Genomic DNA, 280,783 nt, shown 5'->3' with positions numbered 1-280,783 from the left:
TTCACGCGCGCTCGCTCTTACTTGAGGAGGAAGAAGAGGCAGCGGCAGACCAGCTCCACCTCCAGGCCCTGCTGGATGTAGTCGTTGAACAGCCTGAGCAGCGGGGGGGCGTACTGGAACGGTAACACCAGCAGGGACACCTCCAGCTCACTGAAAGAGACGACCCCCCCCCCCACACCCGGCGGCGTTCAGTACGCGCTGAGCCTTCTGGGTAACGTCAAAGAGTCAAAACACCGCCCGTCTTACCTGGACCGGACCTTCTTTATGACGTCCAGCACGTAGCGCGACGGCTGCGGCGAAGAAGGAAAGACGGAGTAAGAAACCGCTGCACCGATCAATCGATTAATCGAGTCAACTTACCGAAACGTTCCCCAGCGCAGCGAGGATGGGGTTCGGCTTCGGCAGAGGGAGCTGCAAAAGCAACAGGCGGTGGATATTTGTTAACGGCAGCGGGATACTTAACCCCCCCCCCCCTCGAGAGGGAATGAAACAAACAGCCTTTACCTCGTTCACCGCCGCCATACAGGCGTATTTATACTCCTCCATCTTCCTGTTTTCCTCTTTGTAAAGCTCCAGAGCCTCCATGATCCTCTCCGCCTGCAAAGTCCCAGAGGACACATTTAGGTATTCAAGGTCCGCGTGGACGGTTGCACGTCAGCGGCGCCCCCGCCACGTTCAAAAGAAGGAGAACGAGATTCGGGCCGCGACTCACAGCTTTGACCGTCTCAATCGTCTTCTTGCTGGCTGGCGCCGCTTCTCCTTGAGTCTCTCCGGGAACCTGAAGGTAGAAACAAGAGAATGGGCCGGCGGCTCGGATGAAATTTTGTCCTCGGCTAATTGGGCCGAGTTATCCCACTCAAATTGTGATAAAAAATGCAGCGCACTAGTTAGAGGAGCTTGACGTAAATGTGCAGAAAACTAAAAGCTGTTAGTTTCGTATTTCGACTTGCTCACCACAGGAACATCTCCGCTGGCCAGGCTCTCCTCGAACTCTGCTTCTCGCTTCTAGCGATATGAAAACAGGTGAATTCAGGTGAGTGTGAATGACAGTCCATCAGTGACACCCCTCCCCCCTCTGCCTCCCCCCCGGCCCCCTCCTCCCTCACCATCTCCCGCTCCTCCTCCAGGATGATGGGCTCCCTCGTCCTCTCCCACAGGCGCAGGGATTTGTCGTGAGAGGACGACACCAAGTGGTCTCCGCTCGGACTGATGGTGAAGCACCAGACCTCCCGGTGGTGGCCCTGTGAAGCAGACGGGAGGAGTCACATGATGATTAGGGAGGTGGGGGGGGGGTCCCCAGAGTCCCCCCTCCACACTAAACAATACATCACGGGATGATATTATCATGATGAGAGCGATGTCACAATGCAACAATGTCACAATGCAACAATGTCACAATGCAACATTGTCACAATGCAACATTGTCACAATGCAACATTGTCACAATGCAACATTGTCACAATGCCAGATCAACACACATTATTATGATAGAGAACATTATCGCGATACGACGATATTAGGATACTTTCGATACATAAAATATCATGACAATGATTCATTCTCGCGACGCGACATTATTGCGGATCCCGGACAGCTCGTGGAGGCGGAGCTTCACCTCCAACGTCTGGATGTGCTCAAACTTGTCGGCGTCCCACTGTTTGATCTTCTTGTCCTTCCCCGCTGTGAAGAAGAGGTGAGTCTTTGGGACGAACTGGAGGAACATGACGCTGCGAAGTAGACACAGAATGAAGGTCGGCGTGAACACGTATGTGTAGAATACATGTACAAAATATATATATATATATATAAATATATATATATATATAAATAAAACAAAAGGAGGCAATCAAGCCCCCCAGAAGAAAAAAAGACACACAGCTGAGTGATCACAGCGGCTGGAAATGAAGCTGCAAGATAATCAAGTAAGAAGAGAAGAAGAGGCAGCTGCTGTGACATCACCGGGCGCTCACACTGATCCCCGACCACCACAGAAGAAGTCGTCACTGGAAAACAATCTCATTTCTTTCTTAGTAAACTCGTGACAGGTTTTCTTACCTGTCGTCGTGAGCGAACATGGAGCGGTGACAGTCGCCGAAGTCCAGACCCCAGATCTTCACGTTCCTGTCGGCGGAGCCGGTGGCGATCAGCGCGCTGTCCTGGTGAGGGGGGGGGAAACGCGCGGGGTCAAAGGTCACGAGGTGACGCGCATACTCATTCGACACGAGGAAGGATTTCTCTCCCTGTTGTCTACTCACATGCGAGATGTCCAGACAGAGAACCGGCAGCTTGTGTCCATACAGAGACAAGAAGAACTGACGCAGAAAAGTCAAGTTAGCACGCGCGCCGCGATTATCATCATTACTGCATCACGATTACCATCATTACTGCATCGGGGGAATGCTGCGGCGGGGGGGGGGGGGGGGGGGGGGACCAGTACCTTCAGCGTGTCGGTGTAGAAGACCTTCACGGTGGAGTCCAGCAGCGAGACGGCCAGCAGTCTGTGGTCAGGAGAGAACTTCACACACAGGACGTCCTCCTCCAACTGCAGGGTGCGCGTGTGCTTCACCGTCAGCCTCCTGAGGGAAAATATGGCATCATTCTTATAATAAGGATATATTTATAGTTAATGTCACACAGACTATAAGAATAAGAGAGAAAACCTTCCTTCCGCAGATGAAATCCTGTATTTTCTATATTGTGTGATTTAAGAAGAGCTGTAAAACCTTTCATTTTTAGAATAGATATCACGACGAGAAGTCTGATGAGGCTTCTGATCATTTGAAAGAAGCCAAAAACTCACTTCTGAGCGCTCGCCTGGTCCTTCATCAGCTCAAACTCCCAGAACTTCACCGTCTTGTCGGCACTTCCGGTCACGATCCCTCTCTGCGGGGACAACGCACGCGCGCCAATGAGAAACCGCGGCTGCGTTCCTGACCTCACGGGAGGCCGTTGGGAAATGAGGCGTCGCCGTGGTTACCTGGTCCGGGGCGAGGCACAGGGACCACAGAGATCCGTCGTGGGCGTCCACCGTCTCCAGGAGGCTCCCCGAGGCCAACTCAAAGATCTGCAGCTTCCCGCTCTGACGGCAGAACACGCATCATCAGACCGACACGAGAGGAGCTTTTGGAGTCAGTGCGTCGGCCATGTTGCCGCCGCGAGTTATTTAGATAAACAATAACTGACCCTCGAACTTCTTAAACCACACACGGTCTTCATTTTCACTTCAAAATAAAAGTCCTGAAAGCAGGACAATCACTAGCAAGTAGAGGGAACTTAAACCTTTGTGCAGAAGAACAGTTATAATTCTACAAATCAAGTTGAATTTCTTGATATTCTTGATCGTCTAGATCCAAAATATGTTATAGTGCCCACAAATGTTGCTCTTTATCAAGGTTAAAGGTCACATGTCTCAGATGGGTTAATCATGGATTCCTTCATTTTCACTTCCCTGGTGGGCCGCGAGAGGTCATTTACAATAAATAAATTAAATGTTTTTAATTTTCAATTTTGAAAAGAATATAAAATTATTCATGATGCGGCACATTAGTTATGTGAAACATTAGTTGATGAAGCACAAACAATTTAAACGGACAGATTAATAAAACAATAAGGCTCCAAACGGCTGCTCTTGTCCGCCTGTCGTTGTTCAACAAACGCGGCGCCCTCTTGTGGTATTAAAGTCAATATACCGCATTTTCCGCACTCCAAGGCGCATTTAAAAGGCTTTAATTTCCCCCAAAAACAACAGTGCCTTATAATCCGGAGCGCCTTATATATATGGATCAATTGGTTAATCGGTGGATCCGTACTGGTTGTTCACTCTGCCAAACACGCCAAAGCTCGTCTACGACGGCGAGATGCTGAGCGAGATACGGAGCTGCTTTCAGGGCGCGTCGGAGAAACGAAGCTGTCGTTCTCGCCGAGCACTTCATGAGATTAAAGAGCGAGAGACGGCGCCCTTTTCTCTAAAGTAGCTGAACCATCTTAACGGGGAACATAAGTTATTCTAAAAGCAGCCGGAAATTTAAGGCGTGGATGGCGAGGGGGGCGGCGGGAGCGGCCGCACCTCGCCGCATCGATCAGACCCTGAAAGCACCGTCTCCTCTAGTTAAATAGTATTCTGTCACACGTGATGTGTTCAAAGACCGTCTGAAAAATGGAAATCTGATGAGTTTTACAGCTCGCGGCTCTCGTATTGTTCCAGACGGTCGACAGCAGCACATGATGATTGGTATTTATTCTTACCTTGGTTCCCAGGATGACCTGCCGGTCTCCGGGCACGAACAGCGAGCAGAGGGCGTAATCACAGGCCATGGTGCGGATCACCTGCAGCGTCGACCTGTCGGAACACGCAAGGCGGGACGCGGCGTCAAACACCGCTCCCCAGTCGCCGGTCACCACTCGGCTGTCGGGACTCCTCACCTGTTCCACACCTTGACCGTGTCCCCCGAGGCGGAGAGCACGGCCAGGTTGTCCGAGCTGAAGGCGAGCGTGCGGACGTCGGTGCGGTGGCCCCCCAGCGTGAGGCGGGCCGTCTTGTTGGGGGCGGGGGCCCGGTCCGACATCTTCAGGGCGTAGGTCTCGATGGTGTTGTTCTGCAGCAGCAGCGCCACCTTCAGCTCGCCGCTCGCGCACAACAGGACGTCCGCCCACCTGCGCAGGAGACGGGAGGGAGCCCGTTAGCCGCCGCCCACGGCGCGGGCGTGGAGCCCGCGCCGTGGCGAAGCGGGGCCGCTCGCTCACCTGATCTTGGCGGAGGCTTTGACGTTGGTCAGCCGGAGGATCTCGTCCGCCAGCGTCCGCTTCGCCTCCTCGCGTGCGTCTCCTTGAGTCCTGCAGCCGCACAGCAATAAGGCTTGAAAAAGGTGGGAGGAGCTACAGCACGTCAACAAAGAACCGCAGAGAACCAACGGGCTTTACTTTGCCGCCTTCTTCTTGGCTTTCTTCTGCTTCTTCGTCATCCTCTGCTGCACCTCCTCCTCCTCCAGCACGGTGAAGAGCTCCAGCACCGAGTCGTTGCCCTGCAGGGAGACGAGCACTCAGCGTGCAACTGAACAACACGCCTACAGCTGGTGAAAGCGCGGCCGGCCGTGGCGCAGCTGGTCGTGGTCACTCACGTGGCAGCCGATGACTCGGCCTTTGGCGTCGGCTGCCAGCGAGACGACTCGGTCTCGGCTCTCCCGCAGGAGCGAGCCGGCCTTCTGACAGCGGAGGATCCGCTGGGAGCCGCAGAGGACGAAGGTTAACGCAGGAAGCGGTGACGGACGTCGATTCAGAGACGTTTACTTTACTGGTTTTTACATTATTATAACAGTATTTGTTTAAGCACATATTATTAACATGATAAAAAAAGTACGGCTGGTATATTTTAAACATTTGTGTTTTCTCACAAGAACACATTACATCTCTTGTACCTCCTCAAGACCTTCATCCCCTCCTTCCTGGGTGTCGTCATCGTCATCATCATCATCATCACCCAGCAGAGTTTTACCCTTCTTCACCTCTGGCTCCCCCTCAGCTTTCTCCTGAAGAGAGAGACAAACTCTTTCTGTGTGCACACATATACATGCTTGTATGGTTAATGAATCGGATATCAGGTGAACCGGGATCGAGAGCCACGCGTCCTCCGTGTGCCTCCTCACCTCCTGCAGGTAGCGGAGGTCCCAGGCTCGGAGCTCGCTGTCTGCTGAGCCCGTTAGCAGCCGGCTCTCCTGGTTCAGCAGCACCATGCCCCACACCTAGCGCACGCACACACACACGAAGCGGTGCTGTCACATGGGTCCAGGCAGGACCAGGGCAAAGTGGACTAAATATTAACATTTAACGGCGGTTTTATTAACGAAATTGTGCACCAGACTCGAGAGATAAAAACAGGTTGTTAAACTTGACAGAACACAGGAGCTGAATCGGCCGCGGAGTTCGTTGTGTTGAATGACAACAATTGAAAACGCCAACGTCACACAGGAACACAAACTAGCGGTTGTGAAGCAGCAACAACCGACCGCAGAATCAGCGTTTTCCTCAATGGAGTCTGGTGGCTTTGAAGAGACTACGGTCGACACCTCCGCCCCCCCCCCCCGGTCATAAAGGTCTGTGTGGCATCACAGATGAAGAGGCGTCTCCTGTGTGCTTTCAGGACCCCTCACCTCGCTGCGGTGGCCCACCATGGTCTTGAAGCAGTGCTGCGTGTCCAGGTCCCACCACTTCACGAAGCTGTCCTTGGAGCTGAGCGGGACACACACGGTGTTTTACTATCTGTCAACAGTTGGTTCTCTCCAACGAGCTTCATTTCATTCTACCCTAGAAAGGGGGAAATAACGGACTGAAGTGTGACGCGGTTTAACGGCCGCCGCGCGGTGCGGAGGTGCGTTACCTGGAGACCAGCAGGTTCCTGTCTCTGAGGAACAACGCCTGGGTGACCACGTCCTTGTGGCCTCGCAGGCGGTAGAGCCCCGACTCGTTGACGATGTCCCACACGATCACGTCCGTGTCCTGAGGAGGCGAGAAAGCGCTAATCACCACGCTGCCATGACGAAGCTAACCCCCGCTAGCCCCACTAGCCCCGCGCGCTTCACACAGCGGCGGGAGGCGCGCGGACTTTACCCTGGAGCCGGTGACCAGCCGAGCCCCGAGCACGTCGTAGCTCATGGCGCTGACGGCGGACTTGTGGCCGTTGAAGGACACGTTGCTCTCGCCGTTCTGCAGGCTGAAGACGCGCACGGCGCCGTCCTCGTAACCCACGGCGATGTGGACGCCGTCGGGCGAGGGGCAGAGGAAGGTCACCTCGTGCTTCTGGCCCCGAAGGATCAAGACCTGCGAGAGAAGCAAAAAAAGTAGTGAATTTTTTTTTTTTTAAATGAAACACGCGAGAAAGAAATGAAACGAATTAATCTCACCTTCTCTCCTTTACGGACGTCCCAGATGAACACGTGTTCGCAGGCGGCCACGGCGACGTGGCGGCCCCTCTCCCCCCCCCGGAGGGTCACGTAGGCGATGTTGGCCTTCTGGCTGCCGATCACGCCAAACACGGCGCTGGCGGCGTAGCGCAGGTACTGTTTGGTCAACCCCATGGCGGGCGGCGGTGAGTCCTGTTCCCCCCCCCCAAAGAAAGGCTGGTATGACGGACAGGTCGGGTGTAAACGTGCACAGCTGTAATTTATCTATGACGTCGTCTCAAAACCCCGTCTATGACATCATGTCTGATGTGCTTGGAAATGAGGACAAATTTGTCCTGAAATAATAAAACAAGCAAACAGTTACATTTACTCAAGTACCGGAAATAATACAATTTGGATGTACTTGTGCTCCACTTTTTATGCTACTTCATTATTCTAACTCACCTTTTGTATTTGTCAGCTTTACTTACTCTACAATAAGAAATACATATAAAATACAAAACAATTCAATAAATAAATGGTGATTCATTCATATACATTAAGCTACGCAACATAATCAAATGAAACTTTCCCTTATATTTAACTCAGGAATACAACATACAACCAACCGCCATGTCAACTTCCTTGTATGTTTAACATGTTTTGGCAATAAATGTCCCTGAGATCTCAAATGAACCACGCTGCTTAATAAGTACTTTTACTGTGGAGAATACTGTTGCACTTGTACTGCCTCAGTACGATTACGGATGCAGTACTTTACTAGTTTAGCTTCAATACAGTTTCTGAATACTTTTTACACCTCTGAATGAATATTGATCAATAAGTAACATTACAGTAACGTTTAGTCAACGCAGTTCCACGTGAGATTACAGGGTTTCGATGCCGTTTTCGTCTCTTTTTCTGTCCCTTTATAATTGTTTCACTTGTAAAACCGTTTTTCTGCAAATAATACTTCATACTTCTAACGTTCTTCTTAGCGACAATCCACCTAAACGGTTTACTTTTACTATTTCTAGCTTCGTCAAGCATGCTAGTTTATTTGGTTTAAGGATTGTTTGTTTTGCCACACTTTCACGCAGGCATGGGCGGGGTTACGCGATTCCATCCTTTCTAACAAGGCAACACGCGTCAGACGCCGTCCGCTCAGCCCACGCTGTACAGCGAATCGAGTACACCCAACCGCGACACACCGCTGGTTCCCGGACCCACGTGGTGGAATTCTCGAGTAAACGTAGCTCCACAAGTCTGATACAACTTAGACGCGTGTCTGTATATCTTTAAATTGGACTCAACGTTTTCTTTCTTTAACGTGACGTATTACAATATTGTTTAATTTTCTCCTCTTACCTCAGAATTGCGGCCGCTAGCTTCACTTGCGTTGTGTTGCGTCCGCTCCGCCGCTGCTTCAGACCCAACCAGTCGATCGAACGAACATCGATACTAACAGTGAGCGCTGTGGAGGACGTAGTCGCATCCTTGAGTGAAGTAAAAGTACTGCTATCACACTGTAAAAATACTCTGTTACGAGGTGAATTCTAAACATAAAATACAATCTTAAAAGAAGAAGTATATAATCATGAACACGTACTTAAAGTATTCCAATGTTCTCTGTAACTGGTTAATTATTATCCTATATAATTAAGAATACATTGATGTGAATCCAGTGCTGCCGGTGGAGGTCAAAATAATTTGAGTTAATTTTCTTTAGTGATGGTTTGATCTTTTTTAATATTTGTATTGTCCAAACAAAAGTTATTACTAATAATATAATAATAATAAAATCCTAATAAAAACATATGTAGTGTTAATACCATTGGCTTTTTGAAATACATTTACAATAACAATAAAATATACTACAATAAAATACTGTTTCATCGTTTCAGCTTTACTGACTGGAATAAAAGCGTTTTTGTTTTTTCTTTGCTCGATCGTCTTCTTTTGCTTTTGCCTGAGCTTGCCAACAAAAACAGTCACACACGACAAGACATTTGTCAAAGTAGATTTTATTGCAGGTAAAAAAAATCTGTTTTATTTTCGTTTAGCTCCATAATGTCACGTTTAGCTCATAGACAAATGCAGCGACTCACGAGACCCTCAACGACCACAGCGGAAGCGTTTTTAGCTTATTAGTCAGCTGATCAGAAACTGCAAAGGTGCGTCAAGCGTAAAAGACACAGCGAAATGTTTCTTGTTGGGGCCCTACAAAATAAAGGTTTATTGTCAATTTGCTTTGGTTTATTGGTCTATCAGAATGTAAATAACGAGGAAATATTATAAATAACCACAATAAAAACAAAATGGTTATTTGACACTATCAGCATCTTTACATCCATTAAACAGTGCACTTTTATGTTTAGTTGAACACATTTTGCGTCCATTCATGAAACATATATGTTTCTTAGTATTTCTTCTAATATGGAGGTCTTTTACCTTAGTTTTTGTTCATTTTCCGCCGTGTACATTCATCTATGTTACAGTGCATACTATACTGCCTCTGTTGTATGCAGTATTCTTGCTGTGCATATTTCCACTTCAAGCATTTCATTGCACAATCAAGAGATAAAAGCCCACGAACCTTTATTCTGAAAGTCACAGCCGGATGCTGCTGCCGTTCCTCCAGTTAGCTTCACTCTGCAGCAAGCGGCACCTAGCTTACTGGCTAACTGAGTAAAACCGACTTTTACACTGAATTTCTGACCGCTTTGGCCACAGCTCTGCGTTAGTATGCGATCCCAGGAGGAGGGAAATATCTCCTGAGTCCACACGCTGTCGTGTCCGGACTTATTGATCATTTTAAGTTTCTATTTTTCGCCTCAACTGCCTGGAGGAAATTCAACTGGCGAGGTGGGTCACAGTTAACTGCTGATTTAGCTGAAAAAAGGGGTCAAACTACTGTTTTAATCGGAATATAAAGCAAATATTGTGTCGTGGATAATGTGTTTAGGAAGACGGGGGAGTTCTGTTGTGTCAGCAGCTTCTTATTTAGCTCGTTATTGCTGTTTTTTGGTTTATTCAATATAATGCAGATGTTAAAGCACAGTGGTGAACACATTAAATGAATGTGCGGTTGTCTTATAAGCAGTAAATGTAGGAAACGAAATAAAGCGTCACGTTTTAGGGAAACATCCTGGTTTCTTAATTTAAAGATGGATTATAGTTAAACTTACAATTATATTCACAAATATATACATATTGTTCCCTTTAGAACAACATTAAACCTATTTTTTTTATTTAAGTTGATGCATAGTGAAGGAAAGAACCAAATAATGTAATTACGAGGCGTAAATGTTTCACATTTATCCTTGATTCATAATTTTTGAATTGTTTGAAATATCAGAATTGTTGCTGTTTATTGATTAATTTTTAACTTAGAATGATAAAACCAAGAGGAAAGTGTCAAATCATCAAATTATTTCAGTTATTATTCAGTCTATTTAATCAATGTTTTTCTTTTAATTATTCAGATGGCTGGTAAGACCTTTTAAATTAAATCTAGAAGGAGAATTGGATTTATTTCTCTGACATTTTATTGATAAAAGTGATTAATAATGAAAATAAGATGAATGCCGTTGAAGCAGTGGAACTAATTTGTTCATTGATTAGCGTCACGGCGTCCTGAGAGGAACCTCCGTCACGGCGTCCTGAGAGGAACCTCCGTCACGGCGTCCTGAGAGGAACCTCCGTCACGGCGTCCTGAGGGGAACCTCCGTCACCACACGAGTGACCGACCTTCTGGTTTCCGCAGCCGGCGGCGGGATGGACCCTCTGGGCGCTCGCTCCCAGTTCGTGGACATCCAGACGCTCCCCACCTGGCAGCAGCAGCTGGGAGACGAGGAGGAGACGCCGCTGGACCGGAGGGACAGCCTGCTCGGCCAGGAGGTCTTCCCCTCGCCCTTCCCCTTCAGAGCCGACATCAACCGCAAGATCATCCTCTTGTGAGTCACACGCCGCTTCCTTCACTCTGTTGCTGCCGGCGACGGATCTGTTTTTGCTGGGATGGAAGCAGGCGGCAGTGAGAAGGGTCTCCTCTCTGGAGACCCAGGACGTCCCGCTGGGGGGGGAACGGGAGGCCAGAGAGAACCAGCACCTGTGTAGAATGAGAGCCTCTTTCATGCAGAGTAAAGAGTTTGATCTTCCACTGAGGAGCAGCGTGTCCGTGGCGACGTCACCTCATTCGGCAGCTCGTCAAATCTTTATTGTTTCCATATTTCAGGCGTGAAGCCAAATGTCATCAGAACTACTCTGACGCTGAGGTGGGGCTCTCGTGAATACGTGCTTGGCCGTTACGCTGTAAAGTGATCCAGGCTAGATGCTGACGTCTCCGAGTCGTCCTTCTGACCACCACGCGCTTCAGCTTTCCTCGTGTGCCCTTTGACCTGGAAGTGGAGTCCGGGTCCGCTTCCTTACAAAGAGTGAATGCTACTCTGTTGATTATTGAAAGGAGCAGAGAGCAACTCTTTTTGTGGGTTTCGTCTCTTCACGTGTTCTACCCCCCCCCCCCCTCCCCACACACACACACACACACAAATCCCCTTTGTGCAGGAACCTGTGACCGTGGCGTTCCTCTGTGAGCGCCTTGTTCTGCACATTCCTGCAGCTTGTGGCGGCGAGCATCTCTGATGCTTTAAACTCTTTCTCTGTCCTGATCCGATACCTTAGACTTAAGTTATTTAAGTTTATTGTGTGCAAACCAGCTGATGCAAATCAGCTTCATTCGCTTTTCCTCATATTATGTTTATGCGTTTGCTCTCTTGACAGTTGAATGGAAGGATTCTTGAAAGATAAATGGCTTATTACACAACTAGCATGATTTAACATGCTACAAGGGTGTAACTGATTTTTATTTTATTTATTTAAACCACTTGCCAAGGATGGAGGGACGCTCGGTTGGGATATAAACGCCCCGTGTGTTTACCTTTTTGTTTTATTGTGCATGTGAGCTTTTTACAACCAAAGTGAAATATAAATGATGAATGTGTGCAGTCACACAGTCGCGGTTCGGATATTTCAATGAGGCGGCTTTGCTGACATTTGGCGATTTAGTGCAATAAAAACACTGAACTAGTTAATGAAGCATTACATAGAGACACAGATTTATTCATATTAAATGATGAAATCCACAATTCCTTTATCCAAAAGTGTATTAAATATGGTGGAAATTCATATTGTAGCTTGATTCCATTTGCATTTGTTTTCTCTGTGAAGACTTTCAGATCTTCTCTTCAAGAGAGTAAAAAAACATTGACTAGAACACAACGATGAACATAACACTATTGCATAAGAATCATTCACTGGCCTTAAAATGTGCGTGGAAACATTAGATATCCGGATCAATCTTCTTTTTTTTTTTTTTTGGTCTGCACATTACAGCCGAGGTGACATCGCGCTGCTGAACTGCACCGCCATCGTGAACACCAGCAACGAGTCGCTGAGCGACAAGAACCCCGTCTCCGACAGCGTGCACCAGCAGGCCGGACCCGAGCTCCGGGACGAGCTGCTCAAACTCAAAGGTACGGGGGAGGAGCCGGAGGCGGAGTTAGACCCGAAGGAGGCGGGGTTAGAAAAAGTATCAAATTTTAGAAAGATGTATTTAATTCTACCAGCTCCTTTTTCAAACCGATCTTCTTATTGACTTTATTTAGAATTAAATTAAATTAAATAACACTTTTTTTCTTCAGTCTTCTTCTGGCGCGTAACACGTCAGGCGTGAATCTCATCCCGTAATCTCGTGTGTGTTTTCGTGCAGGGTGCCGGACCGGCGAGGCCAAGCTGACCAAAGGCTTCAACCTGGCGGCGCGATTCATCGTCCACACGGTGGGGCCAAAGTTCAAATCCAAGTACCGCACGGCGGCGGAGAGCTCGCTGTACAGCTGCTACAGGAACACCATGCAGCTGGCCGCGTAAGAACCCACCGGAACCCACCGGAACCCACCGGCTCTGTTCCACAGAGGAGTTCTTCCAGACTGATGAAATTAAGATGTTTACTTCTACTACTTTGGTGAATTTAGGTCTGTAGATTTCTCCTGAATTCACCAAAGGTTGCAATTCGATTTACATATTTAATAGACACCTAAGAATCAACCGGGGACGTTTTTCTGTCTTTGGAGGTTTGTGTGTGCGTGTTGTTGTGTGCGTGATGGCTTGTTTTTTTCCGCTCTCTTCCCTCAGAGAGCAGTCGATGGCGTCCGTCGGCTTCTGTGTGGTGAGCACGACCAAAAGAGGATACCCGCTGGAGGACGCCACACACATCGCCTTCAGTGAGACACACACCTGTTACACTCGCTTCTTTAAACACACGCACACACTCCGCAGCTGTTACCTTCCTCAAAGCCACGAGACTACATTTATAAATGGGTCGGTTTGTGATTGTCTGACTTTTGGAAACCAGCAGACATTTGGAACTCGTGACGAACGTTTCATGATAGATGCTCTTTTAATTGTGGTAATATGTCAGGTAGCGGGTGTGTGTCTGCGCGTTAACAGGAACGGTGCGCAGGTTCCTGGAGAACCACGGGAACCGCCTGGAGGCCGTTGTGTTCGCCGTGTCGGACGCGGAGGAGGTGTGTGCCACTTCCCAAACACCGCAACCGCGCTTGAATTCGTTTCAGTGACGTATTTGAATCCATTGTTCCACCTTCTTTTGTATGTTCGGGTCATCGGCGTGAATCTGTTTTGTGTGTCCTCGCAGCCGGTGTACAGGAAGCTCCTCCCTCTGTACTTCCCTCGCTCCGAGGAGGAGGAGAAGGCCTTCCTTCCTCTCCTCCCAGGCGACATCGGCAACTCCGAGGGGGAGCCCGTCGTCCCGGAGAGACAGATCCGCATCGCAGAGAAACCCGGCACCCTGGAAGGTACTCGTGCCTTTATTTGATATATTTTAGTTTCTGTCTATATATTTATAAATCCTGTCATTAGGAACGGCTCGTAATGTGCTTCACTTCATGGCAGCTATCTTTTTATTAAAGGTAGGATGTTTTATTTAAATTTTTTTGCCGCGGGGTTGACATTTAATTAATTAACTAAGCAATTGAATTTTCCTTGTGTCAATAAAAAAAAGGGTCCAAGAGCAGCTGATGTGCCTGTAAGAGTCACACATGCGTAATTTATTATTTATTTCCGCTGCATTATTTCCTCACTCCCACACACAGAAACCTTTTCAGGAACCAGGAAACATTTATTGCCAAAATACGTCAAACATACAAGGAATTTGTCTTTGCGGTTGGTGCGCGACAGACAGTGTAACAATAGACAACAAGACAGCAGTAATAAAATAAAGTAAAATGCTAATGCAGTGGCTTAGTAGAATAAGGCTATGGGTTAGTATAAAACAAGGGAATAAAGTTAAAGTTAAAAATGTAAAGTATTTAAAAAGTTTAAAAAATATTAAACATAAAGTGCACAATCGAACAAGTGACAAAGTGACGAGTGACATTTGTTCTTTCGCAGTTTAAGTGACATTCTTACACAGAGAATTCCAAATGTTTTGACAGACCGAATCACCGGTCGCCATTTGTCGCCCAGTCAGGTAATCGAGAGGAATTTGAACTTGTAATCTGTAACGTCGCCACTAGATGGCGCCACATCCCATGCAAGGACCCTTTGAAATGAAAGGAAGCCGTGAGAAGCAAAAAAAGCCTCAACTTCATCATATGATGCTTTTTACAGAATAGAAGTCTGTCTGTAAATGACTCCACTTCTCTCTGGATTTATTCCCTCAGTAAACCTTGTAAACATGAGTTTATGGTCTCAGTCTCTAGTTTCACGTCGTCTTCAGCACAGCATGATGTTCATTTAGTAGATTATGGTCCATGTTGAGTCAAACCGGCCACAGAGCAGGGGACGCTTTAGGGCGGGGCTACACGCTGACTGACAGGTATCCGGACGCACCCCCTCAGTCCGAACGGGAAACATCAGTCCACAAACCAATGGATGACTTCAAGTCCACTTCTCGTGTGCAGTCTGTGGGAGGAGCATAAACCCTCTCACGCCTCCATGTGCACTACTGGGCTCAGTTCCATGGAGATAAAACGGGCAAAGAAGAAGGAAAAGGACGCTTTTGTCTTAAACGTTATTGTCAGGCGAAAGAGGCTTGTGAACGTGACAGCAGCCCTCGTGTTAGCGGGTTCCAGCCCCTCGGCCTCCATTGACCTGCCGGTCCAGCATAATATTTACTGGCTGCCTGTGAGTGCAACCCAGTAACAAACACGCTGGTGTAAACACGCCGACGGACACGCGTGTGGAGGAGATGTGGGGACACGTGTACGGACATGCAGGTGTTTTTCTGGGATGAGAAACAAGAATACTTCTAAAATCAGAGTGTCATGCTCGCAGATCATTTAGCATCAATGAAATAAATAAACACGAGATGAGGCCGATTAGGGAGCATTTCCATCGAACCATAGCTGTTGTGTCTGATCCTCCAACAAGCCCATTAAAGCCATCGATGTCTATCAAACGTTTGTTTGTTTGTGTGTGTAGAGGATTCTGAAGAGGAGAGTCTCAAGTCGGACCTCGGTCAGGTGGGCAACCACGCTTTTGCCCGCATGGAGGGAGACGTGGACAAACAGCGGAAACTGATCCTGCAAGGCCAGATGTCAGAGGCGGCCATCTTGAAACAACACCAGAGGAAGTAAGAGGGGTGGGGATCGATGAAATGTTATTCATTCATTGACATGAACATGAATAGTCACTACTGACCAGCAGGGGGCGACTCCTCTGGTCCCATAGACGTCTATGAGGAAATGACTCTACTTCTCTGTAGTGACCAGCAGGGGGCGACTCCTCTGCTCCCATAGACGTCTATGAGGAAATGACTCTACTTCTCTGTAGTGACCAGCAGGGGGCGACTCCTCTGCTCCCATAGACGTCTATGAGGAAATGACTCTACTTCTCTGTAGTGACCAGCAGGGGGCGACTCCTCTGCTCCCATAGACGTCTATGAGGAAATGACTCTACTTCTCTCTTGATTTATTCCCTCAGTAAACATTGTAAACATGAGTTTATGGTCTCAGTCTCTAGTTTCAAGTCTTCTTTAATACAGCATGATGTTCATTCATTAAATTATGGTCCATGTAGAGTCAAACAGACCATAAACAGGGGGGCTTTAGGGCGGGACTACACAGTGATTGACAGGTCTCTACCAGAGTCTCTACATCACGCCTCGGTCCACGTAGGGTCACTTCTCTGCACCTCTTCTCTGGCCCCATGAACAATAAGCTGAAGCTCGGTGTTCCTCTCCTGCAGCTACGGCCGCTGGCTGTGTCGGGCGAGGGCCGAGGATCTGTCCGACGTCGCCGCGCTGAAGGCCTTGTATCAAACCGGTACGTGTGACGCCGCGGGAGATAAATAGTCAGTGAGCACAACTGTGGTGCAGCCATAGACTTTCAGCGTCTCAGATGTTCGGCGGTGTGATGACCGTCACCAGCAGGGGGCGATGTTGCTCCACAGTTTAGCTCCAGTCATTCTGTTATAGGGTTCAAAGGTCAGCTTGCTCAAATGGGCAAACACACGGTTTTGTAATGCGTGGATCAATTCAGCGAAAAGAAAACCTCTAAATTGACATTTTATTGTTTTTGTGACTAATTTAGTCCCTCCTCCTAGTTTCACATTTCAACTCTTTAATTCTTTGGCCCTCTTCAAAATGTCGGTCATGTGACTAAACTTGAGTTTGTTCTCACTGTTCTCACTGTCATCAAGCTTCACTCCTCTCTGGATGCTGGAGGTTCTACAGAGGGGTTTGTTTCTAAATCATTAAGAGATTAATCATAGTAAATGTAATCATAAATACATTTGTGTCGGTCAGTGTTTTCCGATTCATGGAGTGAAACAAGTCTTATTTATATATTTAAATATATAACATAACATGCAAGTATTACATATTTTAAAAGATGAGGCATTTCTAACATTTAAGAATGTTTCATTTGAATATCAACAATATTCAACTCAAATTAGAGAGAATAAATGGCCTTAAACTACCGTGACCAATGTTTAACAATCAAAAGCAGAGAATCTGATTCTGAAAGTATTTGTTTCTTCTCGACGCGTCTCATGAAGAAGACGACGAGAAGCTTCAGTTCTGTTTCTGTTCAGACCATTTCTTCTTATTAAAAAGAGGCTCATCGCCTAAAAGATGGTGTTTGAAGATCTATCAAAGCTTGTCTTTCATTTCCGATGTAAGAAATTAATTAGCAATGAATTATTGTTTGAATCAGACCTAGAGTTCAGACCGGGAACAGAATGTTGGACAAAAATCAAGCATGGAAACATCTGAAGTGCGTCTGTGCGATAAAAGAACCGAGTGTAACAAACATGATGACGGATGTTTGTTTTTAATGGAAATGATCGGATTCACCAGAGAGACAAATAAATAAAGGAATAAAACGGCAACGTGAGAATAAAAAGTCAGCGATGGGGAGGAGCCGTTGTCACGGCGACGACAGGTCGTCACTTTCCTTTGTGTCGACGGGTTCTTTAAAGCGGCGCAGTGAACTAAACGCTGACACATCAAAGGCTGCTTTTTGGAATTCACCAACGTGGTGACTGAGATATTTACTGAACTGAAGGCAAAAAAAAACAAATGTGCATCACATAGTTTTGTTCAACGAAAAGTCAAAAAACTAAATGCATCCAATAGAAGAATCGCATTAAACATGAGGAGCATAAACCAAAGAATTTAACTGATCATAAAGACAATAATTTTCGGCACTTAATCAACAACTGGTTGGAGGTTTGAAGGAACTTTAACTAACTGATTTACTTGAAATGGAGGTTTTATGTCCCAAATATGTGGGTTTCTTCTTTCTGTAGAATAAATTAATTAGAGTAGAGTAATAAATATTCTGTAAAATTTCTAAATAAGTTTTCAGACCCCACAGTGAAATCTTATTGTCTCATTTTGTGTGTCCCCCAGGTGTGGACACGTGTGGCAGGACAGTGATGGTTCTGGTGGGACGAAACATCCCGGTGACCGTCATCGACATTGAAAAGGTAAAATGACACGATGCGTATTTCAAAATAAAACGCTTTTGTTGAGGTTACATTAAATTTTTGTGCACGTGTTCGTTCCTGCTCGCAGGCGCTGCTGTACTTCATCCACGTCATGGACCACATCACGGTGAAGGAGTACGTGATGGTTTACTTCCACACGCTGACCGGAGAGCACAACCACCTGGACTCCGACTTCCTCAAGAACCTCTACGACATCGTGGACGCCAAGTCAGTCCGACACGTTTACCTCCACGCCGTAATAAGCCTCGGGAGGGGGGGGGGGGGATATTCCGTTTTTTGTTACCAGACCATAAAGCAGGGCGCTTTGAGGCGGGGCTACACGCTGAGTGACAGGTCTCTAATAGACCATAAAGCAGGAAGCTTTGAGGCGGGGCTACACGCTGAGTGACAGGTCTCTAATAGACCATAAAGCCGGGTGCTTTGGGGCGGGGCTACACGCTGAGTGACAGGTCTCTAATAGACCATAAAGCAGGGAGCTTTGGGGCGGGGCTACACGCTGAGTGACAGGTCTCTAATAGACCATAAAGCCGGGTGCTTTGGGGCGGGGCTACACGCTGAGTGACAGGTCTCTAATAGACCATAAAGCAGGGAGCTTTGGGGCGGGGCTACACGCTGAGTGACAGGTCTCTAATAGACCATAAAGCAGGGAGCTTTGGGGCGGGGCTACACGCTGAGTGACAGGTCTCTAATAGACCATAAAACTGGGTGCTTTGGGGCGGGGCTACACGCTGAGTGACAGGTCTCTTATAGACCATAAAGCAGGGTGCTTTGGGGCGGGGCTACACGCTGATTGACAGGTCTCTAATAGACCATAAAGCAGGGAGCTTTGAGGCGGGGCTACATGCTGATTGACAGGTCTCTTATAGACCATAAAGCAGGGCGCTTTGAGACGGGGCTACACGCTGAGTGACAGGTCTCTTATAGACCATAAAGCAGGGAGCTTTGGGGCGGGGCTACACGCTGAGTGACAGGTCTCTAATAGACCATAAAGTAGAGCGCTTTGGGGCGGGGCTACGTGCTGATTGACAGGTCTCAGGTCTCTATCATGGAGGATGCAGTGAAGTGTGAGTTCTCTGTTTTTTTACAGTATTTGTGTACAAAATGTCTCACGGCGCTGCGTATTTCTAAGCTATGAAGAACCTCGTCTCCCTCCTCCTGCGCTGGTCCTTCTCGTACTGGTAGAACCTCAGTTACACTCTAGATATTTCCTATTTAAGTGTCACCGCAGCAGGACGTCACCAGAAAAAAGGCTGATATTCCAAACTTCAACACCAAATGCATTTCATAGCTTTACATGGACTTGTCATTTTGGATGACAGCACCACATGTTTTTGATATCTTGATTGGGATGGAACAGAAGTGGACGCGGTCCTCAGAGTTCATTAGAACGCCGCGTTCCTGCCTCTGGGAAAGAAAAACCAGCTGTGAAGCGCTTTTGTTTGATGATCCCTTTCAATGACGATTTCTTTTTTTAAAATTCGGTCAAAGAATGGCAGTGAGGAAGAGGACACCGGGGGACACAACTTTAGTTCTCATCAGGGAAAATGTAGTGAAAAGTACAGATAACCATATTTATATGGCCCGGCGTGTAAAGAGGAACGTAAGAGGTGAATCATACAACGTGATAAAGGACTAGAAACGGGGAAGCTCTAAAAGAAAAATCTAAACAACAACAGACTTTCGAGGCCTGTGTCGATATTACGTCATGGGCACAAATATTCATAATATAATTCGTGGCGCGTGTCCAAGTGTCCCTGAGCAGGACACCATGGGTTAAAAAACCTGATTCCCTCCCCTGGTTTTCGGTTTCAGGCGGCGGTCAGAGGAGGAACCACGAGTCTGTGATGAACTTGTGCATTTTACATCGAAACTAGAAAATCATTTAGTATTTTTGTACCTGCGTTAAAGAGAAACGTTTGTCCTTCCTGGTAATCGCAACTGAACAAGTTTCCCGAGTCAGAGGGGAACTCCGAGCACCTTTCAACCCCCTCATTCGCTCGGTTTGGCCACACCCCCTTAACCCTCCGACGAGGCAACGCTGTTCTTTTCATCGATGAGTCGTGTGGAGGAATTGGAGAGCGTCACGGCAACCAAGACGCCCTCATTCAACTTCCCCTTTTCGTGGCAAGAGGGGGGAACCCCGTCCAGCCCGCACTGCTGCCCGCAGACGAGCGACACATCCCTGCTTCTTCTGAATGATCGAGTTCTAGATGATGAAGTAATGTGTAGGCAGGCTGTGCTGAGGGGCCGGCGCCTCCTCCTCCAATGCGCTCTGTACCATCAGCGCGTCGGTGAAACCCGTTATTCCGTTAGCATCCGTGTTCCAGGAGCTCTCATTGAAGGGAAGAAGAACAACATCAGCATCGGTCAAACCCTCTGCTTCCGATTCCGTCTCGGCCGGTGAAGCCTCTCGTCCCATCTCCGGACCCCCCCCCCCCTTCCGCTGAGGTGATCGTGACCTCTGATGGGGTCATTGGAGCATCAACTGAGCACATCTGCCCACTACAGAAGAAGATTACAGAAACATCTGTAGAGGCCAAAGGCCTTAAAGGAAATAAAGATGTGGCTGTAATTGTGGGCGATCTTGCTGTGTGTTTTACACCACTAATGACCCCCCCCCCCTTCAATAGGACCAAACAATATGTAGTGCAGATCAGACAAAGTGCCCATGTTCATGTCCCACAATGCAACAGTCCTGTGTTGTAATAGCAGAGCTCTGACGCATGCACACATCTGCTTCTGGCTACAGCTGTTTATCGTCTTTTAGGGATCTTCTGACAAGTAGAAATAGGGAGATAACGGATCCCACCCTGGTGCAGCATCGTGTCTGTGGGCTGCAGGATGAAGATCTTGCAGCAAGGAGAGCCTAGATGACCTGATGCTGCATTTCACTGACGTGCCAAGTGTTCTCTCTGTTTGTGTGTTTCAGGTTTAAGAAGAATCTAAAGGCCTTCTACTTCGTACATCCATCATTTCGCTCTAAGGTAAGGGCTCGTCTCTTTTCATTGATCCTCAATAAATCAATATCCACCTCGCGCTGCTCCGCCCACGTTTCTCTCTTCAGCTTATGTTGTCAATGTGGGAACATTCGTATGAAAACCGCCTGAAGTCATATTTTCGGATGTATTTTAAGACTTCGTCGTGTATCACAGCGGAGACGCCTTCCCGTAGATTCACTTTTGATATCTTCCTCCATTAAAGCATTTGCAAAAGTTTTATCACTTAGACACAAAACTAATTATGACTTACTTCACATATTGCTCCTTGACGGTAAACTCATTGTGCAACAAAACCTGCATTGATCAGGGACTAAAGTTCCTATGATTAGATTGATAGGTGGAGCTTTCTGGTTTGTGTCCGGTTCTTTGCCGGAACCCCCTCCTCGTTAAAGGTTCCTCTGGTTCCTCCGCTCTACAGCCGTGTGTTGGTCGGTTCATCCAGATCACATCTGCAATCCGCCCTCTCGCCTCCAGGTGTCCACGTGGTTCTTCACCACCTTCAGTGTGTCCGGGTTGAAGGACAAGGTGCGCTACCTGGACAACCTGCAGCAGCTCTTCACCTACATCAAACCCGAGCAGATCGACATTCCTCCGTTTGTGCTGGAGTACGACGCCCGGGTAAGCGCCCTCAATGACCGCCTCTGGAAGAGAGACCTGTCAATCACAGCAGCCCCGCCCTCAATCGTAATCTGCTTTGTGGTGGGTTTGACTCGTGGACCATCATTTACCAAGTGAAGTGAATATGATGCTGAACAGAAGAAGACCATAAACTCATGTTTACAATGTTTACTGAGGGAATAAATCAAGAGAGAAGTAGAGTCATTTCCTCATAGACGTCTATGGGAGCAGAGGAGTCGCCCCCTGCTGGTCACTACAGAGAAGTAGAGTCATTTCCTCATAGACGTCTATGGGAGCAGAGGAGTCGCCCCCTGCTGGTCACTACAGAGAAGTAGAGTCATTTCCTCATAGACGTCTATGGGAGCAGAGGAGTCGCCCCCTGCTGGTCACTACAGAGAAGTAGAGTCATTTCCTCATAGACGTCTATGGGAGCAGAGGAGTCGCCCCCTGCTGGTCACTACAGAGAAGTAGAGTCATTTCCTCATAGACGTCTATGGGAGCAGAGGAGTCGCCCCCTGCTGGTCACTACAGAGAAGTAGAGTCATTTCCTCATAGACGTCTATGGGAGCAGAGGAGTCGCCCCCTGCTGGTCACTACAGAGAAGTAGAGTCATTTCCTCATAGACGTCTATGGGAGCAGAGGAGTCGCCCCCTGCTGGTCACTACAGAGAAGTAGAGTCATTTCCTCATAGACGTCTATGGGAGCAGAGGAGTCGCCCCCTGCTGGTCACTACAGAGAAGTAGAGTCATTTCCTCATAGACGTCTATGGGAGCAGAGGAGTCGCCCCCTGCTGGTCACTACAGAGAAGTAGAGTTTATTTCCTCATAGACGTCTATGGGAGCAGAGGAGTCGCCCCCTGCTGGTCACTACAGAGAAGTAGAGTCATTTCCTCATAGACGTCTATGGGAGCAGAGGAGTCGCCCCCTGCTGGTCACTACAGAGAAGTAGAGTCATTTCCTCATAGACGTCTATGGGAGCAGAGGAGTCGCCCCCTGCTGGTCACTACAGAGAAGTAGAGTAATTTCCTCATAGACGTCTATGGGAGCAGAGGAGTCGCCCCCTGCTGGTCACTACAGAGAAGTAGAGTCATTTCCTCATAGACGTCTATGGGAGCAGAGGAGTCGCCCCCTGCTGGTCACTACAGAGAAGTAGAGTCATTTCCTCATAGACGTCTATGGGAGCAGAGGAGTCGCCCCCTGCTGGTCACTACAGAGAAGTAGAGTCATTTCCTCATAGACGTCTATGGGAGCAGAGGAGTCGCCCCCTGCTGGTCAGTGGCTTTAACTTCACTCTGAACCGGAGGTTGTCTCCTGGTTGATCCTCCTCCTCCTCCCTGGTGGGCCTTTGTTTTACCTCAGAAATATGGATATTAACGTATCAATGACTCATGTGTGTATATATTACATTAGGCCTAAAACATAGAGATCTATATATTTCAACTTGAAATGTCTTTCAAGTTGAAAGCAACATTCTAATTTTCTCTCTCCAGTTATCATCTTTCAATGGAAACCTCCCAAATTTAAAATCTGAAGCGTGTTTACGCCTTTTAATCCTAAACTCTATTCATCAAACGCCTGTGTGTGTGTGTGTGTGTGTGTGTGTGTGTGTGTGTGTGTGTGTGTGTGTGTTATACAACGCTAATAAGCAGCGTGAGAGAAGAACAGGTGAGCTCGAGTTACGTGTGAACTCGTTGGGTTGAAAAGATATAAAACAACTGAAAGGCTCCCGTTCTAAAAGGGACAAAAACACAAAAAACAGCCCTGTTCTGTCCAACGAATATTTAGTTTCTTTTATAAGCTTTAGTCTGGTTGTCACGGTGACTGGTAATAACTGTAATTACTTTCTTTCCACCACTGTTGTCCCTCAGAGTAGGTGAGGTGTGTCATTTTATTGAATTAGTCATTAAAGAGTAATTATGTCAGCGCTGTGACACTCTGTCCTGTCGGCATTCCAAGTACCGGTTCTCCTTCCAATCTTACTGTAGTCAGTCTGTTATTCTAAACCAGTCTTTAGTCGGCTGGTTTTATCTACATGAATGCATCATATTCAATGAAATCATGAACTTCTGGATGTTTAAAGATGTACCCCCCCCCCCCCCCCCCCCCCCCGCAGGTGAACGGACCGTTCCGCCGCCCTCAGTCCTCCGGCCTGTGACAGGACGCTGGGACCTTTTCTACGGACACGTCGTCCCCGTCTGGATGTGAAGTCTTGACCTCCTCTTAAAGGCTCTGACCTTTCATGGAGGGGGGGGGGCTCTCCTTCATACGTCACGCTCAGGCTGAGCGGTCGCTCTCTGGCCACCGGCTATTTGTGGACCTGCTAATGGTTTCTGGATTTAGAAATGCTTCTCATTCAGAGGTTCCCTCAATATGAAGATCGTCCTAAACAAGCAGGGCGACGTGGTTCCGACCGGATGTCCGCTGGGTCTCTTTCTGTGACGCCCCGGTTAGCTCCGCATCGTGTTAACATACATTCATACATTATAAGTTGCGTTCAACCCATTTAGCAAGAAATACTTGTCCATTTTTCACGACTTATTTGCTTCCTCTTCTGGAGTTTGCTGCTAAAATCGATCCCACTCTCGTGCAAGATGTGCAGCATCCAGAAGACTGGAAGCCGGTGGGGGGGGGGGGGGGGGGGGGGGGGGGGGGGGGCACATAGACGGCTGCTTGTGAAGAACACGTCTCACACAATGTTTCCGTATTCACTTAAATGAGGTTGGAGAAGTTCTTGTTTTGCGTCACTCTACAAACACTTTGCGTATCAATCACCAGGAAGAGTTTACGTCACCCGAGCCACTGGGGAGATGAACAATGAAGCTGTCTAATGCAAGAAAGCAACACCAGTCGACCACAATCAATATTCTCCCTCCTGACTTACTGTCTTCTGTCTATTCAGGTCACATGGTGTGAAATGCTGCCTCTGGTATTCACTCTTTATTTAAAAGGTACAGTTCACCAGTTAATTCAAAGAAATAAGCATTTAGCAGAGAGGTCTAATATAAAGGTGCCAGATGTTGAGTGTCTGCGTTTTGCTGCTCTTACGTGGAGCGGACAGCCAGACATCGCCACGGCAACCATCTGCATTGATAATCGCCACCATAGATTTTTGGGTGTACTGTCCCTTTAAGGGTGGGCGAACCAGAAGGGGGTAACTAAGGTGAGGTAACATGTGTCCCTGACACGCGTGTTCTCACCTGTCGGGGATTCTTTAAACCATTCCGGACTTTCCTCTCGATGGCTGTAGTTCTTTAATAAACGAACCTGTGAAACGTTGAGATGATTCCTGGTGGAGTAAAAGGTTCTCGACTTGTTCTTTACAAAGAAAATTCACATCTGAAGCCTCAATTTGACAATTGTTATAAATGCAGCTGCTGATTATTGGAAGAAAAGAATCAATCTGTGATTATGTCGGAATGTAAGAAAGTAGAACCAAACTTTGGAAATGTGTGTTTTCTTTTTTTCATTTAATGATTTACATTTACGGTTACTGTTTTTTTATATACATAATAAATTGTGTGTATATGTATGTATGTATGTATATATATGTATATATATATTAATACACACATATTAAAATGATTTTCGTCTGAAAGTTTTTCATTTCCTGTTTGTCCTTTTCAAAACCGTTTACTCATTAAAACTCAGCTTAAATTTCCAAATTATTATATAACTTTTGAGAAGTGGATCATTTGTTTTTTTCTATTCTTCAAACCAACAGTGATGTTTGTTACATTTGAGCTACAGTTGAAGTTTATTCACAAACATGTGTTCTGGTTTCAAGGTCAAAGGTCACCTCCGGTTCAGCTGAACAGCTGGAACCAAACATCTGGAAACCCAGCAAATTCTCTGCAGCAATAAAACCAGATACGTTTATATATATATATATATATATATATATATATATAAATATATATATATATATATATACACATAGACACACAACTGCTGTTCATCCAGATGAAGGTCAAACCTTGACCTGACTTCACTTGACTTTATGATATTTCGGGCAAACAATGATTTGACTTTCATAATGACGTCCGTGATTGTTTTTTATGACCATTCACACCACGCGAGGTAAATAAATGGATGAGAGGATTTGTCAAATGTGCCAAATGATCGTGTGCTGAAAACAAGGAAAAGGAAACAAAAAAATCCAAAACACCGATGTTACATCAGAGAAGATCAAAGACCAACGGAATGTACTATGACTTATTGTGAATTATGATACTTGATATAAATGTACTATGATAATAAATGAACAGGAGGCATCTGAAAGGCTGGTATTGTGGTTAGTGGATGATCTTAAATGTGCTGAATGGACGTCGTAAACAAGGAAAAGAAAACAAAAAAAATCGGGACCCGGAAATGTGATGAGAGAAGATGTTCCCACCAGAGGAACGCTGCTGAGCAGGTTCTCCTGCAGCAGCTGATCCTCCTCGGGTCAGAAGAAAGAGCGACAGCAGCAGCTTCATTGAAATTGACATGTGAATGTCCTACATGCTGTGACGTCTTATGGACGAACTCCTTCTGCCCTTTGCAGGGTTCTTTATTTCAGGACCGGCGATGACGGTAAAACCCTCTGAGGCAAATTCAGGCTCTTCAAAATGAAATTAATTGAATATCTTCAGTGACATTTTAAATATGTGGCATTTACATTTCCGCTTCTCTCTGGTTTTACGACTCTTAAAAAGATCTTCATATCTTTGGCATCATTACGTAAATTAACTACTGATGTGTATCCTACCTGGAGGACAGACATCTAACCCGGAGTCTTTCCTCCTTCAGGACCCGGTGAAGAAGGAGGATGAACACCTGCTGATTAAAAACCCTCCCACCTACCTGCTCGCCTCCTTAATCTCCCTTTTGGTTCTACCTGGATCAAAGACAGTGGAGGAGACAATCCGTCTTTCATGGACCTCAAAGGACACGAGTTATCAGGCGCCTTCTTAAGCCAGCGTTGAAAAACGATGAGAGACCTTTCCATCCATGTCAGCGCGTCCTCTCACACACCTGCAGGGAACCCGTCACTCACCTCGCCGATGACCGCGGCGTTTCTCCTCTGTCGATCCAGAGCGGCGCCGCCTGCCTGCAGGGAGGAAAGTGCTGTGAATCACACGAACGCACCCGCCGGCCTCTCGTACAGCAGAAGGTTCCCACGTTCAATCCAACTCCGCTTAACGGCCTCAAATGAGATGCAGACTTCCAGCCGAGGACAGAAAAACACACTTTTACGCACACGGTCAGATTCCATGTGTGGATGCAAAGAGGGTTTTTTCATGGCTGGAATGAGCTCACGTCTATTAGACTCCACGTGTCCTTTGAAGCTCAGAATTCGACGGGATCGAGGAAGCCCTCGAGCCACGGAACAAGTCACATTTCCAGATGATCAACACGATCAAAAACTGTCCGTGTCTGTAATCAGCAGCGGGGCAGAAAAAACAGATGGGGAACGTTGGAGTGCACGTTGGAGTGCACGTGGAGGTCGTCTGACCCGTTGGAATGTGTGTTCGGTAGAGGTCAAGGTCACAGTCTGGATCACAGTCCCAGGTGATGCTTTAGGGCGTCACTAAGGTCTATTAGAGACCTGTCAATCGGCATGTAGCTCCGCCCTAAAGCATCACTAAGGTCTATTAGAGACCTGTCAATCGGCATTTGTAGCTCCGCCCTAAAGCATCACTAAGGTCTATTAGAGACCTGTCAATCGGCATTTGTAGCTCCGCCCTAAAGCATCAATAAGGTCTATTAGAGACCTGTCAATCGGCATGTAGCTCCGCCCTAAAGCATCACTAAGGTCTATTAGAGACCTGTCAATCGGCATTTGTAGCTCCGCCCTAAAGCATCACTAAGGTCTATTAGAGACCTGTCAATCGGCATTTGTAGCTCCGCCCTAAAGCATCAATAAGGTCTATTAGAGACCTGTCAATCGGCATGTAGCTCTGCCCTAAAGCATCACTAAGGTCTAGTAGAGACCTGTCAATCGGCATGTAGCTCCGCCCTAAAGCATCACTAAGGTCTATTAGAGACCTGTCAATCGGCATTTGTAGCTCCGCCCTAAAGCATCACTAAGGTCTATTAGAGACCTGTCAATCGGCATTTGTAGCTCCGCCCTAAAGCATCACTAAGGTCTATTAGAGACCTGTCAATCGGCATTTGTAGCTCCGCCCTAAAGCATCACTAAGGTCTATTAGAGACCTGTCAATCGGCATGTAGCTCCGCCCTAAAGCATCACTAAGGTCTAGTAGAGACCTGTCAATCGGCATTTGTAGCTCCGCCCTAAAGCATCAATAAGGTCTATTAGAGACCTGTCAATCGGCATGTAGCTCCGCCCTAAAGCATCACTAAGGTCTATTAGAGACCTGTCAATCGGCATTTGTAGCTCCGCCCTAAAGCATCACTAAGGTCTATTAGAGACCTGTCAATCGGCATGTAGCTCCGCCCTAAAGCATCACTTAGGTCTATTAGAGACCTGTCAATCGGCATGTAGCGCTGCCCTAAAGCGTCACTAAGGTCTATTAGAGACCTGTCAATCGGCATGTAGCTCCGCCCTAAAGCATCACTAAGGTCTATTAGAGACCTGTCAATCGGCATGTAGCTCCGCCCTAAAGCATCACTAAGGTCTATTTGAGACCTGTCAATCAGCATGTAGCTCCGCCCCCCCTCAAAGCATCACCTGTTTATGGTCTAGTAGAGACCTGTCAATCAGCCTGTAGCTCCACCCTAAAGCATCGGTCTGTTTGACTCTGAATGGACCATCATTTACTAAATGAACATCATGCTGAGACCATAAACTCATGTTTACGATGTTTACTGAGGGAATAAATCGAGAGAGAAGTGGAGTGAATGTATTTCAGTCTTGATCAAACTGGTCTAAAACCACCTCAGTACAACAAACATCACACACAGATTCCATATGGAAACCCACCCGAGCAGATGTTGCTTCAGCTGGAGGCAATATCTCATCACCAAACAGTTCACGAGCCAGCTAGCATCTGTGTGTGTGTGTGTGTGTGTGTGTGTGTGCGCGTTGGTGAACTGTGCGGTCTGTATCATATCAACAGCCCAGATGTGGCAGGGTTTCAAAGAGAGCATGTGTTCGCTCTCCCCCCCAACAGTGTGTAATTCTGTACTGGTTGAGTACTTTCACTTTAGTAGAAGAATAAAGAAGAAGATCCTCAAGCAACTACAAGAACTACGGGTCATTTAGCTGATGCTTTATCCAAAGCGACTACATTTTTAACCCATATGATTACATTTACATTACATTTTTGCCCGAGGAGCAATTAGGGGTTTGGTGTCTTGCTCAGGGACACTTCAACATGGGGCAGCCGGGGCTCAAACCACCAACCTTGCGGTTCCCAGCACACCCTCTCTACCCCTGCACCACACCAACCCCACATAAGTGATTTCTAAGAATATTCCCCCAGTGGCTCTGCTGGTGAATAATTGAGTTCTCAGGATGCTCGAGCCTTTCGTATCCTGAGTGCAGTGAAAGTACCTCAGATCAGCTGTGTACTCATACTAGTACTACAAAGTACGCCTGTGGCCTGTTGATACCAGAATACACGTCGACTTCGTCCCTCTGAATACGTGTTTCCCTCTTTTGACTGACTGTCACACGGACAATCGGTGTGAAAAGATCATGCAAAACGCTCCCCCCCCCCAGCAGAGCACAACTGAAGATTAAATGTGTAACATTTATTGCTTGGTTGTATTTCAATAAGTGCGCTTTGCATGCGCGGAAGATCACACAGTTCACAACCGCTCGCACACTCGCGCCGACCGGCTGCAATGAAATGTGTCAAATGTCAAAATGTGTCACTCAATCAAATGCGAGCGTAGCTTTCATGTCATCAACGTTCAAGGACACATCTCAGCAGAATGAAACCCCGGTTGTGATGTTAAATAACCCGTCGAGCTTGTTCCTCCTCATATTGAGCCGAACAACAAGTGTCTTTAAGTTAAAAGAAGAACATTCTTTTCTTTAATTACATTCTATACGTCCGCCTCATTACTTTTTAATGACACGTAAGATTTAATCGGTAGGTATGAAAAAGAAATGTCTGGTTTGGGCCATTAGGTTGTTGCCATCTTCGCGTGGTTACCACAGTTGGAAGGAGGGGGCGGGGCATAAGAACATGTCAATCACAACAAGCCCCGCCTTAAAGCATAGCCTTTTTCCATATTGAATATACAGTAGTCTTATAAGAACTTTACTGCATAGAAACCTGTACAATGTGAAGTTGTATTTGTCAAACTGTGCGGATCGTTAGGAAGTTTAAACGACGACTTCGTCCGACCTCATCTGACCTCATCTGACCTCATCTGACCTCTGCGCGGTGTCACCATGTGAGTGACGCGGCACAACCGGTTCCTCACCCGCCTGGAAGCCGATCAGAGGACCTCCACCCGAGAGGAATGTGATGGGAACAGCATGTCAGAGACGCTCCATCCAACATGTGCTCACCGACACGCACACACACACGCGTGTGTCACGTGATACATGAAATAAATGTGTTGGTAAGATGTACGAGGGCGTCCTCGACAAGCCGACCCACTGAGGGCCCGCAGATGTGTGTCCCACATGGATCCAAAGAGGCTGGTGTGTGTCTGTGTGTGTGTGTGTGTGTGTGTGGGGGTGTGTGTGTGGGTGGGGAGACAACTGGACCCTGGACATGCAGAGGCGTAAATGTTTGAACTCACTCGTTCTGATTGTTTTGAGTCTCCTTCGGTCCCATTTTGTCTCCACGCTGGAAACGATGTGTCTCATGTGGTGCGTTTGTGTCCCTTTGTGTATATTTTGTGAGGTTTTTTGTGTTTCTTCGTAGTTATCATGTGTAATTTTGCATCTCTTGGTAGTGTTTAATGGGCACACCTGGTTGGCCCGTGCAGGAGTCCATGTGTGTGTGTGTGTGTGTGTGTGTGTGTGTGTGGTGTGTGTGTGTGTGTGTGTGTGTGTGTGTGTGTGTGTGCTGGGAAACGACTCACTGGTGCGTAGAAAGGCACCTGAAAACATGCAGAATTTGTTTCTCTGTCTTTCTCTGTTTCAGCCACATGTCGGCCCTCTGCTCTCCGCCCATCACCTGTTTCTCGGGGGGGGGGGCTCTGCAGGGTGAAGGGGGGGGGGGGGGGGGGGTGTCTCCTCTGGGGGCTCTGCAGGGTGAAGGGGGGGATGTTTGAGCAGCTTTGTTGATCTGAGTAGCGTGGACAGTTTACCCGAGCTGCCAATCTTCCCACGCTGTGTTTTGTAAGCGTTCCTCGGCTTCCTTCACAGGTGGAGCAGTGATGGAGGCTCCAAGGTGGAGCTACATTCCCATCAGGGGGGGGGGGGGGTCTCGGTGTTTTCGTACATTGTAACACGGACCGGAGGGTTTTTAAGTCGAGTTAAATGGCTCCATTTGAGTTGCGTGTCTTCGGTTGGAGGTGGATCCACTTCGGGGGGGGGAATCTTTTCTTTGGAGACTTTGGAGCCGGAGCTTCGGCCCGTAGGACGCTCCCCTCTGTGCGGACCTGCGGTGGCGTTGCCGCGCTTCGTCCTCCGCCAGGAGAAGCGGCCCGGGGCTCCGCGCCGACGCGCCTCCTCCGCCGGTTATCTTCAGCACGAGCAAACAAAACACGCGGGACACGTAATCAGCAGCAGACGAGAGAGAGGACAGACGCCCCCGGGGGGGGCCGCCGCACGTTGCCCCCGGGGGCGTCTGATGAGGCCTCTCTGGAGCCGCCCGAGACCCCCCAGCCCCCGTGACCCCCCCCAAACCACCGCAAACTTTCCACATGTTAATTGCCCAACAAATGAGTTCCCTTCGGGCTGCAGGAGGAGCGTCTTGTGTCTCTTTGTATTATTGTCGTTTTTTGTGTGTTTCTTTGTAGCTCATTTGTGACTCTTATTTCCCTGTAGTTTATTTTTTTTCCCCCTCAGTCTCTTTAGCCGGCTTGTGTCTTTTTGTCGTAGTTGTGTCTCTTTGTCGTCTTGGTTTCTTTGTACCGTCGTGCCGCTTTGCAGCGATTCGGTTTTTGTTGCATTTATGGCTCCGTTACAATGTCTTCATGTCTCTTTGTATTCTCATTGTACTTGTGTCTTTTCTTTGTCCTCTTAAGTGTCTTTGTGGTTGTTTTAACCCTCGTCGCAGTTGTGTAATGACGAAACGTGCTAATCGAGTACTCTGACAGACAAATAAATCGCCCCCTCGGTAAATGTTGCTGCTTCGTACATAAACAAATATTTCACAAGTTTGGAGTTTTGCAGAGAACAACTCAACTAGTTACGTTTGATCAACACAACCACACGACTACGTTTGATCAACACAACCACGTTGCGTGTTAAACCAACGTTGGCGGCTATTTGCACACGTGGAAACTACACATTACCGCGCATTTTCTTTCTTTCAAAAATACCCTCCCTACCCCCCCTGCCCCCCACGTTAACTGGCCTTTGTTTCTCTTCTCTCTACATTTCTGTATCAGTATTTTTCCAGAAATGGAGCATTGTTTGACCCGGACAGTGCTGGAGTGTGAGTGTGAGTGTGTGAGTGTGTGTGTGTGCGCGTTGGGGGTTGTGCGGTTGTGAAACCAGTCATCTTTTTCTCCGCGTTGACACCTTGATGCTCAGGAAACGAGTCATTTGCAGACCTGGAACAGGTGACGACTCAACGAGAGGAACAGAGACACTGAAAAGTTTGACGTGAACGCAGATCAAAGGGTACGACAGATTCACGAAACACGAAAGCAGCGGCTAACGACACACACGAGGAACAAGGAAGTGGCCTGAAGTGAAAAAGGACTGAATGCCAGAAGAATCAAGCTGCCAACGGCCTAAAGGGGAAGTCTGGTGTTTTTACGTTGTGAAGTTGTGAAGTTTGCAGAACGCCTCCTGACTGCAAACATTACAAACCGTGGTGGTAAAACCGCCCGCCTCCACTGAGCAGCAGTGGCGTCGATAAGAGGAGCTCGCAAAGAGCCACCAGGTCTCGCCGGATGCCCCTCGACCTCCATCACCTCCCTCCGTGAGAAGATGAATCTCACGCAAGTAAATACGGGGAAAACACACACACACACGTCCAACCACATACTCAGAAACACCACGGCCCGGACTTCCTCTTCCTGCTCAGCGTGGAGGCGCCAGCGGCAGCAACCACAGGGCGTTCAAGGGGCCACCGAGACAGAAGACACGAGGAGCGCCGCAGCGACCACCAGAAAGACCCTCCTGTGAGGATCAAGCGTTTATTCCGATGGATTACTCAAGGTGTCAATCAGGGTCCGGGGGGGCCCTCAGAGACACACCGGCCCGTAGGAGACAGATTAAGCTCAGAGGACCATGACAAGTCCACAATATCAAAGGGACCACAGACAGAAATGACCAAGTCAAAAAGGGGCAAAACGATCCCAGAGACAAAGTGACACGTGGGATCCAGAAGAAGCTAAAAGACAAGAGGCCTTAAATGACCCACAGACACAATGTGCCCCCCCGCACACAGTCCTTGAAGGTGCCACGCCGACCCCTCGCCCCCCCCACAGGCCGTATTCCTCAGCGGGTTGCTGCTCTGTGGACTCGGCTCCGTTTATGAAGCGTTTATTTGTCCTGCTGCTCCGGTTCCCATGGCGACGCGGCGCCGCACTAAACCCTGGTAGTCGCCGCTGCATCGGCGACCTCCAGCTCATGAGGTCACGGAGAGGACTTTAATACGTTAAAAGAAAACATTAGTGGACTTTATTTGTTCACTGCTGTGACTTCAGGAGCAACAATGACATGAAACAAGTTAAACTAGCGACGGGTTTTAGGTAAATAACTTTAGATCAAGTGTTTTGAGCATTTAGGACGCGGTGAACGCAGGAACTACGAGTTGAAATATTTGGAAGTAATAAGCAGCATTTAGTGATATAGAAGTGATTATTATTTTGCCCGTAAACGTGTCAAACATTTAATCCCTTTTCAGGTAAAACCGCTCCACACGCTTTGATCACAAACAGCAGACACATGGAGTTGCATTTAATTCTTTATTCATGGTTTGTCCTGATGTACATTTCCATCCAAAAAAGGAAAAAAAACTCAAGTGAGGTAAAAGTCCTGAAAAAGGAAATCGTATCATGCTGCAACCATCAAACTCGTAGTCACAATCAAAGCCGACAGAAAAGCATCAACCAGTTCAAAAATATACATTATATGTAATGTGACACATTTCATTCTTTACCCCAACTTTCTCACACACACACACACACACACACACACACACACACACACGAAGAGGAAGGTGTAGGATTTGATGAAGCATCACCGATTATCTAATCCAACGGTGTCTCTGCCCCCCAGTAAAGAATCATCTACAGGCGTCTGTGTAGAAAAGAAAAACACGCTGCACGATGAACAAAGCCGGGCGATCAGAAGGCGAGAAGAGGCGGCGGGATCGACAGTTTACAGCAGAGTAAAAAGAAAAGTGGGGGGAAAAAAAAAGGTGCAAAATCCACTTTGTCCTTTATTCTTTCACCAAAGAGTTTCTGCGCGATGATTCAGCTCATTCAGCCCCGCAAACACCCCCCAGCGCAGAGGACTCGCATCCCACCGCCGCCATCCACACCAACGCAGCGTCGGTCTTGGTTACGCCGTCTGATGTCGCGCAGTGGAAAGAATAAGGGGGGGGGCTAGACTTCTACGTGCTCCGATTCATCATCACTCACAGCAAAAAACTAACTGGGGAATGATTAGAGATCCTGTGCAGCTGTTCCCTAAAAAAAAAAACTAAACCAATGTTCTACATGATCACATGATCGCCAACCAGTGAGCGATGAGGACGGTTTGAGCACGAGACGCCGTCTACGGCAATAAGACGAGGGGGAAGAGACAACATGAAGGGGGGCAGAACGAAGCCCTCAAAGATAAATGACACACACACACACACACACACACACACACACAATGTCCCTGAGAACCACATTAGCGTATTTACATCCGGTCCCAGCTGGGTGGGTTTTTGGAGTAAAACAAGGCCTCTTAAAGTGCTTCCGTTAGTACGGGGGTCTCTGCTGGATGACCCCCCCCCCCACGTCAGTGCACCACTAGGTTTCGCTTTGGATGGGGACCAAAGTGTCGGCATAAACGAATCGTGCCGGAGCTACAAATGCTGAGCAGTACATTCAATTACTGCAAAGGGGGGGGGGGGGGCTGGGTCAGACTGAGGTCAACATGGCCGCCAGTGGCTCAAAGACAAGGTGAGTCAGACAAAGACAGGAAGGACGAGTTTCAACAACAGACAACGAGACTGAAAACAAAACCAAGTGGGTGTTTTTTTAATAACGGCGGCGTGAACGTCCTTCCTTCAGTCGCCGTTAAAAAAAAAACAAACGCTCTAAAGAAAAAGGCCCTCGAGCTGCTGGTGCCGTCGGGCCGGAGCCACAGCGCCTCGCTTAAAAAAACGAAACAACTCAAACCAAAGTTCAGCACGGCGCCCCCCCGTATGGCGTTGTGACCCGCGGGGAGGCCACGCTGACCGGCCACTTAACACCGTGTCTAGGCGGAAAGGGGGAGGAGGGGGGGCAGCCAGATAAGAGACGCTGGTGCTGCAGGGGGGAGAAGAGACTCTCGCCACTCGCATAAACACAGGCGGAACTTCTGGTCTCCGTCCTGACGGACAACCTGCCGTCTGCTGGAATGTTCCGCTCGCAGCGCCGGGCCGGCAGCTGATAGCCGGCCGGCTAGAAACCGATACTGATGGGTTTGGGGGGGGGGGGGGGGGGCAGAAATCAAACTGGTGGCGCTCTCAACATGCCCACAAAAGGGGTTTAAACGCTTGTGCAGGATAGAAGAGGACAGGAAGTGACCCCCCCCAAAAAAAACAGGTGATAATTATAGACCGGCTGTAGTTTGAGTGCCAATGGTTCTGAGAGACGGGACGAGCCCGACGGCGGCGGGGGGGACGACACACGTGCTGCTGCTCCTTTTAAGGCCACAGTCCCTCCCGGCCTGCTCGCTCGCCCCCCCCCCCCCCCCCCCTTCTCTCTCTCTGGGCGAGTCCAGCCTAGCGTGCGTCCCAACAGATCCGCGCTCGCAGTACAGTCGCACAACAGCCAGAGACTTAAAAAAAAAAACCACCCACAAATAAACGCCTCAGACGGTCTGCAGCCCCTCCCCCACCCAGAGGGCCGAACCGTCTCGTCCGCTGGAGGACCGGGAGGAGACCGGTGAGGGCGGTTTGTCCGACACCGCGACGGGGAAAATAAAAATACGCACATTTTCTTGCTTTGTTTACAAGTCACAGGCACCGACGGCATGTGTGCACGTCACCCCCGACCCCCCCTTCATACTGTGACACGAGTCATTAGTGCGCCACCTTCTCCGTCACCAGTGAACAACCTTTTTTTCTTTTTTTTTTTCTTCAAATATTACCTCTTCCCCAATAATACTATTTTTCAATATTTTACAGTTTTTTTCTGCCTTTTCACATTTTCTTTTATCACAGGAAGGGGAAACCAAATTTAAGGCCATCACACGATATTCCCTTATTTTTTGCAAAACATAGTACACGCTTTCATCATCTGGGTGGGGGGGGGGGGGGGTGTTTAACACCTGGAGGTTAAGGCACAAAACTCCGTAACAGAGGGAAACAAACGCGATGAGAAATAAGAAATAATGTTAACACTTAAAAATATCTTTCTCTTCGATGACCCAGACGACCCCGTAGATGAGGAATGAGAAAGATTCCAGAAACAAAAACACTTGAATATATAATTACGCCTCGAGGGGCACCAAGCATCTTTCGCCTTAGCACTTTTCATTCATGGGAGGGGGAAATATTTTTTGCAATTTTTATTTTTTTTTAATTCCTCTCTGGCCGAAAGCGGCAGCGCCTCAGTTACACGGCAGCCACGTGGGAATGTTCTGGTTGGCCACGTAGTAGTTGCTGAAGTTGTGGTCCCGGACGTAGGGCGCCGGCTGGTAGTAGCAGGTGACGCAGGAGGCGTCGGGAATGGCGTTCTGCTCCGCCAGCACGCGGAAGGCCATCACGGAGATGAGCTGCAGGGTCTGCCGCCGCTCGTGGCCCATGAGGCACACCGTGCTCTCGTTGACCACCCGCCGCAGGATCATGAGGTAGTCGTACTTGCTCTTCTCCTCGCCCACGAAGTGGCTCTGGAGGTAGGCCTCCACCTTGCGCTGCTGCTCGCCGATGTCGGGGAAGTCGATGAAGAAGCGGGAGCACATGTAGCGCTCCAGGGCCTTGAGCTCCTCCTCGCTGGCGGGCCGGAAGTCCCGCACCAGCAGGTTGCAGTACTTGAGCAGGCCGCCGCCGCGGATCTCCTCGGGCCGCTTGGTGGCGATGAGCTTGCCGCTCAGGTGGCCCAGCGCCGCGGCGAAGTCGCCATACACGCTCTCGCCGCTCACCGTCGGGTGGAACGCCGGCGACATGGGCGCCTGTGCCAGCTCGTAGTAGGAGAGCATGGAGTCCAGCACGATCTGAAAGGAGTCCACGCTGAACTCAAACTGCCGGCGTATCGAGTCCACGAACTTCAGCTCCACGTTGCGGCCGTTGTTGTTGGAGAGGGAGATGAGGCTCCAGCGGTCCTGCTCCGTGTTGACCTTCACCAGCTTCTGGACGTAGGCCTCTTTGAGGGTCATGGGCGTTATCTTCTCCTTGTTCACGCCCTCGGGCAGGAAGTCCAGCAGGGTGCCCAGCACCACGTCCTTGATGAGCCTGAACTCGGCCTCGTGCGGCAAGTCCACCCTGAAGATGACGTCCAGGTCCTTGTAGCTCCAGCCCACGTCCTGCACCAGCACGTGGCTGGCCGTGGAGCCGTTGAGCCGGACGTCCTTCACCGCGATGCCGCTGCGCTCCAGGCGGGAGCGCACCCGGGCCACGATGTCCTTCAGCCGCACCTCCAAAGTGGGGAAGTTACCCCGCCCGTGGACGGGCACCACCTCCGTCAGCACCTCGTTGAGCCGGCTCACCTGCTCCCAGCTGAGGACGCTGACCGAACTGCTCTTAGAGTCCTCCTGGTTCTCCATCTTCTCACGAGTTCAGGTCAACTGAGGAGAGAACGCACATGGCGGGAATTAAAAACAAATAAATATGTATTTATTTAAAAATAAACTAGCAGCTTTATCAATGAAAACACATTAACAGAAATGACAAACATTTAAAGACGGAGCAGCAGCGGAACCGCGAGACGAGCCGCCCGCGCGCGCAGTTACACGCGGGCGGGCGCGCGCGTGCGTGCAGGCGAGAGCTCGTGAGACTTCTAGAACAAGTTGGCGGCGCGAGCCTGGCTTTTTATTCCAGAACCGCGGAGGCGCACACCGAGCTAGCAAGCTAACGCTAGCGTTCCGTTACGCAGCGAAGCCCCGGTAACGCAGCGAAGCCCCGGTAACGCAGCGAAGCCCCGGTAACGCAGCGAAGCCCCGGTAACGTACCGTCGTGTGCGGCCCGCTGACTTCGCTAAATTTACCCGTGAAGAACGCGACTGGGGGCACGGAGCGACCCGGTAACTTAAGACGCACATTGGACATGACGGGCTTTCGCTACGTCGCCGTTGAGCAGGAACCGGACTTGAGTCCATATGGGGGGGGAGAACCCATCCCATATGGGTTCCGCAAAGCGCCGCGAGCTGCAAGCGATCAACACACGAGCAGCCGTGCGGGTGACGTCACGGCGTTCCCAACAGTTACGTTTTAGTAAAAAAAAAAAAAAAAAAAAAAAAAAAAGGTTACAACTCTACAATTCAGCGGGCGTTTCCTCGCGTAACTTTCCAAAAGTGCGACATGAAGAACACACGAGCGAGCCATGACAGCCAGTACATACATGTTCGCTCTTCCGTGAAAGCGTCCCGTGGCGGCGTTTGGGAGTCAGACAGCGCAGAAGTTAACTTCTTGCAGACGCGTCCTCATAATCCACCGGGCAGGAGACAGAAGCGCCGCGCGGAGGAGTCACGTTTGAACCGCACGCGCAGACGCGCCTGCTTTATACAGCCGCAGCACGACCGCCCGGAGTGGATCCACCGCCGCGGCGCGATACAGTCCCCCCCCCTTGATCGATACGACGTCACTCCTACGACGTAAAACTACAACAGAAACAATAGTAAGTGTTGTATGTTCAAATGAAAACACAAATTTGGAATATACACACCCGTAATCAGGAGTCTAAACCTTCATCGTCGGCAGATCATACAGGTGTGAAATCCTCGAGTTTAGTTTCGTACCAATGCGCCTCGGCGACGCATGTGATTGGTCGACGGGGTTATTTTTGCGTCGCCATGGTAACCGGAGCCCGTCTCCAAGCGGCGGCGTCCTTTTGAACAGCAGCAGTTTATCACCTGTAGAGATTAACAAAGGCAAGCCCATCGAAATGTAATATTCCATACACACGTCATCAAATATAAATACGATCCCACTTATTGGGAAAATATCATAATTTCAAAAGTTTCATCTTTTCTTTTAAATACGTGTTGTTGTATTTATTTGAATTTATAAAGTTGTTGATGTTGAGTAGCAACATGTCAGCAATCCTTGTTTTTTTCCAACGGTTTGTTTTCACAAAAATAGGGCAAATAACTCACGAGAAGAAGCCAAATCAGTAACATAATGATAGGAAACAAACAATTCAAATGTAAAGTGAGTCAAAAGTCAAAAACCTACAAACACCACAATCGGTCATAGGTTTATTGGGTTGACAGATGTTTCTAATAATCCGTCCAAACACACTCACAAGAAAAACCTCTTTAAAATAATCTGCTTCCAGGCTGAATTAACTTTATCATTCACGGAGGCCACATTGTTCTGGTTAAACAAATGTTCTGTTCTGGAAGCAATGAAAGTGAATCAAAGGGTCTGAGAAGATATCCCAAAACACGACATCTAAACCTGGTGATCATGGAACAGTGAACATTCATACATACATACATAATGTATGTTCTCTGAATGGAGGAGCCTTGTTCCATCGCAGAGGAAGTGAGACGCCGATGATTACGACCGGAAGATGTTCTCTGAGTGAAAGCCAACAGAAATAATTCTCTGGAAGTCATGTTTCTGGGACGCATGCATTCATTCCTCTATACATTTCTTCTTCAACAACACCCCCCCAACCCTCCCAACACTTGACTGATTCCAGTAAACAACAGAAGTGAGGTGATTCCTTGCAAAATAAAACACAATTAGAACACAGAATGATCCCGCCGACAGTCAAGGCTCGATGCATAAACAAAAGAAGGTCTGTGGATGATTAAAACAGAGTAGAGAGGGTGAAAAGATTGTTGTAAAGACATAACCTCTGAATCAGGGTTTCACTACCTTTGTCATATTGTGTTTCCTAAAATCGTTATAAACCTGCTTTATGGTCAGTTTGACTACACGGACCATAATTAACTAAATGAACATCCTGCTGTGTTGAAGAAGACTTGAAACTAGAGACTGAGACCATAAACTCATGTTTACAATGTTTACTGAGGGAATAAATCCAGAGAGAAGTAGAGTCATTTCCTCATAGACGTCTATGGGAGCAGAGGAGTCGCCCCCTGCTGGTCACTACAGAGAAGTAGAGTCATTTCCTCATAGACGTCTATGGGAGCAGAGGAGTCGCCCCCTGCTGGTCACTACAGAGAAGTAGAGTCATTTCCTCATAGACGTCTATGGGAGCAGAGGAGTCGCCCCCTGCTGGTCACTACAGAGAAGTAGAGTCATTTCCTCATAGACTTCTATGGGAGCAGAGGAGTCGCCCCCTGCTGGTCACTACAGAGAATGCAGCTTTAACACATCAGCAGAACCAGATGTTACTGCCTGATTACAACATGTCAAGTGACGTGAATGAAGAAAAAACATCTGTCAGCTGTAAACACACACAACACATATTTGTATTTGCAGTATTTGCCATATTCCAGTTATTGTCTTCTGGATAATAATAGAAATTTTCCCGGAGTGAGAGTCAGGAGGCTTTCTTCACTCTGCTGGTGGAAAGAAACGGAAGAAGAAGGTGAGATGAAACTGATGGTTAGTGTGGGTTTAGTCCCGTCAGCTGCAAGGATGTGGTTTTGTTTGTGGGGGGGGTTCCAACTTTGCATCATACTAAAACTGAGAGGGGACACACTTGTATTGGTTTTAACAACAAGTAGTAAATAAAACTGCTGGAGGTATCTATAAAAAATGAACGATCCCAAGATCTACAAACAACAGTAAAACAACCAAAGTATATTAACTGTACTGTACAGTTTAATATATAATTAAGCAAGACAAGAAAGGTTAATATCATACTGTCTTGGTTCTTTACGCTGCTTGTTTGTGCCATCTGCTCATCTGAGAAGTGACTGTGTGCGTCACTCATGGGTGAGCAGCGCCCTTTAACACACAGACACACACGATAGGTTTGCATGTACCTGGATGCTTGTATTTTACCCGCACACACACACACAATTAAAGGTTCCACTACGTCTGCTGACGAGAACCTGCTAATCTTTTGAGGACGGTTGAAGCGCTTCCTCTGACCCCGTGTGGAAGGTCACGTTTGGCTCCCGGTGAAATCTGACCTGCCGTTAAATAGTGATGAATTCCTCAGAGGACAATAACATGTTGAGTGAATGGATGAAGGTCAGCCGTTCTTCCTCCTCGCCGACTATGAAGGCTGTGATCTCTGGAGACGTCTCATCCCGTCTGTCGGGTGGGTTTCAGTCCTAAAGAGTCTTTTTATTTCTCTTCTGACACCAAAGTAATGCAGAGAGGGGAAAGCCAACCGCTCGGGACGAAGGTCTGAGAGGAGGTGACATCACAGAGACGTGTGTGCAGATCTGTTTTCGCTTCACCCACCTCGGAAATATCAGCTTTACAGTAAGAACCACAGCAGCTTGTAAAACAGTCACAACATGTAACCGACTGGTTCCTCCTCCCATTTATTCCCGCAGTAAACATTGTAAACACGAGTTTATGGTCTCAGTCTCTGCTTTCAAGTCTTCTTCAATACAGCAGGATGTTCATCTAGTACATTATGGGCCGTGTAGTCAAACAGACCACGAAGCAGGGGATGCTGCAGGGGCGGGGCGGCGTGCTGATTGACAGGCCTTTGTCGCTCATCAGTGGCGGTCGATGGGACGATGGAGGCGCGTGGAGTCGAGACGGTGCGCCGCCAACCGCGAGGAAAAAAAAAAAGCCATGAGTAATAAATGAAATGCAAGCCGCTTTGGATAAAAGCTAAATGACCTGTAATGCAGATGAGGTCACTTCCTGTTTACTGGTACAATGTTACAGCTTCCGTCCACAGGTGACAGAAGTAGGAAGCGACAGGAGAAACGGACCCACCTGGATATTCATCGCTGTTCAGTGTTGTTTATTACGGCTTTTAAAACAGACGCCCTGCTTCTGTTCTTGCCTTTCAGAATAAAAGCCCATCAAGGTGCTTCCAGAGCTACGTAGCACAGCAGCTGAGAAGAGGGACGTTGGTTTAGTTCCTTATGTTAAGTTTGTAGAATCCCTCATCCATCACAGGGTGACGTGTGACCCTGCAGGCCGGGTCGTCACCCTGACATGTGTCCCCGTATTGACCTTTGTTGAAGCTGCGGGCGGCTCACGGATCAGCGTTACAATGAATTCATTACAAATAAAGAAGTTAAATGTTTGCTCTGCGCTTCATCACACACACACACACACACACACTTTTGGTATTGACTGTTTGAGCAGAGTGTTCTCTGGGATCAAGAGTTTCCATCTCAGGATGCAGCTGCTCGCTTTCCCATAAGACTATCTGGGACAAACACACAGAGCCGCACACTTATTTTCCCCGAGGTACCGAACTAACGTTCTACTTATTCCGACTATTTCATGTATTTATTCTAATGATGTATTTGATCGGTTCCCCGGAGGACGTTGCTGCGATCAACTGAGGCGGAGAAGCGTCCTCACACGTCCTCGTAGGAGGACGTCAATCGAAATTCTGCTGCAGTGTGTTTGACTTCATGTTGTATTGAAGAAGACGTGACACGAGACTGAGACCATGAACTCAGGAAACAAGTCAGGAAACATGTCAAAGTGAAAACACGGGACATGCTCTTCGTTTATGATCACTTTTAATAACATCTTTATTGAATTTGTGTCTCCGTTTTAAACATATTTACAGATACTTTTAATTAGAATTTTTTTTTTTGTTCAGTAAAAATACAAATACAGAACACTCAATTTCCAAAATCAAGGTCGCTCCGAGCAACTCGTTGGCCCGGGTTAACCCCCCCCCCCCCCCCCCCACATAAGATATATGATGTCAGCGTGATGTCAGAGGGCGGACAGATGCCGCATCGATGGATTGTTGAGGAAAGAGGAGCATGGAGGGAATAATGTCTTCATCTACAAGCGGAAGAGAGATTTGAGAAGCTTCTGAACTAAAGAAAAAGGGAATTAATTCAATATTAACTCCGCTCAAAGCTGGTCAGAAGTTTGGCTTTAGACCTTCAAAATATAAAGTCTTCCCAGACACATTTAAATGATAAGGTGGGTAAATAAGTCTCCAAACCCATTCATTTTTAATAATAACCACCAAATTATACTTAAAAAGAAAGCCCTGCACAGTGGTCACACAAAGGAGGAGTTAATAGTACATTTGTTGGGGAGTATTTTCTGCAGTGGAGTAATACACAAATAATAACTAAACTCCACTAATGACGGATGCTTCTTTAAATCCTTTTTTTTTAAACATTAATGGGGTTGGTTTTAATCTTAATCTTTAATGAACAACAACAAGCTGATGTGTGTGAGCACACGCACACAGACACACACGCACAGCTTCATTGAGCCCATCATGAAGTGCGTTTGTTTTATTGAAAACCTTTTTTCGTTGGTTGCTTCTGCCAACACGAGCCGGGGCTGATGGGAGATGTAGTTTCTTGCGGCTGAAAACTTGACCTCTAATCGGACTCGTGACCTCTGCTGCCTCTCGGAGACTGAAACCCTCAAGACATTTTCTTTGTACATTAAACTCGTGAATGTTCCGTCTATACGACGATAAAAACTACGCTTCCAGATTTGTCTCCACGTCGTTTTGGCATCGGGCGCTTTCAGAGATTTCGGCCCCTCTTCCAGAGTCGTGTGACGACACCAACGGACTCTAAAGATTTTTAAAAAAGGTCCCTGGTATCAGGATCCAGAGGATACAATGTCAGCATCACGCAGTTGGTCGTGATGAGCGCGAGTTGTCCCTCGAACAGATGAGAAAATGACCCCGAACGGACTCTGCAGCGCGGCGGGAGGCGTCGAAGGCCTCGGAGAGGAACATTACAGAGTATAACAGCAGGATGACGAGCTCATGCATCTCAGTGAGGAGGCGGGGCAACAGGTCACATCGCTGTGCGCCCCCCCCCCCCCAGAAACCCGCCAGTCAAAGTGCACGAATCAACCCTCGACACGACGAAGGCAAAGAGCCCAGAGGAACTTCATCCCAAAACAAGGAGCAGCAGGAGGCTTCGGGTTGGTGACGTAGCCGGCGGAGGAGGAGGGGAGGAGGAGGGGAGGGGGGGAGGTGGGGAGATGAGCGGGGGGGGGGGGCTGCATTTGTATTTACTGTTCTACTTACAAGGGTCCACTTTTTGGAAAAAACGAAGATGAGGAGAGGAGGAAGAGGGGAATGTCGCCACAACCTGCCCTCTCAACTGAAGGTCAAAGTTCATCTGAAGGTCAGACAGGAAGTGGAATGGGGGGGGGCTGGGTTCAGGGAGAAGCGGACCCTGCGCCCCCAGTAGCGATTTGTCCGAATGAGAAACACGACGTGAGGTCCTCCCGTCCGTCTGCGTGGAGACGCTTCACAGAATCCCCACAATGCACTCTGAGCGCCGCGGACAGAAGGACGGGTTTGGTCAAATGTCACAAAAAAATCAACAGAAATAACAAGAATAAAAAAGAAAATCAGGAAAAGGAGGCGGCTCCGGTTTGGGGAGTTGAGAGCAGCAGAAACCGATGAAACAAAGAAGAAAGACCCTCGTTTGAGTCAGTGGAGCTCAATGTCAGTTCATCCAGTGTTGGTGTGGTTGGCGGCGGGGGGTCAGGTGCCCCCCCCCCTCCCGTCTACCGCTGAGCCGGCTCGCTGCCGGGCAGCGTGATGTTTCCCAGGTGGAGGACAGGAAGTGGGTGAGCCTCCGTGTTGAAGACCCAGCTCTCAAACGGCATCAGGTCGTCACTGGAGAACAACAGGTACAGATACCTGGGGAGGGGAGGGGAGGGGGGGGGGCAGAGGGGGAGGGAGGGGGGTGAGTGCTTCAGCAAAAAAAACAAGGAACCCAGAAACCTGAATGTGGAGCTAAACGGGTTTGATGCTGATCTTTCTTACGTAGTTTGCTTAAATAAATTCTTGTTGACCTACATGGTCTGATCCTCAGACCGGGGGGGTTTCCTCCTGCTGTGACATCGTTACACTAGTGACACGACTTTCCCCACCATGAACGCTCCGCTAGGCCACAGCGCTCTGGTTATTCAAATACATGGAGACCCTCGTTGTTTAGTATGACGACGACATCATTGTTTATCGTAATGCTGTGTTCAGACATCCACATGTCTTGATGATCTGTAATTTAACATCCACATGTATTGATGATCTGTAATATAACATCCACATGTATTGATGACCTGTAATATAACATCCACATGTCTTGATGACCTGTAATATAACATCCACATGTATTGATGATCTGTAATATAACATCCACATGTCTTGGTGATCTGTAATTTAACATCTATATGTATTGATTATCTGTAATATAAGCACGCTGGTCTCTCCGACTCACGAAGGAGGAGAATTAAATATGTGTTCTAACATAATAATAAAGTGTGGCTGCTAAACAGATGGATGCATATCGTCCTTTGTGGTTCAGTCATCGTGTTTTCATTCATATGAAGTAAATATCTTCTACACATCTAACTAATCTTCCCTTTGAGCCGCTCAGTTTAACCGTTACGTTTGATTGACAGCCACAATAACAATGACGTCTGCACTGCCAACAGGACAAAACCCTCCCAAGAGGCGCCAGCAGGGGGCGCCAGAGACAGCCTCCTCATCCAGGAGGAGGAAGAGGAGGATGATGATTAAATTATATTACAGTGTTCCCTTCGTCACCTAGTAACAGGAGCAGGCCTTTCTTCTTCTATGGTGTCTGCAAACAGGGGCCGTTGTTATTGGTCAACTTAATCTGTTTATTTACCAGTGAATAGAAAGTGTAAAGTGACCTTTTCCCTTTTAGCTTTCTTTGTTAACTTTATTCGTATTATCCGCCTGCAGCTGCTTCATTCGTCTTTGCTTAAAAGATTTTTATGCTCTTTTATAGTTGTTTATTTGAATGAACTGAAAATATTACAATTGTGGCAATCGAGTCTTTTTCAATCAGCTGATGACAGAAGTGATTAATTAACCCAACCAATCATTAACCCTAATCAAACTTCTTGAGTATTTGTTTGTCCTACTTGAGCGTCTCGGCCAAGAAGAAGCTCTGCTGCACGTCGTCGTACGTCGGGTTGGAGGAGTACACGTCCTTCACGCCGGAGAAACCGCCGCTCACCCGGCAGTACTTGTCGATGGCCTGGAGGAGACGAGGAGAGAAGGGAGGGAGGAAGCCAGGAGGAAGCCAGGAGGAAGCCAGGAGGAAGCCAGAGGAGAAAATAGAAAATGAGTGGTCTCGCTCCGTTCGATCACAAAGCCCTTTTTAAAAATGCTATTTGATTTTCTCTGCAGGAGCACGAACGCACAAACCAACAAGCAGACCGTGAGAAGATTGGCGGGAGTAGAGAAATAAAAAAGGAGACGTTTGAAGAGGACCAGATAAACGCAATAAACTACATTTTGCTGTTGACACTTTGCGTTCATTTCCCTCCAACGACACAATTGAGATGTTGGTGTTGAACAGGTGTCGGGTACCTGCGCCGCCTCCCAGCCCCACTGGCGGTATTTGGGGTCGTGGGTGAACCTCCACATGTACCAGTAGGTCTCGATGACCTCCGGCCGCAGGATGTAGTACTTCTCGTTCTGCCGCACGGCCACCGCCTCCAGGCCGCTGTCGAACTTAAAGGCCTCCGGGCCGAGCTTCAGCACTGGGGGGGGGGATTACAATTAGGTGTGATGAGCTTAACGAACCACTCCACCTCGTTCAGACGGATAGAGTGATTTTTGGACACCGATCTCTTTCTTTATGGACTTTTTCTTTTAAATAAAGCAGTGCAAGGGTTGTCTTCTTTAATCTGGTGGAGAACACGGTAACTTCTGTGGGGGAAACGAGCATCAAGCGGTCCATTGAGAAAAGAAAATCACCTGAAGAACATTCATTACTCAAGTAGAAGTACAGATACTAGGGTTTAAAAAGACTCATGTAGAAGTTGAAGTATCGACTCAAGCTTTTTACTTAAGTATAAAAGTACTGGTTTCAAAACTACTTAAAGTATAAAAGTAAAAGTAATGTAAGAAATTCCATTAAGGACAAACTCTTAATGCGTAACTTCGCTCACACAACACGTCAGTCCGCTACAATGTGATCAGAAGGCGCTTGCAGATCACGTGACCTGCCGTTGGGATGGTGGAAACAACAACAACAACAACAACAAATGTATCTGACTTAAACAGATAAAACCACAACCCATTTTCCAGTGACACGAGTCACACACACGTCGTTCGCATTGATGAGGTAGACTGCAGCGTCTCCCCCGGGTTCACTACGTATAATGATGGGAAACACTGAACTGGCAGCGGTCGGTTATCAAACATTGACCAAATAACCAGAATGTTCAGGCTTTACGAGCAAATACAGAATCCCTTTGTGTTCATTTGCAAAGCCGCATTAAGACACACGTCACTTTATTTAATACGCTGCTTGCAAGTCGCTGTGTGCCAGTCTCAATAAAACATTTAGGACAAACCATGAAGATGCTCATCTAACATTACATATAATCTGCGTGAGGAAGAGGAGGAGGAAGAGGAGGAGGGTCCATGTCGCTAAATACCAACTTTCCCCATCGGGTGTCTGGATGCTAAATGTTTATACTTCTCATCCAAACACAATCACATCCACTGTGTCCGGATGGCGCCGTTTATCTGGATGGGTTTTTTGTGTTTTTGAACGACGACAAGCCGGAAGTAACGAGGCTGTTTTTAAAATGTGAGGAGTAGAAAAGTACAGATATTTGCGTGAAAATGTAAGGAGTAAAAAGTCGTCTGAACAAAATAAATACTCCAGTAAAGTATAGATACCCAAAATTTCTACTCAAGTACAGTAACGAAGTATTTGTACTTCGAAGTATTTGTACTTCGTTACTTGACACCTCGGTCCCCTCCTCACCCGTCCGGTCGTAGGACTCGTGGCAGGTGTGTGCGATCTCGGCCCCCAGCTGCAGGTAGTGTCCGGCCTTGTCGTCAGGCGAGCCGTCGGCGCCAAGCGCGAACATGCCGCCGGCGAAGCAGGCCAGGTGGCCCATCTTCCTCTCCAGGTGGCCGTTCTTCCACTCGCCGATGAACGTCAGGCCGCCGTTGGATTTGCGTATCAGGTGGCGCTCGATGGCCTGGAGAGAGGGGCGAGGGGGGGGGGGGACACATTAAGTGTACGAATATGTACGAGTGTATTTATATGCAGCTCGAGGACGTGTGAAACGTGTGTTAGTGAAGAGATGAAGTCCACACAGATTTTATTACAGCAGGAATGTGGGTGGAGGTTGTGAACAGAATATATATAAGTGTGAGTGTGTGTGTGTGTGTGTGTGTGTGTGTGTGTGTGTGTGTGTGTTGACATTGAGTGTGTGTGCATGAGGGTCAAACCGAAGGAAACAGAACAAAGACAGATTTTAAACCCGTCCACACCAATCATCTACTCGACAGGCCACTAACCAGCGCCTCCTGCTGCGTCCGTAAGTAAAGTGACCCGCCCACCTGACCGCCCACCTGACCGCCCACCTGACCCGCCCACCTGACCCGCCCACCTGACCTTCTGCTGAAGGACGTTTGGTACAATCCAGTGACGGTTTATCTCCGTTCTAAAGAAGACGACATCGCTTTCGCCAGATGAGACAATCGCTGAAGCATTTAGGTTGAGTCGGCCGGCTAGTTAGCTACTTAGCTAGCTGAGCAAAGTGATCGTCACCATGACAACCAACAACACCACCCTTTGTAGAGTACGTATCATTAATTTTAATTGTGTGTTTTTAATGTAAAGCTACAATTAATATTTCATCTGCCACAGCTGTGTTTTTTGTCTTGACTTACTGATCAATTCATTCATTATTTATTACGTTATTTGCATTTACACTCATTCTGAATGTGTGTAAATTATATTCATGTAGACGCGTGTCTGCATATGGCGGAGGGAGTGAGCGCAGCCCTCGAACACGCGGTACCTCGATGGCGTCGTCGTAGGTCCTGCGCGCCTCCGTGTCCGTCTTGTCCGACATGAGCCACGCCTTCAGCAGGTACTCGTAGAAACTGTCCCCGAGTCCCCCGACCGACGTGTGGTCTGAAAAGAGCAGGCGGGGTAAAGAAAAGGGTTAGAGTGGAGGGAGGAACACACGCACACACACACACACACACACACACACAATCTGCTTCAGAACATTAAAAACCAACTGAACTAAATGTGATCCACCGATTGGACCCTGGCGCCTCCAACCAAATAATACAAAATTAAAAACAATGAACAGCTCATTTTAATTTGACCGTCTTCACTTTGGAGATATCTAACTTTTCGATTTAGTCTTAATTGTGATATTTTCCCTTGATATCGAGCGAGGACGTTGTGATTGCAGGTTTCAGTCTCTGTGTCGAGCCGCCTTTAATAGGTTTAACTACGGCGTGAACTGATCTGTTAACTGATGATAATCCACCGATGAAGAGGAGATCGACCGGCTTGTCGCGTGTGTGTGTATGTGTGTGTGTGTGTGAGAGGTGTGTGTGATAATAAGGCCATCAGTCACAGCAGGATCTCATTAAGAAAAAGGAGCTCAGCCTGATTCCTCATTAGTGCGCCTTAACTACTGACTACACACCTTACGCCACACACACACACACAAATCCAAAGAACAAAAGCGGCTATTAATATAAAAACAATTCCGCGGTATAAAAACAGGTTGAACTGTTCTGTTCTGACACATGTTGTCATGGCAGCGGCTGGGATCTTACTTCTTCATACATGTTAGAATTATTGATTAAAAACCACATGTTTCCAAAACAAGTGGTTTGTCCTTCTGTAGTTTGACGCCTCTTGTGGCAGAAATAAGAATTACAACAACAAACCAAAGGGACCTTGTTGTTTTCAGAGGAGCTCAAACACAAAGCGAGTCGACATCGTAGCTTGACATTATTATTTATCTCAAGCGAACAAAAAGGGTCCCAACTGCTCAAAGACCATTGTGATTACCTCACAGCTCAATGAATGAACAGGAAAATAAGTGAAGGAAAAGTTTCATCATTGCCTCGTTTCGCAAAGATTCATCAACATCCATTTTTTGGTTGTTACCCTGAGCCTCTTTTGGCCATTAATTACATTCCTCACAGCTGCCTCCCTCCTCCTCACCGGGGGGTCAGGCTCCCTCTTTCATTCCTCTACCACCTTCTTAAGAATAGACTGGTCTCTCCTTTTCCTTTGCATACGTCTGTGTGTGTGTGTGCATGTCACTGATAGTGTGTGTGTGCGTGCATGTCTCTGATAGCGTGTATGTGCATGTCTCTGATAGCGTGTATGTGCGCGTGTGTGTGTGTGTGTGCATGTCTCGGATAGCGTGTGTGTGCGTGTGTGTGCATGTCTCGGATAGCGTGTGTGTGTGTGTGTGTGCATGTCTCGGATAGCGTGTGTGTGTGTGTATGTGCATGTCTCGGATAGCGTGTGTGTGTGTATGTGCATGTCTCGGATAGCGTGTATGTGCATGTCTCTGATAGCGTGTATGTGCATGTCTCTGATAGCGTGTATGTGCATGTCTCTGATAGTGTGTATGTGCATGTCTCTGATAGTGTATGTGCATGTCTCTGATAGTGTGTGTGCGTGTGTGTGTGCGTGTGTGCATGTCTCGGATAGCGTGTGTGCGTGTGTGCATGTCTCGGATAGCGTGTATGTGCATGTCTCGGATAGCGTGTATGTGCATGTCTCTGATAGTGTGTATGTGCATGTCTCTGATAGTGTGTATGTGCATGTCTCTGATAGCGTGTATGTGCATGTCTCTGATAGCGTGTATGTGCATGTCTCTGATAGCGTGTATGTGCATGTCTCTGATAGCGTGTATGTGCATGTCTCTGATAGTGTGTATGTGCATGTCTCTGATAGTGTGTATGTGCATGTCTCTGATAGTGTGTATGTGCATGTCTCTGATAGCGTGTATGTGCATGTCTCGGATAGCGTGTGTGTGCATGTCTCGGATAGCGTGTATGTGCATGTCTCTGATAGCGTGTATGTGCATGTCTCTGATAGCGTGTATGTGCATGTCTCTGATAGCGTGTATGTGCATGTCTCTGATAGCGTGTATGTGCATGTCTCTGATAGCGTGTATGTGCATGTCTCTGATAGCGTGTATGTGCATGTCTCTGATAGTGTGCGTGCGTGTGTGTGTGTGCATGTCTCTGATAGTGTGTGTGCGTGTGTGCATGTCTCGGATAGCGTGTATGTGCATGTCTCTGATAGCGTGTATGTGCATGTCTCTGATAGTGTGCGTGCGTGTGTGTGTGTGCATGTCTCTGATAGTGTGTGTGCGTGTGTGCATGTCTCGGATAGCGTGTATGTGCATGTCTCTGATAGCGTGTGTGTGCATGTCTCGGATAGCGTGTATGTGCATGTCTCTGATAGCGTGTATGTGCATGTCTCTGATAGTGTGCGTGCGTGTGTGTGTGTGCATGTCTCTGATAGTGTGTGTGCGTGTGTGCATGTCTCGGATAGCGTGTATGTGCATGTCTCTGATAGCGTGTATGTGCATGTCTCTGATAGTGTGTGTGCGTGTGTGCATGTCTCGGATAGCGTGTGTGCGTGTGTGCATGTCTCGGATAGCGTGTATGTGCATGTCTCGGATAGCGTGTATGTGCATGTCTCTGATAGTGTGTATGTGCATGTCTCTGATAGCGTGTATGTGCATGTCTCTGATAGCGTGTATGTGCATGTCTCTGATAGCGTGTATGTGCATGTCTCTGATAGCGTGTATGTGCATGTCTCTGATAGCGTGTATGTGCATGTCTCTGATAGTGTGTATGTGCATGTCTCTGATAGCGTGTATGTGCATGTCTCTGATAGCGTGTATGTGCATGTCTCTGATAGCGTGTATGTGCATGTCTCTGATAGCGTGTATGTGCATGTCTCTGATAGTGTGTATGTGCATGTCTCTGATAGTGTGTATGTGCATGTCTCTGATAGTGTGTATGTGCATGTCTCTGATAGTGTGTATGTGCATGTCTCTGATAGTGTGTATGTGCATGTCTCGGATAGCGTGTATGTGCATGTCTCGGATAGCGTGTATGTGCATGTCTCGGATAGCGTGTATGTGCATGTCTCTGATAGCGTGTATGTGCATGTCTCTGATAGCGTGTATGTGCATGTCTCTGATAGTGTGTATGTGCATGTCTCTGATAGTGTGTATGTGCATGTCTCTGATAGTGTGTATGTGCATGTCTCTGATAGTGTGTATGTGCATGTCTCTGATAGCGTGTATGTGCAGGTCTCGGATAGCGTGTATGTGCATGTCTCTCTGATGGAGCTTGTGTATAAATACTTTACAACGCACAGAGCTGACAGCAGATCTAAAAGCTCCCTCCCATTTGCTGCTTCCCAGCTCGCTCTCCATCTGTGGATGCCCTCATCCATCCTTCCATCCATCCATCCATCCGCCCTCTACCCTTACCGTTTGCTGCTTTGGGCCTGTCTGCCTGTCACCCCCCCTCATCCTCCCTTAATGAGCCCCTCCATCCATACCCCAGTGGCCTCCATTTGTTTCTTGACAAGTAGAACAAATGGAGCAACAAATAAGAAGCAGGTGTCTTCTTGCTCGACCCCAGTGTGTGTGTGTATATGTTCATGTGTTTGTGCGTGTGTTTGTGCGTGTCTTGTTTATTTCTCATTTACCCGGTGAGTGTTGTGGGGTTGAATAAATTGAATATGGCACTGATTCCCCTGGACGAATGGAAACAACACAAAGTGTATTCGTTTTTTTAAAGCAGCTTTCATCTTTTCATTTCCTGTCGGAGCGACGGGTGAAAAAGTGACAGCGCTGAGATTAAAAGGAATATTTGAATATCCGCGTGGTTGTAATATTCCGTTGAAATGTAGAAATAATAAGCCATGAATCCCCACATGTCTGCCACCCGGCGTCTTACCGAAACACTGAGCAATAAACAGAAAGGAACGCGTGATTCTCCCGTGGGGGGGGGGGGGGTGACGTCATTTTAAGAGCTCGGCGGCGCTCTGGAGTCACGTGTTCACGGATGACGAGCCGTGAGACGCGGAGCGGCGTCCGAGTAGGACGATTATCAGCATAAAGGTTAGAGAAAGAGAAAAGGACTCACAGAAGGGATGAAATGCAAATCAATCAACTACATTTTAAAAACTTGACACCAAAATGTAGACGACGTCCAAGTCGGGAATAAAAAGGTTGATTTTTACCAAACCGGAGCCGCGTTCCGGTTGGAGTAAATATATTATATTGTTCAGTAAAAGACAAAACCTGAATTTGGAAGGTTGTTTAATACGTGTACAAATATTTTGTGAGTTGTGTTTGTTTCTCTGAGATTCTTTGTACTTGAAATATGCAAATGTGCAGCCGGTCTCGTTGGGTGAAGGAGGACAACGGAGGGAAAGCAGTTCACCAAACATTTAAACCCAGATGACATCGATGTAGCGTCTTGTTTAAGCTGCAGGTTTGTCTCCCTCAGCTTTGATTATGTCCTCGTGTAAATGACTCCAAGCACAACGGACAGTTTCCAGGGCCGGAATAGTTTAACCGCTCTCAGTCAATCCCCCCTGCAGGCACACAGCCAATAGCCGATCAATAACCCGGGAATACTGTAAATCTTCTTCTACCCGCTTCCATTTGTCCTGTTTAGAGCCGCCTCCCCCCCCCCCTCCTCCTCCTCCTCCTCCTCCTGGAGGTCACGAGAACATTCCGGCTCACAAAGTCAGAAAGCATCTACTCACGTTGGCCCCAGCGGCCCGTCCGGGGGTTCAGGTAGTTCGGGTACAGCCCGTTGGGTCGGTTCATCTTGGCCAGCAGCTTCCGGATGTGCATCACCTGGCACCAACAGCAGGGTTTTAATGACACATCCGTCCTCTTTTCATTTTGTCTCTCTCAATGCACCAGATAACTGAAGGAGATGCTCCTTCATGCAAGATCTGAGCTACATTTCATCAGTAGTATAACATCGGTACATGAGCCGTGCGTATCGAACTACATCACCAAGCAAACGCTTGGTGCAGTTATCGGCCATTTTTGGGGAATTGCCAAGATGCCCGAAACGATCGGCAATGGCCGATCAAACCCCGCCAGCTGTGAGCAGCGTGGAGACGGTACCTTCTGGTAGTAGGCCGGGTTCCCCGTCAGGTAGGTGAGGTGCACAAACTCCATGTGGAGAGTCCCGAACTCCGCCAGGATGCTGCTGCCCGCCGACGCCCAGCCCCAGTTACGCCCCACGCCGCTGCAGGAGCACGAGGGAAGGTTAGGACGTTACGCAGAGGAGAACTATGGTTTTTAACAGAACAGATAGACGTTTTCATTCATGCCTTGTAATATTTACAATGCAAGTTTTTCACCATTACGTGTTACTATTTTTCTCAAATAAGAGCTTCCAAATGGAGAATTGAAAAGCGTAAAACCAAAAGAATAAAATCTTGAAGTAATCTGCGGTTTGATGACTGTATTATTGATACTGTATAATACTGTAGAAATCTATGTACTAGAACACTATATATACTGTAGAAAAATGTGTTAATAATTTGATCGTGGATTGAAACGTCAAAGCAGCCGAAACAATACACGTAAAACTGCAAAAAAATAAAAAATAAATGCGGGGGTCACCCCACTCACTCACTCACTCACTCACTCACTCACTCACTCACTCACTGGGCCGGGTGGGAATCAACAACAGAGTTGTGTAACCATGGCGATGAGAGTATAAGAGCCGTTTGCACAAACCCACACGGTCCTGAGAGGACGTCTAATCGGGTGAAAACACCCGTGTGGGTGGATGGAATTTTAAAACCAAAAAGACTTTTCCAGATGGAGTTGATGCAGAATAAATCAGAAGTAAACAAAACAGATAAAGAATATATTCGATGAGGTGGATAAACCTGGAGAATAAAATGTGTTTTATGATCCGTATCAACAGAAAAGGGGGCGAAAGCCACTGTGTATGTTGCCCACTGACCTTTTGAGGTTGACCATGGCCCAGGGGATTCCTGTGGGGGTGTTGAAGGCAGGAAGTAGCTTCTCAGCTAGCTGCACCGCCTTCAGCTTGAACATCTGAGGAGGACGAGAAGAGGAAGAGTTTGGTCAACATCGGGTGCACCGCGACCCCCCCCCCCCCCCCCCCCCCCGCCATGCTTAGTATTCTTCTCGCAACAACCGCTAACCACCAGAAACAAATGGAGCCGTATTGGAGCACAAACAAACCACACAGCGCTATTGTTTTATTCATCTGAAGAGGACCAACGGCGCCCTCGGTTGGCTGCTAGTGGTAGAGCTAGCTAGCATAGCAAGCGTCAGGAGCACGGCTGAAGCTGTCTAACGCTGACAGATAGAAGCGTACGTGTGTGTTTCAGGCTTCTAGTGTTAGCGTCAGCTAGCACAGTTAGCACCAAGAGCATGCAGGCGAATGCTTCGTTGGTCCTGGTTGGTCCAAAATACCTCAAGGAGGAGAGTCACACGTCTTTTGCTTTTTATTATTTGCTGGAATTTATTGAAAATGTGTTCTTCACGGCGAGAGTAATTGTCACAGGAAGACATGACGCTTGTTACAAGAGGTGTCGCATTCATGCCCAAACAAAACAACCCAGTTATTCACAGCATGAATTTCAAACCTTGATGACAAAACACTCACAGCGAGACACAAACCGGGAGAGCTGCACTCACACGTCTTCCTAATCACACTGAAAAGGTGGAGACTGTTCGTCTTTTTTGCATGAATCCAATATTCTACCATCAAATATGGAGCGAGCAGCTTGAGGGACAATGAACTCTGTTAAAAAGAATTCACTTGTATTGCACAAAGAAAATAGCCGACCGCCAGCGGGTTGCCGAGGACGATGGAGAATGTGAGAACTAATGAGGAAGGAGAAATAGGACCGAGGACCAGGAGACAAAAAAGACTAGAGATGGGTGTCCGGGTAGCGGAGGACGTACGTGGGTGTGACTTATTAAAAGCCCCCAAAACACCAACGCACTCCTTAAAGGTCCGTTTAAGCCTCTGCGGATGGCCGCGAGCTCCCAGCATGCACTTCTATCTGATCCAAATCCAGACTTGCTGAAGGCACCTCACGTCTCCTGTTCAGGGACAACCTCATTGTCTTCCTACAAACATGACAAGCACTTATGAGCCTCGACACGTACTTTGTGTAACACATGAACCCTCGTCCTCCGCTTCATTCAGGTGTTTTTTCCGTCACGCGCGTGTGATGCGTTCGAGGACAGTAAGAGCGTTTTTCTACCGCTTCTGGCTGTGGATTTGGCGCCGTCGCTTTGGCGATTGTTTGAAGAGCGAGCTGCTTTTCAATGCGGGTCAGAGGGTTGGTGGAAACAGGGTTTCCCCTTCAGCCTCCAAACTGTGGCTAAAGTTGAATAAATGTGCCGGCACCACGTTGGTGCTCCGGACGCCGCTTTCCCAGAGTGGTACCGAAAATAGAACAAAGCGGATTCTTCCTTGTTGTTCACGCTGGAGTAGAATCGAAATGCGAATCATCCGCTGAGGAGACGTGAAGGTCTGCGGGAGGCCCAGTAGAACGACTGGGTCACATGCCTCCGTGGACTCTCTCCTCATCAGACCACGGGACATTTCCCCACATCTTCCTCCGTTTCTAAAGGCTCTCACTCTCCTTCCGTCCTCTACACCTCTCAGACTTAATCTCATTGGCCCTTCTGAACCTCGGCGACCCGCGCGGCTTCAGCGGCGTGGTGGAGTCAAACTTTAAGTAAGACGGACTCACGGTTCTGCTCATAAAGGACAGAGTCTCTAGTGAGCTTCACTTAATCCATGAAGTCTCTCTCGTTTCCATGGAAACGGCCTGTAAATTGTCATTTGCTCATTTTTTTAATACTAATCAGAAATGGAAAAAAACGACCTGCGCTCATTTATTCAGCTTAACAAGTGCAAAATGAAGCTGAGTCGAGCCGAGTTCTTCAATGATAATGATAATAATCTTCATGGTGGTCTGGTTGGTTTGAACACATCATACTGGGCCTGTTCAGAGGGTTATGAATCCATTAAACGCAGGGTGAAGAGCATCTTGTTCATCTATTAAAAGATAATCCGAGATGTTCCTGCTCATATTGAATGAATCCATTCAGGGGGGGTGAGAATGAGGATGAGAACAAGAGGAGTTTAGGACAGATGACGGACGTCATCCCTTCTCAGGTAATAAAAACACACAGGTGAACACTTACTTCCTGTCCAGAAAGGTAGTAGGCAGCCAGCAGGCCTCCTATGAAACGAATGTTGACCTCGAACACAGACACCTCGGCATTCTGGGAAAAAAACAAGGGAGCAGGGAGTGAGAAGGTGGTGAAACTCCTCGTGATCTTTTAGGTTGTTAAAGGTTTCTTCTCAGAGCTCAGAGTGTGTGTGTGTGTGTGTGTGTGTGTGGGGGGGTAGATTACATCTGTAACGTGACGCTGTCTGTGGGAAGAGATGGTTTATGAGGCAGGAGGCTTCACTCTGACACGCTGCATTCAATTGTCATAAAAAATGTCCCGTCACCTCCGACGTTCCAAGTCCACCTCGAAGCTCCTCCCCCAACGCCTCAGCCAACAGGCGGCGTCGGACCTCAGGCCGACGCATCCACCGCCTCAGGGTCGAGCCGCAGCGTCGGTGGGAGGGGGGGGGGGGGGGGGGGGGGTGGGCACCAGAGACTGCAGCAATGACTCACCGCTGGGCTCAAGCCAACATGGCAGCCCTTTAATCATGCATTAGCGGGGTGGGCGAGGTGGAGGCCGGCGGGTGGAGGTGCAGCGGTGTGAAGCACAGCATGCGAGAGCCACAAAGCGAAGATGGGACACAAACGGGAAGGCGATACGAGACGCTCGAAGCGTGCGGGTCTCTCAGCGCGCGACGAGACGCGGAAAAAGACCACGAGTTTAGGCTTGTTCCTCGTCTGCTTCTGGCGCTGCGAGAGGATCCTTCTCCCGAGGCCCGCGGGCGCAAAAAGGCCGTTAATGAAACCACGGAAAACGCTCCCCCCCCCCCCCCGCTCGTTAAGTCTCATCCTCTCCTCCCCTCTAATCTCCCCCCTCCTGCGTGAACGAAGCGCTTCTCCTCTTACCACTCGACTCAAACGCCTCACGTCCTCGTCATTGTTATTGCATTTGGAATAATGTAGATAATTCTCCACCTTTCTCCACCGGGCACGTTTGTTTGTTTGTTTGATTACGGCTCCTGCAGGTATTCGGGGTCACACGCATCGCACCGATACTGCGCTCGCTTACAGCTAGGGTGACCAGACGCCCCCTTTTTTTTTCAGGTCTCAAAAAGAGGACATGTCCGGGGAGAAGAGGACGTCTGTCACCCTGGCATAACGCAAACCCAGGTGAAACGTTTGACTGCAGTATTTCATGCGTCTGATAATCCGGTGCGCTCTATGTTTTAAAACAGGTCATTCATTGACGATGCGCCTTTTGATCCGGTGCGCCGTATAGTGCGGAAAAGACGGTACTATGGGACCCAATGGGGGACCAGGTAATGGGGCATCCAGTTGATAAACAAGAGGTCACAAGGTCAACATGTGAGGTCGCCCCCTGCCGGACCACAAGGCAAACTTCCTCAATCTCTCTCCTGGTCCGTCCGTCCAAACCCTGCCGTTAATCGTCCTGGTCTTATCACTGATGTCGTCTCCTCCTCCACCTTCCATCACTTCTCTCATCCATTCCAAGCCTCCCTCCCCCTTCTCTCTCCCGCTTCCCTCTCCTTCTTTCTGATCATGAGGTTAATTAGCACTCCAAGAGTCAGATCCCCCCCCCCCAGCCGCCCTGCTAGCCGCCCTGTGATTGCCTCACGGGGGGGAACCAAAAAGAAAGTGGAATAGAGGAGGCTCAGACAGAATAATGATTGTTCTTAGGGGGAGGAAAAGAAACCAGTGAAGCAGGTGATGAAAGAAAGAATTGGGATTGTCAAATGTAATGAACGCGGGAAGACAAAGCGGTCACACTGCAAAGAGGTGATGACAGAAGACTGAGGGGAGGAGGGACAGTAAACACAACACAAGCTAATCGGACGGTGACGTGGGATGAAGACGGGTCGTAACCAGGGCAACGACACCAGAGAGGAGAGGTGATTGACAGAAGGACGGGGCGCTGGTAATTGGACAGGAGGACAGAATAAATGGGGTCTGAAGGCAGTCAACCCGTGAGGAGGGACACGCATGTGGAAGGACCTGCATGCCTTCCTTCTGAGCGGGTTTCCTCACGGCAGGAGCAGTGAACGGCCCCCAGAGGAAGTGTGGGCACTCACCACTCCGAAGTCCAGGTTCTGCTCGATCCAGTCCTGGCCGTCTTTGAACTCGTCGTGCAGACCCATGATGTAGAGGGTGTCTAAGGCATCCACGATGGTCGCGCCCAGCTGAGAGTTTCCTGCACAACACGCACAGGGAAAGACACGCGAGATTCAACTCATTTCGTTTGGCACAGAACCGAACATTTCTGGAGTGGACGTCTGATCACGGAAGACTGCAGCCTGAATGAAGGCCGCCTGATGTGTACTGAGGGAATAAATCCAGACATATAAATATATATATATATAAATATATATATAAATATATATATAAATATATGTCGCTCTACACACGCTGACCCAAAACAGAACAGAGACAAAGGCTCATCAAAGTCACAATGAGAGGAACCCTCGTCTGCTGCTCAAGAGCCGCTCGTCCTAATTGGGAGGTTCTGTACGACTGTGAAGTAAAGTCAGGTGGGGAGGCTCCACAATGCGGGACCTCCATCAGCCTGCATCTGGGACCCGGGGGACGGGAGGGGGGGGTATTTAGGCGTCAACTGATCCAGATATAGAAGATCACGACGGATCTCAGTGGCTTCTCCAACATTCGTTGCCCCTTTAACATGTTTTTCACTCATCGCAGTATTAATATTAATACAGCAGAGGTCGTCCACCCGGGCTGATATGCCTCTTAAAGCCCCCGAGGCTCCGAGTCACATTCCTTCAGGGATCTGAAGGATCGTGACGGGAATGAAGCTCGTAACCACCAACTTGTCAGAGCAAGACGGCCGCCAGCCGCATCTCCCCCCTCCCTCACCCCATCCCTCCCCCTCCCGTCTGTCGCCTGCACCGCCTGCGGGTTCTTCGTTGGCAGTCGCTGCTTCTTGAACCGAGCAGGAGACCAATATATTAACATGAAACAAACACGTTAGGGATGTAACTAACCATCATTTGTATTCTTCTTATTCTTCTTAGAATAGATTTGTTTCAGGGGTAAAATTTGCATTGTTCTCACAATATGGCCAAAAATAAAAGTCTGTCGTACTTCTGAACCGATCTACGCTGGTGGTTTAATCTTCACCAAGTATTTCCATCATTACCGATTCAGTCTGTAATTTACAAGACAAAAGAAGCTTAATCGGCAGTTTACTTTCTTTGACCCAAAGAAGTTCCGTTCACTCCCCGTTTAAGGCCGGCGTCTGCGTCGACGCACTCGTTTCAATTCATGCTTCTAAAAGTCTTGCGGGTGTTGCAGAGCGATTCACCGCCAGAACAACAGGCGGAGTGACGTGTTTTGTTGAAGGCGACCTAGAGAGTCACGTTTATTTATTTATCATAGGCTTTATTGCCCCGTGCGTCGCCACAGCTGCTTTTCATCGCGGACACATTTGTCCCGTATTTTCCTCCACAACTTTGTTCACCTCTCGACCGGCAAACCGGCGTTTGCGGCGATCTCCCTCCGTGAATCCAACCCGCTTCTACAACCCGCCAATGACGGCTCGTATAAGCGCTCATATTTATGCATTTCCTCCGACAAAAGTTCTTAAATCTGCTTCGTTCTCTCGTAAACATCCTTTGTTTTAATAATGGCGGTATCGGGCTATGAAAGCGGAAATCTCCGTAAAGGACGTAGTTAGCGGACCAATCGCAGTGCTTGCGCGCTAGAAAAATGTCTCGACACACGCAAGGAGGTGTGAAAAGGCACGCAAGGGACACGCAAGGGGGTCCTCTGCAGCCCTTTCATGCAGCGCCGACTGCATCAAATGAAGCTGGCGCTCTCAAGAGGTGTGTTGAGGGTTGCCAGGCGCTGCTTATCTGAGACAAATTGGCCGGGGTGAGGTTTATTTTGGGGGGGGGGGGGGGAATTATCGCCGCAAGCTTCACACACACACACACACGCACACACACCTCCGTTCACGGGCTCTGATTGGATTCACGCCCCACACACCTTCCTCCGACCTCACCTCTTCCATCATCACCTCCTCCTCTGGAACCTCGTGGATTCACACTTCTCCGGCAGCCTCTGACATTTTGCTCTGGATTTCCTCCCCCAACCCGTTTATCGGGAGGTCTTTCCTTCTGAGCGGCTTCTCACTCGCTGCACGGGGGTCACCGCGCCGCTTCTCCCCAAAATACCAAAGTCAAAGGCTGTCGAGTGTTGTTGCAACACGTCCAACACAAACGCATTCGGCATATGTGATGAGTAGATTGAGTGTGTGTGCGGAGCGCTCAGCCTCAGGAAAACCACACGCAGGTGGGAAACCTGCTGGTTCGGGGATACCCGGGTATCAGAGCTACGGAGAGCTGCATTGTGGGTAATGCTTAAACGAGCAGGGGGGGGTTACACCGTGTTGTAGAAGCAGCCCATTTCATGTCCCATCCCTGTGGTGATGAAATCATTGCACATTGCCTTAAAAAGGGAAATGATAGAAGTGAGATTTGTGTCCTCGTCTGTCCCGCAGCAGGCACAGCTCGTGCCCAGGTGGCTTCTGGGGGAAAAGACATCAGGTGTAATTCCCAGGGAGAAAAAGAAGAACCCCCCCCGTTTAAAACCATTTCTCTGGGTACCCATCTGAGAAAAGAGAACAAACTCCTTTAGAAAGGAATAAAGGAGCTTCAGGAGGAGGACGACTCTCTGGTCCCAGACGCACCTGAAACCTCCTGAATCCTCCATCACTGCAGTCATGGAGACACCAGCAGGACAAAGGACACCGCCAGCCTCCCGTGTGGTCCCATTGTTTTCTGCTGGGGGGACGTGGGGGCCGTGACGACGAGGTGAGGACTTGGCCTCTTAAAGGGATAGAGGGGGTGTTTGGACCTAAAGTAGAAGGCGTCGGGAGGAGTTCAAGTTGAAGTGAGCGAAATAATTGGATCATTTTCAACCTGTGCGCCTTTCTGCTGTGAGCTGAAGCTGTAATCTAAGGTCTCCTCCAACTCTCACACCAACGAAAAGCTTTCCGAGGACAAGGATGCCAGCTGAAAACACTAAATAGTGTCTAAACACCATCGAGAGTCAAATGGAATACGTCGGCCCCGCTGGTCAATCACTACACACAAATGTAGATTTGTAACTTCTTTCACCTCCTATTTTCTTTTCCAGCTCCCTTTAAAAATAGAAGTTACGAGCTTCAGTCCTCACGGGAACAAAGGCGATAAAAAAAAAAAAAAACGGAACTCGTGTCCATTAATGGAGCTGTAACGTACTTTGGATGAAAGCATCCAGCAGCAAGCTGTCTGCATTAAAAGGAAGCACTCGGGGGATTTCTGTCTGCAGATTATTTAATATCTCGCCCTGCAATCAGTCCACCGGGCGACGCGCACACTCAGCACTTTCAGTCATGTGACTCCACTGCTGGCTGGACAGCGGGCGGACCGACGCGGCGGCGTTTACCCGCCGGCTGCCTGTCTGCCACGGCAGAGGATGAAGCCTCTGAGGCCCTTTAGTCACGTCCCACATTGGGTCTCATTGGTCCTCACACGCCCTGAGGCGGGACCTCGACGAGAGCCGAGCTACACGGATGTGAGCGGGCGCAGACTTCTGACTCCCCGGTTGTCACGGGTTTCCGCGAGGGTTTGGATTAAAATCATCCGACGCGCTGAGGGGGGAACCGACAAAGAATAGAACCATGTTTCATCAATAGCAGAAACGGTAACGGTGGCGCGCTTTGATCAAGGTGGTGAGTTCTGCTCGCTAGAGGATATTCTTTATCATCAGTAGTCCGAGAGGCAGAGGTTACAAAATAAACCCAAAAACAAAAGACAAGACGAAAAAGTTTCTCCCATTGATTAAGCAAAAAAAACGTCTGGTTTGACGTCAAAGTGATTTAAGGCCACGAGCTTCTCAGCCTTTGTGCACGTGTGTGTAGTAGTGTGTAATAGTTCATCTCCACGTCACTGCCGTCTCACCTCACCAGGACACACACACACACACACACACACACACACACACACACACAGCAGAGTTGCAGCTAGATGAAGAGACAACATCTCAAAAACATGTTAAAAAACAGTTATTGGAACTAGTAGATCTTATTGGTAATTACACATCATAAGCTGCTTAGAACGAGTCTTTGCAAGTAATAGATCTCATCATAACGTCTCTAATCTCTATTTGATCAATAAATACAAATCATTTTAAATTCTCACCTGAACAAAAGTACAATTTACTTATCGCAAAAATACACGTGAGCTTGGTTGACGTTAGCGGAGGTATTTATCCAAGCGGCACCGTGCTAACGGCGAGTAGCTCTTCATCAGGGGAAGAACACGCCATCGACTGGTTCAGTCTGAAATACGACACACGGCTCAGGGGCCTGACAGCCCCCCCCCTCCTACTTGGGCAGATTTTAGACCCCAGGAACACACAAACACAGCCTCCATCAGCCGGTTAGCAACAGCTCATCAAATAACAGTTGCCTCCGGTCGATTTGCCAGACGGAACATTTAAATTTGACACAGAGGCTCATAAGCGTCCTCCCTCTCTCTCACACACACACACACACACACACAGAAACCCAGGAAAGCAAATGCATCTGGCAACCGACAAAGCGACATCTTCACGAGCATAAAGTCACACAAAGCAACGGCCAACGTTTATCGCCGCACCGATTATGCACAAACAACCAATGCATCCATGACGTGCGCATATCGATCATCAAAGGACGCCTGCGGCATAGAGACATTCTCTCCGGCGCTCCCTCAGAGATGTTTTAATTCCCATCATCTCCACAAAGCCGTAGGCGTGAGGACAGTTGTCTTTGGCCACCGTAGGAGCTGCGAGGACACAAAGGAGGCAGAAGACGACCCGAGACACCAGCAGGCGTGAAGAAGCAACGCAGGATCAAACGGATTCAGTGCGCGACGGGTCTGCTGCCCCCTGTCTGTGTGTGTGTGTGTGTGTGTGTGTGTGTGTGAGGGACGAGGTGTGTGTGTGATTTACAGTGGCTTACCAAAGATATTAGTGGAATGTCCTTTCTTGGCGAGGGGCTTCAGCTCGTTGTGTCCCCAGCCGTACTGTCGGTAGCTGTCCCACGCATGCTTCATCATCTGAGAAACAAAGAGGCCTTGTTAGGAGATCGAGACACAGCCGAGGGATCGGGGGGGGGGGGACAGGGGGGTAGCAGGGTGATGATGTCTACATTTACACCGTTATTGCACTAAAACGTTGATCATTTGGTTTCTTAATCAGTAAGATTAATTCCTGCAAAATTGACCAGATGCAGCAGAGAGGAACTCAAGTTATTACAATCATTACAAATATATAATATATATATATATAATAACAAGCTTTGTACATTTAAAACAATTCCACGCTGGCATTTTGACTGTTGAGGGTGAAAAGACATGAAACATATCTGGTAAGATCGCGTCACGCGCGTGCACGAAACAAAGCGACGTCCGCTAGCTGGCCAGCTAGCTACGCTAACGGCGTGACGGTAATCCACTTTGCGAGACGACAGCACCAACGTCATCAGAGTACTTAATTCAGCGCACAGGGTGAAAACAATGATTGATCCCGTGGAGTAAATGTGGCACGTGGCCGTTCAATAATACAAATCAATAAGCTCCGCTGGGAGAAGAAGAAAGACGCCTTCTGTTTGAAAACTATTCATTTTGATTCAGGCCTTTGCTCTCTTTCAATATTAAACTAATTGGCACCTGAGGGCCACCTGAGTGATTTAAATCAGCAATTCATCACTAAACTGCTGCATGTCCTGCACACACTGAACGCGACAATGAGCGCACGCACATTATCGCGTATCTGTAGCCGGATGGAACTGAAATCTCTTCTTCGTGCGGGAGAGGTGGAGGAGGAGGATATAAAAGAAGAGCAGGAGATTGTGAAATGGGCCCTGACATGGAGGCTGATGCGGAGAAGAGGCGCTCGGGGGGGCAAACGGAGAAGATGACACAGCCGAGCAGCGGAGCGGCTGCCAGCTTCTCACTCAAGCACTGCTGCTCTCCTTCAAATGAAAAAGCCGTTTTCCTGCTCCTCTTCCTCACGTGGCGTCGACTGCCTCGGACGAGCACATTCCCTGTCTGCTTCCACTGATACCCGTTGGCTCACTCCTCCCCGTGGGCCGTCGCCGTGGCAGCGCTCCTCTAGACTCCACCTGCGGCTACGGCGGCGCTTTGTTTTCCGATGTCGACCTTGACGATGGCGAGCTGAGCTCGTACCAGCGCTCCCCGTCGCACAGCCGGTCTGGTTCATGGCGTTTTATTCACAGTTACCGCAGAGAACCGTCGCTCCGTGTTAATGTTGTCGCCCCCTGTGGACCAACGCGGTCTCTTCTCACCAGCATCCCTTCAGACGCCCCGCGTGCAGCAGCGTCTGATGAACAAACGGTGCAGCACCAGGCAGCAGGGTGCAAGCGCACGCACACACACACACACACACACACACACACACACACACACACACACCTCCTGCCAGCGGGGAACTATCTGGCCGCCTCTCGATGGCGCCGTGTGAGCGCCGCCTCCCCTCCTTGGAGCGGGCAGAGCCGAGCTGGTAGACGAGGGCCAGCGGCTTCGCTGTGTCCCGGGCCCCCACGTGGCTTTCCAAGTCGTACGCCACGACACACACACACACACATAAATCACCCGCACACACACCGTGACATGGACACTTAAGTGCTGGCTGACTCCCCTTGATCCACGTTGATTGGATACTTCATCAAAATCTGATTGGCCCGTATGCCAAGGACGAGCGCCACGGTGCAGGGTGCTCGGCGATGTTGACAAACTGCTTATTTAAAAAGGACCTTGGAATACTAATTGGGCATTAAACTAGAAAATTCCGTGATTGATTCTGACAGCCACATCTTGCAGACACAGCGACAGGAGGTTTCTTCTTCGGGCCGAGCAGACAGTTAATCAGAAGAGGAACATGAATCCAGAGCACTTCTGTGGAAATCATCTCCCAGGAGGCTTTGCAACCACCAACGACTAAACATGTCAACAAGAAAAAAAATCTGCCTTCAAACTAAACCAAAAACAGTCAGCCACAGCCCCAGTGCATGATGGGTAGCAGTGGTCCGTAAGCCTCATGTGGCTGCCAGCTCTGCTCCAGAGAGTCCAGCCGGTGGGGCCTGATGAGCCACTTTAGAAAATACATTTACTAAGAATTATTAAGCTGTTTATTGATAGAAAGCTGTGGAAGTGAGTGATTCAACTTCTTACCGGTGTCTTGAGGAAAAACCACAAAAAAAAGTGCAAATAGTGAATTTCAACTTGTACCTATAACAACGTACAGTGTAATTCAGAAGCTGATTCAAAATTGGTTTGGTTGTGTATTTCTTGCTAAACGCTGCTACCGTGACAAAGAAAACTCTCGTTGGGGAGAAAGTCTCCTGCGTTTAAATACTGCTCATTTACTCATTTAAATACTGCTGTCATGCATCTTTAAAACAAAGCAGCGTCCAGCCAGAGGCGTGACCTTCGAACCGAGAGAGAGAAGAAGCACAATCTCCCAAAGTACCAACAGGCGTGATTCACACACAAAATGAAAAATGTAAAATCAGCACAGTGCTGCACCTCCAGTCAGTGTGAGGGATTTAAAGCACCCTCGTCCCTCTCATCTCCCTCCAAATAGCCCCCTTCCCCCCCCGTCCCTCTCTGGCTTGACGGAGGGCCTTTCAGAGGATGCTTGAGGGCGGCGAGACTGTGACATCTGAATCGCTTCCCGCAGTAAATACAGTCACGGCAATCAGGCAGAAGGGGGAGGACAATAAATGTGCCGTGAAATCGAGGCAGCAAAAGACTGTAGAATTCTTTTTCTTTCCTTACACATCTGTAAGGGGCTCGGGGAGCCGTTTACACGCATCGATCGGGAGGTGACGACCACGGCCAGAGGACTCTCACCACCATGTCCAGGTTTGGATCGGTTGTTATGGCAACAAAAGCTTTAGCGCACCAATTATAAACATACATTTTTCATTCATTTTATCCAAAACGACTTCCAAAAAATGCATTCAACATGACATTTGTTTTCATGACATATTTTAATATAACTTTTTGACTTTCTTCAAAATATTTCTCAACTTAATATTTTTTTCCATTACCTTTTTCGACCTAATATTTGTTTACCGTTTTTCAAAACGAGAACATTTTTTTTACTTTTTTATATCTATTTTTCAAACATATCTTTACTTTTTTATATATATATTTTTCTAACATATTTTTACTTTTTTCTACATGAGTTTTTGATCTTATATAAATTTTGACATTTTTTTTCGATGACATTCTGCAACCTATATTTAACATTTTAACATATTTTTTGACATACTTTTAGTTAACTTATACTTTAAACATTTTTTCTTGCACCTAATACTTTCTGAACCTTAACCTATTCAACAGATTTACTTTTTTTTTTTCAATTACATTTCCGATGACATCGTCCGACCTAATGTTTTCGTACTTCTTTTTCCTAAAACATTTTTCAACATAACATATTTTGCCTTTTTTCACCCCTAGTTTATTCTGAGTTTTCCCCAAAATATTTTTTGACGTTATTTATTTTTACCTTTTTGACCCCCAAACATTTTCTAAATGTAATTCTCGATTTAATATTTAGATTTTTTTCAAAAAAAATTTAACCTAACAGACTTTGACATTCGTCAACCTAAGATTTATCAACATCTTTTGCTTTTTTTCCCCACAAAACATTTGAGAAACAACATTGACTTTTTTAAATGTATTCGGCCACATTATGACTTATTCAAAAGCTGAAAGCATGATTTCTCCTAAAACAGATTAAAAAAAAAATTTAAAACCAAAATAAAAACCTCTTGTATAGAATTTGTGTACAGATATCGTGTGGGCGACAGGTTGCTTCGAGCAAATTCATTATGTTGAGTTATGAATGTGATGATGTTTGGAACTCGGAACTGTCAGAATTAGATGTCAGATTCTTGAATTATGGACAAAAATGTGTTTAATGAGGTCACGGTGACTTTTGATCACAATGTGTTCGTCCCTAAAAAGTTTGAGCGGATATTTGGAGAACCGTCATTACTGCGCTATCACCTACGATGGCAGCGATGCAGAGTCACTGGCTGGATCACGTCCACGTCCGTTAAAAGGTTCATTCGTGCATATCGAGGACAACATCCAGCAGCTCAGCTGACATGAAGCATCAGAGGGAACCGCTTCTCAAATGTCACGCGCCACAAAAGCCAGCGACAGGTGATACGACCGAACATACTCGCCACCTTTTCACGTCCCAAAGGACATAAAACGTGAACAACACAAAGGAGGGGGTGGGTGTTTTTCAAGATGGCCGACTCCTGCCAGATTCGTGGCGTCCGCCGAGACGTGATTATTGCTTTGCACGAATCAATGCGGCAATCCTTCTGAAAACTGAAGATTTGTATGAGTCGACGGAGCTGCTGGTGGGTGGAAGATGCATCCAGAGGGGGAGAAAGGGTTAAAGAGACACAGAGCAGGGGCGTGATGAAAGCTGAGCTGTGCCCTACCCGGAGGAGGGTGCGCCCCCCCCCGTCCCTCCCACACTCTTCTCCCTCCCCCTTCAATGGCGGCCACAGATCCGTCTCTCGCTGACAGCTCAGCAGTCCACTAACTACTTGTAACTTGTTTCTCCAACATTATCGATGAATATCGACTGACGGACCTTATTGGAGGGCAACCGTGCATTTGTGCAGTAACAGCCGGCTTGTTTGAGTAGCTCTGAGCCAGCAGTACTTCACCATGCGACAGGTGAATAGTATTGGAGCGGTTAATAGTCAAATTCATTCCATTCCTTCTCGTTTATTGCCCTTAAGCTCTCCCCGGCTCCAGGCGGCGGTTTAATGGGCGCTTATGGTCGGGTTGCGTAATTAGCAGGAAAGGACAAAGTGGGAAGTAGCGGAGGGGAAGTAAAAGGAAGCTTTTTGTGTTCCCCCGACTCTATGAAATATGTATTGAGAGGAGCGTAGCGACGAGGCCGGTTTCTATTTCTGGAGGAACAAAGGGGGGCGACCGGTCCGCTCCCTTGGCGGCGGTCATGAGGAGACGCGACGTCATTGCGACGGGCCGTGTCACAGATCATGCTCTCCACATGAGGGCGAGGACCAAGGTGATTGCAGCAGTCAGGCCCGAGGGAAGCGCTGATGTGCACAGTCAAACACGGGCGGCATCGAAGAGCAGCTTTTTAGTTCCAGTTAAGCTTCAAGGTTTGTTATGAAACCAGCGGAAAGAAAAACACAATGAGACAACTGTTCGACAAAGTCAAAATCACCACACATGCAGAGACATCTCCACAAGGGACGACCAGAAGACAGATGCTGAGTCAAGGCACCACAATTGTTGGCCTGCTTGTGCAGTTGTGATTGGTCGGAAGTGGTAATCAGGAGAAGAGGAGCATTTACAGCTGCTCTCTCCTTGCTCGACATTCTGTGAATGCAATTATGAGGAGAAATGAAAAGAAAGGGGCATTTACAGAGAGAGAGGAGAGAACGATACGGGTCTGCACGAAGCCCCATCTGCATTCTGCACAGGCTCCATCCGTCTGGCTTCACCGGCGCATGTACGGTGTACTAAACTGTGTACTAAATATCAGCTTTCCTCATTAAATCCATAAAGGAATAGTTATGACAGGTTGTTTTCTAAAAGACATTCATGCGATCCTAGATTCAGAAAGCGGGGAAACATCTGGATGAAGTTAGAAGCTCAATAACGAAACATCTGTGCGTGTGAGCGCTCACGCCAGGTCATGCAGAACAGTCCTGGTCCGACGTGTCCAGTCCAACGTCTCACGCCTGCACGGACACACTGCTTGTGTGACATATTTCAAACAGCGTTGTTGTTGTTCTCATGTAGTTTTGTCGTTGTTATTTGAATTGTTCCGTCAGAGGGACGACAGAACTGTGGGGATAATTGGAGGCACTGTGGGGAGAGGAACCGAGGTGCCGTCCATTCTGCTTATCGTACCAGATATCGTGTGATCGACCCCCCCAGGGAGCACACAACGATGCATGATGGGTAAACGCTCTCACCTCTCGGATCTTGTCGCGCCTCTCCTTGGCGTCGGGCTCCGGGGGCTCCCCGTCGCTGACGCCCACCACTTTGGGCAACGGGACGGGGGGCAGCGGCTTGGGCCCCGCGTCCTTCTTCTTCAGGTCCTCCATCACTTTGTTCTTCTCCGTCTGGATCTCGGCCTGCAGCTCCTCGCGGGACTTCCTCAGCTTCTCCTTGGCCTCCTGCAGCGCGCGCTCGTGGTCGGCCCGGATCTTGTCCCGCAGGCTCTCCTCCTCCTCCCTGTGGGGGCAAGGCGGAAGGTGAGGTACACGATGGGAGTGAGCTGGAGATGAGAAACAAGCGCGTCTCCTCCTCCCTACGCCGAAGGTGTGAGGGGGAAAAGGAATTGTTAGGATTCTCCTCAACGGTAAAAGGAAAAAAAAGGATGTAAACGCAGCATAAATTATAGAAAAGAAGTGTCAACTATGAGAAATGTGGGCTTTTATAAGTAACACATAGTAGGTCAGCCCAGTCGGACGTGAAGGTTAAGAGGTTCACGCGTGTACCTTCACGTGGTCGTCGTCATCATGTCGTAACCTTCTAGAATCACATTCCTTTAAAACGTGTTTTAAAACGGGGGATCCGGAGCCTCAGGATGCAGAGAACAATAAACCTGAGAAACCTCGCCAATAGCTGCGATAACACGAGAGCTCGTCTATCGGCGACCTCCTGTGTGATGAGCTGAAATGTGGGCGGAACCGCGACCCGCTGAGGTACGTGTGGACGCAGCTGCAGGCCTGCGCGGCTCGACCTCAGAACACAACACCACGGGGGGGGCGTGTGTGCAACAATGTTCCACCTCTGTGCTCTTCTACATGGAGGCACATGGTGTTCTGGGTCATCTGATACTTTTGTGCATGTTTATAATCTTGTGGTGCCAAAGACGATCGTCCCCTTTATGCACGTTTACCTTTCCTTCCTTTAAAGTCCTGTTGATGATTTTACACCAGTGTCCAGTGAGAATGAGCGTGTGTGTGTGTTGACTTAGTGACGGCTTTGAGCGTGTGGCTCGAAACTAAAACATTAGAATAAACCGAGGCTCTGTGGCTGCTTATTTGAATTATTGGTAATGTGAACCCACCGACGGTGAGCAAGAAGTGGACGTAATCATGTGACCTCACTCACTGGTTTGTGGAACGACGTAAGAAGTAGGGGTGGGAATCTCTCGGCACCTCACGATTCGATTCGGATTATCGATTCTAAACCGATAAAACGATTATCGATGCATCTCGATTTTCTAAATTTTCTCAAATCTGAGTTTGCTACTCAGAGGTTGCTAATCACTTCCTACTTTATTTGATAATTAAAGAAAATCAACAGATGAATTATGATGTCTAATTTTTTATAAGAGAAACAAATATGATTTTCTATCAACAATGCAAGAACCAACGCAGCTTGTATTTCAACACAATATGAAGTAGCCGATGTAAAAACTATCTTAAACAGATTCACATTTCTTTTAAATGAAGAAAAAGCTGCTCTTAGTCTCAGACCGGTCGGTATTTGTAAAATACCGGGAAAAAGTCCAAATCTGTGAATATCTTGCCAACTTTCAATACGGATCGACTTTTTGGAAAATGGAAATAATGAGGTGAGATGTGCGCAGGCTCCTCCTTAGTTCAATAAAGTTATTAGATATTCAGATTCAGACTGACGGACCGGTCTGCGAGCTGGACGCATTGCTCTTAATGTGCCGGTAATGATGGTAAATGATGGTTGTAGCTGGTTGTCGTCTACGGTCCACTACGGTTACCGAAGGGGGCGTTTGTTTGTTTGACAACGTTTTATCTCATAATTTAGACTTTCTATCCCCTTTCTTCAGTGCGGAAATGGGCTTCTATAGTTGTGTGAACGCATCACTCCAGCCAATCCAAAGACGGGGTTTGTAACCAATCAGGTGTAGCGACCATGGTGACTGGCTCCGCCCCCTCACTGTCAGAAAGAAAAACAGCGAGCGCGTAGAAAACTCCTTCGAGCGCGAGCAGAGACTCACCTGCATTCATCTGCATGTCCGGCTGCAGACCATCCGGCAGCAGGTGAGGACTTAATGAGCGTATATCCAGCAGCTCCAAGGACACACCGTTATTTATTTATCTACACGCACCGACTTAATGGCGGCTCAACAAGTTGCCGAGCAGCCGCACCGCAATAAAACCTAATGGCGTATGTGACAGAAGCCTGCAGGGCAACATGGGGCGAGCTGCGCACGCAGGAATACAAGAGAACACAGAGGAAGAAGAGCAGACCGGTGAAGACAAGAGAGGACAGCGGATTACGAAGGACAAAGAAGAGAAGAGCATCAACCATCATTCTGACAGCCCATCCTGCTCAGGGACCCACGGGGCCGAGGCTTTTCCCAGCATGCACCAGGTCCAGAGACGGGGGGAAAGCCAGGACACTCGCTCACACGTCAAAAGAGGCGACCCGAGGGGAAAGGAGACGGATTAATGAGCCTTTACACAATGCTTGCATCCATTTAATAGTTCCATCAACATGGGACCAAAATAAACAGCTTCCCAGTTACACAACTTCGCCCTGGAAACCGCTCGTGAATACTCAGATGGAAACTCGCTGTGTCGGACTCGAGAAAACATATTTTGCATCACCAACGTGCCAATTACAGTGGAGCCGGTGGATGCGTGCTTTTGTGTCGTCTTTGTGGGGATTTCATGTTTATTGTGTGTGTGTGTGTCTGTGCGCGCAGAGTGCATGGCCTCCTCTACGCCTCCTTGAGAGAGCCCTCAGCAACACGCATTTCAATGGGATATTCAGAGGGCGCCAATGTAAGACGACTGTGTGTGTGTGTGTTCATGAGATGCGAGGGAGCGTAAGCAAAGAAAGTGAGCAGGTTAAGCCTGAGACGTGTGCTGACGGCTCCACGTACGCAAACATCATCCATGGTAATTCTGTCCCCCCCCCCCCCAGTCTCCCTTCCGCCGAGCCATCCTCACTCAGTCTGGCGTCGCAGACGGTTCCCTTTGAGTCTCGTATAAGGCCGATCTTCCAAATTAAGAGCATCAACAGACTGACGCAACTACCTCCCGCCCCCAGTGACCACGCCCACACCGCCAACCGGCTCCTTCGGCTCTCACGTCCTTGCCACCCCCCCCCAAAAAATGACCCTGCCTTGTATTTTTTGCATTTTGTACGTTAGCCTCACTGCCTGCCAGTTCTTTCTTCTTCAGTGGTGTCGCTCAGCATAAGCAGCCCCCCTCATGGCAACTGGAGGGAAGCAGCCGTCTGTCTGCCTGCTGGGCAGATTTTTCTTCTTTCTTTTTTTTTTTTGAAGCCGTGGAAACAAGGCTCCAGGGTGAGCACGTAACCATGGCAACGAGAGACACACACACACACACACACACACACACACACAGTACATCAGATTTGGGAAGTGATGTAAATTTGGACTGTCGTTATTGGGAATGTTTGGATCGATTGGATCACCGGCCTCCTGTGAGGAAAGCTCAGCTGACTGATATCGTTGGTTCTCCGGGTTCATTCAGGAGGAGAATTGCGATCCGTCTCCGGGCTTCGTTGTCGTCGACACAGAGGTCCCATCACGGAGGGACCGCAGAAAAAGAACAGCAAGTTAAACAGCTGATCGGACCGCAACAGGAAGTGTGTGGAAAGGGTCACAGGAAACGGTCTCTTCGTTCCTACGCATCCAAGGATTGAGCTCCTTCCATCCAGCAAGAGGAATCAGCATCGCTAGGATTTCATTGATAGTTCTACTCTTGATTGATACACCCTATAGGTGCGGTTCCTTGAAACTAACATGGACACATCACGGAGCGCTGTATTGCCGAATGTGTAAACACCCAACGGTGCCTGATCACATGGCGCGTCCATCAATTCATCCCCCCTGCTCGCTTGGTAGCGCTACAGTCACGCCTGCCGTTACTAAGCAACCACAACGGCTGTGATGATGATAATGACTTACTCAGCCTCATTTGCTTGACCTTTCAAACGGCGATGCGGTTGCGTCCTTCGGCGGTAAAGGTGAACTATTATATTATAAATTAGGTAAAAGTGGTTAACGTCTCCTCCATCGATTGACCGTTGACCCTAAAAAAGAAAGAAAACGCCGTAGTCCACCCTGGGGACTCCCCCTCTGCGGTGGGGGGGTTGTTTTAAGGCAGCTGAGCTTTGGCTCGAGGGGTTTTCCCTTCAACGTGAGCCCTCAGACGGCGCCCATGTCCTGCTTCTTTTCCTGCCCCCTCCCTGTGACCCACTTGGCTGGCATGGGAGCCCCGTGGAAGCTCCGCGGAGCGTCGCTGTGGGTGTGTGCCAGCATCCCGTCTCTCCCCCCGCCTCCCGCTCGCTTGCTCCCCCTCCGCGACGGGCACGCGCCCCATTATCTTCGGCGCATTCTCGCCCGTCTCCGTGCTGTTAAAGCAGCCCTCCTGCTTTCTCTTTATCATCTTGTTGTTGCGGCAGAAATCTTTCCTCCCACTTCGCTTGTGTATCAATTATCTGAAGGCAGTCGAGGGCAGCTCGACAAATGCAGCCATCAAAGCCCACAACGCCTCGTTATAGCAGCGCAAAACCACGTTGAAGCTTCTCCGCGTACCTCTCTCCCATGTACAGGCGCACATGTCCCCCCCCCCGGCCTACATGACCCTCTCCTCCAGCATGGGACCACTGAGCAGCCCGGCCAGATGAGGTTCCTCCCCGAGAGGCTCACGATTTCACCGTGACAGAAAACCACCTTCGAGCGCTAGTTTGGGATTCGGTTTCCCCGACTCCATCCTGGAAGCTCTGGCTTCTGCCCAAAGCCACAAAATGAGCACGACCTCTTGATGACGCACAGCTCAGAGATCAGAGCACGAAATAATGAATACGATGAGCTTTTTCTGTCATTTATGATGCATTGCGGCCTATTCACATCTCCTTTCTCTTTATTTATTATTGCAGCTGTTCTACGAGACCCCACACTGGTCCGTTGTCCGTTACGACACCAGATAAGGAACAGCGCTCATCCCTTTGCTTCCTTATCGGGACGGTTATGGTTTATTTTTACAAATAATGTTAATGTTCATCTTGTGTATAAAGGATATCATACTTTCTCCTCTAATCATTGATCATCGTGGTCACTGATGTTCTGCTCGTTGGTCTCACGGTGTGATAAACCTTTTCTGAGGGTTTGATCACATTGGAGACGAGCCATATTGGGGGAGGGGGGGGGGGCAGAAATGCCGCAGTGATAAGCCTGTGATGATTCCGATCACTAATCTGGATATTGCTCCACATATATTCCTCACACACCGAGCAGCCAGTGGTACCTCATTAGCAAAGTCATTTCACCGGGAGCAGCGATTCGTCACATCTCGCTCCGTCCACGTTACGCTTTGCCAAATCTGCAATTACCGTTTTCCAAACTCTGGACCTGCGAGGCCCAAAAAGATCAAATGGTATCGCAAGCAGACTCCCCCGCGTCTCGTGAAACCGCCGAACGGGACATCGGCGTGATGCTAAAACTCAGTTGCTGGAGAAACCAGTGAAGTGGTTGTCATGCCGACGGCCGTTGTTGTCACGGGACGGTCAACTTCTCAAACAGCATCTTATCAAGATGGCGGAGGATTGTCCTCTCCAGGTGGTGCGAGTAGACGCTCTTTGGCATATTTAGTTTGTCACCCGAGTCATTTTACGTGTCTGGACACATTTCGATGGGCTTTGACCCTGAAAACCTGTTTGTTCCTGAATGCATCTCTGTTATGGAGCAACTCCATATCCAGCAGTTACTGATGCATCAACGCTCGGCATTATGGGTGTTCAAGGGTGACTTCCATTTGATTGGAGGGGGACTGCACAGAGGTCACTACATGCATTATTGTACTCTTTGTTTTACACACCCAGCATCTATTTTTCAGCATCCTGCAGGTGAAAACGGGCCGACACCTGATCTCCTCCACACGGAGTGGTAGAAATACGACACGACCGTGTGACTAACCGCAGATAATGAATGGTGACTTGCAGTTATCTGAGGAGATGTCCTTATGGGGATATAATGATAAAAACCTGCCTCATTATCTCTCTAAATGTAATACAGCAAAACAATGTACAGTCTCTGCTTGTGTATATTCAAAAAACTACTCTAATTGATCTACATCTTCTTATGTGCTTATCAGTCCTAAAAATGCATTTAAATAAATATCACAATACAATATTTTGACGTGGATTGTTTTGTCAATCCTGATATCTGCTTTGTGAAGAACTTGAATTGTTACAGGATGCAGACTTTGCATGTGGAGAAAGGATTCCATGGTCTGATTATTGTTGTGTAGTGAAATGGGATTATGCTGACCCTGCTTAACGTGCATTTCAGAGGACAAAGATCGGTTCATTGCGCGTCAGAATTAAGCCGTAATAACAGTATTAGAGCAGCAGGTTTAGATCCAAAACAATGAGAAATACCACCATCTGGTATGAAAATGTGTTTTTGTTTTCTGCTTTCATTAATTGAGATCAAGGATTAGTTATTTAGACCAAATGGTGGTTGGTTGTTTGTTTGTCAAAGCGACTGCTGACAAGGCCACGTGCCTCACGCAGTGCCCGAATTCAAATGTATTCACCTGCTTTGAATGTTGGATCTTTTGTTTCCTCCACCTCCTCGGGCCTCGGACCGCGGTAAGGGCCGTATCGTATAGTTAGAAACTCCTCACGTGGACTGTAACATTGGCACAACACTCTCACCGTGATGACATCATCCATCAGCACCATTGTCATTGCTGAAACGTTTCTCTGATCTCCTGTGTGACACCGTGTGGGATACAGAATATTGCCTCAGCCCTCCAGCAGCGACAGCGCCAGAAACAGAAAAGAATACACCCCCACGTCGTATCCCCCCCCCCCCCCCCTCAGCCAGACATCATCACACTCTAGCAGGCCGGTAACGTGGAGTACGACCTGCAGCCATCAGGCTAACCCGTTTAAAAAGCCCACACCGCCATCTTTTCACTCCGTTTGTCCCCAATGGGTGATGAGCCCCTCCCTCGGTTTGGCGTAGCCAGTAAGCCCAGCTGAGCTCTAGAGAAACCCTTAGACCTTTGACACCCCCCCTTCTCGACCAGCACACTGCGGTTACTAAATCCACCTTTGCATCAGATCACTGCCAGTAACAATCAGCATACACACAACTTCTCACGTGGCAATCTGACAAACCCAATGTACAGGCCGTCCTGTGGAGAGGGTGGGCTACTCGTACTCCCACCCTGCTCTACCTCCTCGGGAACAACGGTGCTGCAGGTGTTACCCAAAGGACTTGAACGTCTAAACAAATCAAAATGACGACGACGCGGCTTCACTCTGGGCCGGTGGAAGGTGTTTAACGGCACCTTGAGCTTTGCCTTCTGCTTCATGCAGGAACGTTCCGTGTTGAATCTACAAATCGGTATTTGGGCACCGATTCCAGAATCTTGGTATTCTGTCCAGCTCCAACGAGCTTGGCGGCGTGTGTGCACGTACTAACTTGTGCTCCTTTATCAGCAAAGCTATATCCACACAGGACACCGACCGAGATTTACTTTGCACAGAAATGATATCCAGGATCACACTAAATGCGATGCTGTCCCGGGCTTTAAATACGATCTGTGGGGCTTCGATGCTGATTTATGGCTGCCATCAGAGCACCCAAGCACAGCCGCGGCCCCGCGGCGCTAACCATAACTGAACTCAACAGAACTCTAACGACGTTCTGCATCCATTCTCCGGTGTTTTCCTCCAGCGTTCACTCACAAAAACAACCCGCAGCAGGAGGACGCCGCCGCCGCCATCCGCCGTACGCCGTGCACGCACTGGAGGCGGAGCAGTGCCGAACGCTACAGAGGCAGGTGCTAACGCGCCGCTAAGAGGAACGCAGTGAAACGGGAGATGCGCATTAATAGAACGCCTCCGAGCGCCATCAGCCCCCGGGTCCACTTGTCTCGCTCCCAATGAGGCTCGCTGACAGCGAGAAACAAACGTCAGACCGCTCAGAGCCAGCTTCCTCAAACTGCCCGTCTAACAGCACGAGGCCGGCCCTCCAGTGCTTGGGGGTCCTTGGGGGGGGTCATACGACGTGAGGGGTGAAGAGCGAGTGACACCTCTCTACAAAAGGGGGGATTGAAAGCTTCAGGGAAGATGGAAAGGTCGTATTATTTCAGACAGCATTTCATGGAGACAGAAAGGAGCTGTCCCTCTCGCACGAGTTGGCGCTGGCGGGACGACGGGATATTTACTGCACTCATTCAGAAAACCGGCTGCCGCCCCTCCATCCGTGGAGAAGATGATCCACACAGAAACCTCCCAATAAAAGGGCAGACGTCCTTGAGCGGGTCAAAGAAGACACGCATGCGATGATACGTCTTCCTCAAGATCACACAGCAGCACCACAGAGTGACTGAAAAGAGCCACCAGACAAATTCAGATTCATCGTGGTGGCAGATGGCGAGCCCGTAAACCTGGTGTCACTTTGGAAGGAACCCAGCATGAAAGCTCATGCTGTGATTTCAGAACCCGAATAGAATAACAACTCAGACGTCCCTGTTTGATCTAAACGGACGAGCGACTTGTTGTCAGAGAGAAACAATGCTTATGGGTTATACATTTATGACACGGGCTGCAACGGGAGAGTGGGTGATATGGTTGGAGGTGATAGATGTAGATGCACAATGTGCCAAATGGGATCTTGCTTGGTGGAGGAGCATTTATTCCAAAGGTGCAGATGAAATAACATCGGACTCGTTTTATTGGATTAGCAAACTCAGCATTGGACGTCTCAAAAAACCTCCCCAAAGACGGCGAAAGAAGCTCGGACGGCACTAAAAGCTTCTGGGAGAATATACTTCTTCTGCGAGATATTTACTTTGTAAAACAGAACGTTGTTTTACTAGAAATGAGGTAAGAAGTGGATGATTTGAGAAGTAGACATACATTCCTTGTGTACGGGAGTGACTGAAAAGCAGAATGATGCTATCGGAGCAGTCTGCTCTGATATGCACATGCATTCAACAATAATCAAAGGCATTGTAACTGAATGCCCACATCTGAAGAATGAACTCCATTTAGGAACAGCTGAGGCAGCAATACCCCCAAAAAAGCACAATTAAGACATTTCCATTAGCTGCTGTAGTAAAAAATGAAATAAGAAAAGACATGAATGCTTATGTGAGGCTAAATGCCCACAGAGCATCTGGATTTAATTTGCATAAAACTAATTTCATGAGATTTCTAATTCTTCTTCCTCAAGTGCATGAATCTCATTGGCTGCTTCTTTGATCTCAATTTAACAAGCCACAAGTCAGAAACTCTTAAAACAGACACGTCCGGCGATACACAAAAACTAAATTAACATAATACCCGGGAATTTGCATCATTATTTTATTTTACAGAGCCATATTCTTTTATTTCTAATAAATGGAATGTCACGTCAAAGGTTGGCTGTGGCTGAAAGCTGCAATTAAAATGGCATGAAGCAGATCATAAATGAATTAGATCCTGCTTACAGCAGGAATTACATTTGGCCACTTTGTCACCGCCTCGCCTTCGACCACCACGTTTAGTTTAGAGAGGCTGACTTGAGGCCACGCCGGCCGCCGCCCAGTCGCCGGACCAACACGATTAGGTGATTTAAAGCCGGCGGGACGGCGAGTTCCGAGTGGGGGGGGGGGCCAGGAGGGCGATGCTCGCCGGTAGCCACGGCGAAGCACTTCTCCCAGCACTCAGTAAGACTAATGACCTCCCGGTGGAGCGCAGGAGACGCTCCTCTAAAATCACACTTTCCACCGACTGTTTGGCCTTTCGCTTCCGTCCTAAGTACGTTTGTCATCGCAGAAATCATAGATGGAGGAGGAGTATGAATCATGACTGTCTGCCAATCAAATGGCTCATATAACGACAACAAGACTACTATTTCTTCATTCTACAGATGGAAGAACGTGCACAAACCCTAAACACACATGGCGGATAGTCAAATGCTGAATCATCAGAAAAACATTAACTTTCAACGATTAAACTTGACGGTTATAAACCAACCAAACATCTCTTGATTAATCCCACAACGTGTGTCTTTAAAAAAAAAAAAAAAGAAATAGCCCCCAGTGCAGATGCCTCACAATAAGTAGCTCAGAATGGATTTAAACGTAAAGTGCATACCGCCCGTATGCACTTTAAAACAACTCAAGAAGGCAAGAGGCATCAGAATCTAAATATAGAGCTGATTGAGGAGAAGGAAAGGAGCCTCGGAGGCTGAACAACCCAACCGGCTGCAGCCACAATGTACCAGCGTCTCCGCGGCCTGTTGGAGCAGCAACTTAAGCTTTCCAAACAGTTTAGCTCACCGGGCTCAACGCTTCCGGCCGAGCCGAGGTGATAAAACCTCTTTGGTACAGGTACGAGAGGAGCGTCTAAATGCGAACAAGTAAGAACCATCAACAAACGGAGCAATGCAAATGTTTCTTCTCCTGGTCCTTCAAAAGTAAACATGCGACGGGGCCGGTGAGGTCACATACCAGATGACACCAAAAGGAACAAAAAGGACGCTTGCTCCTCACCTGTGTCTGTGCTCGTCATGGCCCCCCTGTCCATGTATGACCACCTGTCCAGAGGTGTGCTTCCCCTCCTTGGGCGAGTCAATATGCGGGATGAGGACGTCCTCCAAGCCCAGGTCGAAGCGCTTGTGCTTGGAATTGTCCGGGAGGAAGAAGAAGGCCCCGAAGCACAAGGTGATGAAGGCACTGAGGATGAGGAGCAGGATGAACTTCTCGGAGAGCCTCAACGTGGCCCTGTGGTGCGGGAAGGACGAGGCGCCGGGCGACAGCGTGGGTATCCTACGGCCCGACAGCGGCAGGAGAGCCGGCGTCGTCATGTTTTGACCGGTGGCTTGAACTTTGACCGGTGGGGTGGGGGGGGGGGGGGGGGTCACAAAAGTGCTACAGGTGTCGTTGTAGCGGCATGCACGAGCTGTTCGGCTTTATTATCTCATCCCAGCGTCGAGAAGTTCAGAAACCGGAAGGGGCCGAGGTCCCTCAGTGGAGGAGTGGAAAACGGTCATGACGGTTCTGGGAAGAAGAAAGGGAATTACAGGCAAAGAGTTACAATTAAGTCACAGAAAGACCCCATGAAGCACACATGCCTCCGCTTGTGTTTGTCCCTTCATTCTATACCATTTTCCCAGTTAGTCTTTGCACGTCTTCCTCTCGCCGAACACTTCGACAGGCGACATTATGATCAAATGCATGCTGACAAACCCAGAGCAGGTCACATATCAAAGGGCCCGCGGGAGTATTAGTCACATGCTTTGGTGATTTTAATCACATGCCATGTCAAGAGTAAATACCTCAGACTCTCCCTCTCACACACACACACACACACACACCTATAAAACAGGTAATCCTTTAGCCTGATACAGAAAATGACAACCATATTCTGCAGAGGCTTAAGGCATCAAGGGGCTCTGTGCACATCTCTGAAAGCATCGCCGCCGAACAACTGCGCACTCCGACGTACCTGCAGCCACAATGGAGCCACGGCGGAGCGCCCCCCCCCCCCCTTTTATAACATCGCAGTGCCGCACCGCGCCGCTTTGGAACCACGCACGGATCGTGATGCGTTAAAAGAAAGAAGAAACCCACAGAGATGAAGCGCGAACCGCACAGAATCCTCATCGCGTCCGCCGGCTGTCGACTAGAATGACAATTCGCGGCTGCGTGCAGAGCAGCGCGACGTGCACGCCAAATAAAGCGCACGCACGCAACGTTGTCTTGTGCAGGATTTGCATTTAAACTCTGATCCGTATGGCAAAGATACATGCACCTTTATTTACCCCCCCCCGGACTGCATATGCAGAAAGGGTGCTAATGTGGATGGATGGAAAGGAAGCGAATAGACCCTTTAAAAACTCGTATTAACGCCCGGGCGGTCCAGCCAGTTAATGACAACATGAACGATATTTATTTTCCATCTGGTAGTTTTCCATCTTGTTTGTGTGGAGGCTCGACGTCCCGGCGTCTCCACGCAGAATACCAAGTTCATCCTCACAGTGGCAGCCTGTGTGAGGTGATTAGCCCGTTCCAAAGGCTACGCGGCTAACGAGCGGCTAACTTCCACAGCTAACGTCGGCTAGGCTAGCAGTAAAAATAAAAAAAACAGCGGAAAATAAAATAAACCGACAAAGAGGAGAGAGGAAGAAATGCAAATTTACAAAAATAACTAAGCACTCCGACGTACGTGTTTTGGCTCGCTGACACTTTAGCTGACCGGCGGGTGGTTAAACGGAGTTGAATTGTAACGTTATGTATAAATAATGTGCTAGCTATCTAGCTAGGCTGGCGACGCTAGCTATGCTAGGTAGCTAGCTGTTGCTACCAACTGACAAGGGGCGGTCTCTGGCGCGGAGCGCCGCCGTGCTGCATCACCACCTTTTTCTCATCTGCTCGGCCGAAAAAAAACCCAAACCCGGTCAGGGCTCCCGATCCTCCCCGCTGGAAGATGTCGCGGGCGCGGGCGTCCTCATGTCCACGGGGTGTCCGAGCGCCGTCGGTCAACGCGCTGCAATCCGGTGGTGGTGAAGCCGTTTCGCCGCCTCGCTCAGAGCCACATCGCGCTACAGCTCCGGCGGACGTTGAAGCGGAGGAGGAGGAGGAGGAGGAGGGGTGGTGGTGGAGGAGGAGGAGGAGGAAGAGAAGGAGGAGGAGGGGTGGAGGCTGTTGATGACTGGCCGCTCCGAGGGACTGCAGCGACGGACTGGCCGACCGCTGCTGCGAGATCCAGCATCTACTACCCGGCCTTGCGCGAGTTAGGGACCGTCTGACAATTTAGTTTGGGGGGGAAAACAACGCTGTTTATTATTATTATTTATCTATAATAAAGCAACGTTATAAAGGGCACAGACCCACCTGCCGTGGGATGAGATGACCTTCTCCCTTAATTAGTGATATAATACATTACAGTGGAAGGCAGCTGTAAGATACATCATTTCACTTAATTAGCTCAAATTAGTGTCCGTTCCCTGATATCCATTACATTACAGGTCATTTAGCAGACGCTTTTATCCAAAGCGACTTACATTACATTTTAAACCCATGGCTTTTTCACATTTTTGCCCGGGGAGCAATTAGGGGTTAGGTGTCTTGCTCAGGGACACTTCGACATGGAACATGGGGCAGCCTGGAATCGAACCAACAACCTGGTGCTTCACAGCACACCTTCTCTAACCCCTGCGCCACGACGACCCACGATATCCACATCCTTTAATACAGTAAGAAATAGCCCACTGCACATTAGTAATACGCAGTTTTGAACCTCTTACTCAGGTAGAAGTATGTAAAATGAAAACCATTTCTGACTACTCACTTGTGGGTAATCAGTAAAATGTATATATGTGTTGTAATTGTAATAACCATTCATTGAATAAATCAAGCATAGCAATTATTTGCATTGGGTATTTGTCTGCTGTTTATTTTCCATTACTCAATATAATGTACTTTTTGGTTTCAAACAATTCTATAAATATATTTTCTTTCAACCAACAGAGCCATACCTCGATTATGAAGCCGAATAGAAGAATAAAGTGCCGTGAGAAGAAAATACTCAGGTAATGTACTCAAGCAGGCTGAAGTACTCCGCTTGTCTGAGCGACAATCCTGTGATGAGGCACAACCTGTTCTGTGCAACAATAAAACAGCCCCGCATTAATGAAAGAGGCCTTTGTTGCCCTCACATGGCTAACAAGCACAACATCTCGCACACTTTAAGAGATTTTTATGGAACAACTGAGCACAAAATGATTTCTGGTACTTTCCTCAATCCTCTGAGCTCTAAAGATGACCTCCTTAAGTCACACAGAGAGTAATGAAGAGACTTTGGAAAGTCAACTCTTCCAAGTCCAAAATGTGAGGAAAAGATTGTGCTGCATGTTGTCTATGTTGTGCACTTGGTTGGCTGCCTCCAATCACTATTCAGCCACATAGTAATCACACACGACGGGGGGGTTGAGTCCATGTGGTGCCACGTTTCCACCCGTCCCGCTCGGCGGTTGAATGAGGTCTTCTGTGTCTGTTGAGGATCTTTGTCGATGGTGAGCGATATGCCCGATGACGTCATTGTGTCATGATGCGTTTGCAGGACTCACCAGTCTGTGTTGCAACTGGGCTTAGAACGAGTTACCAGACTACAATGAAAAGATACTATCACATCGCATTCTGAGAAATGATCCAGGGTTTTCAAAGCTTTAACCCTGCTAAAGGACTAAAGGGGGAAACATCTCAACCTCTGCTACTTCGTCCACGATGATTATTTAATTTTTTTACTTTTCGATTTACCTTTAATTAGAATAGTGTCCTCAACCCTGGACCAATTTTGACAAAAAGTTGTCGCCTTTAGTCACTTTAGACACAAGACACATGGGGGAAAATATCCCAGGTGGAAAAAACCCAAGTTACCCTTTTAGCTTTATGACAAAGACACACAATGAGGAAAGCAGATGCACACACGGCAGCCTTACAGAGCAGCTGACCTTCGGATGCATAGATATAATCCTCAAGCTACAAAAGAACAACAACCGGACAAATATCTGGATTCAAAAGAGCATTGAGCTGACGTCTTCGTGGTGTTGTGGCAGCTACAGGTGCAGCACTGTCCTCCATCAACTGCAGTGGCTCAATCATACATCAGCGTCTGGATGTGTGCACGGGGCTCTTTCCATGCTTTCGCCGCTGACAGCGAGCGCTCCGTCTTCTCTCGGTAGAGACGCCGCTGGGTCCCGAGACAGGTGTCACTTTGCTTTGAGCAGCGTTTCTTCATCCCTCGTGTTCTCTCCTCTGCGCCCCCCCCCCTCCATCCCCCCGATAAAAAAGCTTGCTCTGCTTTCCGCCGCAAGTGAGGGGTGTCATTTGTCAGCAACCTCGGCGGTGACACTTCCTGCCGCTGCCCGGATATCTGGCCTGACTTGAGGTGAGGGCCACAAACATGGCTGAACCACGGACCCCTCACAGACGTGGACAAAAGGTTGGAGAAGAGCACCGTCAGCCCGAACCCCAAAGTGAGCTCTTCTCTCCGACAGGGAATCCATCTCTGCACAAAGTTCAACCATAAAACGTCCCAGTTTTTCGTTGTTCATTTTTGCTGAGTGTGCGAGAGTCCATCAGCTGGCCCTTGAGCTGCCACCGGCCGCCAGCACGAGTGATTTACAGGACGCCCCCTCCCCCACCCCCCACCCGGTGAGTGAATTAGCAGCGGTGCGACGCGGGATCGCAATCAATGCGAGGAATCGTCTCCACGAGCCCCCCGCCCTCCCCCGCCGCCGCTCGGGGGTCACGCCTGCGTGGACGCAACAAAGAGCTGAGCAGACACAAAAAGACTGACAGCTTCCAGGGTGATCGTGTTCTTCCTGGGGGAGGATTGTTGTGGGGTCACGAGGCGCCGTATTGGGGAACGTCCACCAGAAGCTGCCTGTCCAAACGGTGCTCCGTGACAGGGGGACCCGGGGGGGGACCCGGGGGCCACCACGGTCAAAAGGCCTGCGACCCTTGTGGACGGGCGCCATCTGTGTGTGTCATTTTCTAACAAAACACCTTAAATGCTGAAAGGCGCTGACGTGGAGTGGCTCTGCGATCACACGCCTCGCCGAAATAAAAAAGGAGATGAATGTGAAAAGCGGCAAAGTGCTTCATTAACCGAGGGGCAAAACAGGCTCTTTTCACAGCAGTTTGCCCGTCTGTGTCTGGCGTTCCCACGCCGCCTGCTCGTGTTGCATCATCGGGTTCTTCCGGTTGCTGCTTCTCTGCCCCGAGCCGCTGTGATCGACGACGTCCTCCGGCTCGGGCCAGAGTCGTGTTGGAAAACGATACGCGTCCGGGCGGAGGGCGATGTCACCTTTCCCAACGTGTTACAGAAGAGGAGCCAGCGTGCGATGCGCTCATCACTATCCGTCAGAGCTGCATGGCCTCACCGGCTGCTAATGGCGCCAGGACAAGTGACACTCCGCCTCTTTCACCACGGGGACTTTCTGCTCACTTTTGCAGAGGCGGATTTAAGTGAATCCTGAGTTTACTTTGCGTCCCCTTAAATGTTCATCATCTCACAGAGTGCGGTCGTTGATGCGGGTGTGAATGAAGAGTCCAGGTTCTCCTGCAGCAAACAGATGTTGTGTCCACACGTGGCTCCTGTGGTTCACACGTCTCATCCTGCTGCTGATCTCGGATTCCATGTTGAATGACTAACAGGCTCGTGTCTTCTGTCTTCACTACCTCAGCAGATCACATGTGAGGGTCCATGAGGAGTTAAAAAGTCTCTGTTCTGAAGTCTGGTCCGAAATATTTTAATTTCAACACATTTCTGTATATAGACGCCATGTAACTGCGCGACAAGATTCCCGAAAGAAATGCTGTTTTTTCATATATACACATATACATACATATATATATACATATATATACGTATATATATGTATATACGTGTATACATATATACATATATATATATATATATATATGTACATATAATAGAACTTCCAGGAGAAAGATATTAAAGATTAACGCTGAGTAAAAAGGTACTTTCTAATTCTTATTAAACTTTAACATAGCAAATCAAGATTTTTAGGGACAAACATATGAAGAACTTCATGAATCACATCAGGCATCTTTCATGCAAAACATTTTTTTTAGCTCCACAAATCAAAAATATATGAATATTTCACATGTATAAAAATACTTGGTGAGATTCACTAAAGAAATCAGACTGACGTCCTTGTTGTTTCCTTGTATGAACTTTGTTAGCTTTACTCTGAGGCTCTTTTGCCTTTGAAGCCTCTGGGCTTCGGCTCGGTCTCGTATCTCTCACACGTGATCTTCTAACCGGCTTTGAGTCTCCTCCGCTCTGACATCCGAAAGCTGCTGGAAGCTTCTCGTGGAGGTCGAGCGCTTCAGCTTCAGCCGCGCCACGAAAACAGCGTTTCTACTTCATTTAGTCTCACTTCTTTATGTTTGACGGCTTTTAAAGTCTACTTAAAATAGGGTGAAAACTGCCAAACACTAAAGACATCAGCTTCTTCTAAACGGAGGTGGCCATTTGTTTTATCCGATAACATTCAGTTGTGTGACTGAGAACATAAGAATATAAATTCTTTACCACATAAACATAACGAGATTTGTCGTAGCTTGTGTTCTATCGATACACAATCCTCCGTACATTTACGACTCCACACTGAGCATAAAAGAACCAACGTCCAGATCAAACCTCATCAACAGTGAAGACAAATAACAATAAGTGTTCTTTGTGCAGCCCGTCCTCCACAGAGCATCTCCTCTCACTTCATGCAGACGTAATCTTTTCTTTTTAAACAGTCAACGTTCTTCATCCTGAGCGCCTGCGAAATTCAAAGACAGCGGCGGCTCTTCGTCGGCTTTTACCATCTCCAGTGAGCTGGTTACGCTCCAGTTAGAGGCCAGTAAGTATGTTACTGTGCCGCCTGTGGCCTCTGTGTCTGTACTCCGGTTACACAGAGAACAGCGACGACCTGCACGGCGCACAAACACACTCTGCAGGCTCGTTCCCACCACGCGGACACCGTTTGTTAAAGATCCCAGGATGTCCTCGTCCAGAATCAAATAGATCCCAGGATGTCTCCCTACAGAATCACATAGATCCCAGGATGTCCTCGTCCAGAATCAAATAGATCCCAGGATGTCTCCCTACAGAATCACATAGATCCCAGGATGTCCTCGTCCAGAATCAAATAGATCCCAGGATGTCCTCCTACAGAATCACATAGATCCCAGGATGTCCTCCTACAGAATCAAATAGATCCCAGGATGTCCTCCTACAGAATCAAATAGATCCCAGGATGTCCTCCTACAGAATCACATAGATCCCAGGATGTCCTCCTACAGAATCAAATAGATCCCAGGATGTCCTCCTACAGAATCACATAGATCCCAGGATGTCCTCCTACAGAATCAAATAGATCCCAGGATGTCCTCCTACAGAATCAAATAGATCCCAGGATGTCCTCGTCCAGAATCAAATAGATCCCAGGATGTCCTCCTACAGAATCAAATAGATCCCAGGATGTCCTCCTACAGAATCACATAGATCCCAGGATGTCCTCCTACAGAATCAAATATATCCCAGTATGTCCTCGTCCAGAATCAAATAGATCCCAGGATGTCCTCCTACAGAATCACATAGATCCCAGGATGTCCTCCTACAGAATCAAATAGATCCCAGTATGTCCTCGTCCAGAATCAAATAGATCCCAGGATGTCCTCCTACAGAATCACATAGATCCCAGGATGTCCTCCTACAGAATCACATAGATCCCAGGATGTCCTCACACAGAACTATCAATCAGTTTCTCCACAGGTGTCCCACAAGGTGTCCCCCTCGGCACACTGCTATTTTCTTCTTCTATATATCAGTAATCTTTCATCAGCTCGTCCAGTCGTCAACATCCAAATACATTCAGACAATTTACTCACATGGCAGCAATACCCCGCAAGCTGCAAACTAATTTAGAATATAACTCCATGGATTGTGTAACAGCGTGAACACGGTTGACAACCAAATGGGTTCAAAACAGCAGGATTGTTGTTTTTACCCCAAAACCAGCACGGTTAGTGCTGAGTGGACGTTTTTGTACCTGCTCTGTGTTGTATGTCCTCATAGTATTTGGTAAAGTAGTGTGTCTCCCCTGAATTACACCAGATATTCTTTCTTCTTGTATTACTGTTTGAGTGCTTAAAAAGATGAATGATTTATAACTTTTTCATTCTAATGTTATATTCAAGTTTTCTTTGTAACACCATCCCAAGGTGTACAGATTTAAAAGCCTCTTAGTGGGATATTTTATTAATGTGCACTGTTCCTACCAAATAAGCCAATATAATACAAAATAAATAAATAATACCACTCTTAAGTAAAACTATGGAAGTATAATCAGGAAGAGTAGTCAAAGAATAATGTAATTATATGCACAGTATCTATGTGAATTAAACACATGGGGAACAATGTCTTTACAGACATATAAATACAAATAAGAAGCTTTGCACTCATGTAAACATCCTCTGCATCGCTGCGCTGATCAGCAGCAACACAACGACAACAGGAGGCTTTTGTTACAAAACTTACTCTGCAAACCGGATCGTGTGACATTCATGAATCATTGACACTACGCTCATTTTAACAAATCAAGATGAATTATTAACTCACCACAGAGGGAATCTCCAGCAGGGGACTCTGTAGCCGTGTGTCCATATTCTCTGAGACACTTTTCCCAGAGCGCATTGCAGGTGACCTTCAAGTCTGTGTGTGTGTGTGTGCGAGTTCTTGAGGATGATGGACGTTGTTGCGGTTCAGAGATAAAGCGTCTCCCTCAGAAAGGTGCAGCTCTACCTGCATGTCCGTCATCCCTGAAGAGGGCGAGCTTCTTCTGCACTCACATTTCAACGCTTCTTTTTGAAGCATCTGCGACATGGTTAGATGAACATTCACCACCAACAGGTCGAAGGCAGAGGAGCGAAGACGTGTCACAGCTCGCTTCTTCAGCTTGAATCGACACTTTTATTTCTTCCACAAAAATCAACCTCAGCGTAAGAACATCAGATGATGCTGCAATGTGTTTTTAATGATATTTATAATGATCAAGTAGATTACATTTTGTAAACCTCAAAACAATATTTAAAAAAACCCCTCAGTTTTGCGTGAAAATATGTTGCGTCTCTTCCTGCGTCTCAGTGCCATTAAAAGCTCACAACACATCTGATGCTTTCACACAACCGCTTCATCATCTTCAGCCTGTGTGTGTGTCTGTGTGATGAAGCTGATGAAATATTGTAACTTCCTCCGCAATCGTTTTTTTTTTTTGTAGATCCCAAAGCATCAAACTTTGAAATAAAGAGATCCAACCTTGAGATGTTTCTCTCTTTTTCTCCAACGATGATGCAGAAACCACCTCTCTGCTCCGAGCAGCTTATCGAGTTATTATGAATGAAGATGATTCGCAGGAACAAGGACGGAAAGTTGGTCACGGTCACCGTTGGGGTCAAAGGGGGGGACTGAAGGAAGAGGCGAGCAGCTCTCTGCTGCCGCCCGGTGGTGCAGAGAGAGAGACGCTAGTTGGTATGAAAACAGTCCTTTTGGGGGGGAGATGCGTTCCTTTAATAAAGAAAAGCAGCAGGTGAAGTGTGTAAAAAAGTGTTTATTGACGAACGTCTGAGATGAATGTAAGTGAACTGCAGCGTCACGTCCATCTTTAATATTCTTTATTAAACTTTCCATCAGCAGCATATAACAAACATTATGTGGCTCTGCTCATGTTATATATAATCATATCAGCTATTAGTTGTGGTTTCATGTTAAATATGGCACGTTTGGTGGGATGTATCATATGGTTAATATTAAAAAGCGCCTTGCAGGAGGCGAGATAGAAACAGAAGCCATGAAGACATTAATAAAGTAATAATAATGAAAGATTGTTATAATGTCAAAGCATCTGTTCTCTTGTATAACAGTCTTCAGTGTGGATTTTTAAGAAGAATTATCTTTATATTACAGAATTACAATTGTAAAGCACTAGATCACAAAATATACTTTCCTCGGTATAAAAATGCAAAAGTAATAAAGTTCCACAACTTGCAAATTCTTCGTTACTTTCTACACTGAAGACATTAAGAACTGAGTTCAGCCCCTTTCTGAAAATGACAGCAGCTTCCAGGTGCAAAGAACGTAAGAAACATGAACACCGCTGAGAGGTGCAGAAGGCTGCAGGAGGTGCAGAAGGCTGGAGGAGCTGCAGAAGGCTGGAGGGGGTGCAGAAGGATGTAGGAGCTGCAGAAGGCTGGAGGGGGTGCAGAAGGATGCAGGAGCTGCAGAAGGATGCAGGAGGAACGAATGATCAATATCAATAAGGCCGTCACAAAGAAGTATCATCAAACTGGTGCTGGCAGAAATAACATCCAGTCAACCTGTTCCTGAGGGCCCCAGGAGAAGGTCTCGCCTCCTCGTCTCCTCAGAGCTCGACGGTCCGCAGGTGTCCTCGGGGAGAGACGGCGGCCACCACGCTGGGGGGCAAACACTCGGACCGCTCCGCCGTGCTGCCGCAGCACGACCAGTGAGGCCTCCCGGGGTGTCCCCTGTGCCCGTGACCGCAGCCTTTGAACCCCCCTGCAGAGGGACAATGACGGGACAGACAAGACGGGAGGACAGGTGTGAACAGGAGGACACGGCTTACGGGCAAATAGTTGCAGCTTCAATTATTCAAAACAGCATCAGCCTCTGAGAGGGAGTCATGAGTTCCTCCTCCACGTCTCTGTGGACACGGTGGGTTGGACGGAGAAGGAAATGATGTCTTTTATTGTAATTATGGGACAGAAGAAGCTTCTCAGGGAGAAAATAGAGCCACTTTTGTGAAAATGGCTCCGTGATGAGCCTCCCTCTCGTCCATCAGATCCGTCCTCTCCCCGTGTCCTCTTTGTCCCCGTGGGGACACTGGAGTACCTGGCATGGACCCCGCGCAGCCACAGCGAGCCTCTTTGGATCCTCCGCTGGAGCAGAAGGAGCAGCAGTGGAACGTCCCGCCGTGACGCCTCAACTTCCTCTTCACCTGCAGAGCGAAGGGGGAACCCTGCAGGACGGGACGGGACGGGGACAGTCAGCTGGTTCGCCCGTCTCTTTTACTTGTCAAATATCCCAGCAGGAAAAAGTGACATTCTAATAAATGTAAAGCAGGTAAGTAAATAAAACTGTGATGCAGAGTGAATCTGCCATTAGAAATAAAACGTATAAATAATGTTATTTTACGTTCATGTTATGATTTATTGTATTTATTATTTCTAATTTGTTTATTTACTTCCTCTGCATGCTGGGAGCTGAGCGTCGTACCTTGACGTGTTGACCTTTCACACAGACCCCCACGGCGTACGGCCCCGGCTCCCCGGCTGCGTACGAGACTCCGTAGGATCCGTCTGCGCCATCGGACACCGTCACCTCCAACGCGCTGAAAGGACGGAGAAGTCCTCAGAGACAGACGCCAGGGACCTGGATCACCTTCCAAAAGACCCCCCCCCCCCCATAGATATAGAGCTGCTGCCTGGCTCAAGGGTCTGTGTGAACTCACCAGTCCTCCTTCTCCTTGTGGACGACGCTGACCAGGACGTGCTCCCCACCGCGCTGCACCTGCTGCCCCGCCGAGTCCCTGCACACCAGGGTGAAGTGGCCCCGCTCGCCCTCCACGCCCCTCAGCAGCCCTGACACGGGGAGGGGGGGGGGGGGGAGGAGCCACAGCAGATGCTCGTTGGTGGAGCCGCCTCCACATTCCTTCAGGCCTCTCAGGAATTCTCTCACTTGGAGCAGAAGCCCTCAGGAATGTAAATGACAGTCTGCTCCAGAGACCCCTCCCCCTCCTCAACGACCCCTCCCACTCCCCGACGACCCCTCCCCCATCCCGACGAACCCTCCCCCCTCCCCGACGACCCCTCCCCTGCAGGGTGGTCTCTGGACCTGTTCTAAATAGAGAATACGTGTGTGGAGGCGGGTCTACCTTCTCCTTCCACGGAGCACCTGGCGAGGTCCACCGCCATGGAGTGGATCGCCCCGACCAGCGGGAAGCCCCCCACCTCCCCCGCCGGCTCGCCGGCCACGAAGATGACGACGGCACCGCCGTCGTCGGGGGCGATGGTAGCCGGGTGGGGGTCGTAGCCCGTCTCCGCCAGGCCGGTGAGCCTCCTCAGGGTCACTCCCTTGGCGCTGAGGACCTCCACGTCCGAGCCGCGGCTCAGCAGCCGCTCGGCGAAGTCCACGGCGCCGCCCACGTCCAGCAGCGCCTGCTGCAGCTGCGCCTGCTGCAGGTGGAGCTGGCTGCTGTCGGACGGAGTAGTAAGAGAACTTAAACAACAATGATTGAATAACAACATCAGGAAATAAAAAATAAAAAAATGAGGCGTTAATAGATAAAAACAAACAGATCAACGGTTTTATTCGTGACGATAATCCACACGGCGCCTTTTCCAACTCAGACGTGATTCGGGTTTCGGGAGCTTTTCTTTAGATGAGACAACTAGACAACTGTAGCTCCCCATACGGGTGTAGAAGGCGGGTGGTGCCGTACCGGCGTTGGACGTGGAGCTCCTCCAGGCGGTGCTGCAGAGACAGGCAGTGGTCCTCCACCACGCTGGCGTAGGCCCGCGCAAACGCCCTCACCTCATTGGCTGCCGCGTCCACGCCGGCCTGCAGAGCCTCCTGGGAGATCTCCACCTGTAGGAAAGGAAAGGTTCTATTTGGAACACGAGAACATCCTCGTTGTCATGACAGCAGGGTTTGGTTGCTGCGTTGTCCTTCTAATAACGTTGCGTCACCCAGGAGACGTGATGGGTCTTTTTGCGTGGACCCGACGTAGGCGGAGCAAACAAAAAAACGCTGCACCTTCTGCAGCGACTCCTTCAGCCGCTCCATGCGCGGTCGCAGGCGCGCCGCCACCACCTCCCGGATGCGGCCCCCGTGGAGCTCGACGGCGTCGAGGGCGCGCCGGCAGCCGTGGTCGCGGTGCAGCGCGGCGGCGCACTCCAGGCAGACGGGCAGGTCGCAGGGCGGACAGAAGAGGCGGGGCTCCTGGTCGGGGTGCAGCGAGCAGAGGACCGGGCGGCGCAGGCCGCCGCGGGACTTCAGCTCCTCCAGGCGCGGGACGGGGTGGGACGCCGTGCGCTTCTGACGCCTGCCGAGAGAACGCGGTTAAACAAAAAAAAGAGGGTCCGGTCCAACACGGCGTCTGGTGAAAAGGACCCGAGGAGATCAGGTTACGGCGAGAAAAGAGGATACGACGTGAAGATACGGAACTCACCTCTGAGCGAGAACACGAAGAAGAGCAGAACCAAGTTAGTCTGTTAGTGAAGAAACCGGCCACACGGGACACGTTAGACACACCGGTCATCATTAGTCACCATCATCTTACTGGTTATTACCAGATACACTGCGCCGGACAGTAGAAACAGAATAAAGTAGAGTGGAATGGCTGTACCTGTGCGCCTGACAGTAGAAATAGAATAAAGTAGACTGGAATGTGCCGTGCCTGTGCGCCTGACAGTAGAAATAGAATAAAGCAGAGTGGAATGGCTGTACCTGTGCGCCTGACAGTAGAAATAGAATAAAGTAGAGTGGAATGCGCCTGACAGTAGAAATAGAATAAAGTAGACTGGAATGTGCCGTGCCTGCGCGCCTGACAGTAGAAATAGAATAAAGTAGAGTGGAATGGCTGTACCTGTGCGCCTGACAGTAGAAATAGAATAAAGTAGACTGGAATGTGCCGTGCCTGTGCGCCTGACAGTAGAAATAGAATAAAGCAGAGTGGAATGGCTGTACCTGTGCGCCTGACAGTAGAAATAGAATAAAGTAGAGTGGAATGCGCCTGACAGTAGAAATAGAATAAAGTAGACTGGAATGTGCCGTGCCTGTGCGCCTGACAGTAGAAATAGAATAAAGTAGAGTGGAATGGCTGTACCTGTGCGCCTGACAGTAGAAATAGAATAAAGTAGAGTGGAATGGCTGTACCTGTGCGCCTGACAGTAGAAATAGAATAAAGTAGACTGGAATGTGCCGTGCCTGTGCGCCTGACAGTAGGAATAGAATAAAGCAGAGTGGAATGGCTGTACCTGTGTGCCTGACAGTAGAAATAGAATAAAGTAGAGTGGAATGCGCCTGACAGTAGAAATAGAATAAAGTAGACTGGAATGTGCCGTGCCTGTGCGCCTGACAGTAGAAATAGAATAAAGTAGAGTGGAATGCGCCTGACAGTAGAAATAGAATAAAGTAGAGTGGAATGCGCTGTACCTGTGCGCCTAAAAGCAGAAATACAATACAGTAGAGTGGAATGGGCAGTACCTGTGCGTGTGACAGTAGAAATAGAATAAAGTAGAGTGGAATGGGCTGTACCTGTGCGGCTGACAGTAGAAATAGAATAAAGTAGAGTGGAATGTGCCGTGCCTGTGCGCCTGACAGTAGAAATAGAATAAAGTAGAGTGGAATGGGCTGTACCTGTGCGGCTGACAGTAGAAATAGAATAAAGTAGAGTGGAATGTGCCGTGCCTGTGCGCCTGACAGTAGAAATAGAATAAAGCAGAGTGGAATGCCTGTACCTGTGCGCCTGACAGTAGAAATAGAATAAAGTAGAGTGGAATGCGCCGTACCTGTGCGCCTGACAGTAGAAATAGAATAAAGTAGAGTGGAATGCGCCTGACAGTAGAAATAGAATAAAGTAGAGTGGAATGTGCCGTGCCTGTGCGCCTGACAGTAGAAATAGAATAAAGCAGAGTGGAATGTGCTGTACCTGTGCGCCTGACAGTAGAAATAGAATAAAGCAGAGTGGAATGGCTGTACCTGTGCGCCTGGCAGTAGAAATAGAATAAAGCAGAGTGGAATGCCTGTACCTGTGCGCCTGGCAGCAGAACGCGCACAGGTTGACGCAGCAGACGTCGCAGCGGCTCTCGGCGCCTCCCTCGCCGCACAGGTCGCATCCCAGCGGGCCGTCCGTCGCCAGGGTCTCCAGGAAGACCTCGTGCAGCGCCAGGTGGTCGGTGCTCAGCCCCCCCGGTCCCGACGCGGGGAGGTCCACCTCGGAGTCGCAGTCGGGGCAGAGCACCGTGACGGTGCCGGCAGGCCGGTCCGCCTCCGCCGCCTCGCTGCGGCCGTCCTCCGGACGCTTGCGCGAGGACACCGCGAAGGGCTCGAGCCGGCCGACGCAGTCCGCGCAGAAGGTGTGCAGGCAGGGGAGGATCTTAGGGTCCCGGAAGAGGCGCGTGCACACGTTGCACACCGCCCTCGGGTTCGGCGGGGATCCGGTTTGCTGCTCCGCGTCCCCTCTCTGCTCGGGCTGAGACATGTTCCCTTTGTGGAGACTTCTGGGTCCGAGGAGGAACCGAACCAGCAGCTTTCCGCACCGACACAGTTTAACCCCGCCCAGCGCCTCGAAGCCCCCCGGGGGGAGTGCGCTGCGTTCAGGGCTCCCTGGGACATCCGAGACCCCACTCACAGCCACACCATGAGGAGGCCTCTCAATCCAAAGACCTCCGGACTCTTCTCTGGTCCGAGTGTCCCCATCTACTGGCAGGACGTGTCTTCAACATGATGGACAGGTTTAAATGTAAACATTCAACGCTCCTATTAGTATTATTAAGCTATTCTCATATTACTTTTACCTATAATAAAAAAAAACATATCTGCAACGTATTGTTAATCAATCAAATTATATATTTATTTGATTTGATTTAATTTACTGTCCGTTGTTATGAATATGTTGCCTTTTAGTTTTTAGTTTCCCCCTTTGACTTCACACACTTTGAAACAAATCCATCGACTTCAGAACAACTGATTTATTAATTTGTATTATTATATAAACAGTAGTGTAAATCATAGCGTCACTGTACACGCTTTAATTTAACACATTGTTTTAATTATTACTTCTCTGCAGTTTTTCCACATAGAATTCATGCAATTCATCCTTTTTTACAGTCGCAATAAAATGAATTCAACAAAACAAATCTAGAAACGTTGAAACACATATCTGAGAAGGTAAAAAAGAAATGTTTGGTTCAGTTAAAAACGTCTGTTCCACAACGATGCCCTCCGTAATAAGTGTGAGTGTGTGTGTGCTCAGGTGAGGTGATGAATGCAGAGGACGCTGGTCGTAATGCTCAGGTGTGTTGCTGCCTGCAGGGAGGATGCGGCGCTGAAGGTGAAGTATGTCCTCTCTGTGACCCGATCTGGACCTGCAGAACGAGAGATGTATCTAACGTCATATTATTCAAGCTTTATTCAATTATTGGTTTGGATTTGACCTTCATGACGTATTTGCAAAAACCTACATTTGCCACATGTCAGTGAAATCAAAGGAACGTTTAAACCGTTTCTGTCCCCTTTCAGAGACACTAAAGTCTGAGGAGAACAAAAAGCCTCCACGTCGCCTACCTGCTACGGTGGCCTCAGAGACGGAGATCACCAGCTCGTTTTCAATCCTGCAGCTGTAGGTGTCGCTGACGTTGACGGGCCGCAGCTCGCTGACAACGCGGAACATCCCCACGTTTTCCTCCACGGTGGTGTCCCCGCTCAGGACGCCCCCGTCCTCGTCCCGCCACGTCACGTTGGGTTTGGGGAACCACCTGGGCGCCTCAGCAACCAGGACGCCGCCGGAGATTTTAAATGTGGGGGCCGAAAAGGCTGAGAGAACAAAAGCAGAGATATTCCCTTTTTTCATGAAGCTAAATGTGGGATTCCCCGTCGGAGCTAACACGGGGGAACTGGAAAGACGAGCTGTCCTACCTGCAGTCTTCAGGTTGACCGTGAGGGTCCCCCCGCCCCCGGAGGAGCTGATGCTGCAGGTGTACTCCCCCCCGTCGCTCCGCCTCACGCCCCTCAGCAGCAGCGAGGCGTTGCCCGCTGCCAGGGCGCTGGGGAAGAGCTGGGCCCTCCCGGTGAACCGCGGGTCCTGGTCGGCCAGAGAAGGGGCTCCGTCCCGGTACCGGTAGACGGTTAGCCCCGCCTTCTCCCAGGTCACTGACACGTCTCTGAATTTGGCCTCGGGGCTCTTTGTGTCCACGTAGCAGCTGAGGAGCGCGTCGTCGCCGAGGTTGGCGACGGGCGCCATGTTGTTGCTCGTCACCTCGGACAACTGTCCTGTGGGAGCAGGACTCGGTCATCCAGCTTTCATGTGCGCGGCACGTTAATCTTGTCTCCCTCTTGGCGCAATTATGAGATTATTTAAATGGGAGATTTGGTCTATTGGTGCCATCTAGTGGTGAGATGGCAGATTGCAATCGACTAAACGATTTCTAAGCAAAACTATGGGGGAAGGATACGGTATCTTAAGGCTTCATTAGCAGCTACTCTTATTGATATTCTGTTCTTCATGATTGAATATTTGCTTTTAAAACATGAACAAAATGATTATGAAATGATATGTTTTAGAGCAGCCGTAATACTCTACAACTCTAAAGTTACTGTGTGAAGACATTAATATCTGACTGGAAACTGAACTACATTCAAATGCACATGGAACAGCACACATGAGGCTGCACACACACACACACACACACACACACACGCACACACACACACACACACACACACACACACACACACACACTTTGTGTGTTTAAGACACAGAAAGTATCTTATCTCATCAGGTCTCACGGGGAACCCGTGTGGTCTCACCTGAGAGGGACAAGGCCAAGATGAGGATGATGACTGCCCCGAATAAGACGATGAGGGTAATCATGCTGCAGAGACACACACACGCACACACACACACACACACACACACACACAGGGAAGTGTGAGGGACAGACGGGCGGCTGAGATCAACCTGCAGATCTTTCCAACACTTTGCTGTAGTAAAGTATGTATGTAAAGTGTTACGAGCAAATCTGACAGCTCTGCTCTGACAAGCAGCTCTGCAGAGAAAACTCCTATGACGGAAGATATCGTTAATATTACGTTATTATGAGATTGTCGTGTAAAGTTTAGTGGGACCACATAATAAATATGTTTGGACATTATTATTATTATAACATCTGAAATGAAGGCTGAATGTGGTTTAATAATTAACTATACGTTGTGTTTTTTAATGTGAAAAGGAACCATGTCGATATCTGTCAAAAAGGGAAGTAAGAAGTATTATATTGCCCTCTGGAATGTCACGTAGAAGTTTAATGTAAGTTAATATTCATAGCATAGCATAGCATAGCATAGTAGAATGCTTCTGAAAGCACCACCGGTCGAAGCACCACCAGCAGAGGACACACTCAAACCTGCAGAAGATGACCTGCCCGATGGTCGCCATGTCCGCCCTCATGAACAACAGCCGCTCGATCCTGTGGCTGAAGTCAAAGGTCAAGTGCCGCCATTCCTCCCGAACTCCTCCGCAGTGTCGCAGTCCGCTTCCACAGAGCGACTGCGTGCTGCTCCCCCCCAGCAGCTTCAGCCCCACGCCATGGGTAAATATTACCTTTAAGGCGTGTGCTTGTTGGTCGTAGACGTGTCATTAGCTTATTAGAAAGGTGCATGCTACTGATACACAAGATCCTTTGGCTCCAAATCAGCTGTTTGTTTCACAAAATCGCAAATAAAGAAAATACACTGTAGAAATGTACCGTTGGTGTTAAACGGGTCGGGTTGTTGTATTAACTTGAGAAGATGGTCGTGATGCACACAGTGGTGAAAGAATGACAAGTGGGTTTAACGTTACTCAAGGTGGAGTTCCTTTCAATGTGTCGCCGTGGAAACAAGCTAGCAATACCATGATAGTAATGGCTACATCAACAGTAATAACAGTAATGATCATAATAAACGTTTAGGAAATCTGAGCATTTTTCTCATCGACGGCAAAGAGAACTGAAACACGCTGCATCAGCAGGAAAAAACGTGTGAAAAGCCAATTTCCCATAAACCCGCTGCCTTGACATCTGGCTGGATGGGAAATGAATGACTCACTGACATTCATCAGTCTGAGAGTTGAGGTTGATTCACCAGGTTGAACGACCACTCAACAGTCAAACTAAACATAGTAGATGATAGAAGTTGCTGCTGCAAATAGGACGGCCTCGGCGCCAACGCATCCTGTCTTCTACATGTTAGGGCCGCTTTAATCAAAGGTGTCTAAGCGTCCCCCAACTGGAAGGCCACCGTAGACGTGACCTCATCGAGTTGTGTTCCCTGGTAGGCGCTCCAGAGGGCCCGTCTTCATATTTCATCTAAGGGCACTTTTGCAGCATCTTCTCCCCTGTATTTCACAAAAGGAGCGGCAGCGTGATCACGTCTGGTCTTGATTTCCTTAAACCTCAAAATTACAAAATGAAGAACAACGATTTCTTACCGATAATGTTCCGACCGGGAAAATCCTCCTGAGTTATTTGAGAAGTGAAAGGAGACGGCGGAGTCATTATGAAAGTGCTGCAGGGTGGCACCTCGTGGTTGACCTTGGTGTTATATAGGCCCATCGGCAGCTTCTTCAGTCGGTGGACGAGAGAGCGTCACCTGCAGACGGTCTGAGAGGTCGAAGGTTCCTCACCTGGAGCAGCCAGCATGGCCACCCACCCGTGTCACGTACCCCAACGGCTCTTGGAACTGATAACTAGTGCTGTGAGTACGCTCCTGCTGATAGTTCTCCTCTATGTCATGAAGTACATATTCGACATGGATTTCGTTTGCTCGTGCCAACTACACACGGGTATCCATCACAATGGTGTGCTGTACATGCTGATCCCTCCACTCATCCTCACCTGGGTTTCCACCACCATTGAGACTTTTCGCTCTCGGAGCAATAATTCCAGTTGGCAAAAACCTTGTCAAACCCGCTTCCATCGGCACTGGTTGAAGCTGCTGATGAGCTTCTCCATCCTGGCCGCTGTGTGGATGATCACCGTTTTGATCGATGGAGATTGGTTCTTCTGCCTGAAGACTAATCAAAACTCCTCTCAGGTGGGAATGCCCTGCAAGAAAGAGCTGAGCAAGGACGACATCCTCATCAGAGCCGCTTATAAGTCAAGATCACTGGTAAGTATCGACTGAAACCACAAACATCCTGCGCTTTGTGTACCTCTGACTTTAATCAAGCCTGCAAACGGTGTTTTTTTCTTAAATGTAAATTTAAGTGCGACCTTCCTGGATGTCTTTGAACCTGTCGAGTATTTGTGTTTTAGTTTGGAAAACCACACGGCTGATCGTACATGTTTGGACTGCAGATGGGAGGAAGCACTGCCCCTCTGTCGGGGTTACCGGGTTACAGATGTTTCTGCAGGTTATGCTGTTTTTCCTCTAGCGCCACCATGAGGTTGTCTTTTCTATTTCAATGTGCAGTTCAAAGGACCAGGAAGAGAACAAACATTTCAGTTTTAAAGACATTTAATATCAGATGCTTTAATGAATCACAACCGCTTGAGCGACGGTAAATAAACACGTTCATCACTTGATCCAGAGGTCTGGTCCTGATCCAGCTCGTTTGGCCCGGCAGGGGGCGAGCGAGTAGCCGAGGCACGCCCACTCGTTGGTCAGCTCCGTGAAGGCCGGCGTGAACTTGAGTCCGCTCCCTAGAACCGGAACAAGAGAGACACAGAGGGGGTCGGGACCAGATGTCAGGATCAGGCTCAGGGTGCAGTTCAGGGTCAAGATCAGGGTCTGGATCAGGATATGGATAAAGATCAGGATCTGGGTCTGGATCAGGATCAGGGTGTGGGTCTGGATCAGGGGGCTTGAAGTAGAGACCCCCGTACACTCACCTGTCAGCAGGCTGTAGAGGATGCAGTAGTTGAGGCCTCCATCCAGACGGCTGGAGAAACCGAGAGAAACGGACTGACTCTGGTGAAACAAATACACACATTGTTATTTTTATTAATAGCGTTCAAACATATGCGACTGTTTCCATGACTGAATTATAACTGCTGCAATGAGTAATTCACTCTACTCCACTCTAGAGACCTACGGCTTTGAAAGAGACGGACAGATTCACGTTTTTTAAGATGATGCTTTATAAGCTGATACTATATAAGATGATACTTTAATAGGCTGATACTCTATAAGCTGATACTCTATAAGATGATACTTTAATAGGCTGATACTCTATAAGCTGATACTCTATAAGCTGATACTCTATAAGATGATACTCTATAACATGATACTCTATAAGCTGATACTTTATAAGCCGATACTTTAATAGGCTGATACTCTATAAGCTGATACTTTATAACATAATACTCTATAAGCTGATACTCTATAAGATGAAGTACTCACAGACACACGGCAGCCGCTGGGCACCGTGGTGGGACTCAGCGTGAAGGTCACGTTCTCCGCCTGGAGGCCGTCAGGTGACGAGTGGTTGGCTCTGATGTTCAGGGGGCTGGCGGACACCAGCTGGAGGAAACACGCAGCGTGAATGTGACCACCGGGCATCAGTACCACACACTCACCGAGCGTCAAGGACGGCGTCTCACCATGTACCCACACTCAGCACAGCTCCCCGGGAGGCTGAAGGATTCGATCGTTCCCACCAGCCTGGAGCTGATTTGTGCACAAGGCAACGCAAAGAGCCTGCAGGAGGAAGGAGGTCGGACACATTCATTAAAACCAAAAAAAGGACGAAGAACAAAGAGCTGCTAGTTGTCAGTCATATTAAGAAATGAATATCAGGTAGCTGTATTTCTGGTGCATATACTTTCTAAATAAAGAGCAGCAATGGAGGAGATTTGATGGAGTCTGTGTAAATGTAAAAAGGAGAAGAGCCTTTAGTCTCTAAAAACCTTCACAGAGGTCCAGCGTCCACTGCAGGAAACAACAGCTGAGGTCGAGCTTTCAGTGTGACGCTCAGAAGTAAAAACACTCGCCGTTGCGTCCAAAGAAAAAGCCCTTCTGAACCAGATGAGGAACCTACCAGAGGGACCCGCAAAATCCTCGGTAGGGCACTGGGACGGGGACGGCCGACAAAGAGCCCATCAGTCCGACCACCAGAGCGGAGGCCATCAGCAGAGTCCTCATGGTTCCTTCCTCCTGGAGAGCAGCGTTGATGGGAGCTGATGAACTGGAGTCTGCAGATGACCCCCCCCGCTTTATAGGGGACGGTCACGAGGACCAGAGAGGATGCTTGAAATCGCTTTGGTCGAGGTCGTGTCTTGTGCCGATCACAGTGGCCGCTGACCTTTAGGGAGGGAGCTGCTCCCGGTGAGACTGTATCTGTGTTCCTATTAGTAAAACTCTCTGAATGTTATGAGAAAGTACATGCAAGGAATCATGGGATGCGGACGCGGACTGCTGCGCAATCCTGGAAGCGTGAAGTGTGTTTTTTAATGCTGCTCCTCCTTGTGGTTTTTGTGGTTTGAGGAGATGATGAATCTACCCTGAAGCCACTCGTTGGGTTCCATCCCAGAAAAGCAGCCAGTTGCCTCCGTTTCTACGTTTGTTTGTATTTTCTGAAGTCAAACAGTGACGGTTATTTGATGAGAGAGAAATATCTACAGAAAGTGACGAGGATGATCTGCCCCTAGAATTACAAACCCTTTGCTAAGGTCTAATATCTAACATCTGTAGATATGAGACATGAGGCCCCTTTGAAACAAACAGGGGTTTTCTCCCCTTGTCTAACGTCTCTAATCTGCAATGTCATGCTGCCGTCTGCTCACAAAGACAAACCAGTCAGCAGGAAATCAGCAAAGAGCAAAGCAAAAGGAAGAATAAGGACATTTCATGCTTTGTTGGAGGAGAGCGCGGTCATGCGCTTGGTCTTTATCTTTCTTGTAATTTACAATTGGAAACTTGTTACATTTTAAGCAGAAGACTTGAGGCGATTTCTTCGAGACTTGAACATGTCTCGTTGCCTCGTTGCATCTTAAAGGTCCTTTTTTGTGAAAAACAGGTATCATGTACCTTTCACAGTCCTGCAACTTTCACCTGGTCAAAGGTTGTCATGCTGTCAATATGCAAATCACTTTTATTTCATGTAATTTTACACTAATGATAGAATTGTTAGAAATATATTACATTTCTGCATATGAATCACAATAAATCCTACAAACTGGATTTAATAGAAAGTCCTGAAGCCTTCTTGAATGACAAGAAGTGCACCTGCTGTCTCATGCTATGTGTGAAGTGGACTGTATCATAGTAGTTATTGAGGGACATGAGCAGATGTTCATACTAGCTGGCTGCGTTGGTGAATGTGACATATTTAATGAAAACAGCTCAAGTCGCCTTTGTTGCTCTAAGAAATGTATTTCAGGATGAAGCTTTTTATTTAAATATACTTAAAAAATAAACCCATATACTAAGAACCTGATATCTGATTTACATGGCCATTATAACACCATTAAAGCCCTTTTGCCAAACCACAATCACACTTTACAGATGATATATTTCAATTATTAAGCCAGTTTCTCACAGATCCATTGCATAACTGTGTTACACGGCAGATCATTCCAGCTGTTTTGTGGGTTCGGGTCAGGTTTTATGTGAGCGCAGTCCTCCTCCACGGTTGAAACTTTTCCCCCGTTATCAGGCTGAGCGACATCGCCTTTACGGTACCAGTACCTAAGAGGAGGATAAGACATTTCACAGGAGTGTTCTCTTAAACACTAAAGTGGACAAAATAACATTCAATGAAGCTTAAAGTCTTTCCAGTAAAATAAAAATGAGGAATAACATTTTCTAACCAAGTGAGTTTAGTTATCTGTGTAGTGCACAACAAATATTAGAAGAATTATTAATAATGATAATAGGTGCAGCAATAGTTGTATATGTGTCGATCTTTAAATATTGTTGTGTGTCTTACGCTGCAGTGGAGTTCAGTAGAGTTCCATCAATCCATTTCCAGGTGCCCTCGGTGTCTTTGTCACTCAAACCAATCCAACTATGACGTTGGGTGATGTTTAAAAGGAATTTCTGTTCAGGATGAAAGGATATTTATTTTTCATTTTTAAACCTATTAAGGAAATTTACTGTGATTTATTTTAACAATCTGAATGTATTTGTAATACTAGCTCAATGTTATTTTAATGTCATTATAGTTGAAAATGACTTATCTTCTGGTCTACATCAGAATTGACAAATATAAAGAATATAGGGATGAATACTAATGTAATGAAATTATAAATGCATAACAGAATATAGAGATTAAAAACAATAAAGTGTAGCATATATATAAAAAAAAAGGAGCAGGTGTAGTAAGAGGTGGAAGATGTACTCATATCTTTACTCAAATAAAGGTAAAAGTGCTCCATTCAGAATCACATTCAAACATAATTGTGTAGAATTACCCATTAAAGCTTGTATATTTTATATATAATCAATGAAATTATATTTCATGAGCGTTTATTTGTTCATATAAAGCTGTATTTGAACATCATGCTGTATTGAAGACGACTTGATGTTCATTGAGGGCATAAATCAAGAGAAAAGTAGAGTCATTTCCTCATAGACTTCTATGGGACCAGAGGAGTCGCCCCCTGCTGGTCACTACAGAGAAGTAAAGTCATTTCCTCATAGACGTCTATGGGAGCAGAGGAGTCGCCCCCTGCTGGTCACTACAGAGAAGTAGAGTCATTTCCTCATAGACTATTATGGGACCAGAGGAGTCGCCCCCTGCTGGTCACTACAGAGAAGTAGAGTCATTTCCTCATAGACGTCTATGGGAGCAGAGGAGTCGCCCCCTGCTGGTCACTACAGAGAAGTAGAGTCATTTCCTCATAGACGTCTATGGGAGCAGAGGAGTCGCCCCCTGCTGGTCACTACAGAGAAGTAGAGTCATTTCCTCACAGACGTCTATGGGAGCAGAGGAGTCGCCCCCTGCTGGTCACTACAGAGAAGTAGAGTCATTTCCTCATAGACGTCTATGGGAGCAGAGGAGTCGCCCCCTGCTGGTCACTACAGAGAAGTAGAGTCATTTCCTCATAGACGTCAATGGGAGCAGAGGAGTCGCCCCCTGCTGGTCACTACAGAGAAGTAGAGACATTTCCTCATAGACGTCTATGGGAGCAGAGGAGTCGCCCCCTGCTGGTCACTACAGAGAAGTAGAGTCATTTCCTCATAGACGTCTATGGGAGCAGAGGAGTCGCCCCCTGCTGGTCACTACAGAGAATGCAGCTTTAAGACAAATTGGCTTTGATCTGTTGGCAATGAGCTTCTACCATCTGGGTGAAAAACTGAGCATCTAACCTTTGATATTTTCAATAAAATTATAAAAAAGTATCTGTACTTTTTAAATGAGATATGTGCAGAAAGAAAGAAATCAGAAAAGAAATCAGCATTCACAAGTGCAAATAGCCGTCCAATTAGTATACTCCCCAGCTGGAGAAAATCGTCAAACAAATGCAGGATTATGTTATTCGGAATAAACTCATCACTTGCATGCATGCATACAGACAGAATCACTCACCTCGACAGCAAAGGCTATTGCCCAGCTAACTAATGACAGGCCGATACAATAATTAAATGATCTGGACAGTCTTGCTTGACTTTAGTCCTGCATTTGATGTGATAGACCATGATATTATGATTACTATACTTAAAAGTCACATATTTAGCGTCATGGCCCTCTCTTGGATGGTCAGTTATCTTTCTGAGGGATCGCAATATGTCTTTTATAATGGCAGTTTGTCTGACTGTAGATACGTTAGGAGTGCTAAAATGGTAATGTATGCTGACGACACAACGCTGTATAGCAGTGCTTCAACAAACTAAAACTTGCGAACATTTTGAATCAAGACTTGGAGAGTGTCTGATGAAAACTATCCCCGAACATTTCTAAAACTAAAAGTATAGTTTTTGGCTCAAAGAATATGCTGAGGGAAGCCACACAGCTTCATCTGTCTATGTCAGGTTTACCAATACAACAGGTTCAGAGCACCAAACTACCGGGTGTCGTGTTGGACGAACAGTTGTGGTGCCCTTAGCACATTGACGGCATTGTCACCAAAAGGGGAAAGCGCCTAGCGATGACCAGAAAGTGCTTTGCTTAATTAACACTCTTCTGTCTGTCAGGTGTTGCTGTCACGGTGTGGTGCACTTCCTGTCTTATTCTGTAGTTTTCTGCCACTCGTGTCCCCGGGAAACTTCACTTCCTGTCTGGTCCTGTCATACCCTGTGATTGTCGGATTGTTTCCACCTGTGTCCAATCACCTGCACCTGTGTGCCAAGGACTAAAGATGTGTGCCAAGGACTAAAGATGTGTGCCAAGGACTAAAGATGAGTGCCAAGGACTAAAGATGTGAGCCAAGGACTAAAGATGTGTGCCAAGGACTAAAGATGTGTGCCAAGGACTAAAGATGTGTGCCAAGGACTAAAGATGTGTGCCAAGGACTAAAGATGAGTGCCAAGGACTAAAGATGTGAGCCAAGGACTAAAGATGTGTGCCAAGGACTAAAGATGTGTGCCAAGGACTAAAGATGTGAGCCAAGGACTAAAGATGTGTGCCAAGGACTAAAGATGTGTGCCAAGGACTAAAGATGTGTGCCAAGGACTAAAGATGTGAGCCAAGGACTAAAGATGTGTGCCAAGGACTAAAGATGTGTGCCAAGGACTAAAGATGTGAGCCAAGGACTAAATATGTGAGCCAAGGACTAAAGATGTGTGCCAAGGACTAAAGATGTGAGCCAAGGACTAAAGATGTGAGCCAAGGACTAAAGATGTGTGCCAAGGACTGAAGATGTGTGCCAAGGACTAAAGATGTGTGCCAAGGACTAAAGATGTGAGCCAAGGACTATATATGTGAGCCAAGGACTAAATATGTGAGCCAAGGACTAAAGATGTGTGCCAAGGACTAAATATGTGAGCCAAGGACTAAAGATGTGTGCCAAGGACTAAATATGTGAGCCAAGGACTAAAGATGTGAGCCAAGGACTAAAGATGTGTGCCAAGGACTAAAGATGTGTGCCAAGGACTAAATATGTGAGCCAAGGACTAAAGATGTGAGCCAAGGACTAAAGATGTGTGCCAAGGACTAAAGATGTGAGCCAAGGACTAAATATGTGTGCCAAGGACTAAATATGTGAGCCAAGGACTGAAGATGTGTGCCAAGGACTAAATATGTGTGCCAAGGACTAAATATGTGAGCCAAGGACTAAAGATGTGAGCCAAGGATTAAATATGTGTGCCAAGGACTAAATATGTGAGCCAAGGACTAAAGATGTGTGCCAAGGACTAAAGATGTGTGCCAAGGACTAAATATGTGAGCCAAGGACTAAACATGTGAGCCAAGGACTAAAGATGTGAGCCAAGGGCTAAAGATGTGAGCCAAGGACTAAAGATGTGTGCCAAGGACTAAAGATGTGTGCCAAGGACTAAAGATGTGAGCCAAGGACTATATATGTGAGCCAAGGACTAAATATGTTAGCCAAGGACTAAAGATGTGTGCCAAGGACTAAAGATGTGTGCCAAGGACTAAATATGTGAGCCAAGGACTATATATGTGTGCCAAGGACTAAAGATGTGAGCCAAGGACTAAAGATGTGTGCCACGGACTAAAGATGTGAGCCAAGGACTAAAGATGTGTGCCAAGGACTAAAGATGTGAGCCAAGGACTAAAGATGTGTGCCAAGGACTAAAGATGTGAGCCAAGGACTAAAGATGTGTGCCAAGGACTAAAGATGTGAGCCAAGGACTAAAGATGTGTGCCAAGGACTAAAGATGTGTGCCAAGGACTATATATGTGAGCCAAGGACTAAATATGTGAGCCAAGGACTAAATATGTGTGCCAAGGACTAAATATGTGAGCCAAGGACTAAAGATGTGTGCCAAGGACTAAAGATGTGTGCCAAGGACTAAAGATGTGAGCCAAGGTCTAAAGATGTGAGCCAAGGACTAAAGATGTGAGCCAAGGACTAAAGATGTGAGCCAAGGACTAAAGATGTGTGCCAAGGACTAAAGATGTGAGCCAAGGACTAAAGATGTGTGCCAAGGACTAAAGATGTGAGCCAAGGACTATATATGTGAGCCAGGGACTAAATATGTGAGCCAAGGACTAAAGATGTGTGCCAAGGACTAAATATGTGAGCCAAGGACTAAAGATGTGAGCCAAGGACTAAAGATGTGAGCCAAGGATTAAATATGTGAGCCAAGGACTAAAGATGTGTGCCAAGGACTAAAGATTTGTGCCAAGGACTAAAGATGTGAGCCAAGGACTAAAGATGTGAGCCAAGGACTAAAGATGTGTGCCAAGGACTAAAGATGTGAGCCAAGGACTATATATGTGAGCCAAGGACTAAAGATGTGTGCCAAGGACTAAAGATGTGTGCCAAGGACTAAAGATGTGAGCCAAGGACTAAAGATGTGTGCCAAGGACTATATATGTGAGCCAAGGACTAAATATGTGAGCCAAGGACTAAATATGTGAGCCAAGGACTAAAGATGTGTGCCAAGGACTATATATGTGAGCCAAGGACTAAATATGTGAGCCAAGGACTAAATATGTGAGCCAAGGACTAAAGATGTGTGCCAAGGACTAAAGATGTGTGCCAAGGACTAAAGATGTGAGCCAAGGACTAAAGATGTGAGCCAAGGACTAAAGATGTGTGCCAAGGACTAAAGATGTGAGCCAAGGACTAAAGATGTGTGCCAAGGACTAAAGATGTGAGCCAAGGACTACATATGTGAGCCAAGGACTAAAGATGTGTGCCAAGGACTAAATATGTGAGCCAAGGTCTAAAGATGTGTGCCAAGGACTAAATATGTGAGCCAAGGACTAAAGATGTGTGCCAAGGACTAAAGATGTGAGCCAAGGACTAAAGATGTGAGCCAAGGACTAAAGATGTGTGCCAAGGACTAAAGATGTGAGCCAAGGACTAAAGATGTGAGCCAAGGACTAAAGATGTGTGCCAAGGACTAAATATGTGAGCCAAGGACTAAAGATGTGAGCCAAGGACTAAATATGTGAGCCAAGGACTAAAGATGTGTGCCAAGGACTAAAGATGTGAGCCAAGGACTAAATATGTGAGCCAAGGACTAAAGATGTGTGCCAAGGACTAAAGATGTGAGCCAAGGACTAAATATGTGAGCCAAGGACTAAAGATGTGTGCCAAGGACTAAATATGTGTGCCAAGGACTAAATATGTGAGCCAAGGACTAAAGATGTGTGCCAAGGACTAAAGATGTGTGCCAAGGACTAAAGATGTGAGCCAAGGTCTAAAGATGTGAGCCAAGGACTAAAGATGTGAGCCAAGGACTAAAGATGTGAGCCAAGGACTAAAGATGTGTGCCAAGGACTAAAGATGTGAGCCAAGGACTATATATGTGTGCCAAGGACTAAAGATGTGAGCCAAGGACTAAAGATGTGTGCCAAGGACTAAAGATGTGAGCCAAGGACTAAAGATGTGTGCCAAGGACTAAAGATGTGTGCCAAGGACTAAAGATGTGAGCCAAGGTCTAAAGATGTGAGCCAAGGACTAAAGATGTGAGCCAAGGACTAAAGATGTGAGCCAAGGACTAAAGATGTGTGCCAAGGACTAAAGATGTGAGCCAAGGACTATATATGTGTGCCAAGGAGTAAAGATGTGAGCCAAGGACTAAAGATGTGTGCCAAGGACTAAAGATGTGAGCCAAGGACTAAAGATGTGTGCCAAGGACTAAAGATGTGTGCCAAGGACTAAAGATGTGAGCCAAGGTCTAAAGATGTGAGCCAAGGACTAAAGATGTGAGCCAAGGACTAAAGATGTGAGCCAAGGACTAAAGATGTGTGCCAAGGACTAAAGATGTGAGCCAAGGACTAAAGATGTGTGCCAAGGACTAAAGATGTGAGCCAAGGACTATATATGTGAGCCAAGGACTAAATATGTGAGCCAAGGACTAAAGATGTGTGCCAAGGACTAAAGATGTGAGCCAAGGACTAAAGATGTGAGCCAAGGACTAAAGATGTGAGCCAAGGATTAAATATGTGAGCCAAGGACTAAAGATGTGTGCCAAGGACTAAAGATGTGTGCCAAGGACTAAAGATGTGAGCCAAGGACTAAAGATGTGAGCCAAGGACTAAAGATGTGTGCCAAGGACTAAAGATGTGAGCCAAGGACTATATATGTGAGCCAAGGACTAAAGATGTGTGCCAAGGACTAAAGATGTGAGCCAAGGACTAAATATGTGAGCCAAGGACTAAAGATGTGTGCCAAGGACTAAATATGTGAGCCAAGGTCTAAAGATGTGTGCCAAGGACTAAATATGTGAGCCAAGGACTAAAGATGTGTGCCAAGGACTAAAGATGTGAGCCAAGGACTAAAGATGTGTGCCAAGGACTAAAGATGTGAGCCAAGGACTAAAGATGTGAGCCAAGGACTAAAGATGTGTGCCAAGGACTAAAGATGTGTGCCAAGGACTAAATATGTGAGCCAAGGACTAAAGATGTGTGCCAAGGACTAAAGATGTGAGCCAAGGACTAAAGATGTGTGCCAAGGACTAAAGATGTGAGCCAAGGACTAAAGATGTGAGCCAAGGACTAAAGATGTGTGCCAAGGACTAAAGATGTGTGCCAAGGACTAAATATGTGAGCCAAGGACTAAAGATGTGAGCCAAGGACTAAATATGTGAGCCAAGGACTAAAGATTTGTGCCAAGGACTAAATATGTGAGCCAAGGACTAAAGATGTGAGCCAAGGACTAAATATGTGAGCCAAGGACTAAAGATGTGTGCCAAGGACTAAAGATGTGAGCCAAGGACTAAATATGTGAGCCAAGGACTAAAGATGTGTGCCAAGGACTAAAGATGTGTGCCAAGGATTAAATATGTGAGCCAAGGACTAAAGATGTGTGCCAAGGACTAAAGATGTGTGCCAAGGACTAAAGATGTGAGCCAAGGACTAAAGATGTGTGCCAAGGACTAAAGATGTGAGCCAAGGACTAAAGATGTGAGCCAAGGACTAAAGATGTGAGCCAAGGACTATATATGTGAGCCAAGGACTAAAGATGTGTGCCAAGGACTAAAGATGTGTGCCAAGGACTAAAGATGTGAGCCAAGGACTAAATATGTGTGCCAAGGACTAAAGATGTGAGCCAAGGACTATATATGTGAGCCAAGGACTAAATATGTGAGCCAAGGACTAAAGATGTGAGCCAAGGACTAAAGATGTGTGCCAAGGACTAAAGATGTGAGCCAAGGACTAAAGATGTGAGCCACGGACTAAAGATGTGTGCCAAGGACTCAAGATGTGTGCCAAGGACTATATATGTGAGCCAAGGACTAAATATGTGAGCCAAGGACTAAATATGTGTGCCAAGGACTAAAGATGTGAGCCAAGGACTAAAGATGTGTGCCAAGGACTAAAGATGTGTGCCAAGGACTATAGATGTGAGCCAAGGACTAAAGATGTGAGCCAAGGACTAAAGATGTGTGCCAAGGACTAAAGATGTGAGCCAAGGACTAAAGATGTGAGCCAAGGACTAAAGATGTGAGCCAAGGACTAAAGATGTGTGCCAAGGACTAAAGATGTGAGCCAAGGACTAAAGATGTGTGCCAAGGACTAAAGATGTGAGCCCAGGACTAAATATGTGAGCCAAGGACTAAATATGTGAGCCAAGGACTAAAGATGTGTGCCAAGGACTAAAGATGTGAGCCAAGGACTAAATATGTGTGCCAAGGACTAAAGAGGTGAGCCAAGGACTAAAGATGTGTGCCAAGGACTAAAGATGTGTGCCAAGGACTAAAGATGTGAGCCAAGGACTAAAGATGTGTGCCAAGGACTAAATATGTGTGCCAAGGACTAAATATGTGAGCCAAGGACTAAATATGTGTGCCAAGGACTAAAGATGTGAGCTAAGGACTAAAGATGTGAGCCCAGGACTAAATATGTGAGCCAAGGACTAAAGATGTGTGCCAAGGACTAAAGATGTGAGCCAAGGACTAAAGATGTGAGCCAAGGACTAAAGATGTGTGCCAAGGACTAAAGATGTGAGCCAAGGACTAAAGATGTGTGCCAAGGACTAAATATGTGAGCCAAGGACTAAAGATGTGAGCCAAGGACTAAATATGTGTGCCAAGGACTAAAGATGTGTGCCAAGGACTAAATATGTGAGCCAAGGACTAAATATGTGAGCCAAGGACTAAAGATGTGAGCCAAGGACTAAAGATGTGTGCTAAGGACTAAATATGTGAGCCAAGGACTAAAGATGTGTGCCAAGGACTAAATATGTGAGCCAAGGACTAAAGATGTGAGCCAAGGACTAAAGATGTGTGCCAAGGAGTAAAGATGTGAGCCAAGGACTAAATATGTGTGCCAAGGACTAAATATGTGAGCCAAGGACTAAAGATGTGTGCCAAGGACTAAAGATGTGTGCCAAGGACTAAATATGTGAGCCAAGGACTAAAGATGTGTGCCAAGGACTAAATATGTGAGCCAAGGACTAAATATGTGAGCCAAGGACTAAAGATGTGAGGCAAGGACTAAAGATATGAGCCAAGGACTAAAGATGTGTGCCAAGGACTAAAGATGTGTGCCAAGGACTAAATATGTGAGCGAAGGACTAAAGATGTGTGCCAAGGACTAAATATGTGAGCCAAGGACTAAATATGTGAGCCAAGGACTAAAGATGTGAGGCAAGGACTAAAGATATGAGCCAAGGACAGTACGGCAAATAGTGCCTTTATATACAGGTTATAAAAACCGTGCCTCTTGCCATACAGACATCTGTGGGATGCAGTGTTAATTTTGGCAGCTATTTTTGATTTAGTCTTAGTCGTTAGACAAAAAATGCATATTAGTTTTAGTCACATTTAGTCATTTTAATCCTTCTTAGTTTTAGTCGACGAAAACTAGACTAAAATGTAATTAGTTTTAGTCTAGTTTTAGTCACATTTAATAGTCATATTAAGCTCCTTTTCTTCCCTTCTCAGGCCCAGGGACCCCTGTGTTGTGTCTACAACTGCATAATAGTCTAGCTTGCAGTACTTGGTTGTCCATCAGATGTCCCTCCTAGGACAGGTCTATAGATGTCCCTCCTAGGACAGGTCTATAGCAGCGGTCGGCAAACTTTTTGACTCGCGGGCCACAACGGGTTGTAAAATGTGACGGAGGAGCCGGACCAAGAACAAGTGTTTGTGTGCGCTCATATAAATGACATGTGAAAAATCATTACATGAAAGGATTTGGATTTTAACAAATAGCAAAGCATTTATTTGCAAGGCAATTTAACAAATTGGCAAAGGTGTAACAACTTCATGAGGACCAGGGACCTAAACGCAACACTTTGTTGTCTTTGTCTGTTTACTTGCAATGCTTTTGACACTTCATGGTCCTTTATTGTTTCCACTGTCCCAACTAAAGACCCCTTAACGTCCTTCAATCGGTGCAATACATTATTTTCTTGGCTTCAGAACCTGCAATGAGTTTATTACGTTAGACGCGTTTGTGACGGAGCGTCTCATCCAGCCGAGGAAACGCTGCGTGCCGTCGCCAGAGAACAGAGCAGAAAGGTCCGACGGTCTTTAAACGTGTCTTCGTGTTTCTGTGAAGCAGCGCGGCTTCAGCCTGCTAACAGGCAGCTAACAGGCAGCTAACAGTCAGCTAACCCGAGACAGCTGAGCTAAACTAACGAAGCCGAAGCGTAAAATAGTCGTCGCGGTCCGCAGTCGGTGCACAAGAACCACCGCTGCAGCGCTGCGCGCGTCCTGGGTTGGTGGATGACGTCATCATGACGCGTTAATAACCACCTACCTGTTCTTCAAGTGAGTTTATGATCACCAGAGCTGCTCCTTGGTCTCCACAGTCCTTTTTGCCAATTTCCCAGGAACCATCCCGTGTAGAGAGAAGATAACAGGAGGGACCGAACATCCTCCACCCCTCAGGACACGTTTTCTCTGTCAAAAGAAGGAACATTTAAGGTCACACGAGAGTCCTAAAATGAGGACATTGTGGGTGTTTTTGACTTTCCATTTCTAATTTTAGAAATCCTGTTCTGCATCTCTGTGTCCAACGTGCATCACTTCTTACTACCAAGACACAATTACACATTGTTACTCTGGTTGTTTTAAATAACTTAATAAAATTCCTACGCATTAAATCATACGCATTATTATTTGATATGTACATATATTATATTATACTGAATTGCCTGTGAGGATGACAAAAATAAGAAGAGTCAGTTGCTGGTTTTTTTCATGTTCATGTGAATGAATATTAAATATTTAACTGTAGTAATGTGTTTTCGATGCCTTGTTTTGTATTAGAACAACCTGGTATGTTTCTGAAATGTATTCGATTGCGCTAGAACATTTTCCACCAGCCGCCTTTGCTCAGTTCCCTAATTTGAAGGTCTGTAAGACTCTTCACACTTGACTACAACAATTATTTATTGTATGAAAGGACTTCAGGAAGCAGTTGAAGTGAAGAGATAAAAGCCATAATTAAATCATAAAATTTGGACACTTTGACACAGCTCTAAAATAGACTCACTCGAACTTGGAGGAAAGGGTCAAATGTACAGTTGTGTGGTATGTTTAATAAAGCTTGGACAACAGACTGTAGACCAGATATAATATCTCTATAAAAGAAATAAACTCTGCATAAGCAGCACTCACTCTGTTTGCACAAGAGCTGAAGTCCGTCCTTCTCTTGGGTCAGTGCAGTGAAGTTGTCCTTCAGCTGGTCTCTCTCTGCAGACACTGAGGACAGCTTGTCTCCACTGACCTGGAGACGCTCCGTCAGGTTGGCTTTGATGGAGGAGAGTTCAGCAGCTGATGCATGCACTGAGTCATGAAGACATGAAGACATGATTCAATACATCACTGTTGTGTTCTATATTACAGAAACATCCCATCATCTTATCACAGGAAATAATAAAGATACTGAGCAAATGTTGTCATGACAACCAGCAACCTGAACTCTCTCAAATCTCAGGTTGGATGAAGACCAGACTCACTGAGGACACCGAGACAGACGAGTCCAGCCAGCAGGAGGATACTGAGCAGCCCCAGAGAGACGGCAACAGCCACATGAGGTCTGCTCCTTGGGCTGCTGGGACCTGGACACATGAAGACCAGTCAGCACGCTGGTCAGGAGAAGATGCACAGACTGATCATTCTTACCTGGGGCAGGTGTTGAAGGTCTTATGGAAACCTGAGACTTGTCGTATTCAACGTTGGCGTAGACTTCGTCCATCGCTGTGAAGACAACCAGCTGTCAAATGATGAACGCGACGTTGCTTTCAGCTCATGAATAGTGACTTTTGAGGAAGGATCAGTTTTCAGAGGTGCGAAAAGCCAAATATGTACATAAAATACAGCAGCTGCAATGAAGTCTGCTCACTGTCTCACAGTTCAGACCAGTGAACACAGGGATCAATGCAATAAACACACTTTATGTAACTACACATCAGTTCACACTCTCACCTGTCTGATTAGTCCTTGGGATGGAGTTGACAGGTTTATCACATTCTACATTTGCATATAAATCCTCCATCACTGTTGAGATTGGAGGCTATTTCCTAGAGGATCAGAGCTGCAGCATCAACTGACACCAACAAGAGGAAACTGTTTTTAAGCAATAAGGTACGAGAAGCTGTACTTTATCGTCAGGGACAACGCCCCCGAAGTGTTACATTACATCACGTTTCATTTAGCTGGCGCTTTTATCCAAAGCGACTTACAGTAAGCGCATTCAACCATAAGGGTACAAACTCAGAAGAACAAGAAAGAGAAAGTGCAATTTCCTCAAAAAGCCAATTTACAACTTGTTATAGATAAGTGCCGTTATAAGTAAAATTTAAGTGCTTCAATTTGTTAGTCTTTTAGTGGAGGTAGAGTCTGAAGAGGTGTGTCTTTAGTATGAAGGCTCTCTGTGGTCCTTACAGTATGTCATCACAGAGCTATCGGAGCAAGGCCACATTATTGCAACATTATTGAAGATAAAGTACTGCCTCAGGTCAATTATGTCTTTTATAATACGGTTACCAGCGAAATTATGAATAGTAAGTAAATAGCTGCCTTTCAGCACAAAAAAGTTGTAGCCCCCAAAGGTTGCGTATCGCATTTCAGAAGTCTAGAGGAAATTAGTCCCCGTAGGTGCACGTAAACAGCATTGGGTCTCCTTGCAAGATCTCGCACCATCTCATTCATTCACATCCTCATGACGTCCACCTTAATTATTCGGTTGCGAAAGCTTGCATTGCCCCAAACTGATCACTTGTGGGATTTCTGGTCTCTTTTCGGCGATCGCCACCGAGCTAAAAGCTGAAATGTCAACTAACGGTTGCGCAAAATCTAACCTGCTACTTTGAGTGCGCAGTGATACTGATACTGTACATTATCACTCAATCATGTACCCACCGTGACTGTCAACCAATCAGAACGATGGATTGAAGATAGAAGAGAAAGTCACAAGTTGCTTTGCTGGCTCTGAAGTTCATTTTTGTTTCGTTTCAGTCTCGTGTTGTTTGTGTGACAAACGGTTAGTATATAAATGGCACCTTTTTGGGGGAAGGTGTGAAAATGTGCGTGTATGTGCATGATAGTTCCCCCATTTTCTAACAGTAGTATATAAGTGGCCCCTTTCCGGCGGAAGGTGTGAAAATGTGCCTGACAGTTGGGCATTTCCTGTTATTTTATTTTTTTAAATATACTGTCTGCTGTCATTTTAACCCCTCCATTCCTCCTCTGAACACCTATCATGAAGGGACGCCATGGTGTCTTCCACCTGTTGGTAAGAAAGGATGGAATACAAAGCCCAAAGGGAAACATGAACATCGCTTATGTGACAAAACCTTCAGAATGCAAATAATTTCAATTTAGTAAAAGAGGCCTTTACTTTTCACTGTCTTACTGAGACGAATGGGGGACAGGAGACAGCCGTGAGGTGAGTTCAATAGTTTATTGACACGATAATTGAAGCTGGTGGGATCCTGACACTTACGTCCTACGATCAGTGCAATGCATCATCTTCTTGGCTGCATCATAAACCAGCCGTTCTCGACTGAACCTCCATGTTTCGTTGCACAGTCTTTTGTTTTTTCTTTGTCTCTTCTTCATTTCAGGTTTCACCGCCAGTTTTTCCTCTTTTGTGTCGTCCCTCCAGCTTTCCTACACCTGCATGTGACACCACATCCTCGCCTCGCACGGAGCAGGTCTCAAGTGGCGCTGAACAGGGGCGTGTCCAGACATTTTTGATAGGGGTGGCACCAATGGGGCACTGACGTATGCAGGGGGGGCATGAAGTGTGAGCAGGAGCGCCTGCGCAGACATATACACTCGCGTATGCACACACACACCCACACCCAGGTGTCGGCATAGCATTAATTTACCATTTTGGTTCACCTGTAGGTTTGTCGATCAAACTTCTTCTTGGCGCCTTTTTTTTTGCAGGCTACATAGAGAAGGAACTGCAACTCTAAACAAGAGTGCAGTTGACATTCAGGGCCGTGGCCCGCCTCTGACTGGGCATATAGCCAATCATATTTTAAGATATTGGGGTGGCACTTGGGGGGGGCAATCAGATTTCAGGGGTGGCCCGTGCCACCCTAGGCCACTCCCTGAACACGCACACAGTGGCGCTGAACGCTCTGGAGCGGATTCAGCTGGCTAGCTAAACAGAGACAGCTAAGCTAAGGAAGTGCGCACTCACGCCGTCACGGCCCGTAGTCGGCTCACAAGAACCACCGCTGCCACCAACGTGGCCGAGCGTTATGGAGCTTAAGCGGTAGTTCTAGAAGGAAGACGTGTCATTTCAGTGCGAAACCGACCCTCCTCCACCTCCAGGCGCCTCCAGCAGCTATCAGGCATTGTTCACTCGTCCACTCGTTTTCATCAACTCCCTTCTTCACCACCACCACCAGTGTCTGGACTCCAGAGGGGGATTCTGGCGAGCAGAACTCAGCATCACGGCCCCTTGATCCTCCCGGTTTAGATTTTGATTTAGGATGTTTAATAAATGTTTCTCAATTCGGACCGAGTCTCTCCTGATTAAACTGGGTTTGTGGATGATGCACAATATTAACCATAAATGTATATAATGGCTGGATGCCACGTCCGCATTGGCCAACGGAGTGGAACGTCCGCACATGGCGGCCATCTTGCTTTCTTCATGGAACAGTTGAGGTGGAGGGGAAGATGTTAGGGTTGGTTTGAGCTGGACACTAGAGCAGACACAGGACGGCAGAGTCGGGGTATAAGTTTCTTTAATAATGAAGATGGTTTACGGGAGAGGGGAAGGTCCGGTGGAGGTGATCAGAGCGGTGGTGGCTGAGTCCTGCAGGCAGAGGAGGGAGAGGATAGAGTACCAAGAGGTACCAAAAACCAGAAAATACAAAACAACTCTTCAGTTAGAAGAAGGCGTAGAGCGGCCGAGATTCACTGGTCGAGGAGTGATCTGGCAAAGAGACCACAACAGTGATGTATTATATCATGTCTTCATGTCTTCATGACTCAGCTGCAGAACTCTCCTCCATCAAAGCCAACCTGACGGAGCGTCTCCAGGTCAGTGGAGACAAGCTGTCCTCAGTGTCTGCAGAGAGAAACCAGCTGAAGGACAACTTCACTGCACTGAAGGACGGACTTCAGCTCTTGTGCAAACAGAGTGAGTGCTGGTCTGTGTGGGTTCTGCTGAGTCATGTTTCTTTAATATATATATATATAACACATCTGCTCTGTGAACCATATGTACAGTTTGTTGGCCCTGTCCAAACTTTAATTTAAACACACCACACAACACACGTATGTACATTTCACTCTGTCTTTCCAGCTCCTGTCATCCCCACCAGATCCCCTCTCTCACCCGTCACCAGGTCCTCATGCCCTTCAACCTGCAGCCCGTCCCCTCATCAGTCCCTCACTATTTACGTCCCCTCACTTACACGTCTGCCAGTCTGATGCGTTATTGTCTGGTTCTCCGGCATGTCCATAGCCTGCCGCCTTTTTCGATAACCGACTATTTGACACTGTGATGGTTTCATCTACCTTAATATTGCACGACTACTTTCCACTAAAGGTTCAGTGCTGAAACGATTTGAATCTAATTTAAAATGTCCTTTGTTGGGGGGAGGATTTTTGATCTGCACATTGTGGGTTTCTCAGAAAAATTGTGTGTGACCTTGTTGGGAAACGTTTAACCTAAGCTCTGTTATTACAGCTGGAACCGATGTACGCTTTTCCTTCTGTTGGCAAATGATTGCCGGGGTCACATTAAGGGAGGGACACGGTGTTTCCAACTGAAACTCCCTTAACCTGCGATCTCCCGATTGGACAACGCAAACCTCTCCGAAGTGTGTTAAAGCTTCTCTTACACCAAGAAGCTTGGTCAGATCTTCCTGCTCCTTTTGGGGGAAGGAACAATCTGCCTCTTTTCAGCTGAATTGCTGTCATTTGACTCCTGTCTGTACTTACGGCTTGTGTTGTATTCTTTATGATTTTTCTGTATTCTAGTTAGTAATAAATACTTAATCACAAGCGAGTTCAAGATACTTTGGATTTCTCAAACCACAAATTTCCACCACAGCCTTCTCTCAGCCTTAAATAATATGTAATGCTTCAGAGGTGAAGCATATCTTCCTAAATCAAATGGAATAAGAAGTTGCATTTTATACGTCTTTTGAGTTTTGAGACTTTTGTTGGCAAGCCCAGTTGAACGGGAGCTTCTTATCAGCATTTTATAAGCTGAGGACGTACACAGGAAGTCTCCCTGTGGACCAGACGTCTCCTTTCAGAGACGCTCGGTTCAGCCTATGCGGTCGTTGGAGGACACGGCGCAGGTCGACTGCAAAGGCTGAGTCCTCATGAGGACGCAGCCCACCAAAGGAGACACAGCCACAGGTTGTGAGTCTGTTGGTGACCCACAATCAACACTTGGTTCAGAGCGCACTGCTGAGTGTAAAAAGACACCTGCATGCAAGTGATCAAATCCAACACTTGATGGCGACCTTCTCTCACACCCAACAGGAACGGACTGAGAGCGTCCCTAGAAAGGACAAGTCCTGAAGACATTTACATGACAAGAAGTGCACCTGCTGTCTCATGCTATGTGTGAAGTGGACTGTATCATAGTAGTTATTGAGGGACATGAGCAGATGTTCATACTAGCTGGCTGCGTTGGTGAATGTGACATATTTAATGAAAACAGCTCAAGTCGCCTTTGTTGCTCTAAGAAATGTATTTCAGGATGAAGCTTTTTATTCAGATATCTATTTAGTACAATATGCAGCTTTGTTTCTTGTCACCAGCACACACACACACACACACACACACACACACACACACACACACACACACACACACACACACACACACACACACACACACACACACATTAAAGATGTTCATTTCCCATTAAAAAGACTTAAAAGTCAAACTATAAAAATCAATCCATACTAAGAACTTGATACCTGACTTACATGGTCTCCTTCTGTCTCTAAATGCAACTTACATCAACACCATTAAAGCCCTTTTGCCAAAACACAATCACACTTTACAGATGATATGTTTCAATTATTAAGCCAGTTTCTCACAGATCCATCGCAAAGGAGTGTTACACGACACGTCATTCATGTTATTTTGTGGGTTCTGGTCAGGTTGTATCTCAGCGCAGTCCTCCTCCCCCCACTGGGGATTTCCTCCCCCGTTATTAGGCTCAACTACATTGCCTTTACGGTACCAGTACCTAAGAGGAGGATAAGACATTTCACAGGAGTGTTCTCTTCAGTAAAGCGGCCAAAATAACATTCAATGAAGTAATAAGTAATAATATTGTCTAAGTGAGTTTATTTATGTGTGTAGTGCACAACAAATATTGGAAGAATTAGACTAAAGATAATAATAATAATAATAATAATAATAATAATAACAATAGATGCAGCAATAGTTGTATATGTGTCGATCTTTAAATATTGTTGTGTGTCTTACGGTGCAGTCAGTGGAGTTCCATCAATCCATTTCCAGGTTCCCTCGATGTCTTTGTCACTCAAACCAATCCAACTATGACGTGTGATGATGTTTGAAAGGAATTTCTGTTGAAGATAAAAATATATGAATTCTGTAATTATTATTTTAAATGTATTAAGGAGGTTTAAGGATTTATTTTAAACATTGTGAAAATTAATTATATTACCAGCTCAATGTTGTTCTAATGTAGGTATTGTAGCTGATGAAAAGAAAATGACTTATCTGAATATTTACAGAATATACAGAATATAGCCGGAGGGCATGAATACATAAAATAAAATATATCACAGAATGAAAATAATATGAACATCAAAAACAATTAAGTACTCAGATGTACTCATATTGTAGTGGCCAGTTGAGAAAAAGCTTCATTTGACTCTAAATGGACCATAATTTACTAATGAACATCATGCTGGATAGAAGAAGACTTGAAACTAGAGACTGAGACCATAAACTCATGTTTACAATGTTTACTGAGGGAATAAATCAAGAGAGAAGTAGAGTCATTTCCTCATAGACGTCTATGGGAGCAGAGGAGTCGCCCCCTGCTGGTCACTACAGAGAAGTAGAGTCATTTCCTCATAGACGTCTATGGGAGCAGAGGAGTCGCCCCCTGCTGGTCACTACAGAGAAGTAGAGTCATTTCCTCATAGACGTCTATGGGAGCAGAGGAGTCGCCCCCTGCTGGTCACTACAGAGAAGTAGAGTCATTTCCTCATAGACGTCTATGGGAGCAGAGGAGTCGCCCCCTGCTGGTCACTACAGAGAAGTAGAGTCATTTCCTCATAGACGTCTATGGGAGCAGAGGAGTCGCCCCCTGCTGGTCACTACACAGAAGTAGAGTCATTTCCTCATAGACGTCTATGGGAGCAGAGGAGTCGCCCCCTGCTGGTCACTACACAGAATGCAGCTTTAAGACAAATAGGCTTTAATTGTTAATACCGAAGTTTGTCACACGGGGAAAACTGAATATAACAATAAATAACTTCACACTACCTGTTCTTCAAGTGAGTCTATGATCACCAGATCTGCTCTTTGGTCTGTACAGTCCTTTCTGCCATTTTCCCAGGAACCATCCCGTGTAGAGAGAAGATAACAGGAACCTCTGAACATCGTCCACCCCTCAGGACACGTTTTCACTGTAAAAGAAGAAACATTTAACTTCACACAAGAGTCTTTAAACTGAGGAAGTTCTGTGTTTTTGTTGACTCTATTTTGAGCTGTGCAGCGTCACTGTGACACACATCACTTCATTTTAATGTCCTGTTCTGCATCTTAGCGACAAAAATTCAGTATGAAGACACTATTATCCTCTAACACGGATAGATTATTTCCTTTTATATATCATCCTCTATTTTTACACTCACTAATTGAACTTCTGTTTCATCTCCAATCATCATCTTTACTTCCATAATTTTAAAGCAAACGTATTGAATAAGCATTGTTGAAGGGAGACTAAGAACAACTGCTTTTCTATAGTCGTTTTAAATACAATAAATAACTGAATAAAGTTCCTCGGTTCCCTAATTTAAAAGTCTGTGGAGACTATTTATACTTGACCACCAGAACAATTATTATTTATAATATAAATATAATAATATTATATTATTAATTAATTATTATTATTATTAATTAATATTATTATATTATAATAATATAATATATTATTATTCAATCAATTGACTCATTAATTACAGAAGTATTTCTTTAGGAAACAGTTTAAACACACAGACCAGCACTCACTCTGCTTCAACAAGAGCTGAAGTCCGTCCTTCTCTTGGGTCAGTGCAGTGACTTTGTCCTTCAGCTGGTCTCTCTCTGCAGACACTGAGGACAGCTTGACTCCACTGACATGCACTGAGTCATGAAGACATGAAGACATGATACAATACATCACTGTTGTGTTCTATATTACAGAAACATCCCATCATCTTTTCACAGGAAATAATAAAGATACTGAGCAAATGTTGTCATGACAACCAACAACCTGAACTCTAAATTCTCCACTATTGTGGTCTATATTACAAAAAAATGTCTATTTTCACAAGTGTGGTGATATTTGTTGGTACTTTACTTCATGTACATCATGTATGACCCTGACACACACGGAGGAAAAGTTTTAAGCTGATATGTGGCAACACACACGCAGCAGAACGGCATTTCACACATTTCAACAAAAAGGCAAATTAGTGCTTCACATGAAACCTAAACACATAAAATATTGCAATTAATATCTAACCAAAATATATTATTTTATTTTTATGTGATATTTTATCCATATTGTAGCGGTTCTGAACTATTTTATCTCTCATATCCCCACATTTACTTGCGTAAATGCGTCATAAGCGTTGTTCAAAGGAGACTAAGATTTAAGATTTTGATCGCACACAACTGCTTATCTGTGGTTTGAAGAGATAAAAGCCGTATTTAAATCATCACATTTGGACCAAAACTCAGACTTTCTGCTCTAAATAGATGCAACCGCCGCTAAGAAAGAGTGAAATGTACATAAACGTGTTGTGTGGTGTGTTTAAATGAAGTTTGGACAGGGCCAACAGACTGTACATATAGACTACAGAGCAGATGTATTATATGTACTATATATATATTACACGACTCAGCAGAACACACACAGACCAGCACTCACTCTGTGCAGTGAAGTTGTCCTTCAGCTGGTCTCTCTCTGCAGACACTGAGGACAGCTTGTCTCCACTGACATGCACTGAGTCATGAAGACATGAATATGTGATTCAATACATCACTGTTGTGTTCTATATTACAGAAACATCCCATCATCTTTTCACAGGAAATAATAAAGATACTGAGCAAATGTTGTCATGACAACCAGCAACCTGAACTCTCTCAAATCTCAGGTTGGATGAAGATCAGACTCACTGAGGACACCGAGACAGACGAGTCCAGCCAGCAGGAGGACACTGAGCAGCCCCAGAGAGACAGCAACAGCCACATGAGGTCTGCTCCTTGGGCTGCTGGGACCTGGACACATGAAGACCAGTCAGCACGCTGGTCAGGAGAAGATGCACAGACTGATCATTCTTACCTGGGGCAGGTGTTGAAGGTCTTATGGAAACCTGAGACTTGTCGTATTCAACGTTGGCGTAGACTTCGTCCATCGCTGTGAAGACAACCAGCTGTCAAATGATGAACGTGACGTTGCTTTCAGCTTATGAATAGTGACTTTTGAGGAAGTTTCAGTTTTCAGAGGTGCGAAAAGCCAAATATGTACATAAAATACAGCAGGTGCAATGAAGTTGGTTCTCTGTCTCACAGTTCAGACCATTGAACACAGGGATCAATGCAATAAACACACTTTATATAACTACACATCAGTTCACACTCTCACCTGTCTGCTTGGTCCTTGGGTTTGAGTTGACAGGTTCATCATATTCAACATATAAATCCTCCATCACTGTTGATAAGATACCCTCTATTTCCTACAGGGTCACAGCTGCAGCATCAACTTACACCAACAAGAGAAAGTCACACCTCTCACACGCACAATTTTCTTTCCTTTTTTAAATGTTCTACTATAAGAATGTCTGTTGAACCTCAAACCTTAAAGGCAGCACTTCTCTTACACCCAACAGGAACAGCGTGACATTAATTCCTTAAATGGTCAAGTGCTAAAGTACATCTTTGTTTTTTTCATTAGTCCTGTGCAGTGTTAATTTTAGCAGCTATTTTTGATTTAGTCTTAGTCTTTAGACAAAAAATGCATATTAGTTTTAGTCACATTTAGTCATTTTAATCCTTCTTAGTTTTAGTCGACGAAAACTAGACTAAAATGTAATTAGTTTTAGTCACATTTAATAGTCATATTAAGCTCATTTTCTTCCCTTCTCAGGCCCAGGGACCCCTGTGTTGTGTCTACAGCTGCATAATAGTCTAGCTTGCAGTACTTGGTTGTCCATCAGATGTCCCTCCTAGGACAGGTCTATAGATGTCCCTCCTAGGACAGGTCTATAGATGTCCCTCCTAGGACAGGTCTATAGCAGCGGTCGGCAAACTTTTTGACTCGCGGGCCACAACGGGTTGTAAAATGTGACGGAGGAGCCGGACCAAGAACAAGTGTTTGTGTGCGCTGATATAAATGACATGTGAAAAATCATTACATGAAAGGATTTGGATTTTAACAAATAGCAAAGAATTTATTTGCAAGGCAATTTAACAAATTGGCAAAGGTGTAACAACTTCATGAGGACCAGGGACCTAAACGCAACACTTTGTTGTCTTTGTCTGTTTACTTGCAGTGCTTTTGACGTGGTCACCTGAAACTTCATGGTCCTTTTATTGTTTCCACTGTCCCAACAAAAGAGACCTTAACGTCCTACAATCGGTGCAATACATAATTTTCTTGGCTGTATCATTAACCAGCCATTCTAAACTGGACCCCCACTTTTCATTCAACAGTCTTTTCTTTCTCTTTGTCTCTTTGTTTATTCTTTGGTTTCATGACCAGTTCTTCTCTCTTGTGTCCTGCGGATTTTCCTCCACCTGCTCTGCGCCGCCACGTCCTTTACCTGCACTGCGCACTTCTACCAAAAGGGTCCACCTGTCACTTGTGTGGCGCCTCTATGTTGCTTAGTAACGAACGTACGGTGGCCGAGACGGTTTAACAGTCTTCTCACGATGTGGCGCGTGAACTACAGTTGCAATGCGTGAGGCTTCAGAACCTGCAATGAGTTTATTACGTTAGACGCGTTTGTGACGGAGCGTCTCATCCAGCGAGGAAACGCTGCCTGCCGTCGCCAGAGAACAGAGCAGAAAGTTCCGACAGTCTTTAAACGTGTCTTCATGTTTCTGTGAAGCAGCGCGGCTTCAGCCCGCTAACAGGCAGCTAACAGGCAGCTAACAGTCAGCTAACCCGAGACAGCTGAGCTAAACTAACGAAGCCGAAGCGTAAAATAGTCGTCGCGGTCCGCAGTCGGTGCACAAGAACCACCGCTGCAGCGCTGCGCGCGTTCTGGGTTGGTGGATGACGTCATCATGACGCGTTAATAACCGCCCTACTTTGCCGGTCTGTTGTCTGTCAGCTGCGTGCGAATTTAGGGGGAAGAAAGTATCGTGACTTCGTCAACCACCAACATGATCGTCTCGTCTCCGTGTGACGTTTGTGTACCCTGGGTTCAGCAGGTGTGTGTGTGTGCGCGATACAGGTGTGACGGGGTGCCTCCTCTTTTCCGCTTCCCTTCTTGGTCTTAATGCGTACAGGAAAACACACACTTGACAAACTCGGGCTGTTGATCCGGTTTTAGTGTCAGTGAAGCTTGAAAACCTTTCAGCCAATCACATACGACAACACCACAAGGGACACGCCCCCCCCTGGAGATTGGAGGAGCTGAGCTGGAGGAGGAGACAGAAGCCTCCTGTGAACCAATATTGATGGTCACAACATTTTTTTACACTATTCATACTTTATTTCACTTTGTAACTTTATTTCTTATTACTTCTATTAATTGTTAAATTCTTTATAATTTTTAACCACATATAAGGGCAATCGAACTTTCTGTTTATTCAATTTCACCGATACTTTCAACATTCCCTCGGGAAGCAGCAACTCTCCTGTGTGTTTTCAACACTACATGCGTCTGGCGTAAACGTATCAGGGCAAATTTGGCTTTGTACAGCTCCATTGAAATCAAAGACACAGCTGCTCCCGTGTCAAGCTTCATATCAATGACATGGCCTTCAATCTTTGGCCTTATAATCAATGAAGAAGATGCTGCATTGCCTTTTCTTACTGCCATCACCGCCTCAGCGTCGCCTGCTGCTGAAACCATATGCATCTTAATTCAGAGTCTGAATCTGAAGCAGAATCCCCATCACTATCTATGAGTTGGTCTCATCCTTATTCATTTTTCTGTTCTAGCAGTTCCCTGCTGTTGTTTCATTTTTGCCCCAAATCTTTGCTTCGTGTTTTTCTGATCACTCCTTTTACATAAACGAGCAATGTGGCCTGTTTTCTAGGAATTGTGGCATTGCTGTTCTCTAAAGTAGCAATCCTGTCCGCTGTGATTTGAAAGCATTTGTCGCCCCCTTGTGGCGATGAGAACGACACAGCGTGAACTTTCAGCGAACTTTTCAAATGCTGAGATTCTCTTGCTACAGCTTCCACCGACATTGTGGTGTCTACAACACGCGGGAATGTGAGCACTTCCTCCGTCAACAGTTTCCTTTGAATATTTACATTGATTAGTCCACACAAGTCTGTCCCTCAAATGAGCGCCAACATCACAATGTTCTGAGAGCTTTTTCAGAACAGCCACATGCTCGCAGCAACTGCTGTTTTAGTATCGTGTATTCAATGTTATTTAGGATTTAAGAACAGAAATGGATCAAAGTCGGAACCTTTGGGTTCGTGCACTCAGTGGACTTTCCGGGTTGGGTCTTTGTCAACACGAAACGCCCATTATGTAGTGTGATGGCCAGGATATAGCCCCGTCCCGTCCACACAACACTGAGCTTTCCGGGGAATAGCCGGCCCCCTGTGTTGAAAATGGGCAGCGGCGGTACTGATCCATTTATGTTGCAAAAAAGCTTTGTTATAAAGCGGTGAAGTCCACAGTCTGGTAGCGAGGTTGTTATTATGTGTTGTATGTAAGGGTTCGCCTGATGCTAGCGTGGATGGATGGGATCATTAGCCTGATGCTAGCGTGGATGGATGGGATCATTAGCCTGATGCTAGCGTGGATGGATGGGGACGTTAGCCTGATGCTAGCGTGGATCAGTGCTGAGCCTATGCAGGTCACGTGAAAAATTGAATGTGCAGCCAATCACATACGACAAGACCACAAGGGACACGCCCCCCTGGAGATTTGGAGGAGCTGAGCTGGAGGAGGAGGAGACAGAAGCCTCCTGTGAACCAATATTGATGGTCACAACATTTTTTTACACTATTCATACTTTATTTCACTTTGTAACTTTATTTCTTATAACTTCCATTAGTTGTTAAATTCTTTATAATTTTTAAACTGCTGACTCTTTATAACTTGTCGTCTCAGAAGGTTCGAGGGTAACAGAAGTGATCCTTGATCAGAGGTTCAGAACTCCACACGTCTCAGCCTGAAATAATATTTCATGCTCCAGAGGTGAAGCATATCTTCCTATTTAGATGGAATGAGAAGTTTAGCTTCTCTATCAGCATTTTATAAGCTGAGGACGTACACAGGAAGTCTCCCTGTGGACCAGACGTCTCCTTTCAGAGACGCTCGGTTCAGCCTATGCGGTCGTTGGAGGACACGGCGCAGGTCGACTGCAAAGGCTGAGTCCTCATGAGGACGCAGCCCACCAAAGGAGACACAGCCACAGGTTGTGAGTCTGTTGGTGACCCACAATCAACACTTGGTTCAGAGCGCACTGCTGAGTGTAAAAAGACACCTGCATGCAAGTGTTCAAATCCAACACTTGATGGCGACCTTCTCTCACACCCAACAGGAACGGACTGAGAGCGTCCCTAGAAAGGACAAGTCCTGAAGACATTTACATGACAAGAAGTGCACCTGCTGTCTCATGCTATGTGTTAAGTGGACTGTATCATAGTAGTTATTGAGGGACATGAGCAGATGTTCATACTAGCTGGCTGCGTTGGTGAATGCGACTGTTAATGAAAACAGCTCAAGCCGCCTTTGTTGCTCTAATAAATGTATTTCAGGATGAAGCTTTTTATTCAAATATCTATTTAGTACAATATGCAGCTTTGATTCTTGTCACCAGCACACACACACACACACACACACACACACACACACACACACACACACACACACACACACACACACACACACACACACACACACACACACACACACACACGAGCACAATAAAGATGTTCATTTCCCATTAAAAAGACTTCAAAGTAAAACTATAAAAATCAATTCAAGAACTTGATACCTGACTTACATGGTCTCCTTCTGTCTCTAAATGCAACTTACATCAACACCATTAAAGCCCTTTTGCCAAAACACAATCACACTTTACAGATGATATGTTTCAATTATTAAGCCAGTTTCTCACAGATCCATCGCAAAGGAGTGTTACACGGCAAATCATTCCAGCTGTTTTGTGGGTTCTGGTCAGGTTGTATTTGAGCGCAGTTCTCCACCGACCGGGGACTAGTACCAGTACGGTACCAGTACCTAAGAGGAGGATAAGACATTTCACAGGAGTGTTCTCTTCAGTAAAGTGGCCAAAATAACATTCAATGAAGCTTAAAGTCTTTCCAGTAAAATAAAAATGAAGAATAATATTTTATAACCAAGTGAGTTTATTTATGTGTGTAGTGCACAACAAATATTGGAAGAAATAGACTAAGGATAATAATAATAATAACAATAGATGCAGCAATGGTTGTATATGTGTCAATCTTTAAATATTGTTGTGTGTCTTACGCTGCAGTCAGTGGAGTTCCATCAATCCATTTCCAGGTGCCCTCGATGTCTTTGTCACTCAAACCAATCCAACTACGACTTGTGGTGAAGTTTGAAAGGAATTCCTGTTGAAGATAAAAATATATGAATTATGTAATTATTATTTTAAATGTATTAGGAAGGTTTAAGGATTTATTTTAAACATTGTGAAAATTAATTATATTACCAGCTCAATGTTGTTCTAATGTAGGTATTATAGCTGATGAAAAGAAAATGACTTATCTGAATATTTGGTCTACATCAGTATTGACAAATATACAGAATATAGCCGGGGGGCATAAATACATAAAATAAAATATATCACAGAATGAAAATAATATGAACATCAAAAACAATTAAGTACTCAGATGTACTCATATTGTAGTGGCCAGTTGAGAAAAAGCTTGTTTACAATGTTTACTGAGTGAATAAATCAAGAGAGAAGTAGAGTCATTTCCTCATAGACGTCTATGGGAGCAGAGGAGTCGCCCCCTGCTGGTCACTACAGAGAAGTAGAGTCATTTCCTCATAGACGTCTATGGGAGCAGAGGAGTCGCCCCCTGCTGGTCACTACACAGAATGCAGCTTCTAGACAAATCGGCTTTAATTTTCAAAGCCAGAGTTTGTCACAAGGGAAAAGTGAATAAAACAAATACATAACTTCACACTACCTGTTCTTCAAGTGAGTCTATGATCACCAGATCTGCTCCTTTGTCTCTACAGTCCTTTCTGCCATTTTCCCAGGAACCATCCCGTGTAGAGAGAAGATAACAGGAGCATCTGAACATCGTCCACCCCTCAGGACACGTTTTCTCTGTAAAAGAAAAAACATTCATCTTCACAGATGAGTCTTTAAACTGAGGAAGTTGTGTGTTTTTGTTGACTCTATTTCGAGTTGTAGAGCGTCACTGTGACACACATCCCTTTACTTTAATTAACATTCATTAGTTACAAATACATTATTTCTTTTTAAATTGTACCCCTTGTCACAGTCCGGGCCACACGGCCATGACAACAGACAACAGGACGACACAAACAAGTAGTCGGAGAGGAGTTTCTAACACTGCTACAATGGCGCGTGGAGTCGATGGTTTCAGTGGTGGAGGTGAGTGCATGCGGACGCTCGTCACACCGTCTATTTTGACTTCTGAACTATTTGATCTCTTCTATTAGCATTTTTACTTTAAACTTTACATTACTTTTGAAAACTTGCAAACAACTGTTTCTCTGCTTTTTAAAACAATAAACACATTAATAACCTTCCTCACTGCCTCATTTGTCTGCAGAGACTCCTCAGACCGACTATCAAAGCCATTATTTATTGAATCAGATGAGATAGATCCATCCATCCATCCATTGTCAATCCGCTTATCCTGCACACAGGGTCGCAGGGGGGCTGGAGTCCATCCCAGCCAACTTCGGGCGATACAAATGAGATAGATGCCATATTTAAATACATTTTGACAAAAAGCGCTAAAATAGATAAGAAAGAGTGAAATGCACCTAAATATGTTCTGTGGTGTGTTTAAATGAAGTTTAGACAGGGCCAACAGACTGAACATATAGATTACAGAGCAGATTTATTTTATATATATATTAAAGAATCATGACTCAGCAGAACACACACAGACCAGCACTCACTCTGTTTGCACAAGAGCTGAAGTCTGTCCTTCTCTTGGGTCAGTGCAGTGACTTTGTCCTTCAGCTGGTCTCTCTCTGCAGACACTGAGGACAGCTTGTCTCCACTGATCCGGAGACGCTCCGCCAGGTTGGCTTTGACGGAGAAGAGTTCAGCATCTGATGCATGCATTAAGTCATGAAGACATGAAGACATGATTCAATACATCACTGTTGTGTTCTATATTACAGAATCATCCCATCATCTTTTCACAGGAAATAATAAAGATACTGAACAAATGTTGTCATGACAACCAGCAACCTGAACTCTCTCAAATCTCAGGTTGGACGAAGACCAGACTCACCGTGGACACCGAGACCGCCGATTACAGCCAGCAGACCACACAGCGCCAGAAAGACAGCCACATGAGGTCTGTTCTTTAGGATGCTGGGACATAGACACATGAAGACCCTACTGCACACTGGTCAGGAGAAGACAACCAGCTGTCAAATGATGAACGTGACGTTGCTTTCAGCTTATGAATAGTGTGACTTTTGAGGAAGTTTCACTTTTCAGAGGTGCGAAAAGCCAAATATGTACATAAAATACAGCAGCTGCAATGAAGTCTGTTCTCTGCTCTCACAGTTCAGACCAGTGAACACAGGGATCAATGCAATAAACACACTTTATGTAACTACACATCAGTTCACACTCTCACCTGTCTGATTGGTCCTTGGGTTTGAGTTGACAGGTTCATCATATTCAACATATAAATCCTCCATTACTGTGTATAAGATACCCTCTATTTCCTACAGGGTCACAGCTGCAGCATCACTTTACACCAACAAGAGAAAGTCACACCTCTCACACACAAGCGCTGAAGTTCATCTTTGTTTTGTGTCATTAGTCTCGTGTTGTTACAAACAGGCTACAACTTCATTTCATTGTTGCACACTGACAGCAAACATCCTTGAACCCTTGAGCCTTGAAATGATCCAATGCAGAAAGTCGGTACACTGAACATCATTCCAAGTTCTTCCTGAGTTCCTCATTTCAGCGCAGTCCTCTTCCCCCACCGTGGATCTCCTCCCCGCTACCCGGTTGAACATGAGGTTCACTCTCCCAGCAGGAGAGGATCAAGCTGCTGAACGTTTACAGGTTTCTTTCACTTTACCAAAGCAGCCAACGGCATTAAAGCAGCTTCAGGTCTTAAACTTCTAACCCACTGAGTTTAATGTTTTGTGTAGTGTAGCATCACTCGCAAGAGAATGTTTTGCTTCAGTCTAATTTGAGAAATGAGAGAATGTGTCTCTATGAACATGTGATGTGTGTCTTCTTCTCCACTTCCAGCTTCCCTCCATCTCTCTGTCACTCAAACCAAACCAACTACGACACGTGACAATGATAAAAGGGAGAGAACGCTGTTGTTCAGGTTTCATTTAGATAGATTCTATCGATGCAGTTTACAGGGATTCATCTAAACAATCTGATCAGAATTCACTTCAAAATAACACAAAGTCAACACATGTAATATTAACACTGTTACAGCCAATAAACGTTCCATAAGGAATGTTACATCACAGGTCATGTAGTTGACGCTTTTATCCAAAGCGACTTACAATAAGTGCATTTCAACCATACGGACACAAACTCAGAAGAACAATGTAGCCCCCCTTCTCCCTCCTCGCCAGGGTCCTTGTACACCCCTGTTGTATGGGCGAGGTGTTGAAGAGGGTCTACTTCTATATGCTGCTGTACTGTCAGAGGATATAAACATAGCCCAGATACAAAAACCGTGAACATCTATGATCACACGCACAATTCACTACACACTCCGCGTAAACACCTCTTCAACACCCGGGATTTGATGGTCTGTAAGATGGTACACGCGCTGCCGCGATCCTCCACCCAGAAAAGAGGGGTTTGTACTCACAGTTCTCCGCGATGTCCATCGGTACCAGATCTGTATGCTCTAAAATCGACTTTGAAATGAAAATATCGATACTTTTGATACCTCAGTAATTTGTGGTAATGTATATTATTAACAGGAATTTGGTGGAAAGTAACTAAACTATTCAGGTCTTGTCTAAATGACGCGCCGCTGGTAGGGACTACTTTCCCTTCCGCCTGGGTAAGTGCCTAATACCTAAACACAGTGGCACGCTGACCCTGCTGCTCGCTCTCTCAGACAGAGAGAATGTCGGAACCGAAGAGAAGTCATGTGTGCAGCTATTTCAGTTCCACAAACAGCCAGGATGCTCTGTGTGACATCTGTGGAAAAACCCTGAAGAGTTGTTTCAACACAACCGACCTAGTGAAACACTCACGAACAAACCACAACACTGAATATGAGACATTTTACTGGCAATTCTTGAGTCACCCAGAATGATAAAACAGCAAGTGTTTGTATCCCCTTTTTCTAGGCTATTTGGAGAGACATACATGCATACATATGCACACATACTGAGTTGAAACAAAATAAGATTAAGATTTCAGTACAGTGTAGCCCCCTTGTTAATTTTGTGCTGTGATTTTAAATCGTTTAAAGATGATTCCCCAAAAGCAGCAACACTCACAAGATGCCTGGCAGAGATGATTGCGGAGGATCTCCAGCCTCTGTCCATAGTGGAAGACCAAGGTTTCCAAGGATTTGTGAGAGCTCTTGACCCAAAATATAAACTCCCAGGAAGAAAGAAACTGACAGAGACCCATCTTGTAGAACTGTTTGATGAACGCAAAGCCAAAGTAAGGCATCTTTGCAAAATGATTCTAGCGTTGTACTTACCACTGATATGTGGACCTCAGTGTCCACAGAGGCATATTTGACCGTAACATGTCATCTCATTGAAAACTGGGAAATGAGGGATTTTGTTTTGGAAACCCAAACTTTCAATGGGCAGAATACAGCTGACAGTATCAGTTTAGCGCTTAAACGCATCGCAGAAAAAGAGTTTTTTTTGGGACTTTTTTCTCCTGTCAGGTAGTGAAGGAGCAAAGGATGTACGACAGCCCAGTGAGGAAAATATGATGTTAAATATGTACACACTACAATAAAATACAATAAAACAGCAGAGCAGAACATATTAAATTAAATGAAGGCTAAAGTGAAATAGAAGTATGTAAAGTGGGGGTGGAATAGGTATAACATTAAATTAGAAGATTAAATTAAGAGTAGTGAAGTGGTAATTTCATTAAAGAAGGATTTAGCCAGAGGTGATTATAACAGTAGACTATGTTGAAGAAGTGGATGAAGTCAGTGTGGAGGAATCATCACGTGTAGAGAGAAGATAACAAGAACAACCTCCAACCTTCAAGAGACGTTTTCTCTGTAGAAACAAGAAACTTAAAGTCACACAAGAGTCCTTGAATTGAGGAAGTTGTGGGTTTTGTGTTTTGTTGACTCCCTGTTTTTAGCAGTGAACTCACAACATGACACACATCACTTTATTTTTATGTTCGGTTCTGCATCTCTGTGTCCAACATTCGTTACTTCTCTCTACCAAGAAAAATAAAAAACATGTTAGAAAAAACAAAAGAATATTACAATTATTATCCAATGAAAATATATAAATATAAATACATACATACATACACACAGAGACAGACACAAAGAAAAGAAAAACTCGTCCTTTTCTTCCCTGAAATGTAAAAGTTGTGCGTTGCTGCTCTGAAACACACACAAGTTGACTCTCGTTCAGGATCCTTTTCAGGAAGATGTTCTTCACCTCATCATGTTTTAAAAGAACTTCAGCAGCTTCTAAGAACAGACAGAAGTGATGAAGATAAAGTGAGGAAGTGATGAATCAGCATTTCTATCTATATGTTTCCAGATGTGAGAACCGACTCTTCTCTTCATCGATTCTTCTTTCCTGTTGCTGAAGTGAGTGCAGACATTTACAGAATGAACGCAGAAATATGAAACAATGAAATAAAACAGTGATCATTGTGTTCATTTACTGAAGAACTTAACTACACATTCAACCACATTTTGATTATTCACATTCTGTGCACCTTCATAATTCTACTCTAGTTTGAGTGTTTTATATCGGGCCAAAGTTGTTCAAAAAGAACACAACATATGTTCCGTAGCCATTCACGACCAGACAGAGGTGGTGCTTTCCCTTTCACCACATATAAGGGCAATCGAACTTTCTGTTTATTCAATTTCACCGATACTTTCAACATTCCCTCGGGAAGCAGCAACTCTCCTGTGTGTTTTCAACACTACATGCGTCTGGCGTAAACGTATCGGGGCAAATTTGGCTTCGTACAGCTCCATTGAAATCAAAGACACAGCTGCTCCCGTGTCAAGCTCCATATCAATGACATGGCCTTCAATCTTTGGCCTTATAATCAATGAAGAAGATGCTGCATTGCCTTTTCTTACTGCCATCACCGCCTCAGCGTCGCCTACTGCTGAAACCATATGCATCTTAATTCAGAGTCTGAATCTGAAGCAGAATCCCCATCACTATCTATGAGTTGGTCTCATCCTTATTCATTTTTCCTGTTCTAGCAGTTCCCTGCTGTTGTTTCATTTTTGCCTCAAATCTCTGCTTTGTGTATTTCTGATCACTCCTTTTACATAAATGAGCAATGTGGCCTGTTTTCTAGGAATTGTGGCATTGCTGTTCTCTAAAGTAGCAATCCTGTCCGAACTTTCAGCGAACTTTTCAAATGCTGAGATTCTCTTGCTACAGCTTCCATCGACATTGTGGTGTCTACAACACGCGGGAATGTGAGCACTTCCTCCGTCAACAGTTTCCTTTGAATATTTACATTGATTAGTCCACACAAGTCTGTCCCTCAAATGAGCGCCAACATCACAATGTTCTGAGAGCTTTTTCAGAACAGCCACATGCTCGCACCAACTGCTGTTTTAGTATCGTGTATTCAATGGTATTTAAGGATTTAAGAACAGAAATGGATCAAAGTTACCGTAAATTCAGAACTACAAGCCGCTACTTTTTTCCCATGCTTTGAACTGTCAGGGATTTAAGCAAGAAGAGCACACCTAGTGGTAGAAATGATGATTTAAGTAGAAATGTTTAGTGTTAGTTTGTGTGATGTTAGATATTAGTTACTACATTAGCATGTTAGATGAAATAATTTCATTATGAATTCACTTTACACATTAACATTCTGTCACGATGGGATGTTAAAACCTGGAGACGGATGCTAAACGCCGTCCTTTATGGATTTCTCCCAATTTTATCCCCAAAGAGGGTTTTTGGGGAGTTTTTTCTCCTGTCAGGTAGTGAATGAGCAAAGGATGTACGACAGCCGTGTGAGGAAAATATTATTATTTTGGACCAAATAGAACTTAAAGAGTGAAACACAATGGTTGAAATGTGATGTCGTCGGTGGAGAGGGTGCGCCGGGAAGCACAAGGTTGGTGGTTTGAGCCCCGGCTGCTCCATGTCCCATGTCCAAGTGTTCCTGTGCAAGACACCCAACCCCTAATTGCTCCCTGGGCAAAAATGTAAAAAGCCATGGGATGAAATGCAATTTAAGTCGCTTTGGATAAAAGCGTCAACTAAATGACCTGTAATGAAATGTGATGTTATTGTGCATGTTATGTTTAGCTTTAAGCCAAAGCTGTGATCATTGAATGTACTGTAGTATTGTAGCGATCCGGTTCAGGGTCACGTTGATCTCACTGACGATGAGCTCGCTCTGGTTACCAGTGACGCCCAGAACCTTGCAATAAAAGGTCCGCCAATAAACATGCAAACTGGGATAAAATCACCGCTGCCCCGGTCCAAAGCCAGCCTCCATGCGGTGCTCGCATGTCGGAACCTTTGAGTTTGTGCGACCAGTGGACTTTCCGGGTTGGGTCGTTGTCAACACGAAACGCCCATTATGTAGTGTGATGGCCAGGATATAGCCCCGTCCCGTCCACACAACACTGAGCTCTCCGGGGCATAGCCGGCCCCCTGTGTTGAAAATGGGCAGCGGCGGTACTGATCCATTTATGATGCAAAAAAGCTTTGTTATAAAGCGGTGAAGTCCACAGTCTGGTAGCGAGGTTGTTATTATGTGGTGTATGTAAGGGTTCGCCTGATGCTAGCGTGGATGGATGGGATCATTAGCCTGATGCTAGCGTGGATGGATGGGATCATTAGCCTGATGCTAGCGTGGATGGATGGGATCATTAGCCTGATGCTAGCGTGGATGGATGGGGACGTTAGCCTGATGCTAGCGTGGATCAGTGTTGAGCCTATGCAGGTCACGTGAAAAATTGAATGTGCAGCCAATCACATACGACAAGACCACAAGGGACACGCCCCCCTGGAGATTTGGAGGAGCTGAGCTGGAGGAGGAGGAGACAGAAGCCTCCTGTGAACCAATATTGATGGTTGCGGAAAAAAAAAATTACACTATTCATACTCTATTTCACTTTGTTACTGTATTTATTATTACTTCCATTAGTTGTTAAATTCTTTATAATTTTTAAACTGCTGACTCTTTATAACTTGTCGTCTCAGAAGGTTCGAGGGTAACAGAAGTGATCCTTGATCAGAGGTTCAGAACTCCACACGTCTCAGCCTGAAATAATATTTCATGCTCCAGAGGTGAAGCATATCTTCCTATTTAGATGGAATGAGAAGTTTAGCTTCTCTATCAGCATTTTATAAGCTGAGGACGTACACAGGAAGCCTCCCTGTGGACCAGACGTCTCCTTTCAGAGACGCTCGGTTCAGCCTATGCGGTCGTTGGAGGACACGGCGCAGGTCGACTGCAAAGGCTGAGTCCTCATGAGGACGCAGCCCACCAAAGGAGACACAGCCACAGGTTGTGAGTCTGTTGGTGACCCACAATCAACACTTGGTTCAGAGCGCACTGCTGAGTGTAAAAAGACACCTGCATGCAAGTGTTCAAATCCAACACTTGATGGCGACCTTCTCTCACACCCAACAGGAACGGACTGAGAGCGTCCCTAGAAAGGACAAGTCCTGAAGACATTTACATGACAAGAAGTGCACCTGCTGTCTCATGCTATGTGTTAAGTGGACTGTATCATAGTAGTTATTGAGGGACATGAGCAGATGTTCATACTAGCTGGCTGCGTTGGTGAATGTGACTGTTAATGAAAACAGCTCAAGCCGCCTTTGTTGCTCTAAGAAATGTATTTCAGGATGAAGCTTTTTATTCAAATATCTATTTAGTACAATATGCAGCTTTGATTCTTGTCACCAGCACACACACACACACACACACACACACACACACACACACACACACACACACACACACACACACGTGCACAATAAAGATGTTCATTTCCCATTAAAAAGACTTCAAAGTAAAACTATAAAAATCAATTCAAGAACTTGATACCTGACTTACATGGTCTCCTTCTGTCTCTAAATGCAACTTACATCAACACCATTAAAGCCCTTTTGCCAAAACACAATCACACTTTACAGATGATATGTTTCAATTATTAAGCCATTTTCTCACAGATCCATCGCAAAGCAGTGTTACACGACAAATCATTCCAGCTGTTTTGTGGGTTCTGGTCAGGTTGTATTTGAGCGCAGTTCTCCACCGACCGGGGACTAGTACCAGTACGGTACCAGTACCTAAGAGGAGGATAAGACATTTCACAGGAGTGTTCTCTTCAGTAAAGTGGCCAAAATAACATTCAATGAAGCTTAAAGTCTTTCCTGTAAAATAAAAATGAAGAATAATATTTTATAACCAAGTGAGTTTATTTATGTGTGTAGTGCACAACAAATATTGGAAGAAATAGACTAAGGATAATAATAATAATAACAATAGATGCAGCAATGGTTGAATATGTGTCAATCTTTAAATATTGTTGTGTGTCTTACGCTGCAGTCAGTGGAGTTCCATCAATCCATTTCCAGGTGCCCTCGATGTCTTTGTCACTCAAACCAATCCAACTACGACTTGTGGTGAAGTTTGAAAGGAATTCCTGTTGAAGATAAAAATATATGAATTATGTAATTATTATTTTAAATGTATTAAGGAGGTTTAAGGATTTATTTTAAACATTGTGAAAATTAATTATATTACCAGCTCAATGTTGTTCTAATGTAGGTATTATTGCTGATGAAAAGAAAATGACTTATCTGAATATTTGGTCTACATCAGTATTGACAAATATACAGAATATAGCCGGGGGGCATAAATACATAAAATAAAATATATCACAGAATGAAAATAATATGAACATCAAAAACAATTAAGTACTCAGATGTACTCATATTGTAGTGGCCAGTTGAGAAAAAGCTTGTTTACAATTTTTACTGAGTGAATAAATCAAGAGAGAAGTAGAGTCATTTCCTCATAGACGTCTATGGGAGCAGAGGAGTCGCCCCCTGCTGGTCACTACAGAGAAGTAGAGTCATTTCCTCATAGACGTCTATGGGAGCAGAGGAGTCGCCCCCTGCTGGTCACTACAGAGAAGTAGAGTCATTTCCTCATAGACGTCTATGGGAGCAGAGGAGTCGCCCCCTGCTGGTCACTACAGAGAAGTAGAGTCATTTCCTCATAGACGTCTATGGGAGCAGAGGAGTCGCCCCCTGCTGGTCACTACAGAGAAGTAGAGTCATTTCCTCATAGACGTCTATGGGAGCAGAGGAGTCGCCCCCTGCTGGTCACTACAGAGAAGTAGAGTCATTTCCTCATAGACGTCTATGGGAGCAGAGGAGTCGCCCCCTGCTGGTCACTACAGAGAAGTAGAGTCATTTCCTCATAGACGTCTATGGGAGCAGAGGAGTCGCCCCCTGCTGGTCACTACAGAGAAGTAGAGTCATTTCCTCATAGACGTCTATGGGAGCAGAGGAGTCGCCCCCTGCTGGTCACTACAGAGAAGTGGAGTCATTTCCTCATAGACGTCTATGGGAGCAGAGGAGTCGCCCCCTGCTGGTCACTACAGAGAAGTAGAGTCATTTCCTCATAGACGTCTATGGGAGCAGAGGAGTCGCCCCCTGCTGGTCACTACACAGAATGCAGCTTCTAGACAAATCGGCTTTAATTTTCAAAGCCAGAGTTTGTCACAAGGGAAAAGTGAATAAAACAAATACATAACTTCACACTACCTGTTCTTCAAGTGAGTCTATGATCACCAGATCTGCTCCTTTGTCTCTACAGTCCTTTCTGCCATTTTCCCAGGAACCATCCCGTGTAGAGAGAAGATAACAGGAGCATCTGAACATCGTCCACCCCTCAGGACACGTTTTCTCTGTAAAAGAAAAAACATTCATCTTCACAGATGAGTCTTTAAACTGAGGAAGTTGTGTGTTTTTGTTGACTCTATTTCGAGTTGTAGAGCGTCACTGTGACACACATCCCTTTACTTTAATTAACATTCATTAGTTACAAATACATTATTTCTTTTTAAATTGTACCCCTTGTCACAGTCCGGGCCACACGGCCATGACAACAGACAACAGGACGACACAAACAAGTAGTCGGAGAGGAGTTTCTAACACTGCTACAATGGCGCGTGGAGTCGATGGTTTCAGTGGTGGAGGTGAGTGCATGCGGACGCTCGTCACACCGTCTATTTTGACTTCTGAACTATTTGATCTCTTCTATTAGCATTTTTACTTTAAACTTTACATTACTTTTGAAAACTTGCAAACAACTGTTTCTCTGCTTTTTAAAACAATAAACACATTAATAACCTTCCTCACTGCCTCATTTGTCTGCAGAGACTCCTCAGACCGACTATCAAAGCCATTATTTATTGAATCAGATGAGATAGATCCATCCATCCATCCATTGTCAATCCGCTTATCCTGCACACAGGGTCGCAGGGGGGCTGGAGTCCATCCCAGCCAACTTCGGGCGATACAAATGAGATAGATGCCATATTTAAATACATTTTGACAAAAAGCGCTAAAATAGATAAGAAAGAGTGAAATGCACCTAAATATGTTCTGTGGTGTGTTTAAATGAAGTTTAGACAGGGCCAACAGACTGAACATATAGATTACAGAGCAGATTTATTTTATATATATATTAAAGAATCATGACTCAGCAGAACACACACAGACCAGCACTCACTCTGTTTGCACAAGAGCTGAAGTCTGTCCTTCTCTTGGGTCAGTGCAGTGACTTTGTCCTTCAGCTGGTCTCTCTCTGCAGACACTGAGGACAGCTTGTCTCCACTGATCCGGAGACGCTCCGCCAGGTTGGCTTTGACGGAGAAGAGTTCAGCATCTGATGCATGCATTAAGTCATGAAGACATGAAAACATGATTCAATACATCACTGTTGTGTTCTATATTACAGAATCATCCCATCATCTTTTCACAGGAAATAATAAAGATACTGAACAAATGTTGTCATGACAACCAGCAACCTGAACTCTCTCAAATCTCAGGTTGGACGAAGACCAGACTCACCGTGGACACCGAGACCGCCGATTACAGCCAGCAGACCACACAGCGCCAGAAAGACAGCCACATGAGGTCTGTTCTTTAGGATGCTGGGACATAGACACATGAAGACCCTACTGCACACTGGTCAGGAGAAGACAACCAGCTGTCAAATGATGAACGTGACGTTGCTTTCAGCTTATGAATAGTGTGACTTTTGAGGAAGTTTCACTTTTCAGAGGTGCGAAAAGCCAAATATGTACATAAAATACAGCAGCTGCAATGAAGTCTGTTCTCTGCTCTCACAGTTCAGACCAGTGAACACAGGGATCAATGCAATAAACACACTTTATGTAACTACACATCAGTTCACACTCTCACCTGTCTGATTGGTCCTTGGGTTTGAGTTGACAGGTTCATCATATTCAACATATAAATCCTCCATTACTGTGTATAAGATACCCTCTATTTCCTACAGGGTCACAGCTGCAGCATCACTTTACACCAACAAGAGAAAGTCACACCTCTCACACACAAGCGCTGAAGTTCATCTTTGTTTTGTGTCATTAGTCTCGTGTTGTTACAAACAGGCTACAACTTCATTTCATTGTTGCACACTGACAGCAAACATCCTTGAACCCTTGAGCCTTGAAATGATCCAATGCAGAAAGTCGGTACACTGAACATCATTCCAAGTTCTTCCTGAGTTCCTCATTTCAGCGCAGTCCTCTTCCCCCACCGTGGATCTCCTCCCCGCTACCCGGTTGAACATGAGGTTCACTCTCCCAGCAGGAGAGGATCAAGCTGCTGAACGTTTACAGGTTTCTTTCACTTTACCAAAGCAGCCAACGGCATTAAAGCAGCTTCAGGTCTTAAACTTCTAACCCACTGAGTTTAATGTTTTGTGTAGTGTAGCATCACTCGCAAGAGAATGTTTTGCTTCAGTCTAATTTGAGAAATGAGAGAATGTGTCTCTATGAACATGTGATGTGTGTCTTCTTCTCCACTTCCAGCTTCCCTCCATCTCTCTGTCACTCAAACCAAACCAACTACGACACGTGACAATGATAAAAGGGAGAGAACGCTGTTGTTCAGGTTTCATTTAGATAGATTCTATCGATGCAGTTTACAGGGATTCATCTAAACAATCTGATCAGAATTCACTTCAAAATAACACAAAGTCAACACATGTAATATTAACACTGTTACAGCCAATAAACGTTCCATAAGGAATGTTACATCACAGGTCATGTAGTTGACGCTTTTATCCAAAGCGACTTACAATAAGTGCATTTCAACCATACGGACACAAACTCAGAAGAACAATGTAGCCCCCCTTCTCCCTCCTCGCCAGGGTCCTTGTACACCCCTGTTGTATGGGCGAGGTGTTGAAGAGGGTCTACTTCTATATGCTGCTGTACTGTCAGAGGATATAAACATAGCCCAGATACAAAAACCGTGAACATCTATGATCACACGCACAATTCACTACACACTCCGCGTAAACACCTCTTCAACACCCGGGATTTGATGGTCTGTAAGATGGTACACGCGCTCCGGCGATCCTCCACCCAGAAAAGAGGGGTTTGTACTCACAGTTCTCCGCGATGTCCATTGGTACCAGATCTGTATGCTCTGAAATCGACTTTGAAATGAAAATATCGATACTTTTGATACCTCAGTAATTTGTGGTAATGTATATTATTAACAGGAATTTGGTGGAAAGTAACTAAACTATTCAGGTCTTGTCTAAATGACGCGCCGCTGGTAGGGACTACTTTCCCTTCCGCCTGGGTAAGTGCCTAATACCTAAACACAGTGGCACGCTGACCCTGCTGCTCGCTCTCTCAGACAGAGAGAATGTCGGAACGGAAGAGAAGTCATGTGTGCAGATATTTCAGTTCCACAAACAGCCAGGATGCTCTGTGTGACATCTGTGGAAAAACCCTGAAGAGTTGTTTCAACACAACCGACCTAGTGAAACACTCACGAACAAACCACAACACTGAATATGAGACATTTTACTGGCAATTCTTGAGTCACCCAGAATGATAAAACAGCAAGTGTTTGTATCCCCTTTTTCTAGGCTATTTGGAGAGACATACATGCATACATATGCACACATACTGAGTTGAAACAAAATAAGATTAAGATTTCAGTACAGTGTAGCCCGCTTGTTAATTTTGTGCTGTGATTTTAAATCGTTTAAAGATGATTCCCCAAAAGCAGCAACACTCACAGGATGCCTGGCAGAGATGATTGCGGAGGATCTCCAGCCTCTGTCCATGGAAGACCAAGGTTTCCAAGTATTTGTGAGAGCTCTTGACCCAAAATATAAACTCCCAGGAAGAAAGAAACTGACAGAGACCCATCTTGTAGAACTGTTTGATGAACGCAAAGCCAAAGTAAGGCATCTTTGCAAAATGATTCTAGCGTTGTACTTACCACTGATATGTGGACCTCAGTGTCCACAGAGGCATATTTGACCGTAACATGTCATCTCATTGAAAACTGGGAAATGAGGGATTTTGTTTTGGAAACCCAAACTTTCAATGGGCAGAATACAGATGACAGTATCAGTTTAGCGCTTAAACGCATCGCAGAAAAAGAGTTTTTCTTGGGACTTTTTTCTCCTGTCAGGTAGTGAAGGAGCAAAGGATGTACGACAGCCCAGTGAGGAAAATATGATGTTAAATATGTACACACTACAATAAAATACAATAAAACAGCAGAGCAGAACATATTAAATTAAATGAAGGCTAAAGTGAAATAGAAGTATGTAAAGTGGGGGTGGAATAGGTATAACATTAAATTAGAAGATTAAATTAAGAGTAGTGAAGTGGTAATTTCATTAAAGAAGGATTTAGCCAGAGGTGATTATAACAGTAGACTATGTTGAAGAAGTGGATGAAGTCAGTGTGGAGGAATCATTACGTGTAGAGAGAAGATAACAAGAACAACCTCCAACCTTCAAGAGACGTTTTTTCTGTAGAAACAAGTAACTTAAAGTCACACAAGAGTCCGTGTTTTGTTGACTCCCTGTTTTTAGCAGTGAACTCACAACATGACACACATCACTTTATTTTTATGTTCGGTTCTGCATCTCTGTGTCCAACATTCGTTACTTCTCTCTACCAAGAAAAATAAAAAACATGTTAGAAAAAACAAAATATTACAATTATTATCCAATGAAAATATATAAATATAAATACATACATACATACACACAGAGACAGACACAAAGAAAAGAAAAACTCGTCCTTTTCTTCCCTGAAATGTAAAAGTTGTGCGTTGCTGCTCTGAAACACACACAAGTTGACTCTCGTTCAGGATCCTTTTCAGGAAGATGTTCTTCACCTCATCATGTTTTAAAAGAACTTCAGCAGCTTCTAAGAACAGACAGAAGTGATGAAGATAAAGTGAGGAAGTGATGAATCAGCATTTCTATCTATATGTTTCCAGATGTGAGAACCGACTCTTCTCTTCATCGATTCTTCTTTCCTGTTGCTGAAGTGAGTGCAGACATTTACAGAATGAACTCAAACAGAAATATGAAACAATGAAATAAAACAGTGATCATTGTGTTCATTTACTGAAGAACTTAACTACACATTCAACCACATTTTGATTTTATTAACATTCTTCATAATTCTACTCTAGTTTGAGTGTTTTATATCGGGCCAAAGTTGTTCAAAAAGAACACAACCTATGTTCCGTAGCCATTCACGACCAGACAGAGGTGGTGCTTTCCCTTTCACACATATAAGGGCAATCAAACTTTCTGTTTATTCAATTTCACCGATACTTTCAACATTCCCTCGGGAAGCAGCAACTCTCCTGTGTGTTTTCAACACTACATGCGTCTGGCGTAAACGTATCGGGGCAAATTTGGCTTTGTACAGCTCCATTGAAATCAAAGACACAGCTGCTCCCGTGTCAAGCTCCATATCAATGACATGGCCTTCAATCTTTGGCCTTATAATCAATGAAGAAGATGCTGCATTGCCTTTTCTTACTGCCATCACCGCCTCAGCGTCGCCTACTGCTGAAACCATATGCATCTTAATTCAGAGTCTGAATCTGAAGCAGAATCCCCATCACTATCTATGAGTTGGTCTCATCCTTATTCATTTTTCCTGTTCTAGCAGTTCCCTGCTTTGGTTTCATTTTTGCCTCAAATCTTTGCTTTGTGTATTTCTGATCACTCCTTTTACATAAATGAGCAATGTGGCCTGTTTTCTAGGAATTGTGGCATTGCTGTTCTCTAAAGTAGCAATCCTGTCCGCTGTGATTTGAAAGCATTTGTTGCCCCCTTGTGGCGATGAGAACGACACAGCGTGAACTTTTCAAATGCTGAGATTCTCTTGCTACAGCTTCCATCGACATTGTGGTGTCTACAACACGCGGGAATGTGAGCACTTCCTCCGTCAACAGTTTCCTTTGAATATTTACATTGATTAGTCCACACACAAGTCTGTCCCTCAAATGAGCGCCAACATCACAATGTTCTGAGAGCTTTTTCAGAACAGCCACATGCTCGCACCAACTGCTGTTTTAGTATTGTGTATTCAATGTTATTTAGGATTTAAGAACAGAAATGGATCAAAGTCGGAACCTTTGGGTTCGTGCTACCAGTGGACTTTCCGGGTTGGGTCGTTGTCAACACGAAACGCCCATTATGTAGTGTGATGGCCAGGATATAGTCAAGTCAAGTCAAGTCATTTTATTTTGTATAGCCCATAATCGCAAATTACAAATTTGCCTCAGAGGGCTTTTCAGTCTGTCCACATACGACATCCTCTGCCGCGAAACCCACCATCGGCACAGGAAAAACTCCCCAAAAAATGAAAAAAACCTTCCAAGAGGGAAAAAAGGGAAGAAACCTTAGGGAGAACGTCAGAGGAGGGATCCCACTCCCAGGATGGACAGACTACAATGGATGCCATGTGTACAGAATGAACAATGTATAATACATGCAATTCCTATGACAGAAATGATTCAAGTAATTGTGAGTAGTAAGCCAGGCGCACAGCAGGACCACTGCAGGGGCAACCACCATCAGATAGAACCACCATCAGATAGAACCACCATCCACAGAAGCCTGTGGGGAGGGAGAGCACAGAGACTTTAGGAGAGGGTAATGTCGGTTTATGAGTAAAGTAATATGATTAATATCTAAAATAATGATGATGATGATGATGATGATGGCAGCAGCAGGCGTCAGCATGGCCACAGCAGGTGTCAGGACCAGGGTCCCGAAGGAGACCTGATAGGGAAGAAAGCACAAAAAAAAACTCCCGGAAAGAAGCTGAATTAGTCATGTGCATTAATAAAACTTGAAATATGGTAGAACGAGAGCGTGAGAGAGGAGCTTGGTGTGTCCTAAGAATTCCCCCGGCATTCTAAGCCCATAGCAGCTTAACTAAGGGCTGGTCCGGACTAACCTGAGCCAGCCCTAACTATAGGCAGAATCAAAGAGGAACTTTTTAAGTTTTACTTGGTTGCACAAAAGAGGAGCTTGATAACTGAAGGCTCTGGCCCCCAACCTACTTTTTAAAACCATAGGAACAACAAGTAACCCAGCATCTATGGAGCGCAGTTGCCTTGTAGGGCAATACGGTGTTACAAGCTCTTGAAGATACAACGGTGCCTCACCAGCAAGTGCCTTGTAGGTGAGGAGAAGTACCTTAAAATCTATTCTTGATTTAACAGGGAGGCAGTGCAGAGAAGTTAATACAGGAGTGATATGATCCCTTTTCTTAGTTCTTGTTAATACACGTGCTGCAGCATTCTGAATCAACTGGAGAGGCTTAAGAGATTTACAAGAGCAGCCTGATAACAAAGAATTACAGTAGTCCAGTCTGGAAGTGACAAACGCATGAACTAATTTTTCTGCATCACTTTGAGACAGGAAGTTCCTGATTTTTGATATGTTACGTAGATGAAAATAGGCAGTCCTTGAAGTCTTCTTTATATGCGAGTTAAAGGTCATATCCTGGTCGAAGAGAACTCCCAGATTCCTGACGGTGCTGCTGGGTACCAGAGCAATTCCATCCATAAAAACTGTATCACGTGACAGCTGGCTTCGAAGGCGCTCCGGGCCTATCAGGATAACTTCCGTTTTTTCTGAGTTTAGCATCAGGAAGTTTCCGGTCATCCAAGTTTTGATGTCTCCAAGACATTCTTGAAGTCTAACTAACTGGTCCGTCTCTTCTGGCTTGATCGACAGATACAGTTGAGTATCGTCTGCATAACAATGGAAGTTTATGCGGTGTTTCCTGATAAGATCGCCCAAAGGAAGCATATAGAGGGTAAATAAAATCGGTCCAAGTACAGAACCTTGTGGGACTCCGTGACCAACATTGGTGGTGTTTGAGGATTCACCGTTTACAAGCACAAACTGGGATCGGTCCGATAGGTAGGATTTAAACCAGCTGAGTGCAGTCTCTGCAACAGGATACAATGGTCTATGGTATCAAATGCGTCACTGAGGTCCAGCAAGACAAGAAAAGAGATGAGTCCTTGGTCCGATGCAAGTAGAAGATCATTCGTAATTTTCACCAGTGCGGTTTCTGTACTGTGATGCACTCGAAATCCTGACTGGAAATCCTCGAACAAAGCATTGTTTTGTAGAAAGTCACATAATTGATTTGCGACGGATTTCTCAAGGATCTTAGAGAGGAAGGGAAGATTAGAGATAGGTCTGTAGTTAGCCAACACCTCTGGAGCATGAGTAGGTTTCTTAAGAAGAGGTTTAATTACAGCTACCTTGAAGGACTGTGGTACATGTCCTGTCAACAAAGACAGATTCATAATATCTAATAAGGATGTGCTAACTAAAGAAAAAACTTCCTTAAGCAGTTTGGTCGGAATCGGATCCAAGAGACAAGTAGAAGATTTAGACTTTGAAAATAAAGAAGTCAGTTGATCAAGGTTGATGGAAGAGAGGGCATCCAAACAGGCATCAGGGCCCACTGCTGCATCCAAGGTTCCTACATCGGAGGACAGGTCGGCACTGGTTGAAGGCAGGAGACCATCAATTTTCTCTTTGATAGTCAGAATCTTATCATTGAAGAAGTTCATGAAGTCGTTACTAGTGAGGTCCAAAGGAATACACCGCTCGACAGAGCTGTGACTCTCTGTCAGTCGGGCTACAGTGCTGAAGAGAAACCTGGAGTTGTTTTTATTTTTCTCTATTAATGATGAGTAATAAGATGCTCTTGCGTTACGGAGAGCCTTCTTATACGTTTTAAGGCTGTCTTGCCAAACTAGCCTAGATCCTTCTGATTTGGTGGAACGCCATAATCGTTCAAGCTTCCGCACAGTTTGCTTTAGGTTCCGTGTTTGAGGGTTATACCACGGAGCAGACTTCCTTCTTGTTGCTATTCTTTCCAGAGGAGCAATAGCATCCAGCGCCACTCTCAAAGAGCCTGTAGCAGTATCGACAAAATGATCGATCTGGGACGGACTGAGGTTCTCACAGGAGTCTTCTTGTATCTTGAGGCAGGGCACTGAACTTAGAGCAGAAGGAATGGCTTCTTTAAATAAGGCTACAGCGGTATCCGATAAGCGTCGACTGTAGAAACCTTTGGTAGGAGGAGGTGGTTCTGATAGTAGAAATTCAAAGGTTATCAGACAATGGTCCGAGAGGAGAGGGTTCTGTGGAAAACTTGTTAAATGTTCAATCTCAATCCCATACACAAGAACCAAGTCGAGTGTGGTTAAAACAGTGAGTTGGTTTATTTACACACTGACAGAAACCAATTGAATCTAATAATAAAAGGAATGCAGTACTAAGGCTGTCGTTGTCGACATCCACATGAATGTTAAAGTCACCCACAATAATTACCTTGTCCGTTTTAAGGACCAAACTCGTTAAGAACTGTGAAAATTCAGAAAGAAATTCAGAATAAGGACCTGGGGCCCTGTACACTATTACAAAGAGAACCGGCTGGATTATTTTCCAGGTCGGTTGCGAAAGACTGACCGTTGTCCATTGGTACCAGATCTGTATGCTCTAAAATCGACTTTTAAATGAAAATATCGATACCTTTGATACTTCAGTAATTTGTGGTAATGTATATTATTAACAGGAATTGGGTGGAAAGTAACTAAACTATTCAGGTCTTGTCTAAATGACACGCCACTGGTAGGGACTACTTTCCCTTCCGCCTGGGTAAGTGCCTAATACCTAAACACAGTGGCACGCTGACGCTGCTGCTCGCTCTCTCAGACAGAGAGAATGTCGGAACGGAAGAGAAGTCATGTGTGCAGATATTTCAGTTCCACAAACAGCCAGGATGCTCTGTGTGACATCTGTGGAAAAACCCTGAAGAGTTGTTTCAACACAACCGACCTAGTGAAACACTCACGAACAAACCACAACACTGAATATGAGACATTTTACTGGCAATTCTTGAGTCACCCAGAATTATAAAACAGCAAGTGTTTATTTCCCCTTTTTCTAGGCTATTTGGAGCGACATGCATGCATACATATGCACACATACATAGTTGAAACAAAATAAGATTAAGATTTCAGTACAGTGTAGCCCGCTTGTTAATTTTGTGCTGTGATTTTAAATCGTTTAAAGATGATTCCCCAAGAGCAGCAACACTCACAAGATGCCTGGCAGAGATGATTGCGGAGGATCTCCAGCCTCTGTCCATAGTGGAAGACCAAGGTTTCCAAGGATTTGTGAGAGCTCTTGACCCAAAATATAAACTCCCAGGAAGAAAGAAACTGACAGAGACCCATCTTGTAGAACTGTTTGATGAACGCAAAGCCAAAGTAAGGCATCTTTGCAAAATGATTCTAGCGTTGTACTTACCACTGATATGTGGACCTCAGTGTCCACAGAGGCATATTTGACCGTAACATGTCATCTCATTGAAAACTGGGAAATGAGGGATTTTGTTTTGGAAACCCAAACTTTCAATGGGCAGAATACAGATGACAGTATCAGTTTAGCGCTTAAATGCATCGCAGAAAAAGAGTTTTTTTTGGGACTTTTTTCTCCTGTCAGGCAGTGAAGGAGCAAAGGATGTACGACAGCCCAGTGAGGAAAATATGATGCTGGACCAAATAGAACGGAGTTAAACACAGTGGTTAAGATGTGATGAAATGTGATGTTATGTTGTGTTTACATGATGAAGCTTTAAGCCAAAGCTGTGATCATTGAATGTGTTGTAGTAAGTGAACAGGGATCGATCAGGTCAGAGGGATTCCAGATTCCACCATGAGATGGAGCCAGGAGGGAGTCATCTGATGTTCTGGAGCAGAACGGAATTCACGAGGGCGGAGCTGGGCTTGAATGTACACCAATCACATACGACAACACCACAAGGGACACGCCCCCCCCCCCCCCCCCCCCCCCCGGAGATTGGGGGAGCTGAGCTGGAGGAGGAGGAGACAGAAGCCTCCTGTGAACCAATATTGATGGTCACAACATTTTTTTCACTACTCATACTTTATTTCACTTTGTTACTGTATTTCTTATTACTTCCATTAGTTGTTAAATTCTTTATAATTTTTAAACTGCTGACTCTTTCTAACTTGTCGTCTCAGAAGGTTCGAGGGTAACAGAAGTGATCCTTGATCAGAGGTTCAGAACTCCACACGTCTCAGCCTGAAATAATATTTCATGCTCCAGAGGTGAAGCATATCTTCCTATTTAGATGGAATAAGAAGTTTAGCTTCTCTATCAGCATTTTATAAGCTGAGGACGTACACAGGAAGTCTCCCCGTGGACCAGACGTCTCCTTTCAGAGACGCTCGGTTCAGCCTATGCGGTCGTTGGAGGACCGGCTGGATCTTCTCCCCCGTTATCAGGCTGAGCGACATTGGCGTCACTGTACCAGTACCTAAGAGGAGGATAAGACATTTCACAGGAGTGTTCTCTTCAGTAAAGCGGCCAAAATAACATTCAATGAAGCTTAAAGTCTTTCCAGTAAAATAAAAATGAAGAATAATATTTTCTAACCAAGTGAGTTTATTTATGTGTGTAGTGCACAACAAATATTGGACGAATTAGACTAAAGATAATGATATTAATAATAATAGGTGCAGTAATAGTTGTATATGTGTCGATCTTTAAATATTGTTGTGTGTCTTACGCTGCAGTCAGTGGAGTTCCATCAATCCATTTCCAGGTGCCCTCAATGTCTTTGTCACTCAAACCAAACCAACTACGACTTGTGGTGAATTTTGAAAGGAATTTCTGTTGAAGATAAAAATATATAAATTCTGTAATTATTATTTTAAATGTATTAAGGAGGTTTAAGGATTTATTTTAAACATTGTGAAAATTAATTACATTACCAGCTCAATGTTGTTCTAATGTAGGTATTATAGCTGATGAAAAGAAAATGACTTATCTGAATATTTGGTCTACATCATTATTGACAAATATACAGAATATAGCCGGAGGGCATGAATACATAAAATAAAATATATCACAGAATGAAAATAATGTGAACATCAAAACCAATTAAGACTTGAAACTAGAGACTGAGACCATAAACTCATGTTTACAATGTTTACTGAGGGAATAAATCAAGAGAGAAGTAGAGTCATTTCCTCATAGACGTCTATGGGAGCAGAGGAGTCGCCCCCTGCTGGTCACTACAGAGAAGTAGAGTCATTTCCTCATAGACGTCTATGGGAGCAGAGGAGTCGCCCCCTGCTGGTCACTACAGAGAAGTAGAGTCATTTCCTCATAGACGTCTATGGGAGCAGAGGAGTCGCCCCCTGCTGGTCACTACACAGAATGCAGCTTTAAGACAAATTGGCTTTAATTGTTAATGCCAAAGTTTGTCACATGGGGAAAACTGAATATAACAATAAATAACTTCACACTACCTGTTCTTCAAGTGAGTCTATGATCACCAGATCTGCTCCTTGGTCTCCACAGTCCTTTCTGCCATTTTCCCAGGAACCATCCCGTGTAGAGAGAAGATAACAGGAGCATCTGAACATCGTCCACCCCTCAGGACACGTTTTCTCTGTAAAAGAAGAAACATTTAACTTCACACAAGAGTCTTTAAACTGAGGAAGTTGTGTGTTTTTGTTGACTCTATTTTGAGCTGTGCAGCGTCACTGTGACACACATGACTTCATTTTAATGTCCTGTTTGGTATCTTAGCGACAAACATTCAGTATGAAGACACTATTATCCTCTAACACGGATAGATTATTTCCTTTTATATATCATACTGTAGTTGTACACTCACTATTTGAACTTCTGTTTCATCTCCAATCATCATCTTTACTTCCATCATTTTAAAACAAACGTATTGAATAAGCATTGTTGAAGGGAGACTAAGAACAACTGCTTTTCTCTAGTCGTTTTAAATACAATGAATAACTGAATAAAGTTCCTCGGTTCCCTAATTTAAAAGTCTGTGGAGACTTTTTATACTTGACCACCAGAACAATTATTTATTCAATCAATTGACTCATTAATTACAGAAGTATTTCTTTAGGAAACAGTTTAAACACACAGACCAGCACTCACTCTGTTTCAACAAGAGCTGAAGTCCGTCCTTCTCTTGGGTCAGTGCAGTGACTTTGTCCTTCAACTGGTCTCTCTCTGCAGACACTGAGGACAGCTTGTCTCCACTGACATGCACTGAGTCATGAAGACATGATAAAATACATCACTGTTGTGTTCTATATTACAGAAACATCCCATCATCTTTTCACAGGAAATAATAAAGATACTGAGCAAATGTTGTCATGACAACCAGCAACCTGAACTCTCTCAAATCTCAGGTTGGATGAAGACCAGACTCACCGTGGACACCGAGACAGACGAGTCCAGCCAGCAGGAGGACACTGAGCAGCCCCAGAGAGACAGCAACAGCCACATGAGGTCTGCTCCTTGGGCTGCTGGGACCTGGACACATGAAGACCAGTCAGCACGCTGGTCAGGAGAAGATGCACAGACTGATCATTCTTACCTGGGGCAGGTGTTGAAGGTCTTACGGAAGCCTGAGACGTCACATATTCAACGTTAGCGTAGATTTCGTCCATCGCTGTGAAGACGACCAGCTGTCAAATGATGAACGTGACGTTGCTTTCAGCTTATGAATAGTGTGACTTTTGAGGAAGTTTCATTTTCAGAGGTGCGAAATGCCACATATGTACATAAAATACAGCAGCTGCAATGACGTCTGCTCACTGTCTCACAGTTCAGACCAGTGAACACAGGGATCAATGCAATAAACACACTTTATATAACTACACATCAGTTCACACTCTCACCTGTCTGATTGGTCCTTGGGTTTGAGTTGACAGGTTCATCATATTCAACATATAAATCCTCCATCTCTGTTGATAAGATACCCTCTATATCCTACAGGGTCACAGCTGCAGCATCAACTTACACCAACAAGAGAAAGTCACACCTCTCACACACAAGCGCTGAAGTTCATCTTTGTTTTGTGTCATTAGTCTCGTGTTGTTACAAACAGGCTACAACTTCATTTCATTGTTGCACACTGACAGCAAACATCCTTGAACCCTTGAGCCTTGAAATGATCCAATGCAGAAAGTCGGTACACTGAACATCATTCCAAGTTCTTCCTGAGTTCCTCATTTCAGCCCAGTCCTCTTCCCCCACCGTGGATCTCCTCCCCGCTACCCGGTTGAACATGAGGTTCACTCTCCCAGCAGGAGAGGATCAAGCTGCTGAACGTTTACAGGTTTCTTGCACTTTAACAAAGCAGCCAACGGCATTAAAGCAGCTTCAGGTCTTAAACTTCTAACCCACTGAGTTTAATGATTTGTGTAGTGTAGCATCACTCGCAAGAGAATGTTTTGCTTCAGTCTAATTTGAGAAATGAGAGAATGTGTCTCTATGAACATGTGATGTGTGTCTTCTTCTCCAGTCTCAGTCAGTAGAGTTACATTACATTACATGTCATTTAGCTGACGCTTTTATCAAAAGCGACTTCCAATAAGTGCATTCAACCATAGGGTACAAACTCAGGAGGACAAGAAACAAGAGAGTGTGATTTCCTCAAATAAGCCAATTTACAATTTGCTATAGATGAGTGACGTTACAAGTACAATTTAAGTGATACAATTTATTAGTCTTTTAGTCGAGGTAGAGTCTGAAGAGATGAAGATGTGAAGGCTCTCTGCGGTCCTGGTGTCTTCATAGAGCTCGTTCCACCATTTAGGAGCAGAACAGCAAAGAGTCGAGACCTAGTCGAGTGTTTTGCTCTCAGTGAGGGAGGAACGAGTAGATTTGCAGATGCAGAGCGGAGAGTGCGGGTTGGGATGTAGGGTTTGACCATGTCCTGGATGTAAGCTGGACCCGATCCATTCACAGCATGGTACGTGAGCACCAATGTTTAGAACTGGATGCGGGCAGCCACCGGTAGCCAGTGAAGAGAGCGGAGGAGCGGAGTAGTGTGGGAGAACTTAGGATGGTTAAAGAACAGTCTGTAAGAATACGTTTTTACGCATTGGAGCCTGGTCGGGGTTATCAAATATTCAGCTGCACAACGTCTCTCGTTCTGGGAGATTTATTTGTCAGATCACAGGTCAAGTATCAGCGCAGCGTTTGCAAAGGCAGGAGCAGTTCAGGCAGCACACAGGCCGGAAGAACAACTCACTAACATCAGCAAGAACATCATGTTTTATAACCCTTGAAAGACTGAGAAGTAAAGATTTCTATTGGCACTAAACTGGCGTAGAGGAGGACCTTCCACCTCCCGCATCTAAGATCCGGTCACATCTAATGTCCAGACTCCTGACTCAACGTAAACATCAGCGGCAGAGTGTGTATGTTGAATAGTGACCCGCAGAACTTGCATTTCTCAGCCAGGACAGAAACTGACTCCCCATCTTGTCAGACTCGTGTCTGCCTGCTTGGCCCATCCGGCTTCCCCCCTTACCTAACCCATGAAAAGAACTTTTGATTATCAAGTCGAGCTCCTGCATTCTGGATGAGCTGCAGAGGTCGAATGGCGGTAGCAGGGAGACCAGCCAAGGAGGGAGTTGCAGTAGTCCAGGAGGGAGATGACAAGAGCTTCTGAGTAAGAAGGGGACGTATTCTCCTGATGTTGTAGAGAGTGTATCTACAGGATTGCGTTGTCGCAGTGATGTTGGGAGTCAGGGAGGGTTGGCTGTCGAGTGTGACGGCGAGGTTCCTAGCGGTTAAAGTGGGCGTTAGCACGGAGTTGCCAAAGTTGACCGTCAGGTCCTGGGTCGGAGAATCTTGTCCTGGAAAGAGAAGTAGTTCAGTCTTGTCGGTGTTGATTTCCCATCAATCCACTTCCAGGTTCCATCCATCTCCTCCTTTACGGAGTCTCACATTTCCGTTTTCATAGCACAATACCGGCATTATTAAAACGAAGAATGTTTCGGAATCAGGAATAAGGACTCAAGAAACATCCATCTATCCATCCATTGTCAAACCGCTTATCCTGCACACAGGGTCGCGGGGGGGCTGGAGTCCATCCCAGCCAACTTCGGGCGATAGACAGGGTACATCCTGGATTGGTCGCCAGCCAATCGCAGGGCGATTCGGCTAAAATCGAGGCCCTTTTCAAGCAAATATAAGGCCAGAGTGTTTTTTTTGAGCAAGACCGTCTCAAACATACAAATCAGGACACACTCAATTGTTATGTGACTAACCCTTTTCACAGGTTTCACAGCACTCACAAAGTCTGTCAATACAGGAATTAAAAAAGATTTCAGAGCTTCTTTAAAATCTTTGGAGTAAAAACAACGACGAAAAAAATGGTGTATCCTGACAACCTTGATTGCAATGAAGTGGTTTAAGTAATGAAAGATTAATTCAATATAATAAAACATATTAAATGTTTGGTTAATCTGGATACAATTGTTACATAGTTTGGGCATAATCTATTCCATTTTAAGTTTGTTTTTTACATTTTTCAAATGCTCAATTCACTTTGTAGGTTCTACTTGTGCTTTAACCTTCCACATTGAATCAGTTCATAATTAAAGATAAAAGCAGCAGGATAACAAGGGAAATACCAGAGGGGATAGGGTTGTACAATATAGCTTTACCAAGTTCTTGTAGGTCTGCCTATCAACCTGAGAAAAAAAAGCTCTTTTGTTAACTCTGGCACAATAAATTGAGGTGAAGAGTGAAATATTGATAAGTTGCACCATGAACACAATTTTGCATGTTCTGTTCAGGCTAATTTGAATTTAGACCCATGCAGCGTGTCTCTAAAGCATGTTGGTCCGCCTGGAACCAGGCTTTAGTATCTGAAGTGTAACAATGACCTTAATTGATCTTCTGAACCAGGGGTAGAGAGTGGCATAGATCAGAGGGTTGAGACAGGAGTTAAAATATAACAACCACATTACAATAGTTACAGATGTAGCTGTGTACATGTTATTTCGGGATGTTAGAACAAAACAATAATATGGACAAATGCATATCATAAACACAACTACAACAACACCAAGATTCCTGGCTGCTTTCATCTCAGACTTTTTAACGGTTACTTTCATTGTCACATCTGCAATGTGAGACCGCATGGCACGAGCCTGATACACAGCCACCCCAAATATTCAAATATAAAGAATGATAATAACAGTAATGGGAAAAATCAATGTAACAATGAGATCAAACAGTACAGTGATGTACTCAATATCGATGACACACTCTCCTATGCAGGAGTTATACCTGCCTGGATGTTGCAGGTTATCCTTTATCATCAGACTGTTATATAAAGCAGCAAACATCCAACACAAACAAACACAGACTTTAACGCTTTCTGGTTTGACTTTGGTGAAGTAATGCAGAGGATAACAAATAGCCACATATCGATCCACTGATATGAGCACCATGGTTCCTACTGAGGACGAGAAAACAATGATTGTTAGAATAAACCAAAGAGAACACATGAGATCACCGAGCAACCAGCAGCCGTCTATCATCATTATTTGAAAGATCATTAATAGACCCACAAAGAAATCTGAGACGGCCAGAGAGAGGAGGAGGAGGTTGGTGGGGGTCTGGAGCTGCCTGGAGGGAAACAGATATTGAAATTCATATCAATAATTATGGCATCATTCGGTCAGATAAAAATATAAAAAAATATAAATATATAAAAATATGAAGCGACACTTGTTTCAAACTACCAGTTACCGAAATACATGAAACGTTTCACTACTTGAAGTGGGAGATGGAGATGATGACCAGCAGGTTGAGAGCTACAGTGAGCAGAGAGATGGAGGACAACAACATATAAATCAACATTGCTTCTAATTGAGGACGAATTGTCTTTCTGCAGGAGGTGTTGATGAGTTGTGGAAAGCAAAGCTCAGTTCCCACCAAGGTTTCCATCAGCGGAGAGGAGGAGCTGCAGAACAGCTTCAGCTGACTGGCCAAAGCTTCTTGTCTTACAACTGATTTGTCTCTTTACTTTGGGTCCACCCCTCCTACTGCATCACCACTGATGTTGTTTCTTTCTCCATGGAGATTGAAGAACAAGAGTTTCCATGCTCATCTTCCTTCCCGCTGGAGATGACTGTGATGTTTTGATGTTGACCTTCGACCCAGGCCTTTGTTATGATTTGCAATGATTTTCATGGAATGCACTATTATAATTTCAATGCTATCGTCATAAAGACAACAACAACTTAAAGTGTACCAATGTCAAAACAATAGATCTGTTTATTTCAGGTGTATTTGCAGGGATTCTTTTTTACTTTTACTTTTCCTGTACTTATTATTATTTTTTTTCTTAACACTGAACCGTTGCCCAATCTTGACCGGATTATTTTGAAAAACAACCCTTTTTAAAGGTTGTTTATTGTATTGTTGTTATTGTTTCCTTTTCATGCAACAACCACCAAAGCAAATTACTGTAAAACCCTTTTTGGTTTGGTCGTAGTGATTTCTCTCCACAGGCTTAAAGTCTATTCATGAGTGGAGAATACAATGAATCAGTAGCCGGATTTGTTAATTTTACATTTGTCACTATTAAAACTATTTTTCATTGTCTGCTATTAGCGGTTTCTACAATTCCTTTGTTTTATCATTGTCTATTGTCTAACTTCATGACATTTATCGGGAGAATACATTGAGTCTGCCACCTCAACGCCACCATTCAGTTATTAGTATCACCTGATAAGAAAGGATTGCAATTGTTTCTCTCAGGCTGCAGGCCCAGTTTTTGTATTCTTATTTGTACCATAACAAACAGTTGTTCTTTCCTGTGGGTGTATGAAACAATATTGTGTCTTTGACCTGTTGAGAAGAATCTCACAATTTCTTTCCATGTGAAGCTGTTGTACTTTTATACATTGGAACAATTAACAGAAAACACAACTTTGACACTTTGACTTTATTCTTTATTCCTGATTGCTTTGAAAAAATGTTAAACCACAAGACATCTGTTAATAAATTTTCATAAACATGACCGAGTACATTTTCTTGTCTAATTCCTCTCAGCATGCAGCGTCTCTACAGCAGGTTTCTCTCACATGAGCCAGGCTGCAGTATCTCAAGAGTAACAATGAGCTTCATAGATTTTGTAAACCAGGGGTAAAAAAAGGCATAGATCAGAGGGTTAAGACACGAGTTGAAATAAAACACACACGTTACAAAAGCAGCAGATGAGATATTAAACAAGGTGTCCTGTGCTGAGAGTAAAACACAATAATATGGGCAGACGCACAAAAGAAAGACAACAATAACAACACCAAGAGTCCTGGCGGCTTTCATTTCAGATTTTTTAGCAGTTATGTTCATTGAAAACTTGTGAGGTAAAACTGCAACATGAGACCTCATGACACGAGCCTGAGTCACAGCCACCACAAAGACTCTCATATACAGAACTATGATGACAGTGACGGGACCAATAAAGGTGAAGAAGAGATCTACAAGTCCAGCAATGTAGTTAATCACAACGACACACTCCCCAAAGCAGGAATTATACCTGCCTGGTTCTTCAAGGTTATCTTTCAGCAGCAGAGTCTGAAGGAAAGCAGAACATGTCCAACACAGACAAACAGAGATCTTAACTCTTTTTTGTGTGACTTTGTTGGAATAATGTAGAGGCTCACAAATAGCCACATATCGGTCAACTGATATGAGCACCATGGTTCCTACTGAGGCAGAAGTAATAATATAGTCCAGAAAAATATAAAGGATACACATGAGGTCACCTAGAAACCAGCAGCCTTCTATAACGACAATTTGAAAGAACACGATGAAGCCCACAAAGAAGTCTGAGACGGCCAGAGAGAGGAGGAGGAGGTTGGTGGGGGTGTGGAGCTGCCTTAGGAGATGAGAAAACAACAAGCACATCATTATTGTTAGCAGCTGTCATCAAGAGATTAAACCAATTATTAAGACAAAAACATATTTCCATTCATGTCTGAGAGCTATTTCTTCCACACTTTCTTCCTATCTACCACCTTAATAAATTGATAAAATGTCTCAATACCTGAAGTGGGAGATGGAGATGATGACCAGCAGGTTGAGAGTCACAGTGAGCAGAGCGATGGAGGATAATAAAATGTAAGTGAGCATAGATACAAAGTGAGGACGCATGGCCTTCCTGCAGGAGGAGTTGAAAAGATGAGGAAAACAAAGTTCATCTTCTTCAAGACTTTTCATTCTCAAAGAGAGGAGACACGATGCTGCTCGTCATGCAACTGATGAAGCTCTTGTCTTCCTCCACATCCTCCTTGTCTTTCTCTGGAGACCACTTTTTCAAAGTGGGAGTGACTGAACTTTCCCCTTACTGTTTCACCTATCTTAATTGGGCTTCTCAATGTATCTTACTTTATTCTACTTTTTTTACAAAACATTACAATTTACAAACAGGAAGGAACATCTCAACACAGCCAAAGTTGCCTTCTCAAGACAGTTGTGACCAGAAACGGTAGAAGAGAGAGTACAGTTTCCTGCCTAAATCCGTATGAAGTTAACAACTACATGCTCTTATCTGGCCTTTCTTCCTAAAACTTGTATTATTTCCTCACTTCAGGATCTGGGTGTCTCAGGCTCCGCTTTCTCCCATTTCTCATTCTATCTCAACGACCACACTTACCGAGTACCTCAGTAAATATCCATGTCTAATCCATGTCCATGTCAAACCTGTGGGGCTAGTTCACACTTTGCCCGGTACTTCTGTGAAATTGTTGCCTGTGTCACGTCAACCTGCTGATTCTTGTTACGATCCTTTCATATCTGCAGGGTCGGTGTCGTTAACTGATAATTCCGAGACGCAGGTTCCTATTCGTATACTGCGAGATACAGGTGCTTCGCAGTCCATTATTCTGTCGGACGTGTTGCCTTGGTCTGACAGTTCGGCTTGTGGCTACCTTTTGTTGCAGGGCATTGAGATGGGGTACGTTCCGGTGCCGCTCCACTATATGTATTTGCAGTCTGAATTGGTTAGCGGACGTTTCAAAATCGCTGTACAACCTTCTCTCCCTGTGAAAGGGATCACCTTGGTAATGGGAAACGACATTGCTGGAGGTCTGGTGAGTCCAGTATTGGAAGTTTTAGACGCTCCCGAAAAGCTTGCTCAACTCAACTCTGTTGAGCTTAGTTCTGTGTACCCAGCATGTGCGGTGACGCGTGCACAGTCACGTCGGCAGGGAGATGTGATTGGTTTAAATGACACAATATTTGAGTCAGTTTTTCGTACAGATGATATATCCTCTTTGGCTCCCACTTCACCAGCATCAATAAAACCGCCGGATCCGAGTCATCCATCTCCCACTGAGGAGTGGATGTTACCCGTTACACGTGTGAACCTGATTGAGAGACAAAAGACAGATCCTACACTTAGAAAATGTTATATTTCTGCTGTGACACAGGAGCAAGCTAAGGTAAGCTGTTTCTTACCTTTCTGAGGATGGGCTCTTGCTTCGTAAATGGTCCTCACACAAAGCTGAAGACGCAGGGAGATCTGTATTGCAGATTATGGTGCCGACACCGTTCAGAACCCACATTTTGTCCCTCGCTCATGACCTCCCATGGTCTGGGCACCTAGGAGTCACAAAAACCTATAACCGTGTGTTGCAAAATTTCTTTTGGCCAGGATTGAAGATGTTGTTCATCACTGCAGGACTTGTCATACCTGCCAGATGGCCGGAAAGCCGAACCAGGTCATTCCGCAAGCTCCACTCTGCCCGATTCCTGTTATGGATGAGCCCTTTGAAAGAGTGATTATCGACTGTGTTGGCCCGTTACCTAAAACTAGGTCAGGCAACCAATACCTACTGACATTAATGTGTGCTGCTACCCGATATCCAGAGGCTATTCCTCTCCGGAAGATCACGTCAATGGTAGTAGTATCAGCACTAAATAGATTGTTTGCGGTTTTCGGTCTGCCTAAAGTCATTCAGACTGACCAGGGTACTAATTTCATGGCTAACATGTTTGCCCAAGTACTGAAAACACTGTCCATCACGCACAAGGTTTCCAGTGCCTACCACCCTGAAAGTCAGGGAGCGTTAGAACGCTGGCACCAAACACTCAAATCAATGTTGAGGAAATATTGTATGGACACTAAAAAGGACTGGGACGAAGGCATTCCTTTTGTGTTATTTGCCATCCGAGAGGCTGTGCAGGAATCAATTGGGTTTAGTCCGGCCGAGCTGATTTTCGGACACACTGTTAGAGGGCCACTTAAAGTTGTAAAAGAACATTTGATGGAAGCCCCAGGTTCTCCAAAGAAGGTGCTGGACTATGTCAGTTGGATTCGTGAGCGGTTGCATGCTGCATGTGCACTGGCTTCTACGCAGGAACGGATGAAGGGTCATTATGACCGCAAGGCGGTGCCTCGCTCCCTACAGCCTGGTGACCGTGTTTTGGTGCTTTTACCAGTGCCTGGTTCGTCTCTTTCTGCTCGTTTCACTGGTCCATATAGGGTGCAGAAGAAACTTAGTGAGACTGATTATGTTATTAAAACTCCTGATCCGAGACGACAAAGTTGGGTATGTCACATTAACATGCTAAAGCTCTACCATTCCAGGGATGACGCTCCAGTATCCTCGGTCGTGGCAGCGGAGCCGACTGTCTCTTCAGTGGCAGCCATTGTGGTGGTGCCACCTGCATGTGAGACGCCGGTAGGAAACGAGGATGGGTTAAGAGTCTGCAATGCTCCCCAGCAGAGTGCACGATTAATGAATTCCGAAATGTTATCGAACCTTTCCCCACTCCTAATACATCTAGACACGGAACAAGGACAGGATATCTTAAATATTATTCATGGTTTTCCTGTTCTCTTTAGTGACATACCGACTCGCACGACTGTCTTGGAGCATGACGTCAACGTGGGTGGGGCTGCCCCCATAAAGCAGCATGCCTACCAAGTGAACTCCACCAAGAGGGCGATAATGAAACAGGAGGTGGCCTACCTGTTGGAGAATGGGTTAGCAAAACACAGCGCTAGTCCTTGGAGCTCGCCCTGTCTGCTAGTTGCAAAACCTGATGGCACACATCGGTTCTGCATGGACTACAGAAAGGTAAACTCCGTCACGGTACCTGATTCCTTTCCCTTGCCCCGTATAGATGACTGTGTCGATCCAATTGGTTCCGCGGCATTTGTCACAAAGTTGGACCTGCTCAAAGGTTATTGGCAGGTGCCATTGACAGCGCGTGCGTCCGACATATCCGCATTTGTTACTCCTGACGGTTTTATGCAATATACTGTAATGCCCTTTGGGATGTGCAACGTTCCAGCCACTTTCCAGCGATTGGTGAACATAGTTTTAGGTGATGTCCCGGAATGCTGTGCCTATCTGGATGATGTGGTCATCCATTCAGCAACCTGGGAAACCCATGTACATGCGTTGAAAGCCGTGTTTACTCGTTTAGCTGCAGCTAAATTAACACTAACTGGCAAAATGTGAGTTTGGTAAGGCAACGGTTACCTACCTTGGGAAGCAGGTTGGGCGGGGGCAGGTACGCCGGTGGCTGAAAAGGTCGCTGCTATCGCTGGCTTTGTTGTCCCTAGAACACGACGTGAGCTGCGTCGGTTCCTGGGTATGGCGGGTTACTATCGTTCCTTTTGCAGGAACTTCTCCTCGGTTGTAGCCCCGCTGACCAGCTTGCTTAGTCCCGCAGTCCCGTTCGAGTGGACGGTCGACTGCCAACGTGCTTTCGATACCGTCAAGGTCCTATTGTGTAGTTCGCCTGTTCTTGCCAGTCCCGATTTCAGCAAAGCGTTCAAAATGGATGTGGGCGCAAGTTCTGTTGGAGCTGGAGCCGTTTTACTACAGGAGGATGAGGAAGGGGTTGACCATCCCGTGTGCTACTTTTCACGCAAGTTTGTTGGTGCCCAAACTCGATACTCTACTATCGAGCAAGAGACCCTGGCATTGTTGATGGCACTTTATTATTTTGAAGTTTATGTTGGCTCTAGTGCTCTGCCTGTGGTCGTCTTCACCGACCATGATCCCTTAGTTTTTTTGAATCGCATGTACAACAACAACCAGCGCCTTGTGCGTTGGGCGTTGTTCGTTCAGGGGTACAATATTGAAATCCGGCACAAGAAGGGGGCCAATAACATCCTCACCGATGCCTTGTCTCGGGCTTGATGGGAGGGTGTTTTGTACTGCACAGCATTTATTTTGTTTTGCCAGAGGCTGGTAATGCCTGGTGGTGATTATTTTCTCTTTGTGAACAGCTTTGTCGCAACCCTCGGGGTTGCTCTTTTTGGGGGGGCGTGTTATGTCCGGCTGCTCTATTAGTGTTTTTTCCTCCCCCATGTCTTTGTTTCCAATCTGTTCGTCCCAGGTGTGGTGAGTTGCTGCTGACGATGCAGGAGTGGCCAGCTGTTCCTCCAGCCAATCCAGCTCTCAGCTCTGCTCCTTTAAAAATGTTTGTTTGTGAGAGCTTGAAAAAGAGGGGGGGCTTGTGTTTTGGGAGAGATTGAGAGTGACATTGATTTAGATATTGAAAGAATATATGGTTTATGTTGTTTGTTAAACTGTGGTATATTGTACTCCAGGTCTGTGTTTATGTACTTACCCCAAGAGCGCTGTGGAGCAGGGCTAGGTAAGATACCCTGGGGTCTACATACACCCGTAGGGAATACCTCTGTTAGATACATTAGATTAGAAGCCAGCGGCTGTCACCCAGTGTATTGTAGCAGTGAGGTAAGTGGTGTGATAGGTTAGATTGTGGAAGGGAAGGTTTAGAGGATCAGGGAAGCTCAGGGTCCTTTGTTTTGTTCCTTTGCTTTGATAGACCGCTGGCACCGCCCTACTCCACAGGCCTTGTTACCTGTTAGTCCTCCATTCCCGTGTCTTTGTACTTGTGTGTAATTGTTTGTTGAAATGTTTGTCTTGTTCTTGTAGGGGAAATAAACCCACCATTGCCATCCATTGTAGTAGTGTGCTTTATTTATTGTGGTAGCAAGCTGGGGCCTTCGCACACGGGTTCAGAATTATCCAGAGGGCGTGGTCTTGGGCAGTTACGCCTTCCTCCTCTCCTGAGCCGGGGTGGAGGCGTAACATCAATTGTTAAAATGTGGAGATGTATTGTTTATATATTTGCTAAGACTGTGAAGTCCAAATGGGAAGCAGAAAAGAGGAAATTCAAGCTCGCCTGAAAAAATGAAATAACGGAAGTCCCGTTATTCAATTTTTTCTGATTTGAAGCACTTCATTTCAACATTATTTTTATTTATTTTTTTAAATGCAGCCCTACTTTTATTTAGTTAATTGAGATAACATTATTTATATTTGGAGTCACATGTTCAAAAGACTTTTAGAATCATACTAAATCATTTGATTTGTTAGTTCTGTTTTGATTACATGCTAATCGATACAAATGTATTCCTCAATTTAAGTAGTCACATTATGATCTCCCGGACCTTTGCTTCTAGGAATTTTCTCTAACTTGACCTCTTCACCTTTTAGTTGAAGACCCCTGCTCTACTTTATAACACGTTACATTACATTACATTACAGGTCATTTAGCTGACGCTTTTATCCAAAGCGACTCTTACATTTTGCCCGGGGAGCACTTAGGGGTTAGGTGTCTTGCTCAGGGATACTTCGACATGGGACATGGGGCACCTGGGACTCGAACCACCAACCTCTATTTTCTATAATAATCTCCTCTTGATGGACTTTAGGAAACACCCTGATGAAAAAAAAATCATGATTCAATTGGAAGCCCGGTTGGGAATTTCTGGAGAATTCAGCCAAAAAACTTGTTCTAGTATATTTATTTGTCAGATCACATGTCAAGAATCAGCGCTGCGTTTGCAAAGGCAGGAGCAGTTCTGTCGGCCGACAGACCGGAGGAACAACTGACTAACATCAGGGACATTGTTAGATATAGAAGAAAATATTTCTATTGGCCCTGCTAGGGTTACCCTAGTCAGGAAATTATAGTATGTGTAATAATGTTTAGTGTTAGAATTATAGTTTGTGTGTTATTAGGTATTACATTAACATGTTAGATGAAGTGAATGCAATTTCAATCAAACACAATTCATCCATCCATCCATTGTCAAACCGCTTATCCTGCACACAGGGTCGCGGGGGGGGGCTGGAGTCCATCCCAGCCAACTTCGGGCGATAGACAGGGTACACCCTGGATTGGTCGCCAGCCAATCGCAGGGCTACACAGAGACATACAACCATTCACACTCACATTCACACATCTACGGGCAATTTAAAGTCCCCAATTGACCTGATCCCCAGAGCATGTCTTTGGACTGTGGGAGGAAGCCGGAGAACCCGGAGAGAACCCACGCAAACACGGGGAGAACATGCAGACTCCACACAGAAAGGCCACTGGGCGGAATCGAACCCAGGACCTTCTTGCTGTGAGGCAACAGTGCTAACCACCACGCCACCGTGCCGCCTCAAACACAATTCATAGTCATTTAAATCATATAAACACTGTAGACATTAACATTCTGTCACAATGTGATGTTAAAACCTGGGGACGGATGCTAATTGCCGTCCTTTATTGATTTCTCCCAATTTTATCCCCCAAAGAGGTTTTTTGGGGATTTTTTTCTCCTGTCAGGTAGTAAAAGGAACAACTTAATGCGAGGCAGCCGACTGAGGCAAATGTCTTGAGAATTGGACCACATGAACTGTTTTAGATCTTATGATGAAGTGTGATGAACGGTGATCATTAATGACGTGTTGTAATTACAGTGTACTAGTTATAAGATGAAGACAAACTATGTATGCTTTGTTATATTCACTCGTTGAGGCATAAAGCCGACTGTATCTACATTGAATGCATTGGAATGTGAGGGATAGATAGTACAAAGGAGGTTTCAGGTTACAGCTGCAGCTTCACACCTCAACGTGAAGGGGACAATACAGGAGGGGACACTCTGAAGAAGAAGCCAATGACATTCAAATGCATCCAAGAAGACACACCTCAAGAGTTTTCAAATGACCAAAGCGGGGAAAGGACTGTTAGAATTTTCCTGAAGCCGCTTTGATAAGTCGCTTTAGACTTGCTCAGAGGATTCTCTATTTCACGAAATATTTTACTGTTCGTTTTGTATTTCACTTTGTAATTGGATTCCTTAGAACGTTGTTTAGTAATTAAATACTTTTGGATTTTTTGAATTTACGCAAGCTGACTCTTTTGATTCTTCGTTTCCCGGCCCGGGACGAGAACAAAGGAGTGAGGCCTCCCTCGAGAGCCTCCCAAACCCTAACAGCCCTAAACTGGCACCGAGGAGGAGCAGGTCCTCTCACCGCAATACAATATCAAATCACATACAACTCTCCTGACATTAATGTGAACATAACGAACAAAGCGTGAGTGTGGTGTGGTGCTTGGTGTGTCTCTGAATCCCATCCCAGACCTTTTTCTGCCTGGTTGGCAATTTCTGCTTTTGCCCTCTGACCCTGCATTCCTCAACCAGGATGAGACTTTCAGTTATATGTATGTATGTCATTTCCCCAGTGAATGTAAGAGCATCTCACTAGTGTGTAGAGCGGGTGCGCTGGGAACTGCAAGGTTGGTGGTTCGAGTCCCGGCTGCCCCATGTCTCAAGTCGAAGTGTCCCTGGGCAAGACACCTAACCCCTAATTGCTCCCTAGGCAAAAATGTAAAAAAGCCATGGGTTAAATATGTAATGTAAGTCGCTTTGGATAAAAGCGTCAGCTAAATGACCTGTAATGTAATGTAATGTAATCTCAGTTACACTGGAAGCAAAGAGTGCAGGTTTTGAACAGCGATGGGGGGGGGCACTGACTGGAGTCAGCCCGGGTCGCTTTTGAATGAAATTAAATGCGTCCATTAGTAAGCAGGGATCGCTAATTAGCATTAGCATTAGTTTTCTGTTAGCTTTCGCGGTCAACCGCGCATGCGTGACTCTACGTGATTTGTGTAACTTACAATGACTAATTATTAATTTCTCAGAATTTTGCAAAGAGGCCATGTCTATTGTGTATTATCTATCCACCTACCTCATCTTCTTCTCATTTGGAGTGTCATATATATATATTATACAGCGAGCATATGTATAGTTTTGATTCTCCTTAGAATAGGGTGGCCATTTCCTTCACGTCAAAAAGGAGGACACATACACGGGGACGCGCAAGCAGATATTTGTTTGGTATGATCCGGTATTAAATTTTACTATGTTTTTCCACCAGATTACATAAAGGTGGATACACATCCCACATAGCTAATAAAAAATATACAAGATACAGCTCTTGACAACGTGCCCTTCCAATTCCGATTACATAGGTCTAATAATATTTTTTATGCTAATTAACATGAACAGGACTGAGTTGTATGACATTCTGACCTTGAGTTCAGGCAGTTGGTCACAGGCTGGGCAGAGGCTAGTAGGAGGCTGGGTAGAGGTTGATAGAGAATCTGATGGTAGAAGGGAGGTCTGGCCTCTTGGGACTGGCACACAGTCTATTTGCGATATGTCAGCCCTTTCCTGGCTGCTTCCAAGAGTTTCTTGTTCGCAAGGAATTTCTTGTATATCTCTGTGCACTGGTCTGTAAAATTGATGCAAATCTGCATCTGCATGGGATGGAGAAGATGTAGGCTGACTGACTTTCCTCAGATTCTCAAGTGGGACATCTGCTGAATATGACGACATCTTTTCAAAATCTAGGCCTGGCATTTTAAGTTTATCCAGCAGCTGATTTGTTATAGCTTCTGACGATTCATCGCTGTCACTGTAAAAATCCGACAGCGCATGTTGTATGCCCTCTTCAAAGTGCAAATATCTCAGTACAATAGGGAAACACTTGGTCGTACCTTTGTTTGATGCATCCGTTGCCACTGAGTAGTGCAGATCATTTTCTTTAATGTAGTCCACGTGTTTCCGGACAGAATAAGGCACCAAGACAATTTTCGCACAAAGCTTTAGCTTCGGTTTTACCACAGGTCACTCCCTTTGCTATTGCGGAGTCGTTGTAGATCTCTCGGTCCACTTTTGTTCCACAGTCTACACTCCTGTACGACTGGTGGTGTTTAACAGCATGATAAACTTTAGTAAGTTCTGCAGCAGCAATTTTGTCATCCTGAGGTGATGAACATTCGTAAAAAAATACACTAAGAGAAGAGGCACCTGCTGCACTCCGATTGTTAGCTCGATGCTTGTCACTGCTAGCATGTCTGTCGATAGCTCTTTTCCCTTTGATGCTGACATCTACGTCGCTTCGACACAATGTACAATAAAAATGGAACTCATCCTTTCTACCTTTTGTGCCAAACCTGTGTTCTTTTTCCCATTCCTGGTTAAAGGAGGTCTTTCGCTTTGGCATTTTCACCGTTTCAGCAACCAACGGCTGCTGAGAGCTTGATTGACAGCCTGTGGCATAGGGTTGCCAACCGTCCCGTATTACCCGGGACATCCCGAATTATGGGCAATTTTGATTGATTTGGACAGCTCCAGTCCCGTTTTCCAATCACAGCCTCCTAAGTCAATGACGCGCAAAAAACTCCCGGTTGTTGTGACGCATCAGACCAGTGTGCGCGCGGAGCGGAGCATGTGAGGTGAGAGCTGTCCTATCTGTTGCAGCAGTGGGATACAGTAGTAGTTTGTCCTTTTACACTGTGAAATGATACACAGCCCGGCCGCCGACCGCTAGCACCCCCCCCCCCCGTCAGCCCAAGTGTCCCTGATTTGGGGTTGGGAGAGTTGGCAACCCTACTGTGGTACCAACTGCGCACGAGCACGTGTGACGCCGCATCAACACATGGCTCATTTGAATATTAAAATGAGCCATGTGTTGCTAATTCACTACACAAAAGTGTAACCAATGAATTTACTCATTTTGACACACATTTTTAGCCAATACGTATTAAACTAACGAGGTAATGTGTCAAAAGGCGGACCTTTTTAGTTATTTTCTCAAAAGGAGGACAAACGAGTGTCCGGCTTAAGGCTGCGCCTGCAGCCAGACGGGGCGTTTAAAAGCCGGACGAATGGCCACCCTACCTTTTGACATGATTCCTAAGAATTTTCATTTTAAATCATTCATACTTTTTCCAACTCACATGTTATGAGCTAATGTCTGACACATATGAACTAACATAGAGAATGTTAGTACTAATTAACAGATTAACTACATGAAATATTACCCTTTTGGTTTTGCGTATCTTAGGCTCTCAATCTTTACATTGTTTGGCTGTCATTTTGTAAACTTAAATATTGAACAAGCGATGTTTCTGCGTACTATATCTGTACATTCACATATTAGGGTGAATATTTAGTTTTTTTGTTTTAGGGACCCCCAAAAGAATAGATAAAGGTTATGGCTCAATTCATTCATAGCGGTTGTGCTCTATGGAAATTTATTTTAATGTGTAATTTTCAGTATTACAGTGGATTGGAGTGATTTTGTAACCTCACATGCGATATTACTGCACATCCCACTGTACAAGCTAACCAAGCGGAGTAGGGATGAGTTTAGATGCTGAGCACAGTTTCTAATGTATTATGTAATTCTCACACACAAACAAGTTACAGATTTCCTGAGTAGTTTTCTAAATTGGTCCACTGTTTTAAGCAGCAGGACACAATGTAAAGACACAGATATGTTCTCCATGTACAAGTGTTAAGTTCACTAGACGTCTATATCTGTTATTAAATTCTCATTAATATGACCGAGTACATTTTCTTGTCTAATTCCTCTCAGCATGCAGCGTCTCTACAGCAGGTTTCTCTCACATGAGCCAGGCTGCAGTATCTCAAGAGTAAGAATGAGCTTCATAGATTTTTTAAACCAGGGGTAAAAAAAGGCATAGATCAGAGGGTTAAGACACGAGTTGAAATAAAACAAACATATTACAATTGTAGCAGAAGAGGCATTGATCAAGGTGTCCTGGCCTGAGAGTGAAACACAATAATATGGACAGAGGCACAAAAGAAAGACAACAATAACAACACCAAGAGTCCTGGCGGCTTTCATTTCAGATTTTTTAGCAGTTATGTTCATTGAAACCTTTAGAGGTAAAACTGCAACATGAGACCTCATGACACGAGCCTGAGTCACAGCCACCACAAAGACTCTCATATACAGAACTATGATGACAGTGATGGGACAAATAAAAGTTAAAAAAAGATTTGCACGTCCAGCAATGTAATTAATAACAATGACACACTCCCCAAAGCAGGAATTATACCTGCCTGGTTCTTCAAGGTTATCTTTCAGCAGCAGAGTCTGAAGGAAAGCAGAACATGTCCAACACAGACAAACACAGATCTTAACTCTTTTTTGTGTGACTTTGTTGGAATAATGTAGAGGCTCACAAATAGCCACATATCGGTCAACTGATATGAGCACCATGGTTCCTACTGAGGCAGAAGTAATAGTAAAATCCAGAAAAGAATAAAGGATACAAATCAGGTCACCTAGAAACCAGCAGCCTTCTATAAGCACAATTTGGAAGAATACAAAGAGGCCCACAAAGAAGTCTGAGACGGCCAAAGAGAGGAGGAGGAGGTTGGTGGGGGTGTGGAGCTGCCTTAGGAGATAAGAAATCAACAAGTTTATCATTGTTTGCAGCAATTGTCTTATAAAGAGATAAATACAATTGCTAAAAGACAAAAAGTTTTGATTACTAGTTCTGTTCTATTCACCATTTCGTCTTAGCTAGCAGTTTTTCAAATTGATAAAATACTTGATTACCTGAAGTGGGAGATGGAGATGATGACCATCAGGTTGAGAGTCACAGTGAGCAGAGAGATGGAGGATAATAAAATGTAAGTGAGCATAGATACAAAGTGAGGACGCACGGCCTTCCTGCAGGAGGAGTTGAGATGAGGAAAGCAAAGTTCATCTTCTTCAAGACTTTTCATTGTCAGAGAAAGGAGACACGATGCTGCTGTGCTCTTCATGCAACTGATGAAGCTCTTTTCTTCCTCCACATCCTCCTCCTCTTTTACTCTGGAGACAACTTGCTCAAAGTGGCTGAACTCCCCCCTTACTGTTTCATCTATCTTCATTGAGCTTCCTCCATGTATTTCACTTCATTCTATTCTTTTCACCCTTTTTCCTAAACATCACAAATTCCATCATGCTCTGCAATGGGAAAGAGCAAGGCACATCTCCACACGGGCAGAGTCTTACGACGGTAGTGACCGGAAATTGTAGAAGAGAGGGTTCAGTTTCCTGAAGAAACCCAGCTTCCATCCGTCTGAAGTTAACTCGGGTTAGTCAAGGGACTGGTCAGCTCCTCAAAGCCCAGGATGAACCTCTTGTAGCCTTGCAGCCGCAAAAACGTCCTCAATTCTTTTTTAATATTGAGCTGCAGGCACGCTGCAATAGTCTTGTTCACCTGAGGGCACACCTGCCCAGGTCTAACCATCATTAGGTTATCATTAGGTTTCCCCTCCAAGAGTAACATGAGACAATGGTCTGCTTCGTTTTTAAGACTCTTTGTAGTAGTTTTGTGACTGTTTCCGCTCATTTTGTGTGTCTTTATAGTGGTTTCCTCCTTTTAGTAGATTGTCTGTCTGGAGGGACCCATGAACAAAGTGACCTGGCTGTACTTACTAAAGACATCTCCGCTGCATCTGGGGTTCAAAGACTTCTTACAGACCATAAGATTGCTAGCAATTGTGCCAACATAATACCTTACCAGACAGTCACTAAAAAACACTCAGAAGTGAGTGTTTTTTAGTTTTATTGTTCACCAATGTTGCTATCCTGGAAAATGAATACAGGCAATAAGAAGCAACTTTCTGTGAACCTTCTGTTTCCCACAGATTGAACAAGTTGAACTTGGAAACTTTTGAACACAAGCAATTCTCCTCTACTGGGCCCCGCCAGTCAATCTCTGTATGTCAAAGGGCAAGTGCATGCCGTCATTCAGAGAGGCGACAGAAAGTTTGAGCAGGAGGTGTTTTCACCGTGAAAGACCTGACCACAATCTTATTGGGCCTGCCAGTGTCACGTTCCGTCACGGTAACGGGCGGCAAAGATCCACACGCAGAGGGAGGTCACAAAAATAAGGGTTTTAATGTTCAACAGAAACAGCAAGCCGAGCTCGATGGCAAAACATAGAACAAAAATGCATTCTCTAGGACACCAGCTAGGCAAAAGGCAAAACAAAAGATAATCCTCAGGACAGGGGGATCTCCTCCTTGGAGAGCGAAGCTCGACAGGAGCCCGCAGGACGCAGCCCCTGCAGCACAACGCTGGAGACCGGATGAGCAGGACTTGGCTGTGCGCAAAAACAGAGGAGGTCTTGAGGCAGCTGGACAGGGGAAGGGTTTGACTCACAAGAATAATCCGACAAGACACAAAGGGAACACATGCAAGATATAGACAGGGTGATTAGACATGACGAGAAACAGGTGTAACAGCAAACGGCGCGGGCACTGATTGAAATGAGCGGCAGGTGGATGAGAAGGCTATGTGAGAACTGGGTGTGTGCGCTAAGGTGAGACTAATGGGCAAATGAGTGTGTCAGTGAATGTATATGGCAGAGGGGAAGAGAGAGAGAGACCCGGATCCTGACAGTGTCCCTCCCTCAAAGAGCGCCCCGAGGCGCTTCCGAGGAAGGAGTCTGGCGAGACATCAATGAGCGAGCGGTCCAGGACGTCCCGGGCCGGAATCCACTGCCGCTCCTCAGGACCGTACCCCTCCCAATCCACCAAGAACTGGCGGCCCCACAAGTGCGCGTTCTGGTGCGACATAAAGCGGATCTCACTCTCTTCCAAGTGCGCTTGCATCTCTGAATGAAACCGTGAACGGAGGGGACAGAAGTCTCAGGCTCCTGTGACGGAAAGAGTGGAGGTTGATAGCCGAGGCAACTCTCAAAAGGAGACAGACCGGTTGCGGAGGAGGGTAAAGAATTATGGGCGAACTCGGCCCAGGAGATCTGATCTACCCAGGACGCCGGGGTCGGAGAGATCAAACTGTGTAACATGCGCCCGAGAATCTGGTTGGTCCGCTCGGCTTGTCCATTGGTCTGAGGGTGGAATCCTGACGACAGACTGGGGGAAGCCCCAATCAGTCGACAGAACTCCCTCCAAAACAGAAAGGCAAATTGGGGAGCTCTGTCAGACACAATGTCCGAGGGAAGACCGTGAATCTTAAACACATGATCGACCAAGTCTTTTAGCGGAGTGAATGTATTCGAGGTTCCGGTGGTCGGCCCCCTCTAGCCAATGCCGCCACTCCCCCAGAGCCAACCGGATAGCCAGGAGCTCCCGGTTGCCGACGTCATAGTTTCGCTCCGTGGGTGAGAGCCGGTGCGAAAAAAAGGCGCACGGGTGAATCTTATCGTCACGGGAGGAGCATTGCGACAAAATAGCCCCAACCCCTACGTCAGAGGCGTCGACCTCAACAATAAATTGTCTTGCGGGGTCTGGAGTGACTAAAAGCCTCTTGTGCCGGTTCTGACCAACAAAACCTTGACTTGGTCGACGTGAGTGCGGACGTGGGGGCAGCCACCTGACTAAAATTGTCAGGTGGCTGCCTGTAGAAATTTGCGAATCCTAAAAACCGCTGGAGAGCAACTCAAGACTCCGGGGCTGGCCAATTGGGAACCGCTCGTACCTTCTGGGGGTCCATGCTGATTCCCCCAGCGGTGATCACAGACCCAAGGAACGTAACCGAACGCGAGTGAAAGACACATTTCTCAGACTTAACAAAAAGGCGGTTCTCGAGCAGGCGTTGTAGGACCCGACGGACGTGTTGTGCGTGTAACTCGAGAGAGGGTGAGAAGATTAGAATGTCGTCCAGAAAAACAAATACGAAGATGTTTAACATGTCGGGTGATGAGAGGGAGTATAGTCTGCCGCGGGGGGGGGGGGGGGGGCGTGGTGCCAGGGAGGAGGTCAATGCTACAGTCGTAAGGGCGGTGGGGCGGCAGGGACACGGCCTGGGAACGGCGGAAAACCGCCCGCAAGTCATGGTACTCCTCCGGTACGCCAGTCAGATCACCGGGCTCCTCCTGAAACATAGAGACAGAAGACACGGCAGGGATAGCAGACACTAAGCAGTTACCATGACACGAAAGACTCCAAGACAAAATAGTACTCCTGACCCAGTTAATATGGGGATTGTGCTGGACAAGCCAGGGGTGCCCTAAGACAATGGGGGAATAGGGGGAACGAAAAATGAAAAAAGAAATAGTCTCTTGGTGGTTCCCGGAGACAGTCAGACTCACCGGACTGGTGACCTGATGGACCTCAGCTAGAGTTCCACCATCCGGGGAAAATATGGTGGTGCGTTTTTCTAAATCCACCAGGGGAATGTTGTGTTCCCGCGCCCATCTCTCGTCTAGGAAGTTTCCCTCCGCCCCCGAGTCAATCAGCGCCGGACAGGAGGCAGATGAGCCAGCCCACCGAAGAACGGCGGGGAGAGTTGTGCGGGATCTGGGTGAGGATGAAGACACCGCCGCGCTCGCCAGTACTCCTCTGTCTACTGGCGAGCTCTGTCTTTTGCCGGACAGGAAGCGGCAAAGTGGCCCGCCGCACCGCAGTAAAGGCACAGTCTGTTAGAGAGGCGCCGTTGTTTCTCCTCCGGCCGGAGGCGGATGCCACCCAGCTGCATGGGCTCAGGTTCAGGAGCAAAAGGGGGAAATGACTCTCGAGGTGTCGGGGCAGCAGTGCGGGCTCGTCGCTGTTGTTGAAAGCACCGATCGAGGGGCATTGCCAGCTCCATCAGCGTGTCGAGGTTGGCTGGTGACCCACGCGCGTAAATCTCCTCCTTGAGTTCTATGTTCAACCCCTCTAAAAAACGGGCCCCCAAGGCGGGTTCGTTCCATTCGCCGGTAGTGGAAAGAGTTCGGAACTCTATAGCGAAGTCGGCAACGGACCTCTTTCCCTGACGAATGGTGCTCTAGAGACGCGATGCCTCGCGTCCAAAGACTGACTGGTCAAATACCTTTATCATCTCCTCCTTGAAGAGGAGGAAGCGTCTGCAGCAGGGACCTCCAGCCTCCCAAACTGAGGTTCCCCATTCACGGGCGCGCCCGGTTAGTAAGGAAATCACGTAGGCAATGCGGGCTTGGTCTTCAGCAGATGTTTGCGGTTGCAGAGAGAAGGCCACCTCACACTGCGTCAGGAATGCTCTGCATTCCGCCGGCTCTCCAGCGTAACACGGGGGGTTATTGATGCGAGGCTCCGGAGACGACGAGTGAGAGAGTGTTAATGGAGACTCGGAACGGGTCTGGGTGAGGCGCATAGACAGGTCGTTCACCTGAGCGGCCAGACTCTCAACGGCCTGCCTGGCTGCCGACAATTCCTCATGGTGTCGACCCAGCATAGCTCCCTGGAACTCTACGGCAGTGGCAATGGATTCCTCCCTCACTGGATCCATAGCGTGTGGTCGGATTATTCTCTCACGTTCTGTCACGGTATCGGGCGGCAAAGATCCACCCGCAGAGGGAGGTCACAAAATAAGGGTTTTAATGTTCAACATAATCGTAATAATAATCGTTCAAGTTTCCGCACAGTTTGCTTTAGGTTCCGTGTTTGAGGGTTATACCACGGAGCACACTTCCTTCTTGTTGCTATTCTTCTTTCCAGAGGAGCAATAGCGTCCAGCGCCACTTTCAAAGAGCCTGTAGCAGTATCGACAAAATTATCGATCTGGGACAGGCTGAGGTTCTCACAGGAGTCTTCTTGTATCTTGAGGCAGGGCACTGAATTTAGAGCAGAAGGAATGGCTTCTTTAAATGAGGCTACAGCGGTATCCGATAAGCGTCGACTGTAGAAAGGTTATCAGACAGTCGGACCAAAGGTATGGTCCGACAGGAGAGGGTTCTGTGGAAAAATTGTTAAATGTTCAATCCCAATCCCATACACAAGAACCAAGTCGAGAGTGTGGTTAAAACAGTGAGTTGGTTTATTTACACACTGACAGAAACCAATTGAATCTAACAATGAAAGGAATGCAGTACTAAGGCTGTCGTTGTCGACACACACATGAATGTTAAAGTCACCCACAATAATTACCTTGTCCGTTTTAAGGACCAAACTCGTTAAGAACTCTGAAAATTCAGAAAGAAATTCAGAATAAGGACCTGGGGCCCTGTACACTATTACAAAGAAAACCGGCTAGATTATTTTCCAGGTCGGTTGCGAAAGACTGAAAACCAGGCTTTCAAATGAGTTATAATCCACCTTAGGTTTAAAGTTTATTAAAAGGCAGGAGTCCTAAATAGCTGCCACTCCCCCCCCCCCTCGGCCTGTGGCTCAGGGAATATGAGTATTAACACATGATGAAGCTTTAAGCCAAAGCTGTGATCATTGAATGCATTGTAGTATTAAGTGAACAGGGATCGATCAGGTCAGAGAGGGATTTCAGATTCCACCATCAGATGGAGTCTTGTATTCAGTTGCTCATCTACTACCTGACAGGAGAAAAAACTCCCAGAAAAAACCCTTTGGGGATAACATTGGGAGAAATCCATAAAGGACGGCGACTAGCATCCGTCCCCAGGTTTTAACATCACATTGTGACAGAATGTTAATGTGTACAGTGTTTATATGATTTACATGACCTATACATTGTGTTTGATTCATATTGCATTCATCTCATCTAACAACATGCTAATGTAATAACTAATATCTGATAACACACAAACTACAATTCTAACACTGAACATTATTACACGTATTATAATTTCCACCACTAGGGGTGCCCTTCTTGCTTAAATCCCTAACATGATCCCCCAGTCAGAGCTGGTAGATGTGGCCCGGGAAAGGGAAGTTTTGGGTCCCCTGCTGGAGCTGTTGCCCCCGCGCCCCGACCCTGGATCAGCGGCTGAAGATGGATGGATGGACCAGGGGGCAAGGACAGGGACAGAGACAGGGACAGGGACATGGACCAGGGACTCACAAACGTGGTAACGACATTCAATGGACCGATAAGAGACACGAGACACACATGGTTTAAATACACTGAGAAGGTGCAGGTGATTGGACACAGGAGGAAACAATCAGGGACACAGCAAACAATCACAGGGGATGACAGGGCAGGAAGTGAAGTTAACCAAGAGGACACAAGGCAGGAGGCAGGAAACTAAGAAATAAAACAGGACAGAAACCCACATACTTTCCTCCTTGATAATGCTTGTTTTTAGGACCGGCTCAGGTGATCTTGGACCAGCCCTTTGATAAGCTGCTATAGGCCTAGACTGCAGAGGGATTTCTCAGGACACACCAAGCTCCTCTCTCTTCTCTCTCTTTCTATAATAATTCACATCACTAATTCAGTTACTCTGGGGCTCTCTGCCCCGCTGCTGCGAGCGCCACACGGACATATTCATGAGATTACTCAGATGAATATATGTGAAATGCTTGCACATCCTCATGTAAGAGCATATATACAAATAACTGAAAAACATACATATTTTAAACATTTATACAAATACATGTGAAACACTTACATCTGTCTCTAAACTTTTTTATCCCAGCATGCAGTGTCTCTACAGCAGGTTTCTCTCACATGAGCCAGGCTGCAGTATCTCAAGAGTAACAATGAGCTTCATAGATCTTCTAAACCAGGGGTAAAAAAAGGCATAGATCAGAGGGTTAAGACACGAGTTGAAATAAAACACACATACTACGATCGTACCAGATGAGACATTGATCAAGGTGTCCTGGTCTGAGAGTGCAACACAATAATACGGGCAGACGCACAATAGAAAGACAACAATAACAACACCAAGAGTCCTGGCGGCTTTCATTTCAGATTTTTTAGCAGTTATGTTCATTGAAAACTTGTGAGGTAAAACTGCAACATGAGACCTCATGACACGAGCCTGAGTCACAGCCACCACAAAGACTCTCATATACAGAACTATGATGACAGTGACGGGACCAATGAAAATTAAAAAGAGATCTGCAAGTCCAGCAATGTAGTTAATCACAATGACACACTCCCCAAAGCAGGAATTATTCCTGCCTGGTTCTGTAAGGTTATCTTTCAGCGGCAAAGTTGAATATATAGCAGAACATGTCCAACACAGACAAACACAGATCGTAACTCTTCTTTGTGTGACTTTGTTGGAATAATGTAGAGGCTCACATATAGCCACATATCGGTCAACTGATATGAGCACCATGGTTCCTACTGAGGCAGAAGTAATAATATAGTCAAGAAAAGTATAAAGGATACACATGTGGTCACCTAGAAACCAGCAGTCTTCTATAAGCACAATTTGGAAGAACACGATGAAGCCCACAAAGAAGTCTGAGATGGCCAGAGAGAGGAGGAGGAGGTTGGTGGGGGTGTGGAGCTGCCTTAGGAGATGAGAAAACAACAAGCTTATTATTAATAGTATCAGCAATTGTCTAAACATTGTCAAAAACACAAACATATTTACATTCAAGTCTGAGTTCTGATTATTAGTTCAACCATCAACCAGTTCTTCTAAGCTACCAGTTTTGTAAATTGATAAAATACTTGAATACCTGAAGTGGGAGATGGAGATCATGACCAGCAGGTTGAGAGTCACAGTGAGCAGAGAGATGGAGGATAATAAAATGTAAGTGAGCATAGATACAAAGTGAGGACGCACGACCTTCCTGCAGGAGGAGTTGAGGAGATGAGGAAAGCAAAGTTCATCATCTTCAAGACTTTTCATCCTCAGAGAGGAGACACGATGCTGCTGTGCTCTTCATGCAACTGATGAAGCTCTTTTCTTATTCCACATCCTCCTCCTCTTTTACTCCGGAGACAACTTGCTCAAAGTGGCTGAACTTCCCCCTTACTGTTTCATCTATCTTCATTGAGCTTCCTCCATGTATTTAACTTCATTCTATTCTTTTCCCCCCTTTTTCCGAAACATCACAATTTTCATTATGTTCTGCAATGGGAAAAAGCACAGGCACATCTCAACACAGGCAGAGTTGCCTCCTCACGACGGTAGTGACCCGAAATAGTAGAAGAGACGGTTCAGTTTCCTGAGGAAACTCAGCTTCCATCCGTCTGAAGTTAACTACTACAGGCCTGTCTCTCTTCCGCCCTTTCTTTCCTAAGTTCTACACCGAGCTAACTTTTTAATCATCTCCACCATGACAGTCTTTTGATCCTCACATGTCAGGCTTCAAAGAAGGCCTCTCCAAGAGATGTCTTTCTTTTCTCTCTCTGAGAAACTCATCACTGCCAAAGCAGCCTTTCTCTCCTCCGTCTTTATCTTTCTTGACCTCGGCTGCATTTCATACAGTTACACATCAGATCTTTATTTCCTCCCCGTTTCATAATGGCACACACTGCACATTTGATAATTTGTATGTATATAGTATGCACATTGGAAGTGAATATTATATTCATGTACGATGTGTCTTTGTAACAGCATGCATGGTTACAGAAGAACAAGGGATCAGTAATGGAGCCTTGTGGAACACCAAAGGTCAGATGTGCAATAGAATAAGAGGCACCACACATGACTACTGAGAAACTTCTCTCATGATCTTCAATTCAAATTGTAGTGTGGTTTATTTATTTAAATTTATTACAACGTTTATAGTAGTACATCGGTATCTTATACCGATGTACTACTTTACAGATAATTTAAGGGGAATTAGCTTGCTGATTCGTGATGCTAATACTGTATATTGTAGACAGACTGACACGTAACATCAATACACTGTATTGTGAAGATAAATTAACTCTGGTTACTAAAGGTTACTTTTTTTTAAATATTTAGAATCTGTAGTTGATGTTACACACTGATTTAAGGTGAATTTAATTCTGTTTTGCTACTATGTTGTTCTATTGTTATGTCTAAATTCATTAAAGCACTGTCTTCCAGTTAAACTGACTATTTTCTTTACACGATGCATACCTTCTGGTCACGTGTATATTTTTTCTTGTGTATGACAGATCTTTTTTTTGTATTTCTTGCCGAGAGCTTGATTTCATCATATGGAGATGTTTATATTGGGAATACGAATGTATTGTGTATTGTGATATTTTTATTAATAAATTTAATGGAACCCCCTACTCCTTTTTTAAGCAGAAAGATATCCTTTTTGTCATCATTTTTCTTCAACCTGTACCATGTCCACCCCCTTCGTGTTCTTTGTTACCTTCAGGAAGAGCCTGCCTCTTCATTCACCCCCACCCTCACCTGGCCCATCTGTTGGGCCTCAATCGCCCCCTCAGTCACTCTGTCACTCCCCTGGCAGGCCGGCTGGACTCCACCACACCCCCCACCTTCCCCCCTCTCACACACCTCACTCTCCCGCTGGACTTCACTTGTCCCCTCCTGGCCCCCATAACTCGCCTCCCCACCCTGCTGGACCCCACCTGTCCCCTGCTGTCCGTTCTCAACCGCCTGCTTGATCCCACCTGTCTCTTCCTGTCCCTCCTGTTGTACCCTACCAGTCTTCTCCTGTCTTCTCTGACCGTCCCCCCCTGTTCCCCCCTGACCTCCTCAGGATCCTCCACGCCTCGTTCCTCTGCACCCTCAGCAGAGTCCTTTCCCGGACATGTTCTGGCGAGATGTCCTTTCCTGCCACACCTGAAACAATTCATATTGTCAGCAGTGGCAAACACCACATACACAAAGTCCTCCACTTCAACCCCAAACATCAGGTTGAGCTCCTGGGTCCTGTTGTTGAGGACCATGAGGAGTTGCCTTTTGTGTGATACCACGTGTCTCTGTAGCGGGGACTTGCACCCCGAAGAGACCTTCTTTACGGGAGACACCACCTTCGCGTGCTTTGACAGCTCCTTAACCAGAGCCTCGTCCCCGATGAACGGGGGGACGTTCGACACCGTCACTCTCACCGCCGGCGTGGAGAGAGGCAGAACGGGCACGAGCGCGCCGTGCACCGCGATCCCGCTGACCACCACCGCGTCCGCCTTCTCCACGCTGTCGAGGAAGATGACCACCGCGTTGTTCATGCGCGCTGCGGACTTCACGCTGCGGTGGCCCACCAGCTTCCCCACGGCCAGGCTGCAGTCCTCCACCAAGTACGAGGGGCTCAGCGCCGTCCTGCAAACGTCAAAACGCTGCAGATACATTCAAAGTGCACATTCCCACAACGCCGTACACAACGTTAACTTTAGCTGTCGACATAAATCACCGCTCCCAGCTCACCACCTGCACGCACTCTCTCAGATCAGAGAGAGAGAGAGAGAACACTGTACCCACCCGTAACAATTGGTATGAGATGCTCATACATATCTGCACTTTTTTTTGTCTTTTTAAGTTAAGTATTGTTGTGTTCAAAAATGAAGAAACGCCGGACGGACAGAGGTCATTGCTGATCAAAAGGTTAAAATCAAATGTATTTAATAAAAGAGATGGCGTTGCGGTAAAAAGAACATCTCAGCTGAGGAGCCGCTGGTCTCAGCAACCAACAGGCCCCAGGTCAGTCCTTTGACCCCCCATAGTGCCCGTCTGTCGCCTCCACCAGCGAACTCTAGAACAATGGTTCCTACAGGTATTTATACCAATGCTTAAAGGTGTGAAAGTCAGTGTCCACACCTCTGGGAGTCTTCTGGTGAGTTCAATGTAACTTGTATTTTGAATGGCCCTTAGTTAATATCAGTTGTTGTTCAAGTATTACATGCATGCATTCCAGTTGATTACATTACATCAAATACAATCATAACTGTACATTGGTATTATTCTAGTACAGTTGCAGAATTACAGTGGTTTTACAATATTGTCATTACTTTATTGATTACACAGTTTCAGAATCATGGCTGTATTCTGGTGTACACTATATGCATTTTTATTAATTTTATGAATTATATATTCGTATATTTGTTTCTGATATCCTACAGTATCAAACTAAAAACTAACACACTGTAAAGTCTAATTAGTTGACCTTACTTTAAAAAAGTATGCAAAGTAATCAAGATTAGCGAAAAGCTTGTTTATTTTAAGTGTGCAGTACTAAATCAAGTAGTACAACTAAAGGGAAATATTAAGTTCATGTAACTTAATAACCATTCTTAGTGTTTTTTAATTTTGTGTGGACTGCTTGATACAAATTTAATCCCACTTAGAATTACTAAATGCCTATTCACTCATTGTTCAGTTTGCTCGTGCATGTGACGAGCACACCCGTTACACTAAAGTTTCTCCTCAACTTTAACGTGACAGTCTTTAATGTTCACTATTTACAACACTAATGAAGAAATATAGAAAAAATTATAATAAAGCATTGACCAAGATCCATCCAACGTTACGACCCACGTTATGTGTAATATAGTTCAGCTAGCGTACTACACACATCATTAGGCTACTAGCAAGCACAAAAAACATGGCGCTTACAGGAAGAAAGCGGTCTAAACAAGGGTAAAATATTACAAATGAGCAAATGAACGGGTGTCGTTGCAGCGATTAGGTGCAGCTGAATACGGACCACCTCCAATAAGTTCAGCTCCACGTTGTCCGATAACAGTCTGATAAGCAACTGCCGGTGGCTGAGCTGGATATATCTTGACGCGTGCAGTTGTAAAGATGAGGAGAAGAAGTTGATCCGGTTCGGTGCAATGACCATTTATTACTCTTAATGTATAAAGAATGTACAAACCAAAAACATGAGGTGAAAATAAAAAACAATTAAACTAAAGCAGTCTCTTATATTGTGGGATACGGCTTGTCACGTCGTGTCCCTCACGTCACTCCGCCGCACAGTCAAAAGTTTCCCTCTCAGGCCAAACCCACTGCTGCGTCTTCCTGTCAGCCACCCAACCGTCCTCTAGGTCAGTGGTTCTCAACTGCTCTGGCTCCAGGATTTCTGCATATTTTTCAATTCTTTTAAGCTCCTGGAACTTATATATTGTACTGTATTTTTTAGAAAATCTATTGAAATTCAGCATCTCCCATTTCTGTATTTCCAGTTCTTTAAAATGATTTCAGCTTTTCTTATGCCTGTATTAAAAGCAATGTTTTTAATATTCATTTCTGTATTTTTCCAAATTCATTTCAGCGGTTTTCATTCAGTCACTCATTCCGGTCTTTAGTAACGCGTCATGTGACTCACAACAACTGCCGGCGCTGCTGGCTCCTCTTTCCTCTACGTCGGCAAGTTTATGCGCTTTTACTTTTGCTCCACGCGCATCTCCGCAACTCATTGGGTGACGTAACAATCGCGCAAGACAGTGAATCGATAATGAAATTCGTTGCCACCGCTTTTAATAATCAAATTTGATCAATTTGTTGTTACGCAAGGAGACGTTCAGTGTTGTACGGCCCAACTAGTGGTTTGTGTAAAAGCAGTCCATTGCGGCGCCCCCTCTCCCACCCTCCCTTTGGTGTTCTGAGGGCCATCTGGGATCCGGCTCTTGGGGGGGAGGGGGGTTCAGCCATGGGTTGGGCGCCAGCTGTGACCAGCTCCCCGTGTCCTGCAGCCTGCGCTCACAAGATACGTGATGCCAAATAAAAGAAAAGCTGCAGCTCAACCCAAAATCCGATAGGAACTTATAGGAAAAAGTCTGCTCAAGGTGTAAGCCGTTGTCAGCGTCAGCCTGCCTAAACCAACTCAAAGCAGTGTGGGAAGTGTGGCAAAACCCCTACACATGCATGGACTGAATGCCCAGCAAAAGATGTTGAAAGTAGAAGATGTCAAAAGAGGGGACACTTTGCATCTGTGTGCAGATCAGCTCAAAAGCTAGAATCCATTGTGGAGGATTATGTGGTGGCTTATTTAGGAGGTGTTAACCATCCACAGTCGTCTACATGAACTCAAATGCTTACCATAAATGGTGGCCCGTGACTGCGATTCCACAAACTGAATATAGAATAATAACATAAATACAGCAGCTACACAGTGACACGCCGATCTTTACTGGGGCCTGCCTGTCGACCTCTAGATGTCAAAGGGCAAGTGCATGCTGTCATTCCAAGAGGCAACAGAAAGATTGAGGGTGAGATGGTCACCGACCACACCCTTTTTGGGCCTGTCAGCCATTCGCAGACTGCAGATATTCCTCAGCTCCATAGCATAGACAATGCAGAGAGACTCAACCTACGCGGATGTCTTTACAGGGCTAGCTAAACTTGAGGAAAGACAATGCACCACCCTATGCCCTCTCTGACCCACAAAGTGTAGCCATCCCACTCCAAGTTAAGGAGGAACTAGATCGGATGGAGAAAATGGAGGTAATAGCCCGTGTGGAAGAACCAACGGAATGGAGCACAGGCCTGATCCCTGTAAGAATACGTGTTCAAGAATTGGTTATCAAAAATTCAGCCGAACTACTTCTCTCGTTCTGGGACATTTATTTGTGATTTTATTTATCACAGGTCAAGTATCAGCGCTGCGTTTGCAAAGGCAGGAGCAGTTCAGGCAGCACACAGGCCGGAAGAACAACTAACTAACATCAGCAAGAACATCATGTTTTATAAGCCTTGAAAGACTGAGAAGGAAAGATTTATATTGGCCCTAAACTGGCGTAGAGGAGGACCTTCCACCTCCCGCATCTAAAGATCCGGTCACATCCAATGTCCAGACTCCTGACTTAACGTAAACATCAGCGAACAGAGTGTGTATGTTGAATAGTGTTGGTGTGTCTCTAACCCCCCTTTGGCTGGCAAATCTGATAGTTGACCCGCAGAACTTGCATTCCTCAGCCAGGACAGAAACTGACTCCCCATCTTGTCAGACTCGTGTCTGCCTGCTCGGCACATCCTGCTTCCCCCCTTACCTAACTCTTAAATCAAGACAAGACAGCAAACCCCCAACTAAGCCCATGAAAAGAACTTTTGATTATCATCCCTATTGTGAAAATGTCCCCGACAATCTACGCATTTGTGTAGATTTAACCCATTTGTACGAGAGCGTCATCAGAGAGAGACACCTCTTACCGGCAGTGGACGAGGCGCTGGCCAAGCTGGAGTCTTCACAAATCGTGACACAACATCAGGCTTTTGGTATTACCCCTCCATCAACGGAATGCTGTTGACCACGTTCATCACACCAGAGGGCTGCACAGCGATAGGATGGACAGGATGCTACAGAAATTCAGAGAGTCTGGGCTCACTCTGAATGAAAAATGCCAGTTTGCACTGACAGAGGTCTGTTTTCTGGGCCATGTCATAAACTCCCAGGGCATCGGAGCTGAGCCGGACAAAATAAAGGCAATCTGTGACATGCCTGAGCCAAAGGATGTGACAGATGGGCAAGTTTATGGGCATGGTGAACTTTGTAGTAAAATTTTCACCACGCCTGCCCGACAAAGCCCATTCGCGATCTGTTGAAGACAGAGAACAGTTGGACATGGGGAGCACCCCAACAGAAAGCATTCCTGGACACTAAGAAAGAGTTGGGGTCAGAGACTGTGTTAGCCCAATACAGCCCAAACCAGGAAACCATGGTGTCAGTGGATGCCTCTTTGTATGGACTAGGAGGCGTCTTGATACAAAGACAGCTAGGCGGTGAGAGGAGACCTGTTGTCTTCAAGAAGATTGATCAAAACCGAGTCAAAACCGAGTCAAGATATACCCAAATGGAAAAAGAGGCTTTAGCTAAGACCTGGGCATGTGAGTGCCTGTACGGATAGTTGAGCGTCCTGGATTTTACCATAAGAACAGACAAACCAACTGAAACTGCAACAGCAACAAACGTTCAACCGGAGACACTCACTCAAACCGCGACACCTCTTCAGTCATGAGTGGATCAGACCCTCACGCACCAAAGGGACAGTTGTGGGCCCTGCACCCACACCACGAAAATAGAATAGAAATATATTGGAATATGAAATGAGTTTTGAGTTTTCTTTTGTTATACACATTATCTTATCTTGTGTTTTATCAGACCGTCCATATTTTAGGCCCCTTTTTTATGACACTGTGAGCATAATTCCTTCTATAGTGAACGTGTTATGATCCTTACGTGGTCTGTTGATCTTTATTGTCATCATAGTTCTACATACAGGTGTATTTGTGATGGCACTGGAGCTGATATTAAGTGTAATCAATGCTCATATGATCATTTCTAGCTCTTAATCAAATATAAAATCAGACAATGACATGTTCATCTGCAGTTTATTCATGTTTGTTCCAGTTTGAAAGTATCTGTTCACTGTGCAAAACTTTTGTTGGAGTAGAGTTGAGTTTGTTGTCGTTGTTATGGACATACACACATGCACACACACATTGAGACCCACTGGGCCTCACAGCTTTCGGCATGAAGGCCATTACCTGTTGCTGTGTACCTCTGCAGCCAAGGCAACTTTCACACCTGCTCTCATTAGTGTCACATTCTGACCTCAGTGCAATCAGAGATGTTACTGTGAGACGAAACAAGGCAACATTAAAACATGATGTAACCGTTACACAATAGACCAACTATTTCAAGTGAAGAGAAGTTCTTCTTCTTGTTTCTTTGAGACAATTTATTCTTTCATGATTAAATATGTGTGATGCAACCCCTCTGCGGTCTCATCAACCAAATTCCAGAAAACGTAATGCTATTGTAGTTGTGAGAAAAGACAAGGTACTTTTTAGTTGTTAAATGTATGGAATGTTTCATATGGAGACATGCACTTAACAGATGAGTATCTGACAACATAGTATGAAAACAGCCAACCAGTTAACTTTTTAATTCCGGTATTCCTTTGGTAATTAAGAATGCCAACATTGACAAATCTCAAATTATTGAGTTTGGCCCTCAGCGTTTGTTTACTGACAGCGTTGGATGAACATGTGGGCTGAATTCACAGCAGCAAGACTAAAGGGCATAGCGAGCTCTATGAAACAAAACATTTATTTAACATCTCCTATCAAAACTTTAAAGAATGCACACTCACTGTGTTTAATGTCACTGGAATTAAACAGGCTAATAACATGTGAGTTGATCGAGGGTAATTAACTCAATTATTTTCATCTATCCAGCTGAACCAAGGCAGCAGTCTAACATGGCCATGTGGTCGAGGAAGTCGTTCAACCCTGTGGTGGAAGATTTTGCACAGACAATCGTTAAGTAAGAAACAAAGGCTCTGAGTCAAGTATGTCTTTTCTCCGTTTATTTCCTTGCAAGGGAAAAAGGGTCACAACAGCTACGTGGTCAGTAGACTGTCAAGAACCTCCTTATTCTTCCCAACACATCGAGGCAGTTCTTATACCTAAGTTTAGATATCGGTGGCGTCAACAGAAACCGTTGACCATCTTGTTGAGTCTCTACAGCCAGGGTACTGGGAACATCTTATCCATGTGAGACACGTCAGTTTTTTGACCGTGTCCTTGCTCTCCCAACATGCTAAAACAAAGATGGTCATAGACATAACAAACACTTTGTTCAATCTCTACAGCTATGACGCTGGAAACATCTAATCCAAGTGGGAGACATCAGTTCTTATGTCAGGGCCTTTGTGATCTAACCACTTGCAACTAATAAACTGGTTATACAAATGAAGCATTTAAAAGGGTCACATACCATTTTCCCATTACAACCCAGCAGCCAACACCGAGTAACCTGCAGGCTCCCACATGCTAACATGAGGGCAGGAAAAACAACTATACTAAAATATAGCCACATCATATACATGAACCATTTATTAAATCACTATGTGTGTTGTGTATTTTGTAACGACGGAATACTCAGTAGTCATCCTATTTTTACAAAGCATCTCAGTGTCTCTGTGGATTTCTGATTTTAGGGCCAACAAACTGGAAACTGAAGGTTGTTTTTCAGGAATGAGCTCAGAAACTGTAGTGTCATAGATAAACAGGTGTACTCTCGTGAAGCAGGCTCCCCTCAGGGCTTGCAATACGCTCATCAACCCAGAGTCCTTCATAGCAGCCTGCAACCCTTTGTGCAAACACCCTGCAGTGGATTGTCTCAAGTGCCAGTTCCTGGAGGCCTACGCCAGGTGGTGTGGTGGTCAGCAGTGTGGCCTCACAGCAAAAAGGTCCTGGGTTCGGCTACGCCCAGTGGCCTTCCTGAGTGGAGTCATGGATGAATCCTATCTGGAGAAACATCCTTTTCTTTTTTTCTATGTGCATGTGCAGCTGGTGTCCCTCGGGCCTTCTATAGGGACAGGTTCTTCAGTGGTGAGCACAATGTTGGGGGAACCCAGCAGCCTCATATGTCTCCAACTAGTTTGAGTTTTTTTTGTTATGCACAATTGTAGCTTCATTACATCCTTAAAGGCACTTATGCTTGATTTAAAATCATAAATATCATTTATTGCTGCTATTATCTTATCATCTTAGCTTATGTTTTATCAGACCTTGCAGATTTCATGACGCTGTGAGCATAATTTCTTCTATGGTGAATGAGTGTTCAACCTTACGTGGTCTGTTGATCTTTATTGTCATCATAGTTCTACATACAGGTGTATTTGTGATGGCAGTGGAGCTGATAAAAGTGTAATCAATGCTCACATGATCATTTCTAGCTCTTAATCAAATATAAAATGAGACAATGGCATGTTCATCTGCAGTTTATTCATGTTTGTTCCAGTTTGAAAGTATCTGTTCACTGTGCAAAACTTTTGTTGGAGTAGAGTTGAGTTTGTTGTCGTTGTTATGGACATACACACATGCACACACACATTGAGACCCACTGGGCCTCACAGCTTTCGGCATGAAGGCCATTACCTGTCGCTGTGTACCTCTGCAGCCAAGGCAACTTTCACACCTGCTCTCATTAGTGTCACATTCTGACCTCAGTGCAATCGGAGATGTTACTGTGAGACGAAACAAGGCAACATTAAGGCAAGATGCAATCGTTGCACAACAAACCAACTGTTCCCAGGTTGGTGTTGTTAGTTTGAGGCAATTTCTTTTTTTATGATTAAATATGTGTGATGCAACCCCTCAGAGGACCTGATCAACCCAAATTCAATAAAAAGTAATATCATTATAATTGTGAGAAACAAAAAGGTCCTTTTTAGTTGATGAATGAAAAAACTAACAGCTGATGTGTCTGCCGACATGAAATCAAAACAGCAAAGCAGTTTAGTTTTTAATTACAGTGACATTAAACACAGTGAGCGTGCGTTCTTACGTATGACCACAGGCCTGAACAAACATCCTTGTTGTGAATACAGGGAGAGAGAGATGTTTTATCTCACAGCGCTATGCTCCTCTTCCAGTTTAGTCTCAATGATTTGAATTTGTTCCCGACCACAACATGTTCATCCAACGCTGTGGCTCTCCACTAAACAAAGGCTGAGGGCCAAACTCAATACTTTGAGATTTGTCAATGTTAGTTTGTTCACATACACCCAATTAGACCATCTATTTATAACCTGATTCCAGATGGTGTGTCTTTGTTTGAAGCAGCTCTAAAGAGTATTAACGCAGCTAACGCAGCTTTGTTTACTTCCAGTTCGCGTTCTGCCGCGCGCTGCCATCAGTCAGATGGAGGGAGCTTTTTCCATTGGAAGTAAAACAAACGGTAGAACCGTGCAGAGGAATTCCTTCACGTGTCAAACAGAAGGGGGGTGAGTGGCAAACGGACCACTTTAGGACTGAAAGTGCCCGGAACATGTTGGTAGCTGCTCGGCTACTTCCATCTCAACATCTAACGTTACCCTGCACACGACCACCACTGTGTCCCTAAAAGACGGTGGTTTGAAAGCGTCCTGCTGAAAGAGGGGACATTGTTGGCACTTCAAACACAGCCGTGAAATGATGGAGAGTTGAGAGCAAAGTGCACGAGGACAACAGGAAGAATCGCTAGTTCACCATGTTCCACCAGGTGGAATTCTGCCTCCAAGATGATCACACGTGTGTAGTAAAAATATAATTAAACAACTGTCAGAAATACACACTTTCTAAAGTGATTGACTCGTTCATTTATGAGATTTAGTCTTGAGTCTTTAGTTTAGAACAGCGATTCTTAAAGTGTGGGCCTGCAGGTGGGCCGCGAGAGGTCATTTACAATAAATAATTAAAATGTTTTTAATTTTCAATTTTGAAAAGTTTGAAATGAATATAAAAATATGTCAAATGGGGCGCCCTCTTGTAGTATTAAAGTAAATATATATGAGCTCCGGAGAAAATGGTACACAAAACATACATTGTCGGTTAATACATTTTTAATCGGTTAAATTCTTAAGGTCATTTAATCATCCCTAGTTTATGTTTTGATCAGAGTTGTGATTAAAGGTTCGGGTGGGCCGCAAAAGATTTTCAGATTTCAAATTGGGCCGCGGCATTCTTGAGTTTGGGAACTGCCGGTTTAGAAGAAAACCAAATTTTTAATCTCAGTTAATCCCAATAATTAATGATTCATGATTCAAATGTGTGATTAATTAGTACATTTTTTGGATGAACATTTCGTGGACCGAGCTAATTCACAACATTGAGGCTAAACTGGAAGAAGGGCTTAGGGAGGGCTATGAGATCAAATATGTAATCCTATTGACAGCCCTAGTTGAAATAAAGAAGAGCAAAAGGCCAGAGAACTTCTTCATGGAACCCAGTCAGGAGGAATTTGGCCCAGGCCTTTGTTTGAACAGGTTATTAATATGTGAGTCGATCAATGGTAATCAACTCCAATCGTTTTCATCCCTCCAGCTGAAACAAGGCAGAGGTCTAACATGGTCGTGGAAGTCGTTCTACTCAGCAGCCAACAGCGAGTGACCTGAAAGCCCCACGTGCTAACACAAGGGCAGGGACGTTTGTAGTGACAAATACTCAGCGGACATCCCCTCGTTTCTACAAAGCATTTTCCCCTGGTTGGTCATTTTCTGTAACATGTGTCCAGGTTAGGGTTCGGGTTACGTTATGTGGTGAACGCGTTTGTGGTGACGTTCTCCCTAAGGTTTCCTCCCTTTTTTCCCTCTTGGAAGGGTTTTTTCATTTTTCGGGGAGTTTTCTCTGTGCCGATGGTGGGTTTCGGGACAGAGGATGTTTTATGTGTACAGACTGTAAAGCCCTCTGAGGCAGATTTGTAATTTGCGATTATGGGCTATACAAAATAAAATGAATTGAATTGAATTGAACCCCCTCCTGAAGAAACCTACCCTCAACCCTTCTGAAAAAAAAAAACTACAGACCGGTCTCTCTTCTTCCCTTTTTGTCCAAAACTCTTGAACGTGCGAATGCAGCAACTCAACTGGTCTTTAACCTTCCGAAATTCTCCCACACTACTCCACTCCTCCGCTCTCTTCACTGGCTACCGGTGGCTGCCCGCATCCACTTCAAAACATTGGTGCTCACGTACCATGCTGTGAATGGATCGGGTCCAGCTTACATCCAGGACATGGTCAAACCCGACATCCCAACCCGCACTCTCCGCTCTGCATCTGCAAATCTACTCGTTCCTCCCTCACTGAGAGCAAAACACTCGACTAGATCTCGACTCTTCGCTGTCCTTGCGCCGAAATGGTGGAACGAGCTCTCTGAAGACACCAGGACCGCAGAGAGCCTTCACATCTTCCGCCGCAAACTAAAGACACACCTCTTCAGACTCTACCTCGACTAAAGACTAACAAATTGTAGCACTTAAATTGTACTTGTAACGTCACTCATCTATAGCAAATTGTAAATTGGCTTATTTGAGGAAATTTCACTTTCTTGTTTCTTGTTCTCCTGAGTTTGTACCCTATGGTTGAATGCACTTATTGTACGTAGCTTTGGATAAAAGCGTCCGCTAAATGACATGTAATGTAATGTAACCAATTCTGGATTGGGGATAACTGGATTTGCAGAAGAAGGGCGTGCCGGTCCGTGTCCTTGAAGTATATCTTGATGGCCAAAGTTTTGGTCCGCTCGCTGGATGTCTGGAAGAAGGTGACTGTATCGAGGAACTCAACTGAAAGGTGTAAAAGGTTGTGTTGGAGTTTTATTTTGGGGTGATGTGCATTTAAAGTGTCCAAAAATGTGCGGAAGTGCTCTTAAGTGTGGTCCCAGACGTCGAAGATGTCGTCCAAGTACCGGAAGTAGAGGAGGGGTTTGTATTGCAGTTTATTGGAGGCTGCTCTCTCTCAATGGGCCAGGTATATATCTGCGTAAGCAGGGGAATACTTACGGGCCATAGCACACCCACACAATTGGAGATTATGTTTGTTATTGAATGAAAAATCGTTCAGAGTCAGGGTGATGTGTAGCAGTTGTAACAGTTCTTTGTCTGGTCTGGCCAAGTCGGAATGCTGTTTAAAAATGTCCTGAATGGCAATGAGGCCTACTGAAGTTTCTATGTTGGTGTAAAGGGAATCTATGTCTATGGAAAAGAGAAAACTTTGACCGGGTACTTTAACATTTTATGGACGAATTGGTATGTATCTTTAAGGTAACTAGGGTGTAATTTGGATAGAGGGTTGATGAAGTGATCAATATATTCGGTGATGTTGTAGGACTCGGCACCGGTTCGGGTTCCGGTTATGTTGTTGGATTTCTGCCTCCGGGGCCAGCAAACTGGTGAATATTTTTTTTCAGGTATTGAGCCCAGAAATGTATTAAGGTAGATACAAAGAGAAGATATTAAACAGCATTATGACGTAATTCAGCGACAGGGGACATTCGTCCCCACCCCCATAAAAACCCGAGTTGGAGCGTGGCGTGTGGGCGGGGGGTGATGAACGAGCACGGCATCCAGAGAGTTCAGAAAAGCGGCTCCTCTTTTCCACCGATGGAGACCCTGCCAGGAGATTATCTCTGCTTTCCACAGCTTAACTCCTCCTGCAAGAAGCCTGCTCATCCACACACTGAGGCCATGCTGGTTTACGTGCTGCTTTCTTCCATCTCACTCATCACTGTCGTCCTCAACGTGCTGGTCATCATCTCCATCTCCCACTTTAGGTCGATACAATAATATGTATGAGACGTATGAGATGAAATGGTTTTAATCTTGGATAGAAAAATGAAGACACTGAGACGCTGGAGATATTTTGTGGTTGTTTGACAGTCATTTACAATTTCTGATGGATACAATTTTTCATTTGCAATTGCACACATTGCTTCAACATGTTTAACGGAGCTATGCGCATTTTGGCTGTATGATTACAGTGTGTTCAGTGATGTCGTTCTTCCTCTGCAGGCAGCTCCACAGCCCCACCAACCTCCTCATCCTCTCCTTGGCTGTCTCGGACCTCCTCGTGGGCCTCCTGCTGATGCCGGTGGAAATCATCTACATAGAAGCCTGCTGGTTCCTCGGTGACATTCTGTGCACGACGTATTATCTTGTAGACTACGTTATTACCTCGGCATCAGTAGCCAATATGGTGCTCATATCAGTTGACCGCTACATAGCTATTTGTGAGCCGCTGCATTACCCAACCAAAGTGACCAAGAGAAGAGTACAGAACTGTGTTTGTTTCTGCTGGATTTGGTCTGCTATCTTCAGGATTTTCCTTTTATATGATCACCTGGAGAAACCGGGCAGTTCAAACTCCTGTTTGGGGGAGTGTGTGGTTATCATTAATTATGCTGCAGGAGTAGCTGACCTAGTTTTCACTTTCATCATACCCATTCTTTGCATCATCGTTCTGTATCTGAAAGTTTTCGTGGTGGCTTTGTCTCAGGCCCGAGCCATGCGGCCCCGTGTTGCAGCTTCAACAACCCGACGGTCGGGGGCCACGACTGTGAAGAAAACAGAGATGAAAGCAGCTAGAACTCTCGGTTTAGTGATACTCGTCTTTTTGTTCTGTTTCTGTCCCTACTATTACCCCGCACTGGCAGGCAAAGACACTTCAATCGATGCTTCTTCTGCTGCATTTGAGATCTGGCTGGCACATTTTAACTCCTGTTTGAACCCCGTCATCTACGCCTTTTTCTACCCCTGGTTCAGAAAATCTATCCAGCTCATCCTGACACTTCAGATTCTGAAGCCCGGCTCCTGTGATGCCAACGTACTGTAGTGACAGGCGGTTTTAAACTTTGACTTTACACCGAGTGGTTCTTTATCGAGGGGAAATGTAACAGATGGTGTTGTTCTTGAGCATCGAGGTTCAAGCGTAAACCTGTTGGTCTAATAAAAATTCTGCTTTCAATAGGCATACCTGCTGATTGACAAATATGTGCCTTTGAGTTCATGTGAATTGTGATTAAAATGCTTTGGCAATAATTGTGTGAATATGGACTTAATCACAAGTTATGTTAACACGTCTGAAATGTAAGATAAAAAGGATAATTTTATCCTCCAGTTGAATGTAGTTTCTTTGCTGACACCTCCAGGTCAGTTCGACGATTGTTTGGTTGATTTTCACATAGATGACACAATACTCATTATTTGCTAATGTTGCTATAACAAGAAGAAAAGTGCCTCTTAATCCGTCCTCGTACTGTCTACAAGCTGCTGTTATGATCGACTGTTAAAGGAGCTGTTGTCCCCGCTGGGACCTTATTACATTGTACATATCATCTCATGTCTGAGGCTCGTGCCATGAAATGTCATCCTGAAGCTGTCAATCACAGGAATCCGTCAAAGTTACAGCTAAAATGTCTTTATCTGAAGGGAAAATCCATTTCCTTGTTCATTAACTCACCAACAGTTAAATGACATTTAAACATGGTCTATTAACCTACAGTGCCGTCTTGACTGTTTATACGACACATATTCCTAAATATAATGGATGTATCTATTTAGCATAAGGCAACACGTGATAGAAAAGATCATCATGATTGCCGCAATTTGTCGTTATCCTTGAAAATCCGAAATCCTTGTTTATTGGATAAAATGGGTGATATTTAATTTAACCGTTTAATTGATTTTAAAGACCCCCCCCCCCCTCTGACTTTTAAATATAGAAGCTTTCAGGCGGTCTGAAATTATAATTAGAGTCCGAACAGCTGCATTTCTCACACTGTTGCCAGCCGGGCTTCATTCTTTGGAGAATAGAGACTCATGCCATCTTGCAGAGTCAGAGTCGCTTAAAAAGGTCAAATGTACAGTATTAACCATGTTTGGGCAACTTAACATAGAGACAAATAAATAATATTCTATCTTACATACTCTGAATGGATGAGGCGTAATGATGTTCACATGTAAGTCTGTTTTCTCGATCGGGTTGTTGACTTTAGTCACCAAAGACAGAAACAAAGTTTCTACTTTAGTGATAAAAAGAACAATAACAACTCGCTGAAAGAATCTTTCTTTATTTACCAAGTTTAAAAAAATGAGACATTTATATACTGAAATACAGCTGAGGAGCAGACTATTGACTCTTTTTTTTGCTTATTTTGGCCCATATTATTTTGGGGTCACCGGAGTCACGCTGCAGTATCAAAAGTGTGACAACGCTAAACGACTGTACTCTGAGAAACTCCAACAACAGTTCTCAGCAAGTGACTCTGCTTCGGTTTGGAGAGGCCTCAAACACCTCACCAACTACAAGCCAAAAACCCCCCACTCCATGAATGACCTCCGCCTGGCAGACGAGCTCAATGAGTTCTACTGCAGATTGGAAAGACGATGTCCTGTTCCCATCCCCCACAGCTCCACCAACCTGCTGCAGTCCCCCTCCCCTCCCTCCCCAAGCCCATCAGGTGCTCACGCCTATGCATCATTATCACCTTCCCCTCCCCCACCAGCAACGACCCTCTCTATTCTGGAGAGAGACGTTAACCCTCCTATTACCTTCAAATTTACTAACATCTTTTACCCTTGGGGTCAATTTGACCCCAACAACTTAAACCCTTTAGAAAATGATTAGAGTTAATATTCTTTTCTGATTTTGAGTGTCAGGTACTTTGTTTGTTTGTTGACTACCTAAATAGCCCTTTAAATAAATAAAAATACACCCCCCCCCCCCTCCCCTGATACATCCAGAATATTCGCGACTATGGCGAAATATGCAGATCACCATTAAAATCTCACTGATTGATCTAAAATTGGAAAGAGATATATTTTTGGTGTTTTAATGGCTTTATATTATGTCTAAGTACATGTTTTTTATATCTATATTATTTGGAATGAAAAACAATTTCTGTTATCAAGAATAGTAACATGGATTATGTTCGGGGTCAATTTGACCCCAGGAAAAACAAACACAATTTCAGAAATTTAGAAGGATTTGTAAAACAGAATATCATCATCATCAGAACATCACTAAGGAATACATAACAGGTATTTATTTCCACAAGTATTAAAGTACATTTGAGATTGGTCTATGCTACACTAAGTGCTATGTATGCAAATAGTTTTGCATGAGATAGTGAAAAAAACAAAGTCACTAAAATTAGTTTGACAGAATATGAACAGCATATTATCTTTCCTTCAGGCCACCAGAAGGTACATTTCCAGCCTTTGGTCTGCACTACTGTACACATGATGTGCAGAGAGTGCATGTATGTTCCTTGCAGATGTATTTCTTGCATTTCAGACAGGTGTTACTGGTCTTGGAGTCATTTCTGTTTGGACAGACCTGGCACCAACCACGTTTCCTGCCTGTAGTTTGAACCACTGGAGGAGCTGCACAGTGTGCGTCTGTATGGATGTCCTTCACAACAGTTGCAGCAGCAGTTGATGTTCTTGGAAGGCACTGTCTTCTCTCGATATGAGATTTCACCAACGCATAACCCAGCTTCTCCAGGAAAATCCTCCTTCGAGTCAGTGTTCCGCTGTTCCAGTCCTTGTTTATCTCACTCCATATTACAAAGGCAGTGTAGGCGCTCACATCAATGATGTTGAAGAAAATTACAAGGGGCCAACGGGCAGTCATGTGTCGGCAGCTGTATGTGGCTGTGACCTTGTCCAGGTTATCTACCCCTCCCTTTGTCTTGTTGTAGTCCAAGACCATTTGTGGTTTTCTGTCTTCTCTGGTGCTCAGGACAGCATCTTTGTGCATGGTGCTCATCAGCAGGACATTTTTCCCTTTCTTGGGGCAATAGGAGACGACAGTGGCTCTGTCAGTGAAGGCAAACATTGAAGATGTTACCGCCGTGTTCTTCATCACAAGCAGCTCAGTGGGAAGCTCTGGCTTGTTTTTTCTCACTGTCCCCAACATGGTAACCTTTCTTTTCAGCAGTTCTTCACCCAGGGCATATGATGTGAAAAAATTATCACATGTAATGTTATGACCATTCAGTCCTTCAGCCATGTCAAGTACCACCCTCATGCCCTGATTTTTTTCAGGTGCTTGCCCAGGGGATTTACCAGTGTACACCTGCATATTCCAGGCATAGCTGGATCACATGCTGCCCATATTTTGATACCGTATTTGGCCGGTTTGCTCGGTATGTATTGTCTGAAGGGACAGCGGCCACGAAATGCAACAAGACATTCATCCACAGTCACGTGGGGGCCTGGATTGTAGACAATTGTTTGTTATAGTGACCTCAATATCATCCAAAACAACCAGAACCAATGTGTGAAACATGTTGATATTTCTTTTATGTTTTACACAGTGGAAAACAGCTTGGGGTCAAATTGACCCCGAAGAACACCGATGCGTACAAGTTGTGTACAGGAAATTGAAAACATATCTTCTTGTTAATTTTATGTTTACCCAGTTGTCCCCAATAAATTAGGAAAAGTCATGAAATATGAAGCAAAAAAAATTATGTCAATATATTATTTAGAGACGTTAAACATTGAATGGGGTCAAATTGACCCCAAAGGTAATAGGAGGGTTAACCGGCTCTTTAGAAGACTAAATCCCCGTAAGGCAGCCGGTCCGGACTCCGTTTCCCCTCACTCCCTGAAGCATTGTGCTGACCAGCTGTCTCCGGTGTTCACTGACATCTTCAACACCTCCCTGGAGACATGCCACGTACCAGCCTGCTTCAAGGCCTCCACCATCATCCCTGTCCCCAAGAAGCCCAGGATCACAGGACTCAATGACTACAGGCCCGTCGCCCTGACCTCTGTAGTCATGAAGTCTTTTGAACGGCTAGTCCTGTCCCACCTGAAGTCCCTCACCGACCCCCTCCTGGACCCCCTGCAGTTCGCCTACAGAGCCAACAGGTCTGTGGACGATGCTGTCAACATGGCCCTCCACTACATCCTCCAGCATCTGGACTCCCCAGGAACCTACGCCAGGATCCTGTTTGTGGACTTCAGCTCTGCTTTTAACACTATCATCCCGTCTCTGCTGCAGGACAAACTCTCCCAGCTGCACGTGCCCGACTCCACCTGCAAGTGGATCACAGACTTCCTGTCTGACAGGAAGCAGCACGTGAAGCTGGGGAAACATGTCTCAGCCTCTCGGACCATCAGCACCGGTTCCCCCCAAGGCTGCGTTCTTTCCCCTCTGCTCTTCTCCCTGTACACCAACAGCTGCACCTCCAGCCACCAGTCCGTCAAGCTCCTGAAGTTTGCGGATGACACCACCCTCATTGGACTAATCTCTGGTGGGGACGAGTCCGCCTACAGGTGGGAGTCTGACCATCTGGTGTCGTGGTGCAGCCAGAACAACCTGGAGCTCAACGCTCTAAAGACAGTGGAGATGGTTGTGGATTTCCGGCGGAACAGAGCCCCACCCTCCCCCATCACCCTGTGTGACTCCCCCGTCACTATTGTGGATTCCTTCCGTTTCCTGGGCTCCATCATCACCCAGGACCTCAAGTGGGAGCTGAACATCAGCTCCATCACCAAGAAGGCTCAGCAGAGGTTGTTCTTCCTGAGGCAGCTGAAGAAACTCAACCTGCCAAAGACGATGATGGTCCACTTCTACACGGCCATCATCGAGTCCATCCTCTGCTCCTCCATCACCGTCTGGTACGCTGCAGCCACAGCCAAGGACAAGGGCAGGCTGCAGCGTGTCATCCGCTCTGCAGAGAGGGTGATCGGCTGCAATCTGCCGTCCCTGGAGGACTTGTTCGCTTCCAGGTCTCTGAAGCGAGCTAAAAAGATCGCGGCCGACCCCTCCCACCCCGGACATAAACTGTTTGTGCCCCTTCCATCTGGCAGGAGGCTGAGGTCCATCAGGACTACGACCTCCCGCCACACGAACAGTTTCTTCCCGTCGGCAGTCGGGCTCATCAACAGAGCCCGGTCCCCCACTGCCTGACTATAACACTCCACCGGTCACTCCCCCTCACACTGCACATGCCACTTTAACTGCAATTCATCACTTTGTCACTTGTCACTTTGTCTCTTGTCTGTTACTTGTTTGTTAGTGCACTTTATGCTTAATACTTTTCTTTTTAACTTTTTAATATTTAAAATTTGTTTAACTTTATTCCCTTGTTTTTTTACTAACCCGTAGCCTTAGCCTTATTCTTACTAACCCATTGCATTAGCATTTCATTCCACTTTATTTTATTACCTGTGCACTGTTGTCTTGTCTGTCTACTGTCGCGCACTAACCGCCAAGACAAATTCCTTGTATGTTTGACATATTTTGGCCAATAAATGTTTCCTGATTCCTGATTCCTGATTCCTGACAACGCGTTTAAGGGATCTCCTGAACCATGCGTGAGAAAAAGCATGCATCATTGTATTCAGACAGGAGTAACAATAAAGCAGCCACACCCCAAAAATAGAAAACACCATAGGCTACTGGTTGACATCGCTTTGCTTGCAAAAGAGGGATAAAAATAAGGACAGAAACATGTTACAAACGGCACCACAACAACGCCAAGGGTTCTCATGTACAGAACTACAATGACCGAAACGGGGGCCAACAAAGGTCATCCAGATATCAACAGCTCCTGTGATGAAGTCTATTACAACTACACACTCTCCATACCAGGAATTAAGAGTTGTTAGTCACTCGGAATCCCGTGAACTCGCGAGAAGAATCCGTAGGACTGATTTCAATACAACACCGGTACTTATACGTGACGGGAGGTCATCCGGGGTCACAGGTTACTTTGTTGGTATAAAGACTCGACCTGCGCAAGTGCGAGACAGAAGATAATCCATTTTGAAGCACTGCCTCTGGCGGTCATCCAGGATTCATAGAACCGTAGTTACATTCGGAACTTTCGTCTATTTCATCCCTACTGACCGCCAGAGGCAGTGCTTCAACCTGGGTGACTTATATCAACGAGGAGGGTCACGAGGATTACAAGTAACCACCTCGTATTGCTCTGGCAGAGGAATTGGGCCAAAGAACCCTCCCCAGCGAGTGAGGAGGTGGCAACGTTTACTCTGTAGTGTTCTGTCAGTGTGCTGCCTTTAAGGCCGCAGCACAGACATGTATATCCGTCATAGGCATGCCTCTCAGGACTGCCCGTGATGTGGCGAAGCTAGTACGGTAGCCCTGACCTCGCCTCTCCTGGTGGAAGGAGGGGGGTCAACTGTGGAGGTCTTGTGAGCAAATCAGGTCTGAGTACCCTCAGACCTGATTTGCTCACCAGCCGGGCATGCAGCTTGCGTATAGGTGTAGCGGCTGCAATGGCAAGAAGAGAAATACCCTTTTTGGCCACTACCCATCTCGGCTCCACCTGTGTCGGGGGTTCAAAAGGAATGTCTAGGGTCTCCAGTGCCAAGGGAGAGCTGTGTTCAGGTGCTCGGCAGCAAGTCGAAGGCGTTTCCGGTAGGGTTTGGCATTCGGCAGGGCTGCGCCTTGTCACCAATCTTGTTTGTGGTTTTCATGGACAGGATATCGAGGCTTAGTCGGGGGAGGAGGGTCTACAGTTCGTGGGGCTGCAGATCTCATCGCTTCTTTTTGCAGATGATGTGGTCATGATGGCATCTTCTGTCTGTGACCTCCAACTCTCAGTGGAGCGTTTCCCAGTCGAGTGTGAAGCGGTCGGGATGAGGATTAGCACCTCTAAATCTGAGGCCATGGTTCTCAGCAGGAAACCGACGGATTGCCTACTCCAGGTAGGGAATGTGTCCTTATCCCAAGTGAAGGAGTTCAAGTACCTATGGGTCTTGTTCACGAGTGAGGGGAAGTTGGAGTGTGAGTTTGGCCGGAGAATCAGAGCAGCGGGGGCGGTATTGCACTCGCTTTACCGCACCGTTGTCACGAAAAGAGAGCTGAGCCAAAAGGCAAAGCTCTCCATCTACTGGTCAATCTTCGTTCCTACCCTCACCTATGGTTATGAAGTATGGGTCATGACCCAAAGAACTAGGTCTCGGGTACAAGCGGCCGAAATGGGTTCCCTCAGGCCAGTGGCTGGCGTCTCCCTTAGGGATAGGGTGAGAAGCTCAGCCATTTGTGAGGAGCTCGGAGTAGAGCCGCTGCTCCTTTGTGTCGAGGGGCCCAGTTGAGGTGGTTTGGGCATCTAGTGAGAATGCCCCCTGAGCGCCTCCCTTAGGGAGGTGTTCCAGGCACGGCCAGCTGAGAAGAGGCCCCTGGGAAGACCCAGGACTAGGTGGAGAGATTATATCTCTGCACTGACCTGGGAACGCCTTTGGATTGTTAATGGTTCGAAGGCCTCACTCCTTTGTTCTCGTCCCGGCCGGAAACGAAGAATCAAAAGAGTCAGCTTGCTTGAATTTAAAAATGAAAAAGCCTTTAATAGCTAAACAATGTTATAAGGAATACAATTACAAAGTGAAATACACTACACTTTGTGTTTGATTCATATTGCATTCACTTCATCTAACATGCTAATGTAATAACTAATAACACACAAACTACAATTCTAACACTAAACATTTTTACACGTATTATAACCTCCACCACTAGGGGTGCTCTTGCTTGAATCCCTAACAGCTCCCCCAGTCGGAACTGGTAGATTACATTACATTACAGCTGACGCTTTTATCCAAAGCGACTTACATTACACTTTAAACCCATGGCTTTTTTTACATTTTGCCCACGGAGCAATTAGGGGTTAGGTGTCTTGCTCAGGGACACTTCGACTTGAGACATGGGGGCAGCCGGGACTCGAAGCACCAACCTTGCGGTTCCGAGCGCACCCGCTCTACCCCCTGCGCCACCTAGATGTTTCCTGATTCTTGATTCCCTGAGAAGATCCTCCTGCGTCACGTGATTGATTGCAGTGTCTGCCAATGTGCCCAACCCCTCACATCGCAGACAAATCGGCTGTCCATCATCTATACACTTTATATAATTTTAAATCGAACCTCCTTGGTTCCCCTGTCTGAACTAGCATGGTGGCGGTCAAGTCAGTCTGCGCATTACCGGCCAAATCTGTTTCTGCTGCAACCTCGTCTGGGTCGCCGTCCACAAGATTTCGGCTCCTCACCACATTTGCGCTGTGGGTGTCCACATCATTGCCTCTTCTCCCACATCAAACAGGCTTAAGCCAGGCTCCTCCCTAATAAACCCACGACTCACGTCGAAGGGTGGAGTCACGTACCCCTTCAATTAACTGGTCTCTAAGTGCTAGTTGTAGGGGACTGTTGAAGAGCAGAATCCAGCAGATGTGAGAGTGCATGTGAAAAGTCTTTCCCATCTAACTGCCTGCACGCATAGAAAGCATGTAAGAGTTGTGGTTTAGTCTCTCTCTGAATGCCTCCCTCAGGTATGAAAACAGACCACTGGATTGCTTAACCTGTCCAACTACACGTGACTTAACCTCCTCCAGAGCTGACCCCTTTAACTACGAGAAGATGAAATCCACCTTCTCCTCCCCCTGTAGGCCCTTTGCTCTCATCGTATGTGTTGACACAACACATTTAATATGTAATGAAAATGAACACACGCTAAAGTGAAGCCAGTATAAGGCCAGAGAGTTTGTTAGAGGAAGGCCGTCTCAAACACAATACAAATCAGCACACACTCAATAGTTATGTGACTCTTCACATTCACATTCACATTTATTGCCTAATATTCTAACTTGTCTTGGTTTCACAAGTTGCATATTATTATGTTAAAAAAATGTTCAGTGTAAAACAGGTTCATTCCATTTACTTTTTTTTTTTAGAGAACTTTATTTGCATTGATATAAAAATACACACAACTCATTTAATATATAATGAAAATGAACACACGTGAAGCCACTATAGTGTTTGTTAGAGGAAGGCCATCTCAAACACACAAATCAGCACACACTCAATTGTTATGTGACTGACTCTTGGGAGGTTTCTCAGCACACACACAAAGTCTGTCAATACAGGAATCAATAAAGATGTCATGGCTACTTCAAATTTTTTGGTTAATAAATTCTAATTTGCATAATGGTTTTAGCGAAAAACCAAAGATTCATTTTCACCATTAATAAAATTCTGCATGTTCTGTTCAGGCTAATTTTAAATTAGACCCATGCAGCGTGTCTCTAAAGCATGTTGGTCCGACTAGAACCGGGCTTCAGTATCTGAAGTGTAACAATGACCTTAATTGATTTTCTGAACCAGGGGTAGAGAATGGCATAGATCAGAGGGTTGAAACAGGAGTTAAAATATAACAACCATATTGCAATGATTACAGATGAAGCTGTGAACACGTTATTTTGGGATGTTAGAACAAAACAATAATATGGACAAATGCATATCAGAAACACAACTACAACAACACCAAGATTCCTGGCTGCTTTCATCTCAGACTTTTTAACGGTTACTTTCATTGTCATAACTGCAATGTGAGACCGCATGGCACGAGCCTGATAGACAGCCACCACAAATATTCTCATATGTAGAAGGACAATAACTGTAATGGGGAAAATGAATGTAACAATGAGATCAAAAAGATTAACAATGTAGTTTATGTCATAGACACACTCTCCTATGCAGGAGTTATACCTGCCTGGATGTTGCAGGTTATTCTTCAGCAGCAGACCGGTAAATAAAGCAGCAAACATCCAACACAGACAAACACAGACTTGAACTATTTTTGGTTTGACTTTGGTGAAGTAATGCAGAGGATAACAAATAGCCACATATCGATCCACTGATATGAGCACCATGGTTCCTACTGAGGACGAGAAAACAATGGCTGATAGAATCAACCAAAGAGAACACATGAGATCACCGAGCAACCAGCAGCCGTCTATTATCATTATTTGAAAGATCAAGAAGAGACCGACGAAGAAATCTGAGACCGACAGAGAGAGGAGGAGGAGGTTGGTGGGGGTCTGGAGCTGCCTGGAGGGAAACAAATTTTGATATTTGTATAAACATTTAACTCAGGTCAGATAAAAATACGTAAAAAAATAAATTAGGAAAAATTCAAAAGTTTGTCATTGAGCAACACGTGTATCAATCTACCACTTTCACAAATAAATGAAATATTTCACTACTTGAAGTGGGAGATGGAGATGATGACCAGCAGGTTGAGAGCTACAGTGAGCAGAGAGATGGAGGACAACAAAATGTAAATTAACATTGTTTCTAAGTGAGGACGACTTTGCTTTCTGCAGGAGGTGTTGATGAGTTGTGGAAAGCAAAGTTCAGTTCCCAACAAGGTTTCCATCACCGGAGAGGAGAAGCTGCAGAACAGCTTCAGCTGACTGGCCAAAGCTTCTTGTCTTACAACCGATTTGTCTCTTTACTTTGGGTCCACCCCTCCTCCTTCATCACCTCTGCTGGTGTTTCTTTCTCCATGGAGATTAAAGACCAATAGTTTCCATGCTCATCTTCCTTCCCGCTGGAGATGATTGTGATGTTGACCTTTGACCCAGTATTCCCATGTTCCATGCATCTACTCACACAAACATATGCTCAAACTTAGATAGACATTTATTATCGCCATGAAGACAACTTAAAGTAAACCAGTGGCAAAACATTAGATGTGTTTATTTAAGTGTATTTGCAGGGATTATTTTTTACTTCGACTCTTCCTGTAATTATAATCGTTTTTTTTCTAAACTTAACGCTGTGAACCGTTCTTGACAGGCTCATTTTGAATAACAGCCTTTTTTTAAATCGCGGTCCATTTGACCTCATACATTTGTGCCGGATTGATGTTTTTAAGTTTGTCACTATTCCTACTATGTTGTTTCCTTTTCATTGTCTGCTTCTGTTTTGGCAGTTCACTGGACAAAGCTTTATTAAAATTCTCATCAACGTGACCAAGTAAATTTTCTTGTCTTATTCCTCTCAGCATGCAGTGTCTCTACAGCAGGTTTCTCTCACATGAGCCAGGCTGCAGTATCTCAAGAGTAACAATGAGCTTCATGGATTTTATAAACCAGGGTTAGAAAAGGCATAGATCAGAGGGTTAAGACACGAGTTGAAATAGAACAAACGTTACGAAAGCACCAGATGAGACAAGGTGTCCTGGCCAGAGAATGAAACACAATAATATGGGCAGACGGACAAAAGAAAAACAACTATGACGACACCAAGAGTCCTGGCAGCTTTCATTTGACATTTTTTAGCAGTTAGTCTGTTATGTGCAAACGGACCCAGATGCAACACGCAGGACCACCAAGGTTATTTATTTTCTCCGGCAGGGAAAAAACAAAGGCAACACAAAAACACAAGTCAACGGTGAGTGACAGGTAGAGGAGCTCGACTGCGTGACACCCAAGGCCTGATGCAGGAGTTTGTAGGTGCTTAGCTGATCTCCGCGGAACTAACTGGCTACCTCTTCGGCCAGGTGAATCTCCGAGGTTCGACGCTGGACGGCAAGGGTGAAAAACAAGGGGTTATCGCAGGATCACAAGGAATACAACAGAATAACTCATGGAGCCGAGGTACCGGGGTGGCATAACGGACGGACTGACAGCTGTGACGAGGAAAGCCAGAGTACTTCTGTCAGTTGGTTTAATGGGCCGATGAGATACAGCTGTGTCAATGGAGGAAGGCGTGGCACTGGGCGGGGCTCTGAGGACACTACTGGGGACACAGAAACAAAAGCACAAGCTCATGGCAAAACAATAACAAACAGGGGAATGACATAAACATGAGGAGAGAATATGGGGGAAACTGAGGGAAAAAACACCAGGGTTAGACAGGGATCCTCACAGTCATTGAAAACATAAGAGGTAATGTTGCGACATGAGACCTCATGACACGAGCCTGAGCCACAAACACCAGAAGAAGTCTGAGATGGCCGAAGAGGGGAGGAGAAGGTTGGTGGGGGTGTGGAGCTGCCTTAGGAGATGAGAAAACAACACGCTCATCAGTAATGTTAGCAGCTGTCATATCAAGAGATAAAAGCAATTATTAAGACACAAAAACATATTTCCTTTCAAGTCTGAGAGACATTTCTTCCACCCGTTTTTCCTATCTATCTAAATAGCAGCTAAATACATTTATAAAATATTTGAATAGCTGAAGTGGGAGATGATGACCAGCAGGTTGAGAGTCACAGTGAGCAGAGAGATGGAGGATAATAAAATGTAAGTGAGCATAAATACCGGTGTTTACACCAGACGCAATGTGTGGTGGCGGGTGTTGAATCTGTGGCGCACCGCCACAAATTAGTCTATTTGTGGGAAACACTGGATACAAAGTGAAGACGCATAGCCTTCCTGCAGGAGGAGTTCAGAAGATGAGGAAAGCAAAGTTAATCTTCAAGACTTTTCATTGTCAGAGAGAGGAGACACAAAGCTGCTGCGCTCTTCATGAAACTAATGAAGCTCTTGTCTTCCTCCAAATCCTCCTTCTCTTTCTCTGGAGACATTTTTCTCAAAGTGGGAGTGACTGAACTTCCCCCTTACGGTTTCATCTTTTATCATTGGGCTTCTCCATGTATCTTACTTTCTTCTACTATTTTTCCTTTTTCTTACAAAACATTACAATTTACAAAGAGCAAGGAACATCTCAACACAGCCAAAGTTGCCTTCTCAAGACAGTTGTGACCAGAAACCGTAGAAGAGTTTCTTAAAGAAACCCAGCCTCAACCCGTCTGAAGTTAACAACTACATGCCCGTCTCTTATCACACAGTTCTCACAGGTCATTTAGCTGACACTTTTATCCAACATTGCATTTTTAACACACAGCTTTTTACATTTTTGCCCAGGGAGCAATTAGGGGTTAGGTGTCTTGCTCAGGGACACTTCGACATGGAGCAACTGGGGCTTGAACCTGCCAACCTTGCAGTTCCCGGTGCGCCTTCTCCACCCCTGCGCCACGTCAACCCATACCATCTTATCTGCCCATTCTTTAGTACTTTATTATTTCTTTTACTTCAGGAACTGGGTGTCTCAGGCTCTGCTCTCTGCCATTTCTCATTCTATCTCAAAGACCACACCTACCGGGTACTTTGGTAAATATTCGTGTCTGAACCTTGTCCTCTCACCACTGGGGTCCCGAAGGCTCTGTCCTCGGTCTTCGCCGCTTCTCTCTGTGACCATGTCTCTGTTTGTCTTTCTGTGCCTGAAAAGACAAAAGGAAACAAAAAAAACTCAAATAATATCTTGTGAATTACTGTCTACATTTGGGGAAACATTTGGACAGCAATTTGAGCTGAATCAAAGTTATAATGAATGTTCTAGGATAGTTTAATTCTAAAGCATCTACAGGTCTCAAGCGCTGTATGAGGCTCAACAATGCCTGGAAATTGAGACTTAAATTAATTAGTTTACATTTATTAATCCATGGCTTTTTTACATTTTGCCCACGGAGCAGTTAGGGGTTGGGTGTCTTGCACAGGGATACTTTGACATGGGGCAGCCGGGGCTAAAACCACCAACCTTGCGGTTCCCGGCGAACCCTCTCTACCTCTGCGCCACAACGACCCTATAAACCGTACAAATGAAAATGTTTCAGGTTCGCCTTAAATGAAAAGCACTTCCAGAATAATTATCCCTTTGGGATTATAATATAGCTCAAACTCTACCTTAGCATATCATAGCACAATAAATTAACATTCTCTCTGTACTAAAACAATCCTTCATCAAAATCATCCAGACAGCTTAGGCAAGATTCCCAGAATTTTGTTTTTAGGAAAAAATTTCTGCCAAACTGTGCCATTTACATTTTGTCTTGTACCAAACTATCACTAGTATATCACTAATATTTGAGAGCTAAGATTTGGAGTTACGAAGCAGGAGTTGGCGGCTACTGACGACGACAGTATTAGCTTTTAGCATCTAGGCTGCTTAACCACTTGTTCAAACGGGTTAGCGTAAGTTATAATTCATTAATAAACCTGAATCACCATGTAAATTGAGATGTATGTTAACTGTTCAGAGATGTAAGTTCTTAAGTTATATACCTCTGCTGCGAACTGCGAAGGTACTTCCCCAGTTCCCGATTGAGCCTTTTGGTTTGGCCTGGTCTCCGGACGTCAGCTTCACCTTTATCCCCAGCTGGTTGCAGAACGCCTTCCAGATGTGGGACGTGAACTGGGGACCCCGATCTGAGATGACTTCCTCTGGAAGGCCAAACGGGCGCACCTGGAGGAAAAGACACTACGGCATTTCCATGTCTGAGGGTAGGTTAGGCAGGGGTATAAATCAACACATTTTGGAGAACCTGTCTATTAAGACTAGAATAGTGGTAAACCCCTTGGACCCCGGTAGGTCGGTAAGGAAGTCCACCGCCACATGGGACCATGGTCTCTGGGGAGTGGGCAGCGGTACTAACTCCACGGCAGGGAGCTGACGGGGGGGGGGGTTTGTTTGCGCGCAGACCGGACAGGAGAGCACGTAGTCCCGCACGTAGTCCCGCACGTCGGAGGCCAGCGAGTTCCACCAGTACTTCTGAGACAAGAGCTGAGCGGTTCGGGTAATGGCTGAATGTCCCGATCCCAACGTGGTGTGGCTCCACTGGACGAGGGGACGTAGGTGCAGTTGGGAGGGGTGTCAGGTGTCGCCGGTTTATTGCGCTGCGAATGCTGGATGACTAACTCAAGCTCACAGTGAATAGGTCCGACTGAATACGAGGATGGAAGGATGGGGTCGGGGTCGGTCTTGGATGCCGGGGACCTGTACACGTGTGAGGGCAGTAACTGCGGGCAGACACCGTCTGCAAGCCCTTACGGATTTCGCACAGCAAATCCCCTGTGGTCTTCCCGGTAATGAGGTGGTTGAACAAATCCTTAAAATGTGCTTGGAAGTGTTGCTTGGACAGAAGTTCTGGGGCTCCAGCTGACAAGAGGTCCGTTCCCCAAGGGCTCTTCCGGTTAACAGGGAGATGACGAAGTCGACTCTATCCTTGTCCGTCCGGTAGTTCGCAGTGGTGGGCGATATACATCCCGCATTACATGAGGAACACTAGGCATCTGCCCGGGGATCCGTCATATTTGCCTGGCATAGCCATCGAGGTGGGTCCAGCGGAGGCAAAAGGAACGGCGGGTTGGACCGCCGGTGTGGCGGACTGGCGTAGGAGCTGGCATAGCTCGTCAACCCGTTCCTCCTGGGTGAGCCAACGTTGGAGCTCCGCTGGGTCCATGTGAATACGGGTGAGGTATCCTGTAACGAATGGACACTGGAGGCAGACTCAGACCCAAGAGCAGAGCTCTCAATGTTTATTGAGGACGACAGGCAACAATAGAAACAAGGGACAAGGCAATACGGGAAATCTGGGGACAGGCAGTGGTTCGGAGACAGAGGGGGGCAAAGGACAAATTTGATCCAGGGAATGGGCAGGTTTGTTGTCGGGAGAAGGTGGAAGGTTACACAGGATACACAGAGGCTCACTGGTTCTAAAGGAATTCAGGGAGGGGGGGGGGGGGGCAGCGAAACAAACGGTTCAGCAGAGACGCGTATTTGCAATACCTCACAACTCACCCACTGCGTCGGCGGTTCTTATAGGTCTCGCTCTCTCGCAGGTGTTCTGAATTCCGATGATTGGCTCCAGAGGACGCGTCCTCTCTCGCAGGTGTTCAGAATTCCGGTGATTGGCTCCGGAGGACGCGTCCTTTGGCGCCCCTTGCGGCCTCTTGCTGCCATGCAGGGGTTAAGACCTCACAGTCATGTCATACAGAAATTCTAATTTAGTAAAAACCAATTGTTTAGTTTGTTGTATGCTGTCCTAAATGCCTTCTTAATTTTACAAATTAAGGCTGTGCACCAGGAATTCAGTCCGGGGAAATAAAGGACTCACATTAAAAATATATTCATCTTGTGTGTCCTGTCTCATCATTTTAATCAGGCTACACATGCATTTGCGCATGCATTATATTTGGGCCATTTCCATGGCATTAACAGCACTGCCAACCAGGACCAGCAGAGCATCTTCATATAGAAGGGTCGGGGCTGGCCAATGATAGGCGGTAGGTAACCTTTGAACCCTCCACCAAAGAACAAAAGCTTATTGTGGATCCCAAGAGAGTGCTCGTACTGGCTAACTGGAAGTTGCCGACTCGTATTAGTGTTGTTTGAATGCTAGCAAAGAAACTGCTAAGATAAGAGACATTTTACAACTGTCTTTTGTCAAATAATTTCTGTGGTTGATGTTAAACTGAAGGTTTGGGGAGAGATTCTTCGATTTCTGTCACTCGTAGAAAGTCTTCATAAGGAACTTCACAAATACGGCCCTTGACGTGAAGGTCAACATTAAAACAGATCATAGTCATCTCCAGCGGGAAGAAAAATGAGCATGGAAACTGTTGTCCTTCAGTCTCCATGGAGAAAAAAACAACAGCAGAGGTAATGAAGAAGAGGAGGGGTGGATCCAAAGTAAAGAGACGAATAGGTTGTAAGACAAGAAGCTTTGGCCAGTCAGCTGAAGCTGTTCGGCAGCTTCTCCTCTCCGGTGATGGAAACCTTGGTGGGAACTAATCTTTGCTTTCCACAACTCATCAACACCTCTTGCAGAAAGCCAATTCGTCCTCACTTAGAAGCAATGTTGATTTATATTGTGTTGTCCTCCATCTCTCTGCTCACTGTAGCTCTCAACCTGCTGGTCATCATCTCCATCTCCCATTTCAAGTAGTGAAATGTTTCATTTAATTGTGTAACTGGTAGATTGAAACACGTGTTACTTAATCACAAACTTGTATATTTGCTGATTTCTTTTTGTATTGTGTATTTTTATCTGACCAATTAATTACTTAAATGTTTATACAAATATCAATATCTGTTTCCCTCCAGGCAGCTCCAGACCCCTCCCAACCTCCTCCTCCTCTCTCTGGCCGTGTCAGATTTCTTCGTCGGCCTCTTCATGATCTTTCAAATAATGATGATAAACGGCTGCTGGTTGCTCGGTGATCTCATGTGTTCTCTTTGGTTGATTCTAGCATCTATTATTATCTCGTCCTCAGTAGGAACCATGGTGCTCATATCAGTGGATCGATATGTGGCTATTTGTTATCCTCTGCATTACTTCACCAAAGTCAAACCAAAAAGAGTTCAGGTCTGTGTTTGTCTGTGTTGGATGTTTGCTGCTTTAATTTACAGTCTGCTGCTGAAGAAAAACCTGCAACATCCAGGCAGGTATAAGTCCTGCATAGGAGAGTGTGTCATTGACATTGACCATATCGTTAATCTTTTTGATCTTATTGTTACATTCATTTTCCCCATTACTGTTATTGTCATTCTACATATGAGAATATTTGGGGTGGTTGTGTATCAGGCTCGTGCCATGCGGTCTCACTTTGCAGTTGTGACAATGAAAGTAACCGCTAAAAAGTCTGAAATGAAAGCAGCCAGGAATCTTGGTGTTGTTGTGGTTGTGTTTCTGATATGCATTTGTCCATATTATTGTTTTATTCTTACATCCCAAAATAACTTGTACAAAGCTTCATCTGTAACCATTGTAATATGGTTGGCTCAGTTTAACTCCTGTCTCAACCCTCTGATCTATGCCATTCTTTACCCCTGGTTCAGAAAATCAATTAAGGTCATTGTTACACTTCAGATACTGAAGCCCGGTTCTTATCAGACCAACATGCTTTAGAGACACGCTGCATGGGTCTAAAGCACTTTTGCAGAATTAATCCTGCAAAATGGATTTCCCTTTTCAACTTGTACATTCTGAACCTTTTCAGTTTGAAAGGTGCAATCACATGCAGAGCCGTAAAGACGAGGAAAGCATCTATGACTTCGAATGAAGTTACTTTTGTTGTCTGGGATACAATTATTATTTTTTTTAATCGGATGACTTCAATCCGGAATTACCTATGGCAGAGTGAATGAATACATTTAATACATGATAAACATATTGCATCTATAAGCAAGTAACAGTCTTGCATTACTTAACCTTAATTTTAATAAAATGTTTTTTCATTCATTAACCCATGTTTTCTATAAAAGCATGTTATGTAAGTCGTGATCTTTTGACCAAAAATTTGAAGAAGCTATGATATCTTTGTTTTTTGATAGACTTGGTTTTATGTGTGCTGAGAAACCTCCCAAGAGTCAGTCACATAAGAATTGAGTGTGTGCTGGTTTATTTTGTGTGTTTGAGACGGTCTTCCTCCATATTCCAAACCAGATTACTACTACTGCTATGAGCAAATGCAAGTAAAATGGACAACCATCTTTTTAGATCAATTCAAATGAAGTTCTGTCTGTCTGCGTAAAACATATTTAAAACTTTTAGATTAGATTAGATTAGATTCAACTTTATTGTCATTGCACAGGGTGCAAGTATTGAGGCAACGAAATGCAGTTTAACATCCAACCAGAGTGCAAAATAGCAAAAAGTGCAGAGTATGTGCATATGTAAAGTGTAATAAGTGAATAAATAGATATGTACAGTAAGAAATAGTTGTGCAATATGAACTTATTTAGCAGAAAATAGTTTATTGTGGCTGTAATTAACCCGTTTTGCCCTGAACATCTTTTCAAGATGATAATAATAATGTCCAACCTGTAAAACGAAAAACAATATTGGTCCCGATGTGTATGAGCCATCTCATACTTTTAAAACTTTTTATCAGTATTAGTGGCTACAGTGAGCCTGCCTTCCTCTACAAATCCTATCAAAACAGGGTTGTAGACTTGATACGGCCTCTTAATTCATGCTCAGTGTTGGATTGTATTTTATTTTGAGAACTGAGTCGTGAACTGTGTACTTTGTACTGTTATATGGTAGTTCTCAATAAAGTTCTTGGAAAAATAAAATTGTGAATTACCCCAAGAACCCCACCTGTGTTACAACTGCTTCCCACTATGGGTTTGTGCCCCCCAGTTACAGCGACGTAACTACACTATTACAAATTTCCTTGTTGAATTACAGTACAGCTGGAAGCTACTTTTCCTGCATTCACCTTTTATTCTACAGAATACCTACTGTAAATTACAACTGCTGTAAAAATATTACAGTACTGTATAGAAAAGGCATTAACTCGTTCACTTCTGAGACGAGGGGCGTGGTCAGCACAGCAGAGGTTACATGCTCATCCCTGGACCTGACCTGATGAGTGCTTTTTGACTGGGTTTCAAACATCCAGACTACCCGAGTCTCTCGTTTTAATTTATGGTTCTGCGTGTGTTGCAGAGCAATTCACCGCCAGAACAACAGGCGGAGTAACGTGTTTTTGTTGAAGGCGACCTAGAGAGTCACGTCTATTTATTTATTTATCATAGACTTTATTGCCCCGTGCATCGCCACTGCTGCTTTTCATCGCGGACACATTTGTCCCGTATTTTCCTCCACAACTTTGTTCACCTCTCGACCGGCAAACCGGCGTTTGCGGCGATCTCCCTCCATGAATCCAACCCGCTTCTACAACCCGCCAATGACGGCTTGTATAAGCGGTCATATTTACGCATTTCTTCCGACAAAAGTTCTTAAATCTGATCCGTTCTCTCGTAAACATTCGTTTTAATAATAGCAGTATCGGGCTATGAAAGCGGAAATGTGGGACTCCGTAAAGGACGTAGTTAGCGGACCAATCGCAGCCTGGTGCGCTGCGGGAGGCTTGCGTAGAAAAATGGCTCTTGAATCTGCGTCGCGCTGACAACGCAGAAGCATAAACTAGGCTTTAAACCAAGCTGGTCTGTTAATCTGTTTCTGCCGTTTAACATTAATTTGACTGCTAGTTTGCTTTAGTTCTTGCTGTTTTGAAGTGATTGACTGCTAGTTAGCTTTAGTTCCTGACTGGACTGCTAGTTTTGCTGAAGTTTGTGCTATATTAGATGCTAGCTTGCCCTACTATCTTTGTGTGGCAATGCTAAAAGGGTAATCTGTTTGCTTTACGGTTACAAGCCAACAACGCCACCTATGGGAATTTCACCCCAGGAATTATTAATGGGGAACGCCAATCTATGGTCAATGACAGGAAACAGGTTCGGACAACACAGGCACTGGACGTGATTCCACAAACAAAATTATACAAGTTTATTTTTAATATCAAATTGTCTTTTTAAAATACAATCACAACGTTCAATAAAATCTACTGCCGATGCAATATTACACCAAAAAAAAGGAACGTTTATGCGTTGTTCAGGTTACCACGGAATCCAACGTACGGGGGGGGACTGGGACTGAGGGCTAACTGGCAGAGATGACTTGCCAAGAGGGAAGGACGCTAATGTTCCACAGCTCCTTTTCATCAAAACAAAAACAAATAGCAACCATTAGCAACGCAATATCGGCCAGGAGGCCCACACACACACACACAAAAAGGAAAAGAATGATGAAATCACAACACAGAAAAACAGCCCAGACAGAACAGCAGTGGGAGGGTCCCGTAATATTTAGAGGCCCGCTTCAGCAGGTGAGCCACTGGCGGGACGTAGAAGCTTTAGCGCGCCAGCACCAGAGTGGTGCACCATAACGATGCCGCTTTAACTGCAAAACAGAAGTAGCAGAGACATTTATAAAACAGCTGGACAAGGCACATGTACACCTAAGCAGTACAGCCTACCGAAGGAATTGAATGCTACGCATAAGGAGATCTGCACCAGTTTGAAGGCCACGCTCTCCCGTCTCCAACCTCAGTCGACAGGCAGATGCCGTTGATGATGCGGAATCGAGTCAGGCTCCATTCAAAATGTGAGTTGTTGGTGGAGAGTTTGGATAGTATTTATATGGTTTGGAGAAGTTAGAGAGAGAGAGATAGTTTGGAGAGTGAGGAGAGAAGGATACCTGGTGAAGGATTGGAAATGGGAGACCAGCTCATCAGGCAACGTGGAGAAGCTGTACACTTTGTAGTCGATGAGCATCATGTCTCTTGCTACCCTCCTGGACCCCCAATATAAAAGTAATAGGATTTTTCAGCCAAACAAAAGCTACCAAAGCAAAAAAACGACTGACCTCAGAGTGTGCCGCCATTATACGGTCAAATCAAAGCAGAGAGGAAATCCCCCAGGCTTCCACCTCTCATGATCTCTGAAAGGGTATTTTCAGAGGCCGTAGTGGTTGTGTCAAAAAAAAGGAATTGTTTAAAACCAAAAACTTGAGACACAGATTTCTGAATAAAAATGTATAAAATGTCCCTTGTCCTGTACATCAATGTCCAAGTTACACAAGCATATTCAGTTCCCTCTTCCTAATTCCATAAGGACTTTCACTGTCCTCTGCCTGCTTAAGCCCATGCCATTTTCCTAAACGGTCAGAATAACATTACTACACAACCATATCATACGATACTACCATTTGGGAAAATTTACACACACAGAATACACAAAAAAAATGTATTATGCACATATGTAATTTATGTACAGGATCTATTTGGTCATATATTTTTGTAATTCAGTCATTCTCAACAGCCATAACAGACACAAAAATTCAATCCATCACATCATGTGGTAGATTTAAATCATTGTAATATTCAGTTTGTCAATACAACAGACTGTGAATGTTTACTGATTAGGTTGACAATTGTCTTGTTTTTGCATTTTGCTGAGTTTCTGCTGAGGCTCATCAGCCACCTTTGTTTCCTAACGACGAGGGGTGTGGTCAGCACAGCCGTAGCCAACTTTCACTGATGAGGGTGTCTTTAATTAGGGGTTGGGTGAAGCGTTAGTCACAGAAGACGAGTAGCTTAAAGACAGGGGAGTCTTTCGTGAGCGGCTTAGACTGCTAGTTTTAATAATGTCTTTTCGTTTCGTACCTGACCTGTTCAAATCTCTACCCGCAGATACTTCGGCCCTTCAGCTCTCTATGATCTCCTCTCTTACCTGTCCCACCCGCTCCACACATAGCCAACACCATGTCACAGGAGGCCTCTTAAACTGCCATTCAGCTACTCGCAGACAAACATTATCTCCGGCTTTGCTATCCAATAATCGCTCAACTTCCTCGCTCGCACTGAGACCTAAATCACACCGGACAACACATCCACCCCGGCTGCGCTCTCCTCCGCCTTCTCCTTCAGCCACACACCCAGACCCACTGGCAAGGGTGGTGGCACAGGTTTACGCATTTCACCCTGATGGAGCTTTTATCTTATTTCACATTCCACCCTATTGTCTAAGGAATTTCATGCTGTGACAGTTACTCACCCGGTACAATCAAACATTGTTGTTCTCTACTGTCTGCCAGGCTCTTTGCGTCATTTCTTGGGAGAACTGGACATCTTCCTGTCCAACGTCCCTGAAAAAGGCCCTCCGCTCATCCTCCTGGGAGACTTAAACATCCAGACAGAGAAGTCATCGGACCTTTTTACTAGTACTTTCTTTGTTTGCTCACTCAGTCCTTCACCTTGATTAAAACTTCACTAACTCCACTTCACGTCTCTGACCACTTCATCTACGCTCTTCCTCTCTCTAACTAACAACCTCATCAACTAACTCTGTACCTGTTCGTTGCTCCCTCTCTCCCTCCTCTCTGGCCTCATCTGTTCTATCAGTCCTCAACAGACTGTTACACTTATCCAAATCACTGCCGCAGAGAATCTCTACTCTGACCTCCTCTCTCTGAGAAAACTCCTTTCTTGCTTCTCTAACATCCTCAAACCCAGAGTCCTCCTCCCCCTCAACTTTTCCAGGAGACTATTTTATGACAGGAGATGTGTTTGAGAAAGGATCTTTCTCATATATATACTTCTACAATCGCTTCTGACCTTCTTCCTTTCCTTACATATATTTCTAACATTTCTCTTATCTCTCTGAAGGAGGCAAGAGGCCTGAGGGTTGAGGGTGGGTTCTGAAGAAAACAACTACAGACCGGTCTCTCTTCTTCCCTTTCTGTCCAACACTCTTCCTATCTCCACCGTAACAACCTTCTTGACCCCCACTAGTCAGGCTTCAAGGCCGTTCCACAGAGACTGCTCTCCTTGCTGTCTCAGAGCAACTCCACACTGCTAGAGCCGCCTCGCTCTCCTCTGTCCTCATCCTTCTGGTCCTCTCTGCTGCATTTGACACAGTCAACCACCAGATGCTTATTTCCTCCCTTCAGATACTTGGTCTCTCAGGCTCTGCTCTCTCCCTTCTCTCATCCTATTTTGACGGCCGCACGTACCGGGTAACCTGGAGAGGACCTGTGTCAGAACCTTGCTACTGGAGTTCCTCAGGGTTCCGTCCTGGGTCCCTAACATTACTGCGAGAACACAATCGTGTAGATACATGCTCTCTTCTCACTCAGAAGGCGGCGCGGGTACCGATTCAGGCTCTTGTCATCTTCCCCCTGGACTACTGCAACGCTCTCCTGGCAGGTCTCCCGCTACCGTCATTCGACCTCTGCAGCTCAAAAAGGGTAGTCATTTAAGTATTTACAAGCACATTGTTATATCAATGCAAAAGTTCTGTACAAAAAACAAATATTAGGCAGAAAATGGTTTATTTTGGATGAAATTAACCCGTTTTTCCCTGAACATCTAACATAAGTGTGTAACCGGTGAAAAACAGGTTAAAATATTGGGCAATGAAGGCTTTTACTCTGCATACCTTTTCACCCTGTGCAAAACATAAAATTAGTACTTATACTAATAAAACACGTTGTGGTTGCCCAACCTCGCGGGGCAGGCCAAGGGGTCCCAGTGGACAAGAGAAGCAGATGACAACCAGAGTCACGGTGAACTTAACCAAGGTTTATTAGTGATAACTCAAAGGGGAGAGGGGGAAGGGAGAATAAACGGTAACTCAAAACTGTTCACCGGGATGGCCAAGGACATCAGGGGGCTTAGTTGGATTTCTCCTGCAGCAGAGGAGGGAGCGATATTAGTCAGAACAGTCTTCTTGCGACACAGCCCTTGGGTCTCGCTCTCCTTTCCCCCTGTGTCTCCTGGGGTGGAGGGGGAGCTTTAAACAGGCTGCTGATTGCCTGCGTGATCAGCGACACCTGGGGTAGTACCGCCCTTCTACTACCACGCCTCTTGGTGGCCCTCGCCTAGCGGTTTCTCGCCATGTGGGGCACTGCTCACCGGCTGGGCCATCTGTTATGGGGGTGGGGTGAATTTGGTGGACCCAAAAGCACACGCACAGCGGCCTTGGATTTTCAGCAGAAATTACTTTTATTTTTCACAAAAAACAAACAAGGGGAGTACGGGGAAACAGAAAGCGCTCCTCTGGCTCAACTGGAGTCGGGAGGGAAACTCCACCGACGTCTGGCGGTCTGGGGTGGCTCAAGCAGGGTCTGGTGTGGAAACCCGAGGCCCAACACCATACTCACAGTCCAACTCAAAAGCAGGTTACGTGCACTCCGTGGTACTCCGTGGGTCTGACACAAAAACAAACCAAAACATGAATAAACTGGTTTAGCTGCTGTATCTCAGAATCAACGGCACCTGAGACCAGCCTGGGTACTGGGACAGACTGACGACGAGCCTCTGAAAGCAGGAGCCTTTATGCTCGTCACCAGTGATCCGCGGAATGAGCCACAGCTGGGCACGTGGGAGAGGGGTGGGGCCGGAGGCGGAACACACAGGTGGAAAAACAAAACAAGCAAAAACAAAAGCACAGACTGGGGGAAAAACTGAAGTGTTTGTGTGAGCTGATATAAATGACATGTGAAAAATCATTACATGAAAGGATTTGGATTTTAACATATAGCAAAGCATTTATTTGCAAGGCAATTTAACAAATTGGCAAAGGTGTAACAACTTCATGAGGACCAGGGACCTAAACGCAACACTTTGTTGTCTTTGTTTACTTGCAATGCTTTTGACGTGGACACCGGAAACTTCATGGTCCTTTTATTGTTTCCACTGTCCCAACAAAAGAGACCCCTTAACGTCCTACAATCGGTGCAATACATAATTTTCTTGGCTGTATCATTAACCAGCCATTCTAAACTGGACCCCCACTTTTCATTCAACAGTCTTTTCTTTCTCTTTGTCTCTTGGTTTATTCTTTGGTTTCATGACCAGTTCTTCTCTCTTGTGTCCTGCGGGTTTTCCTCCACCTGCTCTGCGCCGCCACGTCCTTCACCTGCACTGCGCAGTTCTATCAAAAAGGATCCACCTGTCACGTGTGTGGCACCTCTACTGTATGTTGCTTAGTAACGAACATACGGTGGCGAAGACGGTTTAACACCGTCTTCGCACGACGTGGCGTGTGAACTATAGTTGAAATGCGTGAGGCTTCAGAACCTGCAATGAGTTTATTATGTTAGACGTGTTTGGAGAAGCCTGTAACGCAGTGTTTTTCAACCTTCGTTGCGTCAAGGCACACTTAAGACACAGAAAAAATCTCACGGCACACCAACAACCAGAAATGATATGAAAATCAATCCCAAACATAGTTTCAGCATGAGCATAATATACTCTAAGAAATCAGGGAAGCGCGTGTTCTATTTGTTGTGTTTTATTAAACTTAACATCATCCTAATGCCAACATGGCACAGGCTTTATGCCCAGGTATCTCTTAAGCCTAGTTTATGCTTCTGCGTTTTCAGAGCGACGCAGACGCAAGCCCCCCATGCGTGTCCCTTGCGTCGCTTTTCACACCTCCTTGCCTCCTTGTGTGTGTCGAGCCATTTTTCTAGGCTTGCGTCGCTCTGCTGCGATTGGTCCGCTAACTACGTCCTTTGCGGAGTCTCACATTTCCGCTTTCATAGCCCGATACCGCAATTATTAAAACGAAGAATGTTTACAAGAGAACGGATCAGATTCAAGAACTTTTGTCGGAGGAAATGCGCCACCCACGTTCATCCCTAAAATACCAGGTACTACTTTCCTTCCATTAGTGCCACTGCAACTGTCCTTCAGCACAAAAACACACAGACCCTTCAACAGCTTGCCCATACACTCAATATCGGTGTCCAAAAGGCAGCTGGTCTTTACACCACCTATTAAAACATCAATTGTAAAGCACTCCCCGAATGCACTGCTGGGAGTCGCAGAGTGTCTCTTTTGCCTGAGTGACTGCTCTAATGCCAGCTAAAGCCGAACCACTAGAGCTCTGTGTATCGCTCTCGACTTGGCTCCCCCCTGTGGTATCAACGGCTGTCATCCTCACTCTGTGCTCTGCTTGATTCCCCTGTCTACACATGCGGCTCGTGTGACCAGGTTTATTGCAGGTATAGCAAATGAGTCGTCCTTTGCTGTCTCTTAGAGGTGGTTTAGAAGGCCTTGCAGCCTGCTCCCTGCTGTGAACTGCTTTAAAAAGCTCCTCCTGGCAGGCAGCAAGATGTTGAATAGCTTCATGAAGTGATTTCATGGTCAATTGAGAAGATACTTCTTCAGCAGCTGCTGCATGAACTGCTCCTCGCACTGGGCCCCTGGCCGCACCTGCCGGGGCTTCTTCCTCTTCCGACCACGTGATGGCTGATTGCATCAGATCATGGAAGGTCAGAGCTGGTTGCGCCTTCTCTTGTCTTTTTGTCTCACGCAGTAAGAAGTCATCTCTTATCCCCAGTACGAATTGTTCTTTCAGAATTTGGTCCATATCTTGAACTTGCCTTGGGTCTCGCCGTTTCAGCTTACACAGTTTTTCCTGAAGGTCATAAGCATAGGCACGTATCTTCTCACCTGGCCCTTGCTTCCTATCATAAAACTCTAAGGCGAGTGAGTACCAACGGGGACTTTGTCGCCATAGGTTTTCTCCAAAACGTCATCAGTAATTTCTTCACTCAGCAGAAACCTAACCGTCAGCTTGGCTTCGCCCTTGAGATGCTGTCGAAGCAACTCAATTTTATCCTCTTCTGGGACTCGGGCAATCTTGAAACAAGATTTAATGGACGCTATCCACTCAACGCATGGTTCACCTTGAGATGGGTAACCAGTGAAATCGGAACATTTTCTCTCTCTTGGAATATACAATGATGCAGGAGCCTTGGCCTGCTGCCCTATGACGGCCCTCGCCATTGATAGGGCCTCTCTCTGATCTTGTCTGGCCTGGTCAAGGAACGCCGCTTGATCCCCCAGCCTAGCCGCCTGATCTGCAACTGTTTGCTGGAGAGCCTCAAATTGCTTCCTCAGCTCCTCCATTTCGGCCATGATGGGGCTTACAAAGCTACATGGAATTTCATCCTGTTCGTGACGCCAAATGTAGCGAACGGGACCACCGTCCGCTTAGTAGGGGTAAGTAAGTCTTCCCTGAATGGCTGGAGATAAAAAAAGATCTCAGTCCCTAAACCCCAAGCCTACTAGTCTCAAGCCTAACCTGCCAATGTGTAACGAATATAGTAGTTACGGCCCTAGGATTTGTAAATGTCACCTAAGGGACCTGTCACCTGGTGACCTAAGGGACAAAATACAGGCATAAGCGTTTATATGTGCAACTTACCCTATATTTTCCTCAACTACCATATACTGACAGAGGATGAGACGCCCCTACTTCAGAGAAGCATAAAGAACTGCACAGTATCAGCACATCATTTGAACAATGAAAATCAATAATGATTTATTAATCTAATTGCACTAGGAAAAATGGTTGCAGTTGTAGAATGAATAATATAGTTTCATCACAGGAAGACATGACAGGAACTTAGCAGCAGTGACCAAAGACAGTACCCAACAAATGTCACTGACCAGTGTCCCCACTAATTGCTTTAAACAGAAAAATGCTTCATTCTAAACAATAAGAAAAATACCTTGTTCTCAGTGGAAATGTCCAACAGCCTTACGGCTTAGTCCAGAGCAAAGATCCTCAAACTCGGTTCTCTGAGTCCACAAAGTACCAAATAAAATAGGCTAGCCAAGAAAAAGTGTTTAGGGGGGGAAAAAGTATTGTGATTTCGTCAACCACCAACATGTTCGTCTCGTCTCATTAACGAAGGTTAGATTAGATTTATAGTTTTTATTTTTTAAGATCGTTTTCGTCACGTCTTAGTCTCGTAAAAAAAAGGTCGTTAACGAATATTTTTCGTTATAGTTTTCGTCGACAAAAGAACAGACAGAGAAGTGGTGAAGATAAAGAGAGGAAGTGATGAATCAGCATTTCTACCTACATGTTTCCAGATGTGAGAACCGACTTCTCTTCATCTGATTCTTCTTTCCTGTTGCTGAAGTGAGTGCAGACATTTACAGAATGAAAAAGAACAGGGAGGGTCGGCCTCCGCTCCCCCTTCTCTCAGTCCCAAGGATCAACTTCAGGTGTTGGCGTCTTCGTGTGACGTTTGTGTACCCTGGTTTCAGCAGGTGTGTGTGTGTGCGATACTGGTGTGACGGGGTGCCTCCTCTTTTCCGCTTCCCTTCTTGGTCTTAATGCGTACAGGAAAACACACACTTGACAAACTCGGGCTGTTGATCCGGTTTTAGTGTCAGTGAAGCTTGAAAACCTTTCAAGGTTCCTAAATTTTCTCTGAACACGTTTTCGTGGCGATTTAGAAGGTTCTTCAGAGTCTCCTTGTCTCCTTGTGCATTATTTACACCGTCTTGATTTCACGCCAGTCCGGCCTTATGTTCCGTAGCCATTCACGACCAGACAGTGGTGGTGCTTTCCCTTTCACCACATATAAGGGCAATCAAACTTTCTGTTTATTCAATTTCACCGATACTTTCAACATTCCCTCGGGAAGCAGCAACTCTCCTGTGTGTGTTTTCAACACTACATGCGTGTGGCGTAAACGTATCAGGGCAAATTTGGCTTTGTACAGCTTCATTGAAATCAAAGACACAGCTGCTCCCGTGTCAAGCTCCATATCAATGACATGGCCTTCAATCTTTGGCCTTATAATCAATGAAGAAGATGCTGCATTGCCTTTTCTTACTGCCATCACCGCCTCAGCGTCGCCTACTGCTGAAACCATATGCATCTTAATTCAGAGTCTGAATCTGAAGCAGAATCCCCATCACTATCTATGAGTTGGTCTCATCCTTATTCATTTTTCTGTTCTAGCAGTTCCCTGCTGTTGTTTCATTTTTGCCTCAAATCTTTGCTTCGTGTATTTGTGATCACTACTTTTACATAAATGAGCAATGTGGCCTGTTTTCTAGGAATTGTGGCATTGCTGTTCTCTAAAGTAGCAATCCTGTCCGCTGTGATGTGAAAGCATTTGTCGCCCCCTTGTGGCGATGAGAACGACACAGCGTGAACTTTCAGCGAACTTTTCAAATGCTGAGATTCTCTTGCTACAGCTTCCATCGACATTGTGGTGACTACAACACGCGGGAATGTGAGCACTTCCTCCGTCAACAGTTTCCTTTGAATATTTACATTGATTAGTCCACACAAGTCTGTCCCTCAAATGAGCGCCAACATCACAATGTTCTGAGAGCTTTTTCACAACAGCCACATGCTCGCAGCAACTGCTGTTTTAGTATCGTGTATTCAATGTTATTTACAGTAAGGCCGAGATCCTCTTTGTGGCAGTGGCAAGTGGGTGGCATCAAACTTGAGAGCCCCACCCCCTACACGGAACCCGCCGGTCCAAACCTAAAATTAGCCTCTGTAATAAGAAGACGGGGGCTCACGTGTCTCAAATAAAATAAAATAAAATTAAATATTTACAGCAGCTGACCTGTCGTACAAATAACAGTTGTTTCTGGGAAAAATTGGCTCCTCCCACCCAGCGTGCCGTCGTGACGCCGACTGATTTACTGGCGATTGCCGCTGCCTGCCACAAAGTTGCCACCCACTTGCCACTGCCACAAGGAGGATCTCGCTGTCACTCGTTATTTAAGGATTTAAGAACAGAAATGGATCAAAGTTACCGTAAATTCCGAACTATAAGCCGCTACTTTTTTCCCACGCTTTGAACTGTTAGGGATTTAAGCAAGAAGAGCACACCTAGTGGTAGAAATGATGATATAAGTAGAAATGTTTAGTGTTAGTTTGTGTGACGTTAGATATTAGTTACTACATTAGCATGTTAGATGAAATAATTGCATTATGAATCAAACACCATTTATCATTTAAGTCATATAATTACTCTACACATTAACATCCTTCAGGGCTGTAGTGGAGGGTAAACGCACGTAAACGCCGTTTACACACCTCTGGAATTTTGGAACTAGCGTTTACGCACCTCAAAGTTCCCTGCGCCTTGTATTCTTCCGTTGGAATAATTCGAAATAAACTTGGTGTAATTTTAAAACAGCTAAAACTACGTTTGCTATTGTTGAACATATAAACGCCGTAGTCTGAATCATTTTCATCTGCGCTGTATTACGGTCTGTGAGCATCCAATCAGTGCCTTGCGGCTGCAGCATCGACACCAATCAGGATCCAGGAGGTCGTGGATCAGCCCAGTGGTCCCCAATCTTTCTTACCTCACGGACCGGTTTCATGTCAGACAATATTTTGCGGACCAGTCGAGAAGGTCCGACGGGGGGGGGGGGGGGGGGGGGGTAGTAGTCGCGCGCTCTGTGTTCACTGGTCGCGCACGGTAAAAGAACAAGAAAAACGCCTGGTGACGCGTAGATTAGAAAACAAGTCAGTTCTCAATGTGAAAACAAAACATGCTGTAGGCTATTTATGATGACACAGGTAGTACATGAGTGTTCCTTTAACTTATGTTGTCAGTGTGATTGACAGGCTGCTTAACTGGTTAACTCTTAAATTCAACATATTTGTTCAGGCAGTGAGAGGACAGGGAATGATGCAGAGAGCACAGGGAGAGAAACACCAGGTCCAATAGAGAGAGGAGAAGAACAGAGGAAAACATTCTGGGGTTCATGGCTCCTCTGTGCAAAGCAGGACCTGACTTGGAGGACAAGGAGGCCCTCTGGGCACTACTGTAAAAAGGAGAGTCCATATGTAGATAGTTCTTAATGTGCAATTGTCTTGTTGTGTTGACATACTTTTCTTCACTGTTTTCTTAGATTTAATAAACTACAAACTACTAACCAATTTATTCATTGTCATTGATTGTATATCAATGTATTATCAATATTTTACTGATAACATAATGCAATATAGCCAGGACAGCCTTACAGAGTCGCAACGCTTTGTGTTGCGTTGCTTCGCATCGCGTCGAGGTCTGTATGATCACAAAATTCAGAGTTTACCCACCTCTAATTTTACCACTACAGCACTGAATGTGAAAACCTGGAGACAGATGCTAAAACCGTCCTATATGAATTTCTCCCAATTTTATCCCCAAAGAGGGTCTTTTGGTTGTTTTTTCTCCTGTCAGGTAGTGAATGAGCAAAGGATGTACGACAGCCCTGTGAGGAAAATATATTAATTTTGGACCAAATAGAACTGAGTTAAACACAATGGTTAAGATGTAATGAAATGTGATGTGATGAAGCTTTAAGCCAAAGCTGTGATCATTGAATTAAGTGAACAGGGATCGATCGGGTCAGAGGGATTTCAGATTCGACCATGAGATAGAGCCAGGAGGGAGTCATGTGATGTTCTGGAGCAGAAAGGAATTCAACAGGGAGGAGCTGGATCACATGCGACAACACCACAAGGGACACAATCAACACTTGGTTCAGAGCGCACTGCTGAGTGTAAAAAGACACCTGCATGCAAGTGTTCAAATCCAACACTTGATGGCGACCTTCTCTCACACCCAACAGGAACGGACTGAGAGCCGTCCCTAGAAAGGACAAGTCCTGAAGACATTTACATGACATAGAAGTACACATGCTGTCTCATGCTATGTGTTAAGTGGACTGTATCGTAGTAGTTATTGAGGGACAGATGTTCATACTAGCTGGCTGCTGAGAACAACAGTTCTCAGCAAGTGACTCTGCTTCAGGCCTCAAACACCTCACTAACTACAAGCCAAAAAAAACGACTACATGAATGACCTCCGCCTGGTAGACGAGCTGAATAAGTTCTACTGCAGATTCGATAGACAATGTCCTGATCTCATCCCCCACAGCTCCACCAACCTGCCCCAGTCCCTCTCCCCTCCCTCCCCCAGCCCATCAGGGGCTCATGCCTCTTCATCTATATCACCTTCCCCTCCCCCACCAGCAACGACCCTCTCTATTCTGGAGAGAGACGTTAACCGGCTCTTTAAAAGACAAAACCCCCGTAAGGCAGCCAGCCCAGACTCCGTTTCCCCTTACACCCTCACAGACCAGCTGTCTCCGGTGTTCACTGACATCTTCAACACCTCCCTGGAGACATTCCACGTACCAGCCTGCTTCAAGGCCTCCACCATCATCCCTGTTCCCAAGAAGCCCAGAATCACAGGACTCAATGACTACAGGCCCGTCGCCCGGACCTCTGTAGTGATGAAGTCTTTTGAATGGCTAGTCTTGACCCATCTGAAGTCCCTCACCGACCCCCTCCTGGACCCCCTGCAGTTCGCCTACAGAGCCAACAGGTCTGTGGACAATGCTGTCAACATGGCCCTCCACTACATCCTCCAGCATCTGGACTCCCCAGGAACCTACGCCAGGATCCTGTTTGTGGACTTCAGCTCTGCTTTCAACACCATCATCCCGTCTCTGCTGCAGGACAAACTCTCCCAGCTGCACGTGCCCGACTCCACCTGCAAGTGGATCACTGACTTCCTGTCTGACAGGAAGTAGCACGTGAAGCTGGGGAAACATGTCTCAGCCTCTCGGACCATCAGCACCGGTTCCCCCCAAGGCTGCGTTCTTTCCCCTCTGCTCTTCTCCCTGTACACCAACAGCTGCACCTCCAGTCACCAGTCCGTCAAGCTCCTGAAGTTTGCGGATGACACCACCCTCATTGGACTGATCTCTGGTGGGGATGAGTCCGCCTACAGGTGGGAGTCTGACCATCTGGTGTCGTGGTGCAGCCAGAACAACCTGGAGCTCAACGCTCTAAAGACAGTGGAGATGGTTATGGATTTCGGGAGGAACAGAGCCCCACCCTCCCCCATCACCCTGTGTGACTCCCCCGTCACTATTGTGGATTCCTTCCATTTCTCTGGCTCCATCATCATCCAGGACCTCAAGTGGGAGCTGAACATCAGCTCCATCACCAAGAAGGCTCAGCAGAGGTTGTTCTTCCTGAGGCAGCTGAAGAAATTCAACCTGCCAAAGACGATGATGGTGCACTTTTACACGGCCATCATCGAGTCCATCCTCTGCTCCTCCATCACCGTCTGGTACGCTGCAGCCACAGCCAAGGACAAGGGCAGGCTGCAGCGTGTCCTCCGCTCTGCAGAGAGGCTGATCGGCTGCAATCTGCCGTCCCTGCAGGACTTGTTCGCTTCTAGGACCCTGAAGCAGCTAAAAAGATGGTAGCCGACCCCTCCCACCCCGGACAAAACCTGTTTGTGCCCCTTCCATCTGGCAAGCTGAGGTCCATCAGGACTACGACCTCCCGCCACACCAACACGTTTCTTCCTGTCGGGCTCATCAACAGAGCCGGTCCCCCACTGTCTGACTATAACACTCCACCGGTCACTCCGCTTCATACTGCACATGTCACTTTAACTGTAATTTTCCACTTTGTCGTCACTCGTCGCTTTGTTACTTGTTTGTTAGTGTACTTTATGCTTAATATTTTTTTTACTTTTTTTAATATTTTAACTTTAACTTTATTCTCTTGTTTTATACTAACCCATAGCCTTATTCTACTAACCCATTGTTATGATCCGGCTCCAAGGCCACAACAAATACAAGAAACCACGCTATAGGGATTATCAGCCAACAATTTTTATTCTCCAAATCAACCGATTAGACAAACGAAACCGCCATTGCACTGGGGGACAGGAGAAAGGCAGAAGTCACCCCCAAACACTCAGAAAGGGGCAGGTTTTAATGGACTCAAGACAGTCGCCAGCTGCGTCTGATCTGCCTGATGGCCTCAGCTCCACTCCACCAGGAAGTTCACCCTGTAACACACAAAGACAGAGACACACCTACAAATACCCTGGCAGTGGCCCTGGGGCCGTCACACACATACATTAGCATTTCATTTTATTTTATTACTTGTGCACTGCTGTCTTGTTGTCTATTGTTATACTGTCTACTGTCACGCACCAACCGCAAAGTCAAATTCCTTTTATGTATATGTTTTATTTTGGCAATAAATTTTCCCTGATTCCGGATTCCTGAATGTGACATATTTAATGAAAACAGCTCAAGTCGCCTTAGTTTCTCTAATAAATGTATTTCAGGATGAAGCTTTTTATTCAGATATCTATTTAGTACAATATGCAGCTTTGTTTCTTGTCACCAGCACACACACACACACACACACACACACACACTAAAGATGTTCATGTCCCAATAAAACGACTTAAATAAAAATAAAACCATACTAAGAACTTGATACCTGACTTACATGGTCTCCTTCTGTCTCTAAATGCAACTTACATCAACACCATTAAAGCCCTTTTGCCAAAACACAATCACACTTTACAGATGATATGTTTCAATTATTAAGCCAGTTTCTCACAGATCCATTGCAAAGCAGTGTAACACGACACATCATTCCAGCTGTTTTGTGTTTTCAGGTCAGGTTTTATCTGAGCGCAGTCCTCCCCCCACCAGGAATTTCCTCCCCCGTTATCAGGCTCAACTACATTGCCTTCACGGTACCAGTACCTAAGAGGAGGATAAGACATTTCACAGGAGTGTTCTCTTCACTAACGCGGACAAAATAACATTCAATGAAGCTTAAAGTCTTTCCAGCAAAAAAAAAAAGCGGAATAACATTTTCTAACCAAGTGACTTTACTTCTTTGTGTAGTGCACAACAAGTATTAGACAATTACACTAATAATAACAATAGGTGCAGCAATAGTTGTATATGTGTCGATCTTTAAATATTGTTGTGTGTCTTACGCTGCAGTCAGTGGAGTTCCATCAATCCATTTCCAGGTGCCCTCGATGTCTTTGTCACTCAAACCAATCCAACTAAGACGTGTGATGATGCTTGAGAGGAATTTCTGTTGAAGATAAAAATAGATAAATTCTGTAATCATTATTTTAAATGTATTAAGGAGGTTTAAGGATGTATTTTAAACATTGTGAAAAATAATTATATTACCAGCTCAATGTTGTTCTAATGTAGGTATTGTAGCTGATGAAAAGAAAATGACTTATCTGAATATTTACAGAATATACAGAATATAGCCGGAGGGCATGAATACATAAAATAAAATATATCACAGATAGAATATTTTATGAACTTTAAAAACAATTAAGGACTGCACTCATATCGTAGTCGCCAGTTGAGAAAGAGCTTTATTTGACTTTAAATGGACCATAATTTACTAAATGAACATCATGCTGTATTGAACAAGACTTGAAACTAGAGACTGAGACCATAAACTCATGTTTACAACGTTTACTGAGGGAATAAATCAAGAGAGAAGTAGAGTCATTTCCTCATAGACGTCTATGGGAGCAGAGGAGTCGCCCCCTGCTGGTCACTACAGAGAAGTAGAGTCATTTCCTCATAGACGTCTATGGGAGCAGAGGAGTCGCCCCCTGCTGGTCACTACAGAGAAGTAGAGTCATTTCCTCATAGACATCTATGGGAGCCGAGGAGTCGCCCCCTGCTGGTCACTACAGAGAAGTAGAGTCATTTCCTCATAGACGTCTATGGGAGCAGAGGAGTCGCCCCCTGCTGGTCACTACAGAGAAGTAGAGTCATTTCCTCATAGACGTCTATGGGAGCAGAGGAGTCGCCCCCTGCTGGTCACTACAGAGAAGTAGAGTCATTTCCTCATAGACGTCTATGGGAGCAGAGGAGTCGCCCCCTGCTGGTCACTACAGAGAATGCAGCTTTAAGACAAATAGGCTTTAATTGTCAAAGCCAGAGTTTGTCACATGGGAAAAGTGAATATAACAATAAATAACTTCACACTACCTGTTCTTCAAGTGAGTCTATGATCACCAGATCTGCTCCTTGGTCTCTACAGTTGTTTTTGCCATATTCCCAGGTACCAACCCGTGTAGAGAGAAGATAACAGGAGCAACTGAACATCGTCCACCCTCCAGGACACGTTTTCTCTGTAAAAGAAGAAACATTTAACTTCACACAGGAGTCTTTAAACTGAGGAAGTTCTGTGTTTTTGTTGACTCTATTTTGAGCTGTGGAGCGTCACTGTGACACACATCACTTTACTTTAATTAACATTCATTAGTTACAAATACATTATTTCATTTTATATTGTACCCCTTTTCACAGTCCGGGCCAATAACCTTCCTCACTGCCTCATTTGTCTGCAGAGACTCCTCAGACCGACTATCAAAGCCATTATTTATTGAATCAAATGAGATCGATGTCATATTTAAATACATTTTGACTAAAAGCGCTAAAATAGATAAGAAACAGTGAAATGCACCTAAATATGTTCTGTGGTGTGTTTAAATGAAGTTTAGACAGGGCCAACAGACTGTACATATAGATTACAGAGCAGATTTATTAAATATATATTAAATAATCATGACTCAGCAGAACAAACACAGACCCGCACTCACTCTGCTTCAACAAGAGCTGAAGTCCGTCCTTCTCTTGGGTCAGTGCAGTGACTTTGTCCTTCAGCTGGTCTCTCTCTGCAGACACTGAGGACAGCTTGTCTCCACTGACCCGGAGACGCTCCGTCAGGTTGGCTTTGATGGAGGAGAGTTCAGCATCTGATGCATGCACTGAGTCATGAAGACATGATACAATACATCACTGTTGTGTTCTATATTACAGAAACATCCCATCATCTTTTCACAGGAAATAATAAAGATACTGAGCAAATGTTGTCATGACAACCAGCAACCTGAACTCTCTCAAATCTCAGGTTGGATGAAGATCAGACTCACTGAGGACACCGAGACAGACGAGTCCAGCCAGCAGGAGGACACTGAGCAGCCCCAGAGAGACAGCAACAGCCACATGAGGTCTGCTCCTTGGGCTGCTGGGACCTGGACACGTGAAGACCAGTCAGCACACTGGTCAGGAGAAGATGCACAGACTGATCATTCTTACCTGGGGCAGGTGTTGAAGGTCTTATGGAAACCTGAGACTTGTCGTATTCAACGTTAACGTAGATTTCGTCCATCGCTGTGAAGACGACCAGCTGTCCAATGATGAACGTGATGTTACATTACATGTCATTTAGCTGACGATTTTATGCAAAGTCATGTACAATAAGTTCCTTCAACCATATGGATAGGGATGTGGCTTTCAGCTTATGAATAATTTGACTTTTGAGGAAGTTTCAGTTTAAAGCAGAACAGCTGCATTGCAGTCTGCTCTCTCTGCTCTCAGTTCAGACCCATGAACACACGGATCAATGCAATAAACAGGTGAAGAAAGCACAGATATTCAATCAAAAATCTTGGTTTAGGGTGAAAAAGAGGAGTTTGACTGGTTCATTAGTTGAAAATCACAGTCCAATCCGCTTCTCACTCAGAAGCCATGACAACCAGTGAATCACACGAAGGCAGGCAGGAGCAAGCGGTCATTCTTGCCTCCACAAACATAACAAGCACATCATATTACTGCTAATAATCTATATTTATTGTGACGTCTTAAGGCAGTAGTAGCCACACCATCTCAATTACTTTAACACATGTTCCACTAAAAAGCCACTTCCTATTTTATTTACCACAACACACAAGTGTTTGATTGAATGTGACAATGTAAAGCTTTGATTCCGTTAATTTAGAGGAAGTAAGAGTGGAGGAAAGTTCTCTTCTCTCACACCCAACAGGAACAGCATGACAACAATTACTTCAAAAGGTCAGGTGCTGAAGTTCATCTATGTACATACAAAGCAGCGATAGATTGTGTCTAGATCGACATGTGATGTGTTCATTACTAAATTACAATCCAATAACCTATCGTCATACTTACCGATATGAACACTGGCACTAGGACCTTTGGAGGCTGATGCCCTTTGCTTTCTCACTCGTCAACGACAGGCAGGATTTTTTAACGCTGGCCAACAAGGAGTTTGACTCAGTAAATGAGAACTGCCATCAAATGTAACCACCATCACATGTAAACAACCATTACATGTGACCAACCATCACATGTAACCACCATCACATGTAACCACCATCAGATGTAACCACCATCACATGTAAACAACCATCACATGTAACCACCATCACATGTAAACAACCATCACATGTAAACAACCATCACATGTAACCATCACATGTAACCACCATCAGATGGAACCACCATCACATGTAACCACCATCACATGTAAACAACCATCAGATGGAACCACCATCACATGTAATCACCATCAAATGTTACCATCATCACATGTAACCACCATCACATGTAACCAACCATCACATGTAAACAACCATCAGATGGAACCACCATCACATGTAATCACCATCAAATGTTACCATCATCACATGTAACCACCATCACATGTAACCAACCATCACATGTAACCACCATCAGATGGAACCACCATCACATGTAACCACCATCAGATGTAACCACCATCACATGTAAACAACCATCACATGTAACCGCCATCACATGTAACCACCATCACATGTAAACAACCATCACATGTAAACAACCATCACATGTAACCGCCATCACATGTAACCACCATCACATGTAACCACCATCACATGTAACCACCATCACATGTAAACAACCATCACATGTAACCGCCATCACATGTAACCACCATCACATGTAACCAACCATCACATGTAAACAACCATCACATGTAACCATCACATGTAACCACCATCAGATGGAACCACCATCACATGTAACCACCATCACATGTAAACAACCATCAGATGGAACCACCATCACATGTAATCACCATCAAATGTTACCATCATCACATGTAACCACCATCACATGTAACCAACCATCACATGTAAACAACCATCAGATGGAACCACCATCACATGTAATCACCATCAAATGTTACCATCATCACATGTAACCACCATCACATGTAACCACCATCACATGTAAACAACCATCAGATGGAACCACCATCACATGTAACCACCATCAGATGTAACCACCATCACATGTAAACAACCATCACATGTAACCACCATCAGATGGAACCACTATTTACTGAATTCTGGGAAAAGGTTCACACCACCATTGTCAGAATCCTGGGCTATGACGTACCTAAGTCATGTATGTTTCTTTACCTAGGTAATATTACAGGAGATGATGTGCTAAGAGAAGACAAGTATCTATTGAAAATCCTGCTAACAGCTAGCAAAAAGGTCATTACAAAGAGATGGAAAAGGACGGAGCCACCAACAATAGTGGACGAAGATAGTGACTGAACTATACGATATGGAACTGTTAACCCACAAAATCAGAACCAAAGAGGAACAATGTCGTGACAAATGGGAGAAATGGAATAAGTTCAACACATCAACAATAGTATAGGAGAAGAGCCCATGAATGTTGCCTTAGGATTAACTTAGTCATAGAAAGTGCAGAGCCATCCTGACCCCTTTATTTCTACTTTCTCTTTTCTTTCCCTCCCTCCCCATTTCTCTTTGTGCCCACGGGTATGTACGTGTATATATATACGTGTGTGTACCCTGTGTGTTGAAAATGCAACAAAAAAAAGTCATAAAAAAAAAGATTTAACCACCATCAGATGGAACCACCGTCAGATGTAGGCAGCGTGCCTACAGATATTTACAGATCCACATTAATATAAAGTTTTCAGTCCCTTTAATCTCTTTATGCAGGTTGAATAATAATTCTAAAAGGGTGACAGAGAGGAAGTCAGGGGGGTCGAAGACTACGAAGGTCTTCCAAAGAAATGATAAAATGAGAAGGGACATTCTTCATGATCACACACACACACACACACACACCAGCAAAGAACTTACAAAGATGATTTCAAGATTCAATACAAGAATTTTTATAAAGCAAACAACATAAAATACAAAAACTGCATTTTTTTGTAAGGTGTTCTTCACCTCATGTTTTTTATAGAAATAACTTCAGCAGAAGAGAAGAAAGAGAAGTGGTAAAGAGAACGAAAGGCAGTGATAAAGCAGGATTCATATCTTCACATAGCGGAGAATGTAACTAAATATAAAATCAAACCACCACCACGCAATATACTAAAGTATTGTAATCAATTACCAATTCAAGGTACAAACTGAAGGAAGAAGTTATATTTTAGCACAACCTTACGCCAGCTGTAAAATTGATCATGCATATTAATGCAGCTGTACACATTTATATATACTCCACTACAAGGACAAACCACTTATTCAAAACCCCACTGAAGTAAAAGTAATATGTAAAATGTTTTAAAAGGTAGTTATATATTGAAAGCAAGGCCAGTCGATTGGTGCGGTACCTTTAAAAAGTCACACATTAAACTCACATGCGACTGTTACCATGGAAACGATAGGAAGCATACAGATACAGATTGTGTGTCACTTGCAATAGTAGCACATCTTTTTAGTGAATTAAGGCCGCACAAGGATTTGAATATTAGTAACATGAACAGTAACACGAGAGGTTGCTGGTTTTCTCTCCGTCGAAAAAAGGTGAAGAAAACCCTCCTTTCAGTTTCATCTCATTTGTTTCTAAGCGGGAACGCAGCATCGGGGGGAAAAGATAGCAGAGCTCTGTTAAATGTTATTTTGCATTAAGAAAGATCCCGTTGCTTTGATGCAACTTTGTGTCGTTAAGAATATTAAAATATCTGGAAAAGAAGCAGCGCTCGGTTTAAATGGCAAAGAGCAATGCCCAGATTGTCTCTATGACCTGGATCTCCACACTACACAAAATAAGACGTGATTATCCCGTTAACATGGATGTGTGCACATGTAAGAAGACAATTAGAATCAGCACTCATGGCTGAGAAACGAAGCTAATGTCGTTAGCTGAGGCCGTTCAGAGGGCCAGAAGCTGCAGCTTCAGCCCCCTGAGAGCGGAGAAGGGGGGGAGGCCCTCGAAGCCCAGCAGCTGCCGGGTGGAGGTCTCCCAGCTCAGACCAAACTCCAGCCGGCTGTAGACGCACGGGTACCGGCGGTCCGCCCAGCAAACCCAGTGCACCGCCCGCTTCACCTCCTCCCAGCGCGCCGGCCTGGCCGGGAAAAAAAAAAGAACCACAGGTTTAAACCGGGAGGAACAGAAGTCCTGATAAGGGACAGAGTGCGTCTCACAGACCTGGGCGGGGGGGACTCGTCCAGGCTGAAGAGCGTGCGGAGCAGTTTGCCCTCCTCCAGCTTCTCCACCCTCATCAGCTGCAGGACCAGAAGGGTCGCCAGCAGCCTGAGGATGTCAGTGTGGGCCCTCACACCTGCAGCACGACCACGGTGTTTGCAGAATAACACAGTTATCGATCCGTAAGTACGAAAAACCCACAAGGGTTGATAATATTGCTCAGCGCGCAATACAAACTGAGCTATTGCGATATTTCCATAGCCTCTCCTCTTGTATCCAAATAATATAAATATAGCGTAGGCGTCAACAGATATTTTCAGGTGGCTAAAATAAGTTAAATGTTTACATTGGTGCATTGTGGTACTTTGAGTTAAATGCAATGTGTAAATAAAAACAGACCCCCTCTCTCCAGAAAGCTGTCAGAATCGATCAAAAGGATGTGAAACCAGTTCCCACTGGAGGAGCGACACTGGTCGGGAGTCCTCACCTAGAGACCGGATGCCCTTGTTTTTCAGGAACTCGTTGGCGAAGAGGTCTACGTCGACATTGACGAGTTCACCCAGCTGTGTGGTCAACTCCCAGAAGCCCTCCTGCAACACGGACACATTCTTTATGCTTCACCTCCCGGATGCTCAGGGCCAACGATTACACCACGTTGGTTGAACGTGGCTGTCAGCAGAGCGCCGCTAGCGGGACGCACCTGGACGTCGCTAAAAGAGCTGCGGGAAACGCTCAAGTTGAATTTAGCGAGTTCCCCAGCGTGCATTCATTTGGGATTTTGTAGCTTACCGAATGTTGCATCAGGAAGACGTTTGTCCACTTGAGACGGAGCCGTTCAGGTTCCGCTCTCGCACCTCTGAGACAACAAGCGACAAACGGCCGTTTCACAACAATCATTATCGGGTTCGAGCGCAAAATAATTATGTGAGGAAATTACTTTGGACTCACATCTGGGGTCGACGATGTGACGCAGATCTGTGCTCCATTGAACTCCACCTGTCACTCACATACAAGCCATAAACCGCTGGCAAGTTTGAAGCTATTCCTGAACTCGAGAGACGTCTTGCTCGGCGAGATGGAACCGGAGGGCCGACTGTCATTGGCTGATCTTGTTTGAGGGATGGGAATTCAGCCATTGAGCCATTCGGACTGGAACCAAAACAGGACTGTTCTGGACCTGCAATCAGACTTGCGGGCCTGAACATTAGGGACTGAACAGAGTCCGCAAGGACACGCGACTGTTGCTGTTGGCTGGAAATATCTGGGGACGGCGAGTCGAGATTAGTTGCCAGGAAGCACGTTTCCAGATCACTTTCTAATCTCTCGCCAGGACACTGAGGCTCATCCTCAACGCCCCCCATGCTGCTCCACGGGGTGCAAACCTCTACTGAATCGAATAGAACGGAACCTGCAGGTTGATTGACAGGTTGTAACCCCGAGAATGCTGAACCATAGGCCAGGTCTGACCTGGCAGAACCATAATGGGGCCATATTGGGTGGAGGGCTGCAGGTTGGGGTTCCCCACGTGAACCTCGGAACGGAGGAGGAGGAGGAGGAGGAGGAGGAGGAGGAAGGACATGGAGGGCTGCAGGTTGGGGTTGCAGAAGTGAATCTTGGAACGAATGAGGAGTAGGAGGAACGAAGGAGAGGGCTGCAGGTTGGGATTTTCGAAGTGAATCAAATGAGGTGGAGGAAGAGGAGGAAGGAGGAGGAAGGACGTGGAGGGCTGCAGGTTGGAGGTTCCGAAGTGAACCTCCGAACGGACGAGGAGGAACGAAGGAGAGGGCTGCAGGTTGTGATTGCAGAAGTGAATTGAATGAGGAGGAGGAGGAGGAGGAAGGAGGAGGAAGGAGGGCTGCAGGTTGGAGGTTCTGAAGTGAAATTCCGAACAGATGAGGAGGAGGAGGAAGGACGTGGAGGGCTGCAGATTGGGGTTGCAGAAGTGAACCTCCGAACGGACGAGGAGGAGGAGAATAAAGAGAAGCTGGAGAAAGAGAAAAACTACAGGAAACGTCCCTCAAGCGAGCCATGGACCTGGTGACCACTTCCTCACTGTCCATCTCCTCTCTGACCTTCTGCCTTTCACTCCTCCTTTTCAAGCAAACTTCACCCTGCAACAAAAGAGAAGTGAAGAGAAAGTACTCAGTCTGCTCAGTAAATGAGAACATCACTAGCTTTTCCTCACAGATAAATGGATTTCTATATAATCAGTCACATTGTTCTCACATTCGATGCCTCAGACTTGTGAGTAAAGGGTAGTGAATAGGCTGGAGAGATGCTTTCAGTCATCTGAGGAACGGAACATCAGAGGGACAATTAGTAAATCACAACAGCAAAACGCCCCCCCCCACGATGACACTACACACTGTGGGGCGTTACCATTATATCGTCATAACATGCGTTTGGATAATCATCCTCCTCCACATCACTGCTGAGCTGTAACAAGAGAGACAAATGCAGCTTATAAAAGTGTCATTAAGTCAATCACAAGATCTTCCCACATGATTACACTTCACCCCGTGTGATGTTCCCATGTCTCCCAAGAAGACATCCGTCTCATCCATTTCTAGCTGGAACAGAGAGACAAATGCAGCTTAAAGTGAGGATCGGTAAATCACAACCACACAGCGGGATTACACGGGTCAAGTTACCATCGATAGACAACAGCCAACCGGGGACTTGTCTTCACTAAGAGACGTCCGGGTCCAGTCGAGGTAGGGGAGGAAGTCCACGTCTTCCTCTGAGATCAGCTTGGGGATGTCGGTGACGCCCTCCTCGGTTTGTGTCGAGTTCTAAGACGAGGGAGATGAGTCGGGTTTTGTTCACTCACTACAGTGCAGGGTGTAAACAGGGGGGGACGGGGACGGGGGACGGGGGACGAACCCTTTCCTCGACGGCCACGAAGCTGGTGAACTGAGACAGGATGGAGAACTCTTTGCTTAACTCGACGATGAATCGCTTTAGCTCCGCTTTCCTCCCCTGGAGAAGTAAAAAGGCAGCAATGAATGACAGGTCTGAACTGTGGGGGGGGGGGGGGGGCACTTTTAGAGTAGACGATTGAGAATGAAATCGTCTACGTTTGTAGAGCCTGAGATCATGGTTTTGTCCTGCCGTCTTGATTTAGAATCAGTACACAAAACACGCACCTCGTGCTGGGCTTCGTCGCCGTCCAGGCTTCCGTCTTCGTGATCCCTGATGAGAGCCCTCGCTGTGAGTTTGTGAAGAAACTGAACAAACACCGGCAGACACACGTTATGACCCTCGAGCACACAAAGGCTTTCACATACTACCAACAGGCAGGCGGCTCATCTGTCGTGTTCAACTGTGCGTGGTGTTACCGTGCCCCTGGTCTTCTGCAGCTCGCTGGTCGACACCATGGTGTTCAGCTCCTGACCGCTCAGGTTTCCGCGCAGAGTGGCCTGTGGGAGGCATCCATTGCATCACGTTGGGCGATCACATCACAGCCCGTTTAAAATGGAAAAAAAACAACCCCGACAATTTGCTGCCTGGCATCGTTTTTCTATCTGCCGTTTGCGGACGGCTCCGAGTGCACAAACCTGCGTGCAGTGCGGCACGAAGCCGTAGACCAGCGCGTGGCAGTCGTTGAACAGCGCGGGGAGCTGCCGGGGCGCTTGGACCGGAGAGGCCGCCGTCGGGCTGAACTGCTGCCACTTTACCGCCACCGAGCTGCAGCCGGGGGAAGCCATCCGCTTCACCTGCCGCGCCACCTGCCGCCGGAAGCACCGTTTCCATCGATCGTAAAGAAAGGCATCCAGAGGGGAACGGTGGGGGGGGGGCAGACAATGTGCTACGTGATCACCTGTGATTAGTCAATCATTCATTCTCACCTTCTCCGCCCAGTTGTGTTTGGTTTTCGTGTCAAAGAATTCATAGGCTCCGCCCCCCGCCTGGGCCAAGGCTCTCAGCATGTGCCGATTGGCTGTAGGGCTGAAATCACAAAAAAATATACACATATGAATGCGTGATGCTCAAGAGCGGTGACGTCTGACCCCTCGACCCGCCCCTCCCCCCCACCTGAGGCCGCAGGCGAAGAGGCGGCTGCGGCCGGCGCCGTCCCGGAGCAGCCGCAGGGCGAGCTCGGCGTTCTGCACGTGGCCGTCCGACAGCAGCAGGAGGTTCCTGACGCCGCGGGACGGGGGCAGCAGGCCGAGGGCCCTCAGGGGCCGCCACAGCTCGGTGCCGCCCCCTACAGGAGGGGCGAGCTGAGGGGGGAGGGGGGAGAGGGAGAGAGAACACATTCTTTGTTTTCAGCCGAATATTACAGCAAAGCTTTGACAGGATGCGTCACCACTCACCTTGACCACGACCTCTGCGTCCGCGCGAGCGTCACCGAGCGGCCGAGCCGTCGGGAAAGCTTCCGTGTGGTCTGGTAAAGGAACATGAGCGCATTAAAGACCAGGCGGGGTTCTGCGGCGTCGGTTTGGTTCATCGAGAGGAAACTGATGACGTTTCGAATCATTTTATCACGTTTACCACACTTTAGTTTTACATATTTTTTATTTTCATGTCGGCCTCGTTTAGCTTCATCCTCGACGCGATGTCGTTTTATGTCGTCTCACATTTCCAAATTGCACTTTTTAAACGCCACAGCATAACTTGATGTTAAATCTTAAAATGCTCAAACCGACCCGTGCCGAAGAAGAGCACGTTGACCCTGAGGTGGCTGCCGAGGGTTTTGAGGACCTGCAGGGCGATCCTCCGGGCGGCGAGGAGGGGCTCTCCCTTCATGGACTCAGACGAGTCCACCAGGAGGACCACCTCATCGGGGGCCGACGAGGACTCCACCTCAAAGTCCGGATAGAACACCAACATGCAGGCCTGGAGGACACACCCACTCACTTATTCTATAAATATTCAGTGGGCTCTGCGCCGCTTCTGACAGAAGACCAGCGGGACGGACCTGGCTGTCCTTGTCGGGGTGTTTCTCCACCCACATCCTGGGCAGGTGCACCTCAGACAGAGTGATTGACAGCTGGAAACCGTCGACACCCATGAGCTCACCGGGCAGCACGCTCACCACCGCCTTGCAGTCCGTCCTCTGTGTGACGCACAACGGATAAAGCAGCCAAACGACCTTTTATTGTATAAAACTATGCGACAAATCTGCATTATAAGATGTCAGAACACAAATTCTAAGACTTAGAAGGAAACAAAACAATGTGCTCAACTCATGCAGTCATCGTTCCAGCACTAAAATGGAATTAAGACAGCTTGACTCCTTTCTCAGAACTAGATCGAATACATAACTAGATGGAACTATTCATTAAATTAGTCATCAGCACTTTCCGCTTCATTTATAAACTTCCAAAGAAAACGGTAAAAGTACCAGACGAGCGGTGAGGCGATTAAACTCCGATGACTTCATGATGCAAACAGCAGATTACCTTGATCCTGACTCTGTGAGTGATGCACTGCAGGTCGGTGATCTTATTGGGCATCTCGACTGACATGTCCAGCGTGAACTCTCTGCGGGAGACAACCAGCACGTCGCGGAAACAAAGCCATCAACGCACCAAGGACACGTTCAGAGTCACGCTGCAGGAATACAGATCAAACATTCATTGCGTGATCAAAAGCGCACAACGTAGCTCACCTGTCCTCCTCAAACATCACACACACCTTCTCCACAGTCACCTGTTGAAAGAAATGGAAACTGCTGCGACATTCACACGTCATTGATTCAATAGAAGAAAAACACACAAACATCCAGCAAATTTAAATGTTGCATTTTTAGTGCGAGTAAATATCCACTGTTTCATCCCTTCACCGGTCATGTGACTAAACGTCTCTTTGAACCGCGTTTGTTCTCACGCTGATCCAGAAGTCTCTTCTTCACAGCTTCGGTAAGTCCTGGAGGTGAGAACGTTTGTACCTGTGGCCCCGCCCTCACCTGCGTGGTCTGGTTGAGCGCCGCCCCTTCCTGCCACGGAGCCGCGCTGCCGGGCAGAGAGAAGAGCACGCTGCCGTCCCTGACGACCAGCTCGCACACGAAGGTGACCTTGATGAGGACGGAGGCTCCGGGCGGCAGGTTTCCCACGCTGATGGTGAACACGTCCTGCAGGGAGCACGCCGAAGACGTCACAGCCATAGCGTGCAGTTATTTATTTTAACATATCTGGTTATTGGGTTCAAAAAGGCCTCTGAGGTCTGTAGAAAAGTTTATTTTGATTTTATATGTTCTTTTAACTATTTTTTTTCCTGTCATTACAAATTAAAGTATCATAAGTAGGAATTATCCGGGCGAGAACATTGAGGATGTTGTATGGAAGTGTGCAAGTATCGATTTCATCCATTTCAGTGCTGTTGTGAAACCTCTGGCCCATCGATCGGTCTAAGATGTTAGATGTCCAGATGTTGCGCGCTGGCTGCAGCACAGAGACGCGTGTTTGAGTGCAGCGTACCGGGGCGTCCTGGTCCATCAGGTAGGCCCCGTGGCCTTTCTCCACAGCCTGCTTGTACTCCTTCCGAGCCGTCTCCTTCTCCTTCACCTGAGATCCAATCGGACACACAAAAACAAACTGATTCCTAGAGAAACTAATTGTGACCTCAGACCGATAAGACGTGTCAGATGACCGGAGATGTACAGCGTGATCTGTGAGCGGTTACCTGTCCCACCACGTGCTTCCCATTGATGAAAGCTTCAAACCCACAAACCGCCGCAGAATCGTCCAATGGGAAGACGTACTTGGCCTCGATGGGGGCGGAGCCCCGGTTGGTGTATTCTTGGAAGACGACGACCTAAAAAGGAGCCGGTGCGCTCAGCAGTCGGTTAGCGGCTCAGACGAAACCACTTAAAGAAAAAGCTGAGTCAGTGCGTCTTTTCTCACCTGGGAGAGAAGATCCATCAGTTTGCACCTCACGTGCACGGCCTGCAGGGGGAGCTGCTGACCCGAGCCGTCCAACAGTCCGGCCTTCGCCTCCGCCAGCGGGTTTCTGATGCTGCCAACGTCTTCCTCATCATCCCAACCTGCACGCGCACACACACACACACGCACGCACGCACACACACACACAGCGTTTCACACTGACAAAGAACACCACATGCTTCACTGAGGGGAATCTTTTCGAGCTGTAGTCGGCCGCTCACCTCGGTCACAAGAGGGCGGAGCCGGCTGAGCCGAGGTGTCGATGGCCGGGCTGAACTCCTTCAGACGGTCGCCCTCGACGGCGAACTGAACCACGTACTTCAGTTTCACCTGATCGGGACTGTAGACCACGTACTCATCGTCCTGGGGGGGGGGTGGGGGGAAGGTGAAGAACGGGACCACAACGCGTCGGACCGAGAACCTCCTTAAGACGAAGTCTATAACGAGCTTACGCTCCTACCTCGAACTCGGAGGGGGCGTTGGGGCCGCGGCGGACGCCGTGCACGCTGTGGTGTCCCTCGGGAGCCCGGGTGAGCGTGACGTCCCCCTTGTGCTCGTCCCTGCAGCGTCCCAGCGCCACGTCGCACACCAGCAGCAGCCGGGAGCCGTCCGTCTCGCTGGGCTTGGAGTATTTCAGGCTGGTGCTGAGGACAGAGAGCCGTGTCCCCTCCTCTCAAAAATGTCCTTCTGTGTATATCGTTGTTGTTCGGGGCCACACAACAGCATTGCGCAGGAATAAACCAACCTGACGGCATCACTGAAGTAGATTCCGCTGCCCAGGCTGCCGACGTCGGTCCTCTCTATCCCATGATGCTCCACTCCGACACGCGGCAGCAGCAGGCCGCTGACAGAAAAAGAGGACATTTTCACCTCTGAAATGTAGTTTTATCTGCTTACGCTTCACAGCACAGGAAATACACATTTAGTCAGATTAAACATTTGGAATGTTCACCAAGCATAAACACCTAAATCCTTAAATACTGAAAGAAAAAATCATGAATGATGAGAATATTAATAGAAACAAATTAATAATAATTACATAAAAAAAGAAAGAAAGAAAAAATGCTTGTGGAGCCATTCATAAGCAAAATACTAAATGTACTAAAAAAGTACTAAATGATTAATGTGTTTGTGTGTGTGATCTCACCGAGACAGGACCCCCACAAAGTTGCTGGGGCTGGAGGAATGGAGGAGGGGCTTAATGTTCCCCAGCTCGCTCTTAAACGCCTGAAGCTCCGCCCCCCTGCTGACGCGCAGAACCCGCTGGACGTGCACCCGGCTGCAAGCACCGGAACACGTGAGTAAACTGAGATATGTTTAAATCAAAGTGCGTTCCTTCGGTCTTCGGACCGGAGGTTTTAATGTCATCGGTGCGTCGGACGCAGGGGGCGGAGCCTGAGGCGGTACGCTACCTGTCCCGCACCAAAGCGGCCACGGCCTGAAACTCGGGGGAATCGGGGGGGACGGCGTCGATGCTGCACCTCATGGCGCGGTACTTCCCCAGGGAGGAGGGGGCGGAGCTCCCCATGGTCATCTCGCTCACGTTCAGAACATCTCGGATCAACTGGACGGAGGGAAGCGGCGTGTTGGCGTGTAGAGCACAGGTGAGGTTATGTCTGTCTTGCGCAGGAGCCAACGATGCATCGCTTACATCGACTGGATTGTGCATCGATCACAAATAATAATCAGAGGGTTTAATTCCCAAACGTTAAAATGTGATCAACGCAGACTTAAAATGTCACGTTCTCTCACAATAAACAATTATTTACCCTTATTGCTATGGGATTGTGTGGTTCTCTACGTGTCTTAGCGTGTGTGTCTAAGCGTGTGCGTTACCTGGCACAGGTCCAGTCTCTGGGAGATGAGCCTGGCAGTGGGAGGAGTCTGGGAGGGCGCCACGTGCAACAGAACGGCGTGAACCTCATGAAGGAGCGACGCAACCTCAGGACCATCCGCCCCCCTCAGCTTGCTGTGAGCCTGGAGCAACAAGCCCTCGGCCCTGCTGACCTACGCGCACACACAGACACACACACCACACACGGGGGCGTTATTGTACGCATGTTGCCCTCGGGGGGGGGTTGAAGGCGAGGAGGCAGAAGGCAGAAGAGGAAAGCGTACGTCGTTGAGGCTCAGCTTGTGGATGGGTACTCGGAGGATGTTGCCGAGGCGACCCAGGGCCTCGGTCCACAGCAGCTCTACGAACACGCCCACTTCCTGCGATAAGCTTCCCGTGTTCAGCCTCTCCTCCAGCAGCAGCTGCAAATTGGCTCGTTGCGTTATTTACTATCGTGACACCGCGTGTTCACATTTAAAACGGAAAATACAAAAACACTTTAAACCCGAATAACGTCGGACCTGCTGGAGGGGGGCGGAGCCCAGGTGGGGGGCTTGTGGGGGGGTGCTGGTCCTGGGCTGCAGCCCGGCGGCCTGCAGGCTCTCCCGCTGGGCCTCGTACACCTCCACAGCGTCCTCGGACGCCGACAGGAAGACCAGCGCGTCCCTCACCGCCGCCGCCTGCCCGCACAGACACACGCAGCCGCTTTTCAGCCTCCACAAGGTGACACTTCACAGGCAGACTTGATCACTACCAACGCGTAGGACGTTGCTTCCCACCTCGGCCGACACGTCGTCCTTCCAGTAGCGGACCACTCGGTACCGACGTGCGCCCTCCCCCGCGTGGCTCTGCAGCTCCAGCACGCACCAGGCGCCGCCGTTTCCCTGCCGGGGAAAACCAGATCAGCGATGCAGCGGCTGCAACTCCGGCGCTTCCAGCGGCACGTCTTCAGGAGGGAATTACCTTTTCAAAGACGCAATACCTTGCCACTTGAAAGTTGAGCGGATACTTCGGGAGATCGGGATCCGTTTCGGTGTAAATTCTGTCAGACAAAAATGCAACGATGAATGCAGCGTTACGTGAGACTTTCATGGTGTGTTTTCTTTTTCTTTGATGAATAAATGGCATCGGATTCCTCTTCAGAGGCACAGCGCTGACATTGAAGGGGAGAATTGTCGTGCCACATGTAGCATCCGAAATGAATGATTTGAAACAAAAAACACACGGTCGGTGGCGCCCCACGCCGTGCACACCTGAACTCCTCCCGCACGCCTGCACTCAGCGCCCTCTGACCCCGCGCCCTCTGACCCGGCCCGACTGACCCCTGGCTCGGCTCGGCCGTCGGTGCTGCCAACGCTGCGACACAGAACACACAGAAGGTGAACGAGGACACGCCTCCTGACGGCGAGAAGGACCCCGAGTCGTGGAGCGCGGATGGTTGTCAAGCATGAGGAGAATACCGTGGCGTGGGGTGGCGGCGGCGGCGGCGGCGGGGGGGCGGGCGGGAGGAGGCGAGGAGGCCTCCAGCTTGTAGTCGTCCGCGGGCAGAAGAAGGCCTCTCTCCAGGCAGCCGTACACGTAGTCCACCCCCACCACGGGCGTGCCGTGCCTCCGGATGCCACGCAGACGGCTGGCGCTCAGGTCGGCCAAATTGCCGGTCACTACCAGAGAGCACTGTGGGTAAAAAGACCAGGGAGTCTATACATAGATACATCTGTATCGGTGCGTTTGGTTAATAAACCTGGTGACCATCGTCCGACCTGCTTGTTGACCACGTAGCAAATCGTGCCTCCGTTGTCCGTGACCGCTGATCTCAGCTTCCTCTTCTCCGTGGGGGGCAAAGCTTTGAGCTCCAGGAGCAGGAGGGAGTGCTCAAACACGGCCATGTCTGATGGGGGGGGGGGACATGATCAATGTCTGACCGGGGGTCCCTCCCGCTCTCTTTCTCCCCCCCAGGCCCTCCCCCCTCCCTCACCATCTCAGCGTGAATGGCATAAATATCTGATATGTGTCAAGGGTTACTAAGTATGAACAATGACACATGACAGCGACACACACACACACACACGCGCGCGCGCACGCACGCGCGCGCGGACTACCGGGAAACCAACGCGGAAGCGACTCCCATACGCTAAAACAGGCCACAATGTAACAACTTTTTAAAAGTTTTAAACCGTATAGATTTTATATCTACGCACAGCTGTCAAATGTATTTTGACATGACATATTTCATAAAACGATATCGAGAAACAAAGTGAAGGTAACCGACAGAAGCCCCGTAAACTGTAACGTGACGTTAGATGTTTTTCACCGTAACACAAACGCAATGACACTGATAATAAAATTGGCAGTTGACGTGGGCGTTTCCAACACATTTAACTTCCGGTTAGGTGAATAAAATAAGGTTTACTAACTGACAGACGCAGACAGCTGTCAGAGTTCAGGTGGACTGTTGTCCTCGTATCGGTTGAAGAGAAGGAAAAGGTGCTCACTGCTGCGGGGACACTTTTCCGTAAAGGTAACTGCACGCTCGGTTTAACTTCCGGTGGCTTCCTGTTTCAAAATAGAAGACTAACGTTGAAGTGAAATGAATGCGGTGGTGGAAACAAAGTTCAGATTAAAATCTCTACGTGGGTGAAAATTGATATGCGCTGGCGCGTGGGGTAGAGACGATGTGCCGGGAACCGCAAGGTTGGCAGTACGATCCCCGGCTTATATGTCCCATGTCAAAGTGTTCCTGAGCAAGACACCTTAAACCCCCTAATTGCTCCCCAGGCGAAAAAGTAACAAGCCATGGGTTATAAATGCTATGTAAGTCGCTTTGGATAAAAGCGTCAGGTAAATGACATGTAATGTAATACATGCATAAAGAACATATATATAAATATATAATAAAAATATGTTATGAATCCTATACATTCTTATAAATGCATGTTGTTTTATTAACTGTGCACTGTTGTCTTGTCTGTCTACTGTCGCGCACTAACCGCCAAGACAAATTCCTTGTATGTTTGACATATTTTGGCCAATAAATGTTTCCTGATTCCTGATTCCTGGTTAGTCAATGTTAATGTTTCCATCTAAAATGTAAGTGAAAGTGTTAAATAAATGTAGCTTGGTGAATCCTACTGAAATGTAAGTTAAAAACAGTATAAAATAATTGTATGGAAATATTCAAATAGAATTCTACAGTATGTTAGGAAATGTAGGTCAGTATTCACCCTATAATTCTCTCTCTCATAGTGAGCAATTGTGACCATTAAAACCTTAAAATCCTGCTGCGTTTTGTACATCAAATAGCTTCAGGTAAACGTAGTAGACAGACCGTGTTTGTCTCCCTAACCCATAACGCGCTGATTTGTACCTCTGAGAGAAAATAAGGTCCATGCGGTCGTTTCAACGACAACGTGCGTGCACCAAGGAGAAGGAGAAGGTCCCAGAATGACTTCCCAGAGGGCGACGTTTTTCCATCATGCTTTTAAGCTGAAAGGTGTTTTTCATTGTCAGCTGCTGTAACTTGACGCTGACTTCCGGGTTCAGATTTGACGCAGCGGGCAGAGGAGCATGCTGCCCTCCTCCGGACGGAGAGCCGCACTGCAACACGGACACACCGAGAAAGAGAGCGGCTGTGTGTGTGTGTGTGTGTGTGTGTGTGTGTGTGTGTGTGTGTGTGTGTGTGTGTGTGTGTGTATGTGTGTGTGTGTATGTGTGTGTGTGTGTGTGTGTGTGTGTGTGTGTGTGTGTGTGCGTGCGTGCGCGTGTGCATCCAGAAAAAAAAAGATTATAATTGATTTGTGTGTTGCGGGGTTCGACAAAAGATGAGTGAGCGGTGGAACACGTGGGATTTGTGTCCTAAAACAATAAACACTCCGGAGGAGAGATCGGAGCGCATCCATCACGCCGGAGGAGACGCGCCGATTCGGATCGACAGCGCGAGCCGCGGGAAGCCGGTTCATCACCGCGGGAGCGTCCTCCCGCCCCGTGATGGATCCACTGTCGCACACCTGTAGCATCCGGGTACTGCGGGCATTCGTTTTACTAATGATCATTAATGATCATGCGTTAACCCTCTAAGACAAACAGCGGCCCCCCGTCTGCAGCAGGTGGGGCCCCTCAGTGTCCCCGCCCCCCCCCCACCCCCCCCGTGCACTCTGCACTCCTCAGCAATGTTGCTGTACGTATAGACTTTTGAATATATACTTATATATTGTAAAGATGTTACAATATAGATATAAGATAAGATGATACTTATTTTTTATTCTTATATATATATTTATTCCCTTTTCTTAATTTCTTTTTCACTTTCTGCAGGTTTTAAAAAGTCTTTTATCGATTTTCCATCATTCACATGTTGCATCTATACTAATATTTTGTCGACACGTGTGCACGAGGAGTTTACACGTGTGTGCACGTGTGTGTTTTCCAGCACTCTGGTGAGATTTTATGCAGCATTTTATGGTGGAAATGTTTTCATTTGTGTAAAGACACAAAACCCAGAAGAACAGAGTGGATGACTCCTCATGAGTCTTTCCTGTGTAACCTCCTCACATTGCTTTTGATTTATAAACCTCTGAACTTAAACAGCATATTTCTTCCTTTATCAGCATGGCGTCCTCCCCGGAGTCCACACGCACAAACACTAAGACACAATTATGAACACAACAAAGGTCGTCTTATTAAAATAACGCGTACCACAGAGAAACAAAAGGCTCATTATTATAGCAAACGTTACAGGCCAAACACAATAGTTGCTTTGCAAAGAATTCTTTGCAAACTTGATTATTTTTCTTATTCATACATTTAAATTGTAATTCTTGATGAACCTAAATGATGCATCCTTCGTTTTAACACAATACAGAGCATTTAAAAACAGTTCACGATCTCTGCCAAAGGGGATTTCTATTGTTTTAGATCTCACGTCTGTGTCATCTTGGAGAATAAAGCTTTTATCTAATATGAACAAAATCACACCGTTTCCAGAAAGAAGCTGTATTATGTTGATAATAAAGTCGTAATTGAATGTGAATATCGCTGGTGTTCTTAAGGATGAGCTGGTCCAGCCCTGCAGTCCCCACGGCGGCCACTGGGAGGAGCTCCGGCTCCTGTGGTCCCCCCCACCCCCACCCCTGGCCCTCCGACCACAGACACGGCGGGTGGCGGTTAGCGGGAGGATTTCATCCCTCTTTTGGGAGCCACATATGGTCATGATTTCCCTGAGTACTCGTCACCAGCCCACAGAGCAGACATTTCTCCTGCCGACGGATTCCACTCATGCAAAGAAAGCAAAGCACATTAGAGCTCCTCCTCCTCCTCCCCCCTCGCCGCCTCCTGCTTTAACGCTTCCTGTGTTCGATGCCACCTGTCTGCTCCCTTTCTCGCCTCCGCTGGATGCTGGAGTCCAAAATGGAGGAGGCGATTAGCTGTGTTGCACCATCCGCTTTCATCTCACCTCCTCTGTCTGAGTACAAAGCGCTCCACAGAAACGGGATGTTCTGAGACTCCCGTCGGGAGAGAGGTGACGCTGCGGTTACACCTTTTGAATAAGCTGTGTGAACTCATTTTCCATTACCGGCTGAGCTAATGAGCTGAGCTTTCATGTCCGTCCGAGCCGCACGCAAAGAGGCTCCGAGAGCCTAAATCGTTTATTCCGTTTATTCCCTCGGAGGCCTTGAGAGTGACCAGCGGCAGCATCTTTCCGCCTGGCTCTCCTGCCGAGGCGCCGGGCCGACCAGCCGATGCGCCGCGGACACACGTTGGGCCGCGCCCGCTTCCGTTTGTGACCTTCACCTCAAAGTGAGACACACATGCCGACAAATATAAAAAGGAGACACAAAAAGATAACAGGGACTCGAGAGAACCACAAAAAAGGGGGCGAATGACTGTAAAGAGACACGAAGCGGCTACGAATTGATACGTGCTGCTGCAAAGAGTCACGAGGACACACAACAACGGTCCTGCGGGTCAAAACAACCACGTGGACACAGGACATGAGACACTACGTGACTACAGGGACACACAAAGCGATTCCAAACGACACAAAGAGACACACGAAAAGAGCGCGAGGAGAGACGCTGTGAAATGCGTGACTGTGCATTGACGGTAAATCACTGTGAGCTGCTGTGACACTTTAAAAGATTTAAACGTCCACATACAGATTTACTTCACAGCCAGTGATTGAACAGTGTGTCTGTGGTTATATCACATGAAACACACAACACTCTGCTGCCGCACAGTAAAGTTCACGCCTGGATTTCCTGTGTGGAAGCGTCCCGTGCCGCGCTGATTACACATTACGGGAGTACGCTGTCGTTAAAAGCTTGTGAAGTCATAATCATGTCGTTTGTTGGGAAATGTCTGTCAATAATTTCCTTTGGACACGAAACCACCACAAAGAGAAGCAATAAAACAACCACAACCCCAAAAGGAAGCTGTGACCAATTTAAACCGCAGCATAAAGTCTATTTGATGCATAAGTGGTGTTTAATCACATGAGGTCCAAACACGGTGACCTTCTGCACCCTGTGCATCACATGCCCCCCTGAAAGGGAAAGCTTTTAAATTGTTCCCTTTTAAATCCTTGTTGACATCTATTTCCGTTTTCCAACCGGCGTGCTGGACGGGACGAGGGCCGGCTGCGAGTTCCGAAGAAAGGAGAACACACAATCTCAGTCTGTCAATCGCAGAGGCGTCGTCCAAACGCCGCGATCTCGATCTCAAAGCGCCGGTTTTCATTGTTGGTGCCCGAACTCTTTTGGGGGATTGAAGTTGTTCTCCCCCATCGCGGGGAGAAGACCTTTGTTCGCTTTGCAGAAGCTGCGATGAACCACTGGGGATTATGAAATGAAGCGTCGTGCATCGTTCTCAGTGAGCTTGAGAAGGAACTTTCCCTTTCTTTGTGTTTCCAACGCACAATTTCTTCCTCTGAAGAGTAAAAAAGATCCTTTCAGAGGCGCTGCCGGGACGCTCTCTTTTCTGCACTTTTCTCGGTCGGATCGTTTTCCTCCACTGAGTCATTTTTTGTATTTTACCTAAAAAGAACACCTGAGCCACGCCTGCCTGCGCTGTTAAAGGTCTGTTCAGCACAGCGGTGCGTAACCGCATCCAACGGACATGCGGGTTCTATTTAACATGTTTGAGGGGCAGCAAAGGAGAATAACGGCACAAATAACTGAACAAAAAGCAGCTGCTGCAGATCCCTTCATTGTGCTTTTTTTCTCGGAGGACGCCACCACGGGCTCCGGATGAGATGAATGGAACGCTTTCAGGTGACTGCAGAGCTGTTATTTATCACTGAACTCCATTTAACTGATAAACAAAGGCTGCCGACGGACAATGAGCTCCCTCGTCGCAGTAACAGACAACCGTCCGACGCCGTCGCGGTGAAAGCCCCGTAGATAACGCGAAGGTACCAGACACCTCTGGGGAACCAGGTCGCTCACATTCATTTCAGAGATTCACAGTCGGACAAAAGCCCAGCGAGCGGTGAAATCTGACTCCTCCTGCCAAACGCTGTTAAATTGGCTCATTTTCTCTGCGCTCCCACTCGCTTGCCAGTTTTATGATAACGTATTCAATATAAAGCTGGCGGCAGATTAATGAGTCCTGACATAATCAGCACAACGGATGCTGTCTGCTTCGCCTGCAGGTGTGAGAGAGGTTCACTTCATGAACGGCGATATCTGTAGTTAACGAACAACACGTATGAACAAAGTAAGATAATCGAGAGGAAACGCGTGACGTTTGTTTGCTTCACTCCATTGATCTCGGGCGCAGTTGGACTTCAGATGCCCGAGGATGGATCACACGACGGCGACCCGGGGGGCCCAAAAGGGTCAGGGCCTCTCCTGGCCTTCACGCACAAGATGTCACTTAAAGAGACACAATCCAAGCAGGACCGGAGTCAATAGGATCACAAAGACACACAAACACTGAAGCTACAAAAAGGGGCAAAAACAACTAAAGGCTAAAAATATACATTATATATATATATATATATATATATATATATATATATATATATGTTGAAGTCTCACAAAATTGCTAAATGCAGATGCAAACAGCAGCAAAGAGACTCACTGCAACTATAAAAATGGGCATAAAAAACGCAGAGACACAATTAACAGAAAGAGACAACAAAGAAACTACAAGACTGCAAATAGCAACAAAGAGACTAAAGAAAGTCTACATAGATATTACACTTAAACCCACAGGCCGATACACATGACAACAATCCGTAAGATTCGTACCTCCGTCGCGTCGCAGTTCCACCGGCCTCCCTCCGTCTTTGGAGATCTGCTGTTAGAAGCGGGGGGGGTCGCGGTTCCTGCAGAGTTGAGCGGGTTTATCTTGTCAGGCTGTGAGGGGGGCGGCTTCAAAAGAGACGGCCGCCGCTTGTGAGACGGAGCCACGCGACCACGACGGCAAAAGAACACGCAAGTGACAGAAATCCGCGGGGCTCTCATCTGTTAGTCCCAGCGGGCAGGCGGCACCTTCGAGTGGCGTCCCCACGACAAGGGTTATCTTTTAAAATAGTCATTGCTTTGGATTTGGGGATATTTTACTGATATTTCCTGCCATGGATGTCAGGTCGCCACCCTCAGGAGGCGTCGGTGTGTTGGCACCAACCAGCACTCGAGGGGGCCGGACGTCAGCACGGAGGTGAGAGCAGGGCCCAGCTGCGTCTCATCCACAATCACCCACCTGTTGCTGCCTTCCAATCAGGGGAGGTATTTAGGAGCGGCCCCGAAGCCTCTTCCCCGCCGGATTGTTAGTCTTGTTTGTGAGTCAGACCGACAACTCAGGTCGAAGAACAGCAAGAAGTCAGAGGCCGCTGTTCTAAAACTAACCAGTGTCCTGTCTTCCTCTTTTCACCCAGGCACCTGAACGGGCCGCATGGCCCACGCACCTCCCCGGGAATCCCGCTCACTGTTTTTCCCCCACCTCTGGAATCCGGGACCGCCGTCACCACCCCGTCACCTCCTAGTCCGGTGCCTCCTTTTCACGAATAAAATACATGGTGACTAACAAATCTGCGTTTGGGTCTTTTCCAGTGGAGGCAATACGTGACAGAACAATCCGGTCAAAGATTGCTTTTGTGATTGGACTGCTACGTGGAAAAGCCTTAGAGTGGGCCTCAGCGGTATGGGAGACACAGAGTAATGTGGCAAGTACCTACCCAATGTTCACCTCAGAGATGCGTAAATTATTTGACCACCCAGTGCGTGGTAGAGACGCATCCAAGAGACTACACGCGCTGCGGCAAGGTACCCGAGGCGTCGCAGACTACGCCATTGAGTTCCGGACGCTAGCCGTTGAAAGCGGATGGAACGATGAGGCCTTAGAATCTGTTTTTTATAACGGATTAAGTAGCCAGATCAAGGACGAATTGGTTTCATACCCTGAACCAGAGACTTTAGAGGATCTGGTTCAATTGGCGATTCGGGTAGATAACCGATGCCGGGAGCGACAGAGAGAAAGGAGGCGCAGCGAGTCACCCCTCCCCCGAAGGGTAGCAACCTCATATTCTGTTGGAGGGGGACCTCCCAGGTACAACGCCAGATCACCAGCGGGGACCAACAATGAAGAGAGGCCCGAGCATGAGCCCATGCAACTAGGCCGATATCACCTTGACGAAGAGGAGCGGCGGCGCCGGTTTGACAACAACAGCTGTCTTTTCTGCGGGCTACAAGGACACTACCGTTCCTCCTGTCCTCGGCGCTCATCAAACAGGAGGGCTCGCTAGATGTGGAGAGAATACTAGCGAGCCAAGTACCCATATCTCCCAACCCCCGGCCCAGAGCACCACTGCACGCCACGCTCTCAACAAAAGGTCAGTCTTTTCGATTTCAAGTTTTAATCGATTCTGGGGCAGACGACAGTTTTATTGATGCTGATGTGGTGAGACAACTGGGCCTCAACACCACTCCTCTGGAGGGGGCTGTTGAGGCTGCTACTCTTGACGGCAGGCTGCTGGCCAGGATCACCAGCCGAACCGAGCCCGTTAAGCTATTTATTTCAGGTAACCACCAGGAAGAGATCAGCCTGTTAATTATTTCCTCCCCTAAGATTCCGATCGTTCTAGGACTTACGTGGTTGGTTAAACACAATCCGGTAATCGACTGGCCAGAGGCTAGGATAACCAACTGGAGTAAGTTTTGTCATGCTCATTGCCTGCGGTCTGCAAGTCCGAGACTAGAGAACAGCCAGGGATCCACCCAATGCGCGGCTGACCTATCCCTCGTCCCCACTGACTACCATGACCTGGGGGAGGTTTTCAGTAAGAATCGGGCCTCATCACTTCCACCTCACCGCCCGTACGACTGCGCGATTGAATTAAAGTCTGGTTCCACGTTCCCCAGTAGTCGTCTGTACAGCATCTCTAAACCGGAACGGGTAGCCATGGAGAAATACATTAAGGAGTCGCTCGCCGCCGAGCTCATCCGTCCCTCTTCGTCTCCATTGGGAGCAGGTTTTTTTTTTGTCACCAAGAAGGACGGTTCCCTCCGGCCATGTATTGACTATCGCGGTTTAAACGAGATAACCATCAAGAATAAGTATCCGTTACCACTCATGAACGAGGCCTTTGATGCACTTCAAGGGTCCACAATCTTCACTAAGTTAGACTTGCGTAATGCATACCACTTGGTGAGAATTCGTAAGGGAGACGAGTGGTTGACAGGATTTAACACACCGTTGGGGCATTTTGAATATCAAGTCATGCCGTTTGGATTGACTAATGCCCCAGCGGTATTTCAGGGGCTGGTTAACGACGTGCTCAGAGACATGTTGGGACGTTTCGTATTTGTGTATCTTGATGACATCCTCATATTTTCTAGAGACCCCACCGAACACATTCAACATGTCCGCCTGGTGCTACAACGTCTCCTGGAGAACAAATTATATGCCAAAGCGGAGAAATGTGAATTTCATGCCGACACTGTTTCATTCCTGGGCTACGTCATTTCTGAGGGACAGGTGAGGATGGATCCAGCTAAGGTGGAGGCAGTACTTGGATGGCCTAGGCCCGACACGAGAAAGCAACTTCAGAGGTTCTTAGGGTTTGCTAACTTTTACCGACGGTTTATTCGGGATTACAGTAGTGTCGCCGCTCCCCTTACTGCACTTACCTCCTGTAGCAAACCCTACGTGTGGACCCCAGAAGCAGAGGGGGCGTTTGGGGAACTCAAGAGGCGGTTCACGTCTGCTCCCATCCTTGCCCAACCTGATCCGTGCCGGCAGTTTGTTGTCGAGGTGGATGCCTCTGACGTGGGGCTGGGAGCGGTGTTATCCCAACGCACCGCGACGGACGGTAAGCTCCACCCCTGTGCTTACTTGTCGCGTCGGTTGTCCCCGGCCGAGCGCAATTACGATGTGGGCAACCGTGAGCTACTGGCCGTCAAGGTCGCCCTAGAGGAATGGCGTCATTGGTTGGAGGGTGCGGAACTACCGTTTGTGGTTTGGACAGATCACAAGAATCTCGAGTACATCCGGTCAGCGAAACGCCTCAACTCACGTCAAGCCAGGTGGGCCCTGTTTTTTGGACGTTTTTCCTTCTCCCTGACTTACAGACCTGGATCACGTAACACCAAACCAGACGCCCTATCTAGAGTGTTTTCCAGAGAGGAGGAGGGGCGAGAGCCGGACACCATCGTCCCCAAACACTGCTTGGTCGGGGCAGCCCTGTGGAGAATAGAAGACGAGGTAACCTCTGCCCTCAGAGTCAACCCGGGGCCAGGTAATGGGCCTCCGGGCCGGCTATTTGTGCCAGATAATGTGAGAACTAATGTCCTGCAGTGGGCTCATGGCTCAAGGCTGACGTGCCATCCCGGAGTGGCTCGGACCATGGCATTTCTAAGGAGACGGTTCTGGTGGCCAACCATGGCTGACGACACAAAGGGATACGTCGCAGCTTGCCAAGTGTGCGCACAAAATAAGGTATCTAATAGACCTAGCGTCGGATTTTTACGCCCCCTGCCCATACCACGACGCCCATGGTCTCATTTGGCACTGGACTTCGTGACCGGACTACCCCCGTCAGAAGGTAACACAGTTGTACTCACCGTGGTTGATCGTTTCAGCAAGTATGCCCATTTCGTTCCACTCCCCAAGCTCCCGTCAGCAAAGGAGACGGCCTCTATCCTTGTCAAGGAGGTGTTTCGCATACATGGGTTGCCTTGTGACCTGGTCTCGGACCGGGGGCCCCAATTTTCCTCGGCTGTCTGGAGAGCCTTCTGTAGGGCCATTGGGGCCACAGTCAGTCTGTGCTCGGGATACCATCCACAGACCAATGGTCAGGCAGAGAGAGCTAACCAGAAACTGGAGATATCTCTTCGATGTCTAGTGTCTGCTAATCCCGGGTCCTGGGCCTCCCAAATCTACTGGGCAGAATATGCGCACAACACCTTGCCCTCTTCCGCAACAGGTATGTCCCCTTTTCAATGTTTGTACGGCTATCAACCTCCCCTTTTCCCATCCCAGGAGAGAGACATCGCCGTGCCCTCCGTACACAGTCACATCCGTCGCTGTCACCGAACCTGGCATCGAGTCCGCGCGGCCTTGATCCGCTCCTCTGAGCATTACCAACGGCATGCCAACCGCCACCGGACGGCCGCCCCGACCTACAAAGTAGGTGACAAGGTCTGGCTGTCCACTAAAGACCTTCCACTGAGGACGGAGTCTAGAAAACTGTCTCAGAGATTCATTGGCCCGTTCGTAATTGAAGGGGTCATCAACCCGGTTGCGGTCCGATTGAAGTTACCTAGGTCCCTTCGTGTTCACCCCACTTTCCACGTGTCCCGTCTTAAACCGGTCCTCCTCAGCCCCCTCCTGCCCCCTCCCCCGCGACCCCCCCCACCACGGATCATTGACGGTGCTCCGGCTTACACAGTGCGTAGGATTCTGGACTCCAGACGCCGGGGCCGGGGAACCCAATACCTAGTGGATTGGGAGGGTTTTGGTCCAGAGGAGCGGTGCTGGATTCCCCGCCGCCAGATCCTGGACGCCGTCATGGTGAGGGACTACCATCGCCGTCGGCCAGACAGGCCTGGTGGGGTGTCTGGAGACACCCGTCGGAGAGGGGGTACTGTCAGGTCGCCACCCTCAGGAGGCGTCGGTGTGTTGGCACCAACCAGCACTCGAGGGGGCCGGACGTCAGCACGGAGGTGAGAGCAGGGCCCAGCTGCGTCTCATCCACAATCACCCACCTGTTGCTGCCTTCCAATCAGGGGAGGTATTTAGGAGCGGCCCCGAAGCCTCTTCCCCGCCGGATTGTTAGTCTTGTTTGTGAGTCAGACCGACAACTCAGGTCGAAGAACAGCAAGAAGTCAGAGGCCGCTGTTCTAAAACTAACCAGTGTCCTGTCTTCCTCTTTTCACCCAGGCACCTGAACGGGCCGCATGGCCCACGCACCTCCCCGGGAATTCCGCTCACTGTTTTTCCCCCACCTCTGGAATCCGGGACCGCCGTCACCACCCCGTCACCTCCTAGTCCGGTGCCTCCTTTTCACGAATAAAATACATGGTGACTAACAAATCTGCGTTTGGGTCTTTTCCAGTGGAGGCAATACGTGACAATGGAGCGTCTTCCATCCACTTTTGCTGCCTTTCCTTTTCACCCTCGCTGTGACCGTGAAGCCCAAAGACTAAAGAATACGTCCCATCAGGTGGCCTCAGCCGCTGGATTGATTGACAGGAGGCGTCTCGACAAGGCGCCCGCGCACGCTTCCAACGGCCTCGATTGCGCGTTTTGAATCCCGCGCTGCGCAAACTAGAAAGAGCGACACACAAAGGTCAAAGGTTGAGCTGAAATGTTCACTTGAAAAAAAATATATTTTAAACATTTTCTACGGAACAGAAATAACGAAAGAGATTTAGAGGTGGCGTGATTGCATGGGCGGGTTAAAAGTATTTTAGTTACAGCTCTTATTTGGGAGATTAATTAATTAATCCTAAACGTGCGCAGACGAGAGGAAAACATGACAATGAAAGAAAGAGCTGCACAAATCAGCCTAAAGTCCAATTTGTTAAAAAATAGCTGTCGCCATTGTGAATCACATTCATTTGAAATAAAGAGAAGTTTGTCGACGTGTTTCTTTACTAAACACAGCCGGCTTTGTAATCCTGAGGAGTTTTGCACGTTTTTATCATTTGTTTCACTTCAACTGACGACATTAACAACGTGTTTTAAAGTCCAAGCTGCCTCCGTGGTGCAGGTGGACATAGTTTGATTGGGACGTCATTTCGTTGGAGACGAAGCCGCAGTGTGAACGCGGCTCGCACGTATACGGGCTCATACGGCCCGTTCTGTCCCCCGTCCTTTGGGGACAAACCCCGTTTCAACTACCATGCTTCAAAGAGGACGGATCGATCGGTACCGTTATATAAATTCCTTTCATCGGTGCTCTTAACTGGGGCTGAAACACAGCGGCCTCCTGCAGCAGGTTGTTTCTCCTCTTTCACAGCTCAAACTGTACGAACAGACCCTAAAGAACAACGCGGCGGGTTGGTGTGAAAGCTGCCCGGCGTTTCAGTTCAGACGGATCGATCCCGCCTGGATTCCTCTGTGAAACACATTAGAGCGCTTTGATTTTTCTTCTTTTTTTCCCCGTCTCTGTCAAAGCAAAGTCTCTGCAGACTCTCAGTCCCTTCTCTTTCATAAAAAAAAGAAAAAAAACACTGAGTGAATTTGAAAGACACGTCAGGTCGACTAACTTTAAAGGTACTTTGGGTGATAAATCTAAATCTAAATTTATGTAATTTGTATTATCCATGCAGTGTAATTTGTGTCCCCCCCCGGATGACATCAGAGGACTATCTTGCGGTCTTGCAGACACAAACATGGGAACGAAACGTGGCGAAGAGCTTTTCGTTCAATGCCTCTGGTCACTGCTCAGACGTCCTAAGAAAGAACGGAGGGACGAGGCTGCAGCTCGATCCGGTGTGCTCTGAATGACGAGAGCAGGACGACAAAGACACGACACCAAAATCCCTGCAGATTTGACTGATTTCCCAAATCAACGTGTCCCCAAAGACAAAACAGGAAGTGGCCTCTTTTCCTGTTTTCCCCAAATCCTGGACGGGTTTAAAACATTCTTTTATCTGAATAGGCTCGACGAAAAGAATATAGCTGCTGTGAATGGAGGAAAATGAATGCATCCCCCCCCCCCTGAGTTGAGCTGGAGCTTTCCAAGCAGGTGAGGTGTGAAAGAACCCTGAAGCTACGGTAAATGAGCTGAAAGCTCAGGTCCTCCGTGTCCAGTCCCCGTAGGTCCGACTGGGGCCTACAGGCCCATTTAGACTGCACCCATGTGGTGTCAATATCGACTACCAAGGTCGATATTACCCAAACAGAGCGGCCACCCCACCCTCTGATTTGAAACTAGGGCGTGTTATTGAAGAGCAAATGAGAGGTAAATGTAACCGACATTAAAACAGGTTATTTCCAGCACACGTTCACTGCAGAGGAGACGCTTGAGTTGGAGAGTTCAGCACTCACTGCTCGTTCCCTCTTCACAGGCCTTCAAAAGAGAGAGAGTTGAAAGAGAAAATGCTTTTCGCCCCTCCACGGCCCCCTCACCTGAAGAGGATGCCCTCCCACATGCACACCCGTATGTAGCAGTCGGACGCTTTCAGCACTTGGACAGCTCCCGGGACGGTTTCTGTACAACACCTTTTTTTAGTTTTTTTGTGAAAGCTGTCTGCCTTTTGTTGAAATGTTACAATGACAAGTGTGTCAGCAAATCACACAACAGCACAAAGGGTCCACAGCGACTCCCGTGTCCCTGGGGGGGGCTGCAGTGAAGCATCGCGGTGCTTCACACGGCCGCCCCATACCCGATCGACTGCCCCCGCGGCTCTCAACACGCCGCCAGCGAGACGCAGGCTGGCCGCTGGCGGTCGCAAAAAGAAGGCGTGAGGAACGTTTGCACGTATTCCAGGAAGATGACTTTGCGATTAGAGCCCGACAGTAAACGCGGTAGCAGACATGATGCACAATGCGGGAGTTGTGTACGAGAGGACGCGACCAAGTATCCGGCTGTCAAGAGATCATCACATTTGGGAATTATAGTTGGCCGCCATATTAACGTTCATGAATCCCCTGTTTTACGCTGCATTCCCACTTTGGCTTAAAAGTCTGAATTTCCCAACAACCGGTCAGATGTTTCCACTGGAGCTCCGCCTGGAATCAGAAACAAACATTCTTGGAAACAGTGTTTTCGTGACCCGATGGAGGAAAAGCCCTCCCCCCCCCGGTCACCCCGGAGATCTGGGCCACATTTCACCAACATCCATAAAGTAGCTGTAGTTTGAACTAATAATAGTTCCCCGGCTAAACTCGAGCAGTTTGTCTTCTTGCAGCGTTATCAAAGGCGTACAAAGTGATTTGGGAGCAGCGGCTCCCCAGAGTCTCCGTGTGCAGACACCATTGTTCCCGTGACTTTGATTTGCCTTTAGAGGAAACATTACCCACACATCTCAGGTAAACGTCTGTACAGAGGAATTCCTCCTGTTGATTCCTTTTAATTCTTCCACTACGGTTTGAGGCGCATTGAATAAAGAGAGACTGAAACCTGCAGTTTCCAGCGGGATTTCAAAGCTTCTTTTTTAGCAAGAAGCAGCGCGAGGTGGAATAAAGACGGCGAGGAGCACATCCATCGCGTTCCTCTGAGCTCAGCAAAGGTGCGACACAGTGAAACAATTCAAGTTGGTTCAAGTTGGAGACACAACTTCCCTTGGTGCCTTGAAAAACAAGCGTAAACTGCAACCTCCGACAGTGCAGTATCAACATGTCGGGTCCCAGTCGTGCCGTTTACAGGTGGCAGCTTGTTTACTCAGATGCTCTCGGTTTACATTTGATTTGCTTTCTTTTTATAGATCAGGTTTCCGTTTTCAGCGATTCTCCAAAGAGGTGAATCTTCCCTGATATGTTTCATCATTCAGTGTGTCTCCATTATGCATGTGGCACTGTAAGCAAACGTGTCAGAGAATGTAAGCTCACTGGTTCATTAATGTCGCTCGCAGAGCGTTTCGTGTTGTCTCCACCGCCTGAGGAGGACTACGAGTCATGTGACCAGGTACGAGCAATGTCCAGTTCCCCGGTCAAACGTAACCTAAGCAATTATTGTCTCCACCAGGGAAACCAAACCAACGGAAAGTCAATCAGGACGGATGTGGGCACATGGAGTAAATGCAGGAACACCCATGAGCAAGAACCACTGGTTCTAACACTTCTGTCTTCGATCACTTTCTAACTGCATAGTAAAAATCTGATTAGAAAGGGCCCTGGTGTCTTAAGGAATACATTAAACACATAAGAGTTTTATTCAGCCATTAATTATTTACACAGAACAAGATCTTGTGATTTCCACACAATGTCGTGAAAAAAAACATGTCATGAAAAGCCTATATTCTTTTGATAATTACCTTGGGATCGTAATTATGAGTTGTATTATTTTTGCACATTGTGAATTCACATATACCATTTAAAAAATGAAGGATTAAATAAAGGATTTTATTTAATTAATCATTTCAAAAAGACAACTTTCTGGTCCAACTTCATGAATATGGTTGAATTTATAATCCATACAGCACCTCATTCCTTTTACTTTTCATTAGTGAAAATGAGAAACTGTGTCAGCTCAGCAGGGCTTTAGCAGCGGGGAACGGCAAATGGAGTCTTTAGATTTTATGGTTCAAATGCACAGTGTGTCTGCAGATTGGAGACAAGGCCATTAGTGAACCGTGCAGTCAGTTTTTCCATCCATATTAAAACCTAGGAGGGTTATGGAAATGTCCCCCCCCATCAGCAACACTTGCTGTTATCAAAAGAGTTGCATAATAAATAGAGGAAAAAGTATAGCAGGCGTACTGAGAAGGAATTAGGAGTCAAACATGAAAGGAATCCAGACCAACACGACCCCACGCTCCATGTGGATGAAAGCGCATTTCAGTCAGATCAATAATTTGAGGGATCCCTTTGGGTTGCTTTTGTTAATATTTAGTGTACTTGTAACGTTTCTGATGTGGGGACTCAAACACAGTTTGGATGAATAAATAAAAAATGCATTTTCTGGAACGCTAAAGCTACAAAAGCAAAATCGATGATCCGGCTGAGAGAAGCGCCCGATCGTCAGCATCCAGGCTGTCGGATCGATTCAGCAGCGAAAACAGGAGGAAAGGAGATAAAAGAGAAGCTGAAGTCCACTGATCTCTGTTCAAATGTGAACCACCACATCACCTGGACATCCCGGCAGAAGACAGTGCCATCAGGGAACACCACTGTCCCGTAAAGCCTTAGAAGGTCTGCCAACGTACTCGCCTGCGTTTGATCGGATGCCCGAGGCAGTTCTATGATTTAAACACAAACACCCCTTACAGCCTGAAAGCTGGCAGGAAAAAGAAGTAAATTAAATAAAACTCTAGACAACTTAAACACGAGGTGCCAAGCTGGAGGGTTTAGCACAAGAAGGCAGGGTGATTAACACGAGAAATTCAAACTAAGCACAACTTAATATGATAACCATAATATTCAAATCAATTTAGATAAAGTGAGGAACAACACTGTCAAGGTCTTCCCATCCCAAAGCATCCACCGCTTTATGGTCTGTTTCGCTCTAAATGGACCATGATTTACTAAATGAACATCATGCTTGAAACTAGAGATTGAGACCATGAACTCGTGTTTACAACATTAACTGAGTGAATGAATCAAGAGAGAAGTAGAGTCGTTCTCTCATGGACCTCTATGGGACCAGAGGAGTCGCCATCTGGTGGTCACTACCGAGAATGCAGCTTTAACACACTTTTCAGGACTAATGGCTGCACCCTTGAGCCTCAATGATCGATCCGAGACCTCCATGGAGGAATTTCAAACATTTAACAACTATATTTAACACTGCTTATGTTATAATTGCTTGGTTCACTCAACTGCCTTTCCCTGCAGTTACAGATCCCTGCCAGTAGGAGTTGCTGCAGCCCCACATCCAGTCGCTTGTCCTCATGCTTATTGCCACTTTGTAAACGACACTACTTTTCATGAATGTAGCTTGCTGGCTATCTAATCTTCACCATTCTCAGTCCTGTCCAATGAGCGGTGACAGCTTTGTCAGAGCAGCCGTCAAAGAGCACAACACCTCTTTGAGACGCTTTAGCTGCAGCTTACTTCTTCCAGGCTAGAAGGAAACAAGGCGCACGCTACGGGTCCGTTCCCTTGCATGAGTCACACATTACTACTAAAGTTGAGCGTTATTCATGTGCAGCTTTTACATATATCATTGGTTTTGTCTAAACTAGGTCATTAATGTCTGTTTGATTAATGAGCCCAATTTTGAGAAACTTATGCATTTTGGAATCTAGTGTAAAAAAATGTTCCTTGTTGTGACTTTCCATGATGCAATGCTGTGTAATACTGTTCGGTTTTATCACTCCGCTGTTCCACCCACAATCCAACACAACACGGGAATGTGCTCACGGTTCTAAACATCCAACCACATGCAAGGGCAGCTTCTCTAACCAGTAGGTATGAATATCCACTGGTGCACATCATATTGTGTTATAAAGACAAATCATCAACTTTAAGATCACCTGTAGAGGTCGCAGCAGTCAAAGCTCTGCCCCCTCCTTGACATTTGGAAACACTGTGTTTGAGCGGTTCAGATGTGTAATCTTTGCGTTCTGTGCCTCAAGGTGACTTGATAAGGTAACTGACGTATTTGAAACCACACTTTGAATCTTCTTTTGCAGAGAGGTGTGAGAAACACCTCCGGCTGCCCTGAATCCAGGCCACGTTCATGTGGAGCAGCTTCCCTGCAGCTCTTTAATGCCTTTACTAAGATCCGTTTTCCAGTGTTTTTAGTTTAAAGCAAAGTGGTGGATCAACCGGACTGACTAGACACATATTCAGAACACACTTGAATGCAACATTCAGCTATGGGCGTTGGAATACACTACATGTAAAACAGGAACGATTCATTCCAGCTACTAAAACACAAATGCCAATATTGTGTCCATAAGTAAGACTGTCCATAATAAGTGTCCATTTAGAAGGCGCGGCCCCCCGGGCCGACCCACTCGGATTGCTCCTGGACGTCCTGTAAGGAATACAAAATAAATAGCTTGGTTGTAGTTTAGTTAGTAAACTCCAGGAGCTGTGGACTGTTTGCTATGCAAGGTTTTTAGCAACCAAATGCAACACAGCACTCCGTGTATCCTGAGAAATACACCTGCTAAGTGTCAAGTATATCCGATTAGCAGTTGTGGTAATACGACTACTTCATAGTCACAGATACACATCCTCTCTCCACCACCCTCTAATTGTATTTTGCAATTCATTTCCCCCAAAAAGACACAAAACAAAGGACGACGTTTAAGATGATTTGAGTTATGGAATTGATATGATAGTTTCTCATATTTTCTATAGTAGCAAAGTTTTTAGTTCGGCTTCGCTGTAAAATGTCCATTTCTGCTGTAAAATTGGTTATTTCAACTTGGAGGACTTCGTTTTGGAGCCTGAAGTGGACAATATGTCTAACAGCCGCTCTAAAGCTCACTCATCAACTACACCAGTTACATCTAGTTTGTTCATCCCAAACCAAAAGCCAAAAGCAACCTTTGGAATTGACCGTGTGACAGATTTGTGTGTAAAACCTTTATTGACAAGGCCAGGCGAGCTAATCAGTCCACAGCAAACTACCTGTGGTGTTTGCACCCGAAAAGACCGGGGCCAAGTTTGTAGAATACCAACAGATGAATAATTGCGAAAGGTAGTGGTGAAGACGAGCGTGCTTGTGAAGCAACTTCCAATGACAATGTAGTTAGCTGGAGAGGTGTGAGCAGGAATAAATAAACCAAGCGCGACGTTCCTCCCGCTCCCGCCTCTTTATGCTGCAGGCTGAAAGTTGCCCTTTCTGCGGTTTTCACATTAGTCGACCAAGTTTAATCTACAACTTCTTCAAAGAAGCTAGAGGGTGGAAGTTCAAGCTCGGATTGAAAAGCAGAGTCTCTACTTTGGGGAACTAAAATAAAAATAAAAAAGACTCTTTAATCTACTTTCGCAATTTACTAATAACTTTGCGCTAGCATGTTTTTTATTAATTAAACAACAGCTCAATTATTAACACATTTTCTATCCTGTTCAAACGAGTTAACGGTGAGTGACAAAGACTCTCTTTGGTTTGACGGCAGCAGAAACTCCAACCAAGTGATGGAGGAGGAGAAAACGTGGGCATTGGTCTCGGAGTTGGGGGGCGAGTTCGGTTACCTCGAAGAGTTGTCTGACATCCTGAAACAACACTTCCACCTGGTGAGCCACAGGGACCTTCTACGAAACCCGGCACTCTACGGCCCCAAAATCCAGGTCCTGTTGATCTGGAAGTACTTCCCCGCGGCCGAGCCATCGCTCCTCCGACTGCTTCCCTCCCTCAAAGTGGTCGCCAGCGGAGGGGTGGGCATCGATCACCTGGACGTGCCGTTCATCAACAGCCTCGGGGTGAAGGTGGCCAACACGCCCGGCGTAGTCAGCAACGCGAGTGCAGATCTCGCCATGGGTCTGCTCCTGGCGTCGGCTCGAAAGGTCCTAGAAGGTGAGATCGTACGTACGACCTGCAGCCCTTTGCCCTGCGGCGAGTTCTCCTGTGTGCTCCGGCTTACAGCCCACATGTCTTCAGCTCTTTGTGGGTATATTAATATCAGGGCTTCTATTTATTGTCTCACAGGGGTTTAAAACTGTTGGATTAGTGATGTTAAAGCTGTCTGATCTCTTTTTCAGTATGGATGTTACGTTGTTTGAAAAGTTATTTCCAACACAAGCAGTAAGGTTTTTTTCCATGCACCTGAGCTAGTGAAGGATTTTACCCACTGGGAAGACAGTATGTAAACAGTAAGAGTGATCTACAGACGTATTTAAAATCTAGACTGTTTTTCTGTTGTAGGTCATCAAATTGCTGTTGACCCAAAGACCATCAACCTGCCACAAAGTCTCATGGGAGTTGAAGTCACAGGGTCGACTGTGGGGATCGTTGGAATGGGAGAGATTGGTTACAAAATTGCCCAAAGAAGCAAAGGATTTGAAATGAAGATCCTGTATCACAACAGGACCAGAAGGTACAACGAACAGACACGGCCTCGTTGTATTCACTTGAATTTGTTTTATGATTGAATGTGCAGGAAATCAAACATTTACATCTGGATAATGTTTAACATTCAAGAAAAATGAAAAGAAGTTGATTGTGTCCATTTTTTATTAAAAACCAACCTCACTAGCAGAGCGGATGCCCCCTCATGAACCGTGTTGATTGCACTCTGGAGGGCGATCATTCACCCGTTATTCTCTGCAGGTGTGTGGCCGACGAGCGGGCGGTTGGAGCCAGTTACTGTCGGAGCCTGGAGGAACTGCTGAGGAGGTCGGACTTTGTCGTGATCGCCGTCAGACTGACCCCGGCCACGGCGGGCCTCATCGGCCACACGGAGCTGTCACTCATGAAGCCCACGGCGACGCTGGTGAACATCAGCAGAGGTGGGGACCACGGGTCCTTTCCGGGTCGTGTGAATTGAGTCCAGGTTTAAGTTAATGATCCTCTTTTAATGCCTCAGGTCAAGTTGTGGTCCAGGATGCGTTAGTCGAAGCCCTCCAGTCGGGAGGAATCCGAGCTGCAGCGTTAGATGTGACTCATCCTGAACCTTTGCCGAGGTCCTTTGCAAACAGAATCACGCACTTCATCCTCCGACCAATTGCATCACTCGTTGCTTGCTCTAAACCCCCCACCCCCTTTTCTCTGGCTTATCTTCTGCAGGGATCACCCGCTCCTCAGCCTGCCTAATGTCCTGATCACCCCCCACATCGGGATTAATACCTACGACACAGCGAGAGCGATTGTGCAGCGGATGGTGGCCAACGCCGTGGCTGCTGTGAAAGGCCGGCCCGTTCCCAACGAAGTCAAGCTGCAGGGACGCAGTCCGTGTTGAATGTCTAAATTCATCAAGACATTGCATACAAATGAATGTGATGGAGCTGAAGTAAATTAAGTCTGTTTCCTGTCAACTACATTTACAAACAGTTTTTATTTGACATGGTGTTAAAGCTCCGATAAAGAACATTTCATGCTGTGTTTCGGCGCCCCCTCTGGTCTACAGTGGTAGTGTTTTGATGTACAATTGGGCTTTTTCATTGGATCTTGAAATGTTGCAAAAAATAAATGCGCTTTTTTGGTGCATTAAAAAAATCTTCGCTAATGAAAACTGCTTTTGGGGTTTCTGTAGCGTGAATGGGAAGGACCCCCCCCGACTCCCCAGGTCCAAGCTAAAAGAAAGCTGTTGTTGTTGTGATGACGTTTAGACGTCTCATTAGAGGCCTTCTAAATTCATGAGAGCCACATCTAGTCATGTATTTTTAAACTGTATAACAAAAGGTTAATATTTAAGCTTGTGTTGACCAGCGACCTCATTTCAGGCAGCTAACCTAAAACAGTGAAAAAAATACTTTGAGACGAGGCACCCGGAAGTGGAAAACATCTAGGACTCCTTGGCGCTGCGCTCTGTGGGGACGGACACCGCTGAGGCTGCCACTCAGTCCCTATCTATGATTGTATTTTAAAAAGGGCACGCTGTCTAGGAATGAAGGGCACCCTTTCTACGCGCGGCCCACGCCGGCCTCCCCAAAGCCCACAGCTCGCCCGGCTCCGGCCGGCCTTTTTCCCCCCAAGGCTGCTCCTGTAAACTGTGAAGGTGAGAGCTACATTAGCCAATTACAGATGTGACCTCATTGAAAACCAGAAGTGTCCTTGAGATCTTTCGATGGTCCCATAGTTTCATTTTCCTTTTCTTTTTTTCCTGTTGCCTTACTTAAAAGCTTTGCTCATATGAGGGCGTATTTGCATTTTAACACGCCAGAGGAAATCTATTTATATTCCCATTCGATTGGCATCAACATCAAAAGGGGAAGCGGGGAATAAAACATTCTCCGTGCCTCTTTTCTCCCGTTTTTTGTTGTTGTTTCAAGGCAGCATTTTTAGCCCTGAGGAATAAAGTGTGTGAGAGACATCGGGCTGGAGTCTACCTGTAGCTGATATCGCCTTTCATTCTATTCCGCCCCGTGTATTGGGGTCCACTGTGTTCCTCCGTGTTGGCGTGTATATATATATACATACATACAAGCATGTGTGTGTGTCTGTGAGGGTGGATGAGAAGGAGGACGAGTTAAGCGAGGAAAAGCTCAATGACTCAGTGTGCAGCATCCTCTCCACATGACATTACCATAATTTTCCATCGTATCCTCCGATATTTTATTTTGAAGAAAAAAAAAAGGATTGAGAAAATAAGATCCTCCGCATCAGAAGCGTTGGAATCTGGAGGGAATTGAAGCGCTCGCAGTGAGTCACAGGGAGGAAGTGCCTGATCCAAAAAAAGACATCAATCCCTCTCTTCCTGTTTTCTCTGCGGCTGCACTGGATGCTTTTATTTGTTCACGGCTTTGTCAGTCGCCCGTCCTCATGTTCCGCTTCTATTTTTGTGTGTTAACTACAGTAGATGAAAGGATATCCAGATCTTTTTTGTTACGCCTCAAAGCTCAAGCTCTTCTGCGAGATAACTTTTTTATTTTTGCAGAACAGCCGAGTGTGAATTATTATCCAAATGAGGAAGAGGAATACTCCGATCTTTAGCGAAGCAGGAGGAAGTGGATTCAAATTAAGCCTTTGAATATAAAAGGCATTTTGGAAAAGAGTACTGGAAAAACTTTATTTAAATATTTATTGACCTCCTGCTATGTTCACCTCCTAACTGGCCTTTGTCAAAATGCTAAAAGAAGAATTTACATTTTCTTTTCAATCAGGCAAAAGGCAAAAACCGGATAATAATTACTGGCAATAATCACAAGGAACTTAAGACTGAGACTTTAACAAAATTCAAAACAAGGTATTTTTAACAGCTTTTGAATTAAATTTAATTAACATTTAATTCACTCAATGCTAATTTGGATTCCGGTTCATGTTGACTAAATTTCTTCAAGTCTCCTGGCCATTCTAATTAACACACTTCCTGAAAGCGCTAAAAAAGTGGTTGAATGTAACAGAGCCGTTAGTTATTTATGTCGGTCCCACAGGGATTAACAAGCTTCAAGGTAATTAATCATAAAGTCAACAGAGCTGGTGGGTAAAAAAAGAAAGATTCAAGCAACTACAAGTTTCATCCGGTCACAACATAAAAAAGCAAAAGGGGAGTCTAGACAGTGATTAGTGATCAATGACACCGATCAGCCTCGTCAACATCTTTACATCAAGGGTCAGGTCTGAGCGGGACGTACGCATGCATGCAGATCCTTCATGGAGCACAAGCACTGAAAGGTGTTGAATGATTAATGAATGATGATTAATGTGTATTAATGTGTACTTTGTCCTGTATTTATTTTACATCCTGTAGTTTAATATGAGTTAAAGCCTCACGTAAGATCTCTGCAACCACATATCTCTAAAAATACATTTTTTCCCTGTGTTTTCCGCCTTTCACTGAATTCTTTTGATACACGCCAGCGCCTCCTTCGACGTCCCATAGTTTTGCTTTACTGTGTCGTAGGTGGGGGGTTTGAGCTGAACCGAGCTGCAGTCGGATGGACCCTCAGTTGGTCCCGGCGAGCTGTGACACAGAAAGAATCCCACCGTGCTTTTAGTCGATCGATTCTGTCGTCAAAGAACTCATTCGAGCGCGCGAGCCACCACAGAGAGCACAGCACATTGTCTCCGTTCTCAATGCGTTGCAAAGACGACTCAGAGGCGGTGTCCTCGCGGCCGGCGTGCCTTGGAAGAAGCCTGTTGCCACGGCGAGGCAGATTCCGCGCGAAGAGCCGACGACTCTCCAGGCAAACGACATTGCGCTCACCCTCCTCTCCTCTCGGCGCGCCGCCTCGTGTTTCTGTCAGCTCGGATTGTGTAGCGGCCCGTCAGCGCCGCGGCTGAGAGCAGAGTCCAAGGAGTCAGACACCTCTTGTTATCCTGGGGCCTGAACTCGTGGGAGGACTGGCTGTCAGAATTTGGCGACAGAGAGCATGAGGCCCGCCGGGGGGCAGCGCGAGTCGGTAACAGGTTGTGGGTTTCCTCTTTCCTCCGACTCACTGTATGAAGAATGAGGCAGAGGTACCTCCGTGTGGGCAGTTCGCTGTCAAATTAGCTTTCATTCATCCCATTATTACCAGCTGCGACAGCCATGTGGCCGCTGTTGTTTTTCGCCTTGCGAGTCTACCTGTGTGTGCGTCACGGTGGCAAAATGCGATCCTGGAGACATCTAAAGTGACGAGAACCACCGCAGAAGAGGTTTTTATTCCTGTCGATCCATCTGTGCACAGAATTTGTTGATTTGATGCATCGTCGCCACCAGGTGCTGAAACGCGTAACACGTGTAAACATAAGTTGACATATAGTCATCACGTCGTTCTTTTGCGGGTTGCAGTTTGAAAGCCTCGGAATTTTAACTATGTGTGGAATGCAAATCACTACTAGAGATGACTCAATCACAACGTCGTCCAATACTGTCCAATAATAATTACTGAGGGAATAAATCCAGAGAGAAATAGTCATTTTCTCATAGACTTCTATGGAACCAGAGGAGTCGCCCCCTGCTGGTCAGAAGAGAGAATGCAGGTCGTAACACTTCCTCATCTGAGTATTTAAGTCAGATTTAAATTGAACAGACATTAAAAAAAAGCTCTTGAAGGTACGTAGTTGTCTGAATATTTAAGTCCTAACGACGATTTGTTCCCAGAAACACCTTTTAATTTGAATCCATGATGTGGTCTCAGGCCATCTATTGCTTTCAATGACTTCACTTAACATCAACCTGGCTGCGGGTGGCTGCCATGGAAATACAGACCCTGAAAAATAACATATTTTTTCTGCGGTGCAATAAAGGGAAATGTCATCCTGATTTATTTTACGCTGCAGTTTAGTTGAACAAAACGGAATTAAACATGACATGTTTGTGAAGCCCAGCATGCGAAGGCTCCTCGTTATTGAGCGTGCATTGAAAATCTCTCGTAGAATAAACGCCCCTCTAAAATGTTGACTCTTTCGCCTGTTTGGAGGAGGTAGGTTTATAGAGGCATTCCATACTAAAGTGCTTTGGACAGTGTATATGCGAGGCTCGTGTATCTCTGATGCAATCTGTGCAGGGCAGGAAGAGAGTGGCTGGTGATGAAAAAAGGCACGTGGGTGTGTGAAAAACCCACTGGCGAGCTGAGAGAGGGAGAGGAGACGGGAGCACATATACAGCATTTCAAAAATATGGTTGCCTGGAGTGAAAATGACAGGAGGAAGGGGCCGGGGACATCGCAAAATAGAGTCTCACTGTAAAGACGAATGGAGAAACTAAGGCTCGGTGTCAGAGTGGGGAGCGCTTGTTTAGCCGCACATCGTGCTGCATCTGTTTTAACAGTAGATTAGATCAGCAGGGTGTGAGCTCCTTGTCACGGAAGAGTTGTCCATCAATGTGCAATTTGCTTTTTTTCTCCTTGGGAGAAATAATATTTTGGTATTTTCTGACTGAGCGGATAATCCGTACAAACCGATCAGACTTGACTGATGTCTGGTGTGTGTTGTCTTGTTTCTTAGGACTAGCAACTTAAATCAAATTGCCTCAACGTATGCCCAACATCATGTCTTCTTCCCCTTTCACACTATAATTACAGAGTCTTTGTAATACGTAAAAAACTGGCCCATATCTTTACAAATTAGTAATACGGGAACGCAGCATCTGGTGTACAGGCTGGTTAATAGTCATTAGGCCGTGTACATCTTCTCTCGGCTTAACACCCAAACGCGCTTTAACGCCTGAAAAGTTGTTTTTTGTTACCAAGTGCAATCCTCGCATGGAGTCAGTGTCAATGACGTCGGGGCCGAGGCCTCCTGAGTGACTCGGAGAGTGAATCAGTGGATCCGAGGCGCGTTTCGGGAGATGCTGCACAGTTCATAGATTTGTGCAGTTGGTTGAAACACCGGTCGAAGTAGCGTTCTCTCATCCAGACAGTCAGCGGTGGTAAACACGGGAAGATTTATGACCTCGGTCTAATCGTAAGTTGGGACATTCCCTGGTGGTTGCAGGAGTTGTAATATTTGCAACGGTTTCTTTGTCTAGGGTTTCGTCAAGTGGCTCGTGGTTTGTCTGTTTCACACTGAATAGGAAAAAAGGAGTCATAGGAGAGTGACTCTGTGTTGAATGAGGCTTCCAGTAATATTTCAATGTAAGGTACAATTGTCTGGAAAGCTTCACTGTCACACTGTCGTTAGCAGAGAACAAGTATGTAATTTAGGAAATGTTTCAAAAAATGGATGAGGGCTGTAATCTTTAGATCACTCCAACAGGAGCGCAGTGCTTCGGCTCACTCTACCTGCATGATACTGCATGACAACTCTTGGGGATGGATCACAGTGTTCATTATCAAAAAAAATATTTTTATAATTTGACGGGACATTTTTCAACCTGACATATTTTGAATTTCTTTTCTATTCGTTGTTCGACCTAATATGAAAATATTTGACATAAAATTGACATTACATAATATATTTGGACTTTTATTTCAAAAGATTTTTTTTTCTATTAATATTTTTTTATCAAAATACTTTGGGATTATTTCAAGCTATTTTCAAGCTAACCTGACATTTTTTAAAAACTTTTTTTCTCCAACATCTTTTGACCTAATATCTTTTTTCAACATACAACATATTTTGCCTTTATTTTCAAAACATTTTTTTACCTAATATTTTTTGCCTTTTTCTCCATTTTTTAACAATATGACTATTTTTCAAATATTTTTGACCTAACATATTCATCCTTTTTTCTAAAAAAAAAAGAGTACATTTTTTTCGGGCCAACATATTTGTTTTTTTTTTCAAAACATTTAATAACCTTGTTTTTACTTTCATTCTTTGTCTGAATATCTCAGGTGCTTCTTGCTGTGAGGTGACACTGCTAACCACCACACCACGCAACATGAAAGCTGCAACCAATCTAATGCAAAGCGTTTTAGGAAGCGCTCAGGGAGCAACTTCACCGGAGGAGAAAGGGTTTGAACTTCCAACTTTGTTGTTAAAAATGACCCTCTGTATCCACAGAGAGACAGCGATCCCTATCTTCACTGTTTGTATTCAGCTTTTCATTTGGCTTCTCTACTTTGCACACTGCAACAGCTGCACAGGATCTCCTCTTGCATTACCTTATTCTGCACAAATGCGCATTTATACATTGTTAATTACTGGAAAGCCTGAATAAATATGATCTAATTATAAACATAAAGCAAGTGCATAAATGGTTTCCCCTTTGGTTTCATAGCATTTATCCCTTAATAAATGTAGAAGGGTTATTTGAGTTAAATCACCCCTCTGATCCTAATTCATTCAAGTCATTTGAGCAATTGTTTTCCAGTAGTGAAATATTTCCTAATAGATGAGCATTTATTCCTCATCAAAACCCATCAGAAACCTTTACCCCCGTCGCAGTACCTGACACCACGACAGGCGGCTCTCTGCGAGGCGCATTTAGATTACATTAGTGCCCAAATGTCAACACTCCAGAAAGTTAACTTAACCTGGAGGCCCCTGGGAACATTTTGTTTAATGTCGAATATCAGGGAGGCTTCCGCCAAACCAAGGTTGTGCATTTTAAGTAAAGACATTTCAGTTCAGCAGGGGCATTATAGATGTATTTTATTATAAGAAAAGGCTCATTTGCATTGTGGGGGGTTAACTGAGGCAGCCCGACGATCCAGGAGGTGAAACATGTATTTTAATAGAACACAGATGACAAGCTGTGGTTTTGTTTTTCATCGTTTTCTTTTCTGGTGTTGGTAAAGACTTTTGTCCACAGGGGGCGCCACAATCAACACAACGTAAAAGTTCTCGGATCTCAACAAAGAAGATTTCTAGAATGAAAAACATCAAAAATCAAGCACAACAAAACTATTCAATTACAATTCTCGATGTTTTACTCCATGTTTTGTTCACACCTCTGTATGGCAACATATAAATACACTAGAGGAAGTTCTTGTTGTTGTCTTGTGTGTTGTTAACAAAGGAATTTTTGAAAAGTTTCATGTGTGAAGTTACAAAAACAAGTGTTAAATTGAATTTATTTATTTTTGAGTTTAGGGAAAGACACACAGACATGTGGACAAACATGTCATAAACATGTTTAGACATAAAGGACAAACTCAAGGCTTTAAAACGTCCGTCCACAACCCAGTGGGAGACAGGAGGGAAACTGTCCACTTATCTCTCCCGTCTCTCACTAAGAGTACTGAATAGTGAGAGGAGGTAAAGATAAAAGTCTCCGTACATTTTGTGACTCAATCTCTTCAAAGTCTTCTCAAAAAGCACAAAAGCACATGAAACCTTCCACGGGGGTTACAATAATAGCACACAGACGCTGTCCTTTGTCCCAGCTCCGACGCCTCTGCAGCCGTCCTCTTGACAGCCTTTGTCTATCTGAGCAAACGCTCTCGTGTTCTGTTCAGTCTGCACTTACTGAGCTGCTCTCAGCTGCGTCCACCAAAGAACGTCTAAAACCAGCGTATGTAAATGGGTGTGAGAGCCTCTTACTGTATGTATCTGCTTTGGTTGGATAATAAACTAGGCCCACAGCTATTTGAATTATGAGAGTCAGACTTTTCTCCTTTAGACATTACAGGAAGTCTCATCGTAACGACGTCCTGTTTTTCACTGATTCTTCATCCCTCGTCTGTATTTTAGAGTCATTCAGGATTCCTTTTAAGGTTCTAACCTTAGATTTGGATTTGTTCTCCAATCCGGTGGCTGAATGCAGCTTTAACACTTTGACAGTCTTGACTTGCAACCTGATGGATTTGTAGTTGTTTTTTTTCATCTGACATTTACGCTGGAGGCGTATTTTTCGGGGGTTTCGGGGAAAGTAAGAAAGCTTTCTTAAAAGCTCCGGCGTGGAGCTCCGCCGGGTGCAGGAAACGCCATTTTTCTCTGTCGCTCATGGTGGAGATGTCATCGACGTTCTGAACAGCCTTCAGGTTGGTGGACAGGCCCTGACAGTTCGTCCCCCTGCTGTCCGCTCAGGTGCGGCTGACAGGACGGACGCCCGGCTGACAGGACGGACGCCCGGCTGTCGGGGCGGTGACGGCCGGGACGCCGTCGGAGGCTTCAGAGTTGCTTACGTGTCCGGTGAGAAGAGACGTGTGAAGAAGCAGACGTGCCCGCCGGCTCTCCTTCACACTGTAGATGTTCGACGTAGTTGCACTGCAGGCAAAAACATTGTTGGTCGACTGTGAAATTAGTTCAAAAAAGCTTTTTAGATGAAAACAAACATTGAAAATATGTATATGTAGAAGAACGGTTCATCTACATTGATATCAATTTTTAAATAAACTGTCAATTGTGTTTAGTGAATATAAAGAGGACTACTGACAGTTTGGGGTTTAACATGTAAATCTCCAGAGCATTGGAGGTGGGTTGTGGACCTTCAATCAGAGGTTGGACCAGACCTTCAACTTCAAGCAGTTTATGAACGGGCATGAATGGTTGGTCCGGTTAGTCCGGATTGGTCCGGATGGGCCCTTCGTAGCTGCATTGTAGGCCTGAACATACCACAACTTCTATTTAGTCATTATTCAGTCACTGCCCTCAGCCTGGTGAGTGGAGGGTTAGGGAGTATTTTCACTGGGGATTCAAGCTTTTCTTCCAAGTTCTGAAGTACCAGCAGTCGTTTGTGACGGGATTTTCTTCAACAAAAGCGTGTCGATTCCAGAAAATGACGACAATGACGGAACAGATGAGAGTCTCCTCCATCAATAAAACGCACTACGTTCATATTCATGCTCATTGTGCTGCCACCGCGTCGGCTTCCTGCGGGTAGAACAGCGGGTGGAGAAAAGGTCTTGGTGCTTTTGGGCGGCACAGGAGGCGAATCATCAGCGGCGTCCTATACCCGGGAGGAGGCGATGACCCCGGAGTCAACCTCATCTGCTCCCCTCCCCGCGGACAAACACTGCAGGAGCCGAGAGCCGAGCCGCTCTTCATGTGTCACCGGCGACGTCTGCTTTGGGAAAGCCCGCGGCGCGTCACACCGCGGAGAAAGACGAAGGCACACCCGGAAGATACGGGGAGTCAGGTTAGCATTGTACCTGACGTGTAGCTGGGGATCTTATCAAAGTCTCCACGCCCAGAATGGTAATATGAGGATTGAAAACCACAAGTCTTCATTTCTCAAAGAAAGAAAGAAAGAGTCCATGAGGAACGTTACTCCCCCGGTCGCATTTTCAGCAGGAAAACGCCTCGTATTTTGTGGTGGTATTTTAGGAGCCACATCTCTGATAACAAACAGCATTAAAAAAAAAAAAAAAACGCTGATCCCTCAGCTGAAAAGCCTGCATGATATTCTGGTCCTTCGGAGGATCAACAGAAAGCGAGAAGGACAACCGTCGCGGTTAATGTCCCGCGGCCGCTCGCCAAGTTATTGCGTGACCTTTAAAGGTTCACGGGTGATGCAGAAGAGCCGGCTCAGCAGACGGCGCGGCGATGAAGAAAGAAGAGGAGGAGGAGCTGCACAGAAGCCATTAACAGAAAATTGATCTGGCCTGGTTGTGCCTCCGCACCGATGCCAATATTCTTCCAAGGCTGATGTCTTTGCTAACGCCACAACAAGTAATCAGCGGCCTATTACAAAGAGCACACTAATGATCCTGTTTTCACACACGAGAAGGATGATTATCGAACAAGCGAGCTGCAGTCTTTTAATTTATCCACACTGGGATGAAAATACGTTGGATTTCATTTAGTTGCCCTTCAAAGTAAAATACTGAATCACTTAGTTTGTTTTTAAATACCCACAGGAAAAAAATAACACTGACAAGTTTTTCTTTTGTTTTATTCTTATTTTTTTCTTCTTTCAATTTTCTCTCAGATGAAATTTGCCCGTTTGGCTTCCCCTTGATATTGTTAATAGATGATGTGGGTTCCGAGATATGGAAGACAAAAGTATTTACATAAAACAAATTATTGGCAAACACAGACGAACTCCAGGGAGAACACATCGCCTAAATAACAAGCTAACAAAACTTTGCCTGACAAAAAAAACGATGTTAAAATAAGTTAAAGTTATGATTTTGACCCAAACAACAAAACAAAAGCGGATCCAGAGAGACGGATACGGCGAGGCAGCTTTCCTCTGCAGAGCCTCCTGGCAAAGAGTTAAAATGCATAAAAGCATTTGACTGAAGTGTCTTTGACATTAAGCTGGCAACAACGTGGAGTGAAGGATTAATGAAGCACCAACACAAATACGTCGAGGAGACGGACACAGCTTGAGGATCATGCAGCTTATATTCACTCACATCCCGGAGGATGCAACATAAATACAACCAATAACAAACTGGGAGATAATATGCAATAAAAAAAGAGTATTTTTAAATCTCTTCGGGGAGCTCCGTCCTCCTCATGGCTGATTAGGTCAATGCACTCTCTTTCATCAATGCTTTCTTTAAACAAAAGAAGACATTTTGAATTATGAAATGTCACTGCATTATTTCCAGGCTTACAGATTACCTGAGCTTTCATAAACAGATGAATCAAACGAAAGGTTTGAGTGGAATAACAGCGTGACATCGGGTTTAAATTGAACCCTAAGACTTAATATAAAATATCTGAGCTTGTGTTCTATTATCGCCGGCAGAAAAGCGCGAGTGCTGATTGTTTGCGGCGGTTTGGGATCAGTTCTCATGTGGAGTTCTGTGACCTGCATACAGATGATGGACACGCGGACAAAACGCACAATAACACTGCGGTCTCCACACGTCACAGTGTGTTTACGTGCACGTGTTTCTTCACGTGCACTTAGTCATGAATCCACAAAGTGTGAAGGCTAAACGCGCAGACACAGTTCTCACCAGAAAGCAGCACGACTCATTTCTCTCCTCCGATGCTGTGAGGTAAACATGTTGTGTTGCAAAGCATCGAGCAACACACACGGGAGGCCGCTCGAATCCAAATAACTTCTGCAGCAAACGTATTATCTGGTAAATCTATGAGTAAATCCTCAGAAATACACGTCAAAATATTCTGTTGTTGTCCAAACTGTTTACAATGAAGAAGAATCCATCGCAACGTCAATACAAACAGAACTTTATGAAACCGACCGTCTGGACTGTGCACGTGTCATCAACTGAGGGATGAGTCTAAACGACAACTGGACTCGTGTTTGAACGCATGTCGAGTTTGGAAATAGTAATGAATGATATATAAAATTGTGTTTTTATTGTTTGAGTGGCTCTGTGATGCAAAACCTGCTTGTTTCAACTGAATTAATTATGAACGGTTGCAATAACAAGTATGCGAGGTGGTTGTGTTGGTGTGATCATTTCAAAGGCCATATTAAAGACCCCCCCTCTCCCCCCATCCCGCTGACAGACATCCAGCTGTTTCCACATTCAAACACCATCTAACACGTGAAATCTGCATCGCACGGATGCTGGAATCAAAGAATCGTCACGGCGACGTGGAAACAAGCGGGACGGTCCACAGAGGCGGAAAACAATTAGCTTCAGTTCAAAAGGATGGACGAAGATGAGAGAAACGCATTAGCCGGGGTGGGAAGGGCCGCGGGGGGGGGGGGCTGTTGGTTGCGGGGGCAACAGATGAAAAAGCTCTCAGTGGTTCCAGGCGTCTTCTGGCAGCCGGAGGAAGGATGTCACATGACTTCTTCTGCTGCTGCAGGGAGAACGTAGTCTGTTCAGCAGCAGTCGATCCGTCTCCGAAGCCCCCGAAGCTCAGACGAAAGGGACAAAGGCTTGCGAGAGTCGCAGCGTGGCGGCTGTTCACGCCCCGGCGTCTCCTCCTGGGACGCTCCATGCGTCCGGGACCTCGGAGGTCATCAGGAGAACCCAGCCGCAGACGGAGGCCTCGGCCGCACGCTCGACACACCCGATGACGTCACCGTTTCTCCCTAAATGCAGCCTGATTCTCTTTGAGAGACAATTTAGGTTTTCAGCCTCGGGGCTGAAGCCCCCCCCAGGTGAATAGAGTTCAGGGTATTTAAATATGCAAATCAGGCCCTGTTTCATTAAACATACCGTACGTGAGCAGGAAGCCAGGGTCAATATTCTTTTGTCATTTTGTTGAGTCAGCGGTTTTTTACGGACTGAAGATACATTTCCCCCTAATAAAATGTTTAATCAGGCTATGAACGCCACATGGTCCTTCGGGATAAGGAGAGGGGTGAACGTGCAGTTTGGTCCTGAAGGGACATTTCTGGAGCGCAGTGTGAGCGAAAGCTGCATTTAATGATACGTTTATTAAAAGCACAGACAGCGAGGTTTATACAGCTCAGTGTCTCCTCTGAAAACAGAACCCTCGTCAATAGTCAACATTCTGAGTCATCAATCAACTCTGAGCCCTGAGATTTAAAATGTACGTCGCAGCAGACGCACATCTAGGTTCTTTCAATCAACAGATTAGTCAGGCTGTGCAATGAGGACATATGATTCCTCCAGAAGCGCCGAGTGAATCACCTCGTCTGAAGGGACGATCGCTTTCTCGCCGTCTTCATCTTCCCTTCCATGTGTTGGTAAATAAAGCGCACACACACAGGGAGTGCAGCTGGTTGCCATGAGTGATATACACCATCCAGTCCCAGTAATGGGAGGTCACTTGGCGTCCACGTGCAGCGCGCGGGGATCACGGCTCGTGTCAACATCTGTAACATTTGACCGTGACCAGCGTGACGTCCGTTGATTGCTGTTGTTGCTCTTTATCATCGTAAGTTTGCCCAACTGTTGCTGATATTGATCGAATATCCAACTGACCTTCATTCCGACACAATAGGGAACAGCACAGGTGTAAGTAATATTATAAAGGCTCATATTTATATTTAGTCCATCCATCCATCCATCGTCAAACCGCTTATCCTGCACGCAGGGTCGCGGGGGGGCTGGAGTCCATCCCAGCCAACTTATATCAATTTATATTTAGTGTATGTTTTAAATTCATGCATTTATTTCCTGCATTATCAACATCATTGATCGTTTCATATTCATAATTAGTATAATTAAAAATGTCTTTACAATAGACACTC

The 280,783-nt window shown here is 46.1% G+C and overlaps 19 protein-coding genes, 4 long non-coding RNA genes and 2 pseudogenes across 42 annotated transcripts in view; 7 read left to right on the top strand and 18 right to left on the bottom strand.

Annotated features, from left to right (window-relative positions):
- Positions 1-9,042, bottom strand: part of wdr3 (WD repeat domain 3) — a 9,872-nt gene extending 830 nt beyond the window's left edge. Inside the window, exons 1-26 of one of the 2 annotated variants that reach the window (XM_078090859.1) lie at positions 8,984-9,042; positions 8,244-8,349; positions 6,897-7,088; positions 6,604-6,813; positions 6,374-6,492; positions 6,147-6,225; positions 5,643-5,738; positions 5,415-5,525; positions 5,118-5,219; positions 4,921-5,021; positions 4,744-4,833; positions 4,423-4,653; positions 4,246-4,339; positions 2,978-3,079; positions 2,801-2,883; positions 2,438-2,576; positions 2,256-2,312; positions 2,056-2,156; positions 1,616-1,727; positions 1,107-1,241; positions 955-1,005; positions 713-778; positions 505-597; positions 361-411; positions 247-290; positions 22-150 (exon numbers count right to left, since the gene is read on the bottom strand). In XM_078090859.1, coding sequence (XP_077946985.1) covers positions 22-150; positions 247-290; positions 361-411; positions 505-597; positions 713-778; positions 955-1,005; positions 1,107-1,241; positions 1,616-1,727; positions 2,056-2,156; positions 2,256-2,312; positions 2,438-2,576; positions 2,801-2,883; positions 2,978-3,079; positions 4,246-4,339; positions 4,423-4,653; positions 4,744-4,833; positions 4,921-5,021; positions 5,118-5,219; positions 5,415-5,525; positions 5,643-5,738; positions 6,147-6,225; positions 6,374-6,492; positions 6,604-6,813; positions 6,897-7,070 — 2,570 coding nt within the window. In that variant the 5' untranslated portion in view covers positions 7,071-7,088; positions 8,244-8,349; positions 8,984-9,042. Of the gene's footprint in view, positions 1-21; positions 151-246; positions 291-360; positions 412-504; positions 598-712; positions 779-954; positions 1,006-1,106; positions 1,242-1,615; positions 1,728-2,055; positions 2,157-2,255; positions 2,313-2,437; positions 2,577-2,800; positions 2,884-2,977; positions 3,080-4,245; positions 4,340-4,422; positions 4,654-4,743; positions 4,834-4,920; positions 5,022-5,117; positions 5,220-5,414; positions 5,526-5,642; positions 5,739-6,146; positions 6,226-6,373; positions 6,493-6,603; positions 6,814-6,896; positions 7,089-8,243; positions 8,350-8,983 lie in introns of those variants that run through there. The other variant, XM_078090860.1, reaches the window with a different exon arrangement.
- A 442-nt stretch (positions 9,043-9,484) lies between these two features.
- gdap2 (ganglioside induced differentiation associated protein 2) lies at positions 9,485-25,111 on the top strand. The gene is made up of 14 exons (XM_040201583.2): positions 9,485-9,740; positions 10,500-10,831; positions 12,267-12,406; positions 12,643-12,796; positions 13,065-13,153; positions 13,380-13,456; positions 13,585-13,744; positions 15,372-15,522; positions 16,137-16,213; positions 17,803-17,879; positions 17,968-18,107; positions 20,830-20,884; positions 21,374-21,517; positions 23,630-25,111. The coding sequence occupies exons 2-14, from the start codon at positions 10,653-10,655 to the stop codon at positions 23,669-23,671; spliced, it is 1,485 nt and encodes a 494-aa protein (XP_040057517.2). The 5' UTR covers positions 9,485-9,740; positions 10,500-10,652; the 3' UTR covers positions 23,672-25,111.
- Positions 25,112-33,496: 8,385 nt separating this feature from the next.
- tent5c (terminal nucleotidyltransferase 5C) lies at positions 33,497-38,876 on the bottom strand. Of its 3 annotated transcripts, XM_040201996.2 has the most exons (3): positions 38,625-38,857; positions 38,301-38,559; positions 33,497-37,528 (listed from the first exon to the last, which is right to left on the bottom strand). In XM_040201996.2, exon 3 carries the CDS (start codon positions 37,505-37,507, stop codon positions 36,356-36,358), a length of 1,152 nt encoding a protein of 383 aa, XP_040057930.1. In that variant the 5' UTR covers positions 37,508-37,528; positions 38,301-38,559; positions 38,625-38,857; the 3' UTR covers positions 33,497-36,355. The 3 variants fall into 3 exon arrangements, with proteins under 3 accessions (XP_040057930.1, XP_040057931.1, XP_040057932.1); XM_040201997.2 differs by lacking the exon at positions 38,301-38,559 and having other exon boundaries at positions 38,625-38,876; XM_040201998.2 differs by lacking the exons at positions 38,301-38,559; positions 38,625-38,857 and adding an exon at positions 37,913-38,135.
- A 3,650-nt stretch (positions 38,877-42,526) lies between these two features.
- On the bottom strand, positions 42,527-82,855 carry man1a2 (mannosidase, alpha, class 1A, member 2). Of its 3 annotated transcripts, none has more exons than XM_078090856.1 (14): positions 82,496-82,855; positions 80,630-81,136; positions 70,082-70,343; positions 64,037-64,133; positions 59,106-59,224; positions 57,047-57,127; positions 54,816-54,910; positions 53,963-54,086; positions 53,590-53,683; positions 48,827-48,942; positions 47,779-47,998; positions 46,368-46,540; positions 45,917-46,032; positions 42,527-44,663 (listed from the first exon to the last, which is right to left on the bottom strand). In XM_078090856.1, exons 2-14 carry the CDS (start codon positions 80,941-80,943, stop codon positions 44,528-44,530), a joined length of 1,947 nt encoding a protein of 648 aa, XP_077946982.1. In that variant the 5' UTR covers positions 80,944-81,136; positions 82,496-82,855; the 3' UTR covers positions 42,527-44,527. The 3 variants fall into 3 exon arrangements, with proteins under 3 accessions (XP_077946982.1, XP_077946983.1, XP_077946984.1); XM_078090857.1 differs by having other exon boundaries at positions 82,533-82,855; XM_078090858.1 differs by having other exon boundaries at positions 82,305-82,703.
- Positions 82,856-90,317: 7,462 nt separating this feature from the next.
- On the bottom strand, positions 90,318-96,163 carry trim45 (tripartite motif containing 45). Of its 4 annotated transcripts, XM_078090840.1 has the most exons (9): positions 95,489-96,163; positions 93,492-93,780; positions 93,178-93,323; positions 92,611-92,930; positions 92,188-92,317; positions 91,953-92,067; positions 91,569-91,695; positions 91,037-91,235; positions 90,318-90,937 (listed from the first exon to the last, which is right to left on the bottom strand). In XM_078090840.1, exons 1-8 carry the CDS (start codon positions 95,938-95,940, stop codon positions 91,081-91,083), a joined length of 1,734 nt encoding a protein of 577 aa, XP_077946966.1. In that variant the 5' UTR covers positions 95,941-96,163; the 3' UTR covers positions 90,318-90,937; positions 91,037-91,080. The 4 variants fall into 4 exon arrangements, with proteins under 4 accessions (XP_077946966.1, XP_077946965.1, XP_040056842.2 ...); XM_078090839.1 differs by having other exon boundaries at positions 90,318-91,235; XM_040200908.2 differs by having other exon boundaries at positions 90,318-91,235; positions 92,611-92,927; positions 95,489-96,086.
- Positions 96,068-98,611, top strand: LOC120833624 (uncharacterized). Its single transcript, XR_005714364.2, has 3 exons — positions 96,068-96,201; positions 96,715-96,792; positions 96,981-98,611. It is a non-coding gene; the product is annotated as an uncharacterized LOC120833624 (long non-coding RNA).
- Positions 96,416-99,052, bottom strand: vtcn1 (V-set domain containing T cell activation inhibitor 1). Its single transcript, XM_040200915.2, has 5 exons — positions 98,864-99,052; positions 98,268-98,332; positions 97,377-97,730; positions 97,026-97,274; positions 96,416-96,826 (listed from the first exon to the last, which is right to left on the bottom strand). Exons 1-5 carry the CDS (start codon positions 98,905-98,907, stop codon positions 96,711-96,713), a joined length of 828 nt encoding a protein of 275 aa, XP_040056849.2. The 5' UTR covers positions 98,908-99,052; the 3' UTR covers positions 96,416-96,710.
- Positions 99,053-100,937: 1,885 nt separating this feature from the next.
- Positions 100,938-102,814, bottom strand: LOC144388799 (uncharacterized). The gene is made up of 5 exons (XM_078090855.1): positions 102,478-102,814; positions 102,041-102,137; positions 101,841-101,960; positions 101,330-101,408; positions 100,938-101,140 (listed from the first exon to the last, which is right to left on the bottom strand). Exons 1-5 carry the CDS (start codon positions 102,579-102,581, stop codon positions 101,016-101,018), a joined length of 525 nt encoding a protein of 174 aa, XP_077946981.1. The 5' UTR covers positions 102,582-102,814; the 3' UTR covers positions 100,938-101,015.
- A 476-nt stretch (positions 102,815-103,290) lies between these two features.
- On the bottom strand, positions 103,291-134,487 carry LOC120833615 (C-type lectin domain family 4 member E). Of its 4 annotated transcripts, none has more exons than XM_078090846.1 (8): positions 133,408-134,487; positions 115,896-118,746; positions 115,593-115,667; positions 115,427-115,528; positions 115,086-115,241; positions 114,223-114,365; positions 104,368-104,477; positions 103,291-104,126 (listed from the first exon to the last, which is right to left on the bottom strand). In XM_078090846.1, the coding sequence occupies exons 2-8, from the start codon at positions 115,963-115,965 to the stop codon at positions 103,961-103,963; spliced, it is 822 nt and encodes a 273-aa protein (XP_077946972.1). In that variant the 5' UTR covers positions 115,966-118,746; positions 133,408-134,487; the 3' UTR covers positions 103,291-103,960. The 4 variants fall into 4 exon arrangements, with proteins under 4 accessions (XP_077946972.1, XP_077946971.1, XP_077946974.1 ...); XM_078090845.1 differs by having other exon boundaries at positions 115,086-115,253; positions 133,408-134,483; XM_078090847.1 differs by lacking the exons at positions 103,291-104,126; positions 104,368-104,477; positions 114,223-114,365; ... (2 more) ...; positions 115,593-115,667; positions 115,896-118,746 and adding exons at positions 128,335-129,586; positions 129,839-129,942; positions 130,528-130,670; positions 131,498-131,653; positions 131,839-131,955 and having other exon boundaries at positions 133,408-133,549.
- On the bottom strand, positions 120,624-132,256 carry LOC144388798 (CD209 antigen-like protein A). Of its 3 annotated transcripts, none has more exons than XM_078090842.1 (8): positions 132,193-132,256; positions 124,492-124,566; positions 124,326-124,427; positions 124,078-124,152; positions 123,174-123,287; positions 122,427-122,569; positions 121,392-121,495; positions 120,624-121,149 (listed from the first exon to the last, which is right to left on the bottom strand). In XM_078090842.1, exons 1-8 carry the CDS (start codon positions 132,254-132,256, stop codon positions 120,981-120,983), a joined length of 846 nt encoding a protein of 281 aa, XP_077946968.1. In that variant the 3' UTR covers positions 120,624-120,980. The 3 variants fall into 3 exon arrangements, with proteins under 3 accessions (XP_077946968.1, XP_077946969.1, XP_077946970.1); XM_078090844.1 differs by lacking the exon at positions 120,624-121,149 and adding an exon at positions 121,597-121,629 and having other exon boundaries at positions 121,389-121,495; XM_078090843.1 differs by lacking the exon at positions 124,078-124,152.
- Positions 124,959-126,901, top strand: LOC144388800 (uncharacterized). Its single transcript, XR_013453043.1, has 2 exons — positions 124,959-125,383; positions 125,436-126,901. It is a non-coding gene; the product is annotated as an uncharacterized LOC144388800 (long non-coding RNA).
- Positions 134,488-138,585: 4,098 nt separating the features above from the next.
- Positions 138,586-143,700, bottom strand: LOC120814978 (C-type lectin domain family 4 member E-like). 3 transcript variants are annotated; one of them, XM_078090851.1, is made up of 6 exons: positions 142,211-143,700; positions 141,857-141,973; positions 141,516-141,671; positions 140,546-140,688; positions 139,313-139,416; positions 138,586-139,060 (listed from the first exon to the last, which is right to left on the bottom strand). In XM_078090851.1, exons 1-6 carry the CDS (start codon positions 142,272-142,274, stop codon positions 138,922-138,924), a joined length of 723 nt encoding a protein of 240 aa, XP_077946977.1. In that variant the 5' UTR covers positions 142,275-143,700; the 3' UTR covers positions 138,586-138,921. The 3 variants fall into 3 exon arrangements, with proteins under 3 accessions (XP_077946977.1, XP_077946978.1, XP_077946979.1); XM_078090852.1 differs by having other exon boundaries at positions 143,426-143,699; XM_078090853.1 differs by lacking the exon at positions 138,586-139,060 and adding an exon at positions 139,518-139,550 and having other exon boundaries at positions 139,310-139,416; positions 142,211-143,699.
- An 8,199-nt stretch (positions 143,701-151,899) lies between these two features.
- Positions 151,900-154,712, bottom strand: LOC120814974 (CD209 antigen-like protein A). The gene is made up of 6 exons (XM_078090854.1): positions 154,094-154,712; positions 153,790-153,864; positions 153,624-153,725; positions 153,345-153,458; positions 152,690-152,832; positions 151,900-152,048 (listed from the first exon to the last, which is right to left on the bottom strand). The coding sequence occupies exons 1-6, from the start codon at positions 154,155-154,157 to the stop codon at positions 151,941-151,943; spliced, it is 606 nt and encodes a 201-aa protein (XP_077946980.1). The 5' UTR covers positions 154,158-154,712; the 3' UTR covers positions 151,900-151,940.
- Positions 154,713-157,039: 2,327 nt separating this feature from the next.
- On the bottom strand, positions 157,040-158,165 carry LOC120833617 (trace amine-associated receptor 13c-like; annotated as a pseudogene).
- A 988-nt stretch (positions 158,166-159,153) lies between these two features.
- LOC120833614 (trace amine-associated receptor 13c-like) lies at positions 159,154-161,949 on the bottom strand. Its single transcript, XM_078091431.1, has 3 exons — positions 161,685-161,949; positions 160,273-161,593; positions 159,154-160,104 (listed from the first exon to the last, which is right to left on the bottom strand). The coding sequence occupies exons 2-3, from the start codon at positions 160,443-160,445 to the stop codon at positions 159,288-159,290; spliced, it is 990 nt and encodes a 329-aa protein (XP_077947557.1). The 5' UTR covers positions 160,446-161,593; positions 161,685-161,949; the 3' UTR covers positions 159,154-159,287.
- An 8,935-nt stretch (positions 161,950-170,884) lies between these two features.
- Positions 170,885-172,140, bottom strand: LOC120833605 (trace amine-associated receptor 13c-like). The gene is made up of 2 exons (XM_040200866.2): positions 171,932-172,140; positions 170,885-171,767 (listed from the first exon to the last, which is right to left on the bottom strand). Exons 1-2 carry the CDS (start codon positions 172,138-172,140, stop codon positions 170,951-170,953), a joined length of 1,026 nt encoding a protein of 341 aa, XP_040056800.2. The 3' UTR covers positions 170,885-170,950.
- Positions 172,141-178,318: 6,178 nt separating this feature from the next.
- On the bottom strand, positions 178,319-180,678 carry LOC120833612 (trace amine-associated receptor 13c-like; annotated as a pseudogene).
- A 13,040-nt stretch (positions 180,679-193,718) lies between these two features.
- LOC144388872 (trace amine-associated receptor 13c-like) lies at positions 193,719-195,038 on the top strand. The gene is made up of 2 exons (XM_078091433.1): positions 193,719-193,922; positions 194,161-195,038. The coding sequence occupies exons 1-2, from the start codon at positions 193,753-193,755 to the stop codon at positions 194,978-194,980; spliced, it is 990 nt and encodes a 329-aa protein (XP_077947559.1). The 5' UTR covers positions 193,719-193,752; the 3' UTR covers positions 194,981-195,038.
- Positions 195,039-204,014: 8,976 nt separating this feature from the next.
- LOC120834329 (trace amine-associated receptor 13c-like) lies at positions 204,015-205,550 on the bottom strand. Its single transcript, XM_078091429.1, has 2 exons — positions 205,531-205,550; positions 204,015-205,005 (listed from the first exon to the last, which is right to left on the bottom strand). Exons 1-2 carry the CDS (start codon positions 205,548-205,550, stop codon positions 204,201-204,203), a joined length of 825 nt encoding a protein of 274 aa, XP_077947555.1. The 3' UTR covers positions 204,015-204,200.
- Positions 205,551-208,156: 2,606 nt separating this feature from the next.
- Positions 208,157-209,348, bottom strand: LOC144388865 (uncharacterized). The gene is made up of 3 exons (XR_013453130.1): positions 209,028-209,348; positions 208,504-208,549; positions 208,157-208,186 (listed from the first exon to the last, which is right to left on the bottom strand). It is a non-coding gene; the product is annotated as an uncharacterized LOC144388865 (long non-coding RNA).
- Positions 209,349-211,443: 2,095 nt separating this feature from the next.
- Positions 211,444-212,653, top strand: LOC144388783 (trace amine-associated receptor 13c-like). The gene is made up of 2 exons (XM_078090624.1): positions 211,444-211,686; positions 211,849-212,653. The coding sequence occupies exons 1-2, from the start codon at positions 211,514-211,516 to the stop codon at positions 212,651-212,653; spliced, it is 978 nt and encodes a 325-aa protein (XP_077946750.1). The 5' UTR covers positions 211,444-211,513.
- A 16,347-nt stretch (positions 212,654-229,000) lies between these two features.
- LOC120834336 (C-type lectin domain family 4 member E-like) lies at positions 229,001-233,099 on the bottom strand. 2 transcript variants are annotated; one of them, XM_078090849.1, is made up of 7 exons: positions 232,707-233,092; positions 231,837-231,927; positions 231,671-231,772; positions 231,338-231,505; positions 230,724-230,866; positions 229,694-229,797; positions 229,001-229,454 (listed from the first exon to the last, which is right to left on the bottom strand). In XM_078090849.1, the coding sequence occupies exons 2-7, from the start codon at positions 231,907-231,909 to the stop codon at positions 229,289-229,291; spliced, it is 756 nt and encodes a 251-aa protein (XP_077946975.1). In that variant the 5' UTR covers positions 231,910-231,927; positions 232,707-233,092; the 3' UTR covers positions 229,001-229,288. The 2 variants fall into 2 exon arrangements, with proteins under 2 accessions (XP_077946975.1, XP_077946976.1); XM_078090850.1 differs by having other exon boundaries at positions 231,338-231,493; positions 231,837-233,099.
- Positions 233,100-234,711: 1,612 nt separating this feature from the next.
- Positions 234,712-247,310, bottom strand: LOC144382939 (protein mono-ADP-ribosyltransferase PARP4-like). 4 transcript variants are annotated; one of them, XM_078090836.1, is made up of 38 exons: positions 247,137-247,310; positions 246,479-246,606; positions 246,179-246,392; positions 245,972-246,074; positions 245,682-245,760; positions 245,498-245,602; positions 245,240-245,398; positions 245,003-245,140; positions 244,721-244,891; positions 244,297-244,448; positions 244,032-244,163; positions 243,630-243,728; positions 243,345-243,528; positions 243,106-243,247; positions 242,846-242,985; positions 242,625-242,756; positions 242,420-242,506; positions 241,909-242,073; positions 241,612-241,652; positions 241,403-241,484; positions 240,919-241,056; positions 240,647-240,836; positions 240,314-240,384; positions 240,033-240,220; positions 239,846-239,945; positions 239,555-239,725; positions 239,336-239,416; positions 239,144-239,224; positions 238,881-238,976; positions 238,649-238,789; positions 238,514-238,567; positions 238,377-238,433; positions 238,224-238,286; positions 236,946-238,108; positions 236,787-236,853; positions 236,485-236,587; positions 236,001-236,133; positions 234,712-235,917 (listed from the first exon to the last, which is right to left on the bottom strand). In XM_078090836.1, exons 2-38 carry the CDS (start codon positions 246,602-246,604, stop codon positions 235,725-235,727), a joined length of 5,541 nt encoding a protein of 1,846 aa, XP_077946962.1. In that variant the 5' UTR covers positions 246,605-246,606; positions 247,137-247,310; the 3' UTR covers positions 234,712-235,724. The 4 variants fall into 4 exon arrangements, with proteins under 4 accessions (XP_077946962.1, XP_077946963.1, XP_077946961.1 ...); XM_078090837.1 differs by having other exon boundaries at positions 247,211-247,310; XM_078090835.1 differs by having other exon boundaries at positions 247,133-247,266.
- A 5,960-nt stretch (positions 247,311-253,270) lies between these two features.
- LOC144388779 (uncharacterized) lies at positions 253,271-253,746 on the top strand. Its single transcript, XR_013453024.1, has 2 exons — positions 253,271-253,497; positions 253,594-253,746. It is a non-coding gene; the product is annotated as an uncharacterized LOC144388779 (long non-coding RNA).
- Positions 253,747-265,593: 11,847 nt separating this feature from the next.
- LOC120833610 (glyoxylate reductase/hydroxypyruvate reductase) lies at positions 265,594-267,949 on the top strand. The gene is made up of 6 exons (XM_078090429.1): positions 265,594-265,706; positions 265,901-266,295; positions 266,644-266,815; positions 267,049-267,227; positions 267,305-267,401; positions 267,505-267,949. Exons 2-6 carry the CDS (start codon positions 265,917-265,919, stop codon positions 267,674-267,676), a joined length of 999 nt encoding a protein of 332 aa, XP_077946555.1. The 5' UTR covers positions 265,594-265,706; positions 265,901-265,916; the 3' UTR covers positions 267,677-267,949.
- Positions 267,950-280,783: the final 12,834 nt, after the last annotated feature.

The sequence above is a fragment of the Gasterosteus aculeatus genome, chromosome 16, assembly GCF_964276395.1.
Source record: "Gasterosteus aculeatus chromosome 16, fGasAcu3.hap1.1, whole genome shotgun sequence".
Lineage (NCBI taxonomy): Eukaryota > Metazoa > Chordata > Actinopteri > Perciformes > Gasterosteidae > Gasterosteus > Gasterosteus aculeatus.
This window is presented reverse-complemented; position numbering and strand designations above follow the sequence as displayed.

Excerpts from the sequence above, each read along its gene's own strand:
- gdap2 (XM_040201583.2), top strand. The coding sequence starts at position 10,653 with ATGGACCCTCTGGGCGCTCGCTCCCAGTTCGTGGACATCCAGACGCTC. Across the intron at positions 15,523-16,136 it reads TTGAAACAACACCAGAGGAA|CTACGGCCGCTGGCTGTGTC; the intron begins GTAAGAGGGGTG and ends CCTCTCCTGCAG. Across the intron at positions 20,885-21,373 it reads ATCCATCATTTCGCTCTAAG|GTGTCCACGTGGTTCTTCAC; the intron begins GTAAGGGCTCGT and ends TCTCGCCTCCAG.
- tent5c (XM_040201997.2), bottom strand. The coding sequence starts at position 37,507 with ATGGAGAACCAGGAGGACTCTAAGAGCAGTTCGGTCAGCGTCCTCAGC.
- man1a2 (XM_078090856.1), bottom strand. The coding sequence starts at position 80,943 with ATGACGACGCCGGCTCTCCTGCCGCTGTCGGGCCGTAGGATACCCACG. Across the intron at positions 54,087-54,815 it reads GCCATGGTCAACCTCAAAAG|CGGCGTGGGGCGTAACTGGG; the intron begins GTCAGTGGGCAA and ends GTGCTCCTGCAG. Across the intron at positions 48,943-53,589 it reads GACGGGCCGCTGGGGCCAAC|ACCACACGTCGGTCGGGGGA; the intron begins GTGAGTAGATGC and ends TGCTCTTTTCAG.
- trim45 (XM_078090839.1), bottom strand. The coding sequence starts at position 95,940 with ATGTCTCAGCCCGAGCAGAGAGGGGACGCGGAGCAGCAAACCGGATCC. Across the intron at positions 93,781-95,488 it reads TTCTGCTGCCAGGCGCACAG|GCGTCAGAAGCGCACGGCGT; the intron begins GTACAGGCATTC and ends TTCTCTCGGCAG. Across the intron at positions 92,931-93,177 it reads GAGCTCCACGTCCAACGCCG|CAGCCAGCTCCACCTGCAGC; the intron begins GTACGGCACCAC and ends TCCGTCCGACAG.
- vtcn1 (XM_040200915.2), bottom strand. The coding sequence starts at position 98,907 with ATGAGGGCGGACATGGCGACCATCGGGCAGGTCATCTTCTGCAG. Across the intron at positions 98,333-98,863 it reads GGGCAGGTCATCTTCTGCAG|CATGATTACCCTCATCGTCT; the intron begins GTTTGAGTGTGT and ends GTGTCTCTGCAG. Across the intron at positions 97,275-97,376 it reads GGTCAACCTGAAGACTGCAG|CCTTTTCGGCCCCCACATTT; the intron begins GTAGGACAGCTC and ends TTGTTCTCTCAG.
- LOC144388799 (XM_078090855.1), bottom strand. The coding sequence starts at position 102,581 with ATGAGGACTCTGCTGATGGCCTCCGCTCTGGTGGTCGGACTGATGGGC. Across the intron at positions 102,138-102,477 it reads GGATTTTGCGGGTCCCTCTG|GCTCTTTGCGTTGCCTTGTG; the intron begins GTAGGTTCCTCA and ends TTCCTCCTGCAG. Across the intron at positions 101,141-101,329 it reads CCTCTACAGCCTGCTGACAG|GGAGCGGACTCAAGTTCACG; the intron begins GTGAGTGTACGG and ends TTCCGGTTCTAG.
- LOC120833615 (XM_078090845.1), bottom strand. The coding sequence starts at position 115,965 with ATGGAGGATTTATATGCAAATGTAGAATGTGATAAACCTGTCAACTCC. Across the intron at positions 115,668-115,895 it reads CCCAAGGACTAATCAGACAG|CGATGGACGAAGTCTACGCC; the intron begins GTGAGAGTGTGA and ends TTGTCTTCACAG. Across the intron at positions 115,254-115,426 it reads CGTCTGTCTCGGTGTCCTCA|TGCATGCATCAGCTGCTGAA; the intron begins GTGAGTCTGGTC and ends TTCATGACTCAG.
- LOC144388798 (XM_078090842.1), bottom strand. The coding sequence starts at position 132,256 with ATGGAGGATTTATATGTTGAATATGATGAACCTGTCAACTCAAACCCA. Across the intron at positions 124,567-132,192 it reads CCCAAGGACCAATCAGACAG|CGATGGACGAAGTCTACGCC; the intron begins GTGAGAGTGTGA and ends TTGTCTTCACAG. Across the intron at positions 124,428-124,491 it reads ACCTTCAACACCTGCCCCAG|GTCCCAGCAGCCCAAGGAGC; the intron begins GTAAGAATGATC and ends TCATGTGTCCAG.
- LOC120814978 (XM_078090851.1), bottom strand. The coding sequence starts at position 142,274 with ATGGAGGATTTATATGTTGAATATGATGAACCTGTCAACTCAAACCCA. Across the intron at positions 140,689-141,515 it reads TCAGCTCTTGTGCAAACAGA|AGAAAACGTGTCCTGAGGGG; the intron begins GTGAGTGCTGGT and ends TTTCTTTTACAG. Across the intron at positions 139,417-140,545 it reads TAGACTCACTTGAAGAACAG|GAATTCCTTTCAAACTTCAC; the intron begins GTAGTGTGAAGT and ends TATCTTCAACAG.
- LOC120814974 (XM_078090854.1), bottom strand. The coding sequence starts at position 154,157 with ATGGAGGATTTATATGTTGAATATGATGAACCTGTCAACTCAAACCCA. Across the intron at positions 153,726-153,789 it reads ACCTTCAACACCTGCCCCAG|GTCCCAGCAGCCCAAGGAGC; the intron begins GTAAGAATGATC and ends TCATGTGTCCAG. Across the intron at positions 152,049-152,689 it reads TAGACTCACTTGAAGAACAG|AAATTCCTTTCAAAATTCAC; the intron begins GTAGTGTGAAGT and ends TATCTTCAACAG.
- LOC120833614 (XM_078091431.1), bottom strand. The coding sequence starts at position 160,445 with ATGAAAAGTCTTGAAGAAGATGAACTTTGTTTTCCTCATCTTTTCAAC. Across the intron at positions 160,105-160,272 it reads ATCTCCATCTCCCACTTCAG|GCAGCTCCACACCCCCACCA; the intron begins GTATTGAGACAT and ends TCATCTCCTAAG.
- LOC120833605 (XM_040200866.2), bottom strand. The coding sequence starts at position 172,140 with ATGAAGAGCACAGCAGCATCGTGTCTCCTTTCTCTGACAATGAAAAGT. Across the intron at positions 171,768-171,931 it reads ATCTCCATCTCCCACTTCAG|GCAGCTCCACACCCCCACCA; the intron begins GTAATCAAGTAT and ends TTATCTCCTAAG.
- LOC144388872 (XM_078091433.1), top strand. The coding sequence starts at position 193,753 with ATGGAGACCCTGCCAGGAGATTATCTCTGCTTTCCACAGCTTAACTCC. Across the intron at positions 193,923-194,160 it reads ATCTCCATCTCCCACTTTAG|GCAGCTCCACAGCCCCACCA; the intron begins GTCGATACAATA and ends CTTCCTCTGCAG.
- LOC120834329 (XM_078091429.1), bottom strand. The coding sequence starts at position 205,550 with ATGGGAATACTGGGTCAAAG. Across the intron at positions 205,006-205,530 it reads ATGGGAATACTGGGTCAAAG|GCAGCTCCAGACCCCCACCA; the intron begins GTCAACATCACA and ends GTTTCCCTCCAG.
- LOC144388783 (XM_078090624.1), top strand. The coding sequence starts at position 211,514 with ATGGAAACCTTGGTGGGAACTAATCTTTGCTTTCCACAACTCATCAAC. Across the intron at positions 211,687-211,848 it reads ATCTCCATCTCCCATTTCAA|GCAGCTCCAGACCCCTCCCA; the intron begins GTAGTGAAATGT and ends GTTTCCCTCCAG.
- LOC120834336 (XM_078090849.1), bottom strand. The coding sequence starts at position 231,909 with ATGGACGAAATCTACGTTAACGTTGAATACGACAAGTCTCAGGTTTCC. Across the intron at positions 231,506-231,670 it reads CGTCTGTCTCGGTGTCCTCA|TGCATGCATCAGATGCTGAA; the intron begins GTGAGTCTGATC and ends TTCATGACTCAG. Across the intron at positions 229,798-230,723 it reads TAGACTCACTTGAAGAACAG|AAATTCCTCTCAAGCATCAT; the intron begins GTAGTGTGAAGT and ends TATCTTCAACAG.
- LOC144382939 (XM_078090836.1), bottom strand. The coding sequence starts at position 246,604 with ATGGCCGTGTTTGAGCACTCCCTCCTGCTCCTGGAGCTCAAAGCTTTG. Across the intron at positions 240,221-240,313 it reads ACGCAGAGGTCGTGGTCAAG|CTCGCCCCTCCTGTAGGGGG; the intron begins GTGAGTGGTGAC and ends CTCCCCCCTCAG. Across the intron at positions 238,790-238,880 it reads TCGTGGCCGTCGAGGAAAGG|AACTCGACACAAACCGAGGA; the intron begins GTTCGTCCCCCG and ends CCCTCGTCTTAG.
- LOC120833610 (XM_078090429.1), top strand. The coding sequence starts at position 265,917 with ATGGAGGAGGAGAAAACGTGGGCATTGGTCTCGGAGTTGGGGGGCGAG. Across the intron at positions 267,228-267,304 it reads GCTGGTGAACATCAGCAGAG|GTCAAGTTGTGGTCCAGGAT; the intron begins GTGGGGACCACG and ends TTAATGCCTCAG. Across the intron at positions 267,402-267,504 it reads CATCCTGAACCTTTGCCGAG|GGATCACCCGCTCCTCAGCC; the intron begins GTCCTTTGCAAA and ends TATCTTCTGCAG.